The sequence below is a fragment of the Leptodactylus fuscus genome, chromosome 6 (genome assembly GCF_031893055.1).
Source record: "Leptodactylus fuscus isolate aLepFus1 chromosome 6, aLepFus1.hap2, whole genome shotgun sequence".
Lineage (NCBI taxonomy): Eukaryota > Metazoa > Chordata > Amphibia > Anura > Leptodactylidae > Leptodactylus > Leptodactylus fuscus.
The window spans coordinates 83,624,623-83,894,702 of NC_134270.1; the positions used below are offsets into that span (position 1 = coordinate 83,624,623).

General features: G+C 42.2%; 2 protein-coding genes across 2 annotated transcripts; one reads left to right on the forward strand and one right to left on the reverse strand.

The window, feature by feature from the left end:
- Positions 1 to 8,593: 8,593 nt before the first annotated feature.
- Positions 8,594 to 41,184, reverse strand: EMP3 (epithelial membrane protein 3 (MAM blood group)). The gene is made up of 5 exons (XM_075278601.1): positions 41,086 to 41,184; positions 15,901 to 16,000; positions 12,350 to 12,452; positions 10,385 to 10,525; positions 8,594 to 9,227 (listed from the first exon to the last, which is right to left on the reverse strand). Exons 2-5 carry the CDS (start codon positions 15,976 to 15,978, stop codon positions 9,058 to 9,060), a joined length of 492 nt encoding a protein of 163 aa, XP_075134702.1. The 5' UTR covers positions 15,979 to 16,000; positions 41,086 to 41,184; the 3' UTR covers positions 8,594 to 9,057.
- Positions 41,185 to 86,718: 45,534 nt separating this feature from the next.
- ODAD1 (outer dynein arm docking complex subunit 1) lies at positions 86,719 to 201,181 on the forward strand. The gene is made up of 15 exons (XM_075276794.1): positions 86,719 to 86,785; positions 88,379 to 88,447; positions 96,826 to 96,925; positions 109,211 to 109,400; positions 110,343 to 110,462; positions 121,644 to 121,757; positions 121,931 to 121,998; positions 128,297 to 128,484; positions 132,424 to 132,558; positions 137,104 to 137,186; positions 139,971 to 140,139; positions 150,429 to 150,592; positions 153,732 to 153,835; positions 157,442 to 157,535; positions 201,062 to 201,181. The coding sequence occupies exons 2-15, from the start codon at positions 88,381 to 88,383 to the stop codon at positions 201,143 to 201,145; spliced, it is 1,680 nt and encodes a 559-aa protein (XP_075132895.1). The 5' UTR covers positions 86,719 to 86,785; positions 88,379 to 88,380; the 3' UTR covers positions 201,146 to 201,181.
- The last annotated feature ends 68,899 nt before the right edge of the window (positions 201,182 to 270,080 follow it).

Genomic DNA, 270,080 nt, shown 5'->3' on the forward strand with positions numbered 1-270,080 from the left:
TCGGTCAACTATACAGCGCACTTTGCACAAATAGAAGCTGTATGGGAGAGTGATGAGAAAGAAGCCGTTTCTGCACGTACGCCACAAATAGAGTTGCCTGAGGTATGAAAAAGCACATTTGGACAAGGCAGCTTCATTTTGGAAACAAAAATTGAGTTGTTTGGTTATAAAAAAAAAGGCGTTATGCATGGCGTCCAAAAAGAAACAGCATTCCAAGAAAAACACATGCTACCCACTGTAAAATTTGGTGGAGGTTCCATCATGCTTTGGGGCTGTGTGGCCAATGCCGGCATCGGGAATCTTGTTAAAGTTGAGAGTCGCATGGATTCCACTCAGTATCAGCAGATTCTTGAGAATAATGTTCAAGAATCAGTGACGAAGTTGAAGTTACGCAGGGGATGGATATTTCAGCAAGACAATGATCCAAAACACCGCTCCAAATCCTCAGGCATTCATGCAGAGGAACAATTACAATGTTCTGGAATGGCCATCCCAGTCCCCAGACCTGAATATCATTGAACATCTGTGGGATGATTTGAAGCGGGCTGTCCATGCTCGGCGACCATCTAACTTAACTGAACTTGAATTGTTTGTCCAAAATACCTTTATCCAGGATCCAGGAACTGATTAAAAGCTACAGGAAGCGACTAGAGGCTGTTATCTTTGCAAAAGGAGGATCTACTAAATATTGTCACTTTTCTGTTGAGGTGCCCATACTTTTGCACCGGTCAAATTTTGGTTTAATACATATTGCACATTAGTACAATAAACCTCATTTCAATCCTGAAATATTACTGTGTCCATCAGTTATTAGATATATCAAACTGAAATGGCTGTTATAAACACCAAAATATTTAGAACTAAAAATGATTAAGATTAATAGGGGTGCCCAAACTTTTTCATAGGACTGTATATAGAGGCTCCTATTGCTCACAATATCACGAAACCAGGGCACCTAATTGAGACTTCTCTATTCCAGCAGATTATACACCTACTGAAGCTGCTCATTCCAATGTGACCTCCACTCTTGTTGTTTAACATGTGTTGTTTTTAAATGTTTTTATGTGTTTGTGTTTTCCTGATACCATCATGTTTAATATTAAAAACTTTGTAACAATAAATTAGATTTAATACTGATTTTTTTTGGTCTTGTTCATATATTGATACTTAGTTGGAGCTTTATGTAAATCTATGGGTCAATATTATCTTTTCAATGTTTTAGCTGGTGGTGAAAGAGTGCAATGGTACTGGGAATGTTTTCCTTGTATGCATTAGGCTTTAAACCTAACAGCCATGTTACAAAGCAAATGTCAGCTACATTATATCAGGTTCCATGAATATTACTAAATTAATTTAGGCTACAGTGGGCGCAGGATCACCAAAACTAGAGAGATGCAATTTGGAAAAATATTGCCTGAGCTAATGAATTTTGAATCCTTCTGTACCATGGACCTGGGTTAGAATTTGGAGTAACTCGTGAATCCATAGGTCAATGCAGTCTTGTGTCAGTGACTCAGTTTGGTGGTAGTATTGTAATGATATCAGGTATATGTCTGTGGTACACAATAGGCATATTACCTAGTCAAATGTTGTTGACTACTTTTTTTATGGGTAACAAATATGCAAATCTTTCTCCAGGATGTAATTAGGAGAACAGTGCCTATGTTTGCTGCCCTCTAGGGGCAGCCACCCTAACATCATGCATGACTCGTTGTCATGACTCATGATTATTGCCAAACTAGTATTTCTATTTTGGAATAGAAACAGAGGCACTGTTCTCCTAATTACATCCTGGAGAACAGATTTGCATATTTTTTACCCATAATCCCTAGCGGAGCAGAAATGGCTTGTAAGTCTCCGTACGCCTGTGTAGGTGCACACGCTTCCTAATGAGTATGATTATCCTCTGATCCCACTTTTTTATGGGCATAATCTTTCTATATTCTAATGTCACAAAACATACATCATCTCAAGCTGGCTCATGCAACACAGCAAGTTTAGTTTACTTCACTCAATCTTTAATAAAGCCTTGGATTGTGAAAGCTTGGGCTGGCTAATGGAATTTCATAAATAAATGAATTTCCTGCACTCGAATTTATGCTTCCAAATGGAATTCCAAGTTCCAAGCTTCCACCTTCTGACCTGGATACATTCCAAGCTTCCACCTTCCACAATACTCCACCGACAAACTGAAGAAGGTCTGTATATGACCGAAACGTCTTTTTGTCGGATGTAAATAAAAGTTCACAGTATTTGGAAGCATAAATTCGAGTGCAGGAAATTCATTTATTTATGTGTATTATGGCTATGAGAAGCCTTTTCCTGGCACTGAACGCCTTGACCGAGTGACGGTACACTAAGATTATAATGTAATTTCATGTAATGAACAGTTGCCAAATATCAATCCATTAGAGTAGTTATGGAATTGGTAGAACAAGATTGTTGCAGTATAAATGTGCAAGGAGAAGAATCTCTCAGAAAATTTCTTTTGTCACTTGTACCTGTGTCATAATACATTTTGAAGGTCGCAAATGCAGTTCCTATCCAGTACTGGACCGTTACAACAAAGAATGACCTGTTGCCTTTATATCTTGGCCTTCGGTTATGTAAATAGTATTGGTTTAGTAAGCACAAAGACAAATGCTGGCAGACTCCCTACAGATGAATGGCACATTGTGATTTCGTCCTAGAAAACATTGGCCACATATTTTGCTGGTCGCTTTAAAGAAAAATATATTTAGTTACATTTGTCAAGGCACTTCCACAAAGCAATTAACATTTTTAGGCAACTGACAAAAGCAGTAGGACAGTTTTAACCTGCGAATCCTACATCAAAACCCAAAGCACTCCTAAATGCCTGTAGAGACCACATGGACTTTGGATATCTCTGGAGGATTTTTATGTTTGGACTTTTTACTTTAAAAAAAGAAGCAGCCAGATGTTGCATACCATTGTTGCTGTGAACCCTGCCTAAATGCTCACACAACGGCTCAATTCATAGGATACCGCATACTGAACATAATAATCACTCATTAATAAAATCCACTGTAAAAACTGTTTTGAAACTCCTGCCACTAGGGGGCTCCTTTCTCTTACATCTGCTCTGTACTAATGGTTGTTAGGCAATATACTGTATGTCCTTATGAGCAGAGACTGAAATAGGTGGACAATTCCAGCAGCTCCATTCACAGCTATTCTCTCTGCAAAGACTCCTGACTCTTCACAGCTCCATAAACCCCAGCGGGTTCTCTTCACTGGACCTAGTGAGGTAGTTTTACCAAATCTGTGTTGGTCAAAGGCAGACCGCAGGCTTGTGTAGGGTCACAGGCATTATTCAATAAATATAGTGCATTGCATATATATGATCTGGCCATATAGTGCCATAGCTAGCATGGAAATATATAGACGATTGTATGTGGCTTTGTGGACACTCCTGAGCCTTATGGGAGGTTTTGCTCAGTAAACTACCGCCAGAGGTTCACATTATGTAACTTCCCACTTGTTTACACTATGTAACCGCCCACTTGTAACCGCCCACTTGTTTACACTATGTAACTGCCCACTTGTTTACACTATGCAACCACCTACTTGTTTGCACTTTGTAACTGCCCACTTGTTTACATTATGTAACCGTCCACTTGCTATAAGCAAACATAGTAAATCGAGATACAAGCAAAACTGGACAATTATCCCCAGAAAAAAAGAATAAATGAACATTTTATAATGTCAGACATTAACAGAGCTCTGTCCTCAGGAAGACTCTGCATGATTTGTAAGTTCCATTGAAAACTCAGGTACCCTTTAAAGTAGAAAAATACACAATTATGTTTACCGTATATTGTAATAAACTAAAAGCAAACTTCAGCAAGAATTTCAACAGACCAGTATGTATGACATAGATAACAATCTGATATAATTGTGTAAAAGATTTAGTAAAATCATAACTAAGTATTTGAACATCTTTTGATTTTCTCCCAGCATGTATATTAATAAATATTGTAATATATACTATACTAACACATTTAGACTCTTTTCTGTGAAATCCTGCACTGAAATTAAATTGTTAGGTGAAATATGTATACTGCTCAAAAAAGGAGTATGGGTGGGTGGTCTCGCATATAGCGCAGTAAAGCTGAGGCTGGGGGTAGAACTTCAAACAGATATCCCATGGGCATTTAATAACAGAGAACAATGACTGTCAGAAGACATGAGTTCCCCATCTTTCATATGATATCAAGATCGTAGTTCTACTTTTATTTTCAGACATATCACCTGTTGAACTATGACCTGAGAATCTCCTCTTTTATATGACATCAGAATTACTGTTATTAAAGACCCAAAATATGTCTGTCTGAAGTGACCCCCACACCAACCTCATCTTCCCTGCACTATACAAGAGCCTGTAATACTTACTCCAAACAGTGTACAGTTTTCAGCTTGCAATAAACAGGGAAACAAAAGGGTTTTCAGCACAGGGTTTCACATAAAGGAGCCACAATTTGTTAATGAACTAAATTACAGTATTTATTAATGTCACAAATGCTGCCAAAACATCAAAGTTGTTATCAAGTTTAGTCATTAATAAGGATAAAAGTGTCTGTATAAAGAACTATGCTCAAGTAATAAAACATATGTCTAGATCATAAAAACTTCAGATTAGAAAAATACTTTTATTTAGAAATATACTTTACAGAGTAAGACTATTATTGCATATAGGGTTGTGTTCTCTATTTTTCCTGTTATAGGTATACTGTGAAATTTAACACTTTAAAACCTCCAGTGCCCTTTGAATTTTTTCAGACATTCCAGTATTTCCTTTCAAACTGGAGTTCAATCTACCAGGCATGAATGTTAAGCATCTGTGCAGAATACTCTTCGCATACCGTACAGCAGGCAATGTTCTATCTTTACTTTCTTAAAAAAAGTTACATTTCTTTAAAATGATGCTTTTGTTTGCAGTCACTTTCAAGATATTAACAAATGACATGATAAATCATAAATGTCAGTACAAAGAAAAAATTATATCAAGGCGCCTCAAGGGACTCATTAGAAAGTGAGGACCAACTTAGGAAAACTAGTGGTCTACCTTAGATTGAAGCCAGCTGCAGCACATTCCAATGAGTTGTTGGTACTGAAATAGACACTTATGAGGTAGAAAAAACTGGAATGTGAGGTCGTAATTTATGCAGGTGGCGTGGTACTGACATAATATTACGTTATTGGTACTTAAAAACAGACAACGCGTTTTGACACACAAGCAGCATCTTCGTCAGGGCAAACAATGTAGAAGATATTAAAAATATATACAATACATGTAATAGATAAAGCATATAATTAAATGCAATGCAATGTCTAGAAAAGAGGAGAAGAATACAATGTCTAGACCAGGGGTCCTCAAACTGCGGCCCGCGGGCCACATGCGGCCCGCCAAGCACTTCTGTCTGGCCCGACAACGCCGGCAGGCGTGCATTTATAATGAAGCTCCTGGGGAGCTCAGGCCAGGCCACGGAGCGCACTTCACTTTACCTATTGGAGGGCACCACTCCCGATGTCTGTGCGACCTGCTCTGCCTCCGGCCCACTGTTTAAAAAATTTGAGCACCCCTGGTCTAGACTATGTAACCAACCTATTTCTATACATTATATTGTACTTACCGTATTTTTCGGACTATAAGACGCACCTAGGTTTTAGAGGAGGAAAATAGGGAAAAAAAATTTTGAAGCAAAAAATGGTAAAATATTTAATATATGGGAGTTGTAGTTTTGCAACAGCTGCAAGGCCACATTGACAGGTGACCCTGCAGCTGTACGGGGATGCATAGAGTGGTTTTTTTGCTAGGGACAGGAGGTGATTTAGAACTTTTATTTATATTTTTAAAGCTTTTTTTTTTTTTTACTATTTTATTCCCCCCCGGGGGCTTGAACCTGCGGTCACTTGATTGCAAGTCCCATAGACGGCAATACAACTGTATTGCCGTCTATGGGACATTCTGTCTATTAGTATTACGGCTGGTCATAGAGACCAGCCGCAATACTAATACAGCAGTGACAGGCCTGGGAGCCTCATTAAGCTCCCGGCTGTCACCCGAACAGGTCGGCTCCTGCGTTATCGCCGCGCAGGAGCCGGCCTGCAACTTCACAGGTACGGGGCCGGTGGGGACCGGCCCCGGGGGAGAAGGGGCCGCCGATACTGACCCGGCATCCGCTGTACTAGAGAGGCGGATGCCGGGGAGGGATAGACGCCATCACAGGTGCCGGGGCCTGAGACATCGCTGCGCTCCACTGTCCTGCATGAAGCCAGCGGCGGGGGGATGGAGAAGCGGAATAGCATCACTCCTCCCGCTGCTGGCTTCATGCAGGGCAGAGGAGCGCAGCGATGTCTCAGGCCCCGGCGTCTATCCCTTGCCGGCATACGTCTCTCTAGTACAGCGGATGCCAGGCGCCACATTCGGACTATAAGACGCACCCTTCTTTTCCCCCCAAATTTGGGGGAAAAAAAGTGCGTCTTATAGTCCGAAAAATACGATAATTATATTATATGCTTTATACCTCTCTACCTTTTACAAGTATTGTATCTAGTTTTTTTTATGTCTCCTTCATAGTTTGGCCTGATGAAGACACCTGTTGTGTGTTGAAAAGCGTTGCCTGTTTTTAATGACTTCCGGACCGCCCATAGACTATAAACGTCTGGATAGTGGTTGCCTAGTTCTGACAGGACGTACCGGTACGTCCAATCAGAACACAGCAGCTGCTTTCACTGGGAGCTGGCTGTAACTTCAGCCGGAGCTCCCAGAGAGATGGCAGGAGAGGTTTATTCCCTTCCCTGACTTCTCGATTGCTGTGTATACAGTGCTCAATGAGCATGGTATACACGGCTATGGGCACCGCCATGATGCGGCCGCCCTCTGACCTGGAGGTCACGTGATCCGGCAGGCTCAGTGTCTTACAAAAGCTGCTGGGTCCTACAGGACCCAGATCAGCTCTGTAAGTTTAAAGAACAGTGTGCAGGAGGCTGGATTCCTCCTGCAACTGAGGCTAAATGTAGGAAATCACTCAGCCTCCCTAACAAAAAAAAAAAGTGATCAGATGTCCCCAAAGGTCTCTTATGACCTTATGGGGACACAATCTGAAAAAAAAAAAATAGACATATACATATATATATATATATATATATATATATATATATATATATATATATATTAAAAAAAGTTTTAAAAAAATGAAAATAAAAAAATAAATAAAATAATACACTAATAAAACGCCGTTATTAAAGGATATAGCCCCACCCCCAACAACACCATACAAAATAAACCTTACCGTAAAGGAGAGGAAAAACTATTTTTATAAAGTTTTAGAGTAGCACTTTGTGTTATTAAATAAAAAAAAAAAAGTTTAAACCAGACACAATTTCCCTCCTATTTTGTTTATATTTTCCTGGATATAAAAAAAATTAAAAAACACATTCAAAAATGAAAACATAAAAATAAAGGCTTATGTGTCCCCGAAAAAATTAGTTCAATGAGACATACGAGAAAAATGTTACAGACCTCAAAACCGCACATATAAAAAAAAAAAAAAATGTGTCTGGTCCTGGACCACAAATTGGCCCAGTACTGAAGTGGTTAAGTACCAATAAAGGAATATTATCATGTCAGTATCACTCCACCTGCATAAATTACTTGCTATTACAGCAGCGGACAACCTCCGATTTCAGTTTTATCTACCTCATAAGTGTCTGTGTTAAATCATAAGGATATTATGGGGCTTGTGCCCATTAAGACAAGCTGTCCTGATGATTACTTGGGTCTACTTCAGAAATCACTGGCTAATAACTATATTTGACAAGAAGTAGCAATATAGTATTGCAAGATGTCCATTTAAATGAATGACCAACCGCGTGACACATGGATGGGCTAAGCCTGATGGAGTAAGAATTTTACATTGTTATTGGGTTTCTGCTAGAGACACCCCCTCAACTTTATGACAACAATATCTATGGAGGGGTTTTAACTAATTCAAAAGCCCCCTTTAACATTATAATATCATGTGTATTATATGAGCATCTCTCCTTATAAGCTTGGGCATACTTTTCATAACTTGCAGAGTTTCAAGGCAGAGTCCTACAGACATCACCAGTGGAACATGGTGAACCTGTGTTGATTGAATACAGTCTCTCCTCTCTCTGGCTGCTGTATTCTGCTTACAGTGGGGTTACATTACTATGGCATTGGTCCTGCTTGTGAAGGGGTTACATTTGGTAAAATTACTATATTATATAGTTTGTAGTTATGTAATTATCTAATATAATTTTTAATGTGGATCTAAACTAGAGCTGTAATATGAATGCAAACAATAACTTTATATTCTCAGTCTTCAATGTAAAAACATACATATATTATTAAAATATTTACAGTAGTAGGAAAAACAGAAGTTATCTCCAAGGTCATTGCTGAGGCTAGGTTCACATCTGCATTCGGGTTTCTGTTTGGGGGCCTGCGGACCCCCGAACGGAAACCTAATCCGCTTTAAAAAAAAAAAAAAAAGGTTACCTTCGGAAACCTGCGACCCCATATACTAGAATTATAATTATAGTCTACATGCCTCGCTTTTCTCTCCACATTTTTTGAACGGGTTGGGTGACGAAAAACCTGAACAGAGTTTAAGCACAGGTGTGAACCCAGCCTAAAGTTACACCTGCCTGCTGCCTTACCTTCCTCTGCCATATGATAGCACTTCTCAAAATAATATTGGCAAGAGTAAGTAAAATAAATCTTATACAGCATTATACTGAGAGAACGGATTCTTCCGGGCAACAGATTTATTTTCACATTGATGGGTGCAAGTGTGTGGTCTGTTCATGAAGCCTATTCTGCCAAATCATATTTTATAATATCTGACAATTATTTCGGGGAATGTGGTGATCTGGTATTGCGGGAGTAATAAAGAATGTTATAAGTATAATTGAAGTCCAACGAGCCACATGTTCATAGGAAAAAACAGGTATGTCCAATGCTCCTTCTTTATGTGTCTTCATTTATGGTAAGGAAATGTCTCTTTGTTACTCCCGTTTTCTTAGGTGGATGTACATGATGCCGCTCAACATACTGAGGGGAAAGGCCACCCAAGCCAATACAAAGCAGTGACCAAAGGACCCTCCTTCACCCTTATCTTTATGAAACTCTGACACACGGGTTGCATAGATTACTGCTCCAGAAAACACAGCCAGACCTGTACAAATGATACAAGTAAAGAGTTAATCAATATGTTAATGTTAAAGGAATTATCCAGTTTCAAAGATTGATAGCCTATCTTTATCAATTAACCTCTTAGATCTTAATAGCAAGCAAACCGAGATACTGCTGAAGGGAGGCACAATGCACACATAGAGATTATCACTATCAAAATAATGAAGTGTAAGCAGTGTAAATAGGGAGTTATACAGTGTGGGGACCATGAAAGGGGCAATTTTGCTGTGGTAGGGGGACCCCAAATCAAAAGTAAAACTTAACATAAAAGCAGCTTTTCAACAACATATGGTCTTAGCCTAATTTAGGCTACAGCTCCACATTGCGGAAACGTAGCTTTTTTTGTTGCAGAATTTGCTGCAGTATTTTTTCGCCAAAGCCAGGAGCAGATTGAGCAAAAGGTAGAAGTATAAAAGCTTTCTTTATATTCCCCATTCCTTTTGTAGCCATTCTTGGCTTTGCCTCAACAAAAACGCGACAAAATCTGCAACAAAAAAAAAAAGCTGTGTTTCCGCAACGTGGGGCCTTAGGCTGAGGCCCCAAGTTGCGGAAACGCTGCTTTTCTTGTTGCAGATTTTGTAGCAGTTTTTTTGAGCCAAGCCCGTGAGTTGATTGAGCAGAAGGTAGAAGCATAAGAGGTCATTCACGCGGACTAAAGTGGCGCTGATTCTGCCACGATAACTCGCGGCTGAATCAGCGCTGATAAAAAGACTCCCATTGAGTTCAATGGGTTCCGTCTTCCACGCGGAACACATTGAAATCAATGTGTTAAAATCCTCCCATTACTTTCAATGTGTTATGCACGTTAAACGGAACCCATTGAACTCAATGGGATTCTGTTTTGCAGCGCTAATTCTTACACTAGTTATTGTGCAAGAATCAGTGCTGCATTATTTCGTGTGAATGTCCCCTTAGCTTTAGCTCAAAAACTGCAACAAAATCTGCAACAAAAAAAGCCTTACTCTTAAAGAGTTGTACAGGTTTATAAACATAGTTACTTTCTTCCATGGGTTATTATTATTACAAGTTAGTTTTCATTAACTTAAATAAAGCTGAATTGCAATGCATCTTACAATCATGAACAAGTGTGATCAAAAGCAACGTGGGCCTTATCCGAAGTCTCAAAAATACAGTACTTACTAGCAAGAATTTGAAAGACGCCTGTTGCATAAAAGAGCCCTCCTTTCTCCATGGTGTAGAGCTGGCACATGAACAGCATGAAGGCAAAACTGGAAAACAGGACTGAGAGCACTACAAGAGCCTGTACCGCATGGAACCATTCTGAGGAAGGCAATATACAAGTTACTGTACAAATCAACTGTCCACTTCTTCTGTGCAGGACATTAAAGTAATTGCTTATTGTTCTCTATAACAAGCATACATATAATTCGTGGAATACTCTGACTGCCATTATTAAGGAAGAAATAACTGAAATAATGGTGAAAATGTGTGTTACCTCAAGTTGGGGATATGAAGTAAACTTAAAACGTAACATTTAATAGTCTCATTATAAAATATACACATACATAGTAAAAGTAAATACTGCGTGAAAGCTATGGCTCCCCTGGCACTAAAGTAATAAGATAAGATGTTATCTAGGAGAAATGACCCACAAAACGATCACTTGTACTAAATCCAAGGGCTGCACTTCTGTGCAAATCTAGGAATGTGTCTCCTGGTTAGTGTATGTCATCTGTCATCTACTGTGGTGATAATTCTCAACTTGTGAAAGTTTCTAAATGTGTGAGGACAGCATTGCATCAAAACTGGATGACATCTTCCCCAGTGCACAGGACAATTATCTCGCTCCAGACCAGCTCCCTAAATCTCCTCCAGAAGTCAGGGTGGATCTCATGTACCGTGCACTCAAGGTAGACTAATCCACTGACACTCAATCTATCCAAGCTGTCTCGTAACACCTCTGTGCAGGATATACTTATGTGGATAGACATTGGCAGCTCAATAAACGCTGACTATCTCTAAGCACATACAACCCATCTAGCTTCTTATATTTTAATTGATGTCTCCATCAGTATGTAAGTCATACCTGATCTAAGTCATATCTGACTGCAAGTGCGTGGTCTGTCTAGTGGAAAGACAAGTCCACTGTAGCCAAAAAAAAAATTCCTCTTCCCATGTGTTTCAACTAATAATAAGCATCATCAGGGGAAGATATTTGTCTGCCCTGCCTAGCTCTCACCCCGGCACTCAGTCTTTATTATGGGGAATATTTTAGGATGGCTCTCAAGAGTTTTCCTAGAGCAGTTGTTGGTTAACATGGCTCATGCACATTTTGAACATTTCCTTCAGACTTGTTAGCCATTATGAACATATGACCCTAGCAGCAAGAAATAAAAAATCTTTTGACATGCCATAGAGACAGGTCAGAAGTTTTGTGTTTTGTATGAACTTGTGCTTTCTATGAGATTGTAGCCGCTCACACCACTCCCTGAAGATAGGCCAAGCAAAGGATTTTGCCCCTTCATTTCCAATACCAAGATCCCCACTAATCAAAATTGCTGATATCTTGTTATTGTATGTCAGATTTATTTTTTTTTAGGATAGGTAACCTTTAATATTTGAGCTTTATACCTTCAAACCAATTTTGTTATATCAGTAAGAATTTGTTTTTGATCATTCAATGACTATAACAAGATCACAAAAGGTAAAAGTACAAACCGAAGACCAACACAAATTCCCAAGTCTGAAGCAAAGATCCACCTTTCAATAGTAATAAAAACATAAATTTTTCATTTCCAATAATAACTTGCCTTACTGTATGCATATACAGTATGTCATTTTACGTGTGCCTGCTATGCAGAATACAGTCTGCTGTATATAGCAGAATCTATGCTTCTATGTTTCCATGTTGTCAATGAACTCCAGATATAGTCTGATATAAAAGTCAGCTGAATGGTCTGCAATGTATTAATAATGTACTGCCTCTAAAAAAAATATTTCAATGACAACCACTAATTCTAGGCAATTACTCAGTTCCCTAATATATACCCTAAGTGGCTCAATGCTAACATAGGTGAAATGTCTTTTCATGGGTATCAGTCTCATAATTATGAGGAAAAACCAGCGCTCTATGATGACATTTACCATTTGTAGATACTGAAGTGCACATCCAACTTTGTGAGATGTTGTTGAAGATACAGTCATGCCATAGGTTCAGAGTTTCATCTTCTGACAGCACCCACCAGGACTGGATACACAATGAAGACAGGAAGATTAGTTTGCACATTTGCTTTTATACTTCAGGCAGACAAATAGCAGAAACTTTCAACATATAAGAGTATTATTTATTAATTTCCTAGAATTGTAAAGGGCTAACATATTCTGCAGCACCCTATAGACATGGTCAGTTACTGTCCCATATAGGGGCTCAGAATAACTGGAGGAAACCCAAACAAAAACAGAACACATAAACTCCTTGCAGATGTTACCCTTAAAGGGATATTCACATGAACATAACCATTTTTAAATTTGTAGATAATTAAAAGTTAAACATTTTTGCAAAAATAAGTAATTAAACATTTTGCAGAGTTTTAAAGATTTTCACTAAATATCTTGTGGCACAAAATTGTTGTCTTTATTGGTTGCCAGTGGACATGACCATGAATGCAAGATCTTCCTAAGATCAGAAAAACAGTCATGATGTCCTTATTGTGGCTGGATATCTTCTGATACATGTACTGCCGCTTCATGATAACCGATCTACAATAAGAAAAGTTCCTGACAAGTCCCAGACCATAGAAAGTTTCTGCATTCATGGTCATATCCATTGGCAACCGATCAAGGCAACAGGCTGTCACCTCTAAAATGGTTAGAGAAAATCTGTAAAACTCCACAGAAGTTTTATCTACTTATATTTGCAAAAATGATTAACTTTATTTATCTACAAATATAGATATGATTATGTTCATGGGAATACCCCTTTGAACGGATTTGAACCCCATAGTGCTGTAAGGCAACAAGTTAACCACTGAGCTACCATGCTGCCCAGTGTTGTTGTGCTAGGAAGAAAGGTTCCATCATGTTAACCCAGTCTTTTTCCCAATAATACATACATACATACATACATACATACATACATACAAATTAAATTTTGAGCATTTGCTGCTTCACATGTAATTTTCAGTCAAATTGTTTTAAATCAACTTCTAAGAACATTGTTAAATGATGCTTATTTGTAATACTGTAGCAGACAAGCAGACACACTAAACATTTTAAAATAGAAGTATCATTCTTTATTAACACAGTTGTTTCATATTACCAATTGGTGGTACATTATTAGGATATTATTGCCAAGGGTCAGGCCCAGTTCATATCTCAGTTTGGGTTTCTGTTCAGGAAGTCCACTTGGGGACCCCCTGGAATGGAAACCTATCTGCATAAAAAAGTGGTTACCTAAACAAACCCACGGACTCCATAGACTATAATGGGGTCTGTGTGGTTTCCATATGAAAAATGCAGATAGAAAAGTGCTACTTGCAAGACATTTCTTTCCGTATATTTCATGCGGATAGGCGAACGGAATGACCTGAATACAGATGTGGATCAGGCCTCAGACTTCTGTAACTTCCTCTGATCAGATTTTGAGGCCATATCCGCGTCAAAATCCTGACCAAAAAGACGGCTCCCACTGAAATCAATGGGAGCCGCTTAGGTCTTCTTTCCGGGAGCCGAGATGCTCATTCTTCAGGCCATTTCGCCTCATGGTTCGGCCTGAAGACACTCCCTCCTTCGGACTATGCCCATTCATTGCAGTGTACCGGCTTTCAGTCACGGCTACCCGGTTTTTGGTCCGGAACCTGAGGCGGCCTCTACCTCAGGTTCCGGACCAAAAAACCCTGCATGAACTTACCCTAAGGGTAATAAGAATAACTGAATAATAGAAAAAAAAATGTGAATATGTATTATAATGATGCTTTATCTCTATCATTATAAATGAAAGCTAACTAGGCATACAAACCCTTTAAATCACATGAATACCCGCTACCATATTTGCTCAGTGTAACTTCTGTGCAATCAATGATTTACTGTATGACTGTGCATGCTCTGGATGATTCACATAAATGTTCCAACAAATATTTTACATTAATGTCACCAACTGGCATGAATGGGTTGTAAATACTCTACTAAATATGGAATGTAAGACAACTGAGGTCTAAGAATGCTTGTGTCACATAGATGTCTTCATTACGTTCTGAAATGAACTATAAAATGTGAGTGGTCATCTGACACAAAAACAAATATGCTAAAAATATGTTACACAAATTCTTATTTCAGAGACAGTCACTTACAACATGTCTAACCCCTTAAGCCCCTTATTTTGTGTTTTGTTTTTTATCTTCCCACATTCCAAAAGCCATTTGGTTCAGACATTTGTGGAGGCGCTTATTTTGTGTTAATTGTTGTTTTATTTTTGTGTGTAATATGGGGGGAGAAGGGGAGAATTAATGTGCATCTCCAATTATAAAAAAATATAATAATAATAATAATAAAAAATAATAAACAACAAAAACAATAAAATTACTACAATTCTTCCTCTTGTTATTATATTTAGTAGTATGTTGCCTTCCCTGTACCATGGGATGTGTCTGACTGACTCCAAATTTATTCTGCAACAAGACAACAATGAGATGTAGCACAGGCTAGAACTCTCCTCTATGGCGTAAAACATCCTAGTATGCCAATGAGTCTGCTGATACATGAACGTTATCCAAAATAATAACGTATATCCACCACTGTGCTCCCCCAGAGTAAGTCTGTAAACTTGATCACTCGTGGAGGGACTGTACCTAAATCCCCACTCAGAGTAACATGAATTTAAATAAGGTTTTCTTTAGAAGCATTTAATGGGATTCTGTCATTAAAATGCTATTTTTTTGTCCCTAACATGTAGGAATAGCCTTAAGAAAGGCTATTCTTCTCCTACTTTTAGATGTCTTCTCCGTGCCACCGTTTGGTAGAAATCCCGGTTTTCTTCTGTATGTAAATGAATTTTCTCGGGGCATCCTCAATGCTGCGAGAGAACTCTCCAGTGCTCTATCTTCGCCTGGAACAGCCTCTCTCTGCGTCTTCTTCAGTCATTGACTTCAAACTTCTAGGAATGCGCAGTCGGTTCTGCCGTTGGGCTTTGGGCAGAGCCGACTGCACATGCCCACGGTAATTTTACTGTGGCCGCTTACACAGTAAACTGGTGTAAGCGGCCATTTTCTTGTGGTTGCTGTTACAGTAAGCTGGGGTAAGCATGGGGCATGCCTGAGACCTGACAGCAGAGCCCACTGCGCATGCCTAAAAGTTTGAAGCCAGCGCCAGAAGAAGACACAAGGAGAGGACGTTCCAGGCGAAGATAGAGGCGTATCACGTGCATATCACATTGAAAGCAATAGGTAAAAAAAGCCTCCATTGATTTCAATGAGTAGTGTGCGTATGCCGGCACCCATTCAAGTCAATGAGATCTGTTTTTTACGCCGCTCACTCTGAACGAGTTTTACATTCAGAATGAGCGAGTGTAAACTCTGTGTGAAGGCTCCCTTTACGTACAGGGGCCCCACCTAAAAAGTTCATGTATTTTTCTGTATTATATATATTGCTGATACTTGTAGTTGGTTGATTCTGTAGTAATTTTATTATTTTTTGCTTACACTGTCAAGGGTGGCAACAAAAAGGATGATCAAGATGGCGATGTGTAGGGCAGTTACACCAAAAAGTAAAAGGCTCATGTTCAGATCTTCTATGGTAAGCCTGCAACAACAACAAAAAAAAAATCAATGACTAAACAGTGTAAAATCATAAACAAGCACATGCAGACATCATGTTTGTGTAACCACAATATCATGTATCATATGTTTGCAGCTTCACAGTTGGATTTACATAAGATTCTTATCTGATCAATAAACGTCCTTCCCTAGTTTCTATAGTGTTATAGGCCAAAGAAAATTATAATAACACAACATACTTAAACAATAATTTACAAATAATCTGTAAAGAGCATACCTAACCTATTAGGAAACTTTAATGGATAAGCTGCCATATGTGTGTGCAATTTCTGGCCAGTATATGTCTTGTATTGTGTATATTACAGCACTATATGACATTACCAAAGGATAATCTTGGTAGAAACTGGCCCCAAAGTTCCATCAGAAGGCACTTCCCTTTGCAGCCGACTTTCGAATCAATGACTTGCTACGATAGGTCTATGTCTAATCTATTTATTTTTAAATAACCAGTTTATATATACTGATAATATGTTAATATATTAATAAATATATATATCTGCTATTAGTACAAATGGATATGAAGGACCAGGTTCCCTGCTTAGGACTCACCACTAAAAGCCAGAAAAGAGACATCCTCTAGTTCAGTGGTTCTTAACCTTGTTTGAGGTACCGAACCCACCAGTTTCATATGCACATTCATTCACTGAACCCTTCTTTAGTGATAAATCAAATAGGATTTTTTTTCCAAATTCAAGATATAGGTATATGTTTTTGTTGCTTCCCATGCAATGAGAGCATTTGTGTATCTTATGCCGCTTTTCAAAAAGGCGCAAGTCATAAAATGGTATAACTAAGAAGTACATCTGGCCTCACAAAAAAAAGACGCTTTTTACATCCTTGTGCATGGAGATATAAAAAAAGTTATGGGTGTCAGAATATGGCAACACAAAGAAATTTTGGATTTTTTTTTTATAAGGCGTTAAAATGTAAAAAAGATATAAATTTGGTACCTCCAGATTTGTACCGACCCCTAGAATATATGTGACATGTCATTGTAGCTGCACAGTGAACACTGTAAAAACAAAGCACGTAAGAAAGTCACCCCAACGCAGTTTTTCTCCAATTCCCTGCCATTCAGAATTAGGTTTCCATCTTCCCAGTACATCATACAGAATATTAAACGGTATTACTAAGAAGTATAATTTGCCCTGCAAATATTAAGCACTGCGTTTCCACAATGTGGGGATTTAGCCTAAGAGCAATAAAACCTGCATATTTTCTGTATAACTGAAAGACAGGCCTTCAGAATAATTTCCTCTGGGGCCTAAGGAACCCTTGTGAAGCCGAAAACTCTGTTGTAGTAGTTAAATGAAACTGTCATATATTACAAGCTTACACAAATACACTAAAAACTGCATCTAACATATAACCTTCTAAGTCATCGTCTTTTATTTCCAATCTATGCAGATTTATCACAGTCACACTGACAAATGTCATTTTCTATTAGATAGTATAAAAGTACATTTTACGGAGTAGCTACCTAAAAAGCATACAATCTAATTAATCTTACACGGTCTATGACCAGAATACATGAGCATGAACATAACTCTCCTTGCTACAAAGAAATTAATTTTATTACATTCAATATAATGGTCACAACTTGTACTCAGGGTTTTGTAGCTGTATAACTGAGGAACAAAATAATGTCATATGATTAAATTTATTTATTTCAGCTAGGTCAGCAGGCTCTGTACAAAGCGGGCACTTTTCACTCTTTATTTCACATTGCATTATATGATAGACATTAAAACCAATAATAAGTAATAGTAATCATAATAAAAACCTGAATAATAGCCCTTTTACATTGAAAGTGGTTGATTACTTTTTGTTCTACTGACCACTGATGTATGGCACTATATATAGCAGCATGCCCACACATCTGGATTAGTGCTTGTATAACACACAAGCACCACTATTCCTTTGCCTTGATTTCTTCTGTGTCTACTCTCTTTACCACTACTATTAAAGATGTCCAGGATCATAGTTTTTTCATAATAGGCTGGGGAAGGAGAAAAAGCAGCAGGAGATAGTTAAACACATTGATGGAAGCAACGCCTTAAAGTCCATTGCATGGAAAACAAAACCCTAAAGCCCTTTTTATTTGCATAGAGATAAAAGGACAATTTTTTACAAGAAGTGAGCAGCGGTCCTGAATAAGAAATACATCATTGCGCTACAAGGGTACTGTGATTAGTTTATTTCTAGAGATGAGAGAGTACTGTTCAGATCAGCCGATCCGAACAGCACGCTCCATAGAAATGAATGGATGCACCTGGTACTTCCGCTTTGATGGCGGCCGGCCGCTTAACCCCCCCGCGTGCCGGCTACGTCCATTCATTTCTATGCGAGCGTGCTGTTCGGATCGGCTGATCCGAACAGTACTCGCTCATCTCTATTTATTTCTCAATTTTGTGCTGACAGACTCCCTTTAAAGGGATTGCCCATAATCGTTAAAAAATTATGAATGGCAGGAAACTGTAGGACATGAAAGAACTGTTTTACTATTCCAGCGCCACCACTCCCATCCCCACAATACCAGAAGTGGTGACAGCCCATTTTCAGCCACAGCAAATTACTGGCCTCAGCTGGTCATTGGATGACGCACAAGACATCACTACAATTCCCCTGGGGTGAAATGGAAAGCAGGAGTGAGGGCACGTGTCACAGCATGGGGAAATTAAAACAGTGTAATGTTTTTTCTTAAAGTTATACAGTTTTTTGCCTACAATTATTTAATTATTAATGTAATGTAATTATTTTACCTCTAAGTTCTAAGCGGTGGTAAAGGTTGTGTGGGGGCACCAAACTGGATCTTTGCCCTGGTTAAGATTATATTTTACTAAAGATTTGCATAACTAGCAGATCAATAGGGGTCTGACTACTGGAACCCCCTCCAATTTATAGAATGGGGTTCTGTTTGTCCTGTCTGAACAGATCAGCCATCTGTGCATGCACATTGCTGCTCCATTCGTAGTACAAAGCCCGGCTACATAAGTTATTCTCATAGAAAATGAATGGAGCCACAGATTTGAACGTATTGGAAAACGTAATGGAAAAAATCCACTTCATTGAAGTAATTAGTATATTCTATGGACATGACTGTATTGTATTGAACGATCCCACATTCCTGCTAGCAACCTCATGTGTTTTTAATGATCATAAAATTTAATGTTATATTTTAGGGTACTTTGGTTATTAACCATGGAATAAACACTGAAGGTGTCCAATAAGGTGTCCATTTCCATGTATCTTTAAAGGGGTTGTCCCATCTCAAGGATCCTATCTATACTGCAAGCTTATGTGGATTTAAGACTTTTCCTAAATACATTGCTTCAACAAAACTGCTTTGCTTGGCCGCTATCTGAGATTATTCACTTCATTGTTTACACTGCGTTTCTATAACCACAGACCTGGCGATGATCTTATTTCTCCGCCCAGGACAAGTGATGCAGCTCCCTGCTCTCAGGGAGGGGAGGAGGAGCTGAGTGCTCAGGAGCGAGCTTGTATTTCTGAGCCATTTATCTACCTCTTCCAGTTATCAGTCTGCTAATTGAATTTTACTGATAAGGGTTGAGACAGGGAGCCTGATACGTAAACTCAGACCTAAAACTGAGTTTATTGTAAGCTGACTCTTGGTCCTGTAGCATGTAAGTTTGGGATTCTCATCACCTATCAAATCCAGCTCTGCTACATCAGCTTCATATTGTGCATCTTTCAGTGATACTGTGCTAATTTATTTACAACCATCCCTCATTACTGACTTCAAACATGTACTGCTATGAAGAGAACTAGCAGAGCAAGTGAAACCCCGCCCTTCAATTTACTCAAAAAACCAGGAAGTGAACAGAGCACACAGCAAGTTGGTGAATGGGTGAGTTGGGAATACCCCTTTAAGGATGTCTGATGTTTGAGGGGCCTTATCTTGTGGCCAGAGTGGAGAACGGTTATAAAAAGTGTGTCACCTGTACAGTATTACAAATATAAATGATTGATTTGAGTGGACATTGTGTAATACCTTATTTCACCTTTGGTGGTGCTGCATGGAAATTAAAGACTTGCTGATTGGTTTCCAACAGATCACAGCTGTTAGGGGTATTAGCACGACACTTTGTGATAAGTTTATTGTCAAGAGAACTTTCTCACAAGTAGAGATTATCTACAAAGAACAACCCCTTTACAGTATTAGTTCCAAGTAGATGTAATCTTATAATGCTCAGAGTAAAAAAAATAATATTAAAGGAAGAGAGAAGGTTCTACAGATACAGCATTACGTCTTACATTTTACATTTGTATGCACCCTCATACCCCACAATTTGAACAACATATGTGAACATTTCAGTGAATGCCAACTGTGAGGAGGCACAGGGGAGTTTCTAACATTAACAGTTTTCATGCTAGGAAAGTATGACTATTTGTCAATTGCTCCACTGTTTACAGGAATGAGGCAAGAATGCCTGCTTGATACCGAGCCAGATGAGACCAAATATGCCCAAGGCAGAGACATTTACTAGAATCTTCAGTGTTCACGGTCACATTCATCAGTGATGAACAGAACATAAACTCTTCTTAAAATATGCAAGAAGTCACAGTAAATAATTTACTTTTAACGGTTTTCCCAGTGAAACAGCAGCTCTACAAATGTATTTAGTCAGTTATAGACATTCCTTTACCCAAGAAGAAAATTCAGCTCAGTTCAGCTCACTTAGCACCCAAAGCACATGCTTCACTACCCCCTCTACACATATTTTTCACTTATTCCACATACTGGTCTACGTATTGAGTAGACATGACTGAATCAGCACACCGAGACTTAAAGGGCTTTTCTTAGACTATGATATTGAATACCTGTCCTTAGGATTGGTCATCAAGATTAGATCAGTGGAGTTCTGATAGGTCAGCTGATTGAGGGGGCTGTAGTGTTTGGACAAGTCATGTGGCCTTTTCATTGGTGAGCAAGAACAAGATCGTACAGTGTATCATTTGGCTGGGACTGACCTGCAGCATGGTCATGACAATGATGTTCCTGAAGAGGAAATGGTATTCACTCAAGTTCCACAAGATCAGCTGCTTGGAGGGTCCAAGGTGTCAGATATTACCAATCTAACACTGGTCTATCCTATGGATTCGTCACCAATATCATAGTCCTGGAAACTCTTTCAAAAGCAGTTCACATGCCCGATAAGCATATTAAATAATTATTGGAAAAGACAATCTTTAGATTTGCGTATCATGAACTGGTTGCCATCTGGTTACATGATTTCACAAATGGTGGCTTCCTATGGTAAGACACAACATGCAAGGAAGTATCCCTATAGCTCAAGTCTTATTCTATGTAATTTCTTAATTTACACTTTACACTTAATACCTAATTTTGTTACTTTTGCTATTTGGTTCTTAATTTCCTGTGGTTTTCCAGTCATTAATCTTTTATTTAAATGAGGTCAAGGGAACATAAGAAAATAATGAAAAGGATAATCCCCCCTCACCAACTGCCATACTGCTCCAGTGCTGATGCTCTGGGGTTCCCTCTGATCTACACTGCTTGGTGTCTTTTAGGACACAGGAAATGGCTGAGATGCTTGTCCATCCAAGCACTAGCTACAGTGATGACCCTTCTGAGCCAGTAAGTAGTTGAATGGGCATCTCCAGACATTTCCTACATGCGTTGAGAAGCGTAGTGTGGCCTTAAACTCCGACTGATAATTCATTAGAATGATTACATTTATTGCATTCTCTTAAAATCCACAAGGCAAAAGACAACTAGTAATACAGAAGATATCTAAGTACAGTATGAGTACGATTAGCTGAGTGTATAATAGTATAGTGACTATAGAATATGTTTTGTGAAGATACATAATTAGGTGATATGGTTTACTAGTCACTTAGCAGTTACTATAGCTGTTGAACTCTCTTTAGCAGTCCATTACCACTACCTGATCTGAATGGGTGCCAGTCCTCTCCTGTTTGGCCACAGGGAAATGGCCGACAAATATGTAAAGTCGGCGCTTTTGGATGAAGACAGAAAAGTGACCCAGGAGAAGAGGTGGAGAAGAGTATGGAGGCGTCACTGGAGAGTTTTCAGATAGCACGGGGGACGCCCCCTATGCTGTTTGAGTGTAAAGGAACGCCCCTAGTGCTGTCTGAAAACTCATCTACATTTGGAAGAAAGAAGATATTTCTCAGGAATCTCAGCTTGGATCAGAAAAAAAAGGTAAGAGAAGAATAGCCTTTCTTAAGGCTACAAATACGTGTACTTAGTTAAAAACAAGGGCATTCTAATGATAGAATCCCTTTAAAAGGGACAGTGTGTGCACAGGCTAATTTTTCCCCAGACTATCCTTAGTGTTACTTGGTTATATAACACATCTTCTCCCATAGGAACAATTTTGGCTATAGCTTGCTAGTTCCTGTGCAGGTGCTCCTGTTTCTGTAATTTACTGAATAGCTGTGTTTGATCTGTTACCCAATTCTGAACTTGTGCTGTCTGTCCTGACCTACTATTATGGTTAGATGCAGATGCAAGGCCACAATAAAAGTATACAAGACATAGGCTGATAACTGCGAACAGTAAAACTAGTACACTTCTGTAAGCCAAGACCAAACCTCAGATGCCTTCACCAGAGCTTGTTATGAGAAGAGATGGACATGCTCTGAATCTGTGAATCTGAATTGTCACCAGAGAGATGTACCAATATTCACTAAAACGTACACAGTGGTGTGTAGACAAGAAAAGTCATACGGCAGGGTCAAAACCAGGAGAAGATTAAATAAGCAGAAACAGGAGTCGAAAGCAATATCCGATAAACAAGCCAGGGGTCAATAAGCAAAGAGGTACACATGGACAAAATAGAGAGAGTCAAACTAGGAAGCAAACTAAATTAATCAGCCCTTGTCTCAGGAGGGTGTAGTCTTATATATACTGTCTAACAATAAGTATTTGGACACCTGTGATAGAATAGAAAAACAACATTTATTCATATTCAATAGTTGGTAGGACTTAGCAGATGCTTCCTTACGGATGGTATTGATGGACACAATACACCCGGATGCCTGTTGAAACTCCTGGTGTATGTGAGCCATTGGTTGGGTGCAGTTCTTCTGAATTTCTATGGCCAGCACCCTTCAGACTCTATCTCCCAGTTTCGGGGGTCTGCCGACTCGGGTCACATTCTGACAGTCACCGTTCACCTTCCACTTCATAATCACATAGGCCACTGTCGATTTTGGGTAATTCAGTTTGCTTGCTATGTCCCTTAAGGATTGACCATTTCCGTGGTACCCAACAATGACTCCTTTCTCGAAGTCGGACAACTCTGCACTTTGTGGCATCTTGCATGCGACTAATGACAAAGCTGTTTCCTACACGGTATTTAAAGAGGACCTGTCACCACTTTTGGGCACATGCAGTGTTATATACTGCTGGAAAGCTTACAGTGCGCTGAATTCAGCGCACTGTCGGCTTTCCTGATCTGTGCCCGGTGTAAAGAGCTTACGGTGCCGGTACCGTAGTGCTCTATGGTCAGAAGGGCGTTTCTGACCATTAGCCAGAGACGTCCTTCTGCCTCGCGGCGCCAATCACGCTGTGCTGTGGAGCGGGGAGGAACTTCCCCCTCCCGCTCCTGATAATGCTGGTCTATGGACAAGCTGTGTGAGCAGAGGGAGGGGGCGTTCCTCCCGGCTCCAAAGCACAGCGCGATAGGCGCCGCGAGGCAGAAGGACGTTCCTGGCTAATGGTCAGAAACGCCCTTCTGACCATAGAGCACTACGGTACCAGCACCGTAAGCTCTTTACAGCGGGCACAGATCGGGAAAGCCGACAGTGCGCTGAATTCAGCGCACTGTCAGCTTTCCAGCAGTATATAACACTGCATGTGCCCAAAAGTGGTGAAAGGTCCTCTTTAACGGCGTAAGACATGACACTGCAGATATCTTCATTTGCTTGGGTGTCCAAATACTTATTGGTAGGTAGTGTAGACCTTCTCAACTGCTAACGCTAGGTTCACACCTGCGTTCAGGGTCTCCGTACTATGGTTTCCGTCTTCTGCATGCCAGAAGACGGAAACCATAGACCGGGTCCGGCTGTGAGCGGCGGTGAGCGTTTTAGGCTCTCCGCCGCGAAACCGTTTTTTTGTTTTTTTTTTATCCGGACACGTATTACTGCATGTCCGACTCTGTGTCCAGATTATAAAACCCGGTTTAGCGGCGGAGAGCATAAAACGCTCACCGCCGCTCACGGCCGGACAGCTTTCTCACCCATTCAAATGAATGGGTGAGAAAGCCTCCTGCAGGTTTCCGTCTCCTGCTCTGTTTTATGCAGGAAACGGAAACCTGAAGTACGGAGTGCCGGCGCAGATGTGAACGAGCCCTAACTGGAATAAGACAGGTAGCCTCTGAAACTGCAAAAGCTTCCCAGGTTGGCATGGTAACGTTAAAGGTGCAGTAGCCTGATAGAAAATCCTGACACCTATTGCCTGGATTTACCATTATACAAAATCTCAGTACCAAGAACTAGTGTCTCTTGACCCACCAGGGTCAGCTGTCACCAACACTGGGATTACTCCTAGGGGTAACAATTTAATGGCCTCCTGCAGCAAAGTATAGATCATGGGTAAAAAGAAGTCAAGCCGAGTTGGTGTCACACATGCATTAACATGTCATATATAATCAATTAATAAATAATCATAGACTAACAGATATAATATCATATGTGATCATCAAACCAAGTTAAAGGTGAAGATGCGCATTCTTCCCATTTCCGTCACTTGAAAATAAATGGTATGTTTTAATAGGCTTGTAATTTTTTTTATGATTGTTTTCTGCAGCACCCTGCTTTGTAAGTTCAGTGATGTTTATGTGTGTCCAGGTTCATCATGAACTTTAGGACAGTTTAACGGTCAGTGCACATAGAGTATTATGGCGATGATTTTGATGCTGAATCCGCCTCCAAATTAGCCTCCAAAAAAGTCTTTCAATAGAGTTCTATTGGGAGGTTTTTTTTGGAGGCTGATTTTGAGGTGGAATCAGTGCCAAAAAAACTCTGTGTGCACTGACCATAAGAGCAGCGCAGAGCTGACATCAGGAAAGTACACATGGTATTACTATCTAAGATCCAGGCAAATTAAGTGCTTAAACCCACTTGTTACCCACCAGTCATTACATGGATCCTATGAAGAGTCACTAACATTTGCCAGATCTAATAGATAAATATGGATAAACCTGGTTCTCAAAATGGTACCTTCATTTTGCATATAATAAATGTAAATTCTATATATGATATGGACCTAAGGGGCTGCAAAAAGATTTTTCTACATTTCATACATAAAAGAGTTGTTCAGGAATTATGGATCTCTGCCAAGAAGTTGGGGAAGGTGAAAAATTAACCCCCCCCCCAAAAAAAAAAACCCCCAAACAAAAAAAAAAAGCCCTCATCAGTTCCCATCACTCAGATGTTTCCTGCCACTGTTTGGTTCACATACGCCCTTATCACATGGGTCTGGGTTCTTTTCCTTCAGTGGTAAAATGTGGCAAAGACTTCCGCTGGAACAAGCCTCTGAGCGCTGCTGGACTGGGCAGTGGTGGGAGACACCAGCATGCCAAGAACAGATGAATATGGGTTTTTTTTTTATGTTCATTTACATGTAAACTTTCATGGGCCATCTTGTGAATGGGTTGTCAGATTCCAAAAATAAAAATGCCAATCTAATCAGGAGAATAAGAATAATTAAAGGATAGCCTTTAGTATTTTGTATTTGGAGACAGGACAACCTTTCTCAGGTGCCCACCAATATTACACAATAGGGGGTTTGCTTGACAGAATGGGAGCTCTGGTTTCTAATGATTTTCCAGATACTTTCAGTAATGTCCCTGCAGCTCAGCATTACAACTATGAGATACTCAGCAGCTGTGTACCACATTTCTCTCACCCTAAATTTGCAGATTATACTGAAATTTTCAGTTATGATTTTATCACACTGTTATCCATTCCTGTCTCAGCTCCTAAATAAAACCAGTTGTGACAAATGGAAATTAACATTTTCACAATGTCAAATGAAAACTTTACCCACCACCCCCATCCCAAGTAACTATGCAGTTGTTGTTATATCCAGTACCTACTCTCTTTAACCAGGCAGGAATGTGGACAAGGTCATCAGGGTATGGTATCCTAAGAAGCCTTCAAGAATTCTCTTCTACAATCAAATGCCACCCAGCAACAAAAAGGCAACAGGATTACTTTGGTCATTTGAAGGCTCGGATGAATAAATGAACATGAACCCGCAAACATGCAGAAAAAGGGATGAGGAATTATTTTATAATTTAACATCCTGTGACTTTACACAAAAATATCCTTGTGTTCAGCTAAAATGAAAAGCAGATGTGAGTCATCTGACCACAGTGAGGGACCTTTCCCATACCATGTGCTTCATGCACTGAAGATTCAATTTGTAGCTTATAGTGCTATGATAGGTTGAATTTTCCAGCTTATGCTACTATATTATCTCCTTGCTATGCTATTCTGTTTCTGGTTTTATTCAGTATTTTCTTGTAATTATAAGTTGCTATTCAGATGGCTGTAATGTGTCTGTGTAACACAGACTGTATTATAGTCTCAAGCCCCATTTCAAGCAGGGGTCTAATGACCTGAACTAGGAGCTGCACAGAATTCTATGGAAATGTTAGTTCAGGTCATGAGACTTGGATTTTCAGCCAAAACACAATCCATGCAAAATGGACGCAGTGTGACAGTCTGAATAAATTCTTGCTGTATGAAATTGGAGATATTCAGAGATACAGTAAGGCCCAACAGGCTATGGGTCCTGTATTACATCTCTACATGTCATAGGTTGTACAGAGCAGTAGTAGATTTGTGTGAATTTCCAGAATCACATCCAAGTTGAGAGACTGTTCTATCAAACTGGTCCCAGCTATCCTTCCGAAACATTACAAACTATGAAGCTTACATCAGTAAGAAAATCCCCATTAAGATTCTATAGTGGAAACAATTCGGGTAGATCTCCGCTCCTAGTAAATTCTAATGTTGTGACAACTGGCACAATCTTGCCCTCATCTTGTCTCAAGAAATAGCTTTGTGCCATGTACCATTCATGACATCTACATCTAAATACAAAGAAAGATACAGAATGATACATATAATACATCACATTGTGATAAGTGAAATGAATCATTAATGGCATATAAATATTCAGAAGCCCTACGGAACATTGTGATGCTATATTCACCACTGTCTGCCATGAGTAGGTCATCTTAATGTTAATGCAAGTGTTGTTGTATTAACAATATATATATTGTGAAACCGACTGGAGTGACAGTCATTGAGTGTGTTTTTGCAGTAAATTTTGGCAAAACTAAGAAGAGTAATAATACATATATGAGATGTAAAGATTGTAGAATATCATTATTAAGATATTCTCCTTAGTCACATACTATATGCAAACATTTACATGTACAGTGCTACTTATGTTTCCATAGCAGCAACTGAGTAAGTGTCCTTATTCTACAAGTGCTTGCACTCTGTCCACATTGAACTACATGTCTCACTACAACCACCCAGCTACTTACCAAACTGCTGCTAAATGTACAGGGAGCAAACAGCTGAAATACAGGGGTACATGTGAGGATACTGATTCTATCACAGATATCCTAGTCCTAGGAGTCAATGCACACTAAGGCCTGGTTCACCTCTGCGTTCGGTATTCCGTTTAGGGAGTCTGCATGGGGAGGAATGCGGAGAGGAAAATAGTTCATGACGTACTTTTCTCTCCACATTTTCTGCGCGGACCCCACTATAGTCTATGGGGTCCGTGTGCTTTCATAAGCTCACTGTTTGTCAATGCATTCAGGATTTCATTCGGGGGTACCCATGTGGACTTCCCGAAGGAAATATCAAACGCAGATGTGAACCAGGCCTAACCTGCAGTAGTATCTGGTTATCCTCTTGCACGACTTGTACTCCTGGTTTCACCACGGTATCCTCACTTGTACCCTTGTATTTCTGCTGTTTGCTCCCTGAACATTTAACAACTGTTTGGAGACTAGCTGGTTAGTCATGTGACACTTGTGGCTCAATGAGGTGTAGTGTAGGCACTTGTAGGATATGGACATTTGTTTGGCTTTTGGCATTGAATGTGTTAATTAGATCCTATATCAGTGCTGATGATACTATTGATATGAATATTTTACCAAACAGTTTTTAAGTATTTGCATTTGTCAGAATGTCGTACCTACCTTCTATGTGTGTATAGAAATGTAACAGTGACACCATAGTAACTAGTTTCTAGTGAACTAACAAGTTGTGAATACTTGACATGCTTTGTTGATAATTACATTATGCCCATAGATCCCTATAAATATCACTAAAATGTAGTGACTCTTCCATTTCAGTATATTATATAATATGCACTTGCAGCTACTTAATGTGAATATAGGAAATGCCTTCACTAGTGAAATTCAATAGCAAATTCTACAATGCAATGCAAAAATTAGACACTGCTTTTGTAACAGGATATAGGGTGGAGATGTGCATTTAGGGTAGTCCCTTATTGTGCAATATGAAAAACACCCTGTATTCAGTAAAACATTCAGCCTAAAGCTTCATGCTATGGCAGAATCACTGCCGCTCATCCCTGCAAGATGTCTTCTATTAATATCCCACTGCGAACTTGTAGTACAGTATGTGGCCCTAGCCTAGATTCACACAATGGTGCCACTACTAATGGGTCTGTTACTACACAGTGTATGGAGCTATCTGCCTCCATCTCTATACACTGAGTACAGCTGACTGGTACAGGGGTCAGGTGTTGGGCTCCCACCGATTTCAAATGAAAGACCTATAGGTGAATGAATCTGGGTTTTAGACAACCCCTTAATAGATATGCCTTTTTCCTGGATACTGTTCTATGGAATAGTGCAGACTATTAAGCTATTTCATACAGGTTTTTTAATGGTATATACTGTACCTGCCAGACAGGCTTCATTTTGTTTAATTTAACCTATAGGCAGGATTAATGTACACACTAGAGATGGGCAAACCTGACAAACCTCACAGATTTGCTTGGCAGATATTTGTGAGGTTCATCTGCCAGTTTAGTCTTAGGCCGAACTTGTTTTTCCAAATGGAAAGTACCATTATTATACTCTGAGGTTTAAATTTTCCTTTTTGACTCCTTGCCTTCCAAAAGCCATTTCTTTTTCTATTTTTCTGTTCACAGAGCCATATAAGAGCATAATCCTTGTGGGACAAATTGTAGTTGATTGTAGTACCATCTAAAATTCCATACGATGTATTGGGAAAATTCAGAATGGGGAGGAATTGGAAAAAAAGCGACTTTCTTATGGGCTTTGTCTTTACGGCATTCACTGTGCGGCCAAAGCCAAAATAATATGTTACTTGTATTCTACAGATTGGTACGGTGCTGGTGATACCAAATATATGTATATATATAAAATATATATACACACACACACACAAAATTTTTTGGTGTCACCATATTGACACCTGTAACATTTGTATATTTATAGTGATGCATAAGGCATATATTGTTTCAGGCCAGACATACTTTTTATTCATATGAATTTGGGGAATGCCTATTGCTTTATGTCCAAGTTTTTTAAATTGGAGATGAAACAGAGAAAAAAAATTAGGCGTTTGTCTCTTGATTTTTTTTTCCCCCGCTACAGAATTCACCGTATAAGAAAAATATTTTTTTAGAAGAAGTTTGTAGATTAGGCATTTTCAGACACAGATAACTAATGTGTTTATTTATACTTGTATATGTGTTCTAACGAAAAGGGGATGATTGGAATTTTTCATTTTATAAAATTTGGGATCATTTCTATGAAATTCTGCATTTTTTCACTCTTCCATTTGCTTCTGTATTGAGAGCTGTTCCTGCCTCTCACTGAATGTTACTGTCTGTGGGAGAACAGGCCGTGTAACAAATAGAGAAAATTAGGGTAGGGGAGGGTACTTTCAGACGGTTATATCTCAGACATTATAAAATATACAAACTTGCTTTTTGGGTCTTCTTTCATGTGACACAGGTTGCAGTACTATCTAAATTATTTTCAGGGATATCACTGATTGAAAACACAGTCAGGATTAGGATATTTAGATACAACTGTATAATATATGTTATAAAAATTTCAATCCCGACTGTTTTCAACATGTAAAATCTCCAGAAATAATTCAGATAGCACTTTAACCCTCTGGTCTTTCATATGACATAAAAAGCAAGTTTGTATGTTTTCTGATGTCTGAGGTATAACGGTATGAAGTGATCTCTCTCTCCCCCTCCCCCCAATTTTCTCTGTCTCTTACACAGCCCCATACTCCCGTACACAGTAACATTCAGTGAGAGGCAGAAACAGCTCTTAGTACAGAAGGGAAAGAGTGAACAAAGTGCAGGATTTCACAGAAATTATCCAAAATGTGTTAATAAAGTATGTTACAGAATTTATTAATGAGACAAATACTGCTAGAAAATGAAACGTTGGCCCTAGAGGTCTTGAACCTCAGGGTATCTGATCACTAATACAATGCATCCTCTAAAAGAAATATACAGGAGACAAGGCAAGCCTTCAATGGGCTTACAACTGTCATGGCAATTGATCACTGGGCCCGTATCTAGCTCCAGGGTCCAGTAATCTACCCGTTTGGAAAATGGTCCCTCAGTCAGCTTAGATTGAGGCTTCAGGGGGGTATTAAACAGCAGAGACCCAGTGGTTATATTAAATAAATGATATCCACAGTACTATTATGACAGATGTCGGGAAAAGGTTAATAATAACTATCTAATAGCCCTAGCTATTCCTCCCTTGAAGTAGTAAAGATCAGCTCTGCAGATCTCTACACACTGCCTTCTGATTTGAGTAAATATATGTATTGTCTTTATACTGTAATATTTCAGCTTTTGAGGCCCCACGTTTACATTGCCTGGGGCCCACTTTGTCTTAAATCATCCCTGATTACACCTCATTCATATTGTCCAATGCTATAGAATGTAATCTCAGGTGTTAGCAATGGCAACTGAAGATCATATGTCTCTAGGTAGCAGCCTTCGTATACTGTACATGCATGCAGAAAAGACTAACTTGTATTTTGCTTTGCACCTTAGTTGGAAGCATAATTTTACATTCCCTTGGCCTGTATGTAACATTTGTAAAGGGGCCCCTACCTTGTGCCATTTGGAATAGTGGTATATTTTATTTGACAGAGGGACCTTTAGGACCTCCTGAGAGTCCATTACCCAATAGTGACTGCCATTGTTGCACCCCCTATAACTACAGTATACTTCTGACCCTAGCTTTACAAAACTTCTATATAATTTTGTTCCTTTTGGAGGACAGCTACTTTGAATACCACTTATATATATAAGCTATGCTACAGCTATGCTACATTAGTAAAAGTTGGCAAGTATGTCTTTCAGCAACCTGTCCTATAGCCGGCTATTACATACAGGTCTACAGTACAAAATGGTTAATATCCTACATGTAATAATTGTGTTTTTAGGTATTTACTTAGAAGTACATCTTTTATCATACATACATGTAAAGTATTGTGTACATTCACATCTGTGTCTGAGTACAGTGCTTCCTACTATTTAGATATTTCGGGTTCCAATGGCGCAGATCAGCTGTTGCAGTATAGCTCCCAGTAAAGTTTATATGCCAGGAGTCGCACTGCTCACTCACAAAGTATATCTGCAGCTCTAGGTACTGCAGCGCTGTCCCAATTAAGTCTAGGTGGTAGCACAGCAGTACTCAAAGGGCAGCTAAAAAAATGCAACAAAAATGCATCTCGTTTTTTTCCACAGCGTGTCTCATTGCATTTTTCCTGCGTTTTTCTCTGCATTTTTTCTTCTCTTATTAAACCTACATGGAAAACACTTAAATTGAAATGCTACTGTAAAAAAAAAAACAAAAAAAAAAAACAAAAAAAAAAACAAATACAAAAAACCCCCCCAAAAAAACACATGTATTTGTGAAAACTCATCTATTCAACAACCCTTTTTTTTCTGCAATGTGTGGATTGGATTAGTCAGAATGTCATTCTGACTAATACTGTAAAATGTGTTTATTTTCTGCTGCGTTTCCACAGCAGCAGGGGCATAGCTACCAGGGTAGCAGCAGTAGCCGCTGCCACTGGGCCAGAGACATTAGGGGGCCCAGTGGGCCCCTGTTTTTTTTTGTTTTTTTTTTAATAGGCCGCCTGCACTTCCCCTTCTGCAAATGCAGCTGTGAGCAGGAGAGGGATAGGTGAGGCCACAGGCCCACGAACCCCACTAATACTATCATCATTATACTCTGAGTTTCTTTTCAGACCCTAGAGTAAAATGATCAAAGGCCCAGGGAGGTGAAGAAACATAAAAACCACTGTTACTTACCTCTCCAGCAGGCTTCGGGCCTGTTTGGTGACGTCACAGATGTAACGTGGCCCAGGCTAGTGTCATTATGCATCGCTCCGCCGGCCTGGGTCAGGTAACATCTGGGCGAACATGAAGATGGCTGAAATCAGCGGAGAGTGCATCAGCGTCCAAGAGAGGAAAGTAACAGTGTTTTTTATGTTTGTTCCTCCCCTGGGTCTTTGTGAAAAGACCCCAGAGAATAATAATTGTACAAGGGTGGTCCTCTATCGTGCATAATACTGTGTGCATGGGCCACTATGGGGCACAATAATGTGTGCAGGAATGTGGTTTGTGTGTGTATAGGGTGGGGGTCAGGAGACTGCAGGGGCCCATGTCAAATGTTTGCCTTGGGGCCACGCCATTCCTAGTTACACCAGTGCACAGCAGCCAAAATGCTTCATTTCTGAAACATGGGGCCTTAGCCTAAGATTAAGGCCTCACATTTCATAAAGCAGCTAAAAAAACAGCCAATAAAACATGCAGTTGAAGCACATTGATTTTTTTTCCACAAGTTTTTTCTCCGCGTTTTCTCTTTCCTTATTTAAGTCTATAGCGAAAACACAACCATTTCCACAAGTAAAATTGACATGCAGTGTTTTTGAAAATGCAACTTTTCCTCAGCATTTTTTCTGCAGTGTGAGGATGGAATCAGCTAGAATCTCATGTCCTTTGCTAGTACTGTAATACACGGTGTTTTTATGCTGTGTTTACGCAACTTGAGACCTTAGCCTAAAAAAAGACTTCCAATAGTGTGAATAATGACGTCTCTCGTTTACCCCAATTTAGCTTCAGATCATTCAGATTTCCTTCTGTGGTTTCCAGCAGCATTAGTCAATGTTTTATTTCTTTGTTGTCTATGGAGACAACACAAGCAATAAAGGAGTACACAGCAAGTCTTGGAGAAGTTTGTCTCCATTGGCAACTGAAGTAAACAACTCTATAAGTCTGAGAAACAGCGAGCACTTTGGGAAATTAAACTACAAACACAATAATAATACTGTGCACATCCACAAGTATATACTAATGATGCAATCTTGTGAAGCCACCAAGAGGTTGATAAACTCACTTATCATGTTTCCTGTTCACAGTTACAGCTTTTATTGAAAGAGAAAGCATTGCTCATAGCATGAGCATCAATAACTATTTCCTTCATAAAAACAAATAAACAGCATCTGTTAAATATAAGTATATTTACGTTCAGTAGATTTGGTGCAGAGACTTCCAAGCAACTTTTATATGAATAGAATTGATTTTACAGAAACCACAATAATTTCTGCAAGCTTCATTCAGATCAATGGCACAGACACAAAAATCAAATTTATCAAAAAAATATTCCATGTGTGAATATGCCCTTTAATGCTCCTTCAGCTGTTACACTGCATTGCATGGCACTTAATATCTGGTTTGTAAAACCTAAACTCAGACATCCTATTAGAGAATTTTATGTTAAAGGGGTATTCCCACCTCACGTACTCATCAGTCTTTACTACTGTAAAATCTTCTTTCTTCCTGGTTTCCTGCATCATTTGGTGGGTGGGGGTTCACATGCAACCTGCCGTTTAGCTCCGCCCCCAAATGCTCGTGTAGCTCCGCCCACCCATATTGGACTATGAAGTACAGGCAGCAGCAACTCCATTCTGTGTTACATACAGAGACTGCCTGTCTCTGCCATAATGAACACAGTTGAATTAGCTAGCCTGATAAATGGGAGAACAGAAGAAATGAAAGCAGCTCCTCTCCCCTATCTGATAGCAGGAAGCTAGGTCATGTGGTGTAGACACAGGAATAGCTAGATACACAGGCTCGCTCCCCTGCACTTATCCCCTCCTCCCTCCCCCCTGAGAGTAGCAGATACATCACTTGACTCATGAGCAGCTAGGTCAGGGCTGTGGCCACAAAGAATTGAATAAAGTAAGATAGTGGACAAACAAAGCAGTTTTGCTGAAGCAGTGTATTTAGGAAAAGTCTTACATCCACATTAACAAGCAGTATAGATAGGATCCTTGTGATGGGACAACCCCTTTAATAGGGGAGAGGAACCATCCTTCATGGCCAGAAAAGAGAGAGGTTACCAAGAGCATCTCTTGTTATGTAGGACCTATTGATTCGTCAGGTACTGTGTAATGCTTCATTTTGCTCTGGTGGCACTGTAGGGGAATTGAACACTTACTTCCAGCCCCTACTATAATAAACAGGGCATTGCCCAAGTGGGAAACCTCCTTTAATTATTTATACCAATCAGCACATGTCACAATAATATATAACAGACTTTTTATACAAGTCTTTGGCTAGGGCCACACAGCGACTTTGATCATGATGACCGCCATATTGCCCAGCAAATCCTTCACTCATGTTAGTGAATGGAGTACAATGTGACCTGAGGGTACTGTGGCTGCTGCAATCAAATTGAACAATGTTCAACATTTTTGTGACTAAAAGTCGTATCACCCTCAGGTCCTAATGCAATTCCGTTCACCAATATGAATGAAGGGGTCTTAGGGCGAAACAGTGATCTTTGGTTGCAGCCAAAGTCACCGTGTGGTCATAGCCTTATATTTAAAGGTAAGGGGGTGTTCACACTACCGTCAGTGTCCGACAGGTAGTGTCCGCTCCTAGTGTCAGTTCAAAATCTCGCACGGACATTAGGAGCAGACACTAGCTGTGTCCGTGACACTTGTCATTAATTTAAATGGCGATCGGGTGCATTCTTTTGCACTCCGAGCCTGTCCTTAGCTGTCCGTTTGTAAAGATGTTCAACTTTTCAAGCAGACATCTTTACAAGCGGACAGTGAAGGACAGGCACGGAGTGCAAAAGAACGCACCCGATCGCCATTTAAATGAATGACAAGTGTCACGGACACAGCTAGTGTCCGCTCCTAATGTCCGTGTGAGATTTTGAACGGACACTAGGAGCGGACACTACCTGTCGGACACGGACAGTAGTGTGAACGCCCCCTAATGCAAATGAATATTTGGCTACTAGTTTCTTCAGGGGAAACTCAATTCTAACATTGTATTTATTTCATACTTTCTATCAACTGTGTTCTAATACAGTAGGAAAGGAGTTTAGAATGTCAGTATGTGTGTATAGGGAATGTGTCACCAGAAAATGGCCTAGATTTTAAACCAAGTTTTTATGTTAAACATAAGCTGTTAGAGCAGAGGAGAAGCTCATGGATGACCACCCCCAAAATCATCTACAGAAAATAAAAATCTACAATCAGAAAATAAAAACAGATTAGATATATTTCACTAGTTTCAATAAATGAATAAAAAAAATGATAATACATTTCTTTAAAAATTTGTAGGAGCCTTCACTGTTTAACATCACTAAAGTATTGTATGCTAAGCTTGAAACAGTTATTACATTAAAACCATTAAAATGCAATCGTATGATCTATGTTCTTCTCCTCTGTACCCATGGAAGAAGACACGGAGCAAATCTCATGTTGGGGTCTGAACAGTGGTGTAAAAAAAAAAAAAGGAAATGGGACATTAAGATGGTCCAGTGGGCCACTGATGTTTTGTTTTTAATGGGCCGTAACCCAAGCAGGTAATGGGCCCTATTTACTTATCAATCAACACTCCTGCTCGGGGGAAGTGGAGGCGGTTGTGATCAGGCGTGTGAATCCAAGTATAATAATTGGAGGCCCAGGGGAGAGGAGGGAACATAAAAAACAATGTTACTTAGCTCTCCTGCACTCCAGAAGGCTTCAGGCTGTGTGCAGGGACCACTACGCAGCATAATACTGTGTGCAGGGGCCACTATGGGACATTATACTGAGTGCAGGGGCTACTATAGGGCATAATACTGTGTGCAGGGGCCCCTATGGGGCATAATACTATTTGTAGGGGCCACTATGGAACTTGAAATTTCCCCACTGTAGGAATATTAAAGGATTATCTTCTCTTAATAGTGAGTGCAGGAATGCGGTTGTGCGCATGTGCAGGGAGGTGAGGAGGGGGATTGGGCCAGTCGGGTCGGGGAGGGGGGGGGGGCATGTCAAATGTTTGCCTTGGGGCCCAGCCATTCCTAGTTATGCAACTGGGTTTGAGGTTGCGGCCAAAGCCTGAATGATACCATGTGACATACTGGTTAGTGTATTGTAGTATGTGTTATTATGGAGCATCAATTGCCTTTTTTTGGAATTTAATATATTTGATTGTAAACATACAATAGGTTTTCCCATACATGACCTTATCCGGTTATGACCTCCCTACTCCTGTTGACTTTTGAAAGTTTTTGTCATGTTTGGGTTTACCTCTATAAATTCATGTAAATGGAGGAAACGATAGATAGATAGATAGATAGATAGATAGATAGATAGATATGAATGAGATGTTCTGCCAAAATATAAAGAACCATATACAGATATCTTTATTGGTACAAGTATTCACCAAAGGTCAACAATATTGAACCTCTGTATATAATCTGCATATTTCTTCCATAAAGGATTTGTCTTAAAAGTCTGGGGTATATGCAATTAAAAAAAAACAAAAAAAAAAAACCTCCATGTATTGGATGTATAATCATCTATAGCAGGCTAGATATACCCTAACACTGCTCCTAATCTAATGGTGAATATTATAATGCCAAAAATAAAGACCAGTGTAATAAACACCTCCAAATACTTACCTGCTATACCATAAACATCTATAAATTATCCCTGGACTTGAGATTGGAAGCAAAGTCCCCACGTGTATCACGTCAAGTAGAGGCTTCCTCTAGAATGACACATATTCGGAGAGCATCTCTTTCTCATGCATGCAATTTTTTTTTGTTGTAAAACTACTTTTACACATTACCCACATACCAGTGACCTCATGGTAAACCAATGTTTTCAAAAACACTTGACAGATGAGAAGACATTACATTTTCATGTTTATTTCCATCTTGTTATGTGATATATGTCTCATTTACAGTCCTGTAGTCCCTTAATTCTGCTTTTTTCTCTATAATCGCAGAATGTAGTTTATAGAATTTAAAGGGGTATTCTCATCTCCAGGATCATTTTTTAAGCCTGTATCTAAAGCGGACTATAGAACTTTACCCAATATACATGCACTATGTGCCTCACATTGCTGATAATGTCTTCTCTGTATTTACAGCTCATTGACTAGGTTTCACGCCGCCTGTGTTATCTAGCTACAATGGCTGGGCTATTCTCTTCTCTTCACTAATGGACAGCTAATGGAGCCTCCTGTCATCTCTTCAAACTTCATTTTAGCAGCTGAGCCTTGATAAGTACAGTGTTTGAGCAGTGCCTCTTATCTCAGTAAGGAGCTAAAATCCATTAATAAAGTATACTATACAATATTTAATAATATCACAAATTCTGCTAGAAAATCAAAAGTTGTCTGAAAGTTTTGTTACATTTTAAAGAGGTATTTCCATCTCAAGGATCCTATCTAAACTGCTAACTTATAAATGCAAGAGTTTTCCTGAATATATTGATTTACACAATATTGCTTTGGTCTCTGGCCTGGTCTCTCTCCTAATCTAGTATCACAGGTTGGATGACTGCTATCTGGAGGGGAGGGGGATACATTTTGGGGGGGATCTTGCTTGCTCTCCCTGTCCCGGGCAATCAGTTCAGGTAATTATATTTTACAGAAAAGGGCTCAGACAGTGGACTTGCTTAGAGTGTGTTATCTTTGTATGCATACACAGATTTGAGATTGATGCAAGCCCACTGTCCCTCCTGGCAGCATGTAAGTTTTTCTCTCTCCAAACCTAGGTAATGTAATATATATTTATTGTGCATATTATTTGATCTGCATTTATGTTAGATTTATAGTAATCATAATAAATAATCTACCATTGCAAAAGTAATGCCTATATCCCCTGAGGATACTTCATAGTATGATGTCCATCAAACAGTCAAAGTCCTCCCCCCTGCTTGTTGGAGAATGCAGGAAGTGTGAAGAAGAGATAGCAAGCAAACTGGTGAGAGTGGCAGATAGGAAAACCTCTTTATGTTCGTAGATTTCCTGACATACTCCAAAAAACACGCTGATAGGTTTGCTGGTTTCCTATTGTATAAAATAGCCCTATATTTGCATCCAGATAAGAACATTAGATTGTAGGCTCACTGAGGACAAACACTGATGTGAATAGAGACATTCTCTGTACAGCACTACAGAATATGTTGGCATTGTATATGTGGTGTCAAATTAATAAAATAATTATTTGCTATGTTCAGCTCCATCATTTCTTGTCTTCACATGTTTCCATTAGCTGGGGGAGATGTACATTTTTTTTTTTTATTGTATATACATAATCTTTACCCCTATACAAACATGTGATTCTTGATCTTTGTGTGCATTGCAGTGTCTCTCTAAAAAAATCTAGAAATATGTTGTGGCACCTCTCTTTTTCTCTCAAGTCATAGAAAATACCTGTTTTTATCCATCTGCCTATGCAGAGACATGCTATATGAGTTCTATACCTTTAGATAGCATGCTTAATAGTCCCAGTCAGGAGTCTCCATCTTAAATTCTGTCAAAAATTTCAGTCGAAAAGTCCTGTATGCATGATTTTTTCATCAAGTAAAAGGACGCCCAATTTAATGGATACCTGATGGACCCCTTTAGTCAATCAGGATCTATCTCTCATATGATGTATCTAATAACGGAACAGAAAAATGTAAATCCTAACAGAGATGTGAAAATAGCCTTACGGGGGTAAAACTAGAGAGACAAAAGAATGTTGAAAAATATATTTTAATGGTTGCATTCATAACGGGAATAGTCACTAAGTTTTCCTTTTACCTATTTTTCTATATAGAAATGAATTGGGGTAATAACTGCATGAAAGATCACCTCAGACATATGTCCTGAGTAGGTTTTTCCAAATATACATGAAGGAGTCACATAGTCAATAATCCAATTTCAGAAGTCAAACCAACACATTCAATGAAAGCCAGCAATAAAATCACCTTTGGCTAAAAAGTCAATCTTAGAAACATAAATTGATACATGTACTGGCACATTCAGTACAGGTCCATGTATAAGATAAACTAGCATGTATTACATTCACTTCAAGGTTTCTTCAATTATCTTTCCTTAGCATTGAATGCAAATAAATGTTTTACAAAAATTTTTACAGCAAACATCAACAGTTTACCTAAGGTAAATTGGTTTTCCAACCACAAAAAGTGGTGAAATGGGGCCACACAGTGGCTCAGTGGTTAGCACTGCAGCCTTGCAGCGCTGGAGTCCTGGTGTTCAAATCCCACCAAGGGCAAAACACCATCTGCAAGGAGTTTGTATGTTCTCCCCGTGTTTCCATGGATTTCCATCCCATATTCCAAAAAAGACATACTGATAGGGAAAAAATGTACATTGTGAGCTCTATGTGGGGCTCACAATCTAAATAAAAAAAAAAAAAAAAAAATATGGTGAAATATCATGGGTGTCATGTAAAGCACCCCCACTTTCCATGTGATAAGTATAATACTGGTGTCCTATTTGGCTGTAAGGAAGTGTTTAGACCCCCTCAGCCTATATGGCCTGGTAGTGACTGCTTCCTCTGTTTCCACTATTGCAATGCCCATGTAACATATCACTAATATTTTGCAAATCTAATGCCCGGTTCAGATCGCATGGGGGGACCCCCCCCTCAAATAGAATATCAAATACATTGGCAAACTGTGAGCTTAGGGAAGCACCCGACCCCATAGACTATAATGGGGTCTGTGTGTTTTCCGTACGGTGTTCACACAAGTTATGTGGAGTGGAAAGTAGTTCATGAAGTACTTTTCTCTCCGCATGTTCCGTGTGAACACCGCTCGGAAAACACACAGACCCCATTATAGTCTATGGGGGTCTGTGTGCTTTCATAAGCTCTCTGCTTGTTAATGCATTTGGTATTCCATTCAGGGGGTGCCCATGTGGACTCCCCCAACAGAATACCGAATGCAGATGTGAACCAGGCCTTAGTGATGTTAAGACTGAAAGCTCACAATTTTTCTCTTATCGGCAGTTCTCATGTTGACCCACTGTGAATACATCATGTCAGACTATAGTCATCCTAGTGTTATACCAATTACATTACACAAATGAAATACATCTTTGAGAGATCAGTTGTGAACCTAACTATAACTATATGTGGATATGCCCAGCAAACTCTACAGAAATATCCTTTTATTGGAGAGATGGCAAATACTTCTAGCAGATTGTTTTTGCAGTTACTTGTACACAGAACTAGTTTTTCTACTGGAAAAAAATGTCCACATGGACCAACGATGGTCAACAGACAAAATGAATGGGTGCATTTTACTAGTGTAAAAGAAACCACATGCTCATTCTAGACTATTACATGTCTGGAGTTCATTTAACTTCTCCCTCCACATGTCAGGGCCCCACCAGTAAACTATCCTGAACATCTGTGCTTTTCTATTTTCTGCAGAAAAACAGATCAGCAGAAGGAGAAGTAGCAAGGGACGTGCTAGTTTGTAGATTACTCCTTTCATTGTAAGAGGATTTAGTCTTATGTTTTGCCGTTTAGCAATATTTTTATCTATATGTGGTAAAAGGAGAAAAAGTTATCCAAAGTATAATAATAGTATAAAGCGTAACACATACCAGGTTATAGAGAATTCTTTAGTGTAAATAATAAAGTGTCTTACCACAAAGATGGATCAAAACAAGAAACTTCTCTTAAGAAGATGATCTGTCTCTTTCTCTGTAGCACTGTAGTCCTCTGTTCACAGAAAAGTAATGCCTTAAGCGGGAGTTTGCATGAAGTGTTTGCACTTCAGCACTCCTCCCTTCTGCTAAAAGTTGATGGAGACCTATACCCTCCCACCCCACACCCATCCAAACCACACGTCAAAGAGAACTTTTCTAGGCATATTAATCACAGCCCCCACCAACACCCTTCCCTTTTCTAAACCTGGGCAGCTCTCCAGCACTCACATTCTGCAACTGTCTCTACAGACAGATGTTTTAGGTTAAGTTAGGATCGCAAGTAGTTACAGTGTGTCGGTATAGAAAAGTGAACATCAGATGCTAAAGTATAGAATAAATCTCCCTCACATGTATTATAAAGCTAGAGTTATTCAGTTCTTAAAGCGTTTTCAGAGACTTTAGTTATCTAGGATATTTTGCAACACAGGGGTTTGACACAGCATCTTCATGGAGCTACTATCTCTTCTCTGTGCTTTTAAGGATTTCCTTTGGATTTTTGAGTTTCATCTCCCACATTAAAGCATACTGATAAGATATTTGTCTTACAGTGTAGCTATCGCTGCATTTTTTTGGTTTTTACTATTGTGTAGGGAATGGTTTGATGAACTTTTTTTTAACTCGAATATTCAAAATTGTTAGTTTTTATTTTCAAATACTTTGTGATTTGTATTGGGCAAACTAAAATGACTGCCACGACATGCATCGTGCAGTGAATATAAAGAGGAGCCACGTGTGTTTCATGCTTTGGCATCACCTGAAATCACCTAAGTAGTAGATAGTATACTGCTCTTTGCAAGGAGGAGAAGAGCCTCGCTGTGATACACAAGCTAGGGGACAGGCCAGGGGCGTAACTATCAAAGTCTGGGCTCAGTAGCAACTTTTGACTTAGGCCTCTACATCAGGGGTGAACCTGCCTTTTTCGCTGCCCGAGGCGGATGACAGAAAGCCGCCCCCCCCATGAGGGGGCGGGGCGAAGCGAAGGGGGCGTGGCGAAGCAGCGTTAGCAGGCAGAGAGTAGGCTCGGAGAGGACCTGCTCTCTGCCTGAGCGTGAGGGGAGGCCGCTGGAGTAGCGCTGCTCCAGCAGCCTCCCCAATCCACCGCTCAGTGACGCTAAGCCAGTCCAGGACAGCTTGTCCTGGACTGGCTTAGATAAGCAAAAACGCGTCCCTCCCCAGGGCCCTGAAGCAGTCGCCTCATGGGAGGTGCGGCGCTGCTCTACATGAGTTAAAGCCCTTTCCTGGCACATCAAATAATACCCCATTTATAGACTCCCCACAAGGTATAAGGCTCCATTTACTTTCCCCACAAGGATTAATGTTCTATTTCCTCACCCTCTTACTGTATAAAACCCCATTTACTGACTCCCACATAGTACACAGCCCCATTAACTTGCTCCCACTTGGCATACTGTCAAATTTACTGGCCTTCACATGGTGTACTGCCCCATTTACTGACCCCCCCACAAGGTAAAACTCCCCTTTAGCAAATGGGCCCCATGGTATTACAGGCCCTGACATAGTTATCTCTATGTTTGATTGGTTAACCATGTTATTGGTATGGTCGGTTCTCTCTGTTTCCCTCCCTTATTTGCTATTCATAGTAGTTACCTGATGGAGGTCATTCTTCTGTGGTAATCTGCTTAGCAGCAGGGTCATCAGCTGATTGGACCATTGGCTTCAGTGTCGGGAAATTTAAAGTTTAAAAGGAGCCCCCTCCAAGGTGTTTGTGGTTAGTGTTACCTGGGATCCCTATGGAGCAACACCCAAATTAGAGAAGGATTAGATACATGCCTCAGCACACGGTATCACACAGAGGATTAGATACGCGCCTCAGCACACAGTACCACATGCTGAAGGATTAGATATGTGCCACAGCACACAGTACCACACACCAGAGGATTAGATACGCGACTCAGCACCACATGCCAGAGGATTAGATACGCGCCTCAGCACACAGTACCACATGCCGGAGGATGAGATACACGCATCTACACACAATACCACATGCTGGATCATTAGATATGCGTGTCTGCACACAATACCACATGCCAAGGATTAGATACGCACGTCTGCATGCAATACCACACGCTGGTGGATTAGATATGCTCCACTGAACAAAATACCACATGGGGAAGATTAGATACACGCCTCTGCACAGAATTCCACATGCCGGAGGATTAGATACACACCTCAGCACACAGTATCACACATTAGAGGATTAGATACACACGTCTTCAAACAGTACCACACGCTGGAGGATTACATACGCGCCACTGCACACAATACCAGACACCGGAGGATTAGATATGCACCGCTTCACACAATACCACATGGGGGATGATTAGATATGCGCCTCTGCACAAATTTCCACACGTCGGAGGATTAGATACACGCATCTGCACACAGTTCCACATGGTGGAGGATTAGATACATACATCTGCAGACAGTGCCACATGCCATAGGATTAGATACACACCTCTGCACACAATACCAAATGCCGGAGGATTAGATACGTGTCACTGCACACAATACTACACGGGGAGGATTAGATATGCGCCGCAGCACACAGTACCACATGTCGGAGGATTAGATACGTGGCTCTGCACAGAGTCCCACACATTAGAGTTTTACTCCATATTTCCTTAGCAACCCAGCCATTTTTCTTCACTGCTGTATGTCAGTTTTAAAGAAGCAGGGCACTGTGGATGACACTGTTACATAAGGTCACATTTACACAGCTTTCCTGATATCCATAACAACCGATCGCAGGTTTTTCACTGATATCCAAAATGACATACACATGATCACATGACGCTTATGGACACACACACAAACGACAATACGAAATACACCAGTGCAAAAATGGACAATTATTATGGGGCCACTGCACAAACAATACAATGAGATATACCTGTGCAAATCTGGGTCCTCCTTCTAGTACTATTATATATTTATTTAATAATAATAATATAATAATAATACATTTTATTTATATAGCGCCAACATTTTCCGCAGCACTATACAATTTATAGGGTTCAGATACAGACATACATACCAAAGAACGTCATTTCACACAATGGGACTGAGGGCCCTGCTCAAAAGAGCTTACAATCTATGAGGTAGAGGGGGTGACACAAGAGGTAGCAGGGGCGGCATTGCTTATACAGTGTTCAGACAATTTTGTGCATTAGGAATTGTGATAGGCTTGTCTGAAAAGATGCGTCTTTAGTTTGCGTTTGAAACTGTAGAAGTTGGGAGTTAATCTTATTGTCCGGGGTAGAGCATTCCAGAGAAGTGGTGCAGCTCGGGAGAAGTCTTGTATACGAGCGTGGGAGGTTCTGATAATAGAGGATGTAAGTGTTAGATCATTGAGTGAGCGGAGAACACGGGCTGGGTGGTAGACAGAGATGAGGGAGGAAATGTAGGGAGGTGCGGCATTATGGAGAGCCTTGTGGATGAGAGTAATAACTTTATATTTTATTCTATAATGAATAGGCAGCCAATGTAGCGACTGGCACAGACCGGAGGCCTCGCTGTAGCGTCTAGCCTGATAGATGAGCCTGGCCGCTGCATTCAGAATAGATTGTAGAGGGGAGAGTTTAGTGAGGGGAAGACCGATTAGTAAGGAGTTACAGTAGTCAAGGCGAGAATGAATCAGAGAGACAGAGATGTCTTTAGTGTATCTCTGGTAAGGAAAGGGCGTATTCTGGAGATGTTTTTGAGGTGGAGGTGACATGAACGTGCGAGTGATTCAATATGAGGGGTGAAGGAAAGGTCTGCGTCAAATATGACCCCCGAGGCAGCGGGCATGCTGCCTAGGAGTTATAGGAAGGCCTGAGACTGCAATGGATATATCAGGGACAGATCTATTAGATGGGGGAAACAGCAGTAGTTCAGTCTTAGAGAGATTTAGTTTCAGATAGAGCGAGGACATGATATTAGAGACAGCAGAGAGACAGTCACTGGTGTTCTATATGAGTGCAGGGGTGATGTCACGGGAAGATGTGTATAATTGGGTGTCATCAGCATAAAGATGGTACCTGAAGCCAAATCTGGCGATGGTTTGTCCAATGGGGGCTGTGTAGAGAGAAAAGAGCAGGGGGCCGAGGACCGAGCCCTGAGGAACCCCAACAGCAAGGGAAAGCGGGGAGGAAACAGAGCCTGCGAATGATACACTGAAAGTGCGGTCTGAGAGATAAGAGGAGAACCAGGAGAGCGCAGTGTCATTGAGGCCGACTGAGTGGAGCATAGTGAGAAGTTGATGGTCAACAGTGTCAAAAGCTGCAGAGAGGTCCAGAAGAAGAAGAAGAGAGAAGTCACCATTGGATTTAGCCTTTAGTAGATCATTAGAGACTTTTGTGAGAGCTGTTTCAGTAGAGTGCAGAGAGCGGAAACCAGATTGTAAGGGGTCAAGCAGAGAGTTAGCAGAGAGATAACGGATTAACCGTTAATTAATTTATTGTGCATATGGTCCTTTCTAACACCATGATCAGAGTGCAAGTGATGTGCTAATGGTAGTCATTCTCGTAGGGGCACTAGGGGGGAAGATCAGACCTGGTAACTGGGTCATGGTGAAATGAGAGGAAGAGGGTGGAATTGGTGGCAGCTGCAATAGTAAGAATTCTATCTGATGTGCAACCTCAATATCCAGAAAACCTGCCTGGGATAGGGCTATGGCAAGCTTGGCTGGTGGCCGCAATGGCAGACACGTTTTCACTGTTGCTAGCATTGGTGATAGAAGCTACATGCAGTGATCTCCTGCATGAGAATTTATATGTATATTATCAAATGACAAATCCATGACAAGGTGTAAGATCTGCAGGCAGAAAATTAGCTATGAGTATGCAGGCATACATGTGGGAACTAGATCTCTCCGTGCTCACATGAAATGGCATTACCAGATCATTTGGATAAATAGAATTGGCAGCGGCACAAGCAATGGGAACAAGACTGTTCTATTCCTTCTCCCCGTGATTTTCTTTGTAGGCAAGCCACATCCACACCTAACATGTGGTCCGTGTAGTTATCATTATCATCTCCATCTTCTTCTACTTTTTCGCACCAACGTCAGTCATCATCCATAAAGGAGTGTTTATATAGTAAACAGCAATCTGCGCCTAGTCCTAAAGCAGGTCTGCAACTTACTGGCGGTGAAGTCGCTGCCATGCCACTTAGAGGATTCCTCTGCGTTTTGCCGAATGATGGACTGCACAATTCAATTGAGATTACTTAGCCATCATCTTTTCTCTAAGAAAGCTGTTCTTGCCCTTATATCATCATGTGGGCTTTTTCTTGTAAATGGCCATGTTGGGAAATATGCATGCCACTGTCAACATGTAGAGCAGTAATTATAGTCAAGGACATTGTATTGGCTCACTGGCTCAATGCTTTGAAATACTAGTACTAAGTGATTTCTAGTACTGACATAACCTCCTGGGTACAGCCCAGTTTCAACACCAGGCAAAACCTACTTTTAGTTTTGGAAATCGCAGCGTGTCCATGCTGCGGTTTTTCGCACAAAGTGGGCATGGGATTTGCATGAATCCCATCCACTTTGCAGATACTGTAAAACGCCATGATTTTTCCCGTGGCGTTTCTGCTGCAGGCAAACCGCTGTGTTTCCGGCCCATCGGGCCCCGGCCCAAATGTCAACTACCTAATCCAGGAAGACGAAGACATGCACCAGAAAGAAAGCCACAGGTGTCAGTATTGGGTCCTTGCCTTTTTAATATGTTTATTAATGACCTAGTAGAGTCACCTGCTGCCAAGGCAAATAAAATTATGGGATGCATCAACTATAGACCCTCATGGCATGAACATAGTTATGCCTCTATACAAATCGCTAGTATAGTCACATATTGTGCACAATTTTGGGCTCCAATATACAAGGTGGCCCAGGGGTGAACTTGCCCCTTTCACCGCCCGAGGCGAACTACAGAAAGCCGCCCCCCCCCCCCCCCCCCCCACAGGAGCTTGTCCTGGACTGGTTTATGTAATCAAAAATGCCACCCTCCCTGGGGCCGTGACATAGCGCCACCTGAAGCGGTCGCTTCAGGTCGCCTCATGGGAGGTGCGGCGCTGAGAAGGCCATAACCGAACAGATTAACATATTTGGGGTTATTCAGTTTAGAGAATAAGATTGCTTTAGGAAGATCTAATCACAATGTACAATACATAAAGGGACAGTACAAAGACTTTTCTAACGATCTTTCTATTCCTAAATTGGTGATAGTGATAAGGGGACATCCTCTACATCTGGAGGAAAAAAACATTTCATCAGCAAAATAGATGAGGATTCTTTACTGCAAGAACCTTGAGGTGGTGGAACTCATTGTCACTGGATGTTTTGATGGTGGATTCATTATGGAAGTTCAAAAGGGTCTGGACACCTTTCTTGTATGCGCTTCAGTGAGGATACTTTTTGAAATCAATAGGGTAAAATCACAAAACAATATGTACTTAATCCTTCAAGGATGCAGGGTAGTTTGGCTTATGTTTTTTTTTCATATACTCTATTTTTACTTTCCAAATTTATATCTTCTTTATTTTTCTACTGACTTAGCCATTTAAGAGCTTATTCTTTGTCAGTTCGGAGCACAAATTTTAATTAGCTTTTATCAACTTTTTTGTGAAGTCTGTGCGAAGAAAACCTACAATTGTCATGTTTTGGGGTTTTGCTTTTGTGGTGTTCATTTGCCATAACAAAACAGCTTTTTTTGGCTGGTAAAATAATGGCAATACAATATTTATTATTAGTATTATTATGTTTTACAGCTTTTATTAAATAAAATGAAATGTTGTGAAAATGTTTTAACTTTTTACTATTTTGTTGTTCAAGCCATGTGAGAGCTCTTTTTTTTGCAGGACAAGTTATAGTTTTTACTAATACCACTATGTGGTATATACATCTTTTTTATAATTTTTGATTGATTTTTGTAGGGGAAACACTATGACCAAAACTATACAAAAAGAGAAAAACATGGCCCGCACATCCCAATCTTATACATTGATCTAGTAGTGCTTCTCAGCAAATTCTACAATACTGAACATGAGGTTCTTAGTATACATATTGATCAAGGTGTATAAGCCCACTAGCCACTTCACGGCGACCTCTTTATAGTGGGTCCCTACTCTACTGGGTGTGGTGCCGCACAGCGACCGCCACAACCGTAACACGGCGCCCACAGGGCGAGCGACCCAGTGGTCCGGCAACACCCCTGCCACCAGACCAAGCCCCCAGGGCTCCGGGCCGCGCCGCCCCATGGGCACCGCACCACAGAAGCAGCAGACACCACGCAACACCACACCATGTGAACAGATCTCAAAAATTCACCTTACCATATTGCCCCAGTCAGAGGACTGAGAGCTAGTAGGTGGGTCCCTTTTTGCAGTCTCCTGCTAATTAAAAACACCTGGGCAAAATGGGGGGAGTGCTGGTACCAAGGCAAAACAAAAAAAATGGTGAAGGAAGAAACGTACCGGAAATATACAAAAAGAGAAAAACATGGCCCGCACATCCCAATCTTATACATTGATCTAGTAGTGCTTCTCAGCAAATTCTACAATACTGAACATGAGGTTCTTAGTATACATATTGATCAAGGTGTATAAGCCCACTAGCCACTTCACGGCGACCTCTTTATAGTGGGTCCCTACTCTACTGGGTGTGGTGCCGCACAGCGACCGCCACAACCGTAACACGGCGCCCACAGGGCGAGCGACCCAGCGGTCCGGCAACACCCCTGCCACCAGACCAAGCCCCCAGGGCTCCGGGCCGCGCCGCCCCATGGGCACCGCACCACAGAAGCAGCAGACACCACGCAACACCACACCATGTGAACAGATCTCAAAAATTCATACTATAAAGAGGTCGCCGTGAAGTGGTTAGTGGGCTTATACACCTTGATCAATATGTATACTAAGAACCTCATGTTCAGTATTGTAGAATTTGCTGAGAAGCACTACTAGATCAATGTATAAGATTGGGATGTGCGGGCCATGTTTTTCTCTTTTTGTATATTTCCGGTAAGTTTCTTCCTTCACCATTTTTTTTGTTTTGCCTTGGTACCAGCACTCCCCCCATTTTGCCCAGGTGTTTTTAATTAGCAGGAGACTGCAAAAAGGGACCCACCTACTAGCTCTCAGTCCTCTGACTGGGGCAATATGGTAAGGTGAATTTTTGAGATCTGTTCACATGGTGTGGTGTTGCGTGGTGTCTGCTGCTTCTGTGGTGCGGTGCCCATGGGGCGGCGCGGCCCGGAGCCCTGGGGGCTTGGTCTGGTGGCAGGGGTGTTGCCGGACCACTGGGTCGCTCGCCCTGTGGGCGCCGTGTTACGGTTGTGGCGGTCGCTGTGCGGCACCACACCCAGTAGAGTAGGGACCCACTATAAAGAGGTCGCCGTGAAGTGGCTAGTGGGCTTATACACCTTGATCAATATGTATACTAAGAACCTCATGTTCAGTATTGTAGAATTTGCTGAGAAGCACTACTAGATCAATGTATAAGATTGGGATGTGCGGGCCATGTTTTTCTCTTTTTGTATACTATGACCAAAACATTTTGTTTTTTTAAACGGTGCTCACAGTATAGGAAACATTATTTTATTTTACCATAAAGGGACTTGAATCAGGGACCACTTGATCCCCTGAGCCAGGGGCAGACATATCACATTTGCAGATAATTCGGCTGAGCAGGGCCTGTGGAGGGAAGGGGGCCAACCTTGTTTGCTGGACATATTTGCTTGATTATTTGCATACAGCACTTAACCTTTGCATATATTTTTAAAATGCTTGAATGGATGCTCCTTTGTGTCCTGTGTGAATATGGCCTATTAACTCCTGACTTCTGCCAGCTATATACAGTAAATGCATCTTTTATATCCCAGTATGGCATCTACTGTTTGACTATTAACTTATATAGCATCTTATTGATATTTTTCTCAAGCAGAAAAATTTACAGAAACCATTCCTTTTCTAAGCACCTATGAAATATCAAATTGATAAAAATTAGCCTCTCAAAGTCATGAAAGATGTCCTGTATATTGCTTAGCTGTCCTCGCAAAACTGCTCTGGAGTGTATTCATTAACTTTTTTTTTCAGATTTCTCTTTGACTACATTCTGTATCAAATTGCCAACATCAATCAATCATGAATTTAATTAATGTGCATCCATAATTGGCCATCGTTCACCGTTACGGCTTCCTTTTTCACTGTGAATATATTATTGTCTTTATACCTCGCCTACAATCTTACCACCTAATTTTGATTAATGGGCTTCACTAGATGAAACAAGTTAATTGCAATATATTCTGACTTATTTTTACTATACAGTCTGAAGTAATGACACAGTTGCATTACAATACTGTTGACTGTATATTTTGCCATTTGTATTTGGTACATCTATCACCAATTTTATATACAATGATATTTGTACGCCACTAATGTCATCCATAGAGGAAGTCTGTCAGCAGTAAACATGTTAAAAACCTAATCACAGTACCTTGCAGAGGCGATTCTAATTTCCAAATATGCCTTTCATTCAGCTTCGGAGCCCTATTTTCATGTAAATCACCATTTTATGCATATGAGGGGAGAATTGTTTTGGGGTCTTAGCTAGAGAAAGGTGAACCACTTTATCACAAACGCATATCACTAATCCAAAAAGAAAGTTTGAAGATTCCGACATACTACACAAAACAATATGCAATACTCACAAAAATGTACATTTGAAAAGATTTTGAACAGATACAATATGGTTAAGATTAGAGATGAGCGAACACTAAAATGTTCGAGGTTCGAAATTCGATTCGAACAGCCGCTCAATGTTCGTGTGTTCGAACGGGTTTCGAACCCCATTATAGTCTATGGGGAACAGATACTCGTTAAGGGGGAAACCCAAATCCGTGTCTGGAGGGTCACCAAGTCCACTATGACACCCCAGGAAATGATGCCAACACCTCTGGAATGACACTGGAACAGCAGGGGAAGCATGTCTGGGGGCATCTAACACACCAAAGATCCTCTATTACCCCAACATCACAGCCTAACAACTACACACTTTACACACTTAATACCACCTCTCTGACAGTAGGAAAACACCTTGAAACATGTGTATTTGGCACTTGCAGTGAGGAGAGCTTGTCAGCAGCAGTGAATTTGGCCCTTGTAGTAAGTTGAGGTTGGCACCAACATTTGTTTTGAAAATCAGGGTGGATTGAGCCTCTAACCAGCAGAGTTTGGACCAATTCATGGTGGAGGGAGCCTCTAAAAACCCCAGTTTGGACCAATTCATGGTGGAGGGAGCCTCTAAAAACCCCAGTTTGGACCAATTCATGGTGGAGGGAGCCTCTAAAAACCCCAGTTTGGACCAATTCATGGTGGAGGGAGCCTCTAACCAGCAGAGTTGGTGGAAATCAGGGTGGAGGGAGCCTCTAACCAGCAGAGTTGTGGGAAAGCAGGGTGGAGGGAGCCTCTAACCAGCAGAGTTGGTGGAAATCAGGGTGGAGGGAGCCTCTAACCAGCAGAGTTGTGGGAAAGCAGGGTGGAGGGAGCCTCTAACCAGCAGAGTTGTGGGAAATCAGGGTGGAGGGAGCCTCTAACCAGCAGAGTTGTGGGAAAGCAGGGTGGAGGGAGCCTCTAACCAGCAGAGTTGGTGGAAATCAGGGTGGAGGGAGCCTCTAACCAGCAGAGTTGGGGGAAATCAGGGTGGAGGGAGCCTAGTATTAGCAGAATTGTGCAACGCTTATGGTGGATGAGTATGAGGATGCGGAGGAATTGGAGAGGTTGAGTACAGACATGGAGTTTCATGTTGGGGTGCTTTACACAGGTGGGCACAAAAATGAAGGCTCTATCCAGTGGTGGTTCATTTTTATCAAAGTGAGCCGGTCGGCACTCTCAGCTGACAGACGGGTGCGCTTGTCAGTGATGATGCCACCGGCTGCACTGAACACCCTCTCAGATAGGACGCTGGCGGCAGGACAGGACAGCACCTCCAAGGCATATAGGGCAAGTTCAAGCCACAGGTCCAACTTCGACACCCAATACGTGTAGGGCGCAGAGGGGTCGGAGAGGACAGGGCTGTGGTCGGAAAGGTATTCCCGCAACATGCGCCTATACTTCTCACTCCTGGTGACACTAGGACCCTCCGTGGCGGCACTTTGGCGAGGGGGTGCCATCAAGGTGTCCCAGACCTTAGACAGTGTGCCCCTCGTTTGTGTGGACCGGTGAGAACTTGGTTGCCTACTGGAGGAACTGCCCTCCCTGCTGCCAACGTCACATGCTGGAAACATCTCCATCATATTCTGCACCAATTGCCTGTGGCAAGCATTGATGCGATTGGCCCTCCCCTCTACCGGAATAAAAGACGAGATGTTGTTTTTATACTAGGGGTCAAGGATAGCAAAGATCCAGTACTGGTTGTCCTCCATGATTTTGACAATACGCTTGTCGGTTGTAAAGCACCCCAACATGAACTCAGCCATGTCTGCCACAGTGTTAGTTGGCATGACTCCTCTGGCCCCACCGGAAAGTTCAATCTCCATTTCCTCCTCATCCTCCATGTCTACCCATCCGCGCTGCAACAATGGGACGATTCGAAGTTGCCCGGAAGCCTCCTGTATCACCATCACATCATCGGACAACTCTTCTTCCTCCTCCTCCTCCTCCATTAAACGCAGTGAAGCGGACAGATGTGTGGACCTACTCTCCAGCTGTGACGGATCGGATGCTATCCCTAACTCCTCTGTGTGATCTGAGTTATCCCTGATGTCAATCAGGGATTCTCTCAGAACACACAAGAGCGGGATTGTAAGGCTCACCATCGCATCCTCAGAGCTCACCCTCCTTGTGGACTCCTCAAAGACCCGTAGGATGTCACAAAGGTCTCTCATCCATGGCCACTCATGGATGTGAAACTGAGGCAGCTGACTTTGTGGCACCCTAGGGTTTTGTAGCTGGTATTCCATCAAAGGTCTCTGCTGCTCAACCACTCTATTCAACATCTGAAACGTTGAGTTCCAGCGTGTGGGGACGTCGCACAAAAGCCGGTGTTGTGGCACATGCAGGCGTTGCTGGAGAGATTTTAAGCTAGCAGCGGCTACTGTCGACTTGCGAAAGTGAGCGCACATGCGCCGCACTTTCACCAGTAGCTCTGGAACATTGGGGTAGCTCTTTAGGAAACGTTGCACCACTAGGTTGAAGACGTGGGCCAGGCATGGAACATGTTGGAGTCCGGCAAGCTCCAGAGCTGCTACCAGGTTCCGGCCGTTATCACAAACGACCATGCCTGGGCCCAGGTGCAGCGGCTCAAACCATATTGCCGTCTCATCGAGGAGGGCATCCCTCACCTCGGAGGCAGTGTGCTGTCTGTCCCCCAAGCTGATCAGCTTCAGCACAGCCTGCTGACGTCTACCAACGCCAGTGCTGCAACGTTTCCAACTCGTAGCTGGGGTCAATCTAACAGCGGAGGAGGAGGCGGTGGCGGAGGAGGAGGCGGTGGCGGAGGAGGAGGCGGTAGAGGAGGAGGAGGAGGGGGGTGTTCTTCTCGTGTCCCTGCCAGGAATGTTAGGCGGGGAGACGAGGTACACCGGGCCAGTTTGGGAAGCAGTCCCAGCCTCAACTACATTCACCCAGTGTGCCGTCAGTGAAATGTAGCATCCCTGTCCGCATGCACTTGTCCACGCGTCGGTGGTCAAGTGGACCTTTGTGCAAAGCGCGGAACTAAGGGCCCGCCTGATGTTGAGTGACACGTGCTGGTGCAAGGCGGGGACGGCACACCGGGAGAAGTAGTGACGGCTAGGGACGGCATAGCGAGGTGCCGCAGTTGCCATCAGGTCCAGGAAGGCGGGAGTTTCAACAAGCCGGAACGCCAACATCTCCTGGGCCAGCAGTTTAGCGATGTTGGCGTTCAAGGCTTGCGCGTGTGGGTGGTTAGCAGTGTATTTCTGCCGCCGCTCCAATGTCTGAGAGATGGTGGGTTGTTGTAAAGAAGCGCCTGATGGTGCCTTTGATGGTGCAGGAGAAGGAGATAAGACAGGAACAGGGGAGGATGAGGGAGAAGTCAACAAAGTGGCGGAGGCAGATGAAGTGGTGTCCTGGCTCGTCCTCTGGAGTGCATCGCCAGCACAGTCAGCAGTGGCAGTGGCAGAGGCAGTGGCAGTGGCAGTGGCGTGAACGGCAGGCGGCCTTTGTCCTGCCGTTGCTGCCTGCCACTGATTCCAGTGCTTGGATTCCAAATGACGGTGCATTGAAGTGGTGGACAGGTTGCTCCTGTCCACCACTCAGAGCCCCTAATCAATTTCGAGAGGCAAATTGTGCAGACAACACTATATCTGTCCTCGGCGCATTCCTTGAAAAAACTCCACACCTTCGAGAAACGTGCCCTCGAGGTGGGAGTTTTTCGGGGCTGGGTACGAACTGGAACATCTTGGGAGATTCCGGGTGTGGCCTGGCTTCGCCTAAGCTGCTGACCTCTGACTCTGCCTCTAGCTACCCTTTTTGGTGCTGCACCTGCCTCAACATCCACACTACTTTCCCCGCTTGACATCCCCCCTGTCCAGGTCGGGTCAGTGTCCTCATCATCCACCACTTCCTCTTCCAACTCCTGTCTCATCTCCTCCTCCCGCACAATGCGCCGGTCAACTGGATGCCCTGACGGCAACTGCGTCACATCATCGTCGATGAGGGTGGGTTGCTGGTCATCCACCACCAAATCGAACGGAGATGGAGGAGACTCTAATGTTTGAGCATCTGGACACAGATGCTCCTCTGTTAGGTTCGTGGAATCGTGACGTGGAGAGGCAGGTTGAGGGACAATGAAAGGAGCGGAGAACAGCTCTGGGGAGCAGGGACAGTTGGGGTTATTGTTCTGTGAAGCTTGGGAATTTTGGGAGGAAGGAGGACAAGACTGTTGGGTAATAGGAGGAGAGGAGGCAGAGTCTGACTGGCTGCTGGACAATGTGCTGTAAGCGTTCTTTGACAGCCATTGCAAGACCTGTTCCTGGTTCTCGGGCCTACTAAGGTTTGTACCCTGCAGTTTAGTTAATGTGGCAAGCAACCCTGGCACTGTGGAGTGGCGCAATGCTTGCTGCCCCACAGGAGTAGGCACGGGACGCCCTGTGGCTTCACTGCTACCTTGCTCCCCAGAACCATTCCCCCGACCTCGCCTACGGCCTCGTCCACGTCCCTTTCCGGGAGCCTTGCGCATTTTGAATTCCCAGTTAGAAATTGGCACTATATACCAGTAGCAAAAATTGTGGGTGCACGTAACCCCAAAATATTCTTTGAATTCCCAGTCAGACAATGGCACTATATACCAGTAGCAAGAAATGAGGGTATTTATAACCCCAATATATTCTTTGAATTACCAGTCAGAAACTGGCACTATATGACAGTAGCAAGAAATGAGGGTATTTGTAACCCCAATATATTCTTTGAATTCCCAGTCAGACAATGGCACTATATACCAGTAGCAAGAAATGAGGGTATTTGTAACCCCAATATATTCTTTGAATTCCCAGTCAGACAATGGCACTATATACCAGTAGCAAGAAATGAGGGTATTTGTAACCCCAATATATTCTTTGAATTACCAGTCAGAAACTGGCACTATATGGCAGTAGCAAGAAATGAGGGTATTTGTAACCCCAATATATTCTTTGAATTCCCAGTCAGACAATGGCACTATATACCAGTAGCAAAAATTGTGGGTGCACGTAACCCCAATATATTCTTTGAATTACCAGTCAGAAACTGGCACTATATGGCAGTAGCAAGAAATGAGGGTATTTGTAACCCCAATATATTCTTTGAATTCCCAGTCAGACAATGGCACTATATACCAGTAGCAAGAAATGAGGGTATTTGTAACCCCAATATATTCTTTGAATTCCCAGTCAGACAATGGCACTATATACCAGTAGCAAAAATTGTGGGTGCACGTAACCCCAATATATTCTTTGAATTACCAGTCAGAAACTGGCACTATATGGCAGTAGCAAGAAATGAGGGTATTTGTAACCCCAATATATTCTTTGAATTCCCAGTCAGACAATGGCACTATATACCAGTAGCAAGAAATGAGGGTATTTATAACCCCAATATATTCTTTGAATTCCCAGTCAGACAATGGCACTATATACCAGTAGCAAGAAATGAGGGTATTTGTAACCCCAATATATTCTTTGAATTCCCAGTCAGACAATGGCACTATATACCAGTAGCAAGAAATGAGGGTATTTGTAACCCCAATATATTCTTTGAATTCCCAGTCAGACAATGGCACTATATACCAGTAGCAAAAATTGTGGGTGCACGTAACCCCAATATATTCTTTGAATTCCCAGTCAGAAACTGGCACTATATGGCAGTAGCAAGAAATGAGGGTATTTGTAACCCCAATATATTCTTTGAATTCCCAGTCAGAAACTGGCACTATATGGCAGTAGCAAGAAATGAGGGTATTTGTAACCCCAATATATTCTTTGAATTCCCAGTCAGACAATGGCACTATATACCAGTAGCAAGAAATGAGGGTATTTGTAACCCCAATATATTCTTTGAATTACCAGTCAGAAACTGGCACTATATGGCATTAGCAAGAAATGAGGGTATTTGTAACCCCAATATATTCTTTGAATTCCCAGTCAGACAATGGCACTATATACCAGTAGCAAAAATTGTGGGTGCACGTAACCCCAATATATTCTTTGAATTCCCAGTGAGACAATGGCACTATATACCAGTAGCAAAAATTGTGGGTGCACGTAACCCCAATATATTCTTTGAATTCCCAGTCAGACAATGGCACTATATACCAGTAGCAAAAATAGTGGGTGTATATAGCCCCAATTCTATTGCTAGGGGACTTGCAGGGTATTTCTGAGGTGAAGGTGGGGGGGCACACCGTTGGAACGGGGATTTGGGGTGTATATATGGGGTATACGGGAATACACTGTCAGTGTGTTCCATTCAGGATCCTGGGAAAGCTGGGTTGCGGCGATTGAGCCCGTCAGTGCCACGTTACACTGACAAGCTTCTCCCTGGAATTGAAGTTATATGTAAGCCCAATATATTCTTTGAATTCCCAGTGAGACAATGGCACTATATGGCAGTAGCAAAAATAGTGGGTGTATATAGCCCCAATTCTATTGCTAGGGGACTTGCAGGGTATTTCTGGGGTGAAGGTGGGGGGGCACACCGTTGGAACGGGTATCGGGGGTATATATCGGGTATACGGGAATACACTGTCAGTGTATTCCATTCAGGATCCTGGGAAAGCTGGGTTGCGGCGATTGAGCCCGTCAGTGCCACGTTACACTGACAAGCTTCTCCCTGGAATTTAGCTCTTATAAGAGCTGTTGGTTGTCTTCTCCTTCCTATCCTAGCCTGTCCCTGCCTACCCAGAATCTAACCCCTAGCTAACTGGACGGAAACCTCCGTCCCCGGTGAATTGCAAGCTCAGAATGACGCGAAGCTGGGCGTCGCTGTTCTTTTAAATTAGGGGTCACATGTTTTCGGCAGCCAATGGGTTTTGCCTACTTTTTTCAACGTCACCGGTGTCGTAGTTCCTGTCCCACCTACCCTGCGCTGTTATTGGAGCAAAAAAGGCGCCAGGGAAGGTGGGAGGGGAATCGAGTAATGGCGCACTTTACCACGCGGTGTTCGATTCGAACATGCCGAACAGCCTAATATCCGATCGAACATGAGTTCGATAGAACACTGTTCGCTCATCTCTAGTTAAGATGAAAGAACACCGTAGACAGAGAACCCCCTTCCTAGGGAGTAGTTAGCATAAAACCAGCCATGGATACATCTTGTAAAATAAAAACCAGTGGATTAAATTATTGAATCTCCACATACAAAAACACTACAAAAAAAAGGAGTCTGTCCAGTGGTATAACTAGTGTCTTGTGGGCCCCTGTGAAGACTTTTGTCCGGGGCCCCCTACCCCCTCTCTACAGTGATTGCTTGTTAGTTTTGGTTATGACTGCTGCAGCAGTATCTCAGATATGTGAAAGGGATTCAGTTATAGTACCCACAACTGCAGTTATCAAGAATACGGTGATCAGTGCAGCGCCCAGCATGTAAACAATACCGGGAGCTGTGCGCTGTGAGCAACAGACGATCTGCATGGTCCTAACAGTCTAGGAGAGGTAAGAGATCAGTGGGGGTCCAACACCCAGGGCCCCTGCTGATTTACTCTTTGAAGGTTCTGTAGGGCTTTTGCAACAGCCATGACCCCTTCACTATTTACATTCCACAGTATCTGTTTTGTAATCATGTGATATTATTACAACCTATAATAATAGTGCACGACTACTATAAAACAGATTGTGTGTGATGTGAATAGTGAAGGGACCCATACAAAAGAATGGGACCCCAGAGTACAGCATAATAAGTAGAGGCCCAGTGACAGGCCAGAAGAGACTCAGAGGATGTTGGGATCATCAAAAGCCCTGGAGAGGTGACTATAAGCATTTCTTATTTTTAGTCAACTCCCTTGGGCTGGCATCTATTGGAAAGGGGCACAAGAAAACCTATAATCATAATACATACCTGTAATACATCCCTGCATCCAAAAACATCTGATCTACAAACATATAAAATTAATTTTCCCATACAGCAAACGCAATTGAAACTTTCAGGTGAATATAACAAACTTTGCAATGTATCTTATCAGTGAAAAGTGCTACTATCTGCTGTTATTAGCTTCTCTCCTGCCTGGCAAACTATTATATACTACTATAAATTTTGTCTTCACTGTGAAGATGGTTTTCGCCAACTCAGAGATCAGATTATATTGTGGTCTATAGGAAGGGGAGAGGGAGCAAAATGAGGATCCCAGCGAGGCAGAAGCTAGCAGAGAGGAACAAGCAAGTTGAAAACTTTCTATAATCTGCTAGAGGATGTCTGTTTCCCACTATTTCTCATTCACTTCTCTTCATGCTCCCCTTTTTCAATGAACTGAGTATGTAAGGAAAATATGAAAAAAGTTGCTGAGTAGAGATGAGCGAGTAGTGTTCGATCGAGTAGGTGTTCGATCGAATACTATGGTATTCGCATGCGCAGTCGTCTCTGCCTAGGCCCCGATGCCTAGGCAGAGTGAATTCCAGCCGGAAGACGCCACGGGGTCCCTGCGCCGGGAGAAGACTTCAAGGGGAATCCAGCCCGACCGTCACTCGTGGACTTGGTAAGTATAATTTTATTGAATTGTGTGTACCCCTGAAACGAGCATTACCCCCATAGCCTATAATGGGGTTTGAAATCCGTTCGAACAGCCGAACAGTGTGCGGCTGTTCGAATCGGATTTCGAACCATGGACATTTTAGTGTTCGCTCATCTCTATTGCTGAGCATTAAAATACAAACTACACTGCATCCATAAAGATTTAAAAAGTAACTGTAGCTTCAGATTTTTTTTTTGGAAATGAAAAGTTCAGGTGACTAAGAAAGTTTGCAATTTATCTTATCAATATTCCTATCTGCTGCTATCAGCTCTCTCCTGCATGGCAACCGCTCGGAACCCACAATCTTATCACAGGGGATCTGAGGGGCTGCAGAGGGGTGCGATCACTATTGTGTATCTGCCAAGCACGGCCGACTCCAGGTATGTGTGGGCCGTTGGGCGACAAGCCTCAGTTGGCCCCTTTTGGAGCAACTCGTGCACACTGCAGCAAAAAAAAAACAAAACAAAAAAAAAAAACTGAAATTGGGTGTCTTTTTTTTTTTTTTTTTTTTTTTTGCCGAGTGGCCTAATGGCCCAGTCCATTCCATACAAGTAGATAGAGTCTGTTCAGACATTAGAAAGTAAAGAGGAATTTTAGGTGGACACTTGCCTTGGATTCCTCTTTATTTTCTGCCCCCAAATCACAGTGGTGGATACAGTGCATCACCAGGCCCTTGCGGCTTTCCACCACTAATTAGGCCTAAATAAATGGGTTTAACCAGTGCTGAGATTCAAGCCATGGCTTCCAAATCATCTGCAGAATCCGCCGCAAGATCCAGCAGGACACTTTTTTTTTTCAGCGGCCTGCGCATTGGGAGTCAGAATGAGGGAAGAATCTGCTGTTTGAATGAACCATGGTACCTGTGTAAGAACTGTGACCGCAACGGTTTTAGAAATTACAGCATGTATCTTATTTTACAGCAAAGATGGGGCCTCACGTGGCAAAAACATCACGGGAAAACCAACATTTTACAGTTCCTGCAAAGTGAATGGGATTCTAGCAAATCCCATCCACACATTGTGGAAAAATATGTGCAGTGGACACGATGCGATTTCCAAAACCGTTGGGGTTTTGGAAATTTCAGTATATCAGTTACACTTACGAAAACACTGGCGGTTTCCCTATAGGTATAATGGAAGCAGAAATTGAAAAGTGCTGCAGACACCGATCTAGTTAAAAGTAAGATATATTAATGACGGTGCCTGAGTGGGCCAAGGGCAGCCACCATTGGCATAACTAAAGTCTTGTGGGCATGGGTGCGAACTTTTGTCTGGGGCCCCCTACCCTTTTCCTAGAGCAATTTCTTAATAGTGGCAGTTATGGGTGCTGAAGCGATCTCTCAGATATTTGAAAGGGATAATGCTTTAGTACCCACAACTGCAGTTATCAAGAATAGCGCCACATTAGTAAACAATACTGAGGCAGTATTACGTGCGCCACAGTAGCCCCCGAACAGTATAATGTGCACCACAATGGCCCCAAACAGTATAACGTGTTCCAGTGGCCCCCAAACAGTATAATGTGCTCCACAGTGGCCCCCACTCATTATATGCTCATAGTTACCACCCACAGAGTATAATAATTCTTCATGGGTGTCCACAGTGGGGCATAATACTGTGTGCAGGGGCCGCTGTGGGGGATAATACGGTGTCCATGGTCCACTATGGGGCATAATACTGTGTGCAGGGGCCACTATGGGGCATAATGGAGTGCACAGGAATAGTGGGGGGCGTTCGGTCAAGGTCTTCAGCGTCGGTCAGGGGGGCCCATTTTTAGTTATGACCCCAGTTGTGGCCTAGTGGGAGCGTGTCAGGGGGAGGAGGCCCATGGCACAACTCACAATATATATAGCAATAACAGTAAATGACTCTATAATAGTATTAACTTTAACAGGTGCTAATGTAAGTTAGGCAAAAATAAATAAATTTAAAAAAAATACTGTGTAGTAGTCTATTATAGTAGGCCATTAAGACACTCTGCTGCAGGGTACACTTTACACTCACGGGATCTAACCAAGATCCTATGATAGGGAGGCATGGAACTAAACATGGACCGCTCAGTTGAGTTGTACCAAATATAATGCTCTGGATTCTGGCAAAACTAAGAGGGATAAGGGGAGGAATTTTAATGGAAAGAGAAGTGGAAGCAAAGGCAGTGGGGTATAATGCTGATTATGTATTAGGCAAACCCTGGATAGGAGGGGTATAGTGGAAGGAGGGTGTCAAATGGAGAGAGGAAATGTTACCCCCAGGGGAAGCCCAACAAGGCAGAGTGTACAACCCAAGTCATAGGAATAAAAATCAAGGCCATACTAAGACAAAGATTTTGTACAAAATAATCTCTCAGATGCGTACAGTATTATAGCCAAGCAATCTGGGCCAACTGGTGATGGCAGATCTTCTGGTTATGGGAGTGGTTATTTTCTTCTGCCTTCAGACATGGAGTGTAAAAGGGAACACCTATGCAAGACTGACAATAAGGGTTGAGACTAAAACACAGCTTATGTGTTATTAGAGGAGAAAGAATCCGAAAGGGGAAGAAGAGGGGGAAGGATGTATTAGTGGTTATTGGGGGGCAAGGAGTGAGGAGGATATGAGGGGGGGGAACACAATATAGAAAAACAATGGAGGCAGAGGAGGAAGACTGGGTGAGAAGGGTTGGGAAGGAGGGGGTAAACTGGGCTCATGGTTGCAGTTGTGGCCAGGGAGACCAGTTTGATAGATTTTGAAGCCCAAAGGAAGGTTGGAAAGGTGCTTATACATGATGCTGCTTTGGGAAAAAGTGTAACATTGTGGACTTAGAGAAGTATGGTTAATTTTCAGACAAGGAGCCATAATGCGATAGTAGGACGACAATGGCAAGGAGACCTGAGGAGGGGTTCCACACAAGGAATAAGACATCATGAGCAAAGGTGGAGGTATGAAGGGTCTGGGAGACAATTCTTAGCCCCTAGATGTCCGGTTGCAGGTGGACGGCTTGTAAAACAGTTTCAAAGAGAAGGATGAATATAGAGGGAAAAATGGGTAACCCTGCCAAGTTCCATTTTTTATCTCAAAACTGAGATAGAGGGTGAGAGGGTTCTATTAAAGGGGGCTCTATTATTGGCAAAAGTCATTTTTAACTAATCACATCCTTGCATAGCCTTTAGAAAGGCTATACCCCACGTACTTTTTGTATGTAAATCGCCTCAGTAGTGTTTGAATAAGTCAGTTTTTATTCATATGCTAATTAGGCTCCTCCGTGCACAGGAAGTGGTCAGCCAGCTCTCCTCTCTCTGCTGTGTGTTTTATGTGACAGCAGGAAGGAGGAGTCAGCAGCAGCAGCCTGTGCTGTATACACAGGAGACAGGGCAAAAAGAGACTTTCCGTGTGCACTGAGAAGCTAATTAGCATATGAATAAAAAACCTGTCTCATTCAAAAACTACTGAGGCAATTTACATACAAAATGTACATGTGGAATAACCTTTCTAAAGGCTATGCAAGCATGTGATTAGTTAAAAATCACTTTTTCCAATGATAGAGCCCCTTTAATCTTGAAGTGTACATGCAGGGAGGAATAGAGGGTAAAGATTGAATCTATGAATTGGGGTAGAACTTGTGCAGAGTAGCCCTCATATATTGCCAATCCACTTGAACACCTTTTCATTATCAACACCCAAAAGTACCAGGCCTGAGTTGGTTTCTTTGCATAGGTTCTGTGCATAGGTTAGCAGTAGGCAGTTGGAACTGTCTATTCCCTCTTCCAGTGACATATCCAGTTTGGTCCAGGTGGGCTAAAGATGGTAGGAAGCGTTTCAACATATTGGCCAGGATTTTCGCCTATATCTTAAGATCAATGTTGAGTAAAGATATCGGTCATTAATTTCCCTCTTTGAGTATCAGGATAATGTGCACCTCTTGCGCTTGCATTCATCTACCACCAATAGTGTAACATGGCTTACTCTGAGTTTCTGTTAAGGCAGCTACAGTGGGGGCATCACTAGCCAGAGTCTTGCGTGAACTGCCACATAGATTTTCTTGCTTTCGGGGACTTAAATCTTTGGGAGAGACCCCAGACTCTAGCTTCTGTAGCGAGGCTAGTTAGTCAATATCCTCAGGATATACATTTACCCTTTGTAAAGTTGCAGAATATGTTGTCACTATATAAATGAAATTAGTATTATTATGTGTTTCTATGACCCCAATAAACTACAATATATGACAGTCACATGTGAACAGTGTAGATAGTCACCTTGACTCCTCTCTAGAGTGCTGACTGGGGAAAGCAGGAGTCTCTAAGCTTACCAACAGGTGGATCCTGGAAATGGAATCCTTATGTATCAGACATTTATGAAGTATCCTGTTGGTACCGTCTCAGATGGGAATACCAATGTCTCTAGATGCAATTCCCACAAATCACACATAGCAAATTGGAGCTATCGTGTCTGGTAATAAACAGTTCTAGGACCTAGAAATCATTAGAAAGAAGGTTTTATTTTTTATAGAGAGGTAAATGGAAAATGGACATGTTTAAGATGTGTGTTTGCTGTTCAAATCTACCATTTTATATGTCTCAAATTACTCAATTCTGAATCACAAATATCTTCAGAACATAGAACATGACGTAAGAGTATAATTATGTGGGCCTCAACCAATTTATTTTTAGACTGAAAAACAAAACACAAGATTCTTACAAGATTCTTGGCAGCTCAACATATTTAACTGATAGATGCTTAATGAAGTAAATCCCCCCTCCCTTATAAAAAACATTTCCATAGAAAAATAAATTACAGCAATTAAAATAAAAATCTCCCTTCATTCATGTTACCTACTGGTTACTTTGGTCTTTTAACCCCTTCCTGCTACAGGCATTTTTTTCGATTTTCATTTTTGACTCTGCGCCTTCCAAACCCCATAACTTTCATTCACATATAGGAAGGCTTAATGTTTGCAAGACAATTTGTTCTTCATAATGGTACAACTTATTATTCTGTACAATGTACTGGGAAACAGGAGATAAAGTCGACATTCTGCCACCGGTAACTTTTTTATATTTCCGTATAGGGATGCAAAAGGCGTCTTTTTTCGCGGGGCCAGTTGTACTTTTTAGTTATACCAATTTGGGGAATGTCTTTTGCTTTGATAAATGTTTATTTAAATTTTTAGTAGAGGCAAAACAGTGAAAAAAATGGCAGTTCAACACTTTGGGTCCATTCACAAAATGGCTCTTTATTTGGCGCTGAATTTTCAGTGTTGAAAAAAAGCCTTCTATTGACTTCAATGGGTGCTGCTAGCTTTTTTTTTCCGTAAAATTTCCGTAAAATTCTGCTAGTGGGAAAAAAAAGCTAGCAGCAACCATTGAAATCAATGGGAGGCTTTTTTTTTTTTTTTTCAGCCAAATAAAGCGCCATTTTCCTCCGTGTAAATGGACCCTTCTGATTTATTTTCCTGCTATGGCGTTCACTGTACGGAAAAATATTTTTATAAGTTTGTAGACTAGGTGTTTTTAGACATAGGAATACCTAATATGTATGTGTTTCTCAGTAATTTTTAACTTTTATATGTACTCTAGGGAAAGCGGGGATTAGAATTTTTAATTCTTTTTATTTAACCTTTTTTTATATTGTATTTATTAGACTCCCCTATAGGTCTTCCAACCCAAGGCGTCTGATCACTAATGCTAAGCATTACAATGCTAATTCATTGCAATGCATTGCAAAATGCTGGCACTTGACCTCTAGTAACCAGGGCCACATGATTTAAATCACATAATCCTGGCCTGTATAGTAATACAGGAGCCATCTCTTTGCACTGCTCCTCCCACAGCGCTAGGTACACTTGCGCACTCATTTTTTTGAAGAAGGATGGTTGTGTTATAGACAGCCACCAAGTCTCAGAAATATGGTTATCAACAGCTCACTGTCATCTCCTACATCAACAGGAACATTTCAATGCAGACAGAAAAGGTGCAAAACATGCCCTCACATACTGACCACCGACAAGATAAAGATCCCCAATTGGTACCATTTTTGCAACCAAGTTCATAATATCACCAATGACATGAAACTTTTTGATTTGAAGTTTCCCCTTAAAACCAAGAAAGAAAGATGGATTTCTGAGTACAAGTTGATGACCCAGTTTAACACACTCCAGGAGGGGTTGAATCTGTCACATGGTTTTATGGCCTCTTATAGGAATCATCACTGATCAAAAGCAGGGTTAAGGGGATATTGTCACTCCTTAGGGAGAGACCACCATATAGGTGTGCGGAGATTTATTAAGCCTTATTGGGATTATTACCAGGTATAGTCTCTCAATCGAGGACGGCCGTTTCTATGTACTTGTACTTGTATTTCACAGGAGTTCTGTCTTCCTAACTACATCAGGGATTACAGGCTTGCACATTCCAGTGAGCGCCCTCTATTGGTTTGCAACACTGAGGCAGCAGCAGCTGACTTCCTAATTACATCATGGAAGACAGATTTGCATATTCTTCCCATGGTCCTTTGCAAAGTGGAGTGCTAAAGGCTTAATAAGTCTCCACACCTATATGGTGGTCTCTCCCTAAGGAGTGACAATATCCCCTTAACCCTGTCTAAGCCTCTCACCTCTACCAGGTTATAGTCCTCTCTACATCGAGCTGATGAGATACAAGTACATCAAAACGGCCGTCCTCGATTGAGAGACTATACCTGGTAATAATCCCAGCGTCATTGCAAAACAAAGGCCTCTTGGAAGGTCGAGCATGATGCGAAAGGGAGCAGCCTTTATTGGGTTATTTCACTGGAGTTCTGTCTTCCTAACTTCATCAGGGAAGACAGGCTTGCACATTCCAGTGAGCGCCCTCTATTGGTTTGCAACACTGAGGAGGCAGCAGCTGACTTCCTAATTACATAATGGAAGACAGATTTGCATATTCTTCCCATGATCAAAAGCAGTAATAAAAGACCACTCTTTGAACTGGTGAGGATTCTTCTGTGGGTTCCCATTGGATTATAAGGAAAGCTCCTCCATCTTTTGCTTTGCCTCTGGAATCAGGAGAGTCTCTCTATGCTAATTTGTGAAGCATTTGATATTTATATAAGACACTCATTATTTCTCCATTGGAGTATATAAATAGATTATATATACAGTTGCTGAGATGGTTCTACAAAACAACATTGCAAAGTAACTATATTTAGATTTTAGAATGTAACGGCTGAGTTTTGTGTTTCTGGAAACTATTTGAAGCCATCTTATGATTATATGTATTGACTTGTATGATTTCTGTTAAATGCTATGTACATAACATATGTGCATCTATATAATGATTCCTTATATTTTTATATTATATTTTAGAGTTCAGTTATAATATCTATATTAATTCAGCAATTCTGTTAATTTAGAGTAAAATAGCATCATTTGTTCATCCTCCAACTCTAGGGTGATACTTTGGGACATCCCCAAGTATCGACAGACGGGTTTTGAACCGAGCGCTCACTGTACAGCACCATATTATTCCCTGGTGGGGAGTTTTCGTATTAATTTTTTTTTTTTTCATGCCGTCCGTTTCCCCATGCCTTGATTAGCACACATACAAAGTTTCAGGCAATTCCATCCATTGGGTCAGCCTGCACACGACTCCAAACACCTGATGTTATATTATGGCCACCCTGTGGATATATATATATATATATATATATATACACACACACACACACACACACACACACACACACACACACACACACACACACACACACACTGTATATATAGTAAAAGCTTATTAAATATGAAGACCATTTCCAGAAAATGAGCTGAGCTAACCAGCAATAATTGTGTTAAACAGAATGAATGAGAAAGCCCAGTTAGCTTCTGTATTAAGTAGCATGCAATGGACAATACTTTTACAACAAATTGTCTTTGTTACTTTGACACTGTATATTTAGGAGACATAAAACCACACAGTGCAATGGCTGCCTAGTAATCTCTTATGACCATTTGTCTACAGCACTGCCTGTAAATAGTGCAATTTGACGATTGCCTACAGTCTTCCACTAATAACTAATGGTACGCCATTGTCAGAGTACAGTTTAATGTTATAGCTGCAGTAGTAAAACTCGCATCCATTATTTCTAAATGACTAAATGTCTCTATTACAGCACTCCAGATAAACACAGCCAGCGTGATAAATCATGACAGTTGCCATATTTTAATGTTTGTAGAAGATCACTTTTTTTTTTTTCAGATTCTGCTTCTTAAAGGCTACATAAACCACAAATAACTTTTCATGATCAACACAAGGCTACTTTACATATTCAGCTACACGTACATCAAATAATGTCTGACAAGGAACAATCGTACAAAGGTACAATCATTAGTATAAATAACTATACCATCCAGTGGCGTAACTAGGAATGGCGGGGCCCCGTGGCGAACTTTTGACATGGGGCCCCCCCCAACACCGAAGATCTCGACTGAGTACCTCCTACGCATTCCTGCGCGCTCTATTATACCCCATAGTGGCCCCTGCACACAGTATTATGCCCTATAGTGGCCCCTGTACACAGTATTATGTCCCATAGTGGCCCCTGCACACAGTATTATGTCCCATAGTGGCCCCTACAGGACTAAATACTGTCACGTCACCGCTATACCAGGACAATTGTGGATAAAAAAATCTTTTCATGTGCATTACAATTTAGTAACTCCATGTGCCTCATATTAATAGCAATTAACCCAATCATGTCCTTCACATTAACCCCCTGTGTACCTCACATAAGAGTTACTGATATGTGAGAGACATGGAGGTAATAATAAAGTATCTTCATTATTATTACCCCCATATGTCTCACATATTAGGAACTCTTATGGTGAGGCACACAGGGGTTAATGTGAGGGACATGATGGGGTTAACTGCTATTAATATGAGGCACATGGAGTTACTAATACAAAAGTAATCACCCCAAATGCCTGATATTAATAAGTAACCCCAGTATGTACCTGTGTATCTTTAGTTTCATTTTCCTGGAGCAGCTTCTTCCTCTTCTTCTCTTGCAGGACGGCAGGAGCTCGGCAGGGATAAGCCCCGCCTCCTGGGCTCTCCTCAGCCCTCTCATTGGTGGGCAGAGGACAGGCAGAGAAAGGGAGGGGGGGAAGAGAGTGTGAGCGTGCTGAAGCGCTGAGAGGAGCCAGACCTGCAGCTCCTGTGTCTCAGCCGTTGCTGCAGCTTCGGGGCCCCCAGTTGGTGGAAAGTGGTGGAAAGTATTCCACCAACAGGGGGCCCCGATCATTATACTCGGGGGTCTGAAAAGACCTCCGAGAATAATGATAGCAGCGGTAGCAGCTGTCACCAGGCCCCTAATGTCCCGGGCCCTGTGGCAGCTGCCTCTGCTGCCTCCGTGGTAGTTACGCCACTGATACCATCAATTCAGTCATTACATCATTTTTTTAAACAATTTCTGCTTCAGAAATCAATAGAAGTAAGTTGTTGTGTCCAATGAATGCTTGGACTGGCTATACATTGTATAACATATATAATTATTATACAACAGCCATTCAAGTGGAGAGCATCCTAAATAGGGGGCAACCTATGGGTCTACAATTTCATTTACACTCACCGTATTAATAGTGATTTGATCAGAAGATTTGAAACTCATCATATTACTTTCACCTCATAATGTTCAATCTTAGGTTGCCATCTTAGCACAACAATCCATGCAGCATGCAGATAACAGATGGGTGAGTTCCTTCATTCAGGACCCCGTCCCTCTTTTTGGTGGATTTTGGACATCAGTGAATTACATGGATGGCCATATTTCTAAATAGCTGTTACAGGGAGAATGGCTGTAGCTTCCAATGTCAAGAATTAAACTACAGCAGCTGGAAATTGTATTATAATTTCCTATGGGCTGATCGATATCCTTGTTTATTCGAGTTACACAGTGGCTTGTACTGTGCATTGACCTGCAATTCTCATTAATAAACCTCTGGAGTCATTTCATCTTCTGTTGCAAATATTTTTCCAATACTTTTTAAGCAAATATTTTCCAGAGATGGTAGTAAGATGAATCACAATGATCTTCTATTTCCCCTGAACAACCCTTACGGCTGAGCACAAAAATGCCTTCCTATGATGATACAGGACATTAGGGTCAGATTCCTAAATATCAAACTAAGAAGCATCAAACACATAATTCTATACATAGAAGAAATTCATGAAATGCACAATCTATGCAACACAAATTCTTATGACCAAGAATCATCTGAACTCAGGTAATGTTGAGACAGTTGAGCCACAGTTGTTCTGGAACTCACAGCATCATAAATCACTATGATGGTATCAATTCAAAGGGTTAGTCACAGGATTCTTGGTAACTTGCTGGTCAATGGGTGTCCCACTACTGGGACCCCAAAGGATCTTGAGAACTAGAGTGTTTTACACCCCAGTTTTGAACGGAGTGGCTGGTCAGACAGCAAGTGCCTGTCCATTCATGTGAATGAGGATGGCCAGAACTAGCTGAGTGAACAAGGCAAGGTACTGTGATTAGATTAATTTCTAATTTACTACTGTCACATCACTATTATACTCCCTGTAAGAACTACAGTTATTAATTGCAGTAATGAGCAGCAAGTTACTATGTATTTCACCTGTATGTTAACTGCCATTAGACAAACTCTCTAGTGAAGAATGAAAGCTAATTGGCACATTTGGTTCAGTATTGTAAAAAAAAAAAAAAAAAAAAAGTTTTGTTTAAGTGATATGGGAAAAAAAAAAAAGTCTGATACTGAAAAATATGTTTAAACCTTACGTGACAGACATTTTAATTTTCGTGTTTTCATTTTTTACTCTTGCATTTCAAAAGCCATATCTTTCTAATTTGTAAAAAATTTATGTAGACATATAAGGAAATGGGGGGGGAGGGGGTAACCTGTAACTGAATGCAGTAGAGAGAGTGAAAGTAACCAGATGCTAGGGTCACCAGCTAGTGTATCCCCTCTATTTCAGAGCGGATGCCATGATTAGTCATATGCACCGAGACATACATGTACATCCTGGTGCGTTGCTAAATATTACTGCAATTAAAAAAATTGCAGTTCTTCATTAAATAAAGTGTAGTATGAACCCAACCTTAGGCCTCTTGCAGATGACCATAGCCGAAATCTATGGGCCTGTACACATGACTGATTTACACAGTCATGTGTGAGCTGACACTCCAGGCCGCAAAATATAGAACAGGTCCTATTCCTGTCCTATTTTGCGGCCTTGGCTCCATGGAAATACAATGCACGGACGGCACAGAAGTGTCATCCGCGTGCCCTCTGTGTTCCATGTGTGCCTTTAATTCACAGCCGGCTGGAAGCACACGATCATCTGCAACTGGCCTTACACTGCATTTTCTGCTAAATAACTACATGTAGTTTTTAATTGCAGTAATGGGCAGCATATTTCTACTATTCCAGTTAGGGTACAAGCATAGCAAAATATGCTACTATTTACTGCAATTTAAAACTACATGGAAGTTTTTTTTTTTCTCTTATAAGATTCAGTAGTATTTTAATTTCTCTAATTTCTTTACTTACTCTTAAAAATTAGCATACAATGCACTGAAGATATTTCTCTATATATCAATACATTATACAAGGAAAGAAAAAGCATGTTAAAGGTTGGTTTGAAAAAAAACGTCCTGTAGTACAGCTATTAGTGTGACAGACTTGCATACTCTATAGCTTGGATTCAAGCCCTGATTTATGCTTAATGAAAAAGTAATATTTAATTGAAAATATTCATATTTTTTATATGAATATAAAATAAATATATTTATAAATGGGTAAACTAAACATATTTTTGTTTAAAAAAAAAACTTCTAAAGCTATAACTCATTCCCAAAATCTGGTATCCGACAGATGGTACCTTAAATATGGCAGCTTCTGATGACCAAGGTGCTATTTTGGGGAGGATCATCAGCCCCCATAGTGAGATCTGGAGGTCAGGAAACCACTGCCTGGACTCCCAGACCTCTGTTCAATTGGATTTTATTACAGGCTGCTTTAAAGTCTGTGTAAATGCAGTTAAAAGCATGAAGTTATTGATTTATAAAGCATCATGTGAGGCCATTTTTTTAAGCAGGGTTAAAAGTAACTACGATAGGCATTCTGCAGGGAAAATGTAGTATTACTCAGGGGACATGGGGCAAGGCTTCTGTTACATGAGAAGTGATTATGTAATAGCTGCACCAATTCTGTCAAATCAGGAGTTGTTCTTTGCTCTCTCTTCTCTAGGCGATATTCACTACTAGTGCAAATAGACTGCAATTGTTCAGTTAATCCATTGATCTAGCACAAAATTTGAAAAAAAAATACAAAACCAAGTTCCATCCACTGCCAGGACTACATGCATCAGTACTGAAATACTGTATGCTACCTTCACTGAACATATTGTATTACAGCAATGGTACATGTTTTTGGGGATCATGGACTGTAGGGTCCTGACTGTAATTTAAACGACCCAAACTGACAGGATTGAAAGATATATGAGGTTTTCAGTCATTAGACCTGCAATAAAGCTGTGACTTGCTATTTTATGAAATGAATCTGTATTATGGACTTCTGTAACCGGCCTTAATGTTTATATATGGATGTAAGAAGCACCATTCACAGGCCTCTGTGCAGAGAACCCGGCCACTTATTTCCATGACAAAATTGATAAGCTGCATCAGGAAATAATTGCCGAATAACTTGGTGGCACTGATCCCCTCACCTACTGCACATCCTGTTCATTCTCATCTTTTCAATCAGTTATAGATGAAGTCTCCAAGGTTCTCTCTTTTTCTCGCCCTACTAACTATTGTGATGACGCTTTCCCCTTACACCTTCTCCAGTCTTTGTCACCTGCCATCACTACTCACCTTACTAAAATATTTAACCTCTCTCTCTCTCTCTTCTGGAATATTTCCCTTCTCCTTCAAATATGCTGTCATATGAAGAAATCCTCCCTTGACCTGTCCTGTTAACTATCAACCCATCTCTAACCTTCTCTTCATCTCCAAAATCTTCGAATGCTTGGTCTATTCTCATTTCATCCATTTAATTTATCTTTCCACTACCTCTTTCTTAACCCCTTTGGCCCTTTCCCACGGAGTAACATGACGCTCATTCTGACACGTAAACACATGTCAGAGTGAGCACTTCAAAACAGAATCCCATCGACTTCAATGGGTTCAGTCTTACGCGCTCTACACATTGAAATCAATGGGAGGCTTTTTAACCCATTGATTTCAATGTGTTACGCCCGTTAAACGGAACCCATTGAAGTCAATGGGATTCTGTTTTGAAGTGCTCACTCTGACATGTGTTTACGTGTCAGAATGAGCGCCGCGTTACTCAGTGGGAACGGGGCCTTACATTCTGGCTATGAAATCCTTACAAAACTCTCCAATGATCTTCTGACAGCTAAATCTAATGGTGATTATTCTTTTCTAATTCTTCTGGATCTGTCAGTAGCATTTGACACCATTGACCACCAACTTCTCCTCGCTATTCTCTGCTCTGTCGGTCTCGCAGACACTGCACTTTATTGTTTCTCCTCATATCTCTCAGATCGCACTTTCAATATACCATTTACAGGCTCTGTCTCTTCCTCTTGCTGTTGGGGTTCCTAAGGGCTCGGTCCTAGGCCCCCTGCTCTTCTCGCTCTACACAGCCCCTATTGGAAAAAAAAACATCACCAGATTTGGCTTCCAGTACCATCTTTATGCTGATGACACCCAACTATATGCCTCATCCCGTGACATCACCCCTGCATTAATACAGAACACCAGTGACTGTCTCTCTGCTGTCTCTAACATTATTTCTTTGCTTTATCGGAAACTGAATCTCTCAAAGACTGAAATACTACTGATTCCAACTAAAAGACCTAACCCATATCCAATCACTTGCACGCTCATGTGATTTACATCTCAAAAACATCTCCAGTATCTTTTTTTTCCTTATCACAGAAACATTAAAGATCCTTATTGTCACCTTGATTCACTCTCGCCTTGACTACTATAACTCCTTACTAATCGGTCTTCCCCTTACTAAACTCTCCCCTCTACAATCTATTCTGAATGCAGCGGCCAGGCTCATCTATCAGGCTAGACGCTACAGCGATGCCTCGGGTCTATGCCAGTCGCTACATTGGCTGCCTATTCATTATAGAATACAATATAGACTTATCACTCTCATCCAAGTTTCTCCATAATGCTGCACCTCCCTACATTTCCTCCCTCATCTCTGTCTATCACCCAACTCGTGTTCTCTATTCAATCAATGACCTAAGACTAGCATCCTCCATATTATCAGAAACTCCTACTCCCATACCCAAGACTTCTCCCAAGTTGCACCACTTCTCTGGAATTCTTTATCCCAGCCAATCAGATTAACTCCCAATTCCTACAGTTTCAAACAAATCCTAAAGACACATTTTTTACAGGACTACCACGATTACTAATCTAAACCCTTCCACAGAATACTTAAAACTAACCCTCCATTGCTCTGCTTATCCCACAGGATATAATGCAGTATTGAGTTTATATGACCAGGCACCATGTGCACATTAAAGTACACTGACTGGTGATGGCTTAAACAGCTTTATTTATATGCATAATAAAGCTGTGTAAATTACTACTGTGTAGAGATGAGCGAGTAGTGTTCAGATCAGCCGATCCGAACAGCACACTCGCATACAAATGAATGGACGTAGCCGGCACGCGGGGGGTTAAGCGGCCGGCCGCCGTCAAAGCGGAAGTACCAGGTGCATCCATTCATTTCTATGGAGCGTGCTGTTCGGATCGGCTGATCCGAACAGTACTCGCTCATCTCTACTACTGTGTAATAATACACTTAACCCTACACATTTTAAGTGCTGCGGAATATGTTGCTGCTATATAAATGAAATCTGTTATTATTATTATTATTATTATAATATTCATTTTAGACACATATGCAAACCCTACAAAGTGGATGCAATTTTTCAGCATTTGCTAGAAAGCTTTTAATCTCTGCTAGTTGGAAGTTTTATAGTATTTTCAGTTGTACCACATACTTACATGAAAAGGTTTTCTTTGAGCTGTCAAATACACTACATTGCAGCAAGCTCTAATTTGTAATGTGTCAAATCTTCATCTTAATTGAAACTGTCCATCAAACTGTCCAACAACATTTTGCAATACATTTTTGAAGTCAAAACTAGAAGTGGATTGAAAAAGAGCACCAGTTCTCTAGCCTGGATTTACACAATGCTTTTTTAACAAAAAAAAAAAAAACCCACTGTATAAACCCTCATTTATGCTTTCCTTCCCATTATGATCCTCACCTGGTTTTGGCTTCAAAACCTACATGCAAAAATTTAAACATGTAAATGCACCCGAAGAAACAACTGGCAAGCACTCATTAAAAAGCAAGGATATCACAAACCAAGTTATTGTGGAAAACAATAGGCACAATGGCATTATACTGGTATAATGTCTGCTTAAATGAGTATTCTCACAGAGTATGCCATAAAGGAATGATAGGTGAAGGTGCCAGAGGTGATACTCATCACTGTTTGGTTACTCAGTTTTCTTTTAGATGTCCAAATATTTCCCACACCCGATATCTCCAGCTGGGGGGCACATAACAAGAAAGTTGACAGTGCGCTGAGTTCAGCGCACTGTTGGCTTTCTAGTAGTATATAAAAACAGCATGTGCAGGAGGACATGAAAAGTCTTCTAAGTTTTTGTATATGTTCAATGAAAATCAGGAAAACAGGTGGCAATAATATGCCATCACTCACGTCTCCCCTCCCTGTACCCACCCACACTCTCCTAACAATCCTGTGTAAGTGGCCGTTTTCTTGTGGCTGGTGGGTATGCGCACTCGGCTTGGCCCTAGGCCTAGAAGTTTGAAGCCAAACCCTGGAAGAAGACGCGTCAAGACCCTATTACTGAAGAAGATGGAGGTGGCGCTGGAGAGTTCTCTCGCAGCATTGGGGATGCCCCAGTGCTGTTTGAGCGCTGGGGCCCGCCCCCAGTGCTGCAAGAGAACTCATTTGCATACCAACAAAAAACGGAATTTTAACCAAACAGCGGTCCGGAGAAGACATCTAAAGGTAGGAGACGAATAGCTTTTCTTAAGGCTATTCCTACGTGATAGGCAGAAAAATTGAATTTAAATATGATCCCTTTAATTGTGCCTGGACTGAGCCCTTTATCCAATCCCCTCTGAAGGAACTCCGGAATCAAGGCCGTAGACACCGGACTATCTGGAGTCCTTACAGACTTACAAAATTTTTGAAAGGTGTTCCAGGATCTTTATGTGTCCCGGAACTTTCACCTTTTTGTGCAGAGAGGACTGTTGCCCATCCCAGACATAAAGCAGGAAATTCTGAAGCGGCCTTGAGTGGGCCTGTGCCCATCTTACTGCAGAACAGGTAGAGGTTAGGAAACCTGACAGTCTCATTATATCCCTTATAGAAACCCAGATGAACTGTTGGAAGGTCCTGATCTGGAAAATTAAGGCCAACTGTTTCTCCTGTGGGAGAAAGGACATCATTAGGTTGGAGTCCAATCGAAAACCTAAGAGAGATCTGATGTCTGGAGATTAATAATCCAACCCAGTCTCTTCAACGTGTCACGGACTAAATTAATATTGGCAAGCAACTGGGCTTCAGAGGGCCCTACCAGCAGGAGATCATCCAGATAAAGGGGCTCTATCACTGGATTTTCACGATTTTAGATAAACATATGCCTGGATAGCCTTTAAAAAGGCTATTCAAGTCCTGCTAATCGTTTGTTAAAAGACCCCCCCAGTTTTAATGAATTACCTTTTAAACGTATATGTAAATGAGCCCTCCGTGCACTGTGGGCGTTCAACAGGAGGAGGGGCTTACATATAAGAACAAAGAGAGGAGGGCTCATTTACATATACATTTAAAAGGTAATTCATTAAAATGGAGGGAGGGGCCTTTAACATGATATGTTTGTCTAAAATAGCGAAAATCCAGTGATAGAGCCCCTTTAAGGGATCAGCTGAACCCCACTGGAATGGAAGAAACCAGCTACCTCAGATATAACTTTAGTAAATATCCTGGGGGCAGAGGATAAACCAAACGGCATTGCCTGAAACGGATAATGATGGATGATAGACCCAATACGAATAGCAATTCTTAAATACTTTTGGTAAGCCTGATGGATAGGAATATGGTAATAGGCGTCAGTGAGATCAATAGATGCCATCCAACAGCCTTGGAAGAGCAGATTTACAGTGGATCTAATAGTCTCCATCTTAAATTTTGTATATGCAATAAATCTATTTAAAGCCTTTAAATTAATAATGGCCCTATAAGAGCTTGGGCTTTTTGATTAAGAAGATAGGGGGTAAACCCTTTCCCCTGCTCTTCTACCGGAACCTGGACAATAACTTGTTTCTGGAGGAGAAGAGAAATCTCTTCCTCAAAAGCAGCCTGCTCAGAGGGGGAGGAGGGTCTAACACAAGACCCTGGGGCAAAGTCTTAAACACCCAAGGTGCTATTCCCATAATCACATTTAAAAAAAAAAAAAAAAAAAAAGTAATCTTCCCCCATAGGACCAACAGAACTGCTAGTTGAAAGATTTTTTTTGTCAGAGGAAGAGGGGTTAAAGAGAAACCCCCTTCTCTACCTCTCGATTGCTGGAATTTATCTCCTGAGGCTCTCTTCTTGTCCTGCAAGTTAAACCTTCTGTTTGTTCGAAAGGACCTTCATTTGTTAGACTGCCTACTCTCCATAGGGAACCCCTTCTTCCCATCAGAGGCCTTCTCCAGGATATCATCTAACCCTGAGCAAAATAAAACGATCCCCTTCCCACGGGATAGAACATCTAAAGTCTATTCTTGGAGGTGGAGTCCCCATTCCAGGATCTGAGCCAAACAGACCTACGGACCAAATTGGCGAGGGCAGCAGTTCTGGGTGAGAGTTTCACAATGTCTGCTGAAACGTCAGAGAGAAAATCTACAGCTTTCTTTAAAAGAGGAGTAGAATCCAAGAGCTCTTCTCTCGAGGTGCCCTCAGAAATATGGCTATCCAGACTGTCCAACCACACCCCTAAGGACCTGGCTGAACAGGTAGCTGCCACACTAGGTCTGAGAATAGCAGTAGCCGAATCCCAGGTTTTCTTAAGCAAGCTTTCAGCTTTTTTATCCATCGCATCTTTAAGGAGGCCTAAGGGCTAGTTCACACAGGGACATGGAGGAGGATTTTGACAGCGGAATCCACGTCATAATCCTCTTCCATACAATGTTAGTCTATGTAGACTGCTAGCCTTTTTTTTCTGCTAGCAGAGAAAAAGAAGCGTCATGACCTTTCTTCAGGTGTTTTCCGCCTGAAGAAAGCAATAGAAGTGAATGGGAAGCGTTTTTTTACCGCGTTTTTGCCCTTCCCGCTGATGGCATTTTTTGATTTTCGTTTTTGACTCCCCTCCTTTTAAACCCCATAACTTTTTTTATTTCTCCGCTCCCAGAGCCATATAAGGTCTTAATCTTTGCGGGACAAATTTTTCTTCATGATGCCACCATTAATTATTCTATATAATGTACTGGGAAGCTGGAAAAAAATTCTGAATGGGGTGAATTTGAAGAAAAACTGCATTTCTGCGACATTCTTATGGGCTTCGGTTTTACGGCATTCACTGTGCAGCCAAAATGACATGTCCCCTGTATTCTGTGTTTCATTACAATTCCGTCGATACCAAATTTATATGGTTTTATTTACATTTTAACCACTTTAAAAAAATCCAAAGCTGTTAATTTTTTTTTTTCTAAAAGTCACCATATTCAGCCGTAACTTTTTTTTAATACGTCCGTGTACGGGGATGTATAGGGCGTCTTTTTTGCGGGGCCGGGTGTGCTTTTTAGTTCTACCATTTTCGGGAAGTGTTATTGCTTTGATCACTTTTTATTCAAATTTTTATCAGAATCAAAACAGTGAAAAAATGGCGGTTTGGCACTTTTGACTATTTTAAGGACTGACACACCATTTGCTGCCTAATACATCCCAAACTTTGACTTGTGGTATAGTAAAACAATTGTGAGTGTGAGAGTTAGTTACTTTCACAGATATTGCCTCATAGCATTTGAGACTTGGAGAATGTTGTTTTTTTTTTTTTTTTTTTTTTTAGCTCTAACCATTAGACCTTGAACATGGTATTATTTTTTTCAACCTTCAAGTTCTAAAAATAACACAAGGTTGAATATTAATAATATTTGAACACACAAGGTTTTTTTTTTTTTTTTAATTGATATGCTATGATGAAGCCAAAATCTAAGTTTACACAATATTCAATTCTGAAGGTCTGAACATAAGGATCACTTATAACTTCGCCTAGATTCGCAAGATTGTTGTGGAAAATGGCTGTGAAAAATGTACATTTTTTACATCCGTTTAACGCTCAAAGGACGCCTGTTTTTACAAATCTGTCATACATTTCAGTATTCTGATTGATCCATGAAAATGGACGAAAATAGGATATGAACTACTTCTGACAGTTCGTAAAATTGAACTGGCAGAAAAAATAAATAAATAAAAATCAGTCACGTGAATAGTCTTACACAGCCAATTTTTACTGTCCTGCGAATGTAGGTTTAGTCTTAAATATATTGCTGTATTTCAGATTAATGAGGGTATATGTCGAGGGATCCTCATTTATCTCTCTATATTATAAAATTGAATTTCTGTCTGTTCTTTATGCGCGACTAAACGACTGGACTGATCTTCACCAAATTTGGCACACAGATACTTCAGGTATCCTGGAAGGTTTAAGACGAGGCCCCAACTCGCTTGGAACGGTACGTTCCAGAACGGTACGGTACGGTACGTTCCAGAGATACAGCATTCCCAAAACCCTGACCCCCTATTAGCCAATACAAACCTGCAAGTCTTTCACTCATATTACAACTGCCACACACACGGTCACTCCACATGTACAATCCAACACTGATATCCAAACTGAGATACACACATCAGAGGATTAGATACACAGGTCAGCACCCAGTATCATACGCCAGAGGATTAGATACGCACACTGCACACAATACCACATGCCGGAGAATCAAATATACACCACTACACACAGTTCCACATGCTGCAGGATTAGATACGCGCATCTACACAGAGTTCCACACGCCAGAGGATTAGATTTGTGCTTCAACACATAGTACCATACGCCGGAGACTTAGATACACGCATCTGCACTCATTTCCACACGCAAGATTAGATATTTGCGTCTATACACAGTTACACATGCCGAAAGATTAGATACAAGTGTCTGAACACAATTCCACATGCCAGAGGATTAGATACGCGCATCTACACAAAGTGCCACACGCTGAAGGATTAGATACACAAGTCAGTACACATTATCACACGCCAGAGGATTAGATACACGCATCTGCACACAGTACCACACACCGGACAATTAGATACATGTGTATGCGCACAGTATCAAGCACCGGAGGATTATCTAATACATCTTCACTCAATACCACATGCCAGAGGATTGGATATGCGCGTCTGCGCACAGTTCCACATGCCGGAGGATCAGATACGTGCGTCTATACACAGTTCCACACGCCGCAGGATTACACACGCACGTCTGAGTACAGTTCCACATGCCGGAGGATTAGATATGCGCTACTGCATACAATACCACACGGGGAGGGATAGATACACGCGTCTGAACACAGTACCACAGGATTAGATATGCGCATCAGCACACAGTACCACACACCGGAGGATTAGATTTGCGCGTCTGCTCACAGTTCCACGCGCCGCAGGATTAGATACGCACGTCTGCGCACAGTTCCAAATGCCAGAGGATTAGATACGAACATCTTTGCACAATACCACATGATTGAGGATTAGATACGTGCCACTGCACACAATACCACATGCCAGAGGTTTAGATACACGCGACAGCACACAGTAGCACATTCCGGAGGATTAGATACCTGCGTATGCACACAGTACCAAGCGCCGGAGGATTAGATATACACATCTTCACACAATTCCACACACCAGAGAATTAGATATGAGTCACTGCACACAATACCAGATGCCGAAGGATTGGATATGCACCATTGCACATAATACCACATGCCAGAGGATTAGATACTTGCCACTGCACACAATACCACACAGGGGAGGATTAGATACGCGCCTCTACACACAGTACCACACACCAGAGGATTAGATACACGGCTCTGCACAGTGTACCACATATTAAAGTTTTACTCCAGGTTTCCATAGCAACCCAGACATTGCTTTATGTCAGCTTTAAAGGGGCAGGGCACTGTGGATGACACTGTCACACAAAGTCACATACACACAGCTTTACTCTAGGTCTCCATAACAACCGATCGCAGGTTTTTCACTGATATCCAAAATAAGATACACATGATCACATGACGCTGATGGATACACACGTAAATGATACACAAAGTACACCAATGCAAAATTTGACAATTCTTATGGGGCCACTACACAAACAAGAAAATAAATATACCCGTGTGAAGCCAGGTCCTCCTGCTAGTGTTGTATATAAATGTGTGATACATGTTTATTTGGTTATCACTACTACCCTTTAACATCATACATTATTTTTTACTACAAAGAACAGCCACATTTCACTGTTTACATAGTTCCTGACCATCTCACACAGGTGGGGATAGGGTTGCTGTCATGTTAGCCATGAAAGGCTTAAATAGGAATAAACCTGTAAAAGGGGATGTCAGGGAATTGCTAGGACAGCAATTCCCAAGTAGCTGTTGAGAACCCTGGGTCGGGACACAAAAGACAGTGAGCCCTAAGCTGAAGTCCCCAACTTTCCCTTCTTATTGCCAGGCCCTATTCTACGTAATAGGCGGCAACCACGAAGACAGTCCCTTCCTGTATAGGTGAAACACAAAACGCAGACAAGATGGACAACAACAAAGAGAGGTCAGCTAGCCAAGGGTCAGTAACAGTCGAGCGATGCAGTGCCAAATCAGAGTCCAAAGAATAGTCAGTAGGGAAAGCCAAAGGTCAAGGATAAGAATGCAAGCAAAAAAAATAGTGATAGCAAGGAGCAAGTATGCAAGGCAATAGCAAGCACTGGTGTGACTGCACTGGCAGGCTGTCAATCACACGAATTAACACTTAATGAACAGAGGCAAACAAGGGCAGAAGAAGGGTGTGGTGCAAATTTAATCACAGAACTAGAGCCGTGTTCACACAGTGTGACCAAGAACTTTAAGACAAGAACCAAACAGGAGACGCCTCCTGCACTGCCGCATGCGAGCAGAGGGTGGTGCAGTAACCTGAACAGGCAGAGATGTTACAGTACCCCCCTTTTATGAGGGGCCACCGGACCCTCACTAGATAAACCAGTTCTGGAGGAATTCTGAATTTTCTCTGCCTTGTATTTTACATCTGTTTGAACAAAAGACTCTTGAGGATCAGGCAAATGTTTAGTCACCTGGCGTTTTTTTATACTGTTGGGTTTTAAGACTGGAAGGGCGTTCCCAACTTTTAGTCACTGAGACCTTCCCCTCACTGCCACAATCTAAGGAATGCAACACAATACAGTGGGATGAACAATGATCTCCCCACTTTACCAACTCCCTTTTACCCCAATCAGAAATAGGGTTATGGAGATTCAACCAGGGGAGCCCCAAAATTATATCAGAAGACAGATGCTCCATAACAAAAAAGCTGATGAATTCAGTGTGTGTTGAGCCCACTTGCAAAGAGATGAAGGGGGTTTTAAAACGGACTTTACCCCTGGCCAGTGGAGTAAAATCCGCTCCAGTAACAGACAGAGACGTGTCAAGTGGCAAAAGCTCAATGCCCAAAGGTGCAACAACCGAAAATTCAATAAAGTTTGCTGCAGACCCAGAGTCAACTAGGGCCTTGCCAGAAACAGACCTGTCCCCAGAGGACAGAGACACAGATATCATCTTATTCCCCCCAAATACCTGGTTGCCTGAGTGGTTCTCCTGATTACCACTCAGGCACTGAAGTTTTTTCACTGGTGACCAGGGTCTGATCGAGCAGTCTCGGATGATATGATCTGGAGAACCACAGTACAGGCACAGGTTATTCCTGAGACGATGCTCCCATCGTGACTTGGCATCCAAAGCTCCCAATTGCATGGGTTCCTCACCAGGAGTTATGGAAGGAAAAGTGAGTTTTTCAGGAGAGAGAGAGGAAGAGACAGAAAACTTGGAGGAAAAAACATCCTACTCTCTTTTAAGCTTTCTCGAATCTTATGGTCAATACGGACCATAGTCCGTATGTCATGGCCTGCTCAAGAGTACGGGGATCTGGGTGACCAACCCAGAGCTCCTTAACACAATCACATAGCCCTTGTTTAAAGTGAGCCTTTAGAGCTGACTCACACCAACCTGTAGTTACACTGCACTTACGGAACTCTGCGCAATACTCCTCTGCAGAGCGTTTTCCCTGCCACATGGTGAGGAGCTGAGATTCCACAAGCGTAATGTGGTCTGGCTCAGCATAAATAGAGCCTAGAGACTTCAAAATTTTTTCAAAGTCAGACCACTCATCAGCGTCAGGAGGGAGTTTAAGGGCCCAAGCGTGTGGATCCCCCTGTAGCAGAGATATAACCACTCCCACCATTTGGGCCTGAATTGCATGTGGATTAACACTAAAGTATAGATGACAAGACTCCCTGAATGTCTCAAATTTTTCACGGTCCCCTGAGAAACGATCCGGGAGTAACATCTTAACCCTATGAAGGGAAGAAACAGCTGTGGATGATGCAGCAGCCTCAGTAAGGGTCTGAACCTGTTTAGCTAGCTCAGCTACCAGGCCTGTCAATCCCTCCAACTTGGCTGCAAGACACTGAATAGGATCCATGCTTATCAGGAGAGAAGCAATGGAAGTAGGTTTTTGGGCTTGCTATTATGTTAGGGAATTGCTAGAACAGCAATTCCCAAGTAGCTGTTGAACCCTGAGACAAGACACAAGAGACAGCGAGCCCTAAGCTGAAGCCCCCAACTTTCCCTTCCTATTGCCAGGCCCTATCCTACGTAATAGGCGGCAACCAAGAAGACAGTCCCTTCCTGGATATGTGAGACACAAAATGCAGACAATACGGACAACAACAAAGAGAGGTCAGCTAGCCAAGGGTCAGTAACAGTAGAGAGATGCAGTGCCAAATCTGAGTCCAAAGAGTAGTCAGTAGGGAAAGCCAAAGGTCAAGGATAAGAATGCAAGCAAAAAATAGTGATAGCAAGGAGCAAGTATGCACAAGGCAATAGCAAGCACTGGTGTGAATGAGAGCCAAGATTAAATAGGGGAGGAAGAACCCGCCCTTGGAGTTGACAGGAAGGCAGGCTGTCAATCACACGAATTAATACTTAATGAACAGAGGCAAACAAGGGCAGAAGAAGGGTGTGGTGCAAATTTAATCACAGAACTAGAGCCGTGTTCACACAGTGCGACCAAGAACTTTAAGCCAAGAACCAAACTGCACACGCCGCCTGCGCCGCAGCACGCGAGCAGAGGGTGGTGCAGTGACCTGAACAGGCAGAGATGTTACAGGGGACCTGTCAGGTCCTCAACCCCTTTAGTGTATTGCTCTAGAGAGTTGCTGCTTAGCTGCATCCACTGCCATGTTTGGCTCTCTAAATGTAAAGATATTGATAGCATTTATTTTTGCTAGTGTCAAATGAGCAGTCTTTGCTGCCCAATGATTATGCTATGCAGTAAAAACCACCAGCTTAACACTACACTAATATTGGTAACCAAAACTAACAGCACCAATATCACTGAACTGGGCAGACACTGAAAAAATAAACAGGATTCAGTGGAGCAGCTCTCTAGAGTTATAGAATAATTATAAAACACTTAAAGGGTTAAAGGACAGTAAAGTTGGACCCAGTGGCGTAACTAGCAAGGCGACCATTTGACTTGGCCCCCTTCAACCGACCATCCCCCCCTCGCATTGCTGTATTACATATGCCCCATAATGGCCCCTGCACATAGTCTTGTGCTCCATAGTGGCCCTTGCACACAGTATGAGGCTGGGTTCACACTGGGTTTTTTGGGCCGGATTTTGACGCGGAATCTATGTCAGAATCCGGTCAAAACACATCTCCCTTTGAAATCAATGGGAGCCGGTCACTTCCTTTTTCCATAAGCGGTTTGTTCCCGCATGCGGAAAAAAGAAGCAAGATGCCCTTTCTTCAGGCGGATTTCGCGGCTGATTCAACTGCGGACGTCCGCCTCGCGATACTCCCTCCCGAATAGGCCCATTCATTTGGGACTAATATGGAGTGGAATGCCGCGACTGGATGCCGGTGCACTGTATGCACTGCACCGGCATCCAGTTGCGGTTAGCCGTTTTTTGGACCAGATTCTGAGGCGGCCACCACATCAAAATCCGGTCCAAAAAACTCCTGTGTGAACCCGGCCTTATGCCCCATAGTGGCCCCTACACACAGTATTATGCCCCATAGTGGCTGCTGCGTACAGTATTATACCCCATAGTGGCCCCTGCACATACTTTTATGCCCCACTGTGGAACCCCCTTGAACAGTTATTATATTCTGGAGTATAATACTTGGAGACCCAGGGGGAGGACATAAAAAAAAACAAAAAAAAAAAACCAGTTACTTACCTCTCCTGGGCTCCGGCGCACTCCCTGCTGAAGTCGTCCATCTTCAATGATGGAAGAGATGTCACTGAGCCAGGATTGCATCGCGACACAGGCCCCGGCTCACGTGACATCTGGGACATCACCAACTAGGTCTGAAGCCTTCCGGAGCCCAGGAGAAGTGTTTTTTTTTTTTTATGTTCCCTCACCTCCCCTGGGCATCTGATCAGTATATTTGCCCCCCCCCCCCCCCCCCGGCCTTATTTACTTAGGAGCCAGAATCAGTAAGTAAATAGGGCCCGTTACCTGCTGGAGTTAATAATGTCCCGGGTCCTGTGGCAGCCACTACCGCTGCTACCCCGGTTGTTACGCCCCTGGGTGGGCTGCAGATGGTTCTCCATGGTTCTGCCAACCTGGTTGGTAAAACTACTGCTGATTCACGGAAGTGGGCGAAGAATATCCCCCAACCCAGCCTTTGAACCTCAGTTAGATCTAAAAGCACAGGCTTACTGTCCTAACACTCTCTGACCTGTAGACGACTAATCACTTTTGATTTAGAGGACTCAAGTTGTAGGGAAGTGAGTGAGGAGTTTCACATTATTACTCACCACTCCACCAATCCACGCCCTTCTCTCATCTGGGCACACATGACATGTAACAGCACACACACATATATATATATATATATATATATATATATATATATTTTATTTCTTAAAAAAAAACAAAAAAAACCCCTGAAAGTGTGAATTACCCCTTTTCCCTAGATCACATATAAATATAAACAAATAAAAGTGAATATAAACACATTAGGCATCCCTAACTCCAAAAATGCCCAAACTATTAAAATATAAAAACATTTGTCCCATACAGTAAACATCATAGCAGGAATAAAAAAACAAAAGTGTTGATCTGCCGTTTTTTTTTTTCAATAAATTGACTGCCTCCCAAAAAAAAAGGAATAAAAAGCGATTACATCATCATACATATATGATAGCAATAGAAACTACATATTGTCCCGCAAAAAGACACCTCACAAAGCTGAAATATTAAAAAAAGTTAGAGGTCAGAATATGGCGATTCAAATTTTTTCTCTTCAAAATTTACAATTTTTGTAAAATTATTAAAACATGAAAAAACTATATCAATTTGGTATCACAGTGATCATACTGACCTGCAATATAAAGCTAACATCACATCATTTACCACAGTGTGCAAGCAGTATAAACAAAACCCAGGGGATCCAGGGGAGTGAACATTGCACTGGATCACATGTCCCAGGGGTTATAACATCACCAGAACCCCTGGGTCCATCATCAGTAATCCTCAGTATATAGCAGTTACTACACCTTTATATACAGATACACAGGCAAATTAAAATGCAGTTAAGATCCCATTTACAAGGATGCATAGGGGGCGCAGTCTTTGGTTTTCTGATAATTGAGCTTTGCAGCTTGTCTTTTCATATGTTAACAATGTTCCAGTCATGTTCAGAGCTGTTCCGGATACATTTCTGTAAAGCAGGTCACTGTGATGTCCACAAGGAGACGGATTACATGTGCAGCAGAAGTCTCATCAATCCATAGGCCTCACTTCCCCTGGTTACATTCATGTGTGCATTGTTAGTGTGGTAACCTGATGCAGCCTGCTATAGGAAAGCAGACTTACTAACAAGAACTTCCTGGAGACCGTCACTAACAACAATGAGTCTATGAGAAACACAAAGCTGAGACCTACTGCTGCAAGCATTGAGGACAGCACAAGCCCTGCATCCATTCCACAGCGGCCTAGCACTATCTGAAGATACAGGTAGATGATATACAATAATATCTGGAGTCATGATAGATGTGCCCGAGACATGCAATCATTTGTTACTATAGTTATAAATGGATGCTAGATTTTCTTTAAGCAATAATAGAAATATTCACAATGCAAATATAAATTCTAGTAAAAAGGGGTCTGCAATGCCAGGAAATGTTACTGGAGATCTATGTACCTAATGTGTGTTGCTTATTGTGGCTAATATAACATTATGAGCAGATTTGCAGCCATCAAACACAGCAGAGAACTGGCCATATATAGGATAATTTACATCCATGTTACAGTATTTTAATATTGGACTCTGCTAAGGTTCTGGTTATCAAAAGCAACAGTGAACCAGAGGAGTTGCAGGCCATGGACTGTAGAAATTCCAGAATTACATTTGAGGTTGTAGCACACCACCTATACATTCATGATGGAGTCCTGGAGCTCTGGGGCTCTCTAGTTAGTGTTGTCAATTGAAAGGACTCCTCTAACAGTTTTCCCTCATGTTCTTTTTAGAAAAGTGCAGGAGTGGCGTTCACCATCACAGCAGTCCTCTCGGTTAGATGTATAGTTGGTGGTCTGGGCAATAGCTGATTTACAACTTACAGATACCCTTATCTATAGTGTATTTTTGTTCAGAAGATTATGTTCAGGCTAGGTTCACACTTGCGTTGCGCCGAGCTCTCCATCTTCCTTGTCCGAACAACAGAGTGTCCGTCTGCAAAAACAGGGGTTATCCATGGACCCCATAGACTATAATGGAGTCCGCCAGGTGTCCGTTTTTATACTGAAAGCAGGATTTTCTGCCGATTTTCAGTGGAATTTTCATCAAAGTCTACTGTCATCTGACACAGATGTGAACTTCACCTCAGCTGTATTTAACCAGTGTGATATCTCAGGGTTCATTTTAGCTCAAGGGATTGCCATCTCTTGGTCAAGATGGCTGGTACCACCTAACTTTCTATTAAATTGTCACTCCAACACAGTTGATTCACTTCAAAACTGGTCACAACCAGCTTATTCATCTTTCCACAGCAAAAAAATCAAATCATTACTCATATGGCTGCTGACTAGATATACTAGACATGCCCCTCACTAGGAGACCCTGGGCCTAGTACCCAATATCTCCACAAACACGGGCCCTGGCACAGCCCATCTTCCCCAGACAGGGAGGATTATGGCAAGGCCATTACTGGTAGAGGCCTAACATCTGGCTGGTAGTTAACCCTCATTAACAGCCCACTTGTCTGGAAATCCATTGAAGTGCTAAACTTTTCCAAGACTTGTCTCTGACACCAGGTAAATTATATTAAGATTAGTTATTGTATATTATTTTAGTTAAGAGGATTCAGAATATAAAAGATTTTAAAAGATATACTAGATATCACATACAACTGGTATGAAAAATGAAGTCACATATTCAACAGACATGTTCACAAAAGGACAGAGGATATGGATAGTGAAAACCAGAAAAAAAAATACAAAAAAACCAAAAGTATGGTTATTGCTTTCATCCTGTGATGGATGCTAAAACCCTGACTGATATATAACATTTCATTTATTAATTGTATTCTTTTCTGTATTTTACCTGCATAGGAATGCCTCATAGAAGATCTGCTTCCAGCATTCGGTCTGATAACAGCGACATGGACCTAGAAGGAATGGGTATTACTATCTTTTCACATTATACTCTCGGACAGTATTGTGCCATTTACTAGATCATTAGCTCTTATATATTTCCATAAACTACATTGAATAATTATGAAACATGTGGCAGTATGGATGAGCCTCTTTTTAATGATGAGACATGCATGAATTTATCTTGGGAAAAATTATAGATATCAGTTACAGATATAAAGGCTATGACAGCGGGTAGACATACTTCATTAAGAGGTAACCTAGAAATTCAGCATTGTAAATGGACCCTATCCCAGTCTGCAATTGTGTGCCCATTACAAAATGTAGTTACTGGGATAACATCAATCTGCCTCTTTATTCTGTGCCCTGTTGTATATTATTTGTGCATTTACTTCTATAATCATAACTTAGAACTGGAACAACATGTGTTACTCTCAGTATCAGTATCACTCAGCAGTATACCACTTACATTTCATTCATCAGAGTGTATATTAAAGCAAAAATTGCAGTTACTCAGTAAGTCACCAAATATGTTCAGTGTAAAGGTTGTAAAAACCATAAAACACAGTTGCATCCATATGCTTGCAGTATATGCTGCCAGTGCAAGAATACAGTTCAGTGCAGTAAAAAAAGGTATCTAGATGTAAACCAGCCAAATGCCTAAAACGCATTCTTCTACCATATGTTTAGTTCACAGCTAAAGAGGTTGTCCCCAGTGCTTCAGTGTCCTCCCATTGTGGTCCGGCCCATCTGCTGTCTTCTTGAAGTGAAACTGCTCGCCGGTTGTGACTACCCGGAGGACACTGATTGGCCTCAGCGCTCACATGACCACTGAGGCCAATCAGCAGCCTCATGAAGAGACCCCCGGGATGTCACATGTAGTGACGTCATGTTCGCTTCACTGAGGCCTTTGATTGGCAGGGACTTCTGCTGGAAGACAACAACAGAGCACCAGGGAAAGATTAGGTTTTTTTTTTTTTTTTTTTTTGTTTGTTTTTTTAATTTCACCTCCCCTAGCCTATGTATAAATATAACATTTATGCCTGGATAACCTTTTTAATTTCTAATTGTAATTTATACATCTGATGGACTTTCCCTACGTATGCAATGAACTGAATGCAGTGTGAGCCTTATGCTGTTCTTAGACACGTGTGATACATTGGTCTGCACAGGGCCGGAGTTAGGGAAGGGGAGGGGCAAACTGGGCTATTGCCCAAGGCCCCATCCCCAAAGGGGTCCTCGGGATCAGGAGTATCAGGCTTTTAGCCTGAAACTCCGGATCCCGGGAGCTCCACAGCTGCTATGCATGGTGATACAGTTCTATGCTATGACAGAGCAGGGAACGAAAAGGTCCCTGATATGCCATAGAGGACCGCCGATAGCTCGCAGGCATGGTGCAGGTGGCCTGATGACATCACTGCATCACGCCAGCTGTGCCATTACTACAGGGAGAGTCTTCGGCTGCTCTGCTCATCATGGGAACATGGTAAGGTTAGTACAAGATTTATTGTTTTCTAGTAAGGGAAGGGATCACCTGCTGAGGGGGCAAACAATTATGGGGGGGGGGGGCGCTAATATTTATAGTGGAGGAACTATTAGATATAAGGGGCCTATTTATAATGGAGGAATTGTTTTATATCAGGAGCACTATTTTATGAGAAGAATTATTATATATAAGGAGTATTATTAAAAAGGTGGGACTGTTATATATAAGGGGGCTACTATAGGAGAGGAACTATTATATATAAGGATGGCTGTTATAAGGGGGGGAGACTGTTATACACTGAGTGGTCAAAAGTCATGGGAAAGTTACTGGATGCGCTGTTAATAGCAGGTCGCCCCTCCGCGAGCCCTGATAACTACAGCAAGATGACGAAGCACGGACTCCACGAGGTGTTGGAAGAGTTCTGGAAGGATATTGATCCACACAGTCTGCACTGCAGCCCACAATTGGTCCTGTGTATTTGGTGCTGGGTCCATGGAGTGGACACTGGTATCCACAGCATCCCATAAATGCTCTATGGGGTTGAGGTTGGGTGAGCAGGCAGGCTAATCGAGGGTCGTGAGGTCACTGGTATGTTTATTAAGCCAGTCCCGTGCCACCAACAAGCGATGACATGTTGCATTGTGCTGTTGGTACCCAGCATCCCCATCAGGGAACTCTAACATCAGAAAGGGGTGCAGATGGTCTGCCATAAGTTGCACATATCAAGCATCGGTTGATCCCTGAACCCGGACAACGGGGCCCAATTGAGTAAACATAGCCCAGACCATGACCGAGCCACCTCCCATCTGGACATATCCCTGTTGGCATGCAGGATCCATGGCTTCATGGGGCATACGCCACACTTTCACACGCCCATCGGCTCTGTACAACTGGACCCATAATTCATCAGACCATGCCACATGCCGCTACTGTTCCAGGGTCCAGTGACGATGGTCACGGGCCTATGCCAGTCTTTGAGCTCTGTGTTGTGGCATCAGCAAAGAGACATGGGTCAGGCGTCGACTGTTGAAGCCTATGCTGTGCAGTTCTTGGCGTACAGTCCTGGTGGAAATTGGGTTCAGCCTCCCCACATTCAAATCGGCAACGATTTGACCCACAGTAGACTGTCGAGATCCCCGTACGACTCTGTGGAGGTGACATGACGTCTGTTCATTAAACACTCGTGGTCGACCATGTGCCTGTTTACACGGCTGTCAACGTTGTGATATTGCAGGTCTACCCGAGACACTGTTGACTTCAGAAACCCAAATTCCCAGGTAATCTCCAAAATGCTATGCCCCATGCATCTTGGACCAATTATCATCCCACGTTCAAAGTCACTTAACTCGCGATTGCTGTCATGTTCACGAGATACCTGTCTGCATCAGACTGCTCAGATATCCTGGCGACATTAGCGCCATAGGCCTCATCGCGTCACACTGTTTGAGCGTCATATCCAACACAACCGGCACTCGAACACGTGCCCGTGACTTTTGACCACTGAGTGTATATAAGCAGGTGTCAGTTATAAATAAACAGGGAACTGTTAATCACAAGGGGAGGCTATTATATATATGATGGCTATTATAAGAGAGGAACTAATATACACTGCTCAAAAAAAAAATAGAGGAAACACTCAAATAACACATCCTAGATCTGAATGAATGAAATATTCTCATTGAATACTTTGTTCTGTACAAAATTGAATGTGATAACAAAAATCACACAAAAATCAATGGAAAACAAATTTATTAACCAATGGAGGCCTGGATTTGCAGTCACCCCACAAATTAAAGTGGAAAAACACACTATAGTCTGATCCAACTTTGATGTAATGTCCTTAAAACATGTCAGAATGAGGCTCAGTAATGTGTGTGGCCTCCTCGTTCCTGTATGACCTCCCTACAATGCCTGGGCATGCTCCTGATGAGGTTGCGGATGGTCTCCTAAGGGATCTCCTTCAAGACCTAGGCTAAAGCATCTGCCACCTCCTGGACAGTCCGTGGTGCAACGTAACACTGGTGGATGGAGCGAGACATGATGTCCCAGATGTGCCCAATCGGATTCATGTCTGGGGAGCAGGCGGTCCAGTCCATAGCTTCAATGCCTTCATCTTGCAGGAACTGCTGACACACTCCAGCCACACAAGGTCTGGCATTGTCCTGCTTTAGGAGGAACCCAGTGCCAAAGGCACCAGCATATGGTCTCACAAGGGGTCTGAGGATCTCATCTCGGCACCTAATGACAGTCAGGCTACCTCTGCCGTGCACATGGAAGGCTGTGAGAACCTCTAAAGAAATGTCACCCCACACCATTACTGACCCACTGCCAAATGGGTCATGCTGAAGGATGTTGCAGGCAGCAGATCGCTCTCCACGGCTTCTCCAGACTCTATCACGTCTGTCACATGTGCTCAGTGTGAACCTGCTTTCATCTGTGAAGAGCACAGGGTGCCAGTGGCGAAGTTGCCAATCCTGGTGTTCTGTGGCAAATGCCAAGCGTCCTGCATGGTGTTGGGCTGTGAGCATCCCCATCTGTAGACATTGGGCCCGCATACCATCCTCATGGAGTCGGTTTCTACCCATTTGTACAGACACATGCACAATTGTGGCCTGCTGGAGGTCATTTTGTAGGGCTCTGGCAGTGCTCCTACTGTTCCTCCTTGCACAAAGGCGGAGGTAGCGGTCCTGTTGCTGGGCTGTTGCCGTCCTATGCTCCCCTCCACATCTCCTGGTGTACTGGCCTGTTTTTGGTAGCACCTCCAGTCTCTGGGCACTATGTTGACAGACACAGCAAACCTTCTTGTCACAGCTTGCATTGATGTGCCATCCTGGATGAGCTACACTACCTGAGCCACTTGTGTGGGTTGTAGAGTCCGTCTCATGCTACCACGAGTGTGAAAGCACAACCAATATTCAAAAGTCACCAAAACATCAGCCAGAAAGCATTGGCACTGAGATGTGGTCCCTGCAGAACCACTCCTTTATTGAGTATGTCTCGATAATTGCCCATAATTTCCATCTGTTGCCTATTCCATTTGCCCAACAGCATGTGAAATTAATTGTCAGTGTTGCTTGGAGTTACATTGTGTTGCTTAAGTGTTCCCTTTATTTTTTTGAGCAGTGTATATAAGGTGGATTGTTATAAGAGGGCTGTTATGTATAAGGGAGGAACTATTTATAAAGGGGCTACTATAGCAGGAAATTATTATAGATCAGGCGTGATATATTATTTATAATAGGCCTATAATAAGTGGGCATTATATGGATGAGTATTATAGTATGGTCTCTTATTTATAAACTTTAAGGAGTTTATTGTTAAAAGGGTTATTTATAAGAGCGAACTATTATTTAGAAAAGGGCTATTATTTATAAGCGGGTATTATTGTTAAGAGGGCTATTATTTATAATAGGGCTAATATTGATCATTTGCACTATTATTTTATAACTATCCAAATTGGTTCCAATAGTTATTGACAATCTATTCAACCATATATATGATCCACCAAAAGGAATAGATATAAATTACGGTTAAAACATAACCTTTGATAAATATGCATTAATACCAAACAAGAAAAACACACAGGAAGAAAATATATGTTCCACTCTATGCTGTGTAACAGTAGATAATAACACAGGCACGGCAGCCTCCAGAAAATAAAAGCAACACACACTCACCAGTTAGATGACATCGGGTGTGGTAACAATGCACAGTAGGAGGTTGCTAGTAGTAACAGAAACTGGTACACAAGTCAGATATTTCAAGGAAAAAGAGTGGCCATAGGGTAAAGAGGTTAAGAAAATTATCAGTCACACCACTAAAGGGTAATAATTGCTGTTTAACCCTAGAAGCCTGACTCAGAACCATTCCCCTAATGGCAAATGGTCTGACTGGAACCTCTCTCTAGCTAGTTAGGGCCACCCTAAGAAATACTGAATGAAACCACTCTTAATTAAAAACATAGAGCATGCCACCCGGCATGTATGTTTCATCAGGAAAATCAGATACAAAATCCTGAATCATCAGACGTTAATGGCTGAAGAATGCTCAGAAATCGACCAACCCTGTACAGGCAAATAGTCATACCACACCATTCACATACTACTCATACTTCAAACCTAATATCCCATATGGTGCTGGGGGGGAGAAGACAAGGTTAAGAGCCAATATTGAAAGGAGCCGTCATAGAAAAAAAAAAACGGTTAGTGGTGTTCTAGAGTGTTAGGAAACAACCACATATGCCCAGGTATCTGACAGAGTGCCGTCCGCCCTGCGTGCATTATATATACAAGTCGGAAAGCGCGCGCGTCTATATCGAAAGCCCACGCATGCGCAATAAATACCCGACTCGAAAATAAACCATAGTTTGCATGCGGGAATGCTTCTAGGGTTAAATAGCAATTATTACCCTTTAGTGGTGTGACTGATAATTTCCTTAACCTCTTTACCCTATGGCCACTCTTTTTCCTTGAAATATCTGACTTGCGTATCAGTTTCTGTTACTACTAGCAACCTCCTACTGTGCATGGTTACCACACCCGATGTCATCTAACTGGTGAGTGTGTGTTGCTTTTATTTTCTGGAGGCTGCCGTGCCTGTGTTATTATCTACTGTTACACAGCATAGAATGGAACATATATTTTCTTCCTGTGTGTTTTTCTTGTTTGGTATTAATGCATATTTATTAAAGGTTATGTTTTAACCGTAATTTATAGCTATTCCTTTTGGTGGATCATACTATTATTTTATATGTGAACTATTATTTATGAGGAGGCTATTACTGATATGGGGCACTGTTTATAAGCAGGGACTATTCTTTATAAGGAGGTGCTATAATAACTGATGAGGGGGTGCAGAAATCTTTTAGACAGTACAAAGCTGGTTATTTGAATTGTGTGTGGGCATAATAGGGGGTGGTTGTTACTGTATTGGAGGCAGAAAGGGGGAGTTATTAAGGGGGCTTCCACTGGAAATATGATGGTGTTGGTGGCATATCGGCAGTTGGGGCCCCATTTTTTAATTTTGTCCAGGGTCTAAAACTGGCATACAGGGTTATATAGTGGTGATATGTCTGGTCTAGTTCAGCGTTAGCTCTGTAAGGGAGTCTGCAGTGACAATAAATCATATTGATTTGTACCTTTAATCAATGTGTTGAGTTGCTAAAAAAGGCAAAATGAACAGTTGGTTTTAAATTTTATAATTTTTAAATTTATAATAAATTAGACACGTTGCTCCATATTTACTTTCATAGGAAGTCAGTCACTAGCTTTTTTAACTATTTAGAGGATCTTAACGGTTTCTGACTGACCGTGGCTGTCAGTCATTTGGAGTCAGAGTCGGTTCAGGAGTCAAAGTGGGTCTGTGGAAAAATAAAGTCAGAGTCGGTGGTTTGGCCTGCAGACTCCATAGCCTTAGCTATAATTAATGTGATGTGGGGGAATCAGTGGAGGAGAGAAGTGGTGTTCCTATAGACCTAGCTGTGGATTCACTCATATAGCTACAGGAGGCAGGTAGGGTACAGTATGGGAGTTCTTTATGAAACCTAGAGAGCCCTCTCAGATTTGTACTCATTACTACAGTACAGTGAACTACTCACTTCTGCTGTGCCAATAGTTTCCATTTCTATGTTGGCAAAGCTTAGGAAATCTTATTTTTAGTGCTAGCAGATAATTGGATTGGAAGTCTTACAAATTGTTGAATTAGTAAAATTATAATATGACAAGTTGTTTAGTTTTCATGCTGGGATATGCTGCTTCTTTCATTCCCTAAAAGGAACCAAAAATTCTGTCAAAAATTATAAACAACGCAAAGTGTAGGTTTTCCATCAGAAGGCTTGGCTCCAGGCCCAGGTAAGTTGCTGTTCTCGCCTCCTAAAATAAATAAAATCCCCATAAAAGTACTCCAGGAAAGCTAGCTTGCAATTTAAGATAATAGTGCTATGCAAACATTTCACTCCTTCATTGTTCTGGCACAGATGAACCTTTCACCCAAAGATAAATATGGGAACAGAATTGCAGACGATAAAGTGCTGGTTTATATGATATGCAGCCATACAGCATACTAGACGTAGTGCCGGGTTATACTGTATGCAGCCGTACAGCATACTAGACGTAGTGACGGTTTATATTCTATGCAGCCATACAGCATACTAGATGTAATGGCAAAAAGGAGTTAAAATGTTTTTTTCCATTCAGTTGATTTTTTTTTTTTTTTGTTTATTTTATTTTTAATTTATCACACAAGGTGTATGCATCTCTGTATTCTCCTTTAGAAGTGCAGTATTTCTTCATAGGGACTACTTGCTAAAATTTGGCATGCTGTAGTGCATTTAATGATTTTGTTTCCCACAGATTGCAAAGCCACATGGCGTAACAGTATGATTCCATAGAATACTATGGCTCCACTTCTGCGTATGTCCTACTTTAGACATATAGGCAAGAACTGCAGTGGAGCTGGGCCCCTGCTCTGATTTCATTAGGAAAGAGCTATCTTGTTCTGGGTACAAGCCTAGACCCCCATTTCCTGAACTCTTAGTGGCTCCTTCTGAATGAATTAAATCAAAGCCTATGAAAAAACAGAAATTTAAAGCTGAAGAACAATGGCAAACAGGCTGGGTCTATAACTTCAGTCAGCACCAAATAGACTTGGGCAGGCATCATGGCCCACTGGTCTAGCCAAAATTGATTAGTCAGCGATACTTAAGAGTCCACATGTGCTTGAAGCCAGTGGCTCTGATCCCAGTACTGATCTCTCAAAGTAGTATTGTAAAATATATAGAAATATTGAAGTTGTCAGACAAGGTCTTCATTATTCTGGAAAGTATTATTTACTGGCATGTTTGAAGCAGGGAAGAAACACAGAATAAGTATTTCTGCAATATAGATCCACTTATATGGTAACTTGTCCATTTGTTTTATAGCGGACAGTGAGCTGGCCAAACTGCAACGTATGTTTCGTCTGAAGGAGGGACAGCGCCAAGCAACCACCATTGGGAAACAAGAGCAAATCAGGAGACAATTGTACGTATACTTTACTTAAAACTTTAAAAAAAAAAAAAAAAAAAAAAAAGTCAGGTAGATTACCGTATATACTCTAATATAAGCCGAGGCCCCTAATTTTACCACAAAAAAACTGGGAAAACTTATTGACTCGAGTATAAGCCTTGGTGTGTGTGGGAGGGGGGGGGGGGGGGGTGGTGGAATGTAGCAGCTAGTGGAAAATTTAAAAAACTAAAATGGTCAGATTTTTTTGGATGCAGAAGATACTGGGTGCTGGGAAAGGGGAGGGGGTGTTTTGGTTGTCTGTCTGCCCCTTCCCTGAGCTTGAGAACTGTGATTTTTTTCCCCCACTTGGAATTCAGTCTGGCTGAATATAGGGTATCTGCAGTGCTCCCATTAACCCCTTGCCGACAGAACAGGAGCCCTGCAGATACCCTATACTCAGTAGACCGGGCACTTTCAGACACAGGGATACCTAATATGTATATGTTTCACAGTAATTTTCTACTTTTATATGTATTCTAGGGAAAGGAGAGATTTAGAACTTTTATTTATTTTATTATATTTGTTTAAAGTTTTTTTTTTTTTTTTTTTTTTTTTTTTTAATACTATTGTGGCTTATCATAGATCCCCCCCCAAAAAACAAAAACAAAAAAAAAAAAACATCTTTTTCTGCTCGACTCGAGCATATACAGTACATTATTAACTTACATCTTATTTAAAGGCAATCTATGGAATAAATCTATAATGTAATGTCTATAAACATAGACAATGCCGTGTGTAACATCACGCATCTTTATAGATAGTTAGGGTATGTTTAAATGCATTACATTGCGGCTAATCAGCAGTATTGAGCTGCAAAATCTTAATTTTCTCAGCGTTCTGCTGTGATCTTTGCCTCCCATTAAAAATAATGAAAGGCACATTCTGGCTGGAATCTGCCATGAATTTGGAAGTGGAATCTATCCCAAATCCATGGCAAATTCCTACATGTGAATATACCCTTAGAGTAACATTTCTACATTGCTACTTATATAATGAATTAGAATAGAACTCCCATACCCAATGATATTGACTGCTTTCCACAATTAACTCCAGAGTCACATGACTTTAATTTCTGTTAGCTACCGTTTAATACTACAGGAATTCTGATAATCCACCACAAATTTTAAGCAGAGAACTGCAATATAATGTTAGTTCACCACAAACCGGGAGCCACAGACTTGATAACCATTTCGGAAACTCCTGACATGGCGACACTAGGCTGTAAGGCCCGTTCTTCTGACAGTGCCAGGATATCAATGGCAAAATCAACGTCAACGATCTCTCCAACACCTAGCTGCATACCAGAAATACTGACAGTGCGCTGAATTTAGTGTACTCAGTTTTCTAGTAGTATGTAATACTGCCAATCTGTGAGGATTCTCTTTAACCCCTTCCTGACATCCGCTATACAATTATGGCAGATGTTGGGTCTTTAAATATAGTGACCACTCTGCTGCAGAGCAGTCACCATAGCTACCAGGCCTCCGAGATCGCGGGCATTACTAAATCTGAGCTCCTCCCAAAGCAAAATTTACCCCGCAGAACAGTTCCCTGACGCCCCCATACCTTTGCTGTTACAGCTGCAGTTCTCACAGCACGGGAACCATCCTGTTTCTATGACAGCCAGAAGACTTCTGAAGTCCCTCATATAGGTATTGAGGCTGGTAGTAATGTAGTGAATCTCTCAAAGACTGCATTAAAGTTGTGTCGCAATCTATGGGACATGAAATCAAACAGTTGCAGGTTAAAGTTTATAAAAATAGACTAAAAGATCAAATCATTCCCTTTTCCTTAGATATAAAATAAAGATGAGAAAACAAATATAAAAACATATTATACATCTCCATGTCTCAAAACACCTGATCTACAATCATATAAAAATATTTTTCCCATACGGCGAACAGCCAAACCATCATATTTTTGCCATTTCACTTACCATAAAAAGTGATTAACCCCTTCCCGCCGATGGCATTTTTTGATTTTCGTTTTTGACTCCCCTCCTTCTAAACCCCATAACTTTTTTATTTCTCCGCTCCCAGAGCCATATGAGGTCTTAATTTTTGCGGGACAAATTTTTCTTGATGATGCTACCATTAATTATTCTATATAATGTACTGGGAAGCAGGAAAAAAAATTCAGAATGGGGTGGATTTGAAGAAAAAATGCATTTCTGCGACTTTCTTACGGGCTTTGGTTTTACGGCATTCACTGTGCAGCCAAAATGACATGTCCCCTATATTCTGTGTTTCGGTACGGTTCCAGGGATACCAAATTTATATGGTTTTATTTACATTTTGACCCCTAAAAAAAATTCCAAAACTGTGTTGAAATTTTTTTTTTCTAAAAGTCGCCATATTCCGACGGCCGTAACTTTTTTATACGTAGGTGTACGGGGATGCATAGGGCGTCTTTTTTTGCGGGGCCGGGTGTACTTTTTAGTTCTACAATTTTCGGGAAATGTTATTGCTTTGATCACTTTTTATTCAAATTTTTATCAGAATCAAAACAGTGAAAAAACAGCGGTTTGGCACTTTTGACTATTTTTCCCGCTACGGCGTTTACCGAACAGGAAAAATATTTTTATAGATTTGTAGAGCGGGCGATTTCGGACGCGGGGATACCTAACATGTATATGTTTCACAGTTTTTAACTACTTTTATATGTGTTCTAGGGAAAGGGGGTGATTTGAACTTTTAATTCTTTTTATATTTTTTTATATTTTTTTTTTTTATTTTTTTTTTGCATTTATTAGACCCCCTAGGGGTGTTGAACCCCAGGGGGTCTGATCACTAATGCAATGCATTACAATGCTAATGCATTGCAAAAAATCATCATCTCTTTTGCAGGCTGCATAGACCAGCCTGCAAAATAGAGAATTTGCAGACCGGCTGGGAGCCTTTAACAAGGCTCCCGGCTGTCATGGCAACATGACGTCAGCCCTGGAGCATGCTCCAGGAGCCGGCGATCCCTGCCAAAATGGCGGCGCCCATGCGCCGCCGGGAAAATGGCGCCTCCGGCACCTTTGACCGCAGCGCCGGAGGGGTTAATGCCTCCGATCGGTCCGGGGACTGATCGGAGGCATTAGAGCCGGTTGTCTACTGCTTAAAGCAGTAGACACCCGGCGGCTGCCCGGCTCCCGGGCGGTCGCCATAGTTACAGACCCGACATGCGCCGTACTATTATGGCGCATGTCGGGAAGGGGTTAAAATTTCAAAGATTTCCCAAAATGGTATAACTAAAAAGTTAATTAAAAAACAACATCTTTTACATTCCCCATACATAGAAATATAACACAGGGTGCATTCACACTGAGTAAATGCTAGCTTATTTTGTAGAGTAAAATTACACTCGTAAATTTTGCTATCCCATTGACTTCAATGATATTTTTTTACAAGTGTAAAAATACGCCTGTAAAAAATACGCCTGTAAAATGTCATTGAAGTCAATGGGATAGCAAAATTTACAAGTGTAATTTTGCTCTACAAAATAAGCTAGCGTTTACTCAGTGTGAATGCACCCTCAGGGTGCATTCACACTGAGTAAACGCTAGCTTATTCTGAACGTAAAACACGTTCAGAATAAGCGGCGTCTAAAGCAGCTCCATTCATTTCTATGGGAGCGGGGATACGAGCGCTCCCCATAGAAATGAATGGGCTGCTTCTTTCACTCCGTGCAGTCCCATTGAAGTGAATGGGAAGTGCCGGCGTATACGGCAAGCTCTGCTCATGCCGGAGCGTACACGCTGGCACTCCCCATTCACTTCAATGGGACTGCACGGAGTGAAAGAAGCAGCCCATTCATTTCTATGGGGAGCGCTCGTATCCCCGCTCCCATAGAAATGAATGGAGCTGCTTTAGACGCCGCTTATTCTGAACGTGTTTTACGTTCAGAATAAGCTAGCGTTTACTCAGTGTGAATGCACCCTTAAGAATGTCAGAATATGGCAACTCCAAGAATTTTTTGGATAAGAGATATATAAGAGATATATATATATTGTAAATGCGGGAGCTTGGGGCTGGTTGTCAGGCAAGTAAAAAACACATGGAGCATGGTCTTCAACTTCACACTGGAGCTTGTTTTATTAGGTGCAGATCACAACAGTTCAACACAAATAGCTTTCCTCAGCATAAAGCAAACAGCTTACTTTAGCCACAAGGTAGTAAAGTCCATACACTCAGCAGGCTGGCTCTTGTAGTTCTCCACACAACAGAGTCTTTGGGTCCTCAGCTTGTCAATAGCAGCAGAAACCAGGGAAGTGAGACACACCCAACTGTTTGGACAGGGTTTAAGGCTCCCACTACTGCTGTTACAAAACCCCGGGATAGAGCTTCGGGCCCAGGTCTACAATTAAGCCCCAAAACCTGGATATGGATTTGTCCATCTCCAAGTGGATACGAGCCATCTTAATGGGATATATCTCCCCTCCACAACCATTCCCACTGCCTGCCTACAATATATATATATGTAAAAAACGAGTACAGGTGATGTCATTTTGGCTGCACAGTGAACACTAAAAGCAAAGCCCGTAAGAAATTCGCACAAATACAGTTTTTCTCCAATGGCATCCCATTCTGAATTTTTTTCCAGCTTCACATTACATCATACAGACTATTAAATAGTACCATTATAAAGTACTATTTGCTCTGCAAACATTAAGCCATCATATGGCTTAATGTTTGCATTAACTAACAAAATCATGGGGGATTGGAAGATGGGGAGTCAAAAACGAAAATCTAAAAATGCCTGCTGCGGGAAGGGGTTGAAGTCTTTTTTGGATGTTTTTGAAGTATCTGTTTGTTTGCATTTCCCTCTCTTCGAGCACTTTTTGTTTCATGTTACTTTCTAAGGAAAGAATAATATGCCTGCAGTTGGCCCAGCTTCTCTGGGAGATCCTTCTTTCTTCCTTTTCAATGGATGACAAGATGTGCCAGACTTCACAGCATACAATGACAGCCATTACCATCCATACTTCAGTGTTATGCTTACAACCCACTCCACACTAAACATTGTTCTGACAGATTCTATTTGAAGACCAAATTCTTTTTTTCCCACTGGCTTTTTATTGACATTATAGTAGCAGTGGTGTGAGGACATGTTGTCTAAATTACTATATTCTATATAAGAGGATTCCTTAAAAGAACCGAGACAACTTCATGTAATCTTTTATTTTGTCCTCTTATTTGTTTAAGAAGTTGCCATATATTTTGTCTGATCTGTAAAAGTAAAGTTGACTACATATCTTGGTAAATAGTGTGTTATGTTGTTGATTTCTAAAACAGTGAACCATAGAATTATCTAGGGCTCTGTGCACACTGCATCGTTGTTTAGAACGTAAGCTGTGACAGATCTGTTTTGAAGCCGATTCTAATTGACACTGAAAGACAACTTAACTTGGAGGTTCCAATATTTATGACACTATGGATAGTACTACCGACTGTACTACTCTTGCTGTCAAGAAAATCAGAATGACCAATGGGCCTTTCCTTGGATACATCACCCTGGGTAAAGTGCACACTAGAGATGAGCGAACAGTGTTCGATGGAATTGGTATTTGATCAAATATCAGGCTGTTCGAAGTATTCGATTCCAATCGAATACCACACAGCAAACACAGTAAAAATTCGTATCCCCTCCCACCTTCCCTGGCGCTTTTTTTGCACCAATAACTGTGCAGGGGAGGTTGGACAGGAACTATGACAATGTAGGCATTGGAAAAAAAATTGAAAAAGCCATTGGCTGCCAAAATCAGGTGACCTCTGATTCGTAAGAATAGTGTCGGCCATGTTCCTCTCATTTTAGTTTTGGAGAGATAGGGAGAGCTTGGTTTCAGGGCGATACACTGATTTTAGCCTTGTCTAGGCAGGAAAAATTTCTTATAAAACAGCTCTTTTCAGAGCTACACTGCAGGAACATTGTACACATACAGTGAACCTGCCAGTCATGCAGCAGGGTAGCAACAAGGGATGTGGGAGAGGACATGGACGTGGATATCCAGCTGCTGATGCAAGGCTCAACTCACACCAAGGGCCAAAAACACTGCTGGTGCATGACTCAACTCACCCCAAGGGCCAAAAACTAAATCTCTGCTGTTTAAAGGCTCAACTCACCTCAAGGGCCAAAAACACTGCTGATCAAGGCTCATCTCACCCCAAGGGCCAAAAACACTGCTGATGCAAGGCTCAACTCACCCAAAGGGCCAAAAACACTGCTGGTGCAAGGCTCAACTCACACCAAGGGCCAAAAACACTGCTGGTGCATGACTCAACTCACCCCAAGGGCCAAAAACTAAATCTCTGCTGTTTAAAGGCTCAACTCACCTCAAGGGCCAAAAACACTGCTGATCAAGGCTCATCTCACCCCAAGGACCAAAAACACTGCTGATGCAAGGCTCAACTCACCCAAAGGGCCAAAAACACTGCTGGTGCATGACTCAACTCACCCCAAGGGCCAAAAACTAAATATCTGCTGTTTAAAGGCTCAACTCACCCCAAGGGCCAAAAACACTGCTGGTGCAAGGCTCAACTCACCCAAAGGGCCTAACATTCTGCTGGTGCAATGCTCAACTCAATTAAAGATGCAACATTTAGATAGCTTCTTTCTAAACCGATTCCTTCTTTCTAAAACGTGATTCCTTTTGATAAGATGTGATGGCTGTTTCCAGCCCTGATTATTCTGGTTGATCGTGTTCAGTAATGAGGCCAGCTCAGCATTAGGATCTTGTATGTTAGGTTGTCCATGCCCACTAATGTGCATGAAAACTCGATCACAGTAAATGTTCTTATTTTTCTCCAATTCAATCTCTGAATGAACTGCTCTGAAAGATGGCCTAGGCACTGCTGCAATGGCAATCACTGGGTTTTCCTGTTCTGGTTCCAAAGAATCTTGTGTCTTACTTGAAGAAGAGACCATCTTAGTCTGACTGCTGGTTATATGTGCTGCAGCATTTGGAGTTGGGTCTGTCAGCCTTGTGATTAACTCCTCATTCTGGATCTCATTACTTTCAACAGTCTCTAAAGTCTTTTGACATTTTGACTTTTGTTCAGTTCCAAAGGACTCTGTGTTTAGATTTAGTTCAGTCGCAGCTCCAGAAGATGCCTTGGAAGGCAAGGTTTCCTTTAGTGGCTCCATCTCAGCAGGATGATGATGATGAAGCTTGGTTAAATCTGGTGTCGGAAGGGAAAGTGATTTCTGATCTACATCTAAAGTACTGGAGCATGTTGTTTGGACTATTATCGGCTTTCCCGATCTGTGCCCCGGGTAAAGCGCTATCAGTCCGGTACCGTAGGGCTTTACAGTCAGAAGGGCGTTTCTGACACTTAGCCAGGGACGCCCTTCTGCCCAGCAGCGCCTATCGCACTGTACTGTGGAGCAGGGAGGAACTCCCCTCTCCCCTCCTGATAATACTCGTCTATGGACGAGCTGTGTGAGCAGAGGGAAGGGGCGTTCCTCCCTGCTCCACAGTACAGCGCGATAGGCGCTGCTGGGCAGAAGGGCGTCCCTGGCTAAGTGTCAGAAATGCCCTTCTGACCGTAAAGCCCTATGGTACCGGACCGATAGCGCTTTACCCGGGGCACAGATTGGGAAAGCCTTTCGCTTTCCAGCAGTATATAAAACTGCATGTGCCCAATCTGATGAAAGGTCCTCTTTAAAGGGCCTAAAACTCTGCAGGTAAAAGGCTGAAGCCACCTCAAGGGCCTCAGTCTCTGCTGGTAGCTCAGCTAGAGGGACTCTAACTTAATTAGGAAGGGCTCACATTAGGGGCCAGATAAGTGAATTTTTGAAGGTCTTACCACGTACACACACACACACACATCCACAATGACAGTTAAGGGTGGGTACTGTTGGAATTCCCATTACCTATGCCATCTGTGGTTGTCATGGGCAACGTGATTTAAAGGGGTGCATGCTAATGTTTCTTTAGCTTAAAATTTGTATTTCTGTCCATACAATTGGGAGGAAAGAAGGTTTCCAGGTATTTTTCCACTTTCATAGAGGTTTTGAGTGTGGAAAGTGTGTAGTTGATAGGCTGTGATGGTGGGGTAAAACTGTGACTTGGGCTTGTTAGATGCTCCCAGGCATGCTTCCTCTGCTGTCCCAGTTGCATTGCAGAGGTGTTGTCATCATTTGCTGAGGTGTCATAGTGGACTTGGTGACCCTTCTGTGTCGAATAGCGGTTTCCCCTGAAACAAGCATTTTTTTTTCCCCATAGACTATAATGGGGTACGATATTCGATCAAATAGTTGAATATTGAGGGGCTATTCGAAACGAATATCTAATATTTCACTGTTCGCTCATCTTTAGTGCACACCACTGTCGACACACTTTCGTGGAACACTGGGTTAATGTTTTTTTAGCAACTGCCCCAATCCAGATATGCAGCAGGGCAAGGAGCTAGTTCCAACACCATGCAGGGCCCATCCACCTCCTCTGGATCTTAACCAAAGCATGTTGTTGCTTCCACTCCTTTCTCCTCCTCCATCTTCATTTCATGGGTGTAAAGCAAAGTCCTGTAATGTGGTTTTGCAATTAATGAGTCTGGATCAGAGAAGCCACACAGTGGAGGAGCTGTTTCGCTGTATTCTGCAGAAAGTATCTCAACAGATGGCCCCTCACCAACTTTTACTGGGCAGTGTTGCCAGCGACAATGGCACAAATATTGTTGCTGCACTGCAGGTAGAATGAATAACACATTATTCCTGTATGGCACTTGCTCTTAAGCTTGTCGTTTGCGGCTTTATTAACCTGTATAGTGACTTAAAAAGATGCTGCTCATGGCAAGATAAATCTTGGTGAATTTTAGCCATTCATTGTCTCCAATGAATTGAAATACTTTCAATACTGCCATAATAACAGTATCTAGATAACTGTCAGCAGCATGTTCCAAACCCTCTGTGATTGGTGACTGCCCCATTCCTTATACAGACTTATGGAGCACAGTGGACTGATAATGTCAGATTGTCATGGGAATTGGAGGTTTTATATTTTCATACTGCCACTTCTTTATGCAGCCTGTAATACAAATGTTGATCATTGTAATGCTTTGCATTAGTGATCAGACCCCCTGGGGTTTAAGACCCCTATGGGGTATAATAAATGTAGTAAAAAAATAAGAAGATTAACAATTATTCAAAAATATAAAATTCTAATCACCTCCCTTTAACTAGAACATATATAAACGTTAAAAAATAATGTGGAACACATACACATTTGGTGTTTCTGTGTCTGAAATGCCCTATCTACAAACTTAGAAAAAAAAAAATTGTTTCCATATGGTGAATGCTGTACCCTGAAAAAAAAAATGAAGAGAGCCAAAACCACCAGTCTTTTGCCTCTCCTAAAAATTTAAATAAAAAGTAATTAAAATAATGTATATTCCCCAAAATGGTATAACTAAAAAGAATCTGGCATCTGGCCTCTTTTTTGAAAGGAGATAAAATCTAAAAAAAAGTATATAATAATTTGGTATCACTGTAATCATGCCAACCTATAGAATACAGGGGACATGTAATTTTGGCTGCATAGTGCATATCGTAAAAACAAAGACTAAGAATGTCACACAAATTCAGTTTCTCTTATTTCACCCCATTCTGAATTTTTTTCCAGCTTCCCAGTATATTGTACGGAATATTAAATACAATTATTCAATTATGAAATACAATTTGTCCTGCAAACATGAAGCCTTCATATGGCTCTGTGAATGGAAAAATTCAAAAAAGGTATGAGCTTTAGAAGGCAGGGAGTCAGAAACAAAAATTGAAACATGCTTACAGCAGGAAGGAGTAATTCCTATATAGTGCAGATAGCCATGTTAGGGTCCATTCACACGGAGTAACGTGCCGCGTGATGTGGCACGTATAAGACGTGTGAGACTTTGCGCGCTGTAAAAGCTCCCATTGATTTCAATGGGAGCCTGGATCGTATACGCAGCGTTATTTTGCGGCTGTGAGTTTGCAGCCGCAAAATAACGCGGCGTATACGATCCAGGATCCCATTGAAATCAATGGGAGTTTTTACGGTGCGCAAAGTCTCACATGCCGTATACGTGCCACATCACGCGGCACTTTACTCCGTGTGAATGCACCCTTAGCCATCAAACATATTGAGAAGGCATAGGTTTGGTCTATAAACACCTATGCTATATACCGGTGTTAATACAGTAATCTTTCTGTCTGTTACTGATGCACACCACAGTTCATCCTCCAGTAATGGTGCAACTCGTCTAGGCAGTCCTTATGGAGCAACCGTCTAGCCAAACTTCCACTCTCACAGATCATCTACCAAAGCTCTTTAATGGTGAAGGAAGGGAGACCCACACACTGGAGATGATTGGACCTTCCTTGTAGGGTTCTTTACTACATGATAGATACAGGTAAAATGCAATAGCAACACTTGGTCACAACAGCAAAGAACGGTTCTCCAGTGACCGAAACTGTGCAGTGAATTTGACGCCTTTCTCTTAGAACCCATACCATGGCTAAGCAGTCTGGCTACAGCTCAAATTCTAGGAAGCAGCCAACAAGTCTGGAGTGCTGATGTGCGTTCTGACTACAAGCTAACCTGGTCATAGATCCAGCCATCCGAGCAGCAATCCACTCCTGTGGGCTCCACTTGTTTGAGCTCCACCCCTCATTCAGTATGGGAATGGCCTCTTAAGTGGAATGCACTATTTGCTCTCATGCCTGCGCAACCCTTGATTTCAATGGGATGCACAGTGGGAGAGGAACACAATTTCTCCTATAGTGCAACATTTAGTTGCAGCTCTGTTCTATCTATTATGACCCATCATGCAATCCAGCTTCCAGAAACCTCCCAACGCACAATTGCATGATGACTTACACCATTCAATGTGAAGACAGAAGACAACAAAAACCATTGAAAAGTCATTGGAAAAACATTTTTCAATAGCATTTCATTGTCTTTTGTCATCTCGTGTAATAACATATCATGCTGCAGCAGTTTAACCAATTGCAGAAATTCTGGTTAACTCTGCTGCATCTGTATATTGAATGATATATTGTATTTTTACTTGACTGAATTACTAAGATGAGCAATCCCACTAATTTCTCTCACATGTACTCTATAGTCTACTGAATAAACATATTGTTACACCTGATGGGAACCAAGATGATCAAATTCACTTAGTGCCTGAGCATTTAATCAAAATGGTCCATTTTCTGTAAGATGTTTTCTCCTATCCAAACTTAACACTTTTCCCATACAGTGATCATGTGATGTAAAATATCCTCAAATAAATGTGTTCGTTATATTGCCTTTAATTTAAAGTGTTATATAAAGACCATATTACTGTAATCAGCTTTATGGCGCATAACTATTTGACTCTATACTGTAGACGTCTTCTGTCATACATAAAATGGTCAGGTGCTTGTATCATCGATATAAAATACATGCATACAATCTTTTACTGATGTTACTTATATATACAATATACATTTATTTTAAGCTGATGACATCTATTACGTAACACAGAAAAATGGTCACAAATATACTTTTTACCATACTCTAGGATAAATGTATGAAAGATGTTATGTTCTTCAGCAGCAAGAAATGCAGAGAGTACTGTATGCTCTCCTAAAATCCCCAAGAACAAGTTAATTTTACTAGTCGCTGGCTATACTATTGCCAATTATCACTGTGTGTATTTTATACATCACTTCTGTCTGTCGTGTCAGGAGACACTTTCCTGCTGGTCTAATGGTGTACCCTTAGCAGAGCAATGATATTTCATCTTACACCTTCTCTAATACTCTTCCTGTTCTTTATATCTCACTGCTATCAGTAATGCTGACAGAATGAAAACTTGTGATACTGTCAGGTACATGTTATCATTGATGAGGAGGGAAGGAAACTTTTACATGAAACCAAGAGATAAACTGTCTCTCGGGTGGATAAAGCAGATAAAAGTTTATTTAGAAGTGAGGTGACATCAAATAGAGTATTAAACGTAGAGATAATAAATGAAACAAAGAATTAGGAAAATTGGCATATACAGTACAGTACATGTGACTTATGAACATTATGTGGCCTAACAAACTCCTCTATCTAGAATAATGTTTCTGGACTTTGCTAGGTTCCAAGTAACTAGATCATAGGGTGCTATATATCTTGGAGCACAGGTTGAGCCATACTGTGCTTACCAAAGATCATCTCATCTCATACACAGATATATGCTGTATTTCACTGTCTTATAAAATCTAATGCTTACTGCTGCATAAATAACTAACACTAGTAACTTTTTGCAGAGCAGAGATGCGTGCGCTAGAAAAAGAAAGGGATGAATTACTGAAGGATTTGAGGCTTTCAGAGAGTCGAAGTAACCAGTCCCGTGACCAGGACCATCAGGAAAAATTGCATTCCTTGCTAGAACAGAAGAATGAATTGGATGAGCAGGTGGCCTCTGAGAAGCAAACACTTGCTGATCTGGATCAAGAGGTACGAATAAATGCGTAAACAGTGGAAAATGATTAAAAGGTTAAAAGAGACATCCAGTTAAACCATCCAGTTCAACCCCCTTACCTGTAATGCTCAACAAAAATCTTCATAAGGCATAAGCCTATTTTTACATATTTTAGGGGGAATAAAATCTTTTCCAACTCCAAATCTGTCACTTAGAATAAATCTTTGTATCAACAACCTATCTCCAGTAATTTACGACGCATCATTTGCAGGCATCCAGGCCCTTGTAAACTCTTACACAATTATCCATGAGAACTTCCTCTGTCAGAGGGTTTCAAAGTGTCTCTGATCTTACAATAAAAAATCCCCTTCCATGTTAATGTGGAAACATTTCCCCCTTGCTATAGTAACAGTCCTGGGTGTAAATAGACATTGACTTTCAGATAATGGCCCTAGATATACTGTACTGTATTTACATTTATTTTTATGCCATCACTCAGATCTTGTTTTGCACTAAATAACTGCATTGAATCTTTTTGGATAGTAGAGGAGAGCAAAACTAAACCATATAATTGGATAAGTATATATATGGGCTCGTGCTATAGATTTACATTAATGTTAACCGCCAGTGATATGGTATTTACCCTAGTAACAAATTCTGAAATTCCTATGGCATTCCTTCTATTACTAACGCCCAAATTTTCTGTGCTACCAATATCTAAAAAGCCATGTACGTGCATGGGGCCTAAATCCAAGTGTGACTCTCTTGCCTTCAGAAGGTCACTGCAAGATCATTAAAAAAAACATTAAAAAGAATAGATGGTTACTGTGGTACCTCGCTATTAATGGTCACCCATTGAGTATTTTTATGTTCATATTGCAACAAACTAACATATGTATATATGTGATAAAGGCTAAGAACCATTTTACATCTTTAATGACCAAAACCAACTGCAATGGATATGTCTGTTTTTTTAGATAAAATCTTGGGAAAGGAAAATCTATAATCAGAGGAAGCAAATAAGGGGACCTTCAGGATCTGCAAAGAACACTCAGACACAAAAAAATGTTAAGGTTATGGAGAATCGCCTGGATCGGGTAAGAGGCACAAAGTAAAATAACGTCCTTAACTAGTGAACTACAATGTGGATATCTATTTTCCATGCAGCACAATGGGTGACGGTGGCTCTCCACATCATGAGTTCTGAACATAGCTTTTGTGGTTTTAGTTAACATAGGTGGGTCTTGATCAACAGGTCTCATGTCAGCTTTGCTTGCCAAGCCCAAATAATACATATAAGTGGATGTTTTCTCTTTTAGTCTATGAATATTCTGCCTTTATTTGTTTACCTGTCTGGTATTATAACCAATGTGTCACTCAATTATATAGTTCTGTTGAAATCATTTTTACCTCCTATAAAGTCATATTTTATAGGAAAATTAATGTTCAAGACATACTGTACATGGCAAACTGGACCTAGCAGGTAAGCAAGGCATGACATTAGTGACATGGAGAGCCACCTGCAGCTTATTGGATATCATAATATCCACCTGCTATAGTAGAAGAAAAGAGATGATTACTAACCTTAATGTAACAGATCCAGGAAGTCCTAAATAACAGGGCGATAATTGCAGACTTTCTAATACGTGCCATTAGCACAAGCTGACAAATATAAATATTTCCCTGAGACTGAGAAATGCCTTCCATTGGTAGAGAATAATTACTTACATGATTTTTCTGACAGTCTCAGTTAATGATTCACAAGATAATTATTTTCCTTTGAATCTAGATTTGATCACAGCCTCACTGAGCATAATTAGCATCTTACTTAATTGTCATTCTTGCAACAAAATAGTTCCTAGCTTGGTATTTTACACAGAAAAAAAACTTATACAGTACATTATCTTTACTCAAAATCTGAAAATTAAAGTTGAACTGCTGTTGAAGGGGATTTCACACTAAACAAGTTATTCCTACCCCAAGTGATCAGTAGAACGGGAGAGTTTAATGAATAGAGCAGCGGTCAGGCGTTGTGCACACCATTCCATTTATTTGTTAGGGAGTGCTGGAATAAATTCGCCAGTTCTTATGATCAGTGGGGGTCTGAGCATTTGGACTCCCATTGATCTGTATGTTGTCCCCTTTCCTATGGATAGGGTATAACTGGTTTCAGAGGAAAAACCCTTTAACCCAAGTACCCTACACCCTGCAAGTCATCTCTTCATTTTTTATTTTTTTGGACAACTGAAGTAAATATCATGGATTCCCCGAAATATTTACAGTCATATATTGCGTTCCTTTTAAAGAGTCCATGTCCCTGTATCATGCTTCACAAAGACCCAATATAGAGAAAGATTGGCAGGAAAAGACATCAGTCACATCAGAACTGCATTTTTTTTTTTTTTACCCATGGACAATCCCTTTAATACAGACCTCATCCTCAGATTCTAAAATTCAGTCAAGCCCAGTTCCCATTTCTGCTGCAGTTGGTTGTTTTGGTAAGCATAAAGACCATGGCTGACATGACTTCCTCCTCTTGCTTCCTATCCAACAATGACTATCCTCAGCAGATAACATTGAAGAATACTGTGGACTACCCTGTACCGTTTAGTTATTACAGAAAACTATTTATACAGTCACTAAAAACAGCAGTGTTGGCAGAACACAAAGGAGAGAACTAGAGGATCAAGTGTATTGGTGCATGCACAGTGCACACCTTAAACTATAGATGTGAAACTCAGGCCTGTGGGCTAAATATCACCCGCTGAGTGATTATATTTGGCCCATGAGAAAATACCAAAAATCTATTAGAGCTGGCCTTCCAGTAGACAGCACATGCACCGATAATCCTACAAATCCCAGAAATCTCTGCTGGTGCATTGATGCAGCAATCAGGACCCACAAGTGCCCCCTCCTCTGTTGACAACCTGATGCTACCATATGCAATGCGCCACCCCTCCCAAAAATGGCCAAATTATGGGTGGAAAACAGAAGCTTTCTAGAAAAGTGGGAAGTAGAATATTTGCTAACAAATGTAAAACACAAACCTGTTTGTCTCGTTTTTGAAGAAAATGTAGCTGTAACCAAAGAATATAACATAAGAAGACACTATGAGACAATACACCATGGCAAATACAAGGAACTGATCATAGCACAAAAGTGCCAGAAAGTGGAGAAGATGAAAAGAAGTTTGATTCACAACAGATTCTGTTCACAAAAGTGAGACTGCTGTAAGGATTAGTTTTATTGTAGCTGCAGAGATATCACAGGCCCTTTTATGAGGAAGAGTTTGGCAAAAAGTGCACGATCAAGGTTTGTGACAGTGTGCCCAGATGAAACACAAGCATTTTTCAACGTGAGCCTTTGCAGAAACATAGTAGCTGATCGTGCATGTGATCTTGCCACAAATCTACATGAACAACTAATGGAAAAGGGAAAAGATTTCATTGCATTTCCCTTGGTGTGGATGAGAGCAAAAACACATTTGCTACTGCCCAGCTGTCTATCTTCATCCGTGGTGTGGACTCAAATCTGTGCAATATCGAGGGACTTTTGGGATTAAAATCAATGCATAGCACAACTAAAGCAAAAGAAGTCTTTGAAGAGGTTTCCAAATGTTTAACTCAATTGAAGCCACCTTGTGAAAAACTAGTGGCAAACAGATAGTGCACCCATGATATGCAGTCAAAAGAGTGGACTGATGGCTGGGATTCAGGGGAGAAGATGCAGGAAGAGAATTGCAGCTGCATCATACATCAGGAATTGTTGTGTGGCAAAGTCCTGAAGTTGCAGCACCATAACATGAGTATTATGGGAAAAATATGCAAATCTACCTTCCATGATGTAATTAGGAAGACAGTTGCTGCCTCAGTATTGCAAACCAATAGAGAGCGCTCACTGGAATGTGCAAGCCTGTCTTAAGACAGTATTCCAGTGAAATAACCCAATAATGGCTGCTCCCTTTAGCATCATGCCCGACCTTCCAAGAGACCTTTGTTTTGCAATGACGCTGGGATTATTACCAGGTATAGTCTCTCAATCGAGGACAGCTGTTTCGATCTACTTGGATCTCTTCAGCCCGATGTAGAGAGGACTATAACCTGGTAGAGGTGAGAGGCTTAGACAGGGTTAGGGCGATATTGTCACTCCTTAGGGAGAGACCACCATATAGGTGTGTGGAGACTTGTTACGCCTTTAGCACTCCTCTTTGCAAGGAACTATGGGAAGAATATGCAAATTAACTTTAGAAGAGCTAAAGGTTTGAACCATCACCAGTTCTAGTCTTTTCTGGAGGCGTGCTGAAACACACAGAGGTGAGATGGTTAAGTAGAAATTTGACAATTTCTAGAGAGCAAAGAGAAAGACAGAGCAGAGTTCTAGGATACAGAGTCTCTGTGTGAGCTGGCATTTCTCTGTGATATCATAACCTTTCTTGATGTAGTGAACCTGCAGCTTCAGGGCTGGGGCCGTGTCATCACAGACATGTACGCTGCAGTGAGGGCTTTTAAAATGAAATTCTATCTGTGGGAGACTCCGATGCTGCAAGGAAATCTGGGCCATTTTCCTCGCTGCCAAACCATAAAAATGCAGATCTCTACCGCCGTGTTCCCAAATGCACAGTATGCAGAATTTACCCAGCGATTTACTGAGTTTGATGCCCAGAAATGTAGGTTTGAACGGCTTAGTAATCTGTTTGCAATTGATGTGAAAAGTGCACCAACTAACACCCACATGGAGCTGACTGAACTCCAATAACACGCTGAAGTCATAGTATGATGCTGTGGGCGCTGCACAATTTCCACATTACATCCATGACACAATGCCTCAGCTCCATACCCAAGCTGCTCAAATGCTCTCTATGTTCGGCAGCACATATCTGTACAAGCAACTATTCTACTTGATGAACGTGAACAAAACATCTCACAAGAGTCTTCTCTCTTCTTCACTCAATCCTGACCCTGACCCCAAACGTTGATGAACTAGTATCCAAGAAAATATGACAGGTATCTGGCTTGAATCAGTGTGCATCAGAGTAGATGTGAGCGTAGCAAACTGAGCTTGATTGACTTCTTTATGCACTTTTCCTTCCTACTCCAAGGCATGTACTTGAATGGTTAGATTTCCATTGAAGGAAATTACTATTCTAATAACAAAAGGTTACTACTGAAATGTGACTCAGAAGGTTCAAATAGAGAAAGGCATACAATTTATTTTTTCATTTTATTTAAAGGGGCTCTATCACTAGCAAAAGTCATTTTTAACTAATCACATCCTTGCATAGCCTTTAGAAAGTCTATTCCACACCTACCTATAGTATGTAGATTGCCTCAGTGGTTTCTGAATAAGTCCGTTTTTATTCATATGCTAATTAGACTGGTGCATGATACATCGTGCACACCTCTCCTATTGTTTTCTATGGGAGACTGCTACTGCTGTTGGTGATGACTCAGCTTCCTGTTTGCCTCACACACATAGGAGATAATAGAAGAGAAGAGGCTGCTGGGAACTTCCTGTGCTGGCTGGAGGCTCATTAGCATATGAACAAAAACGGACTTTTTCAGAAACCACTGAGGCAATCTACATACTAAAGGTAGGTGTAAAGTAGCATTTCTAAAGTCTATGCAAGCATGTGATTAGTTAAAAATGACTTTTCCCAGTGATAGAGCCCCTTTAAGAAATGAATGCCACAAATGTGTCTTCTGTTTGACATTTGATTTCACATTTGTTTATACTGTAGTATTAAAGGGGTTGTCCCATCACAAGGATCCTATCTATACTGCTTGTTAATGTGGAAGTAAGACTTTTCCTAAATACACTGCTTCAGCAAAATTGCTTTGTTTGTTCACTATCTTTATTCAATTCATTGTTAACACAGCCCTTGACTTAGCTGCTCATGAGTCAAGTGATGTATCTGCTGCTCTCAGGGAGGAGGGGCTAAGTGCACGGGAGAGAGCCTGTGTTTCTAGCTATTCCTGTGTCTACACCATGTGACCTAACTCCCTGCTATCAGATAGGGGAGAGGAGCTGCTTTCATTTCTTCTGTTCTCCCAGTTATCAGGCTAGCTAATTCAGTTGTGTTCATTATGGCAGAGACAGGCAGTCTCTGTATCTAACACAGAATGGAGTTGCTGCTGCCTGTACTTCATAGTCCAATGTGGGTGGGCGGAGCTACACACTAATTTGGGGGCGGAGCTAAATGGCAGGTTGCATGTGAAACCCCGTCCACTAAATGATGCAAGAAACCAGGAAGAAAGAAGATTTTACAGCAGTGAAGACTGGTGAGTATGCGACATGGGAATACCCCTTTAAACTTAGCTTATTCCAGCTTCAAGTTTGTTTCTAAATGAAAAAGTTAATCGTTATATCTGACGAGAAGGAAAATTTATTTAAATGGGTATTCCCATGTACATAATCATATCTATATTTGTAGATAATTAATAGCTAAACATTTTTGCAAACATAAGTAATTAAAAATTCTGCAGAGTTTTAAAGATTTCATCTAACTTTCTTAGTGGTGACAGTCTTTTATCTTGATCGGTTGCCATGGATACGACCACTAATGCAGAAACTTTCTATGGTCTGGGGCAGACCTGGGCAAAGTCCGGCCCGCGGGCCATATCCGGCCCTCTGACTGATTCAGTCCGGCCCGCACAGCTTTGACTAGGGAGGCGTGTCTAGGGGGCGTGTCTAGGGGGCGTGTCTTAGTGCCGGCCGAAGATGGAGACGTGGAGCATGTCAAAGTACTGAGAGATGTAAGGTGAGCTGCAGGGGGGAGAGAGAGTGTGTCTATATATGTGTGTGTGTCTATATGTGTCTGTGTGTGTGTCTGTCTATATGTGTGTCTGTCTATATGTGTGCTGTCTATATGTGTGTCTGTCTATATGTGTGCGTGTCTATGTGTGTCTGTCTATATGTGTGCCTGTCTATATCTGTGCCTGTCTATATGTATGTGTGCCTGTCTATATGTATGTGTGCCTGTCTATATGTGTGTGTGCCTGTCTATATGTATGTGTGCCTGTCTATATGTGTGTGTGTGTGTCTATATGTGTCTGTGTCTATATGTGTGGTGTCTATATGTGTGCCTGTCTATATGTGTCTGTATGTGTGTCTGTCTGTCTATATGTGTGTCTGTCTATATGTCTGTCTGTCTATATGTGTGTCTGTCTATATGTGTGTCTGTCTATATGTGTCTGTATGTGTGTGTGTCTATATGTGTCTGTATGTGTGTGTGTCTATATGTGTGTGTCTATATGTGTCTGTATGTGTGTGTGTCTGTATGTGTGCCTGTCTATATGTGTCTGTGTCTGTGTCTGTGTCTGTGTCTGTGTCTGTGTCTGTGTCTGTGTCTGTGTCTGTGTGTGTCTCAGTAACCTAGGGTTCGGGGGATATTGTCACTCCTTAGGGAGAGACCACCGTATAGGTGTGTGGAGACTTGTTAAGCCTTTAGCACTCCACTTTGCAAGGAACTATGGGAAGAATATGCAAATCCGCCTTCCATGATGTAATTAGGAAGACAGTTGCTGCCTCATTGTTGCAAACCAATAGAGGGCGCTCACTGGAATGTGCAAGCCTGTCTTAAGACAGGATTCCAGTGAAATAACCCAATAATGGCTGCTCCCTTTAGCCTCATGCCCGACCTTCCAAGAGGCCTTTGTTTAGCAATGACGCTGGGATTAATACCAGGTATAGTCTCTCAATCGAGGACAGCTGTTTCGATCTGGTTTGATAACCTCTACCAGGTTATAGTCCTCTCTACATCGGGCTGATGAGATCCAACCAGATCGAAACAGCTGTCCTCGATTGAGAGACTATACCTGGTATTAATCTCAGCGTCATTGCTAAACAAAGGCCTCTTGGAAGGTCGGGCATGAGGCTAAAGGGAGCAGCCATTATTAGGTTATTTCACTGGAATCCTGTCTTAAGACAGGCTTGCACATTCCAGTGAGCGCCCTCTATTGGTTTGCAACAATGAGGCAGCAACTGTCTTCCTAATTACATCATGGAAGGCGGATTTGCATATTCTTCCCATAGTTCCTTGCAAAGTGGAGTGCTAAAGGCTTAACAAGTCTCCACACACCTATATGGTGGTCTCTCCCTAAGGAGTGACAATATCCCCCGAACCCTGTCTAAGCCTCTCACCTCTACCAGGTTATAGTCCTCTCTACATTGGGCTGATGAGATCCAACCAGATCGAAACAGCTGTCCTCGATTGAGAGACTATACCTGGTATTAATCCCAGCGTCATTGCTAAACAAAGGCCTCTTGGAAGGTCGGGCATGAGGCTAAAGGGAGCAGCCATTATTGGGTTATTTCACTGGAATCCTGTCTTAAGACAGGCTTGCACATTCCAGTGAGCTCCCTCTATTGGTTTGCAACAATGAGGCAGCAACTGTCTTCCTAATTACATCATGGAAGGCGGATTTGCATATTCTTCCCATAGTTTCAGTAACCTAGGGGCAGAGATGGAAGGGGAATGTTATACTAGGGCAGAGATGGAGGGGGGGGGGGACATGAAATGGGGAAAATAAAGGGGGATATGAAACTGAGGGAGAAATGGAGGGGGGACATGAAACTGGGGGTAGATGAAGAGGGCACAGACTGGGGGGACATTAAACCATGGAGGAAGCTGGAGGGGGACCTGTCTGCCTCTAGTTGCCCCCAGTTTAATGTCACCCTCCAGCTACCCCTACGGTTTAATGTCTGCTTCCAGCTTCCCCATTTTAATGTCCCCCTCTAGTTGCCCCCAGTTTCATGTCCCGCTCCAGCTGTCAATTTATTGACCCCCTCCAACTACCCCCACTGTTTAATGTCCCCCTCCAGCTGCCCCAGTTTCATGTCCCCTCTAGTTTCCACCAGTTTATACTGGGGCACCAGGAGAGGGGCTTAATACTATGGGGCAGTTGGAAGGGAACATTACAATGAGGGGGCATATAGTGTATAGGTGACTGTAGGAGGATTATACTGTGAGGGGACACATGGAAAGATGATTGGGAATGGGCGGAGTCAACGTAGAAGTGGGTGGAGCTAAATCTGTCGTGGCACGGCCCTCTAGCATAGTTTCAATTTCTTATACGGCCCCATGGGAAAATTAATTGCCCACCCCTGGTCTGGGGTCTTGTCAGGAAACCAGCTATGATTTCCTTATTGTAGCTGGGATATTAGGCAGGGACACTACTTGTATGAGAAGATATCCCGGCCACAATAAAGAAATCATGGCTGATTTTCTGACCTTAGAAAGTTTCTGCATTGGTGGTCATATCCATGGCAACCGATCCAGATCTCAGACTGTCACCACTAAGAAAGTTAGAGAAAATCTTTAAAACTCTGCAGAATTTTTAATTACTTATATTTGCAAAAATGTTTAACTTTTAATTATCTACAAATTTAAAAATAATTATGATCATGGGAATACCCCTTTAATTGTACACAGTTTTTCAATAAATATCAAGGTTGGGTCGCTACTTTGTCCAAGATTTTCATTTTCGTCCAGTGTATTTGAGATTGACACCCCTGCCCTAAAGGGGTTTCCAGGCAAAAAATCTTTTATAAAAAAGCTCTTAGTGCTATTAATGGGTTAATATCACCCAAATACCTTTATCAGTGTTTTGAGTGATTCCTAGGTTTCTCTGGGAGCTCCTGGCATCCTCTGCATTTGTTACATGGGTAGCATCCTGTTCTTTTATCTTACAACTACCATGATGCATTGCTCTTCACTCAGATCCCCCTCTCACTCCCTTCCTCACAACCCCATCTGTTTCCCTAGCTAGCCTGCGAACCTAGCCCATTTTCCTTGTGGCCGGAATCCAGCCTGTCATTTAATGGATTCTATTGCAGGCTACTCTATGTCTTAAACGCATCGGCTGTTGAGCTGTTGCATCCACCCCATTCCACCCACATTAACACAATGTGGTGAGCGAGGGGCAAAATAGGAGGTTGTTGCGCACTTTTGGTTCAAATTTGAGCCAAATTTGTGCCACGATACATCCTTCTATACAAGAAAACTATCATAGGGGAATTGATTAATTCCCCCCAATATGTCAAGATAAAAACATCAGAAAAACTTGTAAGGCTAACGCCCCACTGGGCGGAAAGGCAGTGCCAAAGCGCTGCAGGAAGAACCGCGGCGAGAACGTATTGCGGTTCTTTCCGAAGCGCTTTCAACAGAAAGTTCAGAGTTTTCCTCCACAGACTTTCTGTTACAATTATATTTATAGGAAAGTCACAAGCATTTCCATAGATATAATTGACATGCTGCGATTTTCAAAACTGTGACGGTTTTGGAAATCGCAGCGTGTCCGTGCTGCGATTTTTTTCCATAAAGTGAGCATGGGATTCACATGAATCCCATCCACTTTGCAAGTACCTTAAAACGCTGCTATTTTTACCACAGTGTTTCTGCCGTGGCCAAATCACACCATTTCCGGCCAGTGGGGCCCCGGCCTAATAGTGAAGTTATTCTCCCATGAAGTAAAAAAAAAATTGAAAACTTGGCTTTTAGCTAAAAGGCCAACACTGGCTGTATGTTTGAGGGCTTAAGGTGTAATCGGACTTTATCAAATTTTCAAAGAAAACAAAGGATACAACATGGTAAAGAAAAATAAGAAAAAACAACAAATGCAAAACAAGGAAAAAAGGGCCATAATCCCAAGGTTCCATCAATAGGCCATGCAAGGCCAGAAGTTAAACAGACGTGAAGGGGGGGGGGGGGGGGTACCCCCTAGCGACAAAAGCATATAATGGGAACCAAAACAACAGTTCAAGAGGAAACAGGGGTGCAACCCCTGACAAACTAAAGGGGAGGGGGGGGACAGACGACATATAGGACAATCACAAGAAACAGGAGGGGAAAGACACAACAGACAAGAAAGAGGAAAAAGGAGAGAGGTCACTGGAGAGGCAGAGCAGGAGAGGACACTCTCCAGGCTCAACCGAACAGGGAGGAGAACTCCGATGTCTCCTGGAACATCACCCACGGCTGCCAGAGGGCTTCAAACTTAGAAGAATAGGGCGAGTCCCTCGCAACCAGGCTCTCCATTCTACGAATGAGGAGGAACTGCTGGAACCATTTTGAAAGGGAGGGAGGTGTGGAGCTGTGCTAGTGGTGTGGGATGACTGTCCTGGCAGCCATGAGAAGATGACGCAGGAGATCTCCTTTCACCTTTGAAAATTTACCTGGGATGAGGGAAAGAAGGGCCACCTGAGGGGATGGGGTTAGGGTGCATCCAGAAACCCTGCTGTACAGAGAAAATACTGAGGTCCAAAAAGGTTGGATCCCGCCACATTCCCACCACACCCTCTGCCGCTCCACAGCGCCAGCATAAGTCTGAGACCACAGGGTAAATTTTGTGGAGGAGGGTCGGGCATCGATACCATCGGGTCAGGATCTTGTAATTTTTCTCCTGCACACTACACGGTAGAGGTAACTTGTGAAACAAGAGGAAGCATCATGTTTGAGGGCTTAAGCACCTCTGATTATATTATCAAAGATCCTTACCAGCTAGATATGAGCGGAGTTCATTAAGACAGTACATAAATGATGTTCCTTAGTGGAAAATAGTTAAAAGAATTACACAAATCCTACACAGTAATTTGCATAAAAATATAAAGTGGCGAGTTGTACTTTGCTAAAGCCGTACGCAGATCATTTGAAGACAAGACCATTGAACTAATAGTTACATGATAATAAAAGTTGGATAGTCACTTTGGTGTATAAACTTGTACACCCTTTTTTCTAGAAAAGCTGAATAACGTATCATGTCATAGCTTCAAGTATCTCCTAGGCTAAGGCCCCACGTAGCGAAACGCAGCAAAAAAAAAAAAATGTTGCGGAAAAAAATGGTGAAGTTCTTTTTCCATAGTGTTTATCATTGCATTTTCACAGAGTTTTCCTTTGAAGATGTTCTGCCCTTATTATACCTATTTGTAAAACTCCAGAATTTTGAAAACACAGTTTTTCCACTGCAGATTTTTGTCTGCAATGTGTGAATGAGTTTAGCCAGTTTTTGCAACATGGAGCCCTAGCCTTATGCAGGAATGTAATTTTTTGTTGTAGTTTTTGAGATAAAGCTAGAAATGGATCCAGTGGGAAATATAAATCCTTACTTTATATTATATTGTATTCCTTTTTATTTTGCTCATGGCTTTGTCTCAAAACCTATGAAGACATGCCAAAAAACTCTAAACTTATGTTATTGTCCGTTTTGTCATGTCAGTCTATATACACTATGTGATCGCTTCTGACTTTTTGTTTTTCTTGATTTCTTTTTTCTGATAATTAGGCTCTGACAAAATTTAATCTGCAACTGGCAAAAAATTCCAAAATGAGGGAAGAGATTGACATTCTAAGAATTGAACGGTCTCGTTTTGACCAACTGTACAAAAGACTTGAAAAGGTAAGCAGAAAAACGAAGCAAAACAAAAAGGTGCTGTCTGCGAGGACTTGCATTTTCTGAAAAGCTACTTGTCCTCCAGAAATTGTTAATTGACAGTTTTACAATATAATACAAAGGGAAATAGATTATGCCTGTGCCACATAACACTTATTTTTTTTGTTTATTCTTCATAGGAACTGCTTCAAACCCGAAAGGAAATTGGTGCTGTAATTGATGACTCATCTGCAGCTTATGATGCAAGGTACTACGCACAGCAATGTGAAGTTTTAATCTTGTAATGTTTCTTATGCATTTTAGGCAAATTAGAGAAAAATGTGTATACCGTATTTTTCGGACTATAAGACACACTTTTCCCCCCCCAAATTTGGGGGGAAAAGAAGGGTGCGTCTTATAGTCCGAATGTGGCCGCCCGGCATCCGTTGTAATAGAGAGGCGGATGCCGGCGAGGGATAGACGCCAGCACAGGTGCCGGGGCCTGAGACATCGCTACGCTCCTCTGCCCTGCATGAAGACAGCAGCAGCAGAGGCGATGCTATTCCATTCCTCCGTCCCCCTGCCGCTGGCTTCATGCAGGGCAGCGATGTCTCAGGCCCCGGCACCTGTGCCGGCGTCTATCCCTCGCCGGCATCCGCCTCTCTAGTACAGCGGATGCCGGGTCTGTATTGGCGGCCCCTTCTCCCCGGGGCCGGTCCCCACCGTCCCCATACCTGTAAAGTTGCAGGTTGGCTCCTGCATGGCGATATCGCAGGAGCCGACCTGTTCGGGAGACAGCCGGGAGCCTAATGAAGGCTCCCAGGCCTGTCACTGCTATATTAGTATTGCGGCTGGGCCTATGACCAGCCGTAATACTAATATACAGAATGTCCCATATGTATATGGGACTTGCAATCAAGTGACTGCAGGTTCAAGCCCCCCGGGGGGGGGGGGGGGGGGAATAAAATAGTAAAAAAAAAAAAACTTTAAAAATATATAATAAAAAAGTTAAATAAATAAAAGTTCTAAATCACCTCCTTTCCCTAGAATATATATAACAGTAGAAAATCATATGTCAAACATACACACATTAGGTATCCCTGTGTCCGCAAATGCCCGGTTTTCCTGTACGGTGAACATCAAAATCACAATTGCTAAACCGCCTGGTTTTTTTTCAATACAAGGTGATCTAAGCAATAGATATTCCCCAAAATGGTATAACTAAAAAGTACATCTGGCCCCGCAAAAAAAAAAAAAAAAAACACTCTATGCGTTCCCGTACAGCTGCAGGGTCACCTATCAATGTGGCCTTGCAGCTGTTGCAAAACTACAACTCCCATATATTAAATATTTTTTGCTTCAAAATTTTTTCCCCTATTTTCCTCCTCTAAAACCTAGGTGCGTCTTATAGTCCAGTTCGTCTTATAGTCTGAAAAATATGGTATATAGGCCTCTAGTAATTATAGTCTATGTTATAAAATCACTGCTCTATGAAGGGTTTACAGTCACTGGAATTCCCATAAACCAATTTTAAAGGCTCATATAGTAGGTCAGTTATCAGGCACACTGCAGAGGGCGCACAAGAAAGTGGTAATCCACACAGCAAGATTATGGTACAACAGCCAACAAGCAAAATAAAATTCTGAGCATCTCTAGCTCTCACGACACACACATATCCTATATGTCTGACACCAAAAACAAATCAGGCCTGTACAATCTGACTTGCAGCAGTTCAGTGCTCTCATAAGCTCCAGTAACCTACCCAGAACTGAACCCACTCTGACTGAGATACAGACTTTTTAACATCTGATGTCTAATTGAATTACAAAGCCCAAGACAAGGTCATTCTACCACTAACAATATATCATCTACATAATATAATATTATCTATGAAAAATTGGCTGTTATCCAATAGGCCAAAACTGGCTGCATCCGAGGAGTTAAGGACCTTTGATGATATTATCAAAGATCCTTAGCAGCTAAATATGAGCTGAATTCATTGACACAGCACATAGATAATGCTCCTTAGTGGAAAATATTAATTATATTTAAAGATTTCCTAAAATGTGAAAAAAAAATACACAAGTCTTAAAGTTTTTTTTTATCTAAGTGGCAAGTTGAACTTTGCTAAAGTTATAGACAGTTCATTTGAAGCCAAGACCTTGACAACATGTTAAGAAATGAATTAGTATAAAGTATTTGACCTAAAAGTCACATGATAATAAAAGTTGGATATTCACTTTGGTCCACAAACTTGTAGACCCTTGCTTTCAAGAAATGTTGTAGCCAGGGAATTATCTTATTTTCTGCTGTAGATACAGCTCCTTGCAATACTTCGCCATATTGTCTGTCACATAATGTATATTAAAACAAGACTCCTCAACAGGTCCCCAGGAAGCTGTTATAAATTCCCCATAAGTCCAACATAATTTTGCATCCACCAACAATAGTCATTCTACCACTAACAATATATTATCTACAATGTAAAGGGACATGCTATTATTGTTTCGTCCATCTGAAATAAACTATTAGGTCTTTATTGTATACATACTATGCATCGGTTTATCATAGGGACAGATCATATAGCTCCTGCTGGATGGGTCTCCTCTTGATGGGTCTCATCAATTTGCAATTGGATGTTAAGATTCAGTGAAGAACTTCTCTCCATAGAGAAATGCAGAAACATTATCAAACAAGAAGAAGAGGAACCAGCCAATGGTGTATAAAAAGAAAATGGAGGAGCTAATAAACACCAGACATCTCTATTAGAGATGAGCGAACAGTAAAATGTTCGAGATTCGATATTCGTTTCATATAGCCCCTAAATAATCGACTACTAGAATCGAATATCGAACCCTATTATAGACTATGGGGGGGAAATGCTCATTTCAGGGGTAGGCAACGTTCGATCAAATTATACTTACCAAGTCCACGAGTGAGGGTCGGACTGGATCCTCCGAGAAGTCTTCTCCGTGCAGCGTCCCCGCGACATCTTCCGGCTCTGAATTCACTGTGCCAGGCATCGGACCTGGGCAGAGCCGACTGCGCATGCCCGCACTACAAGCGGGCATGCGCAGTCGGCTCTGCTCAGCCCCGATGCCTGGCAGAGTGAATTCAGAGCCGGAAGACGCCGCAGGGAAGCTGCACGGAGAAGACATTCTAAAGGTAGGAGAAGAACCAGCGTTGATTGGCTGACTGTATAGCATTCGGCCAATCAATGCTGGTTCTGCATCGAATTTTTACATTTGAATAGCGAGTGGTACTCGATCGAGTACGAGTATTTCGAATACCGTAGTATTCAATCGAATACCTACTCGATCGAATACTACTCGCTCATCTCTAATCTCTATCTTTTGTCTCAGTACGCATTTAAATCTGCATACCATTGCTATGAAAATAAATATTTCCCTTTAACCACTTCCGGAACGCCCATAGACTTTATACATCCGGGAAGTGGTTGCCTTGTTCTGACAGGACGTACCGGTACGTCCAGTCAGAACACAGCAGCTGCACGGAGATTGTGCAGCTGCTTTCAATAGGAGCCGGCTTTAACTTCAGCTGGAGCTCCCAGAGAGGAGACAGGGAAGATTTATTACCTCCCCTGCCTTCTCAATCACTGTGTATACAGCGCTCAATGAGCGCTGCCCTCTGACCCGGCGGACACGTGATCCGCTGGGAGCAGAGTCTTGCAAAAGCTGCTGGGTCCTACAGGACCCCAGATCAGCTCAGTAAGCTGTATATACAGCGTGCAGGAGGTTGGATTTCGCCTGCAACTAAGGCTAAATGTACCAGCTCCAGTTATAGGAGAAATCAGCCTCAAGTACAAAAAAATAAGTGATCAGATGTCCCCAAAGGTCTCTTATCACCATATGGGGACACAATCTGGAAAAAAAATAAAATAAAAATATAATAAAAAAGTTTTTAAAAAATGTAAATAAAATAATAATATAAAAAAAACGCTAATAAAATGCTGTTATTAAAGGTTATAGCCCCACCCGCGACGACACCATATAAAAAAAAAATTACCGTAACGGAGAGGAAAAACTATATTATAAAGTTTTTCAGTGACACTTTGTGTTATTAAATAAAAAAAAAAAAAAATTATAAATTGAAAACCAGACACAATTTCCCTCCTATTTTGTTTATATTTTCCTGGATATAAAAAAAATTAAAACACATTTGAAAATAAAAATAACATAAAAATAAAGCCCTATGTGTCCCCGAAAAATGACGCAAAAATTAGTTGACTGAGACATACGAGAAAAATGTAACAGACCTCAAAACCGCACATACAAAACAAACCCAAAATATGTCTGGCCTGGTACTGAAGTGGTTGAATAGGAAAAGGCATATTTTTTTACTTTTTTTTAAATGTAGATTGTGAGCCCCACATAGGGCTCACAATGTACTTTTTTTTTCTCCCTATCAGTATGTCTTTGGATTATGGGATGGAAATCCATGCAAACACGGGGAGAACATACAAACTCCTTGCAAGTGGCTTAGCCATACTTACCTATATATTAATTGAAAAAAAAAAAAGCAGACGTGAAATCCAATTTTTTTTGACACATGGGATGGCAGTTTTCAGTGGTAGTTGTTAAAGAGTAGCCACAAACATCAGCAGCAGGTACAGTAGATAGAAGATGTTAAAGGTAGACAGCAACACCTCTATTCAGCATCAGTTGGTGGTGTGTGAAACTCCTCACTGATCCATGCCACTGATCCATTTGGTGTCACCGAAACCAGAAGTAGTGTTGCTGTTGCCACCCATATTCTTATTGTTAGCATTTATACAAGTGTTTACTCCTCCCACTCCTTTTGCCTGTCCACTCCTGTTTTTTTTGCAGTAATTTTTTTTTATTGCACACTGGTTAATTATAATGTGATTGGCAACAATTCTGACACTGTGTGTGTCTTTATTTTTCTATTTTTTTTTATACAAAAAACTATTTCCAGAAAAGTCAGCTTTAAATAAGAAAAAATAAATAGAAGAAATTGCTTGGCACTCACCAACAGTAGCGTAAAAAGTTGAAACTTTATTGAAGAATGTCCATACAAAGTTTTAAAAGCGGGAGGAGGCACGCTCAGCAACCAGGCGACAGCTGTTTCGTATACAAAATATACTTTTTCAAAAAAGTATATTTTGTATACGAAACAGCTGTCGCCCGGGTGCTGAGCGTGCCTCCTCCCGCTTTTAAAACTTTGTATGGACATTCTTCAATAAAGTTTCAACTTTTTACGCTACTGTTGGTGAGTGCCAAGCAATTTTTTCTATTTATTTTTTCATATGCTACTTTGTTCTGGACTTAGAGCACCACCACATTTAGCGTTTTTATGTCTCCCGTGCAGATGTATATCTCTGTGTGAGTAGTGCCACCCATGTCTACGTACTCCTTTGGAAATCTTAGCTTTAAATAAGAGGCTGCAATTCTGTATGCAGTAAAGATTTTTCACTAGCAGGTCTGACTATCAGTAAAATCTATGTTTAAACACTGTGTATACAAATTAAACTTCTGGCCTGCACAATAGAATTAGAATATTGGGAATGAAAGGGTTAACTGTCCCATGTCTGTAATTCTGTATTAGAGCAGGAATGAAGCAGTCAGGCTCTAACAGCACATATATGCACCCTCCCTCACTCTATCTTATGATTTCTATCACTATCTGCCTGTTAATGAATTAATTAATTAATTGACTTTATTCTATATTATATTATTATATTATTATTATATTATTATTTAGTTTTATATCTTCCAAGTTTTGTATGTTTTCAGAACTGTGTTCTGTGTGATGCAATGAGATGAATCACAGATCCATCCATCTCTCCACCATTACCACAAATGCCTTATGATTGTTTTTACAGCACTTTATATAGTATATATGACAACAGCACTGTAAGTTGTCCCCCTACTACTGTCTATTGGATGAGAGGCTGTCAGCTAATAGCAGTTGGTGCTAGAATGTCACACTGACTTACAAGACACGTGTTTCTTCTGTATTTTTAATGGCATTGGCCATTTTAGTTAATCTGAGCTAAAACGCATTTGTTCAGGTTTGTAACAAATAAGTTCAGTCATCTCTACTTAGAAATCCCTAGCCCCACCACTTTTACAGCAGGGTTTGACATGGTGTACACCCAGGTGAGCACTGAAGTCAAATCAATGGCATTACCATGCCTTATAGCTACACTGCTTGTGTCACCGCCAAAATCACCATGTATCCCTAGCCTAATAAGCTACCAAAGCCAGATGGGTGCATGACATGTCACTGCTGCAATATAATCAAAAAAGGAAGAGTGTGAGTCAGGAGGGCAGTAGCACTAATGTAGTGGGGGATTTATCAGGTAACAGTTATTTTTTACTTTAGTTATTTTTTTCAAATCCACTACATTTTGCAAAAATTGCACTTACATTTTGCTACTTACATTGCATAGTGTGTATGCTGTATTTCATAGTGTGTGACACATGTATGTACAGTAGTGGTACTGTACTTTGTTTGATTTTGGAATGACAATGCTTAGATAAGTAAATTTGTTATTTAACTTTCACCTAATATTTGTTGTGAAGGGATGATGCCCAGACTAAAATGCTACAGATGAAGGAGAAGGCTGAAAAGGACCTGAACCAACACACTGCAGAGATTAAGGAGCTTCAACGTGTTATCGATCATGACCGCACACTCAAGGAGTTTATGGGAACTAAGACTCAGGAACGATCAATCAGTGAAGAAGTACTTGATGCCCGACGCAGGAGAGGTAAGTGTAGAAACAACCAACTGATAAATTACTGATATTCCTCAGGTAGAGAAGAGCCCGGTAACTAACAGTAAAGTATGGCACATGCAACCACATTTCATTTACATCAGAATAGATGCCAACTTCTGTAAAAAAGTATTTAGAACTGACCAGCTCATTGTTTTTAGTGTGTTCTTCATCGGTTCCTCGTAACTTGACTTAAATTTTATCAACGTTCAAATTTTATGTTTTGTCTTCCTAGTTAAAATTTTTAGAGTGTACATTACATTAGACCCTAAAATTGTTTACTGGGGTTAGCTAGCTAAACATTTGGAGAATTCTGAACAAAGAGAAAATAATCTATAAATCTTGAATCTCCATTAATATAAAAAAAAAAAAAAAAAAAAAAAAACCCCAAACAATGGGAAAGGAATGTATTCATGGATTCAAATATAAAAATATATATTATACTTTAAGGAATAAGAGTCACCTCACCTTTTATTATAACTTGGGTTTCTAGCCTAATCTGAGATACATGCTATATGGTCTTTTTGTTTCTATGGGATCTTTTATTCTTTTTCCCTTAGGGTTAGTTCACACGGGGGCAGGTGGGGCAGATTTTGGCACCAGGAGTGACATGGGGAGCAGGAAAGTGCTGGGGCGGGCAAGTGTCAGGGGGGCCCCCAGAGGCTCTGTGGACCCCGGCACTTGCCCGACTGTGCTGACGCTGGCCCTGATTACCTCCATATATCTCACATCAGTAACCCTTATGTAAAGCACAGGGGTTTATATGAGGGACATGACGGGGTTAACTCCTATTAATATGTGGCTCATGGAGTTACTAAACTGTAATGCACATGACCAGACATTTATCCACAACTGAGGATAAAAGTATGGACCTGTACATTTCAATGGACCCGTACACACAGACATTCTTTTTGTGGAAATTTTTTGCCAAACTGAAGATGTGCAAATTATGGAGCAGATCCTATATCTATCCTGTAGCTGTGTGCAGTTTTGGCTCTGTCAATTTATTTTTGATGTATAAGTCAGTGATAACCACATCCATGCCATTTGGCTCTTAAGCCTTGTTCACATCTGCGTTCGGTATTCTATTCGGGGAGTCCGCATGGGGACCCCCCGAAAAGAATACAGAACACATTGACAAGCGGTGAGCAATGAAAGCACATTGATCCCATAGACTATAATGGGGTCCGTGTGTTTTCTGCGCAGTGTCCACACAGAACATGCAGAGAGGAAAGTACTGTGCTTTCATTGCTAACAGCTTGTCAATGTGGACTCCCCAAACGGAATAACAAACGCAGGTGTGAACCAGGCCTAAGGCTGAGGCCCCACGTTGCAGGAACACAGCATTTTGTTGTACACATGTACTGACTTCTAATGGAAAAGTTCACATGTATCCAGGCAAATAGCGGTATGGCAGCACCCCTATGTTACAGTTTGTGGTATGACTTTAGTGTAGGAGTCATCATTATTAATATTAGGTTGCCTACTCCTGGTGTAACAAAAACCCCTTAAAGACCCCATTCACATCTGCATTCAGATTTCCATTTGGGAAGTCCGCTTGGGGACATCCCTAACGGAAATCTAATTCGGATTAAAAAGCAGTTACCAAGGAAACCTGCGGACCTCATAGACTTTACTGGGGCCCGTGTGGTCTCCACTTGGTTTCCTGCAAGCTCCACTTTTTTCTCCACATTATTTGTGTGGAAACTGAGAGGAAATCACACAGACCCCATTATAGTCATGGGGTTCATGTGGTTTCCTTCGGTAACTACTTTTAATGCGTGTAGGTTTCTGTTCATGGGGTACCCAAGCGGATTCCCCGAATGGAAACCCGAACGCAAATGTGAACCGGGCCTAAGGCTGGGGCCCCACGTGGTGTAGACACCGCGTTGTTTTTTTTTATGCATCTATGCGAATCCAGCCATTAGGATGCTGAATTTAAAGTTCTATTGAATAATGTTTGGTTTATATTACATTGAATTTACATTGAATATATTACATTGAAAGGTTAATATATAGAATTTAGGGTCCCACTCGAAAACTCGGCCAGGGCCCCATTTTGCCTAGAACCGGCCCTGCACAGATGTGAACCATGCCTAACATATTTTTACGATTTATCTTATTTTCTACAAGTCCATTGTTTCTCTACACATTTATTTTAAGATGGTCAAATAGGCATCGATAATTTGGCATAGCTAGCCAGTAAGAAGTTGAAGCTATAACCGGTATGCTTACAATAAGTTCTAACCAATGGAAATCATTTTAGAGCTACAGATCAGTCTTAGGGCTCGTTCACACGGTGGCAAAGGGGCGGATTTTGACAGCGGATTTCGCCCCTTTACAATGGTGGTCTATGCAGACCACCGGGCTTCTTTTTTCCACTAGCAGCCGGCTGCTGCTAACGGAGAAAAGAAGCGACATGTCCTATCTTCAGGTGGAAGCCGCGGCACGCTGGTCCGCAGCTTCCGCCTAGCGGCAGCACCCTCCTATGTCGGCTCATTCATTTGAGGGGAAAGCCGCGACCGCGATGGTCGCGGCAGGTGGGTTTTGACCAGAGAGAGACGCGGCTCGCCGTGGCTCTCTCTGTGTCAAAACCCGCGCGGTCGGTTCACGTGTGAACTGACCCTTACTGTACAGGCAAGAATTTACTAGTTAGGTTATTGGAAGGATCGGGCTCAGAAAAACTGGGGAATCAACTCATATCCATTTTAAAAAAGCCTCACCAAAAACAGTTAAAGGGGCTCTATCAGCAAATTCATGCTGCTAGAGCCTCACATATGCGTGAATAGCCTATAAAAAGGCTATTCAGGCACCGTAAAAGTTATATTAAACTACCCCCCTGTTTTAAAATAAAACCCTAAAAAAGAATGTTATCTACTTACAGATCGTGCACGGTGGGCGGGCATTCAGGGTGTGTCTTCTTCTTCATCCACGCCTCTTCTTCCTCCGATGTCCTCGGGTCCCGTCATCCTCCGGTGCTCGCGGACACTGATAAAAAAAATGGCCTGGGCGCCTGTGCAGTAGCCGTAGTAAAAGCCGCATGCTACTGCGCATGCGCCCAGGCCATTTTTTTATATCAGTGTCAGTTCGCGAGCGCGGGAGGAGGACGGCACCGGAGGACATCGGAGGAAGAAGAGGCGTGGAAGAAGAAGACGGTGCACCCTAAATGCCCGCCTACAGTGCATGATCCGTAAGTAGATAACATTCTTTTTTAGGGTTTTATTTTAAAACGGGGGGTAGTTTAATATAACTTTTACGGTGCCTGAATAGCCTTTTTAAAGGCTATGCACGCATATGTGGGGCTCTATCAGCATGATTTTGTTGATAGAGCCCCTTTAAAGATGAGATTGTTGGATGGTTATCTGCATTCTGTATCTATAATAATAATACATTTTATTTCTATAGCGCTAACATATTCCGCAGCACTGTACAATTTGTAGGGTTCAAGTACAGACAAAAAAAAGACACATTACAAAGAAATAGTTAATTTACACAATGGGTTTACTTATTAGTAATATCAGAGATGTATATGGAACATTCCTGAGATGATACAGATGCTATAAGTGTCAATGTTTTGAGCGCTACATCTGTTTAATGTGCTGTACAATGGGTCAACTTTCTGTTATTTGCATAGCCATTGTTGTACAGTGTCTCTAAGCATGCTGTCTTATTCAAGCTGGTACTTGCAAAATTTGCATGTTGAGAATAGAGGGTGGTGCCCTACAGAACTGAGAGTTTTAGGATAATTATAATCACGATAAAACTGTGAAATATTTCATTGCCATATTCACTGTTAAATAACCCTTTTCCAGTAAGAATTAAGTTCATCATTACAGTTGAAAGTTCAGTCGACAGTGAGATGGATATATTAACTTTTTTTAGAATATGTAAATTGTATAACAACAATATCAATTGCTGTTTCTTGTCAAATAGAAAGAGAAGAGCAAGAAAGGAAAAAGAGAGATCCAACAGAAGACAACATTGAGACCTATGAACAAGCTTTTCATCAAATCCAGTCTGTGACTGGTGAAGACAATCTTGATATACTTGTCAACAGGTTCATTGAAGGTATAGTATTACACTTTATTGCATTTATTTTAATTAATGCATATCAAAGAAATAAGTATAAAAAAGACTAACCTTACAATTGGTTGAATTTTGGTAACAAATGTCACCCTTAGGCTAAGGCCCCACGGGCCAGAACCGCCACGCTAAAGCGTTGCGGGAACAATCGTGGCGTGAATGCATTGCAATTCTTCCCGCAGTGCTTTGAACAGAAAATTCACTTTGTTTTCCTCCACGGACTTTCTGTTACAATTATATCTATTTCCGTATACATAATTGACATGGTGCGATTTTCAAAACCGCAATTTTTTTTTCGCAAAGTGGGCTTGTGATTTGCATTAATCCCATCCAAGTACTGCAATTTTTCCCGCCGCGGCCAAATTGCGGCGCTTCCGGCCTGTAGGGCCCCGGCCTTAAAGAAGTTTTCTATCTAAATTGAATTTTAGAAAACTAATACATATACTAATACATAATACCTGTAGCAACACCAGATACCACCAGTGCATAAATTGGGGAAAAAAAATTAAACTCCACCCCCCCCCCCCCCCCCACGAAGACCCTGACCGACAACAGTGCCCCGCATTCATGCACACACTATTATGCTCTATGCATAATACTGCACACAGTATTATGCAGCACAATGCCTCCTACACAAAGAATTATGCCCCATAGTGGCCCCTGCACACGGTACTATGCGGCATAATACTTTGTGCAGGAGCCACTATGGGGCATAATTTATGTCCCATAGTGGCCCCTGCGCACAGTATTATGCCCCATAGTGGCCTTTGCACACAGTATTAGGCCCCATTGTGGATACCCATGAGCAATTATTATATTCTTGGGTCTTTTCAGACCCCAGAGTATAATAATCGGAGACCCAAGGGAGGATACAAACATAAAAAGTACTGTTACTTACCTTTCCCTGGCTCCAGCGCACTCCGTGGACATGTCGGCCATCTTCAATGATATACTGGACGTCACCTGAGCAGGGGCTTGCGTCGCAACACATAAGGACGCAAGCCCTGGCCCATGTGATGTCTGGGACGTCACCAAGTAGGCCTGAAGCCTTCCAGAGCCAGGAGAGGTAAGTAACACTGTTTTTTTATGTTCTGTATTCCGAGTCAGACAATTTCTTAGTTTATGCCGGAACGCTGACAAACATTCTTTAATCATGCCGGAACTCAGATGGCATGTTCCAATTTAACCACTGGATACCACACTGCTGGACAGAATACCTCCCCCAGTAGTACCAAATACTATTTTATAACAGAAAATACCTTCTAGAAGAGCCAACCACCACAGAACAGCACAACATCTCACCCTGGCAGTAACAGACCAATACCATCATGCAGGGCAAAGTCTCTACACAGATGTCCCAAAACCTAGAGCATCCCTGGTAGCATTTATTGCCCCCTAACCATCCCTTACCTTAACAACTCTGCCTTTTTATCTGTAGCCCATTGGCAGCATTCTCCTCAAATAAAACCTTCCAAACTTGCAGTAAATCATTTCCCAATTTAAAAAAAGCCCAATAATTACGTTACATGTGAATATAGTAAGGTCCAGAAATATTTGGACAGCGGCACAATCTTCATGATTTGGGCTCAGCATTCCACCACATTGGATTTGAAATGAAACAACTGTGATTCAACTGAGTGTATACTTTACGGTTTAATGCAAGGCAAAAATATCCTGTGAAAGGGTTAGGAATCGGAACAATTATTCTATAAAGCCTCATTATTTCAGGGGCTCAAAAGTTGACACACTTACATTAAGTCAGGTTGGCTGACAACAGTTAGGGAGTTGGACACAAATGGGAGTTGAACACAACTGCAATGACACAAATTATGAAGCATGTCCTATTTTTGGCTATATTTGCAGCACAGGACAGTGTAAGGAATCATACATGATCCGTGATTATAGATGACATACTGGTGCAACATGGACATGGTTTTGCACGAATTACAATTCAATATTTGAATACCGTAAATCCACAACAGTTGTGTACAGGAAGCTTGAAAGGTTTTGTTTTTTTTTTTGTTACTTCTAAGCCCCACGTTGCAAAAATACTGCATTTTTGCTGCTGTGGAAATGCCATGGCAAAAAAACACTTCATTTTACATTACCTTTAAAGTGAATGGGATTCTGGCTAATCCAATCCACACATTGCAGAAAAAAAATCTGCAGCGTAAAAGCTGCGATTTTCAAAAGCACAAGCTTTATTATATAGTCTATTATACCTGTGGAAACGCTGGTGCTTTCCATATAGGTATAATAAGAGCAGAAAGTCTATAGAGGAAAACTCCGCAAAAAGTGAAAAGTGCTGTGGGAAAAAACGAGATGGGTTTTTTTGCTGCATTTCTCAATGTTGGGCCTTAGCCTTACTTTTCTAGTTTTTAGTTGACTCTTTCTTTTGAGAAATATCAACCTACTTTTAGGAAGGGGGGGGCTATATAAAGCCATGCATGTTGCATACTTTGTTGAATACAATACAGTTGTCATCATAGTCTGTCCTGTTTCTTGGTCTCCAGTTGGGCTTCATAGTAACATAACTTTGTAAACTGTGTTTGCTAAGTGTGTTACGAGTTGCTGAAATGCAGACCGAAAACAAGGTTAAAATATGTTTACTTGTCTTTATAATTTAAAGTGGCAGATTCCTCTTCTTGGGTTGACATGCCCCAGGCTGAATGTAATGTTTTTCTCTCTCTTTTAAAGGTAGCCTAAGAAAAAAGCAAGCTGTCTTACAAGATTTAGATTATCACACTTTAGGGAAAAATATACTTTTACAAATAAAGTGTTGTACAGTACTGACCTCCTTTGTACTCGGCAGAATGCATAAAGGACAAGCTGAGAAACAAACACAAATGTTACATTCTGTATTATGTACTTTAATTTCTTGGAAAAAAAAAAATATTTTAGAAAAATAATATTTTGGGTGTGGCAGAGATTTTCCCACAAATTACATGTATTACCTAATCAACCATTTTACTGAATCCTTAGCTCCCTCTCACTGTACAATTGTACTCATTGCATGACATTATTTGGCTGTCTCCAGTGTTGGACTGGGGTGTCTAGGGCCCACCAGTGGATTTGTTTCTAGTGGCTCACTGCCAGGACCCTTGTAGATCAGCTGTACCGAGACAGGGCGACTAAAGGAAATAACATGTCGGGAGCCATGCTGTTCACCCGCCATACGATGTGCAACTACCTAAACTATAGCTAAACTAAATTAAGCATGGCAAGTGAACAGCGTGGCTCCTAGAATTGTTACCATTACCTGTAGCTACAGAGGTCCTGACTGTCAGACCCCGATAGATGTAATATTGATGCCCTATCCTAAGGACAATCAATATTATAAAGATGGATACATCCTTTAAAGAGGTTGTTCAGGAATTGTAGCAACCCATGTGGTGAGCAGGGGTGTAAAATAATAAAATAAATCATACTCACCTGTCCCATGCGCTCCGTTGTCCTCTGCCAGTGTCCATTCAGTCTTGCGCTGACACCTTCTTGTTGGCAGTCCTGCACCTCATGTGACCGCAGAGACCAATTAGGTACAGGATCTCTAGAAATGAGGCGACCATGATTCGTGCGGGCAGTGCGCGGCAAGTGCTTTATTGCTGCGGGACGTCCCGTGCGGCTTTAACTTTAGAGTTGTATGGGCATATATACTACGAGTCAAGCTGTCCCATGAAGCTTATATAACAGATTTGTATAGTACATTTTAATATGTGTAGAATGTACATCTTGATATATCTATAATATAATACTTTTATAATAATAATTGTATAATAATTTTAAAATGTGTGTAATATACATTTTGATATGTATAATATGTAGATTTCTGAATTTTGATACAGCAAGTAAGAAAAAGCTGTAGGAAAATAAGCATATTTTACATCATGTAAAGGAAACCTGCTTTCTAATATGACATTCTCATCTGCGGCTTTTGGATAATCATTCAATTAATACATAATGTGATTAAAAATATCCTTATTCTTAGACTGCAGAAATATTGCTTTCTTGAGTAACTCATCTCATAAAACCCCTCCAAGCATTATGGTGTCATCTCTGTATATAGAGGAAAACAGCAGCGTCCATAACTTTTTAATGCCACCTGTCAATTAGGATTTCCTCTCTTTAGACATTAGTGTTGTGTAACTCGCAATGACTGCCATTTAATTTCCTGACAAATGAATACAAAGGAGTCAAACACATATTGCTGCTGACCTGCAAATTTGATCAAGGAAGGGGAACGATGTTCTAGCTGAGATTTGTTTCTCTGACATGTTCTACTTTTCCACCTTAGGATTAAAAGAGAATACAAGTGTGAAGGGGTTAAGGCACAAATTCAAGTGAAAAAAAAATAAATCATTTTTCATCCTGTCATGTAGTGTGATGGTTCCTCTAGTTTAACAGCAATTTGCTGCTGTTCAGAACAATTGGAAATTTAACAAATGTGTAAGGACATTGCTGAATGCAGTATATTTTACTTTTATTATATGTAGTAGTTGCCCAGTATATAATATTATCTCTGATCTATTGCAGTGGAAGATCGCAACTTTGCCTTATTTAATTATGTTAATGAGCAGAACAATGAAATTGAGAGGCTGACAGAACATATAACAGAGGTGAGAGCATGAAATACACTAAGATTTTGCATTCTTAAGCCAAAATAACTGTGGAGAAGACCTTGGCGGAAACGCATTGTGTTTTGTTTTTTTTTCCACATTGTTTTTCACAGAAAGTCCACAGAGTTTTCCTCTGCGGACTTTGTGCCCCTACTATTCCAAAACAGAAAGGACCAGCGTTTCCATGGGTATACTTAACATGCTGCAATTTTCAAAAACTTTTTTGAAAATGCAGCTTTTCTGCTGTAGAATTTTTTTTCCAATGTGTGGAGGGGATTAGCAAGAATCCCATCCATTTTGCAGGTAGTATAAATCACATCGTCTTTTGCCACAGCATCTCCACAATGTGGAAAATCATGTGACTTTTGATCACTGGCAAGATAGATGGAAAAAAAATATTTTTTACAATGTTTACAGTGCAGATTAAATATTTTAGATTTATTATATGGGTTGTTATAGAGAAGTCAATACCACATGCATATTGTTTTTTCCCCCTTTTTTACATAATAAACATTTTATATGGGGGGAAAAACATTTTTTTTTTTTTTGCGGGAGTTATTCATTTTTTAATTACTGGTACTTTTCACTTTTTTAAAACTTTTTTTTGTCTGAATATGGGACTTGTGTTGCAGACACATAGGTGGCCAGCCTATTCAATAGGCAGAATAAAATCATTTGAAAGGAGTTCCCTGTGGAATTTTTATTTTTGCAGTATTTCAAAACATTCCCTTAATAACAGGCCAGTATATACATATACAAAACTAGGGCAATTTGCTCTATGGTGTATTCAAAAAAGTTCAGAAAGTGACAATGCCGAAGTGGAAACACCAATTAATAAAAATTACACATTTATTAGAAATAAATTAAATAAATACATATAATTGCATCTAAAGAAAAAGGGGGAGCCAGTGCTGCCATAATGCATTTAAAGGGGATGGCCACTTTCAGACCAATATTGAGAGACAAATGTTATGGTTTGTATAATAAAAAGTTTTTCAACTTTCCAATAAGAGTTTCATCTCCTCTAACAAGCCCAGCTCTTTACATCTTTTAATAGCCGCCCCTCCATTTTTTCTGATATCAATTCCTCACGGTTTTCTAGATCTCTGCTTGCTGTCATTCATTCTGTTACTTCTAGAGGACAAAACTCTGACCATGGTCATGTGATTTACGGTCCATGGTCATGTGATTAACACACAGGTGCCGCTCGTTATAGTCACAGCCCAGTAATCAGACAACTGCCTGCTAATCAGCTGTGCACCTGTGTGCTCATCACATGAGCATGGACCGTAAATCACATGACCATGGTCAGACTTTTAGCCACTAGAAGTAACAGAATCAATGACAGCAAGCAGAGATCTAGAAAATCATGAGGAATTGATACAGAAAGTGTACTGGAAAATTGTACAACTTTTTATTTTACAAACCATAACATTTTTCTCTCAATATCGGTCTGAAAGTGGCCCACCCCTTTATCATGGAAGGAAATAGCCTGCAAAATAGCATAGTTTAATAGGCACCATATGAATGGATATACAAATATAAATCAAGGTGCAGTATATCCTTGTATAGCTCAAGAAAACTATCAATACAAAGACCACGTAATAGTCAAAAGATAATAGAAGGCAAATCTAATCTTGAAATAATATAAACCATATGTCAAAAAAGGATGCACAGATCAATCATTATTAGTAAATAGTCCTTACCATATAAAAACGCGCCCCAATGCATGTTTCGCCATAATGGCTTCGTTAGGGGTATGACATTACGCCTGACTCTGTTTTTGAAATAAATACTTCATTCTTATATAATAATTCTGGGAAAACTTCAATTAGGGTTCGTTCACATCTGCGCCTGGGGTCTTCGCTTTCAGGTTTTCGTTTCCTGCCCGAAACTGGGCAGGAGACGGAAACCTGCCGGTATTTTTCAAACCCATTCAAATGAATCGGTTTGAAAAGTGTCCGGCCGTGAGCGGCAGTGAGCGTTTTGAGCTTTCCACGGCGAAACAGTTTTTTTTTTAACCGGACACAGAGACGGACATTCGGGACTTTGTGTCCGGTTTAAAAAAAAACGGTTTTGCTGTGGAGAGCTCAAAACGCTCATCGTCCCTCACTGCCGAACCCGGTCTGACAGGTTTCCGTCTTCTGCATGCAGAAGACAGAAACCTCAGATCAAAGACCGGACACTGGTGTGAACCTAGAGTTAGCTGAATTGATTATCCTGCCAGCAGAGCTGTACATAACAGAGAGAGCAATCAACGTCCTTTCTCAGAGAGCTGTGACTGACTTAATTTGTCCTATCTTATCAGACAGGTCTGGCTTCATGGAAACATTGTGTAAACAATGGGGGGAATAATTTTACACAGCAGGCATACTAAGCAGCATTTATTAAAGCAATTTATTTAGGAGAATTCTTCAATTTACATAAGCAAAACATATAGAAGGGATCATTGAGATGGGAATACCCCATTAAAAAGGATAAGGATCTGTTTTGGGGTACATAGATGGTGCATAGGGGTGTTGTTTAGGAGACATACGACTAAGAGGTATCTACCCTGTGGTCAGCTTTATAAGTTAGAATGGAGAAGGCAGAGTTTTTAACCTCTTCCCTCCCGTTTCTCTGTTTTATTCTAATTCATGTATTTGATGTAAGAATATCAAAGATTCCATAACACAGATGTTACTAAACATGATTGTGTCTATGTCCATCTTCACCAGGGTGCAGCTTTAGACAAGCCCCTTGGTTTAGATGTACAGGGATGTAAAGAGAGTCTATATTTTACAGATCAAAAGAGAAATTGAAGAATTCAAAGCTCAGGGAGTACGACTTGAGCAGGAGCATCGGTCAATTCTTAAGACTATTGAAGACAAACAAGAGGTGGCTGTGAAACAAGCAGATGACTACCAACAGCAACTGAAAGGGGTCATGAAAATTTTAGATCAGCTGAAGTCAGGTACATATTGTGTTTGCGCAGTGCTCTACAAACATGCACAACCAAGCTCTGGTGGCTTTTGTAATCAGATAACATATTGCGAAGAAGTTTTGAAATTAAATAGTATAAATGCAAATAATGAAAAAAAAAAAAAACATGCTTTCTACTACCTAGTTTAAAGAGGACCTTTCACCGATTTGGGCACAGGCAGTTCTATATATTGCTGGAAAGCCGACAGTGCGCTGAATTCAGTGCACTGTCAGCTTTCCCGATCTGTGCCCCAGGTAAAGAGCTATCGATCCCGGTACTGTAGCTCTTTACAGTCAGAAGGGCGTTCCTGACAGTCTGTCAGGTACGTCCTTCTCCACAGCAGCGCCTATCGCGCTGTACAGTGTGAGTGGAGAGGAACGCCCCCTCCCTCTGCTCACAGTGCTCGTCCATAGACAAGTATTATCAGGAGGGGAGGGGGGCGTTCCCCCCCGCTCACACTGTACAGTGCTATAGGCGCTGCTGTACAGAAGGATGTACCTGACAGACTGTCATGAACGCCCTTCTGACTTAAAGAGCTACGGTACCGGGACCAATAGCTCTTTACCTGGGGCACAGATCAGGAAAGCCAACAGTGCGCTGAATTCAGCGCACTGTCAGCTTTCCAGCAGTACATAGAACTGCCTGTGCCCAAATCGGTGAAAGGTCCTCTTTAAAGAGGACCTTTCACCACTTTTGGGCACAGGCAGTGTTATATACTGCTGGAAAGCTGACAGTGCGCTGAACTCAGCGCACTGTCGGCTTTCCCGATCCATGCCCGGTGTGAAGAGCTTACGGTCCGGTACCGTAGTGCTCTATGGTCAGAAGGGCGTTTCTGACCATTAGCCAGGAACGTCCTTCTGCCTCGCGGCGCCTATCGCGCTGTACTGTGGAGCGGGGAGGAACGCCCCCTCCCGCTCCTGATAATGCTCGTCTATGGACGAGCTGTGTGAGCAGAGGGAGGGGGCGTTCCTCCCCGCTCCACAGCACAGCGCGATTGGCGCTGCTGGGCAGAAGGGCGTCCCTGGCTAATGGTCAGAAACGCCCTTCTGACCATAGAGCACTACGGTACCGGCACCGTAAGCTCTTTACACCGGGCACGGATCGGGAAAGCCGACAGTGCGCTGAATTCAGCGCACTGTCAGCTTTCCAGCAGTATATAACACTGCCTGTGCCCAAAAGTGGTGAAAGGTCCTCTTTAAGAGGACCTTTCATTTCCTCTAACAAGTCGAGCTCTTTATATCTTTTAATAGCCGCCCCTCCACTTTTTCTGATACAGTTGAAGTTTTTTCTCTAGCCCCCACTGCTGTTAATTTTGGTCCCTCATATTTTATTTAGTCTCTGTACTGTTAGGAGAGCGGAGTTAGGCAGGAGCAGACGAGGAGTGTGATTCTGAGCTCTGATACTGGCTGTCTCTGATTGAAGCTGTGAATCACATCCTCCTGCCTGACACTGCCCTTTGACATTACAGAGCCTAAGTAGCCCATCCGGCATCATAACTAACTGTAGTTATTGCTTGGCGATGGTGAAAAGAATTCTAACTGTGTAATCAGTGAAGGGGTGGCTATTAACAGGTGTTAAGAACTTGATTTGATAGTGAAAAGGCCTCTGTAATGCATGCCAACTGTGAAAAATTAAAAATTCATGGTGCTCGTGGATTGTTATTTATGGTACCCTTATACAGCCTTTTGCTTCAAAGTTCACTCGTGACCTATAAACCTCCTCTTCCTGGCTTATACTATCACAGTAATTAAACAGAAGGGGTAAGGTCTCTCATTAGGGCGAGATATTACATGGACTTATTAGACCATGCATGCCCTGCTAAGAATTCTGGGTGAGGAATATGCAAATAAGACCTCATTGGTGGAAAAGAGGAACTTGGTGCTAGTGCCACCTTTAGGATATTTGCATATTTGTTACAGTAATCAGATACAAAAGGTCCCAAAAATCATGAAACATATCAGAGAAAAACAGGACCAAACTAAAACATAACTTTTACTAACAATAAATAAAATATAAATTGAAAACTTAAGGTCCCCTACAAGCTAAAACAAAAGGAAACGCCACAGCTAAAACAACCAAGTTGTTCACAGTAATATGATAACTCTATACTCACATCTGATCAATAGGTTCAATAAAGCATTATATACAAGGATAGTATTCCTGACACTGTGATATATCAAGAGCATTAAGAATTGAACTATGAATTCTTTTCCATTGTATTCTCATTGATGTGTGCAATGACAGGTATTCACTTATTGAAACTGATATATCCAGTATAGACATGTTATTATGTTAATTTAGTGGCATTAAAGACACAATCTATCCACCATAAATTAATAAATTATGGCCTATATTCAATAACAACACTAGGATACCAACACATTTCCCCTCCTCATTTGTTTATCAGGGAATGATGGATAAAAATACATGTCCCTGATGCTCTGGTGTCCTCCCTCCTGCATCCCGATTCCTCTGCTCCGGCGGCTTCTCCCTGGTCTCTTTTGCAGTCCAGTGGAGCCACTGATTGGCTTAAGCAGTCACCTGGCCGCTGCAGACAATCAGTGAATGGCATGCGATGTCACTACCTGTGACATCACAAGTCCTCTTCCTGAGGCCTGCTGAGGCACATGATCACAGACGCCAATCAGTGGAACTCCAGAAGAGACCAAGGGGAATCCGCTGGAGCAGAAGAATTTTTTTCAGTACCCCTGGCTGATTTAAAAGTAAAAGGGTTGTCCAATTTTGGATAACCCATTTTAGTCTCACAAAAATATGTTAGAGTAGAAGTGACAGCAACAAGTAGATTCACAATTCCCAATGATCAGGAAAGGAACAGGCATTTTAATAACATAATGTTAGTACCACTTAGTAATGTAGTAAGCACACTTCTTGAATGCACCACACACAATTGTGATGGCATACTTCATGATAGTTGCTTCCTCCTCATGAGACATACCACATATGTCATCAAGGTGTGTTTAAATACATATATAAGATGACCTCCCCCCATATAGGCAAGCCAATGAGGACTGCTAATTCAAACTGTCTTCGCACAGTTCTGTGCAAGAGTTTTAGTAAGGTGTGGAAAAATTGTTGTAAAAATGCTTTCAAGAATAGATGTGTTAATAGTTTATTCTTGTCAACTAACAAAATGAACTGAATGAAGAAAAGAGAAAGCCTTGGAATGAAGGACCTTGGAGGAGATGATATGTCCCCTCCCCTAGGTTTCAACATTATTGAGTCTGTCTGGGATTACATGAACAGACAAAGATTTGAGAAAACCTACATCCATAGAAGATCTGTGGAAATCTGTGATTAGTTCTTCAAGTTGTTTGAACAATCTTCCTGCAGAGTTTCTCCAAAAACTGTGAGCAGGTATACATAGAAATATTGATGTTGCTTTGAAGGAAAGGGTGGCCAGAACAATTATAGATTTGATTTAGATTTTTCATCTGCTCATGAACTTAGTTTTGTAAATTGAGAAAAAATAAACTATGAACACTTTTGAAAGCATTTTTACTAGAGATGAGCGAGTACTGTTCGGATCAGCCGATCCGAACAGCACGCTCGCATAGAAATGAATGGACGTAGCCGGCACGCGGGGGGTTAAGCGGCCGGCCGCCGTCAAAGCGGAAGTACCAGGTGCATCCATTCATTTCTATGGAGTGTGCTGTTCGGATCGGCTGATCTGAACAGTACTCGCTCATCTCTAATTTTTACTCTTTCCCCACACCTGGCTAAAACCTTTGCATAGTATTGTATATATTTGACAGGCCTCACCTCCAGCATTGGTTATACCCATCAGTCATAAACATGGATGGCAAACCCACCCCCCAACTGGGTGTCCCCAGTTCTCACCACACCAGAAGAGATGCCAGAACATTGCAGGTTTGTGATGCAGGCATGCCTCTGACATCATAATCTATTACACTATCAATAGCCAACAGCGTGCATGCTGATAGGCGAATGCATAAAACATATCAAAGAGGCATGGCCTCCCATACAAAACACCAGCTAGAGGCATAGCTATGGAATAATGAGGAGAGAATGTGGCTGTTATGAAAGAATGACCAATCAGTATTACATAAATGCAGGGGACATGGAAAAGGGTGCATGGAGGCACATGGGGCCACTATTAATAGATATTGAGGACATGCCAGGAAAGTACAGCTGCTACAATAGAAACCAGATTATAATAACACCATACCCAAATAGGCATGGCTATTCCTCATTAGGCTAGATTATAGTGCTGAAAACAAGACTATAGTTAGGCATAATCACCAAATAAAATAATTAATGATTCCCCACATATCTCAGTTATATGAGTGTACATGTCTAAATCAGGATAGTTAATCATATAACCAATACAAAATACATCTATACAGAATTAAAGCAAGAATCACTCAAAAGTCTTTCGAGAAAGCAAGGGAACAATAGTGCCTCATATACGCTAAGCAGAGCAAATTACCTGAATCTATAAATCACTGAATTTCTTTCCAGGAGAGTCTGTGTTCCCAATCACCTTTCCTTGGAGATAGCCTAATGAGTTTCATACCAGAGAAGGGCATAGATCCCCATTATGTTTTACCTATTCTCAATGTTCTCATATGAAACTTTTTCTTGCTAATGTAGTCCTTAGCACTACCACATAGACAGACAGACAGACAGACAGACAGACAGACAGACAGACAGATAGATAGATAGATAGATAGATATAGTCAGATAGATATCACATATTTACATAATTAAATAACTAGCACAAAAATAGGTTTGCTTCTTTACAGAATCAGATAAAACACAACCACTTTCTTCCATCATGTTTTTTACGCTAGTCAAATCCAATAAAGAAGGCATTTTGGAATTTTTGGGTTTAAAATTGGTGAACCAACCTAATTGTGGATCCCTCATGTTCCTCTAGTATTTCCTGGTTTACTAACAGAAAGTTTTTACCATTGTCTGCCATGTCAGCAAGCTCACATTACATTTGCCACTTATCCACCTTCCTGGTCCAAATACTGTTCCTAAATACTGTTAAATCAGTGTTGAGGCTGCTGTGATCACAGGGCATTACTAGCCAGCAAGTTCACTATACAAACACAGAAATAACTTAGAATTCTCGGTTTTGGGTTCAGTAAAATATATTTATCCATCTATTTATCTTCCCATCTTCCCTTGTGTTGAAATGAATATAGAATGCAATCTGCAAAGGAATGAAGTAGATAAAAATCAAAAGCACTAAATTATGTCTTGGTACCACGTCCCTCCTACTGATCCTTCCCTATACATACAGATACTATATTTTTACTGATTCCTTAGAATTACCCTACTAACCCTACTGCATGCTTACTTCACTGCATGTGAATGAATCTCCACAATATGTATAACTCTACATATGTCCACAGATATGTTGCATTCATGAGGATACAATACCAGGCCAAATAATAATAATAAGGCCAATAATAATGCGGCCACATTACTGCTGTTAGTTCTAACATCTGAATCCTATATATCATACAGGGGCCCGGGAATCTCGGGTACATAGGAATGATATAGGAATTGTTGTGGCTGGTAACCACTTGTGACCTCTAACTCTTCAAAGTGATAATCTGTACCTATTGTTAATTATATCAAGAAAATCATTGCTGCCGGCAGCCTTTCAGCCTTGAAAAATAACTCCACATACTGAATTACCTAGATCCCAATGAGAGTGCTTTAGGAAACTGAACACTAAGATTATGGTTGTATTTTAGTTTACAGTTTAATTTTCATATTCAGACCCTTTTTAAATGCAATTTTATAAATTCTTATGTAAATATTACAGTAATATGATATATACATGTTAGATGATAGACTCCTACATTTAGCATTGTTTGGCTTTGCTTTATTCTTATAATAATTGTCAGCAATCCAATATTCTGTCTGTGTAAATCCTCCTGCATTTCCAAAGGAGAACATTTGAATATTTTTTTATAAGAGATGTCATTTGCATTCATAAGGTAACAAAAATAGAGGAAAAAAATCAGTGGCATGCAACAGCTATTTGACCTTTAGCAGTTCTTGCTTTGAATGATAAACCACGCATTAAAAATCTGCATTCTGTTCAGTATTGTGCTGGAATTGTAGTCATACTTATCCTGATTACTAATATGGCATCATACAAAAAGAATATTGAGACCATAGAGGAACATTATGAATCTGAAGAGAAGACTTTCAAAAAATAAAAAAATTCCTGGATACAGACAAGAGTAAAATTTATTAACACTTTTGTATTATGCAAAGGTCTTAATATTGTGTGTTCTGATAGCAGATGCATCTGAATTACCGTATATACTCGAATATAAGCCAACCCGAGTATAAGCTGACCCCCCTAATTTTACCACAAAAAACTGGGAAAACTTATTGACTCGAGTATAAGCCTAGGGGGGAAATGTAGCAGCTACTGCAAAAATTTCAAAAATTAAAATGGTTTTTGGGTGCTGGGAAAGGGGAGGGGGTGTTTTGGTTGTCTGTCTGCCCCTTCCTTGAGCTTGAGGACTGTTTTTTTTTTCCCCCACGTGGAATTCAGCCTGGCTGAATATAGCACTGCAGATACCCTATATTCAGTAGACAGGGCACTTTCAGACATAGGGATACCTAATGTGTTTGTGTTTCACAGTCATTTTCTACTTTTATATGTATTCTAGGGAAAGGAGGGATTTAGAACTTTTTAGTTCATTTTTTTATTATATTGTTTTAAAGCTTCTTTCTTTTTTTTCACTATTTTTTTGGGAGATTCTATACATTACTATTGCGGCTGGTCATAGATCCCCCCCCTCAAGAAAAAAGCCCCCCCTCGAGTATAAGCCGAGGGTGGCTTTTTCAGCACAAAAACTGTGCTTAAAAATTCGGCTTACACTCGAGTATATACGGATCTGAATTCTGGGGCACTACTTGAGCTCCCATGCACCAGTACGGGTGTATGTTTCAAGTATAACTCACACCCGTAATCTATCAGGCTGAGGCGTACAGCTCTGGCTCATCTTCATCCCCACCCTGCTTCACCCACTTTTCTCATAAGTCGCAAGCAGGTTGGAAAATGGTCAAAGAAAACTGGCAAGACTTTAATAAAGTCCCCTCAATATGTGCAATTACTGATTGACAATGGAATGATAGCCATAGCTATAGGATAGCTAAACTAAGGCCGGGGCCACACGTGGGGTAAATGCCATGGTTTGGCCATGGCAGAAACACCACGGCAAAACATGCACCGTTTTACAGTCGATGCAAAGTCTAGCAAATCCCATCCACACATGCAGAAAAATAAGCGCAATGGAAATTGCTTTGATTTCCAAAATAGTTGTTTTCCTGTAGGTGTTATTGAAGCAGAAAGTCCGGAGAGGAAAACTCTGTGGACTTTGTGTGATAGGTGGGGGAAAAAATCACGATATGTTTCCACTGCTTTTTCACTGCAGCCCACAACATGGGGTCTTTGCCTAAAACTTCATTACTTGAATTACACCTTCATTTCTTCATTAGAATATCTGTAAAGCTCTGTTCACACTGTGCTCATAGGCTCATAGCCTCTATCAACAGCTCCAACTTATTCATGCCAAAAAACAGCACAGCATATACTATCGATATGACAGAGCCCTTTGTAAGTCAGTGGGCTACCTGCCATATGACTGATACATCACTGCATTGTGGCTTCAGTTTAAATGAAAACCACAATGCAGATGTGAACAGACCCAAAGATGTTTTCTCTCATCTCCACTAGATGGGGCCATTGTGCATAATTAAAGAGGGCCTGTCACCAAGTACAGAATACTAAATGTCATACATCATGCAATGCTTCCTGCGCTCCTGATCAGTTCACCTATTAAAAGATATGGCCCCTTGAAGATGACATGTAAAATAACTCTTATGCCCCAAGTGGATGGGAACGCTTTATTTTCTAGAAGAAAAACAAAAGTTTCCCTGCCACTTGGGGAATAAGAGCTAATTTACATATAATCTTCCAGGGGCCATAACTTTTGAACGGTTGAACACATTTTAAAAAGAAAAATTCAGCATAGAGAACATTAAATGATGTCTGATAATATTACAGCCCTCTACCCCTGGACTAGTTAGGTGTGGAGAATTTGGGGTGGAGCGTGCACAAATCCGACAGGAGATAATTTCAAGGTTTCTTCAACAGCTTTTATTACATAACAGGCACTTAGTGTTTCGGGTTTCTGCCCTTTATCAAGTGAAATAAAGACTAAAAAATATATAATAAAAAATATAAAAAATAGTAAATAAAATAACATAAAATTGTGGTACACAATATGTACACATCAACTCATCAATGCTCAACCTGAAAACTAAGAACCTAAGTATATATTAGAACGGTACCACAATTATATTGTTCAGCATTGATGAGTTGATGTGTACATATTGTGTACCACAATTTTATGTTATTTTATTTACTATTTTTTTTACATTTTTTATTATATTATTATTATTTATATAGCATCATTTATGCCATGGTGCTTTACATTTGGGGGTTTACATACAGTACACTAAATATACAGGTAGATATAATACTAATAGTGACCGACTGGCACAGTGGGGTAGAGGGCCCTGCCCACGAGGGCTTACAATCTATGAATATATATTTTGTAGTCTTTATTGCACTTGATAAAGGGCAGAAACCTGAAACGCATAGTGCATGTTACGTGTGGATAGGATTCACTAGAATAAAACATAAAACGTTGCATATTTTCGGCGGCGTTTCCAACAAGGCCAAACCGTGACGTTTACGCCACATGGGGCCACAACCTTAATGTCTGTTATTTTAAAGTCTGTTTTGGGGTTTTTTGTTATTCTGCTTTTGGACACAAACAGCTGGTATAACAGGCGACTGTCCATCCGTCATATGTCTGTTGGCGGTAGACATAAATGTTAAGAAAACAACAGGCACTTCACATCCTTTATAAGTCCATTATTTTGAACAGAGTCACTAAAATAACAGTGACTGATTTGATGAAAACGTATGGAACCAATGACAGGACAAATCCCACTGAATTCAGTTTTACCGTATCTATTAGTGTCCGTTGTTACATTTTCTGATGGATGCTAATAACAGACACTAACAACGGTACTGTGAAAAAATAAATTCCTTTGTCACTTATAGCAAAAATAGTTGTTTGACATAGATTTCATTATATTTCCTCAATGCATTCACCAGATGTCTGTTGTTAGGAACTGCAGCACTGTTTCAAATACACAGCAAACAAAACTCAGTCATCCATATTGTCAAGTTAAACAACAGGATCATTGGTGTGTAAACAGCTATAGGACACACTGTATTCACTGAAAGTGACAATTCTGGTGATCCATTTACAGTCCAATCGGTATGGGATTTCTAACAGCTTGTAAAGAAGACACATGGCTGATAAGCTTGGCTCTAAACATAATACATTTTTACCTCTACAAATTACCTTTCTACACCATACATTAATTTTCCCAAACTAATTTACTCCTGGAGTGATCTTGAAAGGGTCTGGATGCGGTGTTGATGAAAAAAGTTGTATAAAGCTTTATTGGAACAGGGCTATAGCAAAGTGCACAAAGAGATCACGAGAACCCTCCAACATAAATAACTGTGGAAGAGCCTTTTGTGATAGAAAAAGCATTCACATGGCCAAACCTAGGATATAAAATGTAGCACTACATCTCACATTCAGTGGTCAAAATCCTATTGTTATTAGAAGGTTAATACCATAACACCCATAGACATGTACCTCTTTTATGTACCACCTTATGTCTTAAGTTTTATTGTGTAGTTTTTAACAAAAAAAAAATCCAGTGCATTAAGCATGACATTACAGAACTACTGTTCTCCAATATTGTTGCTTCTGTAGAAGAATATCTCCAATATATGATGTCACATTGAACAACACATGACCCTATAGCAGCTCTACAGTATGAAGATGCAGATGTCTATGTGCCTTTGTATAGTGGAGACGATTTCTGTCTTGTCTACTATTTATTTAGATGAAGAATGAGTGTTTATAGTATGGAAAGACTTTGTAACAAAAAATATGCTTATTGTGTATGATTATTCCTTTCTCGGTTTACTTTCAGATATTCCTAACCTCTACAAATAAATATTTATTTTTATATAATAATCTACTATACTGACATCATTCTGTTCTCCATGTTGTATTTATTCATGCCACTCTGATACCTGCCTGCACTTACATGAAAATAACTAAGTTGGACTTCTACTTTCTCTTAAAACATTGGCACTTATTCCATAGGAATTAATTCCTTGTTCAAGAAGATAAATTGTGACTGCTCTGTCCTGGACGAGATGTTGGGCACTTCATCTAGCATTCGTGAAGCAAATATAATGCAGTACCTTGGCCTTATTGAGCAGAAAACTAACGAACTTCTGGCAGCTCAGACCTTCATTGCCTCCAAGGTAGATGGAATAACCTCATCACCACATGTAGGAACAAGGCATGGTTAGAATGGATAATCCCCTATCAAGGACGCAACATGTTTTACAAAATGTACTCAGTTTAATATATTCCCTTGTGAGAACATAGTAGCAGCAGGCTGAGAGTGTGACCATCATACAAGAAGCAATCTCGGTTCATTTCTGGGAAAATACTATGAAGTGGCTTTCTTCCATTCTTTGCCAAGGTTATAATAAAAAGTTGTCGTAGAGTTCTGCCTACTTGGAGTGAACTCTATTAATAAGAGTTTCATTGTTATGCATGATAGGTAGGCATACATTGTTAAAACCTAGTTTATGCAGCATGGACTCTATAGACATTATATATATATATATATATATATATATATATATATATATATATATATATACACACATATATATCATTTATTTGAACCCTTAGAGCCCCCAACCTCTCTTATTACTGCTCCAGCAAGGAGGTAAATTAAAGTAACATCTGATCACTACTACTAATGGAGCATACTCTTTATTAATGAAGGCTGATTTTGGGCATTTTCAGAATCATTGTCTTATCCAAAGTATTATTGGATTGCAGTTAACTGAATGATTTGACGTGCCAAATGTATGATAATATAATCAGTGCTTAAATTGGGAACATTTTATGGGGTACTTTGGATAATATGACTCTCCAACTAACACAGCATCTTATGTGTGGGCAGGAAGTCAATGATGATCTTTTAACCTCTTCCCAACATCCACATAATTTTTTTATTTTTTTTTAAGTAAAAAAAAAATATAATAAAAATATAAAAGTATTCAAATCACCCCCCTTTCCCTAGAACACATATAAAAGTAGAAAAAAAGTTCAAAAGCAGCGGCACCGTTCTGTGGGTGTGAACATACACCAAATCACTGGATCTCAAACTAGATGATCTGGCATTCAGGTGGTGCTCACTGTTAAACAAATAGTCCAATATAGTGCAAAAAAATAGAAAAAAAATTAGGGCACTCACCAGCCAGTAGTAAAATTCACCAAACTTTAATAATCTTCCATAAAAATAGGTACTTGAACAGCATTTACAGATGGGGGTAGGGTAGATGGGATGTAGAAGAAATGAAGCGACGACCGTTTCGTGCTAAATGCACTTCATCAGGCTTCCCGGAAGCTTCGCAGCACTTCTATTAGATGATGCCTCTGGCATCGTCTAATAGATCTCGTGCAGAGACAAGCCTGGAAGCCTTCAATAGGCTTCCGGCTGTCATAGCAACCGATCACCGCCCTCATGTGACGTTCAGGAGGGCGGCGATCGGGGAAACATGGCGGCGCCCGTGCCGCCGGCGCCGTTTACACACTGCGGTCACGTTTGACCGCAGTGTGTAAAGGGTTAACAGCAGCGATCGGCTCGGGCACCGACCGCTGCTGTTAGTGGCAGGTCCTGGCTGTATGATACAGCCGGCATCTGCCGTGTATGGAGCGAGCTCAGCGTGTGAGCTCGCTCCATACATCCCCATGCGACCCATGATGTACAGTTACGTCAAGGGTCGCTAAGGGGTTAAGACTAGAGATGAGCGAACACTAAAATGTTCGAGGTTCGAAATTCGATTCGAACAGCCGCTCACTGTTCGAGTGTTCGAATGGGTTTCAAACCCCATTATAGTCTATGGGGAACATATACTCGTTAAGGGGGAAACCCAAATCCGTGTCTGGAGGGTCACCAAGTCCACTATGACACCCCAGGAAATGATACCAACACCCTGGAATGACACTGGGACAGCAGGGGAAGCATGTCTGGGGGCATAAAAGTCACTTTATTTCATGGAAATCCCTGTCAGTTTGCGATTTTCGCAAGCTAACTTTTCCCCATAGAAATGCATTGGCCAGCGCTGATTGGCCAGAGTACGGAGTCTAAGGTCGGACCTGAATGGAGACTGGTGTGGAGCGATCTTAGACTCCGCCTCCTCCAGCAGAGCCAGCGCTGATTGGTCGAGTTCCGTACTCTGGCCAATCAGCGCTGTCCAATGCATTCCTATGGGAAAAAGTTTATGTCACAAAAATCACAATTACACACCCGATAGAGCCCCAAAAAGTTATTTTTAATAACATTCCTACCTAAATAAAGGTTATCCCTAGCTATCCCTGCCTGTACAGCTATCCCTGTCTCTTAGTCACAAAGTTCACATTCTCATATAACCCGGATTTGAAATCCACTATTCGTCTAAAATGGAGGTCACCTGATTTCGGCAGCCAATGACTTTTTCCGATTTTTTTCGATGCCTCCGGTGTCGTAGTTCCTGTCCCACCTCCCCTGCGCTGTTATTGGTGCAAAAAAAGCGCCAGGAAAGGTGGGAGGGGAATCGAATTTTTTTGGAGTTTGCCACGTGATGTTCGATTCGAATCGAACAGCCTGATATCCGATCGAACATGTGTTCGATAGAACACTGTTCACTCATCTCTAATTAAGACCTCATATGGCTCTGAGAGCGGAGAAATAAAAAAAGTTATGGGGTTTGGAAGGAGGGGAGTCAAAAATGAAAATCAAAGAATGCCATAATAGAAACAAAGTTTAATGATCACCTCTTATCCCCAAAAATGAAAGAAAAATTGATTAAAAAGTTGTATACCTTACATAATGGTATTAATAAAAACTACATCTGCCTGCAAACAAAACCTATTACAGCTGTGATTGCCAGAATAGAGCAAAGCATTTTATTAAAAGGCAGCTTAAAAAACTATATAAATTTGGTATAGCTGTAAGCATACTGACCAACAGAATAAAGTCATGATGTCACTTTTACTGCAAAATGAACATCATAAAAATGAAACCCATTAAAATATGGCATAATTACATTGGGTTTTTTCCAATTTTGCCCTAAAGATATTTTTTTTTATTGTTATGCGGTACATTATATAGAAAATTAAAATAGATAATACAGCTTGATTTGCAGAAAACAAGCCCTTATGCATTTATGTGAAAGAAAAAATTTAATTATTATGGTTCTTGGAATATTGGAGGGAAAAAGGAAAAAAAATATAAAAAATTTGCAATGTCTTCAAAGGACTCAGTCCTTTTTAAACATCACTGTATATATCTTACCTGTCAGACAGCTTGCATACTGAATTTTGCTTTACTTGCTCTTTCAGGACTATGACAAACCATATGATCCACAAGAATCAGCTCGAGTTTTCTTGGGACAGCTGGTTGACCTGCAGCCACCAGTCTTTGAGATACAGCCACCTGGCACAGGGTAAGTTCTCTGCTCAAATTCATACTAAAAGAATTACAATAGTAAGACTCTCTTCCAGGAATACTGTATATCTCTTAGGAAATATTCACTTTTATTTTAGCAGTAAGTTTTACTGTAGATACTTCTAACGGTGATTCTAATGGTGACTCTTTAGTACAGTGCTTCCTAGGAGAAAGAATGTCTGTAGAGCACTCTGGAATATGTTGGTGCACATAAAAGAAAGAAATTAATGCATTATAATTCTCCTCTAAAAGAAAAAAACGTCCTAGTGCCACCTATATGTGACTTCCATGTACCTCAATTTGAAACCATGAAACATGATTTGAAATATCAAACAACCTAGAAACATTATTAAATAGGATTTTTTCTCCAGCTATATCAACTTTGAATCTTTACATCCTTCAATAGATGTAGCTCCTCTGACACAGTTGGATGTTGTTCTCTAGCCACTACCATTCATGCATACAAGATAGTTTCATCTGTTGCTAAAGTACACAAACATACCTGAAGAAAGTGCCTGCAAGCTTTTTACAATACAGTCAATGGGAATGGACATTACTCAACTATGATGCTGTCATCCTGTGACATATGACAACAACAGACTGTAAAACAGTAGTATGAAAATAGCTTGAGAATGTGTGGGGATACACCACGACTATTAAAACTAACAATTTACGCTCAAAATTCTAGCAGGAATAACTGAGGAATGGCCCAACACTGAGTTATGAGAAAAGACACTCAACAATTGTTATATTACAGGGAACACAATTATTTGCTAAAATAAACATGTCAAGAGAGGTGACAGCTCCACTTTTGTAATATATAGAGATGAGCGAACAGTAAAATGTTCAAGATGCGATATTCGTTTCGAGTAGCCCCTTAATATTCGACTACTCGAATTGAATATCGAATCCTATTATACTCTATGGGGGAAAAATGCTCGTTTCAGGGGTAGGCAACGTTCGATCAAATTATACTTACCAAGTCCACGAGTACAAAATAGATATATCTGAAAATGTCCCTAAAAAAACTTTTGGTTTGAATTATACAGTCCTTTTAGGCTAAGGCCCCACATTGCAGAAAAACTGTTTTTTTTGTTGTTGCAGACCTCGCTGCAATTTTTGAGCCAAAGCCAACTGTGAATTGAGCAGAGAGAAGAAGTATAAGTGTTTTGTATTTGCCATTTCTTTTGTAGCTACCGGTACTTCTGAGTTTGGCTCAAAAAAACACACCAAAATCTGCTACAAAAAAGTAGCTTTTCCGCAACGTGGGGGTTTAGCCTTAGACAAACTAGGTAAAATAAGCATTCCCCTAAAACAGCCATGACCTGCTACATCGGTAATGTGATAGCAATTTTACTCACTAAGCAGGAAAAGCACACTCCTCACATAGTAATATTACTCTATTTACATTATATTATCTATACAATAACTGTAATAATAGATGATAGATACTGTGATACATGCTAGATAGACATATCTCGATAGATAGATAGATAGATAGATAGATAGATAGATAGATAGATAGATAGATAGATAACATGCACGTTGGGAGCAGTGAGGAAAAAGTGTGCTAGTGTGTGAAAGACTTATCAAGTAATATGTGAAGGGCTTGCAGTTATGATTTATGAAGCTTATTTCTGTGCACACACTATATAAATATAATTTATTTTTAACGCGTACCTTCGCTGTTTTCTTCTCCACTTATTAAGCCAACTTCAATCTGACTGCTTGTTTACATTATATCTAGAGATGAGTACATTTTTCAAAAATCCGATTCTGTCGATTCAACAAATCCGTAACAATTCGATCCAAATTAATTCACGGCGAATTGCCTTAACCCCTTCCCGATACTTGCCCTAAAAATACAACGCTGCCGGGAAGGACATCCCACAAACCACAGGGGCAGCATGGTGCACATACAGAAACTGTGTCTATATGTACTGGCTGACACTGTTCTCTCACACCCCCCGGTCAAAGCTGAGCTCCGATCATGGGTGTCAACCCCTGAAATGCCACAGTCAAACATGACTATGGCACTTCGGGGGTTTTATTATATATTGGGGTCCTGATCATCCTCCTCGCTGCTCCTATTCAGCAGCTCTGGGTCTGACCAGTGACCGGTTCTGCCCCATTGCTGTCCCTTCACATACCTGGTTGATCCTGCCTTGAATGTCAGCCTATATTTGACTGTCAGCCTATACATCTACATGGGCTTAAAGATTCCTATACACTACAATACACATGTATTACAGCGTATACCTGTTGAAGCAGCGATCAGAATATCGCTGCTTCAATCCCCTATGGGGACAAAAAAAAAAAAAAAAAGTAATGGCCCCTACAAAATATTATATGTTCTAAGACAAGGGGGTCTTAAAAGTACGCTTTAAGCCTCACACACTTGTGGCTTGTAGCCATCTATGAAATGAATGACACTAATTTTGTAAAATACCTTTATCCAGGATCCAGGAACTGATTAAAAGCTACAGGAAGCAACTAGAGGCTGTTATCTTTGCAAAAGGAGGATGTACTAAATATTAATGTCACTTTTCTGTTGAGGTGCCCATATTTTTGCACCGGTCAAATTTTGGTTTAATGCATATTGCGCATTTTCTGTTAGTACAATAAACCTCATTTCAATCCTGAAATATTACTGTGTCCATCAGTTATTAGATATATCAAACTGAAATGGCTGTTGCAAACACCAAAATATTTAGAACTAAAAATGATTAAGATTAATAGGGGTGCCCAAACTTTTTCATAGGACTGTACATTACTCTCTATTCCATGTGTTTCACTCTATTGCTACCTTTACATTTCCTTGTCTCTTGTCTTGTCCTTAGAACTTTTTGTATGACCTTTTTCCTTATTGCCACTTCTGACTTATTGCTGTTTCTTGTTTATTTTTCTCAGTTCTCTTTTATATTGTAAGCATATACAATGTATAATACTATAAAGCTCATTTGAGCACATTTTCCTCTCTCACTGAATATATACAGTTAATAGCAACCACACACTGTGCAATTTTTTGCTCTAATGTAACTATCAGGCTCAGAATCACACCATTCTTTGCAAGCTATCAAGTCCCTATGAAAGTCAGAATAGAATATTTGATATCGCAGAAGAACATTTTTCAACATGTTCACAATCTCCCTGCAAAAAAATATGATCATTGCCTTTTGTTATAGAAAACAATAGAAAGGTGCAAATGAAAAAAGAGATCTGTGAATAGAAGTAGGCCATTGACAATAGCTGTGAGTGAGTCACTGCAACATGTATGGTCAACTTTAGAAAAAACAGATGTTTGAGTTATTATAGAGATTATAGAGACATCAATATAGTGTCTCAGAAGGCATCAGGTCTTTCAGTTTTTTAATTACCTTTTTTCACGAATTGCTCATTGTGAGCCATTCTTTACACAGAATACCCGGATTTCACTGTATATACAGTTCTGATAGTATCTACAAACATGTTTAATAAATGAAATGTATTAGGTATCCACAAAAGCAATACATAGAAAACCCGATTACCATGGAATGAAATGCTAAACGCATCTATATACATAATGACTTAGATTGATGTTTGTATTTGTTATGTTTTTTTAAAGAGATGAGCATGACAGTGACAGTGACTCCCCAACAGCAGATGAAGAGGAGAGACCCCTAACTCAGGCAGAACTGCGGGAAAGAATAATGAGAGGGGTAAGATATCCATGAACCAATGAATGACAGTGTGATATATTTATATTTAGTATCCAGGAGGTCAAGGGGTAAACTAGATCTGCAATACATACTGAAATTCTTTTTTTTTTTTTTTTTTTTTCAAATTTCTTCAGAGTTCATATGTACAGCCACTCATCTGTTTCCTCTATACATGATCAAGTTGTTATCACCGCTCCATGCATGCTTCTCAGAGGCTAGCTAAGGCTTCAGCACAGGGGGAGGGGATGGGGGTGGTGCATAGAGGTGGGGAGAACATGTCCAAGTGGGCCCCCAAATTTGACATGTTCATATACCGATATTACCAGCATATGGTGAGCATATATTGGTATATAGCAGCCCTACACATGGTTCTGCAGTCGATTTAGGTGAATACAGTACAGTAACATTTAGTGACTTACAGGTGACGTCCCTGATTAATTGTTCACATTCCCCATCTCTTTCATCTGGACAGCCATGACCACTTCTTCCACTCTCTGTAAATTTCATGTTCATGCTTCCTAATATAAATGATGCTCCCTAATGGCCCCATATAAATAAGCTCCCCCCATTGTATTCATAATATCCCGTAATAACCCTTATATAAATGATCACCCTTATGTTCATAATGCCCCTTATATAAATGATCCTCCCTATATAGTTATATTCCCCCCCAACCACCTCTTATACTATTAATATACCCATAACTGCGCTAAAAAAAAATAATGAGAAATTCATGTTACTGTGCAAGATCTGCAAGCAGAATATTAGCTATGGTCATGCAGGAACTATGTTTCATATGAAAAGGCATCATCAGCTCATTTAGCCAAATAGAACTGGTAGTGACACTGACAGGGGAAATAAGCAAGACGATACTACTCCTGGATCTGCTGAGGGTTGTAGTTCTCAGAGGGGTCAGTGAGGTTGAAAGATTTGTGGGGCAAATAGGGGAAAAAGTTGTTTTGTGTGTGTGAGGGTAACTAGTACATACCTTCTACACTGTTAGTCTGGGCTTCTCTGCAGAAACCCGCCACCGCGCGCACAGCCTCAGTATATTAGTGACACTTGCAGCATTAAGCTGTAATTTGATTGGTTCCAGCGGCTGCCCATCACCAGGATCCAGGCTACAGGGGGAGGGCCCACAACAAGGTATGGAGAGACTCCTGCCACTGCGCTATTCTGGCAGTCGGCCATCTTTAATTGTTATTCTTATAACGCTGCCTGCAGCCAGATGACCACTAGGCTCCAAATCAGGTCCCTGAGCATCCCAATCGCCTCCTTGACTGCATTTGCATTGGCAAAATGAGTAATAACTTTCAAGCTCGGGGCCCAGCGGGGGATTCACTGGTTACCTGGTGGGCCAGTCCATCCCTGTCCATAAAAGACAAAGAATTTATTAAAATAATGGACAGTAGATTCTATAAAGATGACTCTAACTGCTGAGCTGCACTCTTTACTTTTTCAGTCTAAAAGAACTAGGCTTCCAATCCACCAGTAACAATCCTCCTCCAGGTTCATCTCACTGCAACGATTGTTCAGAAAGAAGCCTGAAAGAGAGCTGGTGTCTTTCTTCTTTTCAAGTATGTGCAGCATTGGTTGTGAAGGGGAGGTATATTTCTCTCAGATTCCTCTACTATGTGAAGTAACAGGCAGAGTCCCTCAATTCTTCTCATTAACTAATTAGTTAATTAATGAATCAATCAATTGCAAAGTACATCAAAATAGATGCATTATTTTATTATTAATGAATATGAAACACAAAAAAATACAATAAAACACGAAAAACATGGAGATGGAGGTCACCACCCCAGCAATAAGTAAAAATATCATAATTCAAAATGTGATGATAAATATACCAAAAGTTCATATAAACAAACCAATGGTCAAAACTGGATATTATAATGATCCAACATAATGTCATTAATTCACAATATCTAAAAATTAATACAATGGATACCAAACATGCAAATATATAGCAAATATATATATATATATATATATATATATATATATATATATATATACACATACATACATATGTATATATATATATATATATATATATATATATATATATATATATATATATTTATATCACACAATACAGGTGTGTGAATCAGCAACCATGATTACATCAAACATAGTACAGTATATAGGAATTCATGACCTGTACATATGTTCTGTTTTTGAGATTATGATGGAAGTCCCAAATAACTGTTTGGTTAGAGTAACCTGTAAACTTGAAAAGGAAGACAACAAATACTCTCTGATATGATGGCTTATTGCAGTCCCAGGTATGGAAGCCTAGGGCACTGCAGTCGCTGTCATTTCCAATAAGGATCTCTTTTGTGTGTCCCGTTTACCTTTTTGTCTCAATTTCTTTGGGGCATCTTATCCTTAGTGTCCTATAGAAATGTAAAGGGATTTGAAAACTTTACAAATGAAACAAATCAGTCCTTCTACAGCTGTGATTAGCCTCGGGCTGTAAGAGATGCCTCAGGGCTGTCCTACTTGCAGTCATGCAACATTTATTACCAGATACCAAGTAGAAGAGTTGTATGGATTCACAACACATTGAAGTGTTCCACGGTATGAGGTGCAGGCTGACCTACTGATAACATTAGGTCTAAAGTCCCTTTACTGCTTATACCAGTGACCTATATAAATTCACTTACACACACCTTATATTGAAAACTCATGAATTTAAAGCAGAGCTGGCAACAGCAATAAAAATATTAATATAATATTGTACCAAATGTACTGTATATGCAGATAGGTATACAATGATGTGCCCAAATTAGTAATTGTTGACACATACTGTAACATCTCCCTAGAAGAATTAAGTCAGGCCTGGTTCACATCTGCGTTCAGCATTCCGTTCGGGGAGCCCGAACGGAATACCGAACACATTGAAAAGAGATGAGCTTATGGAAGCACACAGACCCCTTTGACTATAATGGGGTTTGTGTGTTTTCCGCGCGCTGTCGGCACGAGTCATGCCTAGAGGAAAGTAGTTCATGAAGTACTTTCCTCTCCACATGACTCGTGTGGACACCGCGTGGAAAACACACAGACCCCATTATTGTCTATGGTGTCCGTGTGCTTTCATTGCTCACTGCTTGTCAGTGCGTTCAGTATTCTGTTTGGGGGGTCCCCAAATGGACTCCCTGAACAGAATACTGAACACAGATGTGAACTAGGCCTCAGTGGTGGTTATTTGTCAGAACAGATGTCTCAATGATCTCTCCAGCTGGTAGATATTGGCTAAATTACTTGTGTGTCAATATCATTAGATATTGGAGCTTGACTGCTCCCTACTTTCCTTAAGGTAAAGATAACAGTGGCCCTCTTCAAATTTATCTTGTGTGCTATAGCAAGTATACTGCTGGATGGATCCTCACCATCTACAACTGTGCTGTGTTGTCAGCAACTTTGGCACAAATATTATTGTTGGGCTGCAATTGGGTCGAAAAGCACAATGTCCCTGTAGGCCGCATGTGCTGAATCTGCTGGTGTGCCATTTCATTAACATGTATACTCGCATTCAAAATCATTATGCAGATTATATTTTTCTCTAATTTTCCTAAATGGTCGATGCAAAACCTCCCAATGATAACATTTTTTCCACAAATGAAAGAATTTTAATCCACTTTTACAAATTATGAACAGCGATTTCAAACATTTTATAGGTTGTAAAGAACTGAAAATGGTCATTTGTGGAATTTGTAGCATTAAGAGGTCTCATTTACTGAAATGAAAAGCTATTTCAATCAAAAACATCTTAAAGGGGCTCTATCATTGGGAAAAGTCATTTTTAACAAGTACATACATGCATAGCCTTTAGAAAAGCTATTCCTCACATACCTTTTGTATCTTATCTTAATCGCCTCACTAGTTTTTGAATGAGCCTGTTTTTATTCATATGCTAATTAGCTTCCAGCCAGCACAGGAAGTTCCCAGCAGCACTCCTCTCTACTATTCTCTCCTATCTGTGTGTGCAAACAGGAAGTCACCAGCAGCAGCCTGTGCTGTATACATACATAGGAAACAATAGGCAGAGGGTGCACGATGAGACTTCCGGGGTGCACTGAGAGGCTAATTAGTATATGCATAAAAACAGTCCCATTCAAAAACCACTGAGGCGATTTACATACAAAAGCGTGGAATATCCCTTCTAAAGGCTATGCAAGGATGTGAATATCTAAAAATGACTTTTCCCAATGATAGAGCCCCTTTAACAGGTCAAGATACATAACATAGGCTCCCTTCTTTGATATCAGCTTCAAAATTCCTGGATTTCAGTTTTTGGATTTTTCTACTTGAATTTCTTTGCAGGATAACAGAATATCCTTCCAGAGCTGCTGTTATAACATGAACTGCCTCCAAACTTCATAGATATTTAGCTTGAGGCCACTTCTAAGGTTCTCAATATGGTTGAGGTAAAGGAAGGGAAGCACAGTGGCCGCGCCATGATTTTTCTCTATTTTTATACCATAGCAATCAAGTACTTAGATTAATTCCTTACTGTATGAGATGGTGCATTGTCATGAATGAAGATGCTATGGAAGGCACTGTTCTTCTTTTTGTAACATGGGAGAGAGTAGTCAGTCAGAAATTCTATTTTCTATAAGACGCACTGGACTATAAGACGCACCTAGGTTTTAGAGGAGGAAAATAGGGGAAAAAAATTTTGAAGCAAAAACTGGTAAAATATTTAATATATGGGAGCTGTAGTTTTGCAACAGCTGCAAGGCCACATTGACAGGTGACCCTACAGCTGTACGGGGATGCATAGAGTGTTTTTTTTTTTTGCGGGGCCAGAAGTACTTTTTAGTTATACCATTTTGGGGAATATCTATTTCTTAGATCACCTTGTATTGAAAAAAAAACCGGTGGTTTATGATATATGATTTTCTACATATATATATATATATATATATATATATATATATATATATTCTAGGGACAGGAGGTGATTTAGAACTTTTATTTCATATTTTTATTATATATTTTAAAAGCTTTTTTTTTTTTTTTTTTTTTTTTTACTATTTTATTCCCCCCCCCCCCTTGAACCTGCGGTCACTTGATTGCAAGTCCCATAGACGGCAATACAACTGTATTGCCGTCTATGGGCCATTCTGTATATTAGTATTACGGCTGGTCATAGACCCAGCCGCAATACTAATATATAGCCGTGACAGGCCTGGGAGCCTTCACTAGGCTCCCGGCTCTCACCCGAACAGGTCGGCTCCTGCGATATCGCCGCGCAGGAGCCGGCCTGCAACTTTACAGGTACGGGGCCGGTGGGGACCGGCCCCGGGGGAGAAGGGGCCGCCGATACTGACCCGGCATCCGCTGTACTAGAGAGGCGGATGCCGGCAAGGGATAGACGCCATCACAGGTCCCGGGGCCTGAGACATCGCTACAGGTGCCGGGGCCTGAGACATCGCTACGCTCCTCTGCCCTGCATGAAGCCAGCGGTGGGGGGACAGAGGAGCGGAATAGCATCACTCCTCCCGCTGCTGGCTTCATGCAGGGCAGAGGAGCGCAGCGATGTCTCAGGCCCCGGCACCTGTAGCGATGTATCAGGCCCCGGGACCTGTGATGGCGTCTATCCCTTGCCGGCATCCGCCTCTCTAGTACAGCTGATGCCAGGCGCCACATTCAGACTATAAGACGCACCCTTCTTTTCCCCCCAAATTTGGGGGAAAAAAAGTGCGTCTTAATAGTCCGAAAAATACGCTAATTAACAAAGGTCCTACCAGCTCTCCCCCTTTGATTCCAGCCCAAAACATGACTCCACCTTCTTGCTGACATTGCAACCTTGTTGGGATATGGTTGCTATCCATCAGCCATCCACTACTCCATCCATCTTCTTCAGTAAACTTATCAGTAAACTAGACAGTTTCAAAATGTACGTCTGGACTCACTGCAACCATTTCTGCTTGCGAGCACTGTTTAGGGATAGCTGAATAGTAGGTTTATGCACAACTGCAAACCTCTACAGGATCTTAAACCTTGAGGTTCTCCTGAGGCATTAGCAGCTTTAAATACCTGTTTGCTGGTTTGTAATGGTATTTTAACAGCTGAGAGATCATTTTTCTTTCCCATATTGCTTGAAACCAGGGGCCTGCTTAAGAATATCCAGCAAAAAAAATGATGCAGGAAAAATAGCAGCCAAAATGCAACACAGTTTTTCCTGCAGCGTTTTTCACAGAAAGTCTTTCTGCTTCAATTAGACCTACAGGAAAACTGCCAGCGTTTGGAAATCGCAGCATTTACACTGCCGGTATTTTTCCGCAGTGTGTGGATGGGATTCGCTAGGAACCCTTCCACCTTGCAGGGACTGCAAAACGTGAGGCTGCGGCCTTAAAGTGTTTGTCCTGGCAAAAATGGACATCCAAATTATTATTTAAATAGGCCATGGGCATGAAAAACAACTAAAAAAAACAACAACTCACTAGAGATGAGCGAACAGTGTTCTATCGAACTCATGTTCGATCGGATATTAGGCTGTTCGGCATGTTCGAATCGAATCGAACACCGCGTGGTAAAGTGCGCCATTACTCGATTCCCCTCCCACCTTCCCTGGCGCCTTTTTTGCTCCAATAACAGCGCAGGGTAGGTGGGACAGGAACTACGACACCGGTGACGTTGAGAAAAGTAGGCAAAACCCATTGGCTGCCGAAAACATGTGACCTCTAATTTAAAAGAACAGCGCCGCCCAGCTTCGCGTCATTCTGAGCTTGCAATTCACCGAGGACGGAGGTTTCCGTCCAGTTAGCTAGGGGTTAGATTCTGGGTAGGCAGGGACAGGCTAGGATAGGAAGGAGAAGACAACCAACAGCTCTTATAAGAGCTAAATTCCAGGGAGAAGCTTGTCAGTGTAACGTGGCACTGACGGGCTCAATCGCCGCAACCCAGCTTTCCCAGGATCCTGAATGGAATACACTGTCAGTGTATTCCCGTATACCCGATATATACCCCCGATACCCGTTCCAACGGTGTGCCCCCCCACCTTCACCCCAGAAATACCCTGCAAGTTCCCTAGCAATAGGATTGGGGCTATATACACCCACTATTTTTGCTACTGCCATATAGTGCCATTGTCTCACTGGGAATTCAAAGAATATATTGGGCTTACATATAACTTCAATTCCAGGGAGAAGCTTGTCAGTGTAACGTGGCACTGACGGGCTCAATCGCCGCAACCCAGCTTTCCCAGGATCCTGAATGGAACACACTGACAGTGTATTCCCGTATACCCCATATATACACCCCAAATCCCCGTTCCAACGGTGTGCCCCCCCACCTTCACCTCAGAAATACCCTGCAAGTCCCCTAGCAATAGAATTGGGGCTATATACACCCACAATTTTTGCTACTGGTATATAGTGCCATTGTCTGACTGGGAATTCAAAGAATATATTGGGGTGACGTGCACCCACAATTTTTGCTACTGCTATACAGTGCCATTGTCTCACTGGGAATTCAAAGAATATATGGGGGTTATGTGCACCCACAATTTTTAATACTGGTATACAGTGCCATTGTCTGACTGGGAATTCAAAGAATATATGGGGGTTACGTGCACCCACAATTTTTAATACTGGTATACAGTGCCATTGTCTGACTGGGAATTCAAAGAATATATGGGGGTTACGTGCACCCACAATTTTTAATACTGGTATACAGTGCCATTGTCTGACTGGGAATTCAAAGAATATATGGGGGTTACGTGCACCCACAATTTTTAATACTGCTATACAGTTCCATTGTCTCACTGGGAATTCAAAGAATATATGGGGGTTATGTGCACCCACAATTTTTAATACTGGTATACAGTGCCATTGTCTGACTGGGAATTCAAAGAATATATGGGGGTTACGTGCACCCACAATTTTTAATACTGCTATACAGTGCCATTGTCTGACTGGGAATTCAAAGAATATATGGGGGTTATGTGCACCCACAATTTTTAATACTGGTATACAGTGCCATTGTCTGACTGGGAATTCAAAGAATATATTGGGGTTATGTGCACCCACAATTTTTACTACTGGTATACAGTGCCATTGTCTGACTGGGAATTCAAAGAATATATGGGGGTTATGTGCACCCACAATTTTTAATACTGGTATACAGTGCCATTGTCTGACTGGGAATTCAAAGAATATATTGGGGTTATGTGCACCCACAATTTTTAATACTGGTATATAGTGCCATTGTCTGACTGGGAATTCAAAGAATATATGGGGGTTATGTGCACCCACAATTTTTAATACTGGTATACAGTGCCATTGTCTGACTGGGAATTCAAAGAATATATTGGGGTTATGTGCACCCACAATTTTTACTACTGGTATACAGTGCCATTGTCTCACTGGGAATTCAAAGAATATATTGGGGTTATGTGCACCCACAATTTTTACTACTGGTATATAGTGCCATTGTCTGACTGGGAATTCAAAGAATATATGGGGGTTACGTGCACCCACAATTTTTGCTACTGCTATACAGTTCCATTGTCTCACTGGGAATTCAAAGAATATATGGGGGTTATGTGCACCCACAATTTTTAATACTGGTATACAGTGCCATTGTCTGACTGGGAATTCAAAGAATATATGGGGGTTATGTGCACCCACAATTTTTGCTACTGCTATACAGTGCCATTGTCTCACTGGGAATTCAAAGAATATATGGGGGTTATGTGCACCCACAATTTTTAATACTGGTATACAGTGCCATTGTCTGACTGGGAATTCAAAGAATATATGGGGGTTATGTGCACCCACAATTTTTACTACTGGTATACAGTGCCATTGTCTGACTGGGAATTCAAAGAATATATTGGGGTGACGTGCACCCACAATTTTTGCTACTGCTATACAGTGCCATTTTCTCACTGGGAATTCAAAGAATATATGGGGGTTATGTGCACCCACAATTTTTAATACTGGTATACAGTGCCATTGTCTGACTGGGAATTCAAAGAATATATTGGGGTTATGTGCACCCACAATTTTTAATACTGGTATATAGTGCCATTGTCTGACTGGGAATTCAAAGAATATATGGGGGTTATGTGCACCCACAATTTTTGCTACTGCTATACAGTGCCATTGTCTCACTGGGAATTCAAAGAATATATGGGGGTTATGTGCACCCACAATTTTTAATACTGGTATACAGTGCCATTGTCTGACTGGGAATTCAAAGAATATATGGGGGTTATGTGCACCCACAATTTTTACTACTGGTATACAGTGCCATTGTCTGACTGGGAATTCAAAGAATATATTGGGGTGACGTGCACCCACAATTTTTGCTACTGCTATACAGTGCCATTGTCTCACTGGGAATTCAAAGAATATATGGGGGTTATGTGCACCCACAATTTTTAATACTGGTATACAGTGCCATTGTCTGACTGGGAATTCAAAGAATATATTGGGGTTATGTGCACCCACAATTTTTAATACTGGTATATAGTGCCATTGTCTGACTGGGAATTCAAAGAATATATGGGGGTTATGTGCACCCACAATTTTTAATACTGGTATACAGTGCCATTGTCTGACTGGGAATTCAAAGAATATATGGGGGTTACGTGCACCCACAATTTTTAATACTGCTATACAGTTCCATTGTCTCACTGGGAATTCAAAGAATATATGGGGGTTATGTGCACCCACAATTTTTAATACTGGTATACAGTGCCATTGTCTGACTGGGAATTCAAAGAATATATTGGGGTTATGTGCACCCACAATTTTTAATACTGGTATATAGTGCCATTGTCTGACTGGGAATTCAAAGAATATATGGGGGTTATGTGCACCCACAATTTTTAATACTGGTATACAGTGCCATTGTCTGACTGGGAATTCAAAGAATATATGGGGGTTACGTGCACCCACAATTTTTAATACTGCTATACAGTTCCATTGTCTCACTGGGAATTCAAAGAATATATGGGGGTTATGTGCACCCACAATTTTTAATACTGGTATACAGTGCCATTGTCTCACTGGGAATTCAAAGAATATATTGGGGTTATGTGCACCCACAATTTTTACTACTGGTATATAGTGCCATTGTCTGACTGGGAATTCAAAGAATATATGGGGGTTATGTGCACCCACAATTTTTAATACTGGTATACAGTGCCATTGTCTGACTGGGAATTCAAAGAATATATGGGGGTTATGTGCACCCACAATTTTTAATACTGGTATACAGTGCCATTGTCTGACTGGGAATTCAAAGAATATATTGGGGTTATGTGCATCCACAATTTTTACTACTGGTATACAGTGCCATTGTCTGACTGGGAATTCAAAGAATATATGGGGGTTATGTGCACCCACAATTTTTAATACTGGTATACAGTGCCATTGTCTCACTGGGAATTCAAAGAATATATTGGGGTTATGTGCACCCACAATTTTTAATACTGGTATACAGTGCCATTGTCTGACTGGGAATTCAAAGAATATATTGGGGTTATGTGCACCCACAATTTTTACTACTGGTATACAGTGCCATTGTCTGACTGGGAATTCAAAGAATATATGGGGGTTATGTGCACCCACAATTTTTAATACTGGTATATAGTGCCATTGTCTGACTGGGAATTCAAAGAATATATGGGGGTTACGTGCACCCACAATTTTTGCTACTGCTATACAGTTCCATTGTCTCACTGGGAATTCAAAGAATATATGGGGGTTATGTGCACCCACAATTTTTAATACTGGTATACAGTGCCATTGTCTGACTGGGAATTCAAAGAATATATGGGGGTTATGTGCACCCACAATTTTTACTACTGGTATACAGTGCCATTGTCTGACTGGGAATTCAAAGAATATATTGGGGTGACGTGCACCCACAATTTTTGCTACTGCTATACAGTGCCATTGTCTGACTGGGAATTCAAAGAATATATGGGGGTTATGTGCACCCACAATTTTTAATACTGGTATACAGTGCCATTGTCTGACTGGGAATTTAAAGAATATATTGGGGTTATGTGCACCCACAATTTTTACTACTGGTATACAGTGCCATTGTCTGACTGGGAATTCAAAGAATATATGGGGGTTATGTGCACCCACAATTTTTAATACTGGTATACAGTGCCATTGTCTCACTGGGAATTCAAAGAATATATTGGGGTTATGTGCACCCACAATTTTTAATACTGGTATATAGTGCCATTGTCTGACTGGGAATTCAAAGAATATATGGGGGTTATGTGCACCCACAATTTTTAATACTGGTATACAGTGCCATTGTCTGACTGGGAATTCAAAGAATATATGGGGGTTACGTGCACCCACAATTTTTAATACTGCTATACAGTTCCGTTGTCTCACTGGGAATTCAAAGAATATATGGGGGTTATGTGCACCCACAATTTTTAATACTGGTATACAGTGCCATTGTCTGACTGGGAATTCAAAGAATATATGGGGGTTATGTGCACCCACAATTTTTAATACTGGTATACAGTGCCATTGTCTCACTGGGAATTCAAAGAATATATTGGGGTTATGTGCACCCACAATTTTTACTACTGGTATATAGTGCCATTGTCTGACTGGGAATTCAAAGAATATATGGGGGTTATGTGCACCCACAATTTTTAATACTGGTATACAGTGCCATTGTCTGACTGGGAATTCAAAGAATATATGGGGGTTATGTGCACCCACAATTTTTAATACTGGTATACAGTGCCATTGTCTGACTGGGAATTCAAAGAATATATTGGGGTTATGTGCACCCACAATTTTTACTACTGGTATACAGTGCCATTGTCTGACTGGGAATTCAAAGAATATATGGGGGTTATGTGCACCCACAATTTTTAATACTGGTATATAGTGCCATTGTCTGACTGGGAATTCAAAGAATATATGGGGGTTACGTGCACCCACAATTTTTGCTACTGCTATACAGTTCCATTGTCTCACTGGGAATTCAAAGAATATATGGGGGTTATGTGCACCCACAATTTTTAATACTGGTATACAGTGCCATTGTCTGACTGGGAATTCAAAGAATATATGGGGGTTATGTGCACCCACAATTTTTAATACTGGTATACAGTGCCATTGTCTCACTGGGAATTCCACAAATAATTTGGGGATTCATTCACCCTACATCTCAGGCTCTTGCCATATTCACCCAGGTTGTCAGTGCTGCACCAGCTCGTTCCCAGACAGCTCGGCCCGAAAAACACGTTACCTATATAGAGGATTTGGACAATGAAGACAACATGTTCTAAATCTAATGTCTGCACCTTCTCCAGAATTAAAATAAAGGCAGCGTTTAACTTTCAAATAGCACTGCACAAAGGAAGAGCTTATCAGCTTGTCTCATGACATGCTACTGAAAAGTTTCATTTGTGTATCTTAATGTAAATATAGTTGTATAAGCTTTTTGGGTTTTAGGCACTGCCAAGTTATTTATTACCACCCGCTCCCTTATAATGATGATGACGCCAAAGTCACTGTGGGTGTTCAGAGCTCACAGCTTTGGGTGACATTTGTCTTGCTCTCTGTCGGTACCAGCTGTCTTTTTGGATACCGTAAAGTTATGTTGACTTTATTAACAGCTATAGAAGCTTTAGCCAGGTTGTGACGGTGTGTAACCCTAACAACACTAAGTGGGATACACATTAATAGTCAGTCTATGTACGCTAAACGTATCACTGAAGTAATTTTTTTTCCCTCTCCCCTAATATAAGAAAGGAACAGACATTAGACCTAGATCGGGGTTCGAGGCTTGAAAAAATCCAGTATTATTTGTTCTTCATGATGTGAAATATGTGTTGAAAAGCAACCCAAGATGAAGTCAGCCATGTGTGCCAGTGTGTTACTTGGCATGCCTTTGCTGGCCCCAACTGTAAGGGTCACTCTCCATTTCCTCCATTTTCCACTCCCCTTCACACCATTTGTGGTGAAGCAATGGGATGCACTGAAGTGCACCCTCTAGCCTCGTGTGGGATAGGGACATCAGATGCCACTCCAACCCCCTCGTCTTCCTCCGCCAGCCAACGGTGCGAAGATGAGGAGTGTGCTCTGAATGTTTTCTGCCTAGCAGAGGCTAGTTCTCACTTACGAAAATGGCCCCACTTTGACCTGTATATCAGGCACAATGGTGTAGGTTTCAAAGAAACATGGCACCAACAAGTTGGAAAACGTGGGCCATGCGTGGACCGTGTTTGAGTCTGGCAAGCTCCAGATCTGCTACCAGGTTCCAGCCATTATCACAGGCGCAAAAATGCCAGGCCCCAGGTGTAGCAGGGGAAAAAAAATGCCATCTCAGCCAGGATGGCATCCCTGACCTCGGAGGCACTGTGCTGTCTGTCCCCCAAGCTGATCAGTTTCAGCACGGCCTACTGACATCTCCCCATGCCAGTGTTACAGTGTTTTCCGCTAGTAGCTGGGGTGGAGGTTGCAGCTTCGTAGGGTTTCAGTCTACTCCTGCCATGAATTTTGGCCTGGGAGAGGAGATAGGCCACCCCAGTTTGCACCCGGGGAACAGACTCCACCACATTCACCCTGCCTGTCATTAAAGATAAGCACTGCAGCATCCCTGACCACAGGCGCTTGTCCATGTGTCGGTGGTCAAGTGGACCTTGCAGCAAAGCGCAGAGCTCTGGGCCCGACTGATGTTATGGGACACATGCAGGCGCAAGGCAGAGACAGCACACCAAGAGAAGTAGTAACGGCTAGGCCCAGCATAGGGAGGTGCCCCAGCTGCCATCTGCTGACGGAAGGCCTGGGTCTCCAGAAGCATAAACAAACACCAACATCTCCAGGGCCAGCAGTTTATCGATGAGGCTGTTACAGGCTTGGGCATGGGGGTGGGTTGTATTGTACTTCTGCCTGCAATGAAAAGCTTGGGAAATGTGGAGTGGCTGGGAAGAGGCGCATGATGGTGCAGGCCAAAAGGGCGCATGAGGGTGAACTCCCCAATGTGTCAGAGATAGGTGTGTAGGTGTCCTTGCATCATATACTTGCACCATATTTGGCTTTGGAAGTTAATTTTGTGCCAAAAAGTGGTTAAGACAGCGATCCCTCAGCTACTCCCGTTACACTGTCTATTGAAGTTACCATCTGTGGAAGTGGACCACCATTTCTAAGATCCCAAAGGAAGCAGGCAAGAGATGTGCAGTTCAGAAAAAAAGATGAGAAAATAAGTTTAGGCTGTAGAGCACAGAGGGATCGGAGAGGACAGAGCTGGTGTCGGCCAGGTATTCCCACAACATGCGCCTATACTTGTCCCTCCTGGTGACACTAGGCCCCTGAGTGGCAGTAATTTGTCCAGGGGGCCATTAACGTGTTCCAGACCTAGGAATAAGTCTTCCAACAGGGTAGAGTTTTGCATGCCTTTGCTTCTACCCACTGTTTTTGCTGCTTAGCTTCCCTCCACATCTACTCTGCTTTCACCCCTAAACATCACCCCAGTTTATGCCTTTGCTTCTACCCAGGTTTTTTGTTGATTTAGCTTCCCTCTACATCTACACTGCTTTAGCCCCTAGACATCACCCCTGTCCATGTGGGGTCGGTGGCCTCGTCATCCACCAACTCCTCTTCCAATTGCGCACTGCCCCCTTACTGCAAACCGCACATGACCACAGCTTGCCTTGATGGCAACTGTGTCTCATGATCCCCACTTAGGTCCAGACAAGTCGGTGGCGGGTCCAAAACCCCAAAATTGGAAGGAAATGGCAGATGCTGCAGTATTTCTAACACCTGTTCCTGGTGCTCGGGCCTGGTCTGTGTTGTACCCTGCACCCTGCTTAACGCATCTGCCATATCCGAAGTTGTGCTGAGCGCATGCTAATGTTTCGTGTCCAGTGCAATGGATGGGATGGGATTTCACATAAGTCTGCCACCCATGGCCACTCATGGTTGAGCAACTGAGGGAGTTGACTTTGACGAACCCGAGGGTTTTGGAGTTGGAACTACATCAAAGGTCTGTGCTGCTCACACACTCTGCTCAACACATGATATGTTTAGTGCCAGCAGTGTGGAGACGTCGCACAACAGCCGTTGTTCCAGCAGGTACAGGCGTTGTAGGAGTGCATAGAGGCTAGCAGCGGCAACTATACACTTTAAAAACTATCCGCACAAGCGCCACACTTTCACCAGTAGCTCAGGAACATTGGGGTACCTTTTTCAAAAGATTAGCAGCAATGAGTTAAAAACGTGGCCCAGGCATGGAATATGTTGCAGGCTGCCAAGCTACAGAGCCAATCCCAGGTTACGGCCATTATCACACATGACAACATGCCTGGGCCCAGGTGCAGTGGCAAAAACCACATTGCCGTCTCATCGAGGATGGCATGACTCACTTTGTAGGCAGTGTGCTGTCTGGCCCCCAAGCTGATGAGCTTCAGCACGGCCCGCTGACGTCTCCCCACACCAGTGTTGCAGCGTTTCCAGCTCGTAGCTGGGGTCAATTTAACAGCGGAGGAGGGTGGTGTTTCAGCCCTCCTCCCAGGAATGTTGTGTGGGGAGACAAGTCAGGCCACCACATTTTGCGACCCGGTCCACGCCTCAACTACATTCAACCACTGTGCCCAAATTGAAAGGTAGCGTCCCTGTCCGCATGCACTTGTCCATTCGTAACTGGTCACATGGAACTTTAGGGCTAAGCGCTGAATTTAGGGACCGCCTCATGTTTGGGGGAAAGTGCTGGTGTGGACGGCACAGTGCGGTGGCGCAGTAGACACTCTGCCCAAAAAGGGCAGAGTGTCCCCCAGCCGGGATTCCAACATCTCCTGGGCCAGATTTCTTGAGATGAGGCCGTTGAAGCCTTGGGCATGTGGGTGGGTTGCGCTGTACTTTAGCATGAAATGAAAGGCTTGGGAGATGGGGAGTTGCTGGGAAGAGGCGCATGATGGCGCGGGCAAAAGGAGAAATGGCAGGAAAAGGTGAGGATAAGGGTGAACTCCCCAAAGTGTCAGAGGCAGATGTGGAGGTGTCCTGGCTCCTGGTCTGGACTGCAGCGCCAGCCCTGTCAACAGTGGAAGAGGCAGTGGCCGCCAGGCCAAACGACGATTATCCTGCGCTTGCTCTCACCCACTGAGCCCAGGGCTTGCCTTCCAAATGATGGCACCCGCAAGAGGTGGTGAGATTCCTCTCCGCAGATCTCCAAACCATCTTGGACTTGCAAATTGCACTAAATTTGTCATGTAACTGACATGTATATGATGAGTCTATCCATTGTCTGTTCATTTTGGTGAAAGTCAGCCTGTCAGCTGACAGACAGCTGTGCTTGTCAGTGATGATGTCACCGGCTGCTTGTACCCCCAGTTTTTGCTGCTTAGCTTGCCTCCACATCCACACTGCTTTTGCCCCTACACATCACCCCTATCCATGCCTGTGCCTCTAGCCATAAGTCTGCCACCCATGGAAACTCATGGTGCAGAAAGTGAGGGAGCTGACTCTGAGGAACCCTTGGGTTTTGTAGCTGGTACTCCATCAAAGGTCTCTGCTGCTCACACACCCTGCTGAACATACGGTATCTAGGGTTAGAGCGTGTGGTGACCTCGCACAACAGTAGGTGCTTCAGGCAGATGTAGGCCTTGCTGGAGTGTATTGCGGCTAGCTCCAGGTACTGTAGACTTGGGAAAGTGGGTGTCCAAGTGCCGCACTTTCACCCTTAGCTCAGCTAATTTGGGGTATGTTTTTAAAAATCATTGCACCACTACATTGAACATGTGGGCCAGGCATGGAACGTGTTGGAGGCTGGCAAGCTCCAGAGCCCTCCAACAAGCTAAAAAACCTGGCCCCAGGGGCAGCGGGGATAAACAAATTGCCATCTCATCCAGGATGGCATCCCTGACCTCAGAGGCAGTGTGCTGTCCGTCTCCCAAGCTGATGAGCTTCAGCCCAGCCTGCTGACGTCTCCCCACACCAGTGTTGCAGCGTTTTCAGCTCGTAGCTGGGGTAAATCTAACAGCGGAGGAGGAGGAGGGTGGTGTTTCAGCCCTCCTCCCAGGAATGTTTTGTGGGGAAACAAGTCAGGAAAATTCTTGAAACGGGAGAGTTTTGCATCTTTGCCCTTGCTGCCTATGGACATCCCTTTGCCTCTAGCCACCATTTTCCCTGCTTTGCTTGCCTCCACATCCACACTGCTTTTGCCCCTAGACATCACCCCAGTCCATGCCTTAGCTTGTACCCCCAGTTTTTCCTGCTTAGCTTGCCTCCACATCCACACTGCTTTTGCCCCTAGACATCACCCCAGTCCATGCCTTAGCTTGTACCCCCAGTTTTTCCTGCTTAGCTTGCCTCCACATCCACACTGCTTTTGCCCCTAGACATCACCCCAGTCCATGCCTTAGCTTGTACCCCCAGTTTTTCCTGCTTAGCTTGCCTCCACATCCACACTGCTTTTGCCCCTAGACATCACCCCAGTCCATGCCTTAGCTTGTATCCCCAGTTTTTCCTGCTTAGCTTGCCTCCACATCCACACTGCTTTTGCCCCTAGACATCACCCCAGTCCATGCCTTAGCTTGTACCCCCAGTTTTTCCTGCTTAGCTTGCCTCCACATCCACACTGCTTTTGCCCCTAGACATCACCCCAGTCCATGCCTTAGCTTGTACCCCCAGTTTTTCCTGCTTAGCTTGCCTCCACATCCACACTGCTTTTGCCCCTAGACATCATCCCTATCCATGCCTCTTCCCCTAGCCATAACTCTGCCACCCCTGGAAACTCATGGTGCAGAAACTTTGGTTGCTGACTTTGAGGAACCCTTGGGTTTTGTAGATGGAACTCCATCAAAGGTCTGTGCAGCTCACACACCCTGCTCAAGATATGGTATTGTAGGGTTTCAGCGTGTGTGAATGACGGACAACAGCCTGTGTTTGGACAGATGTAGGCCTTGCTAGAGTGTTTTTAGGCTAGCAGCGACTCCTGTGCACTTGCAAAAGTGGGCGCACAAGCGCCGCATTTTCAACAGTAGCTTCGGTACATTTGGGTATGTTTTTAAAAAACTTTGCACCACTAGGTTAGACGTGGGCCAAACATGGAACGTGTTGGAGGCTGGCAAGCTCCAGAGCCGCTACCAGGTTCCAGCCATTATCACAGGCGTAAAAATGCCAGGCCCCAGGTGTAGCAGGGAAAAAAAAATGCCATCTCAGCCAGGATGGCATCCCTGACCTCGGAGGCACTGTGCTGTCTGTCCCCCAAGCTGATGAGCTTCAGCACCGCCTGCTGACGTCTCCCCACACCAGTGTTTTAGCGTTTGCCGCTAGTAGCTGTGGTGGAGGTTGCAGCGTCGTAGGGTTTCAGTCTACTCCTGCCATGAATTTTGGCCTGGGAGAGGAGATAGGCCACCCCAGTTTGCACCCGGGGAACAGACTCCACCACATTCACCCTGCCTGTCATTAAAGATAAGCACTGCAGCATCCCTGACCACAGGCGCTTGTCCAAGTGTCGGTGGTCAAGTGGACCTTGCAGCAAAGCGCGGAACTAAGGGCCCACCTGATGTTGAGTGACACGTGCTGGTGCAAGGCGGGGACGCCACACCGGGAGAAGTTGAGACGGCTAGGGACGGCATAGTGAGGTGCCACAGTTGCCATCAGGTCCGGGAAGGCGGGAGTTTCAACAAGCCGGAACGCCAACCTCTCCTGGGCCAGCAGTTTAGCGATGTTGGCGTTCTAGGCTTGCGTGGGTGGGTGGTTAGCGGTGTATTTCTGCCGGCGCTCCAATGTCTGAGAGATGGTGGGTTGTTGTAAAGAAGCGCCTGATGGTGCCTTTGATGGTGCAGGAGAAGGAGATAAGACAGAAACAGGGGAGGATGAGGGAGAAGTCAACAAAGTGGCGGAGGCAGATGAAGTGATGTCCTGGCTCGTCCTCTGGAGTGCATCGCCAGCACTGTGAGCAGAGGCAGTGGCATGAACGGCGGGCGACGTTTGTCCTGCCGTTGCTGCCTGCCACTGATTCCATTGCTTGGATTCCAAATGACGGTGCATTGAAGTGGTGGACAGGTTGCTCTTCTCAGGGCCCCTACTCGATTTCGAGAGGCAAATTGTGTAGACGACACTATATCTGTCCTCGGCGCATTCCTTGAAAAAACTCTACACCTTCAAGAAACGTGCCCTCGATGGGGGAGTTTTTCTGGGCTGGGTACAAAAGGGAACATCTTCGGACATTCCGGGTCTGGCCTGGCTTCGGCAAAGCAGCTGACCTCTGCCTCTGGACATGTCTCTGCCTCTAGCTACCCTTTTTGGTGCTGCACCTGCCTCAACATCCACACTACTTTCCCAGCTTGACATCTGCCTTGTCCAGGTGGGGTCGGTGTCCTCGTCGTCCACCACCTCCTCTTCCAACTCCTGTCTCGCCTCCTCCTCCTGCACAATGCGCATGTCAACTGGCTGCCCTGACAGCAACTGCGTCTCATCGTCGTCGATGAGGGTGGGTTGCTGGTCATCCGCCACCAAATCGACCGGAGATGGAATGGAGGAGACTCTAGTGTTTGAGCATCTGGACACAGATACTCGTCTGTTAGGTCCGTGGAATCGCGAAATGGAGGGGCAGGTTGCGGTACAGTCAAAGGAAGGGAGAACAGCTCTGGGGAGCAGGGACAGTTGGGGTTATTGTTCTGGGAAGATTGGGAATTTTGGGTGGAAGGAGGACAAGACTGTTGGGTAAGAGGAGGTAGAGGCTGACTGGCTGGTGGACAATGTGCTTTAAGCGTTATCCGACAGCCATTGCAAGACCTGTTCCTGGTTCTCGGGCCTACTAATCTTTGTACCATTCAGCCTAGTTAATGTGGAACTTTTGTGCAAAGCGCAGAACTTAGGGCCCGCCTGATGTTAAGGGACACACGCTGGTACAAGGCTCAACTCACCCTAAGTGCCAAAAACACTGCTGGTGCAAGGCTCTACTCATGCCAAGGGCCTCAATCTCTGCTGGTAGCTCAGCTTAAGGTCATGTAACTTTGTTTGGAAGGGCTCATGTTAAGGGCTAGAAAAGTGAATTTTGGAAGGTCTTACCACATCACACACACACACACACACACACTCAAAATGACAGTTAAGGGTGAGGGCTTTTGGAATTCCCATTGCCTATTCCATTTGTGGTTGTCATGGGGAACGTGATTTAAAGGGGTGGTTGTTACTGTTTGTTGAGCTTAAATTGGGGTTTGTGTCCATCCATTTGGGGAGTAAAGAAGGTTTCCAGGTATTTTCCCACTTTGATAGAGGTTTTTTTGAATGTGGAAAGTGTGTAGTTGTTAGGCAGTGATGTTGGGGTAATAGAGGGTCTTTGGTGTGTTAGATGCCCCCAGACATGCTTCCCCTGCTGTCCCAGTGTCATTCCAGAGGTGTTGGCATCATTTCCTGGGGTGTCATAGTGGACTTGGTGACCCTCCAGACACGGATTTGGGTTTCCCCCTTAACGAGTATCTGTTCCCCATAGACTATAATGGGGTTCGAAACCCGTTCGAACACACGAACATTGAGCGGCTGTTCGAATCGAATTTCGAACCTCGAACATTTTAGTGTTCGCTCATCTCTACAACTCACCTTTCCCCATTGCTCCAGTACCTATCCGCACGGTCTGGTCCTGCAGCTCATTTTTGTTGTCTTCCAGTAGAAATACCCACTGCACATTACCACTTTTTGCAAGTAATGGCCATTTGTATCACAAAACCATGGACAAGCATCATTCCCAAAAAAAGAGGGTAATTTTTGTAGCTTTTTAATTGTTAAAATTTGAAAGTAAGCAGCAGCGTAGTGTATACTTATGGTTAGAGTTTATATCCAATGCTTTCTATCCGTTTGCTTTCATAGGCATTTAGAAAAGTTAAGACAGGTAAGAATTTTGTATTACTTACAGTCATGGCCGTAAGTATTGGCACCCCTGAAATTTTTCCTGAAAATGAAGTGTTTCTTCCAGAAAATTATTTTATGTTTATCTCTTTTTGTGTATAGGAATAACACAAAAAAAAAAAAATCAGAGAAAAAAAATCCAAACATGATATAATTTCACGCAAGACTTCAAAAATGGGCTGGATAAAATTACTTGCACCCTCAACTTAATATTTGGTTGCACACCCTTTGGGAAAAAAAATAACTGAAATCAGTCAATTCCTATAACCATCAACAAGCTCTCAACTGGAAATTCGGACCATTCTTCTCTTGCAAACTGCTCCAGGTCTCTCCATATTTGAAGGGTGCCTCCTCCCAACAGAAATTTTAAGATCTCTCCACAGGTATTCAATGGGATTTAGATCTGGACTCATTGGTGGCAACTTCAGAATTTTCCAGGTCTTTGTTTCCATCCATTTCTGGGTGCTTTTTGAAGTATGTTTGGGGTCATTGTCCTGCTAGAAGACCATTGACCTAGAATACAAACCCAGGTTTCTGACACTGGGCCCTACATTGAGACCCAAAATCCAGGGTATTGCTCAGATTTCATGATACCTTGCACATCGTCAAGGCACTCAGGACCAGAGGCAGCAAAATAACCCCAAAACATCTTTGATCCTCCACCATATTTGACTGTTGGTACTGTGTACTTTTTCTTTGTAGGCCTCATTCCATTTTTGGAATAGAATGATTTACTTTACCAAAAAGCTCTATTTTGGTCTCATCTTCCCACAAGACGTTTTCCCAGAAGGATTTTGGATTACTCATGTACATTTGGCAAACTGCAGTCTAGCTTTTTTATGTTTCTGTGTCAGCAGTGGGGTCCTTCTGGGTTCTCCGACCATAGAGTTTCGTTTAATTCAAATGTCGACAGATAGTTTGTGCTGACACTGATGCACTCTGAGCCTGCAGAACAGCTTGAATTTATTTGGAACTTGATTCCGGATGCCTATCCACCATCCAGACTATCCTGCAATGCAACCTTGCATCAATTTTTCTGTTCTGTCCACTGCCAGGGAGATTAGCTACAGTGCCATGGATTGCCAACTTCTTGATTTAAGTTCCGCGCTGTGTACAAAGGAAGATCTGGAGATGGACTTGAAACACATAATGCAAATATTGTGTCAACTTCTCTCCTTTTTATCTGGTTTCAGGTGTGATTTTTATATTGCCCACACCGGTTACTTGCCACAAGAGTTTCAATGAGTATCACATGCTTGAAGTAAAATTATTTATCCACAATTTTGAAAAGGTGCTAACAATTTTGTCTGGCCCATTTTTGGAGTTTTGTGTGCAATTATGCCCAATTTGCCTTTTTTTCTCAGTTTATTTGTTTTGTTCCAATACACAGAAAATAAACATGTGTATAACAAAACGTGTCATTGCAATAAATTTATGTGAGAAATACTTGATTTAATGTATATGATTGTAAATATGTTATGTTTTCATTATTATAAATTATACCAATGTATAATATACTAGCTGTTATACATAACCATTTATGAAGGAGTTAGAGTTAAAGTGTGGAAAGATAAGAGGTATTGGAGTCTGAGTTGGAAGTTTAGATTCGAAGGCGGTTTACAGTCGCTGCAAGGTGGATGGGAGTCGCAGTTTTGGAAATCGTGGCATGTCAGTTGTTCCTATGGAAATGTCAGTGGTTTTCCTATAGGTATAATTGAAGCAGAAAGTCTGCAGAGAAAAGCTGCGGACTTTGTGTGAAAAGCGCTGTGGAAAAAAACATGATATGTTTCCGCCGCATTTTTTCCCTCACCCCTTTTTTGCTGCGGCCTAGCCTACTCTACGAGAAGCAACCCAGGAGCTCATTTTATTACCGTATTTTTCGGACTATAAGACGCACTTTTTTTCCCCCAAATTTCGGAGGAAAATGAGGGTGCGTCTTATAGTCTGAATGTGGGTTTGCAGCATGGCCGCGCTACTGCCAGCGCTTGTTTTCTTCAGCGGCAGTAGCGCGGCAATCTGCAGGCCCCGGCAGCTAAGACAGTCCCCGGCATCTGCTGTAATAGACCGGCGGATGCCGGGGAGTGTCTTAGCTGCCGGGGCCTGCAGATTGCCGCGCTACTGTCACCGCTGGTTTTCTTCAGCGGCAGGAGCGTGACAATACTGCAGGCCCCGGCAGCTAAGACACTCCCCGGCATCCGCCGGTCTATTACAGCAGATGCCGGGGACTGTCTTAGCTGCCGGGGCCTGCAGATTGCCGTGCTACTGCCGCTGAAGAAAACCAGCACTGGCAGTAGCGCGGCCATGCTGCAAACCCACTCCTCCTCCGCAGGTCCTGGCAGTCAGTTAGCCTTCCCCCCACCGGCCCCATACCTTTAGTGATGCAGGCCGGCTCCTGCACGGCGAGGCCGCAGGAGCCAACCTGTTCCGATGACAGCCCGGAGCCTAATGAAGGCTCCCAGGCCTGTCATAGCTATATATTACTATCGCGGCTGGTCTATGACCCTCCGCGATAGTAATGTATAGAATCTCCCATAGACGGCAATACACTTGTATTGCCGTCTATGGGACTTGCAAACAAATGATTGCAGGTTCAAGCCCCCCAGGCGGGGGATATTAAAATAGTAAAAAAAAAAAAAAAAACACTTAAAAAAAATATAATAAAAAATAAAATAAATAAAAGTTCATCTCCTTTCCCTAGAATACATATAAAAGTATAACATTACTGTGAAACATACACATTAGGTATCCCTGTCTGAAAATGCCCGGTCTACTAATAGTTTTATGTACAGTGAACGTCAAAATCAAAAGTGCTAAACTGCCGGGTTTTTCTCTCTGTTTTGCCTCTGAATTAAATAAAAGGTGATCTAAGCAATAAACATTTCCCAAAATGGTATATCTAAAAAGTACACCTGGCCCCACAAAAAAAACGCCCTATACATCCTCGTACAGCTGCAGGGTCATCTGTCAATGTGGCCTTGCAGCTGTTCCAAAACTACAACTCCCATATATTGAATATTTTACCATTTTTTGCCTGAAAATTTTTTTTCCCTATTTTTCTCCTCTAAAACCTGGGTGCGTCTTATAGTCCGAAAAATACGGTATTTATTATGTTACAATTTTCTACCAAATGCTTTTCTTCTATAGCAAAAGACTTAAGGAAAATTATCAACATAAACAGAATTTTACCAACTCTCATGTTTGTAAAACATCTCAAATATTAACAAAAATTGCCTTCTCTTCTCTGTACAATCCCACAAATTAAAGGCAGGGTGAAAGCTGCACATCTTTTAGATCTTCCTTGTCAAGCTCCAAATTCCCTGGGATTATCTAGCATAACATTTTTAGCCTTCTAGCTCATTTTATCCCTTTTAACAATTCACCCTGTCATAGGATATTAATGTGACAATGACACAGATGAGCTGGCTGATAAGCGTTATCTATCCGTTTCCTTGTAGCCTTAGGAAAGCCCCCAGCATAATTCTTTCACAGCTTGATTATGTGATCCTGGCAATGCTGCAGCTGAATTTAGATTGTTCACCATTTTGTCACATAATGTAAAGTAATTTCAAAGTATGACTCAGAAGCCATGTACTAAAATATCATATTATAGTATTAACATTATCTTTACAGACCACTGTGGAGAATGCATCAAAGTGAAACTGTATTTCAAGTCTGCAATGGCCCTTGCTGTGACTGAAACAATTTCTTCTATGATCTCCCTGCATGAATTTTGCACTATTATTGTTTTGCATCACATAAATTTTAAGACATGCCTTAATAGCAGGCTGACCATTCAAGACTATGCATGTAAGCTATTAGTAATGAGGTTTTAATGAAATGATTATTGACGGAATATAATAAGGGTAATTTGGGAGTTAGATGGTGGATCACAATAACTGATTTAAAGGGAGCCTCCAGTGACAACCACAGGGAGAGGAGTTGTGTTTCCACGGAAACTGTACGATGTCAAAACTTTTCATGCATGTGAGCCCTTAACACTAGAGATGAGCGAACACTAAAATGTTCGAGGTTCGAAATTCGATTCGAACAGCCGCTCAATGTTCGTGTGTTCGAACGGGTTTCGAACCCCATTATAGTCTATGGGGAACAGATACTCGTTAAGGGGGAAACCCAAATCCGTGTCTGGAGGGTCACCAAGTCCACTATGACACCCCAGGAAATGATGCCAACACCTCTGGAATGACACTGGGACAGCAGGGGAAGCATGTCTGGGGGCATCTAACACACCAAAGACCCTCTATTACCCCAACATCACTGCCTAACAACTACACACTTTCCACATTCAAAAAAACCTCTATCAAAGTGGGAAAATACCTGGAAACCTTCTTTACTCCCCAAATGGATGGACACAAACCCCAATTTAAGCTCAACAAACAGTAACAACCACCCCTTTAAATCACGTTCCCCATGACAACCACAAATGGAATAGGCAATGGGAATTCCAAAAGCCCTCACCCTTAACTGTCATTTTGAGTGTGTGTGTGTGTGTGTGTGTGTGTGTGTGTGTGTGTGTGTGTGTGTGATGTGGTAAGACCTTCCAAGATTCACTTTTCTAGCCCTTAACATGAGCCCTTCCAAACAAAGTTACATGACCTTAAGCTGAGCTACCAGCAGAGATTGAGGCCCTTGGCATGAGTAGAGCCTTGCACCAGCAGTGTTTTTGGCACTTAGGGTGAGTTGAGCCTTGTACCAGCGTGTGTCCCTTAACATCAGGCGGGCCCTAAGTTCTGCGCTTTGCACAAAAGTTCCACATTAACTAGGCTGAATGGTACAAAGATTAGTAGGCCCGAGAACCAGGAACAGGTCTTGCAATGGCTGTCGGATAACGCTTAAAGCACATTGTCCACCAGCCAGTCAGCCTCTACCTCCTCTTACCCAACAGTCTTGTCCTCCTTCCACCCAAAATTCCCAATCTTCCCAGAACAATAACCCCAACTGTCCCTGCTCCCCAGAGCTGTTCTCCCTTCCTTTGACTGTACCGCAACCTGCCCCTCCATTTCGCGATTCCACGGACCTAACAGACGAGTATCTGTGTCCAGATGCTCAAACACTAGAGTCTCCTCCATTCCATCTCCGGTCGATTTGGTGGCGGATGACCAGCAACCCACCCTCATCGACGACGATGAGACGCAGTTGCTGTCAGGGCAGCCAGTTGACATGCGCATTGTGCAGGAGGAGGAGGCGAGACAGGAGTTGGAAGAGGAGGTGGTGGACGACGAGGACACCGACCCCACCTGGACAAGGCAGATGTCAAGCTGGGAAAGTAGTGTGGATGTTGAGGCAGGTGCAGCACCAAAAAGGGTAGCTAGAGGCAGAGACATGTCCAGAGGCAGAGGTCAGCTGCTTTGCCGAAGCCAGGCCAGACCCGGAATGTCCGAAGATGTTCCCTTTTGTACCCAGCCCAGAAAAACTCCCCCATCGAGGGCACGTTTCTTGAAGGTGTAGAGTTTTTTCAAGGAATGCGCCGAGGACAGATATAGTGTCGTCTACACAATTTGCCTCTCGAAATCGAGTAGGGGCCCTGAGAAGAGCAACCTGTCCACCACTTCAATGCACCGTCATTTGGAATCCAAGCAATGGAATCAGTGGCAGGCAGCAACGGCAGGACAAACGTCGCCCGCCGTTCATGCCACTGCCTCTGCTCACAGTGCTGGCGATGCACTCCAGAGGACGAGCCAGGACATCACTTCATCTGCCTCCGCCACTTTGTTGACTTCTCCCTCATCCTCCCCTGTTTCTGTCTTATCTCCTTCTCCTGCACCATCAAAGGCACCATCAGGCGCTTCTTTACAACAACCCACCATCTCTCAGACATTGGAGCGCCGGCAGAAATACACCGCTAACCACCCACCCACGCAAGCCTAGAACGCCAACATCGCTAAACTGCTGGCCCAGGAGAGGTTGGCGTTCCGGCTTGTTGAAACTCCCGCCTTCCCGGACCTGATGGCAACTGTGGCACCTCACTATGCCGTCCCTAGCCGTCTCAACTTCTCCCGGTGTGGCGTCCCCGCCTTGCACCAGCACGTGTCACTCAACATCAGGTGGGCCCTTAGTTCCGCGCTTTGCTGCAAGGTCCACTTGACCACCGACACTTGGACAAGCGCCTGTGGTCAGGGATGCTGCAGTGCTTATCTTTAATGACAGGCAGGGTGAATGTGGTGGAGTCTGTTCCCCGGGTGCAAACTGGGGTGGCCTATCTCCTCTCCCAGGCCAAAATTCATGGCAGGAGTAGACTGAAACCCTACGACGCTGCAACCTCCACCACAGCTACTAGCGGCAAACGCTAAAACACTGGTGTGGGGAGACGTCAGCAGGCGGTGCTGAAGCTCATCAGCTTGGGGGACAGACAGCACAGTGCCTCCGAGGTCAGGGATGCCATCCTGGCTGAGATGGCATTTTTTTTTCCCTGCTACACCTGGGGCCTGGCATTTTTACGCCTGTGATAATGGCTGGAACCTGGTAGCGGCTCTGGAGCTTGCCAGCCTCCAACACGTTCCATGTTTGGCCCACGTCTAACCTAGTGGTGCAAAGTTTTTTAAAAACATACCCAAATGTACCGAAGCTACTGTTGAAAATGCGGCGCTTGTGCGCCCACTTTTGCAAGTGCACAGGAGTCGCTGCTAGCCTAAAAACACTCTAGCAAGGCCTACATCTGTCCAAACACAGGCTGTTGTCCGTCATTCACACACGCTGAAACCCTACAATACCATATCTTGAGCAGGGTGTGTGAGCTGCACAGACCTTTGATGGAGTTCCATCTACAAAACCCAAGGGTTCCTCAAAGTCAGCAACCAAAGTTTCTGCACCATGAGTTTCCAGGGGTGGCAGAGTTATGGCTAGGGGAAGAGGCATGGATAGGGATGATGTCTAGGGGCAAAAGCAGTGTGGATGTGGAGGCAAGCTAAGCAGGAAAAACTGGGGGTACAAGCTAAGGCATGGACTGGGGTGATGTCTAGGGGCAAAAGCAGTGTGGATGTGGAGGCAAGCTAAGCAGGAAAAACTGGGGGTACAAGCTAAGGCATGGACTGGGGTGATGTCTAGGGGCAAAAGCAGTGTGGATGTGGAGGCAAGCTAAGCAGGAAAAACTGGGGATACAAGCTAAGGCATGGACTGGGGTGATGTCTAGGGGCAAAAGCAGTGTGGATGTGGAGGCAAGCTAAGCAGGAAAAACTGGGGGTACAAGCTAAGGCATGGACTGGGGTGATGTCTAGGGGCAAAAGCAGTGTGGATGTGGAGGCAAGCTAAGCAGGAAAAACTGGGGGTACAAGCTAAGGCATGGACTGGGGTGATGTCTAGGGGCAAAAGCAGTGTGGATGTGGAGGCAAGCTAAGCAGGAAAAACTGGGGGTACAAGCTAAGGCATGGACTGGGGTGATGTCTAGGGGCAAAAGCAGTGTGGATGTGGAGGCAAGCAAAGCAGGGAAAATGGTGGCTAGAGGCAAAGGGATGTCCATAGGCAGCAAGGGCAAAGATGCAAAACTCTCCCGTTTCAAGAATTTTCCTGACTTGTTTCCCCACAAAACATTCCTGGGAGGAGGGCTGAAACACCACCCTCCTCCTCCTCCGCTGTTAGATTTACCCCAGCTACGAGCTGAAAACGCTGCAACACTGGTGTGGGGAGACGTCAGCAGGCTGGGCTGAAGCTCATCAGCTTGGGAGACGGACAGCACACTGCCTCTGAGGTCAGGGATGCCATCCTGGATGAGATGGCAATTTGTTTATCCCCGCTGCCCCTGGGGCCAGGTTTTTTAGCTTGTTGGAGGGCTCTGGAGCTTGCCAGCCTCCAACACGTTCCATGCCTGGCCCACATGTTCAATGTAGTGGTGCAATGATTTTTAAAAACATACCCCAAATTAGCTGAGCTAAGGGTGAAAGTGCGGCACTTGGACACCCACTTTCCCAAGTCTACAGTACCTGGAGCTAGCCGCAATACACTCCAGCAAGGCCTACATCTGCCTGAAGCACCTACTGTTGTGCGAGGTCACCACACGCTCTAACCCTAGATACCGTATGTTCAGCAGGGTGTGTGAGCAGCAGAGACCTTTGATGGAGTACCAGCTACAAAACCCAAGGGTTCCTCAGAGTCAGCTCCCTCACTTTCTGCACCATGAGTTTCCATGGGTGGCAGACTTATGGCTAGAGGCACAGGCATGGATAGGGGTGATGTGTAGGGGCAAAAGCAGTGTGGATGTGGAGGCAAGCTAAGCAGCAAAAACTGGGGGTACAAGCAGCCGGTGACATCATCACTGACAAGCACAGCTGTCTGTCAGCTGACAGGCTGACTTTCACCAAAATGAACAGACAATGGATAGACTCATCATATACATGTCAGTTACATGACAAATTTAGTGCAATTTGCAAGTCCAAGATGGTTTGGAGATCTGCGGAGAGGAATCTCACCACCTCTTGCGGGTGCCATCATTTGGAAGGCAAGCCCTGGGCTCAGTGGGTGAGAGCAAGCGCAGGATAATCGTCGTTTGGCCTGGCGGCCACTGCCTCTTCCACTGTTGACAGGGCTGGCGCTGCAGTCCAGACCAGGAGCCAGGACACCTCCACATCTGCCTCTGACACTTTGGGGAGTTCACCCTTATCCTCACCTTTTCCTGCCATTTCTCCTTTTGCCCGCGCCATCATGCGCCTCTTCCCAGCAACTCCCCATCTCCCAAGCCTTTCATTTCATGCTAAAGTACAGCGCAACCCACCCACATGCCCAAGGCTTCAACGGCCTCATCTCAAGAAATCTGGCCCAGGAGATGTTGGAATCCCGGCTGGGGGACACTCTGCCCTTTTTGGGCAGAGTGTCTACTGCGCCACCGCACTGTGCCGTCCACACCAGCACTTTCCCCCAAACATGAGGCGGTCCCTAAATTCAGCGCTTAGCCCTAAAGTTCCATGTGACCAGTTACGAATGGACAAGTGCATGCGGACAGGGACGCTACCTTTCAATTTGGGCACAGTGGTTGAATGTAGTTGAGGCGTGGACCGGGTCGCAAAATGTGGTGGCCTGACTTGTCTCCCCACACAACATTCCTGGGAGGAGGGCTGAAACACCACCCTCCTCCGCTGTTAAATTGACCCCAGCTACGAGCTGGAAACGCTGCAACACTGGTGTGGGGAGACGTCAGCGGGCCGTGCTGAAGCTCATCAGCTTGGGGGCCAGACAGCACACTGCCTACAAAGTGAGTCATGCCATCCTCGATGAGACGGCAATGTGGTTTTTGCCACTGCACCTGGGCCCAGGCATGTTGTCATGTGTGATAATGGCCGTAACCTGGGATTGGCTCTGTAGCTTGGCAGCCTGCAACATATTCCATGCCTGGGCCACGTTTTTAACTCATTGCTGCTAATCTTTTGAAAAAGGTACCCCAATGTTCCTGAGCTACTGGTGAAAGTGTGGCGCTTGTGCGGATAGTTTTTAAAGTGTATAGTTGCCGCTGCTAGCCTCTATGCACTCCTACAACGCCTGTACCTGCTGGAACAACGGCTGTTGTGCGACGTCTCCACACTGCTGGCACTAAACATATCATGTGTTGAGCAGAGTGTGTGAGCAGCACAGACCTTTGATGTAGTTCCAACTCCAAAACCCTCGGGTTCGTCAAAGTCAACTCCCTCAGTTGCTCAACCATGAGTGGCCATGGGTGGCAGACTTATGTGAAATCCCATCCCATCCATTGCACTGGACACGAAACATTAGCATGCGCTCAGCACAACTTCGGATATGGCAGATGCGTTAAGCAGGGTGCAGGGTACAACACAGACCAGGCCCGAGCACCAGGAACAGGTGTTAGAAATACTGCAGCATCTGCCATTTCCTTCCAATTTTGGGGTTTTGGACCCGCCACCGACTTGTCTGGACCTAAGTGGGGATCATGAGACACAGTTGCCATCAAGGCAAGCTGTGGTCATGTGCGGTTTGCAGTAAGGGGGCAGTGCGCAATTGGAAGAGGAGTTGGTGGATGACGAGGCCACCGACCCCACATGGACAGGGGTGATGTCTAGGGGCTAAAGCAGTGTAGATGTAGAGGGAAGCTAAATCAACAAAAAACCTGGGTAGAAGCAAAGGCATAAACTGGGGTGATGTTTAGGGGTGAAAGCAGAGTAGATGTGGAGGGAAGCTAAGCAGCAAAAACAGTGGGTAGAAGCAAAGGCATGCAAAACTCTACCCTGTTGGAAGACTTATTCCTAGGTCTGGAACACGTTAATGGCCCCCTGGACAAATTACTGCCACTCAGGGGCCTAGTGTCACCAGGAGGGACAAGTATAGGCGCATGTTGTGGGAATACCTGGCCGACACCAGCTCTGTCCTCTCCGATCCCTCTGTGCTCTACAGCCTAAACTTATTTTCTCATCTTTTTTTCTGAACTGCACATCTCTTGCCTGCTTCCTTTGGGATCTTAGAAATGGTGGTCCACTTCCACAGATGGTAACTTCAATAGACAGTGTAACGGGAGTAGCTGAGGGATCGCTGTCTTAACCACTTTTTGGCACAAAATTAACTTCCAAAGCCAAATATGGTGCAAGTATATGATGCAAGGACACCTACACACCTATCTCTGACACATTGGGGAGTTCACCCTCATGCGCCCTTTTGGCCTGCACCATCATGCGCCTCTTCCCAGCCACTCCACATTTCCCAAGCTTTTCATTGCAGGCAGAAGTACAATACAACCCACCCCCATGCCCAAGCCTGTAACAGCCTCATCGATAAACTGCTGGCCCTGGAGATGTTGGTGTTTGTTTATGCTTCTGGAGACCCAGGCCTTCCGTCAGCAGATGGCAGCTGGGGCACCTCCCTATGCTGGGCCTAGCCGTTACTACTTCTCTTGGTGTGCTGTCTCTGCCTTGCGCCTGCATGTGTCCCATAACATCAGTCGGGCCCAGAGCTCTGCGCTTTGCTGCAAGGTCCACTTGACCACCGACACATGGACAAGCGCCTGTGGTCAGGGATGCTGCAGTGCTTATCTTTAATGACAGGCAGGGTGAATGTGGTGGAGTCTGTTCCCCGGGTGCAAACTGGGGTGGCCTATCTCCTCTCCCAGGCCAAAATTCATGGCAGGAGTAGACTGAAACCCTACGAAGCTGCAACCTCCACCCCAGCTACTAGCGGAAAACACTGTAACACTGGCATGGGGAGATGTCAGTAGGCCGTGCTGAAACTGATCAGCTTGGGGGACAGACAGCACAGTGCCTCCGAGGTCAGGGATGCCATCCTGGCTGAGATGGCATTTTTTTTTCCCTGCTACACCTGGGGCCTGGCATTTTTGCGCCTGTGATAATGGCTGGAACCTGGTAGCAGATCTGGAGCTTGCCAGACTCAAACACGGTCCACGCATGGCCCACGTTTTCCAACTTGTTGGTGCCATGTTTCTTTGAAACCTACACCATTGTGCCTGATATACAGGTCAAAGTGGGGCCATTTTCGTAAGTGAGAACTAGCCTCTGCTAGGCAGAAAACATTCAGAGCACACTCCTCATCTTCGCACCGTTGGCTGGCGGAGGAAGACGAGGGGGTTGGAGTGGCATCTGATGTCCCTATCCCACACGAGGCTAGAGGGTGCACTTCAGTGCATCCCATTGCTTCACCACAAATGGTGTGAAGGGGAGTGGAAAATGGAGGAAATGGAGAGTGACCCTTACAGTTGGGGCCAGCAAAGGCATGCCAAGTAACACACTGGCACACATGGCTGACTTCATCTTGGGTTGCTTTTCAACACATATTTCACATCATGAAGAACAAATAATACTGGATTTTTTCAAGCCTCGAACCCCGGTCTAGGTCTAATGTCTGTTCCTTTCTTATATTAGGGGAGAGGGAAAAAAAATTACTTCAGTGATACGTTTAGCGTACATAGACTGACTATTAATGTGTATCCCACTTAGTGTTGTTAGGGTTACACACCGTCACAACCTGGCTAAAGCTTCTATAGCTGTTAATAAAGTCAACATAACTTTACGGTATCCAAAAAGACAGCTGGTACCGACAGAGAGCAAGACAAATGTCACCCAAAGCTGTGAGCTCTGAACACCCACAGTGACTTTGGCGTCATCATCATTATAAGGGAGCGGGTGGTAATAAATAACTTGGCAGTGCCTAAAACCCAAAAAGCTTATACAACTATATTTACATTAAGATACACAAATGAAACTTTTCAGTAGCATGTCATGAGACAAGCTGATAAGCTCTTCCTTTGTGCAGTGCTATTTGAAAGTTAAACGCTGCCTTTATTTTAATTCTGGAGAAGGTGCAGACATTAGATTTAGAACATGTTGTCTTCATTGTCCAAATCCTCTATATAGGTAACGTGTTTTTCGGGCCGAGCTGTCTGGGAACGAGCTGGTGCAGCACTGACAACCTGGGTGAATATGGCAAGAGCCTGAGATGTAGGGTGAATGAATCCCCAAATTATTTGTGGAATTCCCAGTGAGACAATGGCACTGTATACCAGTATTAAAAATTGTGGGTGCACATAACCCCCATATATTCTTTGAATTCCCAGTCAGACAATGGCACTGTATACCAGTATTAAAAATTGTGGGTGCACATAACCCCCATATATTCTTTGAATTCCCAGTCAGACAATGGCACTGTATACCAGTATTAAAAATTGTGGGTGCACATAACCCCCATATATTCTTTGAATTCCCAGTCAGACAATGGCACTATATACCAGTAGTAAAAATTGTGGGTGCACATAACCCCAATATATTCTTTGAATTCCCAGTGAGACAATGGCACTGTATACCAGTATTAAAAATTGTGGGTGCACATAACCCCCATATATTCTTTGAATTCCCAGTCAGACAATGGCACTGTATACCAGTATTAAAAATTGTGGGTGCACATAACCCCCATATATTCTTTGAATTCCCAGTGAGACAATGGAACTGTATAGCAGTATTAAAAATTGTGGGTGCACGTAACCCCCATATATTCTTTGAATTCCCAGTCAGACAATGGCACTGTATACCAGTATTAAAAATTGTGGGTGCACATAACCCCCATATATTCTTTGAATTCCCAGTCAGACAATGGCACTATATACCAGTATTAAAAATTGTGGGTGCACATAACCCCAATATATTCTTTGAATTCCAAGTCAGACAATGGCACTGTATACCAGTATTAAAAATTGTGGGTGCACATAACCCCCATATATTCTTTGAATTCCCAGTGAGACAATGGCACTGTATAGCAGTAGCAAAAATTGTGGGTGCACGTCACCCCAATATATTCTTTGAATTCCCAGTCAGACAATGGCACTGTATACCAGTAGTAAAAATTGTGGGTGCACATAACCCCCATATATTCTTTGAATTCCCAGTCAGACAATGGCACTGTATACCAGTATTAAAAATTGTGGGTGCACATAACCCCCATATATTCTTTGAATTCCCAGTGAGACAATGGCACTGTATAGCAGTAGCAAAAATTGTGGGTGCACATAACCCCCATATATTCTTTGAATTCCCAGTCAGACAATGGCACTATATACCAGTATTAAAAATTGTGGGTGCACATAACCCCAATATATTCTTTGAATTCCCAGTCAGACAATGGCACTGTATACCAGTATTAAAAATTGTGGGTGCACATAACCCCCATATATTCTTTGAATTCCCAGTGAGACAATGGCACTGTATAGCAGTAGCAAAAATTGTGGGTGCACGTCACCCCAATATATTCTTTGAATTCCCAGTCAGACAATGGCACTGTATACCAGTAGTAAAAATTGTGGGTGCACATAACCCCCATATATTCTTTGAATTCCCAGTCAGACAATGGCACTGTATACCAGTATTAAAAATTGTGGGTGCACATAACCCCCATATATTCTTTGAATTCCCAGTGAGACAATGGCACTGTATAGCAGTAGCAAAAATTGTGGGTGCACATAACCCCCATATATTCTTTGAATTCCCAGTCAGACAATGGCACTGTATACCAGTATTAAAAATTGTGGGTGCACATAACCCCCATATATTCTTTGAATTCCCAGTGAGACAATGGAACTGTATAGCAGTAGCAAAAATTGTGGGTGCACGTAACCCCCATATATTCTTTGAATTCCCAGTCAGACAATGGCACTATATACCAGTAGTAAAAATTGTGGGTGCACATAACCCCAATATATTCTTTGAATTCCCAGTGAGACAATGGCACTGTATACCAGTAGTAAAAATTGTGGGTGCACATAACCCCAATATATTCTTTGAATTCCCAGTCAGACAATGGCACTATATACCAGTATTAAAAATTGTGGGTGCACATAACCCCCATATATTCTTTGAATTCCCAGTCAGACAATGGCACTATATACCAGTATTAAAAATTGTGGGTGCACATAACCCCAATATATTCTTTGAATTCCCAGTCAGACAATGGCACTGTATACCAGTATTAAAAATTGTGGGTGCACATAACCCCCATATATTCTTTGAATTCCCAGTCAGACAATGGCACTGTATACCAGTAGTAAAAATTGTGGGTGCACATAACCCCAATATATTCTTTGAATTCCCAGTCAGACAATGGCACTGTATACCAGTATTAAAAATTGTGGGTGCACATAACCCCCATATATTCTTTGAATTCCCAGTCAGACAATGGCACTGTATACCAGTATTAAAAATTGTGGGTGCACATAACCCCCATATATTCTTTGAATTCCCAGTCAGACAATGGCACTATATACCAGTAGTAAAAATTGTGGGTGCACATAACCCCAATATATTCTTTGAATTCCCAGTGAGACAATGGCACTGTATACCAGTATTAAAAATTGTGGGTGCACATAACCCCCATATATTCTTTGAATTCCCAGTCAGACAATGGCACTGTATACCAGTAGTAAAAATTGTGGGTGCACATAACCCCCATATATTCTTTGAATTCCCAGTCAGACAATGGCACTGTATACCAGTATTAAAAATTGTGGGTGCACATAACCCCCATATATTCTTTGAATTCCCAGTGAGACAATGGCACTGTATAGCAGTAGCAAAAATTGTGGGTGCACATAACCCCCATATATTCTTTGAATTCCCAGTCAGACAATGGCACTATATACCAGTATTAAAAATTGTGGGTGCACATAACCCCAATATATTCTTTGAATTCCCAGTCAGACAATGGCACTGTATACCAGTATTAAAAATTGTGGGTGCACATAACCCCCATATATTCTTTGAATTCCCAGTGATACAATGGCACTGTATAGCAGTAGCAAAAATTGTGGGTGCACGTCACCCCAATATATTCTTTGAATTCCCAGTCAGACAATGGCACTGTATACCAGTAGTAAAAATTGTGGGTGCACATAACCCCCATATATTCTTTGAATTCCCAGTCAGACAATGGCACTGTATACCAGTATTAAAAATTGTGGGTGCACATAACCCCCATATATTCTTTGAATTCCCAGTGAGACAATGGCACTGTATAGCAGTAGCAAAAATTGTGGGTGCACATAACCCCCATATATTCTTTGAATTCCCAGTGAGACAATGGCACTGTATAGCAGTAGCAAAAATTGTGGGTGCACATAACCCCAATATATTCTTTGAATTCTCAGTCAGACAATGGCACTGTATACCAGTATTAAAAATTGTGGGTGCACATAACCCCCATATATTCTTTGAATTCCCAGTCAGACAATGGCACTATATACCAGTATTAAAAATTGTGGGTGCACATAACCCCAATATATTCTTTGAATTCCCAGTCAGACAATGGCACTGTATACCAGTATTAAAAATTGTGGGTGCACATAACCCCCATATATTCTTTGAATTCCCAGTCAGACAATGGCACTGTATACCAGTAGTAAAAATTGTGGGTGCACATAACCCCAATATATTCTTTGAATTCCCAGTCAGACAATGGCACTGTATACCAGTATTAAAAATTGTGGGTGCACATAACCCCCATATATTCTTTGAATTCCCAGTCAGACAATGGCACTGTATACCAGTATTAAAAATTGTGGGTGCACATAACCCCCATATATTCTTTGAATTCCCAGTCAGACAATGGCACTATATACCAGTAGTAAAAATTGTGGGTGCACATAACCCCAATATATTCTTTGAATTCCCAGTGAGACAATGGCACTGTATACCAGTATTAAAAATTGTGGGTGCACATAACCCCCATATATTCTTTGAATTCCCAGTCAGACAATGGCACTGTATACCAGTATTAAAAATTGTGGGTGCACATAACCCCCATATATTCTTTGAATTCCCAGTGAGACAATGGAACTGTATAGCAGTATTAAAAATTGTGGGTGCACGTAACCCCCATATATTCTTTGAATTCCCAGTCAGACAATGGCACTGTATACCAGTATTAAAAATTGTGGGTGCACATAACCCCCATATATTCTTTGAATTCCCAGTGAGACAATGGAACTGTATAGCAGTATTAAAAATTGTGGGTGCACGTAACCCCCATATATTCTTTGAATTCCCAGTCAGACAATGGCACTGTATACCAGTATTAAAAATTGTGGGTGCACGTAACCCCCATATATTCTTTGAATTCCCAGTCAGACAATGGCACTGTATACCAGTATTAAAAATTGTGGGTGCACGTAACCCCCATATATTCTTTGAATTCCCAGTCAGACAATGGCACTGTATACCAGTATTAAAAATTGTGGGTGCACATAACCCCCATATATTCTTTGAATTCCCAGTGAGACAATGGCACTGTATAGCAGTAGCAAAAATTGTGGGTGCACGTCACCCCAATATATTCTTTGAATTCCCAGTCAGACAATGGCACTATATACCAGTAGCAAAAATTGTGGGTGTATATAGCCCCAATTCTATTGCTAGGGGACTTGCAGGGTATTTCTGAGGTGAAGGTGGGGGGGCACACCGTTGGAACGGGGATTTGGGGTGTATATATGGGGTATACGGGAATACACTGTCAGTGTGTTCCATTCAGGATCCTGGGAAAGCTGGGTTGCGGCGATTGAGCCCGTCAGTGCCACGTTACACTGACAAGCTTCTCCCTGGAATTGAAGTTATATGTAAGCCCAATATATTCTTTGAATTCCCAGTGAGACAATGGCACTATATGGCAGTAGCAAAAATAGTGGGTGTATATAGCCCCAATCCTATTGCTAGGGGACTTGCAGGGTATTTCTGGGGTGAAGGTGGGGGGGCACACCGTTGGAACGGGTTTCGGGGGTATATATCGGGTATACGGGAATACACTGACAGTGTATTCCATTCAGGATCCTGGGAAAGCTGGGTTGCGGCGATTGAGCCCGTCAGTGCCACGTTACACTGACAAGCTTCTCCCTGGAATTTAGCTCTTATAAGAGCTGTTGGTTGTCTTCTCCTTCCTATCCTAGCCTGTCCCTGCCTACCCAGAATCTAACCCCTATCTAACTGGACGGAAACCTCCGTCCTCGGTGAATTGCAAGCTCAGAATGACGCGAAGCTGGGCGGCGCTGTTCTTTTAAATTAGAGGTCACATGTTTTCGGCAGCCAATGGGTTTTGCCTACTTTTCTCAACGTCACCGGTGTCGTAGTTCCTGTCCCACCTACCCTGCGCTGTTATTGGAGCAAAAAAGGCGCCAGGGAAGGTGGGAGGGGAATCGAGTAATGGCGCACTTTACCACGCGGTGTTCGATTCGATTCGAACATGCCGAACAGCCTAATATCCGATCGAACATGAGTTCGATAGAACACTGTTCGCTCATCTCTACTTAACACTCCTGTTGGGAGATGCAACCATGACTGACACTGAGCATACTATTGAAACACCAACATATTCTGTATACGGTAAGACCCACTGGTTTTTACATTTGAAGCCCGCCGTTTCCTTTGTTTTATAGTCCTGTTTTAGAAGTAACTATTTATGTCTGACCCTTTGCAGGACTTTTTATTATGTGTTTGTATACATTTTAACCGTTTATTATTAAAGGTTATGTTTTAGAGGACTACAGTATTGTTCCCTTTGGATTTGTATGCTTTAAAGTGTAACTAAACTTTCAAACAATCTTCCATTTTCCACCAGCATTTGGAACTTTGAAGGAATTCTATCAGCAGAATCCCTTTTTTTTTTTTTTTTTTTTTTAGTTAAACTCACGTCAGAATAGCCTTAAGAAAGGCTATTCTTCCCCTACCTTTAGAAGTCTTCTCCGCACCACTGTTCGGTAGATATTCCCAGTTTCTTAATTATGGTAATGAGGTTTCTCGCAGCACTGGGGGTGGTCCCCAGCACTCAAACAGCACTGAGTGCATTCCCTGGGCTGCAAGAAAACTCTCCAGTGCTGCCTTCTTGTTCCCTGCCTCCACCTCCTCTCTCCTGTTCAGCTACAGGAAAATGGCCCACAGACATGCGCAGTACTGCAAGAAAAATCATTACCATAAAGAAGAAACTGGGAATATATACCGAACAGTAGCGCGGAGAAGACTTCTGAAGGTAGGGGAAGAATAGCCTTTCATATGGCTATTCTGACGTGGGTTTAGCTAAAAACACGATTCTAATGGTAGAATCCCTCTAATAAATATTGTAATATACTATATTAGAAAGTATTTTGCATCATTTACTGTGCTGAAGTCCAATATGTTTCCCTATTTATTGCTAGCCAAAATCTATACACTGCTTGTAAGTGCAGTATGGGTGGACTGCTCAAGTAGGGAAGCTAAATCGAGGTGAGGTTATGCCAAACAATTATATCTCAGGCATTTTATAACATAGAACAGTGATTCTGGAGTCGTATACAGATGAGAGGTTTTGCTATTTCAAGCAATGTTGCAGCTCACACCTTCCTTATCCTGTTTCAAGCATTGTACTTAGTGTAGATGTCTAAGCTGATCACAATGCAGAATTACATCCATGTGCTGGAGAAGGATAGTCAGAGAAGCTCTAAATATGTCTTTGGGTGGGTGAGTGGGTATCTCTGTCAATAGAATTAATTTTTATGATTTTGGCTGGCATTACACTAAAAATACATTAGCTTTTATTCACTATGTCTGGCATTGCGACTCCCTTCTCTACAGCTTTATTCTAGCCTTTTTCTCTGATCCCAAACAGCCACTTAAACATGGTCAGTAAATTGTTTCAGTTATAAAGTTGGCAATTTTTAGGCTTATTTTGCTCCAAAGGTAGATAATAGCCAAGAGGTTGAAGTCTATGGGGTCTGTTTACTCATTTCCATCCTATTTTGTCCATAATTTATTCCGTAGCTCTGTTCATTAGTCTGGTTTGTAAATAATTTTTGCATCAATCCCATCTTAACACAGTTTTGCTGGCAATCATTCATTTTCTATTTCCATGTGAGGTTAAATTTGCATTCTTCTGTATTTCATCAACATATTCATTACCATAATGTTTTCTTCTATGTATTTTCTTCTCTTGGTCTTTGCTGCTTTGATAAGTGTTGCTTGGCAAGTGTAGAAGGCGGATAGTTTTCTATTTGCAGAAGTGAATCAAGCGGTACCGATTTCTGTTTATATCTTGAGTATAACAGTATGAAAGCAAACTCCATGCCATGACTGCATTTGCCTAAGCTCCGAACTGTGCTTCATTATTGTCAGGAGGAATGGGAAAATTGATAATATATGCATTCATAAGACTTCAATCTGTAAAGATTAATGCATATTTTCATCTCCTCGCCATCATTTACTTGCTACTTGTAGCTTAGAAATTGATGAAGCAAAAATATAGTGTAGGTCACTTTAAACTGCACCTTTGCCACTCAAGGCTGTAGTATTATTTCACATTCAGTGTATTGTTATTTCTCAGGTCTGTGCCTTCTTTGCTACTAATGGGTTTCTGCTGTTTGATATAGCTGGTACCCAGGACTGGCAGAAGGAGTTGTAAAATGGTCCAACTTTGGCAGCTTAACCCCTCAGATACTGTGGTCAATAATGATCCCAACATCTGGGTTGTTATAGGGCAAGGGATTTGATGCAATGTGGTTGTGAGGTTTCAAGGGGTTGCCATGAGGCCAATCAATGACCTCCTGGATGGCAAGAACTGCATCATGTACTACAATACAGAAGCATAACAGTATAATGTATTCAAGTCCCCTGGTGGGACAGTAAAAAGTAAAGAATGGAAATTGAAAAAAGTCTAATAAATACATAACAAGTTCCTAAAAACCCCTTTAAAATAATGTAAAAAAATAAACATATTAGATATGGCCATGTCCACACTGTACAAAAATAATCCCTTTTTTTCCATGCGGTGAATGCAATGAAAAAATAGGGAATTCTGTAATTCTTAGGTGGAGCTTTGAAAGTGTGTATGCATGCCAGTTATTATCCTGGCTTTATGTGTGTGTCTCTTGCTCAGGTTAGAAATGTAGGTGTAAAGTAGGCCCTCAAGTCTACTGTCAGACAGCGGAGTTGGCCTTTTACTGACTACGAGCTACGGTAATTAGTGTGTGTATCCTCCGTATGTCTGCGCACTCCTGTTCCTTGTGAAGGGTTAATTACTCTACATTTACCCACAGATGAGAGTTTAGGTATCGATGTCATACAGGCAATATATGTTGTGGAAAAATTACACCCACTCACCACTAGCTTCCTGAGCTTAAAGCTATTGGCCTTTGTATGCGCTATCTGATGTTTTCGAGACAGTTGTCGACTTTTAGATAAATTTAATAAAAGTTGTATTTTAAGTGTATTCTTTATTAGTTTGGGAAATTAGAGAAAATACCATAAGCTATTATAGTCATCAGGAAGAAACCAGTAAATGGTGGAAGCATTAAAATCTGTTCTGTAGTCTGCTGTGTCTTCCTATACAGAGAAGAATGGGATATCAGGAGAACTTTCCATCTGACAGCTATCCTTTGTATTTCTGTATCTGATGCACTGTACACATTAGGAATAACTTAATAAAAACTGGCAATCAATTCTGCTAGTACAGTAGAGACCAATAGTTATGAGACTGACACAAATGTGGGTTTCCACAAAGTTCAGTGTTCTTCAATCTTTTAGTCAGATGTTTCTATTATATACTGAAGTACAATTATAAGCATATCATAAGTTTTTAAACTTTTATTGACATGTGCATCAAATTTAGACAAATACTCAAAATTTACAGTGCTGACCCTTAATTTTCAAGACTTCTGCTATTCACCCTGGCTTGCTGGATATCAATTTCTTGGCCAAATTTTGGGTAACCCATTCTTGCCTAAACTTCCCTGGAAAATCATTCTTCCTGATTTCCAAAGCAGTCTGAAGGTGGCTTCATAAGAAAAAATAACCTTACCCCAGTTCTCTGCAGACAAACGTTCTTGGAGAGAAGTGGCTTCTTTGCTGCCTTTCTAGACACCTTCGAAAGGCCTCATCTCACTGTACATGCACCTAGCCGCCGCTATTCCTGTATTATACACTGGAGTTGGACTGATCAAGTAGCTGAATCCTCTTTTGCAGACAGTCCCGGCACTTGCTGGACCTTCTTCACAATCTTGAAGCCTTGCAGTTTATGATGATCACATAAATGGTTGATTTACCTGTAATTGATAACATTTTCTCCTGAGCTAACAAGAAGATCATTGAAATTATATTAGAAGGTCATTTTGTGTCTGGGCTGAAATTCAATCAAAATGTTTTTTTCTTGTGATTAAATTAATTTTCATGGCAAAGAATGACTTTATAATTTATTGCAATTCGTCTGATCATTCTTTATAACAATCCACAGCTAATGCAAATTGCCACTGCAAGAACTGAAGCAGCTATCTTGTGAAAACTAAAAATTTGTGTCATTCTGGAAACTTTTGCCTGTGACTGTATACACAATATGTGGTTGATAAGCTAAAACCATCTTTTTACATTTATGGTTATGGAATGGTTTGTGTGATTGACTGTTACTGCTATTTTAAGCCATGGACATATTTATTCACTGTATACTATAATACATGTGGACTAGAATTAGTCCTCAGCTTGATATATATTGCTTAAATTATGGCCTGACCTCAACTTATATTGTACCTTCCAGCTACGTATTAGCTGCTCTGCCTTAGGCTTTACCTTAATGTGCTATACCCTATGTCCATCTTAGATATAGTTTGACCAATTAATATAGCAGCACCTACTTAGCCTCAGGGCAGCTAAAGTACTGGTGAATATTTTTTTAGTTCAGTTGGAAAAAGCTGCTACTATTCATATATCTGATAACTAATAGACATTGCACTTAAAGCACTGTACCTTACTAATGTATAAAAGCAGCATTATCAATAGGGATGAGCAAACTTTTTTTTGTATTGAGACAGATTTGACCCGAATTTTCCAAGTGGTTCAGGCTTGACCCTCACCCTTGAAACACTAGTATACTCTAGGCATTCCCTGCTCTTTAGTTTGGTTGGTTTCACACACCTCAGGGTCACTATTGAGACCTTTGATTGGGCGCCAGCGGTCACATGGGGCACTCAGACGTCATGACCTAGGGTCAAAGCGCCATGACGTTGTATTCACCTCGCCTTCCAGTTATTATACTCTGAAGTCTGAATAGACCCAGGGTATAATAATAGCACTTCTGGTTTAATGGTTTTTGCCAAATAAGTTTCTCATGAATATTTGAAATGAAACTCATGAGGTTTACCCATCTGTACTTAAGAACTATTAGTCCCAACCTGACCCTACCTCATAATCTTTTATTTGTTTTTGTATTTTTTAGGTTTTGAAAAAAGAAATGAAAGTCAGCAAAAAAGGATTTCCAAGTGAAAGTTCCCTTGTCAAGGTGGCAACAATAAAGAAATGAGAGCAACCATAGCCATTATTTGGTACCGGATATATAATGTATATGGATATCAGAATTTTATGCATTTATATTACAAAATAAAAGTTGGCTGACATGGAGAGTAATCTGTATGTTTTTATAGGGCTATTGATTCACTAAAAAATGAAATTGCAAAGTAAAAGTATATCATGGCAATAGTACACAGTCTTCTTTATAAAAAAAAAAAAAAAAAAAACATTAAAAAATATATTCTGAATGTTCTATCTCATATCGTCATAAGAGAAAATGCCTTATAAATCCAAAATAATAAAATCCATCAGACAGAGTATTATAGAGATGTACATTACGTTCCTGGACTGAAATGCAAAATGCTCAAACTTCCCATATCCCATCTATAATGTGTATTTTCATGTGGCAGGGAGGGCTTTGGGCTCACTCTGGTACCAGAGGGCAGGTACAGCTGCTACATCTGCATCTATACCACTGCCATATAGCGCTGTACAAAATCACTGTAAGGTGCAGGTGGCCAAGCAAAAAATGTAACAGTTAACTATAAATGTAGCAGACTTTAAAAGGAATCTACCACTTTCCTCAAGAATATTTAACTTGCCACCACCATGTTATAGAACACACTACGGTGATAAAGAATGTATCTTTGTTGTGTGTGTCACTTGTAGATTTGGGAAAAAAAAAGACTTTGAAGTATTATGCAAAGAAGACAGTTGGTGCACTGGGGGTGGGCATTCTACCCTGGAGGTTTTACTGCCCAAGTAGGGTGGATGTCGTCATCGCAGTGGTAGGATCGAGCAGCAACAACAGTGTCCCAGAAAGCCAAACTTCTTCCCCCAGTGCACCAATTGCCTAATGTGCATAAAAAGTTCAAAGTTGTTCTTCTCTAAATCTACGACCCAGTATACCCATGGCAAACTGGGCAGGCAGCATGTTCAGTTAGTGTTATGAAGCAAAAGATTTCTGGTTCATTGTCTTCCAGATACTGTAACTGGCTGCTGCTCATGTGGATTTGTGGCAAGTGATAGAGCTCTGATTGAATGAGGAGGACTGGGCCCATTGGGCCTAAATTTTTTTTTACCTTTGTAGCGAGAGTCTCCAAGCAGAGCAATCCAGTAGTTATCCCTTTGCTTTGTGTTAATAACATGATTGTTGTTATTTAAGCAACAAAGCTTGCAGCTTGTCAGCTTTTACATAGACACAGGAGCATGTCATAGTTGTTGGCCATTGTGATAATCATCATCTTCATAATTACCGTATTTTTCGGACTATAAGACGCACCTAGGTTTTAGAGGAGGAAAATAGGGGAAAAAAAAATTGAAGCAAAAACTGGTAAAATATTTAATATATGGGAGTTGTAGTTTTGCAACAGCTGCAAGGCCACATTGACAGGTGACCCTGCAGCTGTACGGGGACGCATAGAGTGTTTTTTTTGCGGGGCCAGCTGTAATTTTTAGTTATACCATTTTGGGGGATATCTATTGCTTAGATCACCTTGTATTGAAAAAAAAAACAGGAGGTGATTTAGAACTTTTATTTATTTCATATTTTTAAAGGTTTTTTTTTTTTTTTTTACTATTTTATTCCCCCCCGGGGGCTTGAACCTGCGGTCACTTGATCGCAAGTCCCATAGACGGCAATACAACTGTATTGCCGTCTATGGGACATTCTGTCTATTAGTATTACGGCTGGTCATAGAGACCAGCCGCAATACTAATATAGCCGTGACAGGCCGGGGAGCCTCATTAGGCTCCCGGCTGTCACCCGAACAGGTCGGCTCCTGCGATATCGTCGTGCAGGAGCCGGCCTGCAACTTTACAGGTACGGGGCCGGTGGGGACCGGCCCCGGGGGAGAAGGGGCCACGGATACTGACCCGGCATCCGCTGTACTAGAGAGGCGGATGCCGGGGAGGGATAGACGCCGGGGCCTGAGACATCGCTACGATCCTCTGCCCTGCATGAAGCCAGCGGCGGGGGCACGGAGGAGCCCCTGCCGCTGCTGGCTTCATGCATGGCAGAGGAGCGCAGCGATGTCTCAGGCCCCGGCACCTGTAATGGCGTCTATCACTTGCTGGCTTCCGCCTCTCTATTACAGCGGATGCCAGGCGCCACCTTCAGACTATAAGACGCACCCTTCTTTTCCCCAAAAATTTTTGGGGAAAAAAGTGCGTCTTATAGTCCGAAAAATACGGTAAGGGTCAGTTTCATTCCCCTGGCTGAGATGTGGAAGCTCTTGTTTTTATTTCATCCCTTGAGTGTGTTTCTTGTAAGGACTTGTTCAGATCTGCGCCCAGGGTCTCCGTTAAGTAGGTTTCCATTTCCTGCCCAAAACTGGGCAGGAGACAGAAACCTACAGTCATTTTTCAAACCCATTCATATGAATGGGTTTGAAAAGTGTCCGGCTGTGAGCACCGGTGAGCGTTTTATGCTCTCCGCAGCAAAACAGTTTTTTTTTTGTTTTTTTTATAACCGGACACAACGTGAGACATTCAGTACTTTGTGTCCGGTTTAAAAAAAAAAAAAAAACTGTTTCACCGTGGAGAGCACAAAACGCTCACCGGCGCTCACGGCCGGACACGGTCTGACAGAGGACGGAAACCTTGGAACGGAGACTGGACGCTGGTGTGAACCCAGCGTAATATATATTTATTAGTATATATAAAGGAATAACACAATTGATGCAGCACTTGCGCCTACTGACAACTTGGTGACATTCTTAAGGAGCCTCTGGACTGAGGTGACACACATCTCTGATAAGCCTTTGATAGCAGATTTCAATATAAGACCTTATGTCTGTGGTCTGCTGTATGCAATAATAATAATGATTATAATCATTCACTGTCTATGTCTGCTCACACACACAGTTTGGAAAATGGAATTCCGGTAAGTTGAAACATTGCAAATGAGACGGTAGAAGGGCGGCCATTTTATCAGTGGAAGTTCAGTAGGATATTCTTTACCACTGGAATGTGTGAAATGTGCAGAGGCACAAAAAAAATAGCCCGGGCGCATGCGCAGTAGCACGCGGCTTCTACTACGGCTACTGTGCATGCGCCCGGGCTATTTTTTTTTATCAGTGTCCGCGAGCAAGCGCCGGAGGAGGACGGGACCCGAAGACGTCAGAGGAAGAAGAGGCGGGGAAGAAGAAGACGGCGCACCCTGAATGCCCGCCCAGCGTGCACGTTCCGTAAGTAGAGAACATTCTTTTTTAAGTTATTATTTTAAAACGGGGGGGTAGTTTAATTTAACTTTTACAGTGCCTGAATAGCCTTTTTAAAGGCTATGCATGCATATGTGGGGCTCTATCAGCATGATTTTGCTGATAGAGCCCCTTTAATTCCTATATTTGTGTCTGCAGACCTACAGCTTATTTTCTGCTTTTTTTTGTTTTGTTTTTAAATTGTGGTTGAATATCAGCTACTGCCATCACCCTCTTTGCTCAAGTGCCCCTACAGCACAACCACTGGTGCCCCCAACCTTTGTCATTACCACCACAACCAATCTCTCTACACCAGCACTCATGCCTTCCATCACTACACTATGATAAGATTGACAATGGATGCTTTTTAGAACTGGCCCGGCAATGGCATAACAAAATAATTAATGCATTACCGCCATTTCATATATTTTGTAATGAACGCAGTTAGAACTGGGTTGGACTGGAAATAAAACGAAAAATTATTAAATGCACAAATGTGGTTCTGCAACGGTTCTGTGTACATAAATATATATATATATATATATATATATATATATATATATATATATATATAAAATTATTAACACAAACAGAACTGCTAAACTGCAGAACACTGCAGCGAGGTCCAGGAGCCCAGATGGGAAGCTTTATGTCTGAACCAGGCCCTAGTCACGACTGTCAGTTGGCTGCACTGGACAGTCCATAAGATTCAGTGTGAACAGACAGCAGACAAACATACACTAGTTAATAGCACTGGGAAGCAGAGTCTTGTGCTACAGTGTGAACATACTGCAAACAAACATACACCAGTTAGTTGCACTGGATAAACGCACCTGTGAGTAGATGCTACAGGTGCAGGCTGCCAGGGGTTAAATGTCACTCCTAGTCAGCCACACAAAACAGAGGTCAATGGCTCACAGACCCCTAGTATTAGAACTTGACAGGGTTAGAGGAACAGGGCACAGGCTAATCAGAGACCAAACCTGCTGACAGCGCCACAGGCTGGAACAGAGACCACGGTTCCGAGCCCTAGTGTAGAGCTGCCAGTTCAGGAAAAGTGTGAGCACCGGGTGGGCGTCGGCTCACACTATTTAAAGGCAAGTCCCCGCCCAATAGGGCGGTGGTGATTACCTCACCACTCATGCTCAGTATGGGCAACAAGGGACTTAGCTTCTGATCGGCTCCAAAAGCTCTGAGCATGCTCAGTAGGTTGAAAGCTGGACTTGCACTCCAGACACCTCACTGCCTGAGGCCAAGGGCGAGAGTTAGATTGACCCGCAGGTGGCGCTGTGCGCTGGGAGAGAACCCTGCGGGACCCAATCCTAACAGGTTCTATGATAAATATGGCTTAATGTATAAGGTTCATCCCCAGGCTTGATTACCATAATCTCTGCTACTACCCATTATCTCAAGTTCTGGCTATATGTAGTCACCAGCAGGTCTAGGAATATATGTAATGGGTTCCCGCTTGCACAGCGGATTAGCTTATCAAGGGGCTTGGCATATGTATCTGTAGAATATACACGACAAGCTGGATCGCCTTCTGACAGGCTGATATGGGAGATCTTGCACATAATGTATATCAGTAGCCTCTAGTGATCAGAAGACTAATCTCACCATCTCATTGTCATACAGATATAAATGGCCGGTAATCTGATTAACTGAGAATTCCTTATGTGTGGGATTTCCCCCCACGTTATAGTCGCACATTACCTGCCTGAAACATTTTTTTTACCCGTCCAAACAGGACACTAGAGATGAGCGAACAGTGTTCTATCGAACACATGTTCGATCGGATATCAGGGTGTTCGCCATGTTCGAATCGAATCGAACACCACGTGGTAAAGTGCGCCAAAATTCGATTCCCCTCCCACCTTCCCTGGCGCCTTTTTTGCACCAATAACAGCGCAGGGGAGGTGGGACAGGAACTACGACACTGGGGGCATTGAAAAAAATTGGAAAAAGTCATTGGCTGCCGAAATCAGGTGACCTCCATTTTAGACGAATAGTGGATTTCAAATCCGGGTCATATGAGAATGTGAACTTTGTGACTATGAGACAGGGATAGCTGTACAGGCAGGGATAGCTAGGGATAACCTTTATTTAGGGGGGAATGTTATTAAAAATAACTTTTTGGGGCTCTATCGGGTGTGTAATTGTGATTTTTGTGAGATAAACTTTTTCCCATAGGGATGCATTGGCCAGCGCTGATTGGCCGAATTCCGTACTCTGGCCAATCAGTGCTGGCCAATGCATTCTATTAGCTTGATGAAGCAGAGTGTGCACAAGGGTTCAAGCGCACCCTCGGCTCTGATGTAGCAGAGCCGAGGCTGCACAAGGGTTCAAGCGCACCCTCGGCTCTGATGTAGGAGAGCCGAGGGTGCACTTGAACCCTTGTGCACCCTCAGCTCTGCTACATCAGAGCCGAGGGTGCGCTTGAACCCTTGTGCACACTCTGCTTCATCAAGCTAATAGAATGCATTGGCCAGCGCTGATTGGCCAATGTATTCTATTAGCCTGATGAAGTAGAGCTGAATGTGTGTGCTAAGCACACACATTCAGCTCTACTTCATCGGGCTAATAGAATGCATTGGCCAGCGCTGATTGGCCAGAGTACGGAACTCGACCAATCAGCGCTGGCTCTGCTGGAGGAGGCGGAGTCTAAGATCGCTCCACACCAGTCTCCATTCAGGTCCGACCTTAGACTCCGCCTCCTCCGGCAGAGCCAGCGCTGATTGGCCGAAGGCTGGCCAATGCATTCCTATGCGAATGCAGAGACTTAGCAGTGCTGAGTCAGTTTTGCTCAACTACACATCTGATGCACACTCGGCACTGCTACATCAGATGTAGCAATCTGATGTAGCAGAGCCGAGGGTGCACTAGAACCCCTGTGCAAACTCAGTTCACGCTAATAGAATGCATTGGCCAGCGCTGATTGGCCAATGCATTCTATTAGCCCGATGAAGTAGAGCTGAATGTGTGTGCTAAGCACACACATTCAGCACTGCTTCATCACGCCAATACAATGCATTAGCCAGTGCTGATTGGCCAGAGTACGGAATTCGGCCAATCAGCGCTGGCTCTGCTGGAGGAGGCGGAGTCTAAGGTCGGACCTGAATGGAGACTGGTGTGGAGCGATCTTAGACTCCGCCTCCTCCAGCAGAGCCAGCGCTGATTGGTCGAGTTCCGTACTCTGGCCAATCAGCGCTGGCCAATGCATTCTATTAGCCCGATGAAGTAGAGCTGAATGTGTGTGCTTAGCACACACATTCAGCTCTACTTCATCAGGCTAATAGAATACATTGGCCAATCAGCGCTGGCCAATGCATTCTATTAGCTTGATGAAGCAGAGTGTGCACAAGGGTTCAAGCGCACCCTCGGCTCTGATGTAGCAGAGCCGAGGCTGCACAAGGGTTCAAGTGCACCCTCGGCTCTCCTACATCAGAGCCGAGGGTGCGCTTGAACCCTTGTGCAGCCTCGGCTCTGCTACATCAGAGCCGAGGGTGCGCTTGAACCCTTGTGCACACTCTGCTTCATCAAGCTAATAGAATGCATTGGCCAGCACTGATTGGCCAGAGTACGGAATTCGGCCAATCAGCGCTGGCCAATGCATTCTATTAGCCCGATGAAGTAGAGCTGAATGTGTGTGCTAAGCACACACATTCAGCACTGCTTCATCACGCCAATACAATGCATTAGCCAGTGCTGATTGGCCAGAGTACGGAATTCGGCCAATCAGCGCTGGCTCTGCTGGAGGAGGCGGAGTCTAAGATCGCTCCACACCAGTCTCCATTCAGGTCCGACCTTAGACTCCGCCTCCTCCAGCAGAGCCAGCGCTGATTGGCCGAATTCCGTACTCTGGCCAATCAGCACTGGCTAATGCATTGTATTGGCTTGATGAAGCAGTGCTGAATGTGTGTGCTTAGCACACACATTCAGCTCTACTTCATCGGGCTAATAGAATGCATTGGCCAGCGCTGATTGGCCGAATTCCGTACTCTGGCCAATCAGCACTGGCTAATGCATTGTATTGGCTTGATGAAGCAGTGCTGAATGTGTGTGCTTAGCACACACATTCAGCTCTACTTCATCGGGCTAATAGAATGCATTGGCCAATCAGCGCTGGCCAATGCATTCTATTAGCGTGAACTGAGTTTGCACAGGGGTTCTAGTGCACCCTCGGCTCTGCTACATCAGATTGCTACATCTGATGTAGCAGTGCCGAGTGTGCATCAGATGTGTAGTTGAGCAAAACTGACTCAGCACTGCTAAGTCTGCATTCGCATAGGAATGCATTGGCCAGCCTTCGGCCAATCAGCGCTGGCTCTGCCGGAGGAGGCGGAGTCTAAGGTCGGACCTGAATGGAGACTGGTGTGGAGCGATCTTAGACTCCGCCTCCTCCAGCAGAGCCAGCGCTGATTGGCCGAATTCCGTACTCTGGCCAATCAGCACTGGCTAATGCATTGTATTGGCTTGATGAAGCAGTGCTGAATGTGTGCTTAGCACACACATTCAGCTCTACTTCATCGGGCTAATAGAATGCATTGGCCAGCGCTGATTGGCCGAATTCCGTACTCTGGCCAATCAGCACTGGCTAATGCATTGTATTGGCTTGACGAAGCAGTGCTGAATGTGTGTGCTTAGCACACACATTCAGCTCTACTTCATCGGGCTAATAGAATGCATTGGCCAATCAGCGCTGGCCAATGCATTCTATTAGCGTGAACTGAGTTTGCACAGGGGTTCTAGTGCACCCTCGGCTCTGCTACATCAGATTGCTACATCTGATGTAGCAGTGCCGAGTGTGCATCAGATGTGTAGTTGAGCAAAACTGACTCAGCACTGCTAAGTCTGCATTCGCATAGGAATGCATTGGCCAGCCTTCGGCCAATCAGCGCTGGCTCTGCCGGAGGAGGCGGAGTCTAAGGTCGGACCTGAATGGAGACTGGTGTGGAGCTATCTTAGACTCCGCCTCCTCCAGCAGAGCCAGCGCTGATTGGTCGAGTTCCGTACTCTGGCCAATCAGCACTGGCCAATGCATTTCTATGGGGAAAAGTTAGTTTGCGAAAATCGCAAACTGACAGGGATTTCCATGAAATAAAGTGACTTTTATGCCCCCAGACATGCTTCCCCTGCTGTCCCAGTGTCATTCCAGGGTGTTGGTATCATTTCCTGGGGTGTCATAGTGGACTTGGTGACCCTCCAGACACGAATTTGGGTTTCCCCCTTAACGAGTTTATGTTCCCCATAGACTATAATGGGGTTCGAAACCCATTCGAACACTCGAACAGTGAGCGGCTGTTCGAATCGAATTTCGAACCTCGAACATTTTAGTGTTCGCTCATCTCTACAGGACACCAAAAAATGAATGAAGATCCACACTTTGGCCAGCTTGTGGACATCAGCAGGCCCACCACTAGATTTTAGTTCAAAGACTTTTTGTAGAAACGACCCACTTCAATATCTAATATCTACAGCTACTGGGAACCAACCCTAAAAGTAGGCAACTTTTGCAGCAGGGGCTGACTGTAGTTAATCTGTGGCACATTGACTTCCCCAGGTCGTCCAGGGCATGAACGTCTTTAAGAACTGTTATGATGAAATGTCAAGTTCCCTGGGTGATGAACTGCCAGCAACAACTGGACACTCAACTGGTAACTCTGCAGTTATTCCATGTCCGTAGAGTAACTTCTCTAAGGGGAGGCTGTCCACCTCCTTAATTTCAGTGAAATAGCATTTTCTTGCCCAGCTTTCACCTGTCACCCAGCTGTTTAAACCCTTGTTGGGCTGTTATGCCCCTCCAAATTGAAGTAGCACTTTGTTATGGGCTTCCCATGAGTCTTTTGAACTCTGTTGAGTTGAAGTAAACTCATAAACCAAGATTACATTCCTCTCCTCGAGCTAGGCTGCCTAAAATGGTGATACAAGACTACTTTATTCTGGTTGTTTTAAAGCCCCAAGTACTCGTATAGTTTAAAAGCCTCAACCATAAGGTGCTTTGTGGGAACTTAAACTTAGACTGTTGCACTTGTTATGAATGTTCACACTGTTTGTATTTGATCATGTTCATATGGTGGCTTTCTGGTCTAATCTTATATATACTGTGCTCTAAATTCTTATGATGCATAACCTTTGTTACAGGTGATATATGCAGTGTCCTCCAAAAAGGTCACTGTGGAAGACTTTTGTTGCTTTATTAATGTATAATGAATTGCATGCTGTTTTTTACTGTTCAGTACTGTCTATTCCACTCTTCAGTTTGATACTGGACACTTTGGAGTTAATCATCAATTCCTATGCTGCTGCTGGAGTCAGTTGAGAACCAGCATTAAATGATGGAGTTAGCTTGTCACAGGGCATCTTCAGCTCTGTAGGTTAATAGCACACTGAAATTACTAAGACTGTGTGAACTTGCTGATTCTTGAACTTCCCCATTGCTCTACAATGTGAAAACTTAACTTTCCATGGCTGAGACGTGCCCTGCATTAATGGTTGTAAAGGGGGACTAGTTGCCAGGGTTTGCCCAAGATCGCCATTGCAGAAAGAGTGAAAGGAATGATGAAGGGATGAGAAGCATAGGCACTCCAGTGCATGTCTAAACTTCCATAAGTTTGAAGCCTGCTGCTGTAAGATAAGTGTGCCTTCATGTTGCCTTGTAACTGGATGATTATTCACAAATAAACTGAGCCACAAGATACACCCGTTTCAACTACCAACCAGTGTCCTGTGCCTTCCTTCAGGGACGCATCTATCATGAGGCAACCTGAGGTGATGGCCATGGAATAAACAGCGGGGCAGAATTTTTTTAATCTGTTGCTACTTATTTTATTACTGCTTTAAGCTGTGGCCAATAATCCTTACTCACTCATCCATGATCCTATCAAGGCCGACCTCCGCTGCCACGAAAAAATTATTGTCCGCTACAGATTACAATAATACAATAAGTAGCAGCTAATTGAAAAAAGAATGGCTCCCTGTTTGATGTGGATGCCATAAAAAAGAGGTCTTATGCTGGGGGTAAAAAAGGAGATCCTATACAGTTGGGGGGGGGGGGAATATATGGGGGTTGGTGGGGGCAAAAAAGGAGCCAATAAATATACAATATATATATTGTGTGGGGGCCAATAAAAAAGGAGGCATATACCATGTGAGTGTGAATAAAACAGAGCTGTATACTGACTGAGGGCCATAAAAAAATGGGGGTTCATGTATTGTGTGAGGACAAAAAAGGTGGTCATATATTGTGGGGGGCCAAAAAGGCGTGCCATATGCTGTGGGACAGGACAAAAAAAAGGGGGTCGTACACCGTGGGGTTGCAAAAAAGGGGAGCGAAATACTATGTGGGGGCCTATAAAAGGGGTCATATATTGTGGGGGGGATGGGGTCATGTACTGTGTGGGGGCAAAAAGAAAAAAGGTCATATATTGTTGGAGCTATTTTGTAAAGAAGAATGGGCAAAAATATCAGTTTCTAGAAGCACAAAGCTGAAAGAGACATACTCCAATAGACTTCTAGCTGTGGTTGCAGCGAAAGGTAGCTTTACAAAGTATTGATTTCGGGAGGGGGAGCTGAATACTTTTGCATGTCACACTTTTCAGATCTTTATTTGATTAAAATGTTGAAAACGCTGTATCATTTTTGTTCCACTTCACAAATATCTGCTACTTTGTGTTGGTCTCTCACTTAATATCTCAATAAAATACATTTAAGTTTGTGTGTAGAAGAGTCGACCAGAGTCCAGTAACAAATAGGGCAGGAGGGTACTGTACACTGGGTGTTGGGTCTGGTGCTCTCACCCCAAGAAGCCAGGGACAATCAGGACAGGTGTAGGCAGCAGTGGGAGTAGAGAAGTCCCAGTAGGAGTCCCCCAAAATCAAAAGAAAGAAGCAAACAGACTTTGCATGTGGCCATTGTCTTCTTTTATGGAAGTCCTCACCGGCTGTGACATCCTATGTCCCTAAGGAAGGGACCCAAGGCCATCACAGGTACTGATTGGCCTCAGCAGTCATTTCATCCAGACTTCTGCCTGAAGAAAACAACGAAGCTGCAGGACTGGGCCGCACTGAAAGATTCCCGGAGCACCAAGGACAGGTGAATGTGTTTTTGTTTGTTTTTTCCCTCCCCTGGCCTAATTTTTTTAAAAAATAATTAGCTTTGACAACCCCTTTAAATAGTATTATATAACATCAGGTGTCCATGAAATGTACAAGTTAGATGTTAATGGACATAATAGGTTTTGGTGGGCTGAACAAATGTGAGCATATTAGGCATTTTTGATGACAGGCCTGGCAGTTTAGAAACAACTGGTTTAGACTGAAGAACTGAGTATAATATGTCAAGAACCTTTTCTGTTCTGTTATTTATACAAGCAAAACATTTAAAAAGTAAAAAAAAAAAAAAAAACAACCTATTCAGATATTTAGGGTTTATACATCAAGTAAATGAAGCAATCCAGAAGATCAAGCAACTAGTTTGCCACAAATTAATAAAATGTTGATGCGCTGTTAGAACTTGATTTATTCTGAAAATATAATCCCTGTTGTATACAGTATTTTAGGACCTGAAGCACAATTTAATTTTCAGGATTTAGAATAAAAGAATGAAGAAAATGTTGTGTCTGCTTTCATTATAGCTGATGCAAGAGTGACCCCCAGTGCACGCACAGATATATTCCCATGGAAATAACATCCAGGTTACAATGAATGAGCAGAAAATGATATATCGCTTTGCGTAACACTGATGTCCTGTTCTAAGAACAGGCAGCAATATCAAAAAGGTGGATAACCTCTTTTATATATGGGGGCAGTGGCATAACTACCGTGGTAGCAGGCTACCACTGGGCCCGGGACATTAGGGGGCCCGGCGACAGCCACGACCGCTGCATTTTTTTTCTTTTCTTAATAGGCCGTTACTCATACCTCCCAACCGTCCCGATTTCCGCGGGACATTCACGATTTCGGTGACGTGTCCGGCGGTCCCGGTTGGAGGGAGGTATGTCCCGATTTCAACTCAGATCTGCGTCCAGAGGATGCAGATCTGAGTTGAACATATACGCGGCTAAAGCAAGGAGCTGTCACAGCTCAGCTCCTTGCTTCGCCACTGCACTCCCAGCTACTGGCTGTGTAGGTGCGATGTGATGACATCACATCGCGCCTACAACTGTATGCGAGAGAGAGAGGCGCGGAGAGAGCAGCGGGGGAGCGGGGAGAAGGTAAGTTTAATGTGTACACTGAGGTGGAACGTGAAACTGGGGGCAGATGAAGGAGAGGACGGCATGACACTGGGGGAAGAGATGGGGGGACATGAATCTGGGGGCAGAGATGGGGGGACATGAATCTGGGGGCAGAGATGGGAGGGACATGAATCTGGGGGCAGTGATGTGAGGACATGAATCTGGGGCAGAGATGGGGGGACATGAATCTGGGGCAGAGATGTGGGGACATGAATCTGGGGGCAGAGATGTGGGGACATGAATCTGGGGCAGAGATGGGGGGACATGAATCTGGGGGCAGAGATGGGGGGACATGAATCTGGGGGCAGAGATGGGGGGGACATGAATCTGGGGGCAGAGATGGAGGGGACATGAATCTGGGGGCAGAGATGGAGAGGACATGAATCTGGGAGCAGAGATGGGGGGACATGAATCTGGGGGCAGAGATGGGGGACATGAAACTATGGGCAGAAATGGGGGACATGAATCTGGGGACAGAGATGGAGGGGACATGAAACTGGGGGCAGAGATGGAGAGGGAACATGAAACTGGGGGCAGATGAAGGGTGTATATGAAACTGGGGGAGAGATAGAGGGAGGACATATAATTTACAGGTGACTGTAGGAGGATTATACTGTGGGATTATACTGTGTGTGGGCACATGAAAAATTAATGAGAATGGGCTGAGTGAACATAAAAGTGTGCGGGGCTAAATTTGCACATTTTATCCCTCTTTCGGTTCTTCAAAAGTTGGGAGGTATGCGTTACTGGCTGGAGTTACCGAGTATAAACATCATTTTTATACTCGGGGGTCTTTGCAGTGTGTGCTTATATCTGTGTGTGTATATATATATATATACAGTCCTATGAAAAAGTTTGGGCACCCCTATTAATCTTAATCATTTTTAGTTCTAAATATTTTGGTGTTTGCAACAGCCATTTCAGTTTGATATATCTAATAACTGATGGACACAGTAATATTTCAGGATTGAAATGAGGTTTATTGTACTAACAGAAAATGCGCAATATGCATTAAACCAAAATTTGACCGGTGCAAAAATATGGGCACCTCAACAGAAAAGTGACATTAATATTTAGTACATCCTCCTTTTGCAAAGATAACAGCCTCTAGTCGCTTCCTGTAGCTTTTAATCAGTTCCTGGATCCTGGATGAAGGTATTTTGGACAAACAATTCAAGTTCAGTTAAGTTAGATGGTCGCCGAGCATGGACAGCCCGCTTCAAATCATCCCACAGATGTTCAATGATATTCAGGTCTGGGGACTGGGATGGCCATTCCAGAACATTGTAATTGTTCCTCTGCATGAATGCCTGAGGATTTGGAGCGGTGTTTTGGATCATTGTCTTGCTGAAATATCCATCCCCGGCGTAACTTCAACTTCGTCACTGATTCTTGAACATTATTCTCAAGAATCTGCTGATACTGAGTGGAATCCATGCGACTCTCAACTTTAACAAGATTCCCGATGCCGGCATTGGCCACACAGCCCCAAAGCATGATGGAACCTCCACCAAATTTTACAGTGGGTAGCATGTGTTTTTCTTGGAATGCTGTTTCTTTTTGGACGCCATGCATAACGCCTTTTTTTATAACCAAACAACTCAATTTTTGTTTCCAAAATGAAGCTGCCTTGTCCAAATGTGCTTTTTCATACCTCAGGCAACTCTATTTGTGGCGTACGTGCAGAAACGGCTTCTTTCTCATCACTCTCCCATACAGCTTCTATTTGTGCAAAGTGCGCTGTATAGTTGACCGATGCACAGTGACACCATCTGCAGCAAGATGATGCTGCAGCTCTTTGGAGGTGGTCTGTGGATTGTCCTTGACTGTTCTCACCATTCTTCTTCTCTGCCTTTCTGATATTTTTCTTGGCCTGCCACTTCTGGGCTTAACAAGAACTGTCCCTGTGGTCTTCCATTTCCTTACTATGTTCCTCACAGTGGAAACTGACAGGTTAAATCTCTGAGACAACGTTTTGTATCCTTCCCCTGAACAACTATGTTGAACAATCTTTGTTTTCAGATCATTTGAGAGCGGGCTGTCCATGTTCGGCGACCATCAAACTTAACTGAACTTGAATTGTTTTGTAGAAAGAAATGGTCCAAAATACCTTCATCCAGGATCCAGGAACTGATTAAAAGCTACAGGAAGCGACTAGAGGCTGTTATCTTTGCAAAAGGAGGATCTACTAAATATTAATGTCAATTTTCTGTTGAGGTGCCCATATTTTTGCACCGGTCAAATTTTGGTTTAATGCATATTGCGCATTTTCTGTTAGTACAATAAACCTCATTTCAATCCTGAAATATTACTGTGTCCATCAGTTATTAGATATATCAAACTGAAATGGCTGTTGCAAACACCAAAATATTTAGAACAAAAAATGATTAAGATTAATAGGGGTGCCCAAACTTTTTCATAGGACTGTATATACATACACTCAATATATATCTTATCCTACTATTATAAATGTGAAAGTTTGGATGTTTATGTGTTTGTTTATCAATCACGCAAAAATGGCTGAACGGATTTGAATGAAATTCGGCACATAGATAGATTGTAGCCTTGATTAAAACATGGGCTACTTTTTATCCTGGTAAATACCATGGCTTCATGATGGTTATGAATTTATGGTCACACCCTTAATCCAAATTTGCAGTTTGTCAATTTTAAACATGTCGGGAAAAAGAACATCTAATTAGGGGCCACATGGTGGCTCAGTTGGTAGCACTGCAGCCTTGCAGTGCTGGAGTCCTGGTGTTCAAATCCCACCATGAGCAAAAAAAAAAAACATCCGCAAGGAGCTTGTGTGTTCTCCTCGTGTTTGCATGGATTTCCATCCCATATTCCAAAAAAGACATACTGATAGGGAAAAAATGTACATTGTGAGCTCTGTGTGGGGCTCACAATCTACATAAAAAAAGAAAATCTAATTTGTCGCAAACACGAGAGCTATGAAGGAGCCAGAGGTCACAGAGTTCTCCTCAAGCGGACCTGACAGCAATCATCAACGCCAACAGCACATGCTTTATATGGCGTTGTAGCGACCTGCTGAGATGCCAGAACAATTACAGGCACAGTGCGAAAAACAACTTCAGTGCCAGGCCAGCTTGAGAGTTGCCAAAACGCTGGAGCATGCCAATCATCAATGCCATCAACACGTTCATTATATGGCTTCAGAGTGACCTCCTGAGATGCTGGAACAATCACAGGCACAGTGCGAGGAACAACGTGTTCAGCGACACGCCAGCTTGACAACTGTCGAAACGCCGGAGCAGGCGGATCATCAACACCAACAACATGCTCATTATATGGTGACCCAGTGAGCTGCTGAGATGCCTGAAAAAATCACAGGCACAGCGCCAAGAACAAGTTCCGCAGCAGGACAGCTTAAGAGCTGCCAAAACGCCGGAGCAGGCAAACCATCGACGGCAGTAATTTGCTGAATATATGCGGATCATCACTCCAACAACCCGCAGGCCTTTTTTCAACGAATATGAATGATACCACAAAAACTTCTCTCCACTCATGGTTATTGGTTGGTTGAAGTCATTTATTGTCAAACTTCTGTGTTTTTTCTTTTTAAATCATAATCACAACCAAAAACATCAAAGTGACCGGAGTGCTCCGGAGGGAAGCGCTACTACGCAGGCGCAGGTTTTGAAGACAAGAAGACAGAAGAAGACACGGAACCAGAGGGTGTAACTACAAGAAGACAGAAGAGGCAGGTGTGCCCGAAGATGACGTAGCATCGTGCATCCCCGCCCACTAACATGAAGTATAATGTGTTACGAAAAAACAGTCTCAAAATCACTTGTGTAAGTTAAAGCTTCTCAAAGTTATTGCCATTTAAAGTGACACATGTCAGATTTGAATGTAGAGGCCTGGTCCTTGGAAAGCGGTATTCCTATGTACATAGTTTTTTTTTTTTTAATTTGTAGATAATTAACCCCTTAGCGACCCTTGACGTAACTGTACGTCATGGGTCGCATGGGGATGTATGGAGCGAGCTCACACGCTGAGCTCGCTCCATACACGGCAGATGCCGGCTGTATAATACAGCCAGGACCTGCCAATAACAGCAGCGGTCGGTGCCCGAGCCGATCGCTGCTGTTAACCCTTTACACACTGCGGTCAAATGTGACCGCAGTGTGTAAACGGCGCCGGCGGCATGGGCGCCGCCATGTTTTGCCGATCGCCGCCCTCCTGAACGTCACAAGAGGGCGGTGATCGGTTGCTATGACAGCCGGAAGCCTATTGAAGGCTTCCAGGCTTGTCTCTGCACTAGATCTATTAGGCGATGCCAGAGGCCTCGTCTAATAGAAGTGCTGGGATTCTGCTATTCACTGCAGTACTGTAGTATTGCAGTGAATAGTATGAGCGATCAGACTCCCTAGGTTTCAAGGTACCTAAGGGGTCTGATCATAAATGTATAACAAGAAAAAAAAAAGTTTTTAAAAGTATTAAAAAAATAAAAAAAATATAAAAGTTCAAATCACCCCCCTTTCCCTAGATTAGCTATAAAAGTAATTAAAGAACATTAAACATAAACATATTAGGTATCCCTGCGCTCCAAAATGCCTGAACTATTAGAATATTAAAACATTTATCCCGTACTGCGAACGGCGTAGCGGCAAAAAAAATAAAAACAGCCAAAAAGCGTTTTTTTCAACACTTTGCCTCCTATAAAAAATTGAATAAAAAGTGATCAAACCATCGGATCTTTCCCCAAATGGTATCAATAGAAACGTCATCTTGTCCCGCATAAAAAGACACCACAACCAGCTCCATACATGGAAATATGAAAAAGTTACAGGTGTTAGAACATGATGACACAAATTTTTTTTCCTATTTTGCAAAGTTTATCATTTTTTTAAAAGTATCAAAAAATTTCAAATACTATATAAATTTGGTATCACCGCGTTTGTACTGACACGTAGAACACAGGTAACATGTCATTTGTACCAAACAGTGAATGCTGTAAAAATTAAACCCATAAGAAAATGGCGCAAATGCATTTTTTCTCCAATTGCGCCTCATTCTGAATTTTTTTCCAGCTTCCCAGTACATTGCACAGCATATTGAATGGTGCCATTACAAAGTACAATTTGTCCCGCAAACAATAAGCTATCATGTGACTCTGTGAACTGAAAAATGAAAAAGTTATGGCTCTTGAAATGTGAGGAGGGAAAAACGAAAATGCGAAACCAAAAGATGGCCTAGTCCTTAAGGGGTTAAGGACACGTTGATCCAGAGTTTTTATACTGATTGCCAGATTGCAGCTGGGAAGGAATTTTTTTCCCCTGAAATGGGGCAATTGGCATGAGCCTTCCCCTGGTTCAACACTGTAGGGGATTATAGGGTTGGACTTGATGGACTGATGTCTGCATCCAACCAACCTCATCTACTATGTATCTATGTACTGTAAAGCATGGAGGTGGATCACTGATGATGTGGAGATGTGTGAGCTTCAAAGGCACAGGAAACTTGGTCAAAGTTGAAGAAAAGATTAATGCAGCACGTTATCAGCAAATACTGGAGGCAAATTTGCACTCATCAGCCAGAAAGCTGCACATGGGATGTACTTGGACGTACCAATATGACAGTGATCCAAAACACAAAACCAAGTCGAACTGTCATTGGCTACAGCAGAAGAAAGTGAAGGTTCTGGAGTGGCCAGACCTCAATATCATTGAGCCACTCTGGGGAGATCTCAAGCACGCAGGACATGCAAGACCGGCCAGGAATTTACAGGAACAAGAATGAGCAGCTTTACCATCTGAGAAAATAAAAAGCCTCATCCACAACTACCACAGAAGACTTCAAGCTGTCATTGATGTTAGAGGGGGCAATACATGGTATTAAGAACTGGTGTATGTGAATATTGAACAGGCTCATTTTGATGTTTTTGGTTTTTGGTTGGATGTTGTGATTATGATTTAAAAAGAAAAAACATAGAAGTTTGATAATAAATGGCTTCACCCAACCACTAACCATGAGTGGAGAAAAAGGTTTTGTGGTATAATTCATATTCTCTGAAAAAAGACCAAAGGTACGTCCCATCTACCACTTAGTGTTTTTTGATGGGTCCCTATACTAACCTATTGGGGCAGTACAGCATCTATTATAGAGGTAAATTAATCTTAGTGTAGGGACCCATCTGAATGAGGTCACCGTGACGAGGGAGATGGGCTCGCACAATTCATTAAAGTGTGCGCTAAGAACCTCACATTTATAACTGTAGTTAGTGACAGATGAAAGTGAAGATGAAGAATTTTATCATTTAGATTGAAAAACAATGTACTAACAAAATAGTTTTTTTATTATTATCTTTTCAGTCTTAACTAGAAATGAGCAAACCATCATTTCAGGTTCATTACATATTTTCCAACATTTTCAGGTTCTCTGGAAAGTGTTCAGTCTGTACCCATCATTCTGGCAGTCACAGAGGAACGTGATTTTAAGAGAATGAATGAGGGCTATGCTTGCTTAGCAGGCAGCCTTAGCTGTTTCTTAGAACTCCTATACAAGTAAATGGAGTAAACTGCGCATGTGTGGCCCACTCACAGTAGCTGGCAGTCCTGATCTCTAAGGAGATGTGGATCCCAGAGGAGAGAAACATTTCTGGCATATTCTGTATATGTAGCCATAAATACTGATGTATGACTATATTATCCAGAAATACTTTTACGGTGCAGAGCGAAGCTCCTTAATACTCAGTGTGGTACATGTACTGCACCGACATGGCGCCAGATTAAGGGCTCTGCTAGCACCATAAGCAGCAGGACTCCGCTGTGATCGCAACTGTCTAACCCCCTTAGATGGAGCCATCACGGGAAAATGCAGCATCTAAGAAATTATTAACCATTGTAGCTTCCCTCATTGTCTCTCCAATACTGTGATTGGTGGAGCTGATATGCTGCTATGGCATCCCAGGCCAGAGCTAGGCTCCCTCGTTTACCAAATTTACTTTTCCATCCTGATTGGCTGGCAGTCAGCCAGAATATACTGTATTATATTAGTACCACAATGTATTCAATCAGGGATCAGAAGACCCCATGATCTTATGAGGTATTAGCTGCTGCTGCTGCTGCCCCTGATGTCCTCAGTCCTCCCGATGTATACTTTCCTTATATTAATAGGTAAAGTATACCACTGGCAGGAGGCCCCTGTAAGCATCAGGGCCCTGGGCAACTGCCAGCAGCCGGCCATCTTTAATCATTACAGTGCTGCTGGCAGCCTGGGGCCCCCAAGCTTAACAATCCAGCCCCTGCCTCTATTGGTCCTCAGTTTGTCAATGCAAATGCATTGGTCAGGGGCCCGATCGGGATATCCCGATCGGGCCCCTGAGCAATGCATCTGCATTGGGAAAATGAGGACTGATAGTCAAGGCTCAGGGCCCACCGGGGAATTCACCGATTCCCTGGTGGGCCAGTCTGACCCTGATGGTAGGCCCAGGGCAGGGAGAGAGGAAGGAATGCAGGTGTCAGTACATTTTTTACTTATAACTCTAGTTGACTTCCTGCATTAATATTTCGGATCCTGAACAATCTCATAGGAGGTATTACTTAAGGAGCATTGTTAAGTTAACTGGTTAAGGACTCAGCCCAGAAGTGCGTGAAAGAGGTATTCCCATGTACATAATTATATCTATATTTGTAGATAATTAAAAGTTAAACATTTTTGCAAATATAAGTAATTAAAAATTCTGCAAAGTTTTAAAGATTTTCTGTAACTTTCTTAGTGGTGACAGTCTGTTATCTTGATCGGTTGCTAATGGTTATGACAAGTAATTAAGAAACTTTCTGCGGTCTGAAACTTGTCAGGAACCCAGCTATGATTGTCTTACTATAGCCGGCTTATCATGCAGGGACACTACATGTATCAGCAGATATCCCGGCCACAATGAAGAAATCATGGCTGACTTTCTGACTTTAGAAAGTTCCTGCATTCATGGTCGTATCCACTGGCAACCGGACAAGACCACAAGACTGTGACCTCAAGATATTTAGAGAAAATCTTTAAAACTCTGCAAAATGTTTAATTACTTATATTTGCAAAAATGTTTAACTTTTAACCCCTTAAGGACCCGGCCATTTTTTGGTTTCGCATTTTCGTTTTTCCCTCCTCACATTTCAAGAGCCATAACTTTTTCATTTTTCAGTTCACAGAGTCACATGATGGCTTATTGTTTGCGGGACAAATTGTACTTTGTAATGGCATCATTCAATATGCTGTGCAATGTACTGGGAAGCTGGAAAAAAATTCAGAATGAGGCGCAATTGGAGAAAAAATGCATTTGCGCCATTTTCTTATGGGTTTAATTTTTACAGCGTTCACTGTTTGGTACAAATGACATGTTACCTGTGTTCTACGTGTCAGTACGAACGCGGTGATACCAAATTTATATAGTATTTGAAATGTTTTGATACTTTTAAAAAAAATGATAAACTTTGCAAAATAGAAAAAAAAATTTGTGTCATCATGTTCTAACACCTGTAACTTTTTCATATTTCCATGTATGGAGCTGGTTGTGGTGTCTTTTTATGCGGGACAAGATGACGTTTCTATTGATACCATTTGGGGAAAGATCTGATGGTTTGATCACTTTTTATTCAATTTTTTATAGGAGGCAAAGTGTTGAAAAAAACGCTTTTTGGCAGTTTTTATTTTTTTTGCCGCTACGCCGTTCGCAGTACGGGATAAATGTTTTAATATTCTAATAGTTCGGGCATTTTGGAGCGCAGGGATACCTAATATGTTTATGTTTAATGTTCTTTAATTACTTTTATAGCTAATCTAGGGAAAGGGGGGTGATTTGAACTTTTATATTTTTTTTATTTTTTTAATACTTTTAAAAACTTTTTTTTTTCTTGTTATACATTTATGATCAGACCCCTTAGGTACCTTGAAACCTAGGGAGTCTGATCGCTCATACTATTCACTGCAATACTACAGTACTGCAGTGAATAGCAGAATCGCAGCACTTCTATTAGACGAGGCCTCTGGCATCGCCTAATAGATCTAGTGCAGAGACAAGCCTGGAAGCCTTCAATAGGCTTCCGGCTGTCATAGCAACCGATCACCGCCCTCATGTGACGTTCAGGAGGGCGGCGATCGGCGAAACATGGCGGCGCCCATGCCGCCGGCGCCGTTTACACACTGTGGTCACGTTTGACCGCAGTGTGTAAAGGGTTAACAGCAGCGATCGGCTCGGGCACCGACCGCTGCTGTTATTGGCAGGTCCTGGCTGTATTATACAGCTGGCATCTGCCGTGTATGGAGCGAGCTCAGCGTGTGAGCTCGCTCCATACATCCCCATGCGACCCATGACGTACAGTTACGTCAAGGGTCGCTAAGGGGTTAATTATCTACAAATTAAAAAAAAAAAAAACTATGTACATAGGAATACCGCTTTCCAAGGACCAGGCCTCTACATTCAAATCTGACATGTGTCACTTTAAATGGCAATAACTTTGAGAAGCTTTAACTTACACAAGTGATTTTGAGACTGTTTTTTCGTAACACATTATACTTCATGTTAGTGGTAAACACTAGAGATGAGCGAACAGCGTTCGATCAAGTACATGTTTGATTGGATATCAGGATGTACGAGATGTTAAATTCGAGTCGAACACCAGGTGGCAAACTCACTAAAAATTTGATTCCCCTCCCACCTTCTCTGGCGCTTTTTTTGCACCAATAACTGCGCAGGGGAGGTGAGACAAGAACTACGACAATGGAGGCATCGAAAAAAAATCGGAAAAAGTAATAGGCTGGCTAATTCAGGTGACCTCCAATTTATATGAACAGTGGATTTAATATCCGGTTCATATGAGACTGTGAACTATGTGACCGTGAGACAGGGATAGATGTACTGCAGGGTTAGCTAGGGATTACCTTTATTTAGGTGGGAATGTCACTCACACAGCTCTTTGGGGCTCTATCTGGTCGGGATTCCTGTTAGCTTGCGATATGCGCAAACTGACTTTTTCCCATAGGAATGCATTGACCAGCGTTGATTGGCCGAATGCCATACAGAGTACAGCATTCGGCCAATTAACGCTGGATCTGCCGGAGGCTCCTCTGTGAGGAGGCGGAGTCTAAGATCGGACCAGAATGGAGACTGCTGTGGACCGATCTTAGACTCCGCCTCCTCCGATAGAACTAGCGTTGATGGGCCAAATGCTGTACTCTGTATGGCATTCGGCCAATCAACGCTGGTCAATGCATTCCTATGCCGAGATGTAGGAGTGCTGGCCATGCGCTCAGCACTGCTACACCAGAGATGAAGCAGAGCTGAGTGAGAGCAGGGTTCAGTGCACACTCAGCTGTGCTACATCTCTGAATGTAGCAGAGCTGAGTGTGCAGCAGGGTTCAGTGCATCTCTGATGCAGCAGAGCTGAGTGTGCAGCAGGGTTCACATCTCCGGTGTAGCAGTGCTGGCCGTCCACTCAGCTCGACTGCATCTCTGGTGTAGCCAAGCTGAGCGCACGGCCAGCACTGCTACATCTCGGAATAGGAATGCATTAACCAGCGTTGATTGGCTGAATGCCATACAGAGTATAGCATTCGGCCAATCAACGCTAGTTCTGCCGGAGGAGGCAGAGTCTAAGATCGGTCCACAGCAGTCTCCATTCTGGTCTGATTTAGACTCCGCCTCCTCACAGACAAGCCTCCGGCAGAACCAGCGTTGATTGGCCGAATGATGTATGGCATTTGGCCAATCTACGCTGGTCAATGCATTACTATGGGAAAAAGTAATTTCCCGCATATCGCAAGCTGACAGGGATCCCAACGTAATAAAGTGACTTGGTCATGTTAGATGCTGCCAGGCATGCTTCCCCTGCTGTCCCAGTTGCATTCCAGAGGTGTTGGCATCATTTCCTGGTGTGTCATAGTGGACTTGGTGACCTTCCTGAGTCGAATAGTGGTTTCCCCTTAAACGAGTATTTATTCCCCATAGACTATAATGGGGTTCGATGTTCGATCGAACGGTCGAGTATTGAGCAGCTACTCAAATCGAACTTCGAACATTTCACTGTTCACTCATCTCTAGTAAACACTAATGAATGTTTTTGTATTTATTTATAAAAAAAAAAAATAGGAAATTTGATGGAAATTTGGAAAAAATTGCAATTTTCAAAATGTGAAATTCTCTGCTTTTCAGGCAGATAGTCATACCACCCAAATACATGAATAACTATTATCTACAATATCTTTGCTTTATATTGGCATCATCTTTTGATTGTCTTTTAATTTATTTTGGACATTACAAGGCTTACAATTGTAACAGGGATTTTCCAGATTTACAAGAAAATTCACCAAACCAATTTTTTAGGGACCCCTTCAGCTCTGAAAGGAATTATAAAGGCCTGTATGATAGAAGCACCCCATAAATCACCCCATTTTCAAAACTGCACATCTCAAATAATTCAAAACAGCATTTGAGATGTTTTTTTTAACCCTTTAAGCATTTCATAAGAATAAAAATAATATGGAGGGGAAATTTAGACATTTAATTTTTTTTTCACTAATACATTCATTTAGCCCTAAAATTAACACATTCACAAAGGGTTAAAGGAGAAAATGCATCTGACAGTTTGTTATGCAATTTCTTCCAAGCACAGAAATACCCCACATGTGGGTGTAAACTGATTTTTGGGCACACGGCAGCGCATGTAAGGGAGGGAGCAACACTGTGCTTTTGAAAAGCAGATTGGGTTGAAATAGTTTTCAGGCGCCATGTCTAATTTGCAGAGCCCTTAGAGTACCAAAACAATGGAAATCCCCCAAAAGTGACCCCATTTTAGAAATTACACCCCTCACAGAATTCATCAAGGGGTATAGTGAGCATTTTGACCCTACAGTTGTTTCACAGATTTTACTAACATTGGGATGTGTAAATGAAAAATGACTAAAATGTCCCTTTATCCCCAAAGTTTTCATTTTCACAAGGAGTTAAAGGAGAAAAATCCCCCCACAGTTTGTTACACAATTTCTCCTGAACACGGCAATACCCCATATGTGGTCATAATCTCCTGTATGGGAACATGGTGGGGCTTGGAATGGAAGGAGTGCTATTTGGCTTTTGGAGGGCAGATTTTCTGGTATATTTTTCTGGTGCCATGTCGCATTTGCAGAGCCCCTAGAGTATCAATACAGTGGAAACCCCCTAAAAATTACCCCATTTTGGAAACTACTACCATTTTGGAAATTACCTTACAGCTGTTTCACAGATTTTATTAACATTGGGACGTAAAAATAAAAAATTACCGTTTTTTCCAATTAATCTTCTGTTTAGCGCCATTTTTAAAATTTTTGCAAGTAGTTAAAGAATTAAAATCACACCACAGTTTGTTACACAATTTCTCCTGAACATGGCAATACCCCATATGTGGTCATAATCTGCTGTATGGGTACATGGTGTGGCTCAGAATGGAATGTGCTGTTTGGCTTTTGGAGGGCAGATGTTGCTGGAATAGTTTTCTGGTGCCATGTCGCATTTGCTGAGGCCCTAAAGTATCAATACAATGGAAACCCCTCAAATGTGACCCCATTTTAGAAACTACACCCATCAAGGAATGTATCAAGGGGTATTATCATTTTGAGACTAAAAACACTTCCCAAAAATTAATGTTCAAAATGAAAATTGAAATTCTTAAAGAAATATGCCATTTCGGTGCATAATACGTTGCACCCACTTTGTGTTGTCAGAGACCTGCACTCCTAAAACTATTAAGTGGGCTATCCCGAGGGGCAAACAATTATATATGTGGGTGTAAACTGCTGCTTGGGCACACAGCAGGGCTCAGAAGCACTGCACTGTTTAGCTTTTGGGGTACAGATTTAGAGAGACCTTCTGGGGGCCATGTTGTTTTTGCAGAGCCCTGGAGGTGACCGTAAACTGGAATTCCCCATGAAGTGACATCATTTTGTAGGGGCAATTTTAGGGTCTCTGCAAAAGTGTCATGGCACCTAAAAACCAAACCGTCTAAGTCTGTGCTCCAAAAACCAAATAACCCTTCTTCCCTTCGGTGTCCGGCTGTGCCCTAATATCAGTTTATACCCACCTATGACATTACGTACGTTATCCTGGGTACACCAGTGTCATACATGTGCTATGATATCAGTTTATACCCACATATGACATTATGTACGTTATCCGGGGTACACCAGTGTAATACATGTGGCATAAACTGCAGTTTGGGCACAGCCGTGCACAGAAGGGAAGGAGCACGATGCGACTTTTGGCGTACAGATTCAGATGTTTGATATTTGGACGCCATGTCATGTTTGTAGAGCCTGTAAGGTACCAGAAAAGTGGATTCCCTAAAGGAGTGACCTCATTTTGAAAACTGCACCCATCAAAGAATTTATCAGGGGGTGTAGTGAGTATTAGTATCCGAGACGTGACTGTACAGCGGATGGTGAAGAGGGAAAATGTAAACTGTGCAGAGTACATTGGGAACACCAAATTCCCTACTATATCCCAAGTAGCTCCTATGATTGGGGGAGTTACTCTAGGGGTCACTCTGGGGGTCACTTCTGGTATATTTTCCCTCATAAACTCTAAATCTGGGGTGTCCCCTGATATACGCTTGCACAGCTTATATATTCCCTTCCTGCCGCAGCCAGTTGTATTCTAATGATTTGGCAATTTGGGGGTTTCTTTGTCTTCACATTTCTAGACGCTATATTTTCCTTATTTTTCTAGTGATGTGGACATATAAGGGCTTGTTGTTTGCGGGATGAGATGCAATTTGTAATGACTCCATTTTTGGGTGCCTACAACTTATTGAATACATTTTATTAACTCTTTTTTTTTTCTGGATTTAATAAAAAAAAAAAAAAAAAAAATTCTGGCATTGTGTTTTACCTTTTAAATTTTTCACCATGCAGCGTACAGTATAAGTAACATGTGACCTTTATTCCGTGGGTCGGTACGATTATGGCGATACCTCATTTATATTATTTTTTTATGTGATACTAATTTTACAGAACAAAAACACATTTGGGGACATAAATCAGTGATTTTTGCATCACCATCTTCTGAGAGGCGTAACATTTTTATTTTTAAGTTGACAGTGTTGGTTGAGGGCTTATTTTTTGCGGGACAATCTGTGCTTTTTATTGGTACTGTTCTGGGGTGCATATGACTTCTCGATCATTTTTTATAGCATATTTTGTAAGGTGAGATGGCGAAACACCACTACTTCTGGCAGGTTTTTTCTGGGGGGGGGGGTTTCCGACGTTCAACGTGTACATTCAATATTATTTCAGTTTTATTGTAAAGATTGTTACGGACACGTGATACCAAATATGCATTGTTTTTATTAATTTTTTGTGGGTTTTTTAATTTATTTTCTATAGAAAAAAATGTATTTTTGGGCTTCATAACTTTATAAAAAATTTTCATACATTTTATTTCACTTTTTTTTTACTTTTTCATGTGTCCCTTTTTTATGTAGATTGTGAGCCCCACATAGAGCTCACAATGTACATTTTTTCCCTATCAGTATGTCTTTGGAATATGGGATGGAAATCCATGCAAACACGGGGAGAACATACAAACTCTTTGCAGATGGTTTTTTTTTGCCCTTGGCAGGATTTGAACACCAGGACTCCAGCTCTGCAAGGCTGCAGTGCTAACCACTGAGCCACCGTGTGGCCCCTGCATCAACTGATTCTCTATATTGTAGATAGCAAGACACGAGCCTGCTCGTGTCTTGCAGTCTACAGAGGAAGTCAGCCGAGTCGCATTGGCTGACTTCCTCCATCGCCGGCAGAATCAACCAGGTACTGGGGGCACCGGGCAGCCTGGGGTCACTGGCCAGACCCCAGGCTACTTCTTACTGATACGATCTCGCTGCAGGAATAGTAGATTCGGCAAAACCGTTGATGATGTGGGCATCAAAGGGGTTAAAACGGAGTTAAAACGTTCAGTCAGAGCTCAGCTCCGGGCGGACGTTCCAGAGGAGGGTGTTAGCTGTTAGTAACAACTAACACCCACTCCTGATCCATGTCAAGGGGGTCTCTGAAGGCTGGCCCTAAATTTACAATTGGCCATTCTTCAGAGACCAGGACAGCCAGCCGTAATTTACAGCTGGCGGTCCTTAACCGGTTAAGATACATATGTTTTTTATAATTGGGGGTAGCTGTGGATGGGGACTTTGAATAGGCAAGTAAAATGTGGGTCAGGTGTCTGGAAAGTGAGGAGCCAAAAATGTCTGTGCTGCAAACTTTACAGAGACAAGCTGTAGCTGGAAGAAGTGGTCATGGTGGTCCAGATGAAGGAGATCACCTGTAAGTCACAAAATTTTCATGTACTTTATTTACTTAAACTGTATACCGAGCCTTGTGTAGAGCCAGCATATCACTATATGGTGACTGTACAGTGATAATATCAGTATACTCAGGTAGGGGGCCCACCTGGATATGTTTACTTCCCCTGAGCCAAACCCCTAGATACACCTCTGAGGTAACTCAACAGTTGTGACTGGTGTTGGTCTTAGGAGACGCCAGAGTACAATACTAGTGAATGGCCAAACTACACAAATATTTGATTAAACGAATCTTGTGGGGTGTTCCATTTACAGTGTACTACAGTGTGTTGGGTCACTGTGGAGCATTACACTGTGGGGTGCTTCTGGTTAGTATGTTATACTGTGTGGGGAAGAAAAAAAATAGCCAAAATATGACATGTACTTAGAAAAAGACTTCATTTGGTGTGCTGTCAATACAGAGTACAGTTAGTATAGTGGGACATGTATCACTGAGTTACAGCCTGGCTGGTATAATGATAGACACCTCTTACCCAGTCTCCTATTTATTTCATATTATATTAGCTGTGTATTAGTAATCCAGAGTTTCCCAACTATTTTCAAACTCAGGGCAACTTTAGTAAATAAAAAAATGTCCTCATGCCTACCAAAGAATTTTTACCCTAAGATATTCTAAGGATGCAGATAACGTTACATGATGGCATGCGGTCATCCTCCCAGCCAGAGTGTTACGCCCCTCTGACAGGATTCCAAGGTACTCCACAGCTTCTCTGTTGGGATTCACTGATCTGATCTATCCCCACAAGCTTTTTATACTGTCTATAGGTCATTAGTGATCTATAGTCCCTCCTTACTGGCTCATTCCTATCATGATGATCCATTTGATTCTCTCACATATAGTCTAAACCAGTGGTGCACTGTAAATATAGAGATTTTTATGACTTTTGCTGTTGTTTTTAGATTATACATTTGGTTTTACTTAAAAAAAATACAGGTTATCTATTGTATGCTTGAGAAAATAAGGCCTAATGCACACTGAACACAGGTTCAAAAATAAAAGAAGCACACAAAAAAAACACTGTGCACCTCATATGTATCACATTTTTCAATTCAGCACTGTAGAAAATTTTAGGAAGTGTTTTTAGAGAAATATGAATATGGTATATGAAAATTGTAGAGATATATCTAAACTGTTTATTTCAAAGCTGGTCATCTTGTGATACTAAAAATGTTGACAAAAAAATCCAGATTTGTAATACTGAATGCTGCCAGTAGATGTCAGAGTGACCTTCTGGAAGAAAAATATTTCTGAAGCATATCCAACAGTTCTTCTGCCAAGTACATTCTGTTACTTTCTACTTATACAATTGCATTGCTAATAGCTGTACAGTACAGCACATTCTATAAAGACCCGGGATTATGAGAATGACCATATAAACAGTGGTGTTTTAACGTTAATTGCTTAATCAATTAAATGTATTGTGTTAAATGGAACAAATATTAGATCAACTTTAAAGGAACACTTGCTTTAACAAAATCCCCCACTGGCACAAGGCGCACACGAATTAAGAATTTCTACCTGCCTGTTCTCCACTCTACTTTGCCCACTTTCAGAAAAATTGAGTGAGGAATAGAATGGAATATATGGTCCATCTTTACCGCAAAAAAAGGGCCATGTACTAAAGATGTACCAAAATTACAGGAAACTGGAATAGATAGGTTAATACATTTCCCCCATTGTGCCAAGAGCAGGGTCTGAGGGGTTAAGTTATGTGTTCTTTGAATCCCTGTAATTCTCAGCAATACACAGTTTATCAAATTGGAAAAAATGTTCAGCGATTTTTCCAGGAACACATAGTCACTGTCCTTCAATGGTTGTGTCTGGAATTGTAGCTGAGATAATTCACTTAACCCTATTAAAAGATGACGGCAGATCCATAGCTGCCAGGTCTCTGCTGTATTATAGTGATTGCGGGCATTAAGGCCCCTAGCGCCTTGGTCAGCTGTGACCGCTGTCTCTCACCATTTGGGTAGGATTGTTTGCAGTGACAGACAGGAGCCTATTGAACGCTGTCAGGCATGTCTGGCATTCATTTGAGCCACAGACTGCTTTATGCAGCCTGTCATACATATGGCAGTATTTTCAGTGCATTGCAATTCATTAGCATTCTAATACATTAGTGATCAGACCCCCTGGGGTTCAACTCTTGGGGAGTCTAATCGATAAATTAACCTTTTCGCTGCCAAGGGTCTCTGGAAATTTTGCACCTCCAGTAGCCAGAGCAATTTTCAGTTTTGAGATGGACAAATCAAACCTAAATTGCAACATTAAAAAAGCATCCAACCCCCCATACCTACCGTATTTTACGGACTATAAGGCGCACTGGACTATAAGCCGCATTGCCCATGAGCGCCTTATAGTCCGTCTCGGTTCATATATAAGGCGCACCGGACTATAAGCCGCAGTTCGGTGCGCATTATATCTTATTGAAAGCGGCGGCAGGCAGACTTTGCCAGCGGCCGCTTAACCCCCCGCGTGTCAGCCGCTTCTATTGGAAGCGCTCGGCAGGCGAGGAGGGGCTCTATCAGCAAAATCATGCTGATAGAGCCCAACCGTAAACGTTAGGTTAAACTACCCCCCCCCCCCCCCCCCGTTTTAAAATAAAAGCCTGAAACAGAATGTGAAACTTACCGAGCGGTGTAGGGTGGGCGGGCATTCAGGCCTCCTCTTCCTCCGATGTTCCGTCCTCCTCCGGCGCTCGCAAGCTGATAATGGCCAGGGCACATGCGCAGTAGAAGCATTATGATATTGCGCATGCGCCCCGGCCATTATCAGCGAGCGCCGGAGGAGAAGGACGGAACATCGGAGGCAGAGGAGGCCTGAATGCCCGCCCTGTACCGCTGGGTAAGTTTCACGTTCTGTTTCAGGCCGGCGTGACAGCAGGGCTGCCGGACACTTCCTATTCATTTCTATGGGAGCCGACATGCGAGCGCTCCCCATAGAAATGAATGGACTGCTTTTTTCCATTCATTTCTATAGGGAGCGCTCGCATGCCGGCTCCCATAGAAATGAATGGGAAGTGTCTGTCCATTCATTTCTATGGGGAGCGCTCGCATGCCTGCTCCCATAGAAATGAATAGGAAGTGTCCGGCAGCCCTGCTGTAACGCCGGCGTGTACGGCTGTGATACACGCCGGCGTTCGGTAGTGTGAATGCACCCTTACGGTGCCTTTTATGTATGTATGGAAGCGGCACGCAGTCTTTGCCGCCGCTTCCATCCATATATAAACTGCACCGGACTATAAGCCGCACTTACGATTTCTGAGGAAATCGTAGGTTTTTATGTGCGGCTTATAGTCCGGAAAATACGGTATATATTTTCTTAAAGTAGACACCTGCAGCATTGTCAGAATGCCACTTGGTACTGTATACGAACAGGCACCTTCATGCAATTTTGATTTAAAGTGAATGTTTTATGAAAAAATGCAAATAAATGTATATTAGTTGTTAAAAGCGGAAACCAAACAAAAAATTAAATGCACCAAACCTCCTAAAAATAAGAGTTCAACATGTGCAGAGTTCATACATATCACTATGGCCTGAACCCGCATGCACGTGTCTTCAGAAAATCGCTAGAACTGGAAGGAACAAAATTCTGCTTAAATGTGAAAAAAGTATCATCCTATAAAATGTAGGGATTACACACCATGAAAAGTAAGTGAACCCCTAAACCCTATATATTTTTTGAAAGTAGACAACTTGAAGATTACAAATGTCTTAATGGGTCATCGATAGCCACATCCACCTTCATGCAACTTTGCGACCAACACAAATAATTTTTTGAAAAAATGCACTAAAACATATATTTGCACCTAAAACTCATGTTCAATCTCAGATTCATATACAAAATACTTTTAAAATAATAGCTTATGGTGTATACAATGTGTATGTATACGATATGTACCGCAAACATCAACTACAACAAGAGCTCGGACTCCCAAAAACACGAACACAGAAGACAAGCAGGATTTTGCTGTTGTTCACTAATATGTTAAAAAGCTATACTGCACCTACCAAACTGTGACTGTGATACCAAAATCTAACTTTTTTCAGAGTACACAGCATACCGTATATAAAAACACAATTTAATAGTTTATATATACAACCACCTTCATTCAACTTTGCCGCAAACAGAGATTGCAACCAAAAATTGCGCAAAAATTCAAATTTGCCACTAAAGTGCGGCTCAAGAAATCCCTTTCTGCAAACATAATGTACTGTCCATAAAACTGCAATATGTGAGGAGTTCATACATACCACACATGTATATATTTACAGGGGCGGGTGTTAAAGAATCGCCAAAATCGCAGAAATGCGCCATCCCATTTTGTGCATGCAAATTAAATAGGACTTTACATAAAAATGTTATTTTCCATCCCCCTATAAAAATTTTAGCAATCTATACGTTCATCTCTAGTGATAATCGTTATTACTATTATTTTAGCGTGTAACGGATAACACTAGAGACGTATTTTACTGTAGAAAGCTCAGGTATAGACAGGACAGGGATTGGGTGAAATGTAAACTTTATTTGCGACTTTATGTATATGTTGTATAAGTGTTTGGTGCGACTTTTTTTGGGGGGGGCTGCGACCTGGACAATGGTAAACGTCTGGGTCACAGTGCTAACAAACTTCCTGGTTATGTTCAAGGGGTATAACATAAGAATACCCCACTAGTAAAGCTCAGGGGGGAATTACATTATAACTGTATGTGACAATCAGAGACAAATGTATAGTATACGCTCTGATTGGCAGGAGAAGGGTTAATAGGGACAATAGAGTCCCTGCCACCCCCCTCCTGCTGTCACATACAAGTTATGCAGAGAGTCAGATTGTTTCTCTGTCTCTCTCTCTCTGCTGAACTGCTCGTGTCCCTCTTCCTTTCTTGTTAGATCGCAAATTGCTTGCTTAGACAGGAGGGGGGGGGGACACTTTGGAGCTCTATATCTTTGGACTGCATCAACCTATCTTGATGCTTTCAATTTCATTTTAACGAGGAGAATCTCATCTTTAAAACGATATCAAGAACTCGATGATTGGATGTACAGTTTTGGAGCAATTCACTGTTGAAACGCTGTCGGGAATTGAGATCTGCAGTTGGATCTCAATGCCAAATAGTGTTTTCAACAGTGAATGGCTCCAAGACTGTAAGTAAAATCATCAAGTTCCTGGTATCATTTTAAAGATGAGAGTCTCTTCTTTAAAATGCATTTTAAAGCATCAAGATATGTTGATGCAGTCCAGAGATATCGGCATTAGTAGGGAGGACGTACTAACTACGTCCTCCGCTACTGAAGTGTCACCTTGGGAGCACGTACAGTGTACGTGCCTGGCAGCGAAAGGGTTAAAAAAATAAATAAATAAATAAAGTAAATACAAATAATTAAAAATTCATATCACCCCCACATATAAGAAGTAGAAAATTACTGTGAAACTCATACACATTAGGTATACCTGTGACTGAAAATGCCAGGTCTACAAACTTATAAAAACATTTTGCATAGTGAATGCTGTAATGGGAAAAAAAAAAAACACCATTTGCCACTGATTTGCCTCTGATAAGAATTTGAATAAAAAGTGATAAAAGCGATAGACATTCCCCAAATGGTATAACTAAAAAGTACACCTGGCTCCGCAAAAATATACACCCCATACATCCCTATACACAGAAATCTGAACAGCTGCCTAGGCCCCACTACCACTGCTACCACTAAGGCAGAATTGTTCTGCAGCCTGGTTCATCATATTAGTTCCTGTTGGCACAGCTACCACAACTGCCACCACTTAGCCAGACATGTTCCGCATCCTGCTCTATCTTATTTGTCCCTGCCGCGCTGCCACAAATGTTGCCACAGCTGACAAGTACCTAAGACCACTGTCACCACTCTGGCATGTTCTGCAGCCTGGTTCAAGATATCAGTCTCTGCTGCACTGCCACACATGTTGTTACAGCTACCACCACTGCCACCACTCAGCCAGACATGTCCTGTGACCTGGTCCATTATATTATGTCGTGCTACAACGCAACACACATTGCCAAAGCTGCTTAGTATCTCCCACCACTTAGGAAGACATGGCCTACAACCTGGTGGACAGGTCATCAGTATCAAAAATCAGTTTGCGGCTAGAAAACTCCTTTTAAAATAGTGAATTAATAATACCCTTTTCTGCCCCCAGTAATAACAAACCCTTTTTTGCCCATATGCAATAGAAATCACGCCCTTTTGTATCGTCTTATGAGTTGTTATAGCGCCCCTTATAAATAATAGTCCCTGCTTATGAATAATAGTTCCACCTTACTAATAATAGTTTGTTCTTATAAATAATACTCCCCCCTCAATCAGGAGTAGTTTCCCCTTATAAGTAATAGTTCCTTCTTACAAATAGCCCCCCCTTATAAATAATCATTTCTTTAGCCTCATTAATAATAATCCTCCTTATTAACTACAATTCCCCAGCTGGGAATTCCCCCTAATAAATAATAGTTCCACCAGCTTTACTAATATAAAACCCCCTAATATAAGATCCTCCATGTAGGATTTTGTGTCCGTGGAAAAAAAACGAACAACAGGCGGAGAGGCCAAAAACACTCACGGGCGGCCACCTTTGAAAACCCATTCAAATGAATGGGTTTTAAAGCCGACCACTCGCAAACTGTCTGCTGTCTAGTTTCCCCGGGGATTGCCACGGCATCCCGGAGCGGACAGTAGCAGCAGTGTGAACACTGCTTTATACGGTCATTGGGATACCTATCATGTTTGTTTGATTTTTTTTTTTTGTTTACGTTATGTGTTTTTTAAAATCTTTTTATTATTTATTCTTTATTTTTAAACTTCTTTTTTTTCCTTGTCCCACAAGAGGACTTGAACTGGCTGCCATGACACTGCCTCAGAACTCGCAATCTTACACAACCTAAAGCAGCAGTCCCCAACCTTTTTTGTACCAAGGACTGCTTACATGTAATCCTTTTTTCATGTGGACTGGCGGGGGGCGGAGTTTGGGTCGGCTCCTGAGAATACGCAATATAGTGTATATTAAATTATTACATTTATATATTTATCTATACTTTATTAAGGGAGATCCCTCCATATCATGCATAACTTATTGGTAGTATGGACAGCTCCCTTAATAAAAGTAAGGTTAGGATGGGGGCCTTTACCCAATGAGAGGTGATGTGGAAAGAGCTGACTAAAGTATAGGTAGGATAGAGGGATCTTCACTCATGGGGCACTATTACTGTAATATTACCTGTGGGGGTATGCATCCTTCTGAAATTGTGTTTTAATTAAGCCTGACGAAGAGGCCTAAGCAGCCTCGAAAGATTGCAATCGGTCAACATTTTAGTTAGCCATTAAAAAAGGTATCAACTACTGAAGACTCACACAATACAAACATATTTTGTGTGTGGGGGGACAATCTGTGGGGCATACAGAAATACTGCCCTCCATGGTTAATAACATTGGGGAGTACTTCTAGGACACTATTACAGTAATAGTGCCTCCCAGTTAATACATTACCTGTGCGTGTAAGGGACTGTTATTAACTGTACGGGGGCATTATAACCGTAATATTACCCCCCTTTACAGGTAATAGTTCCCCCCCCAAACACAGACAGGTAATGTTATTGACTGAGGGCACTATTACTGTAATAGTGCTATAGTAGTGCCTCCCAAAGGTAATATTACCTGTGTGTGTAGGGGCAGTGGCGTAACTACCGCCATAGCAGCGGGGGCGGCTGCCACAGGGCTCGGGACATTGGGGGCCCGGTGACAGCCGCTACCGCTGCTATCATTATACTCGGGGGTCTTTGCAGACCCCCGAGTATAATGATCGGCGGATCGGGAGAGGTAAGGGAACATAAAAAACATGTTACTTACCTCTCCACGATCCTGCCTGACGTCCTTTCTGACGTCTCTGATGTCACATGAACCCGGCCTGCGTTCCGGGTCATGTGACGTCAGACATAATTAAACAAGGATGGCAGAGGAAAGGCAGCGGAGAAGACCGCGTAGGAGCCGGAGACAGGTAAGTAACAGTAGTTTTTTATGTTTTTCTCCCCCCTGGGTCTCCGATTATTATACTCTGGGGTCTGAAAAGACCCCAGAGTATAATTATTGTTTATGGGTGTCCACTATGGTGGATAATACTGTGTGCAGGGGCCCCTATGGGGGATAATACTGTGTGCAGGGGCCCCTATGGGACATAATACTGTGTGCAGGGTCCACTATGGCACATAATACTGTGTGCAGGGGCCACTATGGGGCATAATACTGTGTGCAGGGTCCACTATGGGACATAATACTGTGTGCAGGGGCCACTATGGGACATAATACTGTGTGCAGGGGACACTATGGGGGATAATACTGTGTTCAGGGGCCCCTATGGGGGATAATACTGTGTGCAGGGGCCCCTATGGGGGATAATACTGTGTGCAGGGGCCCCTATGGGACATAATAATAATAATAATAATAATAATAATAATAATAAAAAAAAATTATTTATATAGCGCCAACATATTCCGCAGCGCTGTACAATTTGTAGGGTTCAGATACAGACAGATACAAAACAAAGAACGTCATTTCACACAATGGGACTGAGGGCCCTGCTCACAAGAGCTTACAATCTATGAGGTAGAGAGGATGACACAAGAGGTAGGAGGGGCGGCATTGCTTATACAGTGTTCAGACAATTTTATAATAGAGGTTGCAGCCATTACACAAACAAAGCTTTATGGGCCGTCACTAGTAGTGTCCTTTAACATGTGGATAGAGCATGGACAAATATGTTAGGCTGAAAAGGCATCAAGAAGGGTTTGCATTAGGAATTGTGATAGGCCTGTCTGAAAAAATGCGTCTTTAGTTTGCGTTTGAAACTGTAGAAATTGGGAGTTAATCTGATTGTCCGGGGTAGAGCATTCCAGAGAAGTGGTGCAACTCGGGAGAAGTCTTGTATACGAGCGTGGGAGGTTCTGATAATAGAGGATGTAAGTGTTAGGTCATTGAGTGAGCGGAGAACACGGGTTGGGCGAGGGATTTTTGGAAGTTGAATGTGAATCCTTGTAAAACCAGTGATAAGTTCAGCTATAAACGACCTCACTGTATACTACTATTATGATGTTTAGAGGATTATATGTTTAAACTTTGGTTGGGATCTAGTAAAGTAAATTGCAAAAGTATAGTTTAAGAGGTTCTGAACATCTGTGGTGATTATAAAGTGGGGTTTGCTATGAAAATATTCAAAAAGTTGCATGGTGTTCAAAGGAACATGGTTGGGCACACAAAGGGCTAATCTCAGTCAAATGCACTGACTATGTGTATACAGGGATATATCCAAGTATATGATGGTTCTGCTATATTCTGTTTGTCTGTTATTGTCATTTAAACTGTTGCATCTGAATGAAAGGGAAACAAACAGATGATAGTGAAAAGTTTTGAATCTCTATAGCATGGGTATAGGAGATCACGCAGGGGGAACTGGCCACTCCCCTTTCGTCATCTCCGCAATCCACAAGTTGGGGTTTTATCCCAAGTTGAAATTTTTGTGCGAGAGTTCAGGGAACAAAGGATATTCTGATTTTTCTTTATGTATTTCTGTGTTTATGTATTATTTATGAAGCTTCTTTTGGTGTCTATGTCCAATGGTTGTGTGTTAAACTTGTGTTATAATTTTATATTGTGTCCTGTTCTGTTAACTATGCTAATCACACCTTTCTTTGTCTCAGCAGTATATATATATATCCATATCTGTGCTGTGTAAACATTCACTATCCGCCATTAAGGATTTGGTGTCATTGTTCCACAATGGAATGCAGGAGGAGGGGTGTCGCCCTGGTGTTTCGACGCCATCTTTGATTTTAACACAGGACCCTCCCAGACGTCCACAGTATACTCTGCTCTGTTACCTTCTGTGTTATTTTGTGATGAACCATGCTCCTATTACTCAGAATTGTTCCCCATTGTAGGATAACGGTTATGAAACTTTAAAAAGGTGTCCCAAGTTTTGAAATTTAAAAAAACAAAAAGCAACGTGTGTGTGTGTGTGTGTGTGTGTGTGTGTATGCTGATTGATAAAAAGATGTAGCACAGATTATTTTTGTAATGATGTTTGGTTTTAGGAAGTAAAAAGAGAGGAAACTTATTTTGTACTATACTAAGTGAATTAGAAGCCACCTCTATATCTGCTGTGTGATGTTCTTTGTGTGTAATTGTGTTATGTGATCTGGAGACTGATGTGATCCTTTGTTCAGTGTTTCTGCCTTCTCTGCTAACGAGATTGTATGAATGTGTTTCTGTTCCTTTAAGAAGTGTGCCCTGGAGCTTGCTGAATCCTGTAGTCCTACCCACACACTGCAGTCTGGGGAGGGGGGCACAGCCAGCACAGGGGGTCGTAAATCTTGCATTGCAGACTTGAGATAACAGTGGCTGGACAAGCTTAGCTACAGTGTGTTTTCTTTATGGTTCCTACAAGTCCTTTCTAACTGGCCCTGAGTTGTTTCTAAACTTATTTGTTTTCTAGCACGCCCCATCCTGTTTATTACTGTTTGTAGTTGTTAACAATAGGTTCAAGGGGGGAGTAACTAAAATATATAAGTATTTTCTGCTGACAATATAGAATAGAACAACATGATTATATGTCACAAGAGACTGTTAGTTATTTGAATTAGGAACCTATTGTTAACTTTTACTTTTTGAGTTCTTTGCAGATTTGATGTTTCTTGATTTGGGAAAGATGGTGGATCCTGCATCAGATATGCCACAGTCACCGTATATGAGGTAAACCAAGCGTAAGGAGACCTATTATGGGACTCCATGGGTTTCAGCTGAACTTGAAGACATCACTGGAATATGGTACAATGTCTGAGAGTAGGTGTTTGATATAGTAGAATTATGGTCCGATCTGGAGGGCAAGAACATTTTGTGTGATGGAGATCCTGCCGCTGCTCACAGGTGGGTATAGTCAGAAGTCAGGCCACACACCAAGGCTGATAGGAAAGAAAGTAGGGTAACATGTGGGCAGACACTGCCATTAGCCCAGCTGCATAAGCCTAGGGGACATGTAACTACAGGGGTCACCCAAACTCTTTTTAGCTCTCTTTTCAGGTTTTAAGACACTGATGCACCGAAAATGGTCCAGGAGGAAAGGAGACTTGGAAAGAGGAGGTACAAGTCCTGGTGTCTGGTGGTAAGAGAGTATGCACTGAGAACATTGTCCTCACTTATGGCATAAGCAGCTTCTTACTAAGTGTACTGTTTAGAAGTAGCCATGTGTGACCTGGTGAGTGGAGGATGGGCAGCTGCAGGATCTGGCATCACTATAGTCAGAGATATATGTAAGCCCATATGGCATGCATTAGGCTAAAGAGTCAGGCCTGAAGCCCTTGTACCTGTTCCAGGGATTGCAGGTTAACTATATACAGTTACTAAAGGTGAGATGGTATGAGTACGTGTTTGTGTGTAGTTGTTTCTCTTCAGGATGGTCTGGGGCATATCTGGTGAAGAAAACCACCATAAACGAGACTGCAGATAGACGGCTACTGAAAGAAGTAGTGTAAGTAAAGATCCCCGAGAGCATCAAAGTGCTAATGGAACTTACCATACGGGTAATAAGGAAAATACTATGCTATATTATGGGTATATAATAAGTGTTTCACACCCTTATGCAGTTCCCAGAGTATTGGAAGTATTTATCACTTATCACATGTATTTGATTTCTGTAAGGTACATTCTAGACAGGAGACATTAGCCTTAGCCCTATATTTGGATTGTGTTTTTCAAAATTGTCTCAGATGTAATATGATGTGCTGACTGACTGTGACGAATTATCAAAAACATATGATTAATTTATATTCTTGAGTTTTTCCCTTCGCTCCAGAGTCTGAATCAGTGGAAGGAACTTATGAACTAAACCCAAAGATTGGATGGAGATAAAGAGATGAGATATGAGATCCTGAGAGGAGAAATATCAAAGACTGTTGGATGAATCTGCACTTATGTTCCTGTTATGTTTTATGCAACATAGAGACTGATCCTTTTAGTGATATCAATCTGTGTATTCCCTTGTCTAAAGGGGATGATAAACGAGGCTGTGGGATTAGACAATGAGACTTGAGGCTGATATGGAGACAATTAAAGTGTATGATGATGTGAGTGAGAAAGTTTGAGTGAAGTGACATAGCTGGAAGCCATCTGTTTATTTAGGAAAGGTGTTTGTTTTAATGCCGTAACATAATTACTGGACATAGAGGCTGTCACGTCTGTGGAAGGAATCAGGACAGGTGTCCACGGAACCCTTAAGGTCCAGATCGTCTGCTAGAGGCAAGACACTCCCTGGTGGAGTGTGGGGGATACACGTAGAGCTGCAGTTTTAGGTTTGGGGACCTGGCCATAAGACCCTTGGTGAGAAGTAGGGAATCTTGTGTGCAATTGTAAGCCTACCACCGGTGAGCAGCTGCACCGGTGTAGTATCTCTCATTAGTGATCATGTTATGGTGTTTAAGCGTAAACATACTTTGCTCAGTGAGGCACAGACGGCAGTAAAAGTTGGTCGAAACTAGATAGATGGAAAGAAGCATGTTTATGGTCCAGTTTCCCCTCGAGAATACACGGAGTTGTTTTAGGGACAGTTAGGATCTGACCTTCGTATGTGAAAGTCCTTTAAGTGGGAGCTTATCTACTAGAGATAAGTTGTCATCTAAGAGGTGAAGTGGAACGGCGAAACACATTGGAACAGATCAGGGCGTTCACAAGCTCAGGGAAAAATTAGTATTTAGGGGGGAATGTCAAGTCTGAGAACATGAATCAAGATTCTTATACTTTGTATTGCATGTTTGTTGTAGAAATACTAATTTTTCCTTAATGAGGTTGCATGGATCTGAGACAAAGGATCTTAAAACCAAGATGGAGCTTGATTCTTATTTGACACACCCAGTAACAGAATTCCACAGACTGAAGCAAGGAGGTGGTGCCCAGCTGGATGTCAGAGGTCTGAAGCCAATGAGAGATGGACAACACTCAGGAATTCCAAAGGATGCATTAACCCCTCCTTTCTTTGTCTCTTAAGTGTGTGTACTTTCAATAAAGAGCCAGTAATGCTGAGGAGGGCAAAGAGCATGGCTGGTTTGATACGGAACTCTGTGTCTGTCTCATTATTGGCGATTTGTGCACAAACATGCTCATTTAATTTGGACTGACTGATTGATCCAAGATATAGTCAATTTGACTTTAAAACAGAGATAATACAGTGTGCAGGGGCCACTATGGGGCATAATACTGTGTGGAGGGGCCACTATGAGGCATAATAGAATGCGCAGAAATGCGTAGTAGGGGGGTCGGTCGAGGTCGTCGGCGTCAGTCAGGGGGGGCATGTCAAAAGTTCGCCATGGGGCCCCGCCATTCCTAGTTACACCACTGTGTAGAGGCTATTACCTGTGGGGCAATACTATGGAAATATTACAGTAATAGTGCCCCCAGTCAGTGGCGTAACTACCGCCATAGCAGCAGAGGCAGGTGCCACAGCGCCCGGGACATTAGGGGCCCGGTGACAGCCGCTACCGCTGCTATCATTATACTCGGGGGTCTTTTCGGACCCCCGAGCAGGGGCGTAACTACCGTGGTATCAGCTGCCACAGGGCCCGATACATTAGGGGGCCCGGTGACAGCTGCTACGCCTGCTCTTTTAACAGACAAAATGTTGTAACTGAGATAAGAGCGGGGAAAGCTTGTGCTGAAGGACCTTGTGTGACGTCAGTGACGTCAGTCGTCACATGACTAGGTGGGCGTGTCTATATAGCCCATGCAGTCCTGGAAGAGATGAAGAGAAGGAGAGATGTGGTGCTAGGTACTGAAGGGGAGGGGGGATATGAGATGCAGGATGGAGAGTGTGTGTCTGCGTGTGAGTGTGTATGTATGTGTGGTGTGGAGGAGGGGAGAGGACAGTGTCCTGATATCTGTGTATGAGGAGGAGGGGAGAGGACAGTGTCCTGATATCTGTGTATGAGGAGGAGGGGAGAGGACAGTGTCCTGATATCTGTGTATTAGGAAGAGGGGAGAAAACAGTGTCCTGATATCTGTGTATTAGGAAGAGGGGACAGTGTCCTGAGATCTGTGTATTAGGAGGAGGGGACAGTGTCCTGAGATCTGTGTATTAGGAGGAGGGGGAGGTGAGTGTCAGTAGATGGATCAGTACTCTACACATTGTTTGTATTCAGGCATGCCTGCAATTGCTGTTACTAATGACTGTCTAATAGTAGTCAGGGGGCGCTCTGTGTATTGTATTGTATTGTATTGTACTGAAGGGGAGGGGGGATGTGAGATGCAGGATGGTGAGTGTGTGTCTGTGTGTGAGTGTGTATGTATGTGTGGTGTGGAGAAATTAAGGAGCAACAATAACCTAGGGGCAGAGATGGAGGGGAGGACATGAAAATGGGGGTAGAGATGAGGGGTGCATGAAATTGGGGGCAGATGGAGAGAGGACATGAAACTGAGGGCAGATGGAAGGAGGGCATGAAATGTCATGTGACATCCGTGCGTTATTAAAGATGACCAACACCACCAAAGGCTGCAGCGGAGCCGGAGACGGGTAAGTGACTTTTTTTTATGTCTGTATCTCCCCTCGGTCTCCGATTATTATACTCTGGGTCTGAAAATATCCCAGAGTATAATAATTGTTCATTATGGGGCATAATCCTGTGTGCAAGGGCCACAATGGGGTATAGTGCAGGGGCCACTGAGGGACATAATACTGTGTACTGGGGCCACTCTGGGGCATAGTAGAGCGCGCAGGAATGCGGTGGGGGGGGGTCGGTCGGTCAAGGTCTTCGTTGTCGGTCAGGAAGGGGGGGGCCATGTCAAAAGTTTGCCACGGGGCCCCACCATTCCTAGTTACGCCACTGCTCCCAGTTAATAACATTACTTGGGGGGGGGGGAGTACTAACTCATGGTCATTACTACTGTGCCACTCAGTGGGTTCCATTGCATTTTGCCAACTGATGGCATGAGAACAGTCTCAACGAGCCACCATTATTTCTGTAGCAAAGTTGTCTCTGTTTGATATCATCCATGGAATCCTCTGTGTGGGGATTTGTGATCGCCACCGTCAACACATGCACATGGAGCAGCAATTATGGGCAGAGACAATACATAGCTTTCATGGCCCACCGGGTCCATGCTTTGAGCAGTAGCAGCCACTGTGCAGAACTACAGCACAACTAGGTATTAGTACTAACCCCACTCTGTGGGTGCAGTTCCATTTTCAACACCAGGTGTGACCCATTTGCCTCCTCCAGTTCCTCCTCATTGGACTATTTACCACCCACTTTACCAGGGAAAGGCATTGCTTCCAATCCGCCTCCTTTATTTCACGGCTGTAACTTGAAGTGTACATACTGGAGAATCTTTTCCAGCAGCAGAAGACAGTAAATGACTACTTCATGCCGCAAACCTCAGGGACATTGTGTTATATTAACCCCTTCCCGCCGACGGCATTTTTTGATTTTCGTTTTTGACTACCCCCTTTCATTTGTCGTTTTTGATTCCCAGCTTTGACCGAGGCGCCAGAAGGGTTAATGCCCACGATCAGTGTGGGCACCGACCATAGGCATTAGTGCATGGTGTCTGCTGTATGATAAACAGTTAAACACCTGGCATCTGCCTTACTAGTACGGTGGATGTCGGGAAGGGGTTAAAATACTAAAAGCCATATGAGGATACTGTATTGGACCCTTACTGCAAAATATATCAGCAGCAGGGACAACCGCAGCATCAGTGATGTCATCCCATTGAGGTATTGTGCGGCAAACATTTACAGTTAGACAATGAGAGGAAGAAGAAGAACAACAACAATGTCTACATCTTAGGCCCGGTTCACATTGGTGTTCAGGATTCCATTTGGGGATTCTGCTTGGGGACCCCCCGAACGAAAACCTATATGCATAGAAAACCGAATACCCGGGAAAACATGTGCACCCCATAGACTATAAAGGGGTGTGTGTGCTTGCATTACTTTTCTTTCTACATGTTTCATGCAGAAACCACATGGACCCCAATATAATTTATGTTTTCCCAGTGGACTCGCCAAACATGAATCATGATTACGGCTCGTTCACATCTGCGTTGTGAACTCCGTTCTGTAGGTTTCCGTTTCCTGCCTAAAACAGAGGCAGGAGACTGAAACCTGCAGGAGTCTCTCTCACCCATTCATTTGAGCGTTTTATGCTCTCCGCCGCGAAACCGGGTTTTATAATCCGGACACAGAGTTGGACATGCAGTACTCTGTGTCCGGATAAAAAATCCGGTTTCGCGGCGGAGAGCATAAAACGCTCACCGCCGATCACGGCCGGACCCGGTCTGTGCTTTCCGTCTTCTGGCATGCAGAAGATGGAAAGCACAGAACGGAAAGAAGAACGCTGGTGTGAACCTAGCGTTAGAAGAAAGTCCAGCTTTTTGACTTGGGAAACTAAACACACTGATAGTGTGCCAGAAACTAGGTGATATTCTGTAACTGTCACTCATGGTGGTAGAATCCTTTACATTTCAGGTGGTAGGACAGGCACACTGACAGTGTCCCACAAATTTTGCTGGCTTTTTTATAATCTCAATTCTTTATCACATTTTAACTGGCAGGGACTGGCAATTTTTTCTTGAAATTCTGTAGTTGCCACATTTTTGTGGCTTTTTTTTTTTTTGAATAGCCACTTTTTCTGTATTAGTTTTCAACCAGGCACACCACCACATATTTCTGTCCAAAATAAGTAGTTTGTATAGACTGCTTACCATTCATTTTCCTATAGTAATACATGCCACTGTCACTTTGATATAACTTTGATTGTACAGAGTTAGAAATGGGCTAGATAAAGTCCTAAGAGCCCTGTTAGTGTCATACATTATATTTAAAGTCAATTTAAAGGGGTTTTCCAGGCAAAAAATGTATTTTTTTTTTAAAGAAAAAGGTCTGTTAGTGCTATTAATGGGTTAATAAGTGCGCCCAAATACCCTTAGCAGTATTTTGAGTGATTTCTGGGTGTCTCTGGGACCTCCTTCTATCTTTTGCATTTGTTTACATGGTCAAACTTACAGCTATGTAACTTCCACAATAACTCCCTTTCACCTCATTCCCCTGCTTCTTCTCTCCCTTCCTCTCATACACTCTCTTCCTGTCTATCTACCTATCCCACCCAAAACTAGCCCTTCTCTACCCCTGACCCAGTGGCGTAACTAGGAATGGCGGGGCCCCGTGGCGAACTTTTGACATGGGCCCCCCCCGACCGACACCGAAGACCTCGACCGACCCCCTCCTACGCTTTTCTGCGCGCTCTATTGTGGCCCCTGCACACAGTATTATACCCCATAGTGGACCCTGCACACAGTATTATGTCCCATAGCGGCCCCTGCACACAGTATTATGCCCCACTGTGGACACTCAAACAATTATTATCCTCTGGGGTCTTTTCAGACCCCAGAGTATAATAATTGGAGACCCAGGGGGAGAAAACCATAAAAAACACTGTTACTCACTGTCAGGGTCTGGGGTTGCTAGGTGGGGTGGCATAGACACAAAAGTCCAGATCCTTTAGTTCAAAAACAAAGGTAGAGTTTATTTTCACTCAAAAAGGTAGTGCAGCAACAAAAGGAAACAATACAAAAATAAATACCTGCCCGGCTAGGCTCTAACTAAACATAGAATAGGTTACCTCACCTAGGATAACCGAAATCAAAAGCCAGTTGAATCACTCAGGACACAGCTCCAAAAATATGACCTCTCTGTTTGCTCTCCAGCCAAGCTCTGCCAAAGTGTTGCTGCTGGAGCAACTTCTTAAGCCTCCTTGACAAGGAGACTCTCTGCAGCTGAGTCGCTGCCAGAACATCCCCAAAGTGTGGACTGGACTGAAGGGGGGTAGAATGACAGGTCCCACTAACAAACCTACCTGTCATTCCCAAAAATCCAGCCCAATTCTGAGCATTTACCAAAATGCTCAGCAGACGAAAGAGTTTTCTCATCTCACCCACCTGTGTAGTCTGGCGAGATGTACACCCCCTCCATTACTTCACCAGCCATTGGCTTACATCACCTATCTCCCGACTCTTCTGCAGTCCTCCGCTTTCGCCCTCCGCTGTAGTCCATCTTCAATTACGTCAGACGTCACATGACCCGGGATGCAGGCCAGGGTCATGAGACGTCAGATGACTAGACCTGAAGCCTGCCTGGATCGTGGAGAGGTAAGTAACAGTGTTTTTTATGTTTCTTACCTCTCCCGGGCCTCTGATCATTATACTCGGGGGACCCCCCCGAGTATAATGATAGTGTTTGTGAGGCCCGCGATGTCACTTACCGATCCAGGCCCTGCCAGGATTGGTAAGTAAATAGGGCCCTTTACCGGCTGGAGTAACTCCTGCCGGTAACGGCCTATTAAGAAAAAAAACCCAAAATGCAGCAGTAACGGCTTTCACCAGGCCCCTAATGTCCCAGGCCCTGTGGCAGCTGCCTCTGCTGCTACTGCGGTAGTTATGCCACTGCCCTGACCCCATTATATACTTACCTCTCTTCCTTCCAGTCTTCCTCCAACTGGACAGCCAATCCTTTTTTCTGAGTCTGTTGGTGCTCGCAATTGTCCCAACACTGCTTTGTGCTCTGCAGCCATCAATCCACCTCTACTGTGTGGGAGCTGTGCAGTAGAGGTGGATTATTGGCTGCAGAGCAACATATGGGTAAATATACATTTTTGATAAATTATGTTATTTAGTAAGTAGAAGGGGGTTGTTGTTTACATTAGTGTAGGGATCAGTTTTTAGCCCAGGCAATCCCTTTAAGCTCTGGTTTGTGAAAACTTTTTTGATCAGAAATCAACCAGAAAGGCTGACCCATCTCTAGTAATAATGCCCACTATAATGCTCCCAAAAATAATAACGTTCTCTGCATTGTTACTCCTATTTTTCAAAGGCCTCTTCCAGCCTTTGGCCTAAGGTGTCATGATCAGAGGCGGAGGCAGCCCAATGATGTCAGTGCTTATCTGCTCCCTCATAGTCTTCAGATCTATCAAGTCCAGTAACAAATGAAGTGAACAGTGGGGCAGGCAGAAATAGACTCCAAAGTAATTTCTGACTGCCCTGTGCTGGCGCCTCTCCAAACAGTGACATGCACCTCACCACTGAGGTAAACCTCAAAATTTGAGAAACACTGTTCTAGATTATAATGATTATAATAAATGTTTGAAATAATTATTCATGTTATATTACAATCTGTACAATGCTCATAAGTGAGCTTCAATAATACTATACATTCTAAATTGATTTGTACACGACATCAAACAAGACATATACAATTATTTGTACAGGATTATCTGATTACTTATAAACTAATAACACCATGTCATAATTTAGTTTGAGGCAGCAGATCTGAGACACTGAAATGACAGTTTACATTAAGCCGCAATGTTTTCTGCTCTCAGTTCCAACCATTGTGTTCTAATTATTTCCTGTACTATTTATAACTAGAGATCAGGGAAAGCATTTCTGGAAATGTAATTCTAAAGGACTACAATACTGCAGCAGGTCAGTATACATTTAGATATTGTATTAGTGGATTTGTAACATCTGAATAATACAAACATGAGTATTCCATTAACACAATTAAGGGAATTCTTCATTAGAGATATATACAAAAGTATATAACTATACATCTAATTTATTAAAGGCATACGTTTTAAAAGGGTTTTCTCTCATAAAAATATTGATTTATTATATTTATGCTTATTCTAGGACATCAGCATCAGATCGGTGGGGGTCTTACACCTATCACCCCTACCATCAGCTGTTCTCAGAAGCTGATACACATAGCTTTATGCTTCCTGCTTCATTCTATGTTGCCTGTTGAGTTGCTGAACCAAGTCCCTGCTAATTAGAAAATGGTAGCTAATCTGCTGTAATCTGATCTGGCCATCACACAGAGAACAAAGATACCTGTTTCCTGCTCTAATCCCTAATTTTATACTGAAGGCCAATTCTAAATATAGCACTTTTATATCAAAAGTCCAAGAAATTCTTTTAATGAGTTAGATGCATCTGGTGTGACAGAAAATTAAATCTACTCCATCTAGGAACTGCCATACATTTTAATTATAATTCACACCAATTTCTGTAAAAAAATGTGTAGTGGGCTGGTATGTGGACTGCTAGCTCAGCACACAGTACCACACGCCGGAGGATTAGATACGCACCTCAGCACACAGTACCACACGCTGGAGGCTTAGATACACGCCCCAGTACACAGTACCACACGCCGGAGGATTAGATACACGCCTCAGCCCACAGTACCACACGCCGGAGGATTAGATATACGTGTCTGCACACAGTTCCACACACCGAAGGATTAGATATATGCCCCAGCACATAGGACCACATGCTGGAGGATTAGATACATGGCTCTGCACACAGGACTAGACATCAGAGGATTAGATATGTGGCTCTGCACACAGGACTACATACCGGAGCATTATATATGTGGCTCTGCACACAGGAACACACGCCAGAGGATTAGAGCTTTACTCCAGGTTTCCATAGTAACCCAGCCATTTTTCTACACTGCTTTATGTCAGCTTTAAAGGGGCAGGACACTGTGGATGACACTGTTACACAAGGTCCCTTCACACAGCTTTACACCAGGTATCCATAACAACCGATCGCAGGTTTTTCACTGATATCCAAACTGAGATACACATAATCACATGACGCTTATGGACACATACACAAACGACATACAAAATACACTAGTGCAAAACTGGGCAATTCTTATATAGATATATGAGTATATTTTGTTTTTTCAACACTTAATACCTGTTATGTAAGTGTGCATTATATGTAATATTTACATTAGATGATTGGAGACCTACCATTGATGTAGGCCCATTTTTGGTGTTATTGATCTGCTTGGCACTTTTTATCTATCACTGTATTGCCTTATTCTTGTGGTATTTTAATATTTACTTAAAAAAATACTTTTATCTTTTTCCTAAATGTGTTCCTATTTTGAGTATTTCCTGTTAGTGTTTGTGTGCGTGAGTTTATTCTCTCCAGGTGAGTGAAGAGTCTATCAAGTAAGGATGGAAGGGCTGTGCCATTCATGATACTGTGGAGATGAGTCTATCCAACTCAGTCCTAAATGAGGAAAGTAGAGGCGCCCAAGGCTGCAGGAATGTCTTCGTTATGAATGAGAGGGGTCAGAGGGCAATGGCGGTGGGGCAGGGACAACTGATTTAGCAGGTTGTGCAACAGAGATAGAAGGGGAGAGTTATGTCAAAGGGATCTTAGCTATCATTTGTCTGTGGGCAGGAGAAAGGATGAGGCAAAAACACAGATCTCCTTCTAGAGGAACCCAATTTTTTTAGGTGATGTGACTGAACCCCTGGATGAGTCTAGGGACCATAGTAACCCAGTAGAAGGCCTGAAGATCAGGCAGGCCTGCCCTACTACTTTTTTTCTTTTCAACTATCAGTATTGTCTTTGGAGTGTGGGAGGAAACCCACACAAATACAAACTCCTTGCAGATGTTGCCCTAGGTAGGATTAGAATCTAGGACTCCAGTGCTACAAGGCTGCAATGCTAACCACTGAACCACTGTGCTGCATAGGCCTGCCCTACTCCTGCTCCTGTCCTTAGGGTGAGTCAAAATGAACCTAGCTATTCTAAGCAAACCTGAACTACAGACAAATCTCAGGGACGCAGACGACAGCTGTCAGAAAAAAGACAAGGGAATAATAAGGTCAGAAATAGATATATACCGTATTTTTCGGACTATAATTTTTCCCCCCAAATTTGGTGCGTCTTATAGTCCGAATGTGGCGCCTGGCACCCGCCGTAATAGAGAGGCGGATGCCGGCAAGGTATAGACGCCGGAGCCTGAGACATCGCTGCGCTCCTCTGCCCTGCTGGCTTCATGCAGGGCAGAGGAGCGCAGCGATGTCTCAGGCCCCGGCACCTGTGATGGCGTCTATCCCTCGCCGGCATCCGCCTCTCTAGTACAGCGGATGCCGGGTCTGTAGTCTGTATCAGCGGCCCCTTCTCCCCCGGGGCAGGTCCCCACCGGCCCCGTACCTGTGAAGTTGCAGGCCGGCTCCTGCGCGGCGATATCGCAAGAGCCGACCTGTTCGGGTGACAGCCGGGAGCCTAATGAAGGCTCCCAGGCCTGTCACTGCTATATTAGTATTGCGGCTGGGTCTATGACCAGCCGTAATAGTAATAGACAGAATGTCCCATAGACGGCAATACAGTTGTATTGCCGTCTATGGGACTTGCAATCAAGTGACCGCAAGTTCAAGCCCCCGCGGGGGAATAAAATAGTGAAAAAAAAAAAAAGCTTTAAAAATATATAATAAAAATATGAAATAAATAAAAGTTCTAAATCACCTCCTGTCCCTAGAATATATATATAAAAGTAGAAAATCATATATCATAAACCACTGGGTTTTTTTTCAATACAAGGTGATCTAAGCAATAGATAGTCCCCAAAATGGTATAACTAAAAAGTACTTCTGGCCCCGCAAAAAAAAACACTCTATGCGTCCCCGTACAGCTGCAGGGTCACCTGTCAATGTGGCCTTGCAGCTGTTGCAAAACTACAACTCCCATATATTAAACATTTTACCATTTTTTGCTTCCAAATTTTTTTTCCCTATTTTCCTCCTCTAAAACCTAGGTGCGTCTTATAGTCCGAAAAATACGGTAGATCTAGGGAGGGTGTTCATTTTGAACATGTTGATCCTTGTTGAGTGTCTTTTAAAGCAAGGGGACAAAGTTCAGCTGGAAAATGGACTGGGATTCTACAGGGAAGTGTATACAAAATTACATAATTGCCACTAGTTAACCCGAGAAGGGGAAACAATTCCAGAGGATATTCTTTTGTCGGGGGAAGGGACGTATTCAGACCTTCAGTTTTGGTATAGGTTACTTTACAATTGGTCATTTACCTGAACTATTCAAACTCCTAAACCCTTTAAAGACGCAGGATAGTTTGTACGATAATGTTCACCGACTTGGGGTACATATAATGTTTTCATTAGCTTTTATTTATGTTTTTTTTTGAGGATACATGTGAAATAATACACAATTCTATCAGCATTTTTTACGGCGCTCATTCTGCATTAAAAATGACATGAGTTTTATCTAGTGGGTCATTACGATTACGGCAATACTGTATTTATATTGCTCTTTATTATGTTTTACCACTTTTACGGATAAAACAGCACTGACAATGGTTAGGGTCTTACAGAAGCACAGTGTAAAGGTTCTCCAAACTTGTGGAACAAGATTACACATGAAAGTTTTATCTATACACTGCAAATTTTTAACGTGATTTCCAATGGCAGACACAGCAAATGTTTATGCAGTAGTCCAGTTCTGTCCAAAAGACGAGTGCTAGCATATCCTACATCCTCTATGAATATTTCAGTGATGTATTGTCTCAGGTCAACACAACCTGTGGTCGAGAGGGCAGATACACTATGCTCTTGATGTAGCTCCACAAAGTGAAGTTGCCGGATGTTAGCTTTGGTGGTCATGAAGGTCACTGCTAAAGATGAGCGAGTAGTGAAATATTCGAGATTCGATATTCGTTTCGAGTAGAGCCTCAATATTCAACTACTCGATTGAATATCAATTCCCATTATAGTGTATGGAAAAAAATGCTCGTTTCAAGGGAAACCACTATTCGACTAAAAGAGAGTCACCAAGTCCACGAGTAGCAGGAGGAGAGTGTTTAGGAGGATCGAAGTGCAGTTGAGGAGTGTTGAGGAGGAGCACTGTGCAGTTAAAGCGCACGGATCCCATAGACTATAATGGGTCTGTTTGCTTGCAGTGCACTTCCCGCACAAATGATTTGTGTAGGCAGTGCGCGGCAAGCACACGGACCTCATTATAGTCTATGGGGTCTGTGCGCTTTAACTGCATAGCACTTGCAGTTGCGCTGATTTTCCGATTGGGGGGTTCTCCTGCGGACTCCTTCCGGACGGGTGGAAAGCGCTAATGTGAACCGGCCCTAAAAGTGGAAGGAGTAGGATACGGCGCGGGGAGAATGATAGACCCGCAGGATAGTATTGCAGCATCCCTCCTGCAGAACCAGCGTTGATTGGCTGAATCCTATACAGTGTATAGCATTCAGCCAATCAATGCTGGTTCTGCAGGAGGCTCATCTTTGACGAGGCAGAGTCTAAGATCGGACCACAATGTAGACTGTTCTAATGTTAAATATGCAGTCTACATTGTGGCCCTTACTCGTCCTGCAGAACCAGCATTGATTGGCCGAATGCTATACACTGTATAGCATTCGCCCAATCAACGCTGGTTCTGTAGCAGGCTCGTCTTTGCGAGTTGGGAGAGCTGGCAGCTTGCGGTTATGCGGGAGCTGACTTTTTCTTAAAGGAATGCATTGACCAGCATTGATTGGCCGAATGCTATACAGTGTACAGCATTCGGCCAATCAATGCTGGTTCTGCCGGAGGCTCGTCTGTGAGGAGGCGGAGTCTAAGATCGGACCACAATGGAGACTGCTGTGGTCCGATCTTACACTCCGCCTCGTCACAGACGAACCTCCGGCAGAACCAGCGTTGATTGGCCAAATGCTGTACACTGTATAGCATTCGGCCAATCAACGCTGGTCATTGCATTCCTATGAGAAAACATCAGCTCCCGCATAACGCAAGCTGCCAACTCTCCCGACTAGCAAAGACGAGCCTGCTGCAAAACCAGCGTTGATTGGCCCGAATGCTATAGCATTCGGCCAATCAACGCTGGTTCTGAATTGAATCTTTACTGCGAGTAGCGAGTAGTATTCAATCGAGTGCAAGTATTTCGAATACTGTAGTGTTCGATCGAATACCTACTCGATCAAATACTACTCGCTCATCTCTAGTCACTGCACAATTGGTGACTCCAGTGACAATATCGTTGGCAAAAAGAAAAGTAAGCATAGACTTTGAGCCAGCTAATTTCACAGTAAATATTTTTGTGAGCTCTAAACGCTATTGTTGTGGCAATTGATCTTCCCATGGAGATGACAGGTAGCCTAATTGTTGAACACCAACCTGTCAGTGAGTTCATTGTCTTACATTTGCTCTTGCAAGTTAGCGCTGAAGTATTTGCTTCTGCAGTATCCTTTTTGAATTACCCTGTATGCTTCTACAATACACTACAGTATGTCTCCAAAATTGGATGTGACGTTTAAACACTTAAACAACTACGATTTCTAAAGTATTTTTATGCATTCACCTCCACGTTACCCTGAACACAATTTTCACCACAGCTTTGTATATCCTTTTTGAGATAGAAGATCTGTGACACAGGAAGCAGATAAATGAAATGAATCATCTTCTAACGGAAAGTTGGTACAAAAAAAATAAAGCAAAATAAAAGTCACAGAGAACTTGACTTGAAAATGACCAAACCCAAATTTGGTTGCTGTGGTTACCCATAATAAAACTGTCTTAAACATTGACAGTGTTCTCCTTTCTGTCCTTAGTTTCCTTAGTTACAGTTTATTTTTGCACAAACAATTTTCTCCTCACAGTCAGTTCTGTAGCGTAGTGCAGTCCTCACTAAGCTATTAATCATGAAGTACGGGAAGCCAGATGCTATCATCCTCTGGGTATTTCCTACATGTTCAACTGTGAAAAGTAGAGAAAGGTATTCCCTTCTTGAGAACAATGTGGTACTAATACTCTCTGACCTAATAAGTGATATTATTGACCCTTTTACTTCTTGGCTCTAGAAACATATCTATTTTACAGCACTGGGTAATATTCTGCACACTAATGCTATATATAATATACAGTAGCATAACCATACAGAATGTAGCTGATATTCTTTATAAAAACAAAAAAAAAAAAGATGTGTCACTAAGTACAACACACTAAATAACATATCTACCGTGCCCCTGATTAGTCTGGAATATTTTTCTCTGAGTAAAAGGATACCGCCCGCTTGGAGAACAAGAGTTAATTTATATACCACCTATCAGTTGAAAATCTGTCAGTCAAATGATGGGTGTCATTTAGGATTTTGTACTTAAAAAGTTTACATCAAGTTAACAAAAGATAGGTAATAACTTGCTGAGTGCTGAGACCCCTACCAATCCCAAGAATAGGGTCTAATTTTCTTCAAATGAATGGAAATGATTTTGTTCAAGCACATTGCAGCTCCATTCATCTCCACTAGAACTGCAGAATATAGGCAAGCATAGCACTCAGCTATCTGAGGCAGCCCCAATGGATAAATTATTAAGCACCAATATGTCTGCAATAGCCGATTCTCCAAATATATAAGAGCAAATAGTACTATGTTCTTGGTTTTTGGGCCAGCTTCAGGGGCGGATAGGAGATAACTTGCTAATTTGGTCCAACCCCTTTAACTACAGCCTAAAGCTTCACATAGCGTAAACATAGCTTTTCTTGTTGCAGACTGTGCTACGGTTTTTTGAGCCAAAGCCAAGAATGGCTACAAAAATAATGGGAAATATATAGGAAGCTCTTATACCTTCTGTTCAAACCACACCTGGACCTCAGCCATAGGATGACTTTATAGCTTACCAATGTATTCACCTGCCCAATATGGAGAAGTGATCCCCGTCACGTGTAGACTTACAATCTTATGTTCCCATCTTTTAACACCTTCTGAGGATGGCCAGAGGAGGGACCTGCATCATTTAAGATTTTAAGGTATATCAGATTTGCCTGGATGCTGGCACATTTTGTTGTAAAAAGATTGTTCATGCATAAACTTAGAATAATCGTTCAATACAGCCAACTATTAACTAATGCTGGTTGTTACCGAAATCGGATGTAATGAATGTTTCCACCATGTGTTTTTTACTTCTAACACTTACCCATAATGTGCATGTCATTTCTAGTTTTCATCACCTTATTAGCATTGATCAACTTCCAGCAGTTCACATTCCCAGTGTTTGTGGTAGCCAAATGTCCAAGGGAAGGTTTGCTATTATGTATGTTTGGAACATATCGTGTATATGAGAAATGGACTAATGTCTATTCCAGACAAAAAATCTGATGTGTATGGCATTTGGTAGTTTTCTATTTACACCAGAGTCTGGACAGAAATTATTTGTTATTCTTTGTGTTCTCTGCATATCTTGTAGGAAATAGTATAGCTTTCTCTGTATCCTCAGTAAAACAGCGGGGATATCACATTGAAAGCAATAGGTAAAAAAGCCTCCCATTGAGTTCAATAGGTAGCGCGCGTAAGTCCAAACCCATTGAAGTCAATGGGATTCTGTTTTACTGCGCTCACTCTGACACGTGTTTATGTGTCAGAATGAGCGACGCGTTACTCCATATGAACACAGTCTAAGAGTAAGGCTAGGTTCACACCTGCGGCTGCAATTTGTTCGGGGAGTCTGTTGCCGAATTCACTTCAAAAAGCGGAGACTTTTCTTTACACATTTTTCTGGTGGATATCCGGTGGACCCCATTATAGTCTATGGGGTCAGCGGGTAAACGCTTTTTAAGTGGCTTAGGATTCTGTTTTAACAATACAAAGTTCACATACCCCTAGAAAAGCCTCTTTAGAATACCTTGCACAAGAACAAAATTCCTGGAAATAGGTAAATGAGTGTCCCCAGAAGTGCTATCAGCCTGTCATATAGATGGCAATATTTTACAATGCATTAGCATTGCAACACATTACTTTAGTGATCAGATTCCCTGGGGATCAAGACCCCTAGGGGGACTAATCAAATCAAATCAAAAATGCTTTATTGGCACGACTATTAAATACAAGAAAAAAAAATACCCTAAAAAAATAAAAGTTCATATCATTTCCCTAGAATACATATAAAAGTTAAAAATTACTGTAAAACACATACACATTAGGTATCTATGTGGCCAAAAATGGCCAGTCTACACACTTACAAAAATATTTTTACTGAACGAACGCCATAGTGGGGGAAAAAAAAAATCAAAAGTGCAGTTTCGCCTCTGATAAAGACTTGAATAAAAAGTGATCAAAACAGTAGACATTTCCCAAAATTGTATAATTAAAAAAAAAAAGTAAACCTGGCCTCTCAAAAAAAGACATCCTGTACACATAAATACAAGAAAGTTAAAGGTGTCAGAATATGGCAACTGTTAGAAAAAAAATCTTTTTTTGTAAAGTTTTAGATTTTAGTTAATGAATTAATATGTAAATAAATCTATATAAATTTGGTATCCCCAGAATCATACCGAAATATAGATTACAGGTGACATTTCATTTTGGATGTAAAGTGAACACTGTAAAAGCGAAACCCATGAGAATGTATCACAAATGCACTTTTTCTCCAATTCCACCCCATTAATTTTTTTCCAGCTTCCCAGTACATTGTACAAAATAATAAATGGTACCACTATGAAGTACAATTTGTCCCGCAAACATTAAGCCCTCATACGGCTCTGTGAACGGACAAATAAAAAAGTTATGGCGTTTGAAAGAGAAAAAAAACAAAAATCAAAAATTGAAAAATGTTACGGTCAGGAAGGGGCTAAAGACATCCTACTTTATAAAGTTGACAAACTGCTTCTATACATGAAACAACATTATTATGATAAGGATAAAAAACCTCATACAATTTTAGCTAAACAGCTCTAGGACCAGGCGGAGAGGGATTTGGAAAATGTGCTCTGGCACTTTGACATGACTGTAATTTACGATCCCAATGAGGTCGCCCATATGTTTCACAAATATTATGCTAGGCTGACCTCTTTGCCGACTGCCCTCCCTTCTTATCCGATTGAAAGGGATAATGCCTTATCAGCTTTTTTGGGGCCTTGTCACTTACCCTCTCTCACTCCTACAGCCCTCACTCCCCATAATATCCTGTTGAGCCTGATGAAGAGAAGAGCTTGTAAAACATCTCCCCAATGGGAAATCGATGGATTCTGATGGTTTTCACACCTATACTATACGTTTTTTGAAGCTCAACTTCTTCCTGCCTGGTCTCTCTCTTTAAGACTTTCATGGAAGGAACTTCTATCACAGACTCTCTGTCACACTCCTTTTTTACCCTTATTCTTAAATTGTAATATCCCAGATGTCACTTGGTCTGGAATATTACCATTTAGGCCCAAAGCCTGTGCTAGCAGTACCATATAGGCCCGAAGCCTGTGGTAGCAGTAACAGCCTGTTGCCATAGTAGTAATAGCCTGTTACTGCTAGCACAAACTTTGGGCCTGTATGGCAACAGGCTGTTACTGCTACCACAGGCTTTGGGCCTGTATGATACTGCTAGTATAGACTTTGGGCCTAAATGGTAATATCAAAGATAAAGAGTAAAGTGACTGCTACTTACCACTTCCAAAGTAGTGCTTCAGGATGCTAGACCGGCCTCCGGACCAACGATGATTAAGGGGGTCTCCTGAAATGCATTAGAGATTTTTATTTGCACTATGTTTGATTTTTCCTACTACCACTGATGTCTGTTGTGTGAAATCTATTTTTTATATGGAGTAATTAAAGAATGAGATTTTGTAGACTCGGAGCGTGGCAGACCATCTTTCCTTATACTTACCTATTACTAAATGGTAATATCCCAGACCACGTGACGTCTGGGACATTACCATATAGGCCCGAAGCCTGCTAGGATTAACATGGGATCCCAGAGAGGTGAGTAACAGTGTTTATTATGTTCCCTCATCTCCCCTGGGGCTCCAATTATTATACTCGGGGGTCTGAAAAGACCCCTGAGTATAATAATAGTTCATTGGTGTGCAACTGTGGGGCATAATAGAGTTTGAAAGGTCTACTGTGGACCCTGCAACCTCTATTATGCCCCACAGTCTATTGTGCCACTGTGGGGCATAATATAGGCTGCAGGGGCCACTGTGGGATATACATGGGTGCGTGGAGAAGTGAGGAGTCAAAGATGTCTGAGTTTCAAACTTTACAGTCAAGTCACAGCTGGAAGAAGTGGTCATGGCGGTCCAAAGGGAAGAGACGGGAAATGTGAGAAGACATTTCCTGTGAGTATTACTGCACAAAATATTACTGCATTGTATTTACTGTAATGTTATCATTCCTTAATCATAGCCTGACGGTGAATGGAAATAGACCCACATTTAAGGGATCCAAATCATACTTCCACTTGAAACTGTGTGAAGGTGAAATATAAAGATTGAGAGTCTTCAGCAGTTGATACCTTTTTAATGACTAACAAAAATGATGACAGATTGAAAGCTTTCGAGACTGCTAGGTCTCTTCATCAGACCTGGTATGACACAATTTCTAAAGGCAAGCATACTTATGCACAAAAAGGGCAAGTGACAAGTGATGGAAAGCAGTGCACACACAAATAAGTTCAAAACCAAATTATCAGTTCAAAGGATGGCCCTCTGAGATTTATGGTCCCTTTGATTAGTGATGTGATTCCTAGTTGTTGTAAAATGACATAAAACCATGGGATTTAACTCTCTCTGGAATGTGTCAAAGGTGGTCATGAGTTTATATTCCCATATTCTTCTGTCTCTCTTTGGTGTTTTGGCACAGGGAGGTCCATTCTCTGCTCTGTAATTGTGTGACAGTGTAAGTTCATTCACATCCTGAGTGTCTGTCCTGTCTCTCCTACATAAAGGCCGCCAGGTACCTTCACCTACACCACATTAGGTGTGCTGCAGATGAAGGCATTAACAAGGTATCAACTACTGAAGACTCAATCTTTATATTTCATATCCACTGGCTAATACATAGCTAATACAAAGATATATTTGTCCTTATACAAAATGGAAGATACTAAAATCTACCACATTTTTATGGAAAGACACTTCTGAAGAAATGGGCACAACTAGACAGCGACATTTTCTTCCTATTCAAATGTAAGAAAGAGAGATTCTTTCCCAAGGACTCTGGCTCACAAATCCAATCTTACACACCTATAACACTCGCTATGCATAAAACTTGTGTTACAGAACTTCTGAGAGAATGCGAAACCACCTTTTACATGTCTTCTACAGCATGAAGAATAAAGACCAAGTGGAAACTGAAACAAAGTGGAACACATTTAAAGAAAGCACAAAGAGAACGCTGCAACAATACTACAACAAACTGTGGATATTTCTAATTCACAACAAAGAGAAGAAACTCCACAGACTGAGATTTTCTTCAGGATTCAATATGTATACACACAAAGCAGAGCCGAAACCTGACAACCTGGACCATCACTCACACGCAGATTTGGAAACACCGAACCGTGTCATCAATCTCTCTACTTATGAACCCATCAAAGCAGAACTTGGGGTGCTCTCTAGAGGACTTTCATTTTGTTCTTCTAAAACTCTGGATAAAATAGAACTGTGCAGTGACATGGAGGAATACGTCAGAAAACTGTACCTGAAGGAATACTTTCATGACAAAGAGGAAACGCAACCTACTCATGCAGATGGTCTAATCTTTGCGAAAAAGAAGACTTTTGATTGGACACCTCCAACTAGACTTAATAACCATCTGGATAATTACATAGAGTGTTTCAGACACATGGCCAAATCCACTATCCTAGACACAGACAAAAGACTGCTGTCTAACATCAGTACCCAGGAAAGAAGGGCCCTACAATCCCTGAGAAGTAACAAAGACACCATTATTAAACCAGCGGACAAAGGGGGTGCAATAGCCATGATGAACACATCAGACTGCATAAAGGAAGCACACAGACAACTGACTGACACACACTATTACTCCAAATTGTATTCAGACCCCACAGAGGAATACTCCAGAGAACTAAAAAAGATCATCTCTGGCCTATCTGATAGAGCCAAAGGCCTAAGTGGCCTCATACCAACAAGTCCAAGGATGGGGACCTTTTATATGCTTCCAAAACTGCACATACCTGGGAATCCAGGGAGACCGATTATTTCATGTGTGAGCACCCTCACTGAACAGATCTCTGGATGAGTGGAGGGCATCCTTAAACCCTTAGTGAAGGATACAGCTAGCTACCTTCAGGATACAATAGACCTATTGAATAAACTATCTACTATAGGTCCCCTTCCAGAGGAAACCATCCTGGCTACCATGGATGTTGAATCCTTGTACTCCAACATCCCTCATCAGAACGGTGTAAATGCTTGCCAGGTCTTCATGGAAAAGCGAGGTATGAATGCTGAAGCTGAGATGAAACTCACAAATTTCATCCTCACCCACAATTACTTTTCTTTTGGTGACTGCATCTACTTACAACAGACTGGCACAGCAATGGGGAGCAAAATGGCACCACAGTACACTAATCTTTTCATGGCCAAGCTTGAGAGCGACTTCCTATTCACCTGCACACCAAGCCTCTGGCCTACTATCGCTTCATTAACGATATCCTAATCCTTCGGACTGGGTCTGAACAACAGCTGAAAACTTTCTATGAACATTTCAATCAGTTTCATACCACCATCAACCTGACGCTCAACTACTCCTTTACGTAAATAAACTTCCTGGACACAGTCATCAAGATACAAAGCAAAAAAGTTGAGACATCGCTGTATCAGAAGCCAATTGACCCTCCAACCTACCTGAGATGGGATAGTTTTCATCTCAATAACATAAAGAACTCCATTGTCTACAGTCAGGCTATCAGATACCATTACATACAGTACAGACCAAATGTCTGGACACACCTTCTCATTCAAAGAGTTTTCTGTATTTTCATAACTATGAAAATTGTAGATTCACACTGAAGGTATCAAAACTATGAAATAACACATGTGGAATTATATACCGTATTTTTCGGACTATAAGACGCACTTTTTTTCCCCAAAATTTTGGGGGAAAAGAAGGGCGCGTCTTATAGTCTGAAGGTGGCGCCTGGCATCCGCTGTAATAAAGAGGCGGAAGCCGGCAAGTGATAGACGCCGGGGCCTGAGACATCGCTGCGCTCCTCTGCCCTGCATGAAGCCAGCAGCGGGAGGAGTGATGCTATTCCGCTCCTCCGTGCCCCCGCCGCTGGCTTCATGCAGGGCAGAGGATCGTAGCGATGTCTCAGGCCCCAGCGTCTATCCCTCCCCGGCATCCGCCTCTCTAGTACAGCGGATGCCGGGTCAGTATCCGTGGCCCCTTCTCCCCCGGGGCCGGTCCCCACCGGCCCCGTACCTGTGAAGTTGCAGGCCGGCTCCTGCGCGGCGATATCGCAGGAGCCGACCTGTTCGGGTGACAACCGGGAGCCTAATGAGGCTCCCGGGCCTGTCACTGCTATATATTAGTATTGCGGCTGGGTCTATGACCAGCCGTAATACTAATAGACAGAATGTCCCATAGACGGCAATACAGTTGTATTGCCGTCTATGGGACTTGCGATCAAGTGACCGCAGGTTCAAGCCCCCGAGGGGGAATAAAATAGTAAAAAAAAAAAAAAAAAAAAAAAAAGCTTTAAAAATATGAAATAAATAAAAGTTCTAAATCACCTCCTGTTTTTTTTTTCAATACAAGGTGATCTAAGCAATAGATATTGTTATGTCAGTCCAGGTAGCTGCAACGGGGCTAAGGGATAGCAGTAGGGAATCTCGCCCTGCACTACTACCACTAGCTATCCCGGTCCCTGCCTCACGGGTGTGGGTCGGCTGTACTCAGGCTAAGCCTGACCCCGACAGCTCCTCTCTCACTGATTCCGTAGGCCTAGAGGGAAGTGGGAGAAGGAATGCCCTATAAGACCTCTAGGGACTGGAGACTAAAGGGGGTCACCCCTAACGAACAAGTGAAGCTGCTACTGACAGGGACTGACAAGGGTGTGCGCTGACTAACAACACAAGCAGCACACAGGAAAAATGTGGGAAAGGATTCCCCCAAACCAATATGGGAAGGAACCATACACTAGGAAACAAACACAGGGAAACTGAGTAGAAATCAAAGGATAAGGCAATTCACTCACACAGTCAATTATACACAGAGGGAGGATTGGTGAACACAGAAGGGAAAACACACAAACCAACTCGTTCACCCAAACCTCCCAAAAATCAACCACGGAACTTCCTCTATCCCAGAACACCACCTACTCCTCCTGCTAAGGCCTAGCTCTGTAAAAGCGACACTCAGCACAGAACCATGGGAGGCATGGGTTTAAATACAGAGTAGAGACCACTCCTCCCAGGTGCAAATGGGAGGACAGACTAATCAACCAGGAGATAAAGCTGCCTACCATCAGTGCGCACGTGCAAGTCAGAAGGTGTGCACCAATACTCACGACAGGACAACCCCGCAGCGCCAGGATGCCACCCCAGACACTGCGCAGCCAAAAACTCCCCAGGTAAGAAAAATAGAAATTAAAGAACCTAAATACTCCTAACAGATATCCCCCAAAATGGTATAACTAAAAAGTACAGCTGGCCCCGCAAAAAAAACGCTCTATGCATCCCCGTACAGCTGCAGGGTAACCTGTCAATGTGGCCTTGCAGCTGTTGCAAAACTACAACTCCCATATATTAAATATTTTACCAGTTTTTGCTTCAAAATTTTTTTTCCCTATTTTCCTCCTCTAAAACCTAGGTGCATCTTATAGTCCAACAAACAAAAAAGTGTGAAACAAATGAAAATCTGTCTTATATTCTAGGTTCTTCAAAGTAGCCTCCTTTTGCTTTGATTACTGCTTTGCACACTCTTGGCATTCTCTTGATGAGCTTCAAGAGGTAGTCACCTGAAATGGTCTTCCAACAGTCTTCACTCAGCAGTCTAGCTCACCCCACACCATCTCGATTGGGTTCAGGTCTGGTGACTATGGAGGCCAGGTCAACTGTCCCCATCACTCCCCTTCTTGGTCAAATAGCCCTTACACAGCCTGGAGGTGTGTTTGGGGTCATTGTCCTGTTGAAAAATAAATGATGGTCCAACTAAACGCAAACCAGGTGGAATAGCATGCCACTGCAAGATGCTGTGGTAGCCATGCTGGTTCAGTATGCCTTCAATTTTAAATAAATCCCCAACAGTGTCACCATCACACCTCCTCCTCCATGCTTCACGGTGGAAACCAGACATGTAGATTCTGTCCGTTCACCTTTTCTGCGTCGCACAAAGACGGTAGTTAGAACCAAAGATCTCAAATTTGGACTCATCAGACCAAAGCACAGATTTCAACTGGTCTAATGTCCAATCCTTGTGTTCTTTAGCCCAAACAAGTCTCTTCTGCTTGTTGCCTGTCCTTAGCAGTGGTTTTCTAACAGCTATTTTACCATGAAGGCCTGCTGCACAAAATCTCCTCTTAACAGTTGTAGAGATGTGTCTGCTGCTAGAACTCTGTGTGGCATTGACCTGGTCTCACCTGTGATTTCTGAGGCTGGTGACTCGGATGAACTTATCCTCCGCAGCAGAGGTGACTTTTGGTCTTCTTTTCCTGAGGCGGTCCTCATGTGAGCCAGTTTCTTTGTAGTGGTTGATGCTTTTTGCAACTGCCCTTGGGGACACATGCAAAGTTTTCCCAATTTTTCAGACTGACTGACCTTCATTTCTTAAAGTAATGATGGCCACTCGTTTTTCTTTACTTAGCTGATTTTTTCTTGCCATAATACCAATTCTAACAGTCTATTCAGTAGGACTATCAGCTGTGTATCCACCTGACTTCTGCACAACACATCTGATGGTCCCAACCCCATTTATAAGGCAAGAAATCCCACTTATTAAACCTGACAGGGCGCACCTGTGAAGTGACAACCATTTCCGTTGACTACCTCTCTCATCAAGAGAATGCCAAGAGTGTGCAAAGCAGTAATCAAAGCAAAAGGAGGCTACTTTGAAGAACTTAGGATATAAGCATATTTTCAGATGTTTCACACTTTTTTGTTAAGTATATAATACCACATGTGTTAATTCATAGTTTTGACACCTTCAGTGTGAATCTACAATTTTCATAGTCATGAAAATACAGAAAACTCTTTGAATGAGGTGTGTCCAAACTTTTGGTCTGTACTGTATGCTCAGACCCTGTAGATATGGACAGACACCTGGGTGACCTCAAAAACACATTCTTGAGGCAGGGTTATCATCCAAGCACAGTTGAAAACCAAATAGCCAGGGCCACCAAAATACCAAGATCGGATTTATTAAAAAAACATTACCAAACAGGAAAACAATAGGGTGCCCCTGGTCATCACGTACAACCCACACCTGAAGATGCAGGGAGGAATCACACACAAACGACATCCACTATATTGCAAAAAGACGACTGTCTAAAATAGATATTTCCAGACCTCCCTCTCCTGAGCTATAGACAGCGACCTAATTTCAGAAATATGATCATTAGGAGCCCACTGTCACCTCCAACTACAACCGGAAAATTTCTGTGCAGACACATGACCACACATACTAACCACGGATAAAATAAAGATCCCCAACTCTAATCAGGACTACAAGATCCCAGGTACCTTCACCTGCAGCACACCTAATGTGTTGTATTTAATAATATGTACCAAATGCCCTACAGGCGGCCTTTATGTAGGGGAGACAGGGCAGACACTCAGGATGCGGATGAACTCACACCGTCACACGATTACAGAGCAGAGAATGGACCTTACTGTGCCAAAACACTTCTGCAATCAAAATCATAATATCATCAATGACATGAAGATTTTGGTGTTAACCCTTTCGCTGCCAAGCACGTAGCTATACGTACTCCCAAGGTGGCACTTCAGTAGCCGAGGACGTGGTTACTACGTCCTCCCTACTAATGCCGATATCTCTGGACTGCATCAACATATCTTGATGCTTTAAAATGCATTTTAAAGAAGAGAATCTCATCTTTAAAATGATACCAGGAACTTGATGATTGAACTTACAGTTTTGCAGCAATTCACTAATGAAAACGCTATTTGGCATTGAGATCCAACTGCAGATCTCAATTCCTGACAGCATTTCAACAGTGAATCAAGTTCTTGGTATTATTTTAAATATTAGATTCTCCTCTTTAACATGTAATTGAAAGCATCAAGATATGTTGATGCAGTCCAAAGATATAGAGCTCTAAAGTGTCCCCCCCCCCCCTCCTGTCTAAGTAAGCAATTTGCAAACTGTAACAGGAAAGGGAGAGGGGCAGGAGCAGCCCAGCAGACAGAGAGACAGAGAAACAATCTGACTCTATATAACCTGTATGTGACACCAGGAAGGGGGTGGCAGGGACTCTTCTGTCCCTATTAACCCTTCTCCTGCCAATCAGAGAGCATACTATACATTTGTCTCTGATTGTCACATACAGGTATAATGTAATTCCCCCCTGAGCTTTACTAGTGGGGTATTCTTATGTTATACCCCCTGAACATAACCAGGAAGTTTATTGGCGCTGTGACCCAGACGTTTACCATTGTCCAGGTCGCAGCGCCAAAAAAAAAAGTCGCACCAAACACTTACACAACATATACACAAAGTCGCAAATAAGGTTTACATTTCACCCAATCCCTGTCCTGTCTATACCTGAGCTTTCTACAGTAAAATATGCCCCTAGTGATATCCGTTACACGCTAAAATAATAGTAATAACGATTATCACTAGAGATGAACGTATAGTTTGCTAAAATTTTTATAGGGGGGTGGAAAATAACATTTTTATGTTAAGTCCTATTTAATCTGCATGCACAAAATGGGATGGGGCATTTCTGCGATTTTGGCGATTCTTTAACACCCGCCCCTGTAAATATATACATGTGTGGTATGTATGAACTCCTCACATATCACAAATCCTGCTTGTCTTCTGTATTCGTGTTTTTGGGAGTCTGAGCTCTGGTTGTAGTTGATGTTTGCGGTACATATAGTATATATACACATTGTATACACCATAAGCTATTATTTTAAAAGTATTTTGTATATGAATCTGAGATTGAACATGAGTTTTAGGTGCAAATATATGTTGTAGCGTATTTTTAAAAAAAATTATTTGCGTTGGTCACAAAATTGCATGAAGGTGGATGTGGCTATTGATGACCCATTAAGACATTTGTAATCTTCAGGTTGTCTACTTTCAAAAAAATATATAGGGTTTAGGGGTTCACTTACTTTTCATGGTGTGTAATCACTACATTTTGTAGGTTGATACTTTTTTAACATTTCCAGCTTCAAAGCAGTTCCTTCCAGTTCTAGCGATTTTCTGAAGACACATGCATGCAGGCGGGTGCAGGCCATAGTGATATGTATGAACTCTGCACATGTTGAACTCTTATTTTTAGGAGGTTTGGTGCATTTAATTTTTTGTTTGGTTTCCGCTTTTAACAACTAATATACATTTATTTGCATTTTTTCATAAAACATTCACTTTAAAGGGGCTCTATCAGCAAAATCATGCTGCTAGAGCCCCACATATGCGTGCATAGCCTTTAAAAAGGCTATTCAGGCATCGGTAATGTTATATTAAACTACCCCCCCCGTTTTAAAATAATAACTTAAAAAAGAATGTTCTCTACTTACGGAACGTGCACCCTGGGCGGGCATCTGGGTGTGTCTTCATCTTCTTCCCTGCCTCTTCTTCCTCTGACGTCTTCGGGTCCCGTCCTTCTCCGGCGCTTGCTCGCGGACACTGATAAAAAAAAATAGCCTGGGCGCATGCGTAGTAGCCGTAGTAGAAGCCGCGTGCTAGTGTGCATGCGCCCGGGCTATTTTTTTTTACCAGTGTCCGCGAGCAAGCGCCGGAGGAGGACGGGACCCGAAGATGTCAGAGGAAGAAGAGGCGGGGAAGAAGAAGACGGCGCACCCTGAATGCCCGCCCAGGGTGCACGTTCCATAAGTAGAGAACATTCTTTTTTAAGTTATTATTTTAAAACGGCGGGGTAGTTTAATTTAACTTTTACAGTGCCTGAATAGCCTTTTTAAAGGCTATGCACGCATATGTGGGGCTCTATCAGCATGATTTTGCTGATAGAGCCCCTTTAAATCAAAATTGCATGAAGGTGCCTGTTCGTATACAGTACTAAGTGGCATTCTGACAATGCTGCAGGTGTCTACTTTAAGAAAATATATAGGTATGGGGGGGGGTTGGATGTTTTTTTAATGTTACAATTTAGGTTTGATTTGTCCATCTCAAAACTGTGAAAATTGCTCTGGCTACTGGAGGTGCAAAATTTCCAGAGACCCTTGGCAGCAAAAAGGTTAAGGGGGAAGAGAGACAGAAGAATATGGGAATATAAACTCATGACCACCTTTGACATATTCCAGAGGAGGTTAAATCTGTCCCATGGTTTTATGTCATTTTACAACAACTAGGCATCACATCACTAATCAAAGGGACCATAAAACTCAGAGAGTTGTCCTTTGAACTGATAATTTGTTTTTGAACTTATTTATTTGTGTGTATATTACTTTCCATCACTTGTCACTTCATTCTTTTGCCCTTTTTGTATATAAGTATGCTTGCCTTTAGAAATTGTGTCATACCAGGTCTGATGAAGTGACCTAGCAGTCTCAAAAACTTGCAATCTGTCATCATTTTTGTTAGCCATTAAAGGGGCTCTATCAGCAAAATCATGCTGATAGAGCCCCACAAATGCGTGAATAGCCTTTGAAAAGGCACCGCTAAAGTTATATTAAACTACCCCCCAGTTTTAAAATAATACCCTAAAAAAGAATGTGATCAACTTGCCCATCGTGCACGGTGGGTGGACATTCAGGGTCCGCCGTCTTCTTCATCCACGCCTCCTCTTCCTGCGATGTCCTCGGGTCCCGTCTTCCTCCAGCGCTCACGAACCGACATTGCTAAAAAAAAATGGCCTGGAAGCATGCGCAGTAGCATGCTGCTTCTACTACGGCTACTGCGTAGTGAAAGATCACATTCTTTTTTAGGGTATTATTTTAAAACTGGAGGGTAGTTTAATATAACTTTAGCGGTGCCTGAATAGCCTTTTTAAAGGCTATTCACGCATATGTGGGGCTCTATCAGCATGATTTTGCTGATAGAGCCCCTTTAAAAAGGTATCAACTACTGAACACTCTCAATCTTTATATTTCATATCCACTGTCTAATACGGTACAAAGATACACTTTTGTGAAGGTGGGAATATACAGATGGACAGCTAAATCGACCCCCGAGGGCACCCACCTAATCTGATCAGCGAAAAATTGTGGGATAATCCAGCTCTTACTGCACAAAGGATATCATTTCTATGCAGACAATTTTGTACAGTTTGTACAACTATCAAACACAGTAGTCTGTGGAGCAGTTTGTAGAAATAAAAGGGCCTTTGCACAGCACAGTGACGAACAGTTGGACGCTAAATTTAGGGACATGGTAACAGCAGGGATAAACCTAGCCTCTCTGCTGCCTGCGGTAAACTACAACAAGGAGTGCCCCCTTTCCCCTCCAAAAAAGATACATAACCTAGCTATTTTTAGTCGCATGATGTGGCCACACAATATACCCCCTTTTTATAGCCCCACACGTTACATGACTCCCTTTTTCTCGCTCTCCCACACGGTATTTGAGTTTTTTCTTCTGTTCCCCTCCACATGGTACGACGCCCCATTTTCTGCTCCTCTCTATGGTACATGATACCATTTTTCTGCCCCCCCCTTATGGTACATGACCCCCTTTTTCTAGCCCCCACATGGAGCATGACCTTCTTTTTTTTGCCCCACCATGGTACATGACCCCCTTATTCTGGCCCCCATATGGTATATATGACCCCATCTTTCTGTCTCCCCCCCCACAAGGTACATGACCCCCTTTTTATGGCCCACCACATGGTATATGACACCCATTTTCTGATCCCCAGCCCAAATACTGATATCCAAACAACGTCTGTTAATTAAAGGGGTTTTTCAGGCAAGAAATGAATTTTTCCAATAAAGTCTGTTAGTGCTATTAAAGGGGTATTCCCACCTCACATACTCACCAGTCTTCACTGCTGTAAAATCTTCTTTCTTCCTGGTTTCTTGCATCATTTGGTGGGCGGGGTTTCACAGGCAACCTGCCGTTTAGCTCCACCCCCAAATTTGTGTGTAGCTCCGCCCACCCACATTGGACTATGAAGTACAGGCAGCAGCAACTCCATTCTGTGTTACATACAGAGACTGCCTGTCTCTGCCATAATGAACACAACTGAATTAGCTAGCCTGATAACTGGGAGAAGAGAAGAAATGAAAGCAGCTCCTCTCCCCTATCTGAGTGCAGGACCTAGGTCATGTGGTGTAGACACAGGAATAGCTAGATACACAGGCTGGCTGCCGTGCACTTAGCCTCTCCCCCCTGATAGCAGGCAGATA

Coding starts and splice junctions, on each gene's coding strand:
- EMP3 (XM_075278601.1), bottom strand. CDS start 15,978: ATGAGCCTTTTACTTTTTGGTGTAACTGCCCTACACATCGCCATCTTG. Junction 10,526..12,349: donor CACTTCAGTATCTACAAATG/GTAAATGTCATC, acceptor TGCCTTCCTCAG/AATGGTTCCATGCGGTACAG. Junction 9,228..10,384: donor CGTCTTTCAAATTCTTGCTA/GTAAGTACTGTA, acceptor TCATTTGTACAG/GTCTGGCTGTGTTTTCTGGA.
- ODAD1 (XM_075276794.1), top strand. CDS start 88,381: ATGCCTCATAGAAGATCTGCTTCCAGCATTCGGTCTGATAACAGCGAC. Junction 88,448..96,825: donor CATGGACCTAGAAGGAATGG/GTATTACTATCT, acceptor TTTGTTTTATAG/CGGACAGTGAGCTGGCCAAA. Junction 128,485..132,423: donor TGATGCCCGACGCAGGAGAG/GTAAGTGTAGAA, acceptor CTTGTCAAATAG/AAAGAGAAGAGCAAGAAAGG.